Genomic DNA, 207,849 nt, shown 5'->3' with positions numbered 1-207,849 from the left:
GAGCTGGTGCCAGTACTGGGTCCAGCACCTCGTGAGCCTCCTGCACGTGAGGACTTCGGGGTGGCCTGGGCTTGTCCCCGGGATTCCTCCGGAGCTGGTTCATGGTGACCTTTTCCAGCAGCTCCATGCAAGGCTTTGGGGCTTCCTGCGGGTGCAGGGTTTCCGGACAGATGTGTTGGCTGGTGGCTCGGTGGCCAGAGGGCTAATGCAGAGCTCTGGTGTGCGCTGGGAAACTTGCATTTGTTGGCCTGTGAGGAGCATAAATCAGTGGGTTATTTTTAAATAGATGGTGTCTTTTCCTGTTAAAAGCAGGAGAGGCTGTTGGAACCTGGTTGTGGGAAGTGTGTGGTCTTTGCATCTCATCATCAGTTTCCTGCTGATCAGGAATGCTGTTATGGTCCAGCTGGGGAAAGGTTTTTACCCAAACCATCCCCTAATTTGATACTTCAGTTACCCTTCACCAGATGCAATGGGGGTGCTCCCTTGCAGCTGACCTTGTGGCACTTTCAGGTTGCTGATTCCCAGTCTGCCCCATCAGTGCATCCTTGTATAGGATTGTGCAGTTTGCTGTTTCTGTTCAGACATTGAAGTCAGTTGGGTTTGCAGTGATAGAGTTTCTAAATGCTGTGCTTTAAGTGGCATGTATTAATCTCTCTTGCGTAAGGAGGTGTTAATGGAAGCATTTGAGTTTGCTGGAGCACAGAGATTGCGGCACCTGCAGTGGGTGACATTAGTATTAAGACTTATTTAATGGCAGTGCCATTTATAAAGAGCATTCATCATATAAATATCATGCTGCTGCCTCCAAATGTATTTTTAACTCCCAAGTTCAGTGTTACCGTTCCCAAGGGCACAGGTAGGGAATGCTGTTGGTCACAGAAGAATCAACCCTCAACTCTAACAAAAAGCTTGTTGGTGTCAGACCCTGCTTGAGGGGTTGCAAATGGCACAGAGCAGTGATTTACTCTTTTCAGATGTGCCATGCAGAGCTGGAGTGGGGATTCTCAGGACTGACACTTGAAGGGAAATGTTACTGGAAGGTAGTGGTTGCTTTAGCCAAGAAGAGCATCCAACAGAAGTTTATCATCAGGTTTAATTTTTCTGAAGCACAACATTCTGTCCTGCAGATGCTGGGAGGGAAACGAGCGCAGAAGAGGTCACTGAGGCTCCAGCATAGCTCCGTGAGCACCCTGATGCTCGTGGTGCTCTCAGCAGCAGGCAGACACCTGGGGGAGGCAAGGCACAAAGCAGCTCTGCTCAGACGCTGCATTTGCAGGGGCTACATTGACCATCCCAACACATTCCCCCACTGGCTGCCCCGCACAGGGACCTGTTGTCTCCAGAGTGTCCCTGGGACAAGGGTTCAACAGTGTGACTGACACCCTGTGAAGGTAGGGGAGCTGTATGGGACATTAGAGCCTACATTGCATGTGTTTGATCAGTCTGGCTCTGAAAGAAGCTGGTTGTTTCTTATCTTTGCTGTACAATGCTTGTATTTCCTCCCATTACAGAGGTGTGAGCTGGTGCAGCCATCACTGCCCTGGCTGCAGACGGGCTGTGACCTCGGTCCATGCTGACCCGGGCACTGTTGGCCCTGGAATTTCTGTTCCCATGGGCATCCCTGTGTTTGGGCAGTTTTCCCACATGTCTCTGTGGTGCAGCAGTGAGGGCTCTGCGGGGGCCCTGTTGGTGCACAGGCATGGAAAGGGCTGGGGAAAGGCAGGGATTGCTGCAGTGCCCAGCAATGCAAGGAGTTAATCTTTGTCTTTTTTAATTTGCCGATATGAATGTACATGGGTTTGCTCTTGTTGTTGTGATCACAAAAGTGTTTTCATTCTTTTTCCTCCTCACCGTGCCCAGCCTCCCCACTCAGCCCAGTGACCCCCTGGGGATGCCTCTGTCCCCATAGCACCATCCCAGCAAGGGTGGCACCAGCCCTCCCAAGCCCCCGGTATTCAGAAAGCCTTCAGATGCTTGCCCTGAGGGGAGGCCTCCAGGTATCTCTGGGTGTTTGGAGGTAAAGGTGGTGCCTGGCACTGTGGCCAGAGGGGTTTCTGTTCCATGTACCTACACGGGCTGCTGGAGAGCATCAGGGCTTTCAAACGCCCTACTTCAGAGGGCAGTGACTTCAGTAGAAGGTGCTGGGTTCTGTGTTGCTGCAGTCAGTGCTCACTGAGAGCAAATGTTCTGTCTTGGCACTGCATAATTGTCATTTTCTGTTGGTGACAAGGGAGAAATGGTTTATTCAGCCCCAGCCTGAGCATTGGCTGCTAGCTCCTGAGCAGAGTTATCGCAGCAGCATTCGCTGATGGACAAGAAATAATTTTCTGACGAGGATTTCTTTCCTCTCTGTTACTATGACTGTTGTGACACCTCCAGTAAGCAGCTTAAGGCATCTCACTTACCTGTTCCAGTCCTGCCTGCAAACGTTGGATTGGATTAAACTTTTATTACCTGCTGGAGAGTAAAACCCAGTCATCCTTTGCCAAATAGTATTTGCATTTTATAGTGTCTGCTGGGGTGTGTTTACATTGGCCGAGATGTGCAGATCTGCCTCCAGATTCAGATACCTTTTCCCCATGAGCACATCTGTCTGTCTGTCTGTCTGTCCCCTGCATGTGCTCTCTGTGTCAGGGGCCAGCATTATCCCTCGGGCATCCCAGCAGCACTGAGCTGGTACAGGAACACTCTGTGCACATTCCCAGTGAGGGTTCAGCACCTTCCCAGGACACTGTGAGGGAAACACTCGACTGTGAATCTTGAGTTACGCTGCTGTCTTCAGCCTCCTGTTCCCCATCCCTCGCCTTCTGCGTTATCTAACCTTAATGAAGCACAGCTCAGATGAAATACCAGCTCTAGTTAGCACGGGGGAAGGAAGGACTGGGCTCTGCAGCACAGGATGTGCACTGGAGGCTGATGAGCAAATCCTGGCTGTAGCAGCCATAGCCCCTGCAGAAGCTCTGGTGAGATGGAGCAATGCACAGGCCCTGTTTTAAGCAGGGGAAATAAATGAAGTATGTATCAGACAAAGTATATTGTAATATACTTTGAATTTTAGGGTTCCATACCTCTTTGGAACATACATAGCCAAGATATCCCTTTCTTGGTCTCTCTAGACAGCACCAGCCATTTCTCCTTCAGGTTGGGAAGATAATTTGTATACCTAGGACTGAATGTGACCTTGCAGTTGCAGATTACATGCAATAGCTTCTCCCTGCTCTGTAATTCCCCTGTAGAGATTGCCCGTGCCGCTGCCTGCCCTGGGATTGGTGAGGACCCGACCATGAGGGAGCAGCACAAACCCCCCTCAGCTCATCCCAGCTGAAAGCCCAGAACTTCCACAGCTCCTGCCCTGGCTGCCCGCCTCGGCACGAGTGGTGCTGTGGTTGCAAACCAGCCACTGAATTCCCTGGGCTTCCTTGGGGTTCTTGTTTTCACCCTTTTTTAGCTTCCTGCAGGATTCTGTAGATGACGTGTGAGTGGGTTTGGGAGCTGATGGACAGAGTTCCCAGCAGGAATCTGGGAGGATTGAAATTCAGAAGTATCAGGAGCACTTTGCTCCCCTCTGCCCTAGCTCTGTCCTGTGCCTGCACCATAGGAGAGCTGGTGGGCTGCCCAGTGTCCCTCTAGGCAGACCCAGTGGTTTTACTGGTGTCCTCCCAACCCCTAGAAGATGATGCCAAAAGCCAGGGCTCCTTTCGTCCTTCATTTTGGGGGGCTGGTTGGGTTTTCCTCCCCATGTAGCTGTGGCAGAGCCTGTGTCTCTCTTGCACAGCACGTCTGGGAAGGTGCCATCAGGGGCTGGCTGTATTTTGGGGTCCCCCTGCTCTGCCCAGCTTCCTGCTGCTATCTCAGCATCTTGGGGGTTTGAAACCAGCTTTCTGCAATTGCAGTAATAAGCTTTTGCTTTTTCCCAAAGGATTCCTACCAGCTCTTTTTGTAACTTGAAACCCATAGATTCCCAGGTGCCCAATTCCCTGGCCCTTGTGGGAATGCCACTGGAAGCACCCCGCTTGCCGGGTGGCTGTCAGCGTTAGTGTTGCTTCAGCCCCTGGAAGGGGAGTCCAGCCCTGGTTGCAGAATCATTCCCATCGGCTGGAAGGGAACTTCCTTTTTGCTGAAGGAAACCAGTGGTCTCCTGTTTGGGTTTGTGGTCAGTGGGAAGAACAAAAGAGCATTTGCCATGTGGGAAGCTGAACGAAAGGGAGAGGGGTGAGTGTGGCAGGGCAAAGAGAACCTCCCCCCCAGCCTTTTGTTGTAGTTGTTTCTTGTAAAAATCATTTTAAGGCCAGCCTTGTGATTTTTATTAACTTTTAAGGACACTGAAATTACCTGAAGAGCTGCTGCTACAAGTGCAGGAACGAAACCTTTGCCAGGGCTGTGCACGGGGTGCTGAGGGCTCCCATCCAGCCACACTGTTCACCCGCAGCAGTTCCTACAGGCAGCCCAGTGACCTGGTCCTGTTCTTGAAGAAGTGGCTGGATTTGAACATCCCCTTGTCCCTCACGGGGTGTTTGTGTCGCTGTTCAGCAGGGGCTGGCCCTGCGCTGTCAGGGGCAGGACTGTGCTGGGTTGGGAGGTTCAGGGTATGGAAGGACGGCTCTGCGCTAGGAGCACCCAGTTTTCCTTTGGCCATTAGGACCAGACGTTGTCTGCTCCAGCTCGATGACCTCAGCCTTGGTTTAGATTTATCATAGAACTAAAATATGAATCATGCCCTCATCTCCTCCAGGCCCTGCCCCCCGGGGTCCCCTCTCCCACCTCAAGCCGCGCTGTCTCAGTGCTTCCTTCCTTGGGGTTTTTATTTGATCTGCATCTCTGAACTGCTCCAGTAGCATGGGGGGAACAGAGGCGCATGTCAGTGTCCCTGCGGCAGGGGCTGGGGGGCTTTTGCAGCTCCCCAGAGGCACTGGAAGAGTCTTTTCCCAGTGTTCCTGGTAGTGCTGGAGCCGGGGCTGCCCTTCGCCTCTCGCCTGAAAGCCTCACTGCAACTGCTGCTAGGAATACTCATGCTAACCCAATAGCCATCGATAGCAGGGGTGTGAGAACCACATTTGGGGGCTGTCAGTGATCAAGGGCCTGGCGATACAGGGGTGGTGGCACATTCCTGCCTCTTGCCAGTCTCAGTGTCCCATCGCCATGGTCCTGTCCACACTGCCTGTGGCTGGGTCACTCCTCCCATCATCCATCCCCTGCCTGTGAGCTGCAGGCTTGGATGTGGGGCTTACGAGACACAAAGTTGAGGTTGGCTGTTTTGGCACCATGGCACCCATGTTTTCTGCCTCCTCCTCCTCTGTGCTGCCTCTGCAGCTGCCAGGGATGGCAGTGACAGCGAGGGATCGCTCATCCTGCAGTCAGATGGCCACAGCTCCTGGGACAGGCAGGGGAGAAGGAGGCTGCTGGGCAGTGACTCGTGGCAGGATCCAGCTTTGGATGCTCTGATTCAGCCTCTGGAAGAGCCTGTCTCCCTCCCTCTCCATTAACTCCCCAGGTAGCCCACTCTCGTTTCCACTGAAATTAGGGGGATGAGATGATTAGCTCAGTGGTGAACACTGAGCTGTGCCAGTGGGTGCTGGTGCTGCTGGGACGTGGAGTCTCTTCGGTGCCACAGCACCTTGGGAACATGCTCAGGATCCACAGCCCCAGCTCGCAGATGTGTCCTGCTGTGGCCCCATGGCACAGCACTGGCTCACCCCGGCTCTCTCCTGCTCTTTGGGCACCACAAGGCACCCGGGAGGTTAATTTGGAGGGAGCTTAGGGACAGACTGTAGTTCCTCTGCGCCAAAACACAGTGAGCTGTCACCCCGTGGCGTCACGGTGTGGGTTTACACCATAACTCCACCACGTTGGGCACATTCAGAGCTGGGTGGCTGTTGTCAGCCCTTCCACGGCCATGGTGCATTGCTGCTTAATCAGTGTCCCAACTGCTTGAACGTGACTGAGCATTTCTCTTTCTCCCTTTTGGACTTAAGAAGGAGCCCAGTTTTTCCCCACATGCCCAGGACGGCCGTAGCATCCCTAGAACTGCCAAGAGGGCAGAGAGGCTCCTGGTGCAGCGTCTGCCCAGCTCGGACCAGGATCTGCCCCTCTGCTCCCCTTGGAAGGGCCGTGCTGGGCAGTGCAAGGAGGAAACACAAACCTTTAGGACCTTCTTAAAAGAAGTTATTTTATGTCTCATTTTCTCTGTAAGTGAAATACTGCTTCTGGCCTCAGACACCCACCAAACAGGCTGAGGTTGGGCTGTGGATGCGGCAGCCCTGGGCACCCCGACCTGCAGCCTCCTCCCTGCTCACCTCTCAGACACCCCACGGGAGCTTTTCCTCTGGGGGGAGCAAAAATGTGTATTTTTCCCTTTAATTACCAGACTAATGCAAAACTGCTGGGGGGGGGGGTGTCAGCCTGTGCTGCACCCCCTCTCTGGGATGCGGCCGAGGGAAGGCTGTGCTCAGTGGGGTGCAGGTGACACCATCGGTGGCCTTTGTGCTGGCCTGTGGGAGAGGGGAATGTTCCACCATGGGGCAGAGGGAGCAGTGGAAGCAGCTGAGGATCGTGCTCTGGGCACTGAGAAGTGGATGCTTTGCTTTCCCAGCGAGTGCACACGCTTCTTTTCTTTGCTGGTCTTACGCTGAAAAGCTGAGATTTATGTACTGTATGAGAAAAAAAATACAAGAAAAAAAAAGAAAAAATCCTAATGTTCCAAAATAAATGACAGTATATTTTGTACTTTGTAAAGTGTTAATTAAAATGAAAAAGAATAAAAAGTGAAACATACGCTGTCTGCTTTTGTACTGATCAAACTGATGAAAATAAAGCAGAGCTTGGCATTGTCTATAAGATGTAGCTCTTATTCTTTCAACCCGCAACCACCCCGGGCCTCACTCCCAGCAGTGCCCTTTGCCTACATACACCCATCAGGAAGCTCAGCCAAGGCTCTCTGGTGTCCTGGACCTCTCTCTGGGTGTGTTTCACCCCTGGGGATGGTACCCACTATCTTCTCCATCCTGCAGCTGTTCTCTGGGAGCCACCGAACCTGCCCCATCCTATTCCCTTAAAATAAGAACTCACTGGGATACACTGGATCCCAGGATACTGACCCGGCATCAATAAACTGCGCAGTGCCATGGCCACAAGCTTCTCAGTAAGGAGGAGCTGAAGAACCTGCTGAAATGTGCCAGAAAAAGCAGAGAGATGAAATGTATCATCACCCCATCATTATTTTACAACATAGTTACAACAATTTACATAAACTGTAGTCACATATCTTCAGTGTAGTGTAACCTGTTTTTGACTCTTCTGGTCAAGTGTAAGAGCATTCGTGCAGGAATTCAGTGTGGGATTGCTAATCTGGAATGCAGCTTTAGTGCAGAGCATTGCCTCCAGGGTTTAATCCATTAAACAAATGCAAATCAACGCTTGAACTGCCAACAAGCTCACACTGCCTGCAGCTACCTGCAAAACAAGTGATGTTTTAGGGTAAATACGCAGGATTTAGGCTGTTAAACCCCAGAGACACTGCATACACTGAGACGTTCTTAGCATTAGTATTTTTCACCTGCCCAGTCGTGTACCCTTGTGCAGGAGTTGCTGGGGTTGTGGGGGGCTACAGCCCCTTGCAAAAATGCTACAAAAAACAGATTCTGATGAGTCATGACAGAGTAACATTATTTCAGGAGCAGTCTGAATGCTTCAGGCTCATTATTAGTTCTCTGAGTCATTTGTTTTTTGAAGGCTCCTGTCGAGAAAAGGCCTGTAATGTAGCAGGTGCCTGAACTGAGCTGTTTATGGGCTTTCTCATAGTTTATTCCCGGTTAGGCCGTTACCCCCTTGCTGTGCAGGGGCTGCGGGAGCTCTGTCAGTACCAGCTCTCCTGTAGGGAATGGCCAGCCGCCCCGTGCAGGGTGCAGACATCGAATTTGGGCACCAATATCTCCCACCCTTCCCTCCTGTAGCCCTGGAGATGGCTCCTGCACCAACGTGCCTGGAGCTGTACGTGGCTCTAGGCAAGTGTCTTGTCCTCAAGCACTTTCGGGCTATTTTAAGCCAAAGCTGGCAGCACGGTGCTGTTTGAAGGGTGAATTACTCTTGCTAATCAATGCAAAATCAAGTATGATGTTAGTTTAGTTCTAATTTGAGCTGTGTCCCTGGCCTGTTGTTGCCCCCCCCCCCCTTCCCCCTTGCTGCAGGTATATTTAGGGATGCAGGTGTATTTTGGGCTAGCTAATTTGCTGTACTTTGAAGGACAAAATGATGCCAAGTTGCCTTCCAGTGCACAGCTGTAATGACTGGGGTCACTGCACCACGACAGGGTTCCTGCAACCTCTTGGGGCGTGGATGGCTTTGATAGGTGGCAGGAGGGAAAGTCACTGTCTTTATTTTTCTATTTTCTTAGCCTTTTTTTCTCAAAACATTTGTCATTGTTATTTCCTAAATACAGAGCAGCACATGGAGAGGGGCTGCTGCAGGAATGCTGTTAGTTAGGGCCTGGCCCAGAGTCTTTCTTTAGTTGAAGGCGCATCTGGCGAGTGATCAACCTGTCCTTATCTCGACCCACAAGCTTTCCATCATATTTTCTCCCCGTCAAGGGTCAGTGCTGGCATTTGCCAGACCCTCTGCTCTCTGCCACTAACCTTGTTCCTTCCCTTCAAACAGCATGTTGTTCAAGAATGCCCACAGCCACTGTAATGAAAGTGCAAACACTCCCACTGCATTAAGCCATATGACACTTCTATTTAGAGCTAAAGACCTTGCTGGCACCTAATTAACACACTGCATTTGCAATTTATTGCACAGCAAGAGTGCAACACAACCAGGTACATGACATTAATCCTCATCCCAGCTGCATCAGGAAGCAGCTGTGAACAAGAGCAGCTCAAAGCCTGCAGCGCTCCCCCCACGATCCAGCCAGCCGGGGCAGCCCTTCCCAAATACCAACATCCACGACAGGAATTGCTGGCAACGCCTTTCTTCCCATAACTTTTATATTTGTTTTCAATGCTTTAATAAGCTTCCTCACATGAAAAGGGCACAGTTGCTCCCATGAGGCCAACAAGACATGTTTGAGCAGCTCAAGCTGCCCGAGTTGCATGGAGAATAAGATATAAATTAAAGGTAACTTAATGGAGTTCACAGCAGTGAAGCTCTGCCACAATTTAACAGTAGCTTTCTGCTTGTTCTGCCCAACCCACCACACAACAACAGTTAGTTACACAGCAACGTTAATAACAACTCATATACATGTCCCCATGTACTTTATTTCACCTTTCCTGTATTTTATGCAAAGCTCTTCAGGACTTGTTTCATCAAGGTAAGAGTTTACCCCCTGACTTTCAGCAATTACACAACAGATTTGATGATACATAATTTCAGCTAATGGAGCCAAAAATGTGTGTGGTGTCCCCTGGGTCCATAGAGACCTGCCTACACAGGGATCGGTCCTGCAGATATGGAGATGTCTCAGCTGAGAGAAGAGCATTCCTACCACATCGCTGTGAATGCTCACATTTAAATGCAGAGTGCAAGACAGAGCAACTCACGTGTGAAGTTAAGCTCAAGAATATTCCCATTACTACTGACAAAGAGTTTACAATCACTTTATTAAAAATATATCAGCTTGGATTTTGCCAAAATAATTTACACAGTAGACGTATCCCACACAGAGAGATGTGACAAAACTTCACCTGATGTTTGGGGTATTTCACCAGAGAGAGTTTCCCACACTTCAGTGTGAGATTTGGCAAGTGCCTGCTACAGGTTCATACAGCTGTTGCATCCCATCTCCATCAGCTCACTGTGTCCTAACTGTGCTCACCACAACTTCTCTGCTAAGAAGGTACCAAGAAACAAGGCTCTGCTTCTTGCCCAGTACTACCAAAAAGCCTGGCTGATATAAAAGGCTCTCTGCAACTGAGAGCCACCAGACCCCTGAAGATGGAGTGTAGGGATGCCCCCAAAAATCAAAGGCAGTGGTCTGTGATCAGCACATGAAGACTAAAGTACTTGTTGAGCAGTGAGCACTGTTCACATCCACTGCCTGAGCACCAACCCTGCAAGCAGCCAAGAGGGAGCTTTGTTTCCAGCCTACCTCCATAAATAGGATAGATTGGCTACTGTCACTATCAATCTGTCCTTCCACAGCAACAGCAGCATAGACAGCCTATGATTACCTCTCCAGGCTCTTTTTTAACAGTACTTTCTCCCTGCAAACAAGTTCTCACTCCTCCAGTTTAACCAACGTGTTCTTTGGGTGTTCAGAGTTCATGTGGAAAGCCTGTAACAGCCCAGAATAACAGCACACCTCTGCCTCCCAGCCACTGTGTATCCAGCTTCCACACGAACAGCAGCCTGGGCAGAGTGCAGCTCGTGGTAGACACAAGGACAGCTGTGCTGGTCTCCAACAGCCAGCATGACTTTTCTTCCACATAAAAAAATTGTTACTAAAAAAACCCCTTTCCCTTGAGAAATACTTTGGATAAGCCCAACACTGACACCCCACAGCTGGTGACAGAGAAAGCATCCATAAACTAATGTCCTGTGCTACAGATTTCACCTCATGCCAGTCGTCCCTGAGGGAGATGCTCTCCATCCTTAGGCACAGAGGGACTCACCAGCTGTGGCTGGCCCCAGTCTCTTTGGGAGCTCATCACAAACCAGCCAGAGCACTCCTTGCATTTCCGCTCCTCAGGGAATGTACTTCCTGCAGCCAGGCTGGAGGAACAATGCAGAGATGACAACACACCAGGAGCTACTATGGCCATCTCTGCTCACAGTCACTTCTTGCTTGGCTTTGCAGAATGAGTCTTCCTTTCCAAGAGCTCGCCACCAAGTGCCCCCATCTTCTTAGCACAGTGCTGAGGCCCAGCAGTATGACTAGGTAAAAGACTTAACCATGCTTACCATATGATCAACTCCACATGCAACATCCACCACCTCACCAGGTACAGTCACCTGCATCAGACACACAAGAGTGCATTATTTCTTCAGCTGGTACTTTGCACCTGGTATTTCCTATTTCTCCTTCTCCTCCTGCTTAACATGCCAGCTGGTTTCACAGGGACATGTACCAATGAAAGTGCCACCTTGAAAACCCAGAGAAAGCAAGATTCAGCACCAGACATGCTTGTGCGTTGAGCTGTGAAATATTCCTGTCTCCCTCCACACTCCACAGAAGGACATAAACCTTTGGAAGGACAGATCATGAGCACTCACTAGCAGACAGTGAGGAGAGCGTAACCTCAGCCCATCTGTTCAGCAGCAGAAACAGCATGACCAAACAGAGTGTAATCCAGACAGCAGGAAGAGGATCTGCCCAAGGATTTGCCTATTCTCTCATCAGCAAGGACTGGAACAAGGCAAAAGCTTAACTCCAGCCTAAGGCAGTTTTTGCTATGATGCTAAGCAGACCCAGCTCACTCACTGGTGTAGTTACAGCTCTTTCATGTAAAGCTGACTTCAAGCAGAGGCTACAAAAAGAAGTTAGAGCTAAGGGAGAGGAGAGATGGCTGGTTCTAGAGCAGGAGGTCACAGACAAATACCCTGGTAACTGCCCCTGCTTTGATACATTGCTGTAGTAGTGTCAAACAGGAGCTGGCTGTTTGAGGGAGCATAACCCTCAATGTCCACACTTAGGGAAACCCGGACATGCCACATTTGGTGAATTCATAAACTCCACTCAGCCACAGCAGTGTGGTTTTAGGCAAATGTTCCAGAGTTGTCTTTTTAATTCATTTTTAAAAGGAGCAGAAAGCATGCTAAAGAGACACATCCACTGCAAGTTCAGACAGAGGGAAGGGACTCCAGGGTGGTCCCATTGATTGCCTCCCTCCTCTCCCACTTGGCCTTCATGGAGACTGGGAACATCTGTTAGGCTGAGTGCTGAACTCCAGAGCCAAAGACTCTTCTACACCCACAGAATCTGGCTCTCAGAGCCATCAGAGAAGGGAGTGGAACTGGAAGCATTGCAAAACAGCTATGAAAACAGTTCAGTGGCTAAGGATCTCCTACTGTAACTACATAGCCCGTCCAGTGACCCACCACCATAGCTGCCTGACATGGAAGAGGAGCAAGGGAAGGTCACAGGTCCACTGCTATGTGGACCTGCTGCCACTATAGTCTGACCACAGTGACCAAAATATTCACCTAATTTAGATGTGTAATGCAAGTCTTTCTGGTCACAGATGACCAATACTGGTGGTTTTCTTTGCATGTAAAAGTGACATGTGGGTTAGTATTGGAGGGAAGAGGCAGTAAGGGGTGGCAGGTAGAAGACTGTGGATGAGAGGGAGGCAAGAACTGTTCAGATGTGATGGCACAGCACCCAATGTTGCTTTGCGATCTGAAATTGATACTGAAATAGCAGACTAAAAAACTTCCCGAATCCCTCCATCCCTAAGCATGCCACACAAGGACCTCTGGAAAACAAAGCAGTTCCACAGTCACCTCAGGTCTCCACTTTTTTCAAAACTACTCAAAAAAACTACACAGCAAATGATGTTTCTTGTCCTCAAGATAACAAAGACTAGCTAAAGAATATACTCTTGACCTTAATACTTCCATTCTTACCCTCCATGGGAAATAATGGTCTTCCATTCTTCCAGTTCCCAGGCACCCTCTTAGATTCTTGCCCCATACAAACAGTTCTCCTCTGTCTATACAAGATAAAAAAGAATCAAAAGAATAAAATACGGCAGAGTCATTAAAAAGGAAGAATTCTATTTGAGATTCTGGCAAGTGTGGCTACAGTGCTTCTGGGAGTATAAAGGGTTATACATGCAGTATGAAAGCCATCGAGTTTAGTTCCAAGTACAATAAATGTACTTGTGCTTGGGGAAAATGATGCCTAATGAGCAGGACAAGCAGCAAGTTCTGTGCACAAGTCTTTGCTTCCCCCTCTTACAGCTCTTGCTTTGGAATTTTATTTGAAGAAAGAGTGCAGCAGAAGAGATTCCAGGGAATCATTCATGGTGAAGTCAATCATTTGTGCTGGAAGTTAGACAACAACAGCTGACGCACATCAGCTCTCTGCACAGCAAATCAGGTAAGCAAGGCAGTGAAATCTGTCCCAAGCCATCACCTGGGGACTGGTTATTCAGCTGCCTGACAGAAGTGACCTGCTAATGACAACTGGGGAAAAGAAAAAAAACTTGTATTCAAGAGAGTGGGAGTTTTAAGCTCCTCAGCAATAGATGTAGATCTCAGAAGTGTTCAGATCAGCCCCCAGCAGAGACAAACAAAACACGATCTATAACATAAGCACAGTTTAATCAGAAGGCAGTTTCTAACACTTCCTGAATACCAGGGGGAGACCAGCTACAAGCACTCTGTAACCAGACTGATAGTGCCATGCATACCACATCCCCAAGAAGGACCAAGCACGCTGGCACCTGGCATGTTTCATCAGTAAACTATTACTTTGGCCACCAAGCACATGGGTTTTCTGTGCTGCTGCCCTCTGCTGCCCATTTTTAAATGACTCTCAAATTCAAAACTTTTAAAGGCTGTTATCAAGCACAGGGTGTACATATCAGAGTATCATACCCTCTGCATGTTAAAAGTGTAGGTCTTCCCACCTCAGATTGCTAACTCGATTGTTCAGAGGAGCCAAGAAACCCTGAGTCCGATTTAGACTCAGTTTTAGTTTGTTCATTTATGACATGAATTCCTGCTGCTTCTGAAGTGCAGGTGACTTATTCTGTCCAAGGAAATGAAAAAAAAACTTCCCAGGTTTCCTGTTTTAGAGAAGTGGTTTGTTTGCTTTAGAAGAATAGCACTTTCTTAATTAAAGCATATACTAGTGCAGTCGGAAACCATGCTGACACCTGTAAAAGTGCTGCCTGCCCCTCCTGTTGCCTTCCAGTGTGCTTTAAGTTTAAAGAAAGGTTCTTGTTTTTCTCTTAACTGTGAATAATACAGCAATGGGACTTCTCCATGACAGCAGGACTAGAAACTTACTTGTAAGTGCTGCAAAATGGCTGAGCCCACAGCGAACGTGAGCAACACGGATGTCCGGGTTGAAGTCTGACCAGCCAAAAAGGCTGGGTGGGATCATCTCTGGCACTGCTGTCTCTATTAGGTTTGGTCCTTTCCCAAGAATTCCATATCCCCAGACAAAAACATTTCCTTCTTCTGCATTACAATAAGAACACATTCTGTAAGAAAGTCTGTGCTTGTGAAATTCGTGCCATGAGCAAGAGTTAATCAGATCCAAAAGCATGTTTTCCTTTCTCCCAGAGCAGTTTAGCACCTTTTGATTATTTCAAATTTCCAAACAATGCACTGCCATCCAAATGCCTTCATTTTTATCTAAGCTGTGCAAGCAGATCAAGCTTCACAGGCAAAACTTTCATTGCGAAATAATGCCAACTCAGTGTGGGCCGGATAAAAATACTTCAGCTTACTGACGGGTGGGATGGAGGTTGAGTGTTTTATTATCACTGCTGTTTCCTTTGAGGCATGGCCAAACCAGCACTAGGCCAGTCACTCTGCCTGGCATTCCGCGTGCCTGGGAAAGGCAGCAGTTGGACAGCGTAAAACAGATTATGTTGCTATGTCTGCTCTCTTCAAGCTAGAAGCTCAAATGTCTTGTCATCACAACTACATCATATACATGAACGTCTTCCTTGAGATGATCCTTCATAAAAGTAGTACAATCCTCTCCCTCGTTCCTTTACTTTCAGGCTGTGCTCCCCTGGCCACCAGCAATCCAAAGCAGCATTCATCAAGAAGCCTGCTGCAGAGCTCCACTGTTCTCAGAACAGTGCTTTCCAGCCAAGTTTATCAAGATTTATTTACATGTCAGATTTATAGAATTTGAAGGGCTCTTTTTCTCTCAAGTGCTGCCATCCTTCCTCCCTATATCCATCTTCATTATAGTCACACATGGCCCGTGTGATGAGCAAGCGAGATCAGAACCACAAGCAGCAACCATGCTCTTGTTCTAGTTTGCTTAAATGCTCACACAGCACATACTGGAAGCAACACTGCAGCTACTGAAAATAACTTCCTGTGTACATTCTTAAATCACAGATGTCTTAGTCTCCCACCTTTCCTCATAAAACACAGTATTTTTCTGTTTCCAGTAAAAAAATGCATGCTCCATGATGCTACAATCAACTTACAACATGGGCTTGCACTAAAGAGGATGACTGTGAAAGCGAACTCACCCGTCAGCACGACATTGCCAGTCCCTCCACACGCAGCCTCCTTTATCTTCCCAATCTTGAATGGCAAATGCCTGGGAACATTCACCTGTGTGAGGTTGCAAGAGACTTGTTACAGACAACGTAAATTGCAAACTAGACACACATTTTAAACTTGTTCTCTAGTTCTGCTTAGAGGTTATATTCACTGAATTGCTGATACAGACAAACTATTGCCTGAATTACAGAATAAATCCAAGTCTGGTGATTAAAAAAACCTACCTGAAATGCATTAAGGCTGACAGCGAGGACAAAGTGGAAGAAGTTACCCACTGGAAAGCTTATATGCATGGCAACAAAGATGGGAATGCTTAACATCTGCTTATATCCCTGCCTCTCTGAGGCAGACCCAATGGGAAAGCATATGAGCACATTTGCAAGTTTTCACAAAATTGGACCATGGTGGCATTTTTGAACAGACTAGGAAAAATCACTTGAAGAAAATTGCTCTTATTTGGTGCAGTTCAGCACAACAGAAACATACACAGCCTGACACATGTAAACAGTGACCTTGGATTTCCCAGCTAACATCCAGCTCTGCTATTCCACAATTTGGCCTTTATCTATATTGTCCCTAAAATTCCCGCTTTGACAAACATGCCATTCATCCATTTCAGACCCTCGTGACCTCCACTGAGCACCCAGCCAGGAAACTACTACACTGCTTAACCTGGTCACTGTCTTTGGGCCTTACAAGTCTCATTAATTAGCCTTACAAGGACAGGCATGGGAAACAGAAGTACCTATTTTACCAAAGTCATACTAATTCAACTGTCTGTTCTTAGTCTTCTGCTAAGAATAGCTTGAGTATTAATTAATTCCCTGACTCCATTTCCTACTCTCACTGTAGGAGGAAACCATCTGCCTAATTACCTAGGTACTACAATGCTTAGCGTCAAGTCAGCACTGTATCTTTGCCCCACACAAGTTTGCTCCAAAAACTTATCTGTGAGACACTGGGATTTGTTGAGGACTCAGCTATAAAGCTACTAAGGTTGTTCATGAAAAATCACCAATATACAAGTTGACTGGAAGGGACTTCCAAAAGTCCTATGGACCAGCACCGTGCTCAAAGCAGGACCACTCCAAAGTCTAGATTAGCCAGCCAAGAGACTAAATCCTGTCCTGAAAACAACACAGGCACTCGAGCTGCATGTAAATTTGATGCAGAGTCCACGGGATATGGAAAGAACACGGGGTGCACTCTTCCTTTGTAACAGACAAACTGGGGTGAGGTGACAGAAGCTTTTGCACATCAATAGCTGGGAAACATACTGCCCTAAAGCTATACAAACATTTCAGACAGACTGGTTTTGTAAACATAGGTAAAACCAGTCTGCTAGTGGTGTGAGTTTATATTGATTTACACTGCTGTCTGAGGAACCCAGAGCAGGGAGAGGTGTGTAATTTTTAAACCTGAACATAGCAGCTGAACTGAAACATGTGAAAACATGCCCTCAGGCCAACTGACCTGTGTGGTTTCTGTGACAGATGCCAACTGCAAGTATTCTGAATTTCCCCAACCAAAGACATCTCCTTCATCTGAAACAGCCAGGCAACAGTCCCCATAGGAAGAGACCTGGATAATGTTTACTCCAGCAATGTCACCACGTAGCTTAGTAGGAACACTGGTGATGTTGTAGTGTCCAAGACCTGAAAGGGAAAAAAAAAAAAAAAGGTAGAGAGATTATGAAGAATTTTTTCCAGACATACTTTTAATGCATACATAGGACCATTTTGTCATGTTAGAACCCAATCACCCTTCCTCCAAAAGAAATCTTTCTGTCCATCTCTCTTAACTACCAGTTTGAAAGGACAAGCAGCCACAAACACCAGTTCTACTAGTCTCTCTAGAGTACAAAACAACTTTATACAATCACACCTGGAAAACAGTCTCCTCCCTCATCTGCATGGACCAAAGTGTTTGAGAAAGCAGTAACCAAGCCAGGCAGACATCCCAACAGAGGTGAAGATTCACAAACTGGCTGTATCCTGCCTTCTGCAAGGAAAGCCATGAGTGACAGCACACTGCAATCAGTTTAGACAACAGCAGGTGAAGTGGCAGAAGAGGCTGGGAAGGAAACACATTACATAGCAAAGGGCTGCCTGGAAAAGAGGACAGAAAGGGTTGCCAGATGACAGAAACAAGAATGGCCTACAATATGTCCACACAAGGCAACCATGGGAAGCACCCAGCTTCAAGAGCAGCAGAAGGAATGGTAGGAAGGACTGTGAGGAAGTTCTTTGACAGCAGAAGCCACCAGAAAAAGGGCCTGGCAAAAGATCCCATGCTAAGACAGCAGCAGCTGCCAAAGCCTTCTGTCAGTTCAAAAGACACAAGAAACAAAACAGACCCTGAAATAAGAATTGGGAAGGCAAACCCTGCCCAGAACAAGGAGCTAACCTTCCCATGCTACTTCCACATCCCCTCACAAGCTTTAAACAGCAGGCACGTTCTCCTCAGACTGCATGCTTGGATTGCCAGCGTGACATCCTAAAGCTGTTCTAAAAATGAACTGGTTTGTCTCAGTTTGGTTACACAAGAGTATTCAGAACATCTGCACACAGCTGGAAACATCCCAGCCCTTTTCCGTCCACACATGCGTGACAAACATACATCAGAAGCTCTGAATTAGGGACAGCTTGCTATGTTCATCAATTCACTGAAATGCAAGCTGAACTGAGGTCCTACCTGTTTGTCCATCAGCTCCCCATCCACATGCATAGACTGTACCTTTCTTGGTCCTAAACAGGCTGTGGTCCTGTCCACAGACAACCTGCACACAAACAGAAAAAGTCAGAGCTGGTCAGTAAAATTCATGTGTTGAGAATCGATTTAATGAAGTATTACTGGCAAACAAACTAAGCAATGAACCTCTACAGTGCCCATCAGCTCAGATTTTCCACCTTTCTGTCCCCATCAAACAGCTCTACAGACAGGGAAGGCACAATACAAAAACCAGCAGAATCTTCCTTGTGGAAGGTGTTGCTGCAGTTGATTTGTTCCAAGATCCAAAGCAAGGCCTAGTTAACAGAAAGCTCAATCCAGCAGTATAACACAATAAAACAGCAAAAAGTAAGAGATGTCCCTTCCCAGAGTGCTACCACATGGCTCTTGATGCCAGCTACAAACTGCTATTGATTCCTTGCCACGTAAGCGCTCAAACTGACATTTATGTTGAACTAGCAACCATGTCTGCCATTGGCTTGACATGAACTAAAACCAAGACCTTCAAAAGCAGACCTTAAAAATCAGTCAAAGATTAAAGGGATTTAATCCACAAATTAAGAGAGTGGAGGCATCAGAACAACCTCCCTGCCATGTAGGTGTTACCTACAAGTTGAGCAAATGCATGCAAGTGATCACATTCTTCAGTGAGTTCAGACCCCCTGCTGCAGGTTACAACTGCTCTGTGGAGGCATGGAGCAAAACGCCACCTCCTGTAACCATGCAGTAGATCACCATGTCAAAGAACTTCAACTGAATGATCTGCATACTGATTTTATCTTTTTCATTGCAGAACTGCAGACTGGTTGAGAAGGAACCTCAGAAAGCCATCTGGTCCAACCCCCTGCTCAAGCAGGGATACCTACTGCCCAGGACCATGTCCAGGTGGTTTTTTAGTATCTCCAAGGAGGGAGACTCCACAACCTCTCTATGCACCCTGTATCAGTGCTCAGTCACAGTAAAAGAGTCTTTCCCCACGTTCAGAGGGCACCTCCTGTGTCCCCGTTTGCGCCCATTGCCTCTTCTGCTGTCACTGGGCACCACTGAAAAGAGCCTGGTTCCATCCTCTTTGCACTCTCCCTTCAAATACTTATACATTTATACCTGGCAGTATTTATACTGCCAAGACACCCCCCCAGTCTTCCCTTTTCCAGGCTAAACAGTTCTGCTTCTCTCAGCATTTCCTCACAGGAGAGATGCTCAGCCCCTTCACCACCTTAGCGTCCCTTCGCTGGACTCTCCCAGCATGTCCATGTCTCTCTTCTACTGGGAAGCCCAGAAGTGGACACAGCACTCCAACTGTGGCCTCACCAGTGCTGATTAGAAGGGAAAGATACCTCCCTGGATCTGCTGGCAACACCCCTAATGCAGCCCAGAATATCATTTCCTTCTCTACAGCACGGGCACACTGCTGGCTCACAGCCAACTTGGTGTCCACCAGGACCCCCAGGGCCTTTTCTGCTGAGCTGCTTCCCAGCCAGTCAGCCCCCAGCATGTAGTGGTGTCTGGGGCTGCTCCTCCCCAGGTACAGGACTTTGCCCCTCCCCTTGCTGAACTTCCCCATGTTCACACCAGCCCATTTCTCCAGCCTCTGGACAGCAGCACCACCCTCTGGTCTATCTGCCACTCCTCCCAGTTTTATGACATTTACAAACTTGGTGTGGGTACACTCTGCCCCATCATCCAGGTCATTAGTGAAAATGTTAAACAGAATTGGACCCAGCACTGACCCCTGGGACACAGGTCTAGTCATTGGCATTCAACTAGTCCCCATGCCAATGATTAGCTCCCTCTGAGCATGGCTGTTCGGACAGTTTTCAAACCACCTTCAGAATTCAGTTCAGATGATCCTCTTACCTGGACAACTCTGCTGTCAAAGTCCTTCAGCTGATGAATTACATGGCTTTCACTGGACACCACCAACCAACCACCGAGAAGAGAAAAGGCAACACAGAGGACTTCAGAGGACTGCAACCACAAAACATGAAGGTAGACCTGCCTTTACTGAAAGCCCCTTTGCTATTACACAGAGATTTTCACATGTTCTCTTACATATTCAAAGATCATAGTTCCACTGTAAAACTACTGCACAAAGAAGGAAAGTAATTTTGCATTCTCCTATTTCCGAAGTTAAGACCTGTCACTTTTTAAATACAAACTCTCATGGGAATTAGGGGTGGGAGCAACCCTCAAATTCCCTAGTCTAGAATCATCACAGACACTTGATAATACTGCAGTACCTATATAAATACTACACCTCACTAGAGACTCACCAGATATCACAGAGCACAGTGTAGTATTAACATCCATGTTGTTCTTTCACAAAACCAGGAATTCTGCTCTGTTTTGAACAACCTAATTACTAACTTCCAGTATCAAGGTGAGAGCAATGAGCAAGATCTCTTCTAGGCCCTGCCAGCAAATCAGTGACTTTCAACAATTCCCACTATCCATTTACATCAATACTATCTGAGAGAGCATTTTGAGAATATGCTTTGGTGTGGCCCACAAAAACCCTGTAAAGGCAAAGCACTACAGATTTAAAAGCAGTTACAGCAAAGAGATTCAACAAAAGGATGTTTCTCTCATTTACTGGCATTTCTTAACACCTTCAGAAATAGCACATGCACTCCGAGAGGCTACAGGGAGAAAGATTTACTACTAACACCAACTACCACAAGCAATTTATGAAGGTTGAGTTTTCTCACTATGACCTGTGAAATCTGTCACATGCTGACATCTTTCTGTCCTTTGTCAATGTGGTCAGAAGGGTGCTAGAGCCCAGGCTGGGTTTAAAGCTAGACCGTTTACAGGATGCCTGCAGAATAAAAGCCTATTCTTGGACTCCTCAATCTTAAACAGCATCCTTATACTACCAGATTTTTCCCACCTCCAGGCTTTCCTGTAGGGTTGTTTTCATGCAATTATGTTTTTAACATTAAGGAAGTTCAGGATCTTTGGAGTCTCACCTGTACGTTTCATCTTCAACAACCTTCCGGCCACACTGTCCATAAGAATTATTCCCCATTGTGAAAACTGAAAAACAATGATAAAATACACTGGGTTTATCACTGTCCAACTCCCTGAAAGCCTCTTGGCAGGTACACAAAATACTTTCATGCGGTCCTCTGTATGAAAGGTAGAATACAGTGCTGTAAAAATCGGCATAAGCTTTCTTCAAACCAAGTCCACTTAAATTCAAGTGACTGAATCCATTTTCGTCAACAATATCCCAACAATATTACTGCAGGCACCTGGAGCCCATTGGCTGTTTTTAGTAACATCCTGCCGTTGCCAAGGAGACTAAGAAATAGATCAGCACTCCCACAGGAGCGTTAAATCAACCCACGAACCAGCTCACCCACTGATAAGCAGCACTGGATCACTAGGCCCAGCACTGAAGCCGCCTCACCAGAGAATTCCCAGAGACATGGAAAGCCAATTCACAAACAGGATCTTCTGCGTAAAGGCCTGTTAATGAATTGCTTTCATAAGCGTAGAACTCTGCGGCTTCAAGGCGAAAGTAACACAGGAGTATTGGCATAGCCATCCAAAACTGAATTCAAAACCACGTTACTCTTGTTCAGCCAGACAGGCTACGCTTCAACAAGGCCCAAGGCTAGATAAACAATCCATATTTTGCAACACTTGTAGTAAAAAAGCTTCCAACACATTTATAGCTTGAGCCAAGCAGAGCTCAGTGCAGTTATCAGCTCAGGGCTCTCCCTCCCAGCAGCAATCCCACAAAGGCCGACAGCTACCTGCATCCCATTTACAGTGCAAACAGCCCGTCTGGGGTCTAGTTCTGAGAGACAGAGACAATCTTTCTCAGAGCTTTTAATAAAAGCACAGTGCTGGTGACAATGGACGCCTGACAAGCAATGCTATACCTCCTTCACTATCTGTCAGGATCAGGGAATGGGCTCTCCCACAGGACACCTGCAAGACTCGAGTCTGCTGCGGCTTCTCCAGTGGTAATGGAACTGGAGAGGGTTCCAAGACATATTCATAGCCCTTAGCTTAAGGAAGAGAGAGAAATTTTAAAAGTCAGTAGCTTCCACAAAGCAAATTCATCATTTAATAGCCCATCCTGTTGTACATAACACACTCACTTCTATTTTGCTACAAAAGCAGACATATTTTAGAAAGCCAAGATACTAACCAAAGTAAAAGGCTGACTGGGATTCTTCGTGGGAGGAAGAAGTTAAAAGCCATAGGGACGGTTGAAGCCAATAATCACTGGCTGAAGCCAAAAATCCACCACATATAGAGGCTGAATGTCATTAAGGTTTCAGGTGGCCAGGATTGAGAAACTAAGGCTTTCAGCCACATGTTCAACCACTCTGGTGAACAAGGCTGGATTACTGGAGAGCTTAACACCACGCACAAACTAAGCACTCTGTGCAACCAGGAATACTGCAACCAAGGTACAGTAGCAGTAATCACTAAAAGACAGCACGAAAGGTGAACAAAAAATATCTTAGGGCTTCATATTTAAAGAACAGTGGATTAAAGGCCCTTTCAGAAAAAAGGAAGGCAGGAAACATTAGCTAGCCTGGCTCCCCAGGGGACAAAAGATCCAACGTTTATGAAAGAAACTGACAGGCTGTACTAGAAAGAAGATTTAGTAACCTGAAGACTATGTAACCAGTTATGGTCAACTGGGAAACAAAATAAAAATGGAAAAAAGAAGAACAGCAAAACATAAATCAGTACTAGGGAAAAGGTTAAGGGGAGATAAAAAGCTTTGATATCAAAGCTACAGTAACAACTGAAACAAAATCCTGGAGGACCCAAAGCAGTATTCTGCTCACATGCAGCAGTGCTTTAAGTAGTTCTTCACTTAAAAAATACCCAGAAAATCTAGATATCCTTTTACAGGAAAACACTACTTGATGTGACAGGCATCATAACTGGCTGTTTGCAAATGGTGGGAGCCTGCCATGCAATGTAGCAGGAACTGAAATGCGACATTTGTGTCTGTCTAGAGACATGGAAGTCACAAAGCAAAAAACCTTTTCCTCTCTCACTGTTCCTAGCAGCAGAGCAACACAAGCTGCTGGGATCTGTGGTAATCATCACTGAAATCAAAGGGATTCTGGAGGAAAGAGGCAATGAGGTGACTAAGGAAGAGGAGGACAAGAGTAAAATGTAAGTAGTTTAGGTTAGAAACAGCTGAAGTTAGAGCATGAAATAAAACAACTCAGAAGGTTGCAGATGCCCCTGGAAACAAAGCATCTACAGGGACACTATGTTGGGACTAGCAGGTATCAAAGTAAGTTTGTAAAACCGAGTAATGAGCTCAGTTTTACAACAGGAAGCTCATCTGTGGGAAGTTAAACATGGAGCAGGAGCAATCCCATTGATCTGCACTGCACTGTCAGCAGATCCTACCACACACTGAACACACTCTTCCTTAGAAGAGCCTGAACTGCAAAACCATTTAACTTATTTCTGGATTCTCTGGCAAAAATAATCAGCAGGTCACATGAAAAACAATTACAAGATACTCCTGAGACTTCAGCACATACAGAACTAAGAGCTGAAGCCAGTTAGAGACAGCCATTCTACAGGAGAAGTCTGTAGTTTTCGTATCTGTCTTAGGTGAAAGGTGGCAATGTTCTGCACTGAAATTATCACTTTAAATGCGTTTGAGAGTCTGGTATAAGACAGAATGACTGAATAACACGTTTCTCTTTCAAAATGCAATTGGTATTAAAATAAAAAACCTCTACGGGCTCACAAAAAATACCACAGCCTGTATAAAAAGATCTCTGTGGGAAAGCAAATTAGTTTATAGGTGCAAAAGCATCTTGCCAAAACTGTTTTATTAACTAGTCCACTACAGTGTCTACTACCAAACTAGAGAGATTCAAAGCAACACCTTGACCACACACACCCCCTTTTGCAGAACAAACTGTGATATTTTAGTTACATCCAGGCAAGAATGTAAGCACAGTGCACAGAATGGATGCATACTGTGACCAATTACAAGGCACACAAAAACACAGCTAAGTTCCCAAAAACACCCTCTTAAAAAACAACCAAACACACACAAGCACAGCCCTGCACTCTTCATCAAAGCCCCCTGCACATTTTTCATGCCTTCTAGTGTGAAGTTGCTCACATCATATGTATCCTGTAGTGCTGCCCTGCAAGCCTATAAAGCTCTTCAATCCTTACTTCGGTCTCTTCTGCTCCTCTGGAATCCAAGCTGGGAATCCTTGTTCAGCCCCATTCCCCACACCTTGGTGATGTCCGTGGTATGAGAGGACAGCAGAGTGAATCCATAACCGCAGGCAGCAGAGGATATCTTTGAGGAAAAACACAAACCACACCATTCAATTACAAACTAGGGCTTAGAAGAACAAGTTTCACCGTATTGTGCTATTTGCTTATCAGCATTCAGCCTTCCTTAAGCTGTATCCAAACATGGCCCAGACTCACAGTATGCATGGTCTTTACAAAACTGACTGGACACACCCTTCAGTGTAAAAAGTAGTGTAAACTCAAGTCCAACATTACTGCCTTAGAGTTTTATTATCATGTGCATACACACACAGAATCATTAGGGTTGGAAAGGGCCTCTGGAGACCATCTGGTCCAACCCCCCTGCTAAGGCAGGGCCGCGTAGAGCAAGTTACACAGTTTTGCATAATTTTGGACCCATTCAAACACAACAGGAGGAGCTACTTGCTGACCTGCAGCAGTAGCTAAAACAAACCAAAGGAAATTATGAAAGTAATTCCCGTTTTATTCCTTTTGCCAAAGGAAAGCCCAGTATAAAAGCTCTGGCCCTCTCTGACTTGGACAGCACTGTAACAACTGAAACATGCAGGAAAAACGATTTGCAACATAAGGTTCCAACTTCATGGAGGTGAGAGTACATGAAAGCCACTGAAGAGGAAGCCTGCTTTCTCTGCTAAACGTTGTTCACACTCTTGCTCTTTCATACCTTCGACTAAAGAATACCGATTTCTTTTCCAAGCTGTATGCTACTGCAGTTATACCAACAACCCCCCTGGTCAGTGCCTCTGTATCTGTAAAATAAACGAATCACGGCAAGGTCTGTAAACCAGGCTCCGTAACGCCCGTCCCTGCTGACCGACGCCGCCTGCCCAGGCCGGCTGGCACGGCCGCAGGACCCGCACCGGGCCCCGGCACACCTTCTCCTCCGTCTCCAGCCGGTAGGGAGTGGCTTGGATCCGCCGCGGCTTCTTCCAGCCCGCGTCCGGCTTCACGAAGCTGGGGATGCCCAGAGCGCCCGAGTAGCAGAAGCCCCACACGAACACGCGGTCTTTCCGCCTGGCCGCCTTCCCCGCGTACTGGAACACCGGGGCGGCCTCCTCGGCGTCCCGCAGCTGGCGGGTGCTCTGCGGCGCCGCCGGCTTGGCCAGGCCCCTGCGGGGGGCGGGCGGCGGCCGCGCTGCCCCCAGCGCTCCCCTCAGCGCGCCCCACATCGCGCCCTCAGGCCGCCATCTTGCCGACCTCTCACCCGCCACCCCGCGCTGCGCCGGCGCCCGCTCACTGCCCTCTGTGCGCATGCGCTCGGCCGCGGCGCCGCGAGTCTTTCTTAAAGGGGCTACGGCACCAGGGTGGGCCCGACTCAACACGGACCCGCGCCTGGATCTAGGTCTAAACCCAGCCCCAAACCCTAAACCCAGACCCCGGCATACACCCAGATCCGATTCCAAACCTACACCTGGTGTCGAAATTAAAAGCTACAAGGTGAGCGACGGCGCAGGTCTGTGTTGAAACCATGGAACGTGTCTAACCATGAAGAACATCATGGACAGCGCCAGGATAAGACAGGCTGGCTGTTGCTTTGTGGTCCTATGGTTGCTGATTAGACAGGTACATGTGCAGGAATTAGAACAAAAGTTCAGATAGGAGTGAATCCTTGACTAACCCTGCATAATTCCAATACTAAAATACACACCCCTTTGTGGCTAATGAGCAAGCTAATTAGAGGACCTCCCTAATTGTTTTAAACATGAAGCTAAACGTATAAACATGAAAATAAGTAATCATGGGTGGTAAAGCAAACTGTTACTCGCCAATCAGTTACACCTTGCTACTATAAATATCAGAAGATTTGAAACAAGGGTATTCTGGCTGGATATATCAGAGGCCAAGCACCTGAATCTTCAGAATTGAAATAAAACGAAATATCTTGACCCTGTGTGTTGACTTGCTCATTGCACATCAGGTGGAGAATCCTCATTTTTGGGAGAACACACCCAGACCCAAATCCAAACCCAGACCCAAACCTAGTCTTGTACCCAGAACTAGACCCAGCCCTAGTCCCAGACCCTAACCTGGACCTAGATGCAGTTCCAGACCCAGACTCAGACATAATTTTAAACCAAGACCAAAACCCAAACCTACACCTAGGCCCAGACCCAGGCTCCATCACAAATCCAGATGCAGACCCAAACCCAAATCCAAACCTGCATGGCATGGCAGTGGCAGGGCTGGATGCGGCAGCACCCAAACACAGCCCTCGCACCATGCTCCCTGTTGAGCAGCAGCCCTGTTCCAGAGGCAGTGGCCGTGCTGTGATGGCCCCTGGCCTCCTGACATGCTGGAGGCCACCACTGCTGCACCTTTGCAGCTATGTGGGACTCCTGCTCGCACATCCCAGCCTTCACTTTCCTCCAGAGGGAGTGAAGCAGGCACCTTCCAGGAGGAACCTGCCATCCTTTTGCTTCCCTAGGCAAATTTCCTCCCCGACAGCATCTTTAGCAAAAGGCCCTTGCCCAATCCTCTCAGCATCATGCCACCAGACTTCTCCCTGGTACCTGCACTGACCAGCTGCCCAGGCAGATGTTAAAACATGTCTATAAAGTGTCTCTCCTTTATTGGTGAAAAATGCAAAATCATCCAAAATGCAAATGGGGAGTAAAAGGGAGTCTAGTGGTGAGGCTGCGGGGGCCTCAGCTCCCAAGGAGCTGGTGGAGCGGGACTGGGTCCCTCTTCATGGTGTCATTAGGACATCTTGGGCTCGTCATGATGGTGGGTGGAGATCTTTCTGCGGGTGCTCTCAGTGCAGCGGTTCAGGATGAGGTCTTTGCTGGGACGGGGAGGAACAGCAGGTTGAGCCTTGGGCTTGTTCTCCTCTGGCTCGTTTTTCTCAACTGTGGGTAAAGCAGATGTACAGATGGGTCAGAGCTCTCCACCACCCAACACCTTTATGTCAACATTCAAAAGCTTCCTATGTAATGGCCACCAAAGCTCCTGCCTCTCCTCCTGTCTCAGGTGCATGTGATGGTCTTCCTGGAGGTCAGGGTGGTGGGATGAGCCCACCAGTGCCCAGCTGGGAGCTCTGCACAGTTGGAAGCCCAGCCCTAGGTCTGCACAAGGAGCTGCTCTCCCTTGGGAAGTTTGTGGGTCCTGTATGGGGATTACCAGATCTAAAGCAACAACAGCAGCCTCCTTCTTCATGCAACACTTCCCTCTAGGTGCTTTGCTGGCAGCTAATGTACATGATAATGGTAATGGTAACAGCAGCACAGGTGACATTAGGTGCACAGAGCAAAGGTCCTTAATGTGGGCTGACCTCCCACCAGGACCATATTCTGCTCCTTCTCTGTCAGACCTATAACCAAAGGCAAGAAACCTCACTGAAAAGAAACACCTCCCTGCACATGCTTTCGCTGTAGGAAAAGGGTGGTCAGACAAGTCGTGGCCTCCGTGTGTTGCCCTACTCCAGCAACCAGCATGGGAAAGTATGGGCCATGCCTGTGAGACTTCAGCCCCTGCCCAGGGCAAAGGCCCTGTTGAGACTCACTGATGACATTGGCTTTGTTCTGGAAATTCTCCTTCATGTTTCTCCTGCTCTGGATGTACTTTCTGCTGTTCCTCCTGTAGGTTTCCTGGCTGATCTGCTTCCGTCTCTGCTTGTGGATGCTCTTCGCGTTCCGGATGGTGGATCTGCAGTGAGTTAGAAACAAAACTTTCAGTTTCCATGCCAGCAGTCTCGCACTGTGCACTTCCTTGCTGAGCATTTCTCCCCATACACATTTCCTCCTCTGCCTCACCCAAACCACAACATCTGCTGTTTGGGTTTTGACCAGTGGAAAGCAGCAAGTGGAAGCCAGCACTTGGGGGCAGCTGTAGGTGAGATGTGATGTACAGCATGTTAGGAGGCAGCTGGAGTGGTACTTTGGAAGCATATATTGAATGGTGAAGCCTCAGCACAAGTCTGGAAAGTAATGATGGAGATGACAAGGTAGATTGGGCACAAGGCTGGAAGGATGAAATGGGCGTGAGGTTTATCCAATAAAGCCCTGGAAGTGATCTATAACTCTTTGATGAATAGATATACAGCATCTATACTGGCTGCAACACTGAGATCCCTGATGTGGGGTTTGGCTTGGCTCCCTGATGCCCAAGGATCAGGCCCTGGGCCATGAGAACAGTATGTGGGGTATGTGTCAATGTGCACCTGGATGTGCAGCGTTGAACCCACAGCAGAGGAACTGCTGAGAGAAGTGAAAGGCTGAGCAGCAGTCCCCAGAGGGAGGCCACCACTTTGTCTTCGCTACTAGGGCATGAGCGAGGTGGCTTCTGATACCCATCCCATGGCATTGCCCTCCTGCTCTGCTTAAGGCAATGTGCACCCTCCCTGCTCTGAGCACACGCTCCATTTCATCCCAGAGCTCTTACCCACGGCAGCAGGTCACCACCTTTGCAACAGGGCTCAGCCTGGCTGCTATCACAAGAGCCATAGAGACAACGTTCACCCTTGGGAGCAGGTCGCTGTCCTTGACACAGGCCACCACCCTACCTTAAGGGCTTCAGTAAGCATCACTGCACTCAAATAGGTGGATTTGGGCCATTTCACACTGTTTCACACTCAATCCGTGCTCCAGCAGAGCTGGATTTTGAAGGATTTTATAGCATGTTTTCTTGTAGGGAAGATAGCAGCAAGCTCTGCCCTTCCCAGCAGTTTTCTTTGCATCAGAATTAATGAGTTATTACTGATTTTTATCTTTTTTTCCAATCAAAATAAAATCCCTTCCATTAGCTCAAATTCTCCCATCAGATTAGGCCATGTGGCAGCTCTGATTAGTCAAATCTCTCCTCGCTTCTCAAAGATTCAGTGGATGCACTTAGGAAATAAGAAAAAGGCCAATTTGAAAATTAAACTTGATTAGCCCAGAAAAGAAACTTTGCAGAAGGACAAGGAGAAATATGCCTGGCTGGAGGACCTGCTGGAGCAAGGATCATGCAGCCCTAACCAGGAATGCTGGGATGCCTCTCTGCCTGCAGAAGTTGGAGAGCACAGAGCTATTTTTGCTGCAGGGGGTCTGCCCCCGGTCTGTCTTTGCCCTGCTTACATCTCTCCCAGGCAGCTCCTCATTGCCAGGGAAGCAAGGGACACCACAAATCCCTGTCTGGTTTAATTTCACCCCACTCAAAGAAGAGCTTTAGTCCTCCCTGCCCCCCAGAGCTTCTCCTACCTCCGTGGAGGAGCACTCCGGTTCCTCAGCTCACTCTTCACAAAGGTGTTCACCTCCCCGGCTTTCTGCAGGTACATGGAGGGGTAGTAACCCGTCGTTTCATCCTTCCTGCAGAGCAACACAAAGCAACATAGAATCATAGAATCATAGAATAGTTAGGGTTGGAAAGGACCCTAAAATCATCTAGTTCCAACCCCCCCGCCATAGGCAGGGACACTTCGCACTAAACTATGTCACCCAAGGCTCTGTCCAACCTGGCCTTGAACACTGCCAGGGATGGAGCATTCACAACTTCCTTGGGCAACCCATTCCAGTGCCTCACCACCATCACTTGCAGTCGTGGCTCTGCAACTTCCACCTCCTCATGCCTGTCCGCAGCTGCTGCTGGGTGGGTTATTTCTCCTGTTGCTTGCAGTGAGGGGGGCTTTGACTGTCCCCGCACCTTGTGTGCCTGTGGCTCTCCATGAAAGTGTGGCTTGAGTCCCAGAAGCAAGTAGGGAGCAGAAAGAGCAATGGCTCACAGCTTTCAGGGTCTCACCAGCTCATACTATCTCCCCTGGGGGATTCTCTGGGCTCTTGAAGCATCACTCAGGACCTCCTGCGAGATACCCTGCTGCTGTGTGCTCCAGAAATGCTTCCTGGTCCCTTGGCCCATGTCCCCATCCAGCCCAGCACATCTGCAAACACCAGGAGATCCTCCCGGTGCCACGTGCCCAGACACAGGCTGGCGCAGGGGGATCCCCAGGGTTTGCAGCTACACCATGTCCTTCTGCGAATGCACAGTGTGTGACTCTCCAGAGCATAAAAGCAGCTGGGATTCCCCTTGGGAAAGCCCAAGCATGCAGGGCAGGCTGGGATCAAAGCTGAGGTTTTGTAAAGGAAGATGTGCTGGAATACTTAGAGGCAAAATAACAGGGTTTTTTCTACCTGCCTCCTTCTTGGATATTTCGTAAGCCCCAGCAGAGGAAGCGCCAGCTGCAACATTTAACATCTGGCAAAGTCACAGGCTACTAGAAGCAGCCCTGCAAGAGAAAGTGCTGGGCAGCAGCATCCACAGCCCCAATGCAGAGAGCTAGTGGTTCATCCCTTCCCTCTGCCCGAATCATGTTTGCTTGGTTCGTTCTTGGCATCTCTCACCTGATGACCCACCAGCCATCAAGGAGCTTGTGGATGACTTCGATGGTATCACCCTCCTTGAGCGTCAGCTCATCCGCCTCCATGGCTGTGTAGCTTTTCAGGACAATGTACGGCTCACCTGCACACAAAATCGGGTCAGCAGGTTGTGTGCTACCTCCCTAGGGATGGGGTTCAGCCTCTCCGGCACTGAGGAGAAGAAGCACCAGAGCATCTACCATACATTTTAGGCAAGACCCAGGTCTCCAAGTCTGGATTCAGACTTCCTAGAGCCTTGACAGTGCCTGCAGCTCATCCCAGCCCTTCCAGCCCCTCTCCAGGAGAAAGCTGGTGAGTGCAAGCAGTGGAAGCACATCTATCTCTGCTGAAGAGCGTGTTTATAATTTGGGTGATTAAAAGAGGAAGAAGGAAGTGCTGTGCTAATAGAGTCTGCTGCAGTGTTTTGAAAACCACAAAGACGAAGCTGGGAGAGCAACCAGCATGAGCCTGCAGGATCTTCCCTCTGCTCTGTGCAATAAACTGCTGTCATAGAGGGCTGATGAGGACAGTGCAGGAGCCAAGCACTGGGAAAAGCCTGCACCTAGGTTCGGATACTGCACCATGCTCCTTTGCTAACCCAGCAACTGAGCATTCACCCAGATAGCCCAGGATGGCCATTGGATGAAGCTCTGCGTCTGTGATCAGCCAAAACAAGCATCTAATGCTGAGCTGCAGGACATGGGAAGCTGCTGAGGTTCCAAGCTTGCTGAAGCACCAAGCCATCAGATTTATCCCTCCTGGCAGTCCTACAGCAACATCTCCCTGCCCAGCATTCCTGCTCCACATGGACTGCCCAGCTGGGGCTGTTGAATGACCCACTCCAGCGGGAAGCTGTGGCAGGCTCTGCCCTGCTGCACACCCTGGTTACCCCAACATTTCACCTGCGTAGTTGGGCTCCTGCTCTTCAGACTCATCAGGACCATCCATCGGCTCCAGATAGGATGCTGGCACCCAGCCCCGTTTATTCTTCAACTGGCAAAACCACCAGCCTGCAAGGAAAGCAGACATGAGCAAGAGCAGAGAGTGCTGTGGGGACACCAGCACGAGGGTGCAGGCATCCACGTGGCCTGGACGGAAGGAACAGCGCCAGGGCTGGTCTCTGTTTACATGGTGCAACCAAGGAGGTTGGCCAGTTCATCCTGCTTCCTCCTGGGCAGGAAACCAGGCTGAGGCATGTGAGAAGGTTGCAGGGATTGCCCCTCACCCTCCCTGGCCAAAACTGACTGTCATGTGGCTCCATCTGAATGTGAAACATGTCCCAAGCGGGTGGGAAGTGCCGAGAGGCCAGTTACATTTGCTCTGAGCCTCTCCTCTCCATCAGGAGACTCTGATACAAGCACCTACCCTTTAACCCATGCACCGGCATAACTAACTCATGTTTGGACACAAGATGCATGGGCAGTCCCCATCCCTGCTGAAATGGTGGCCAGGACAGGGCTGGCCCTCGGGGGCTCTCTGGAGAGATGGACACATACCGTTCTCGCTCTTCTCCACAACGTCCACCATGTCCCCAGCTTCTAGAGCCATCTCGGTTTTAGAGCTCTTCTCGTAGTCAGCAATAGCTCGGTACGTCTGCAGGACAATGGGGCCCGTGATGTCTGTATGGGAGAAGTAAGAGATGTTCCCCACTTCAGGCAAGCCAAAAGCAGTCCCGGGACAGCCCAAAGTGCTCTCCCAGCCTCTTCTGGTCCTAAACCAACTGGATCCCAGGACAGAGACTCATTCCCCCGAGGCTGTGGTTTCAGCTCTGGCACAGAGACCGTGCTCTTCGTCAGAGCCATGGACAGCTGCCCGTCTCCCTGCCAGGCTTTGCTGCTGCTGAGGCAGCCGCTTGCACCCCTCCAAGGCCTCTTACCAGTGGAGTTTTTCTTGGCATCTTTCGGCAGGAGGAAGACCTCCGGCTTCTTGATCCTAGATGGGTCAGAGCAAAGGCAGCTCAGTGCCAACCACCCCTCACTGCTGGCACTAGGCTGGGAACAGAGGATTTCTCCCCAAATGGCAGGCAGCTGGACTCACTGGCTGTCTGTGACGGGGTTCATGTCATCGTGACGGACCTTGAAGAAGTTGACCACGTGCAGGCAGCGGGAGATCTTGTGAGGCAGGTTGACCAGCGTGTAGCAGTACTCGGCCAGCGTGCCCTGCCTGTTCTGGGTCGAGCGCTGCCCATCAAACCACTTCGGGGCTGGGGGAGAGGGCACAAGACTCAGGAAAGTCAGACAGAGTGCCCTGTTTTGATTACTTTCCCAAGCAGGCTGCTCTGAATCATTAATTTTGCCCTGAAAACAAGTGGATTTGGCCCCAGGGTGCTCCATGGCTGCATGGTGCCCATAAGGTGAAGCTCTGTGGGAGCGTGGCTCTGTCTCCTCCCTCTCTGCTCCAGCCTTGGCAGGCACAAGGGGGACATGCCCAGTGCGCAAAAACCTGGGGAGAAGCTGGGTGCAGGGCCACGACTGTTTTGCAGCTGCGCTGCAGCCGCGGGTTCCTCGTGTCAGCAGTGCAGCTGGGGAGCTGAGCCTGGTGCAGTGCCCAGCCCAGGGACCATGGGTGGCATGGAGAAGAGCTCTATGCAGTTGGACTTATCCCCTGCAGCCCACGGACTCTTGCATGGCTGGTGCAAGCCCAGAAAGGAACCTGCCTGACCCCATTACAGTTTCAGGGTAACTCCTACACCCTTGATGTAGGATACCCACTACATCCTAAGCCCAGATGCAACAGGACACAAGGAGGGGCTCAGGAGCTGCTTATGGCCATGGAAGGTATGCACACTTCATCCCACTGGCCATGGCACATGTCCTGCAGCAGCCACCCTTGGCCCGGGGGCTCCAAAGTGCTGCTCGCAGCAGAGTTGAGCCCCATGTCAGGGTGCATGTGTGTGGCTGGTGGCACGGTGGCACCCCACACGCTCCACACCAGTCCAATGCCTGCCTTGTCGCTGGTGCTTTCAGGTCCCCAAAGGAGACAAAGATGCTCCAAACAGCCCCAGCATGGTGGTGACAGCACACAGGAAGGGTCCTGTCATGGCAGTTAGTCCAGCCCTGAGGGGAGACCCCCCTAAATGTCGCACCCGCACTGCTGCAGGGTGCAGGTTTATTCCTTCTCAAGAGGTGTCAACCACAACCTGCAGCTATTTCTCATGCTCCTCCCTGCCTCCTTTTAAAGCAGGAAATTAAATAAAGGGGGAATTTTGCTGACCTGCACCTTGCTTGGGGACAAACCATCAGCTCTTTGCATCAGTTCATTTCCTGTCGTCGAAGACGTATTGCATTGCCTCCTCTTACAACATATGTGTTGCCATAAGGGCACTAAAACCAAACCCAAGTGACAGTGTCACTGAAGGAGGACTCAGCTCAGGCTCCCCAAAGCCAGACCCTTTTCACCATCCAGGGGTTCCCACAGCCAGTGCTGTGGATGTGTCTCCAGGGTGCCCAGGGAGGAAGGACAGGGTCTGCTTGGGATAAACTGCTTGGGATAAACTGCTGCTGCTGCTGCTGTTCAGACCTTTCTGGGGGTTTGGTTTCTTTCAAGCCCAGTGGGCAGGAACAGAAATGGCACCAAGCACCTGCACAGGAGGAAGCCATCAGAGCTCGGCCCACTGGGGAATTTCCCAACCAACTGCAATTTCTGTTTCACGCCCCAGCCCCAGCGCCTGTCCCTCACCTGGTAAGTGCGGGATGATCCGTTTCTCCGTATTGATGTCCCCGGATTCAATGGGGAACATCTCCTTCAGTGCTTTCTGTGGAGCAGAGCCAGGCACGGCCATGAGGATGGCATGAGGAGACCCCCTTGGAGCAACCCCTTCCTCGCGCTCACCCCACTGCTACCAGAACATGCTGACTGGACCCTGGGACATTGGGAGAAATCTGCCTGGGGAGCACAGAGATGATGGCTCCCCCTTACTAGGGGCTAAGAACATTGATGCACTAGCACCTATGAGCTTCTTCAAAGTCAGGTTTATTTTGGGGCAATTTCAGCTTGAATTCACTCTCTTTTTCTACAACCCGAGCCCTGGAGCACTGGGCTGAGGGCTGGCGCCCACCCTGGGACAACTTACATGGAACTCGTATATCTCAGTAAACCGGCGGTAGACAAGCTTTTCGGAGAGGTCGTTCCACTTCACCAGGAACATGTAGACCTAAGGGGCAAAGCAGAGGAGCTGCAACTCTGCAGGCTGAAGCCCTATGGGTGCTTCCATTTCAAATAAGTTGGTTTTCTTCCACCACCCCACTGCGAGTAGCTCTGCCCAGGTAGCCAGTGAGCTGGGCACTAGGGAAGTTCAGCAAGGACAGAGAGGAGGCAGAAACATGCAGACAAGTGGGAATCAAAGAGAGTAAAGCCCTTTCCAAGCCTGCAAAGTAACCAATGGCTTGCAAAGGAGGTGCCCCAAAACTTGTGTGTTCAGGACATTTTAGCCTTTGGCTCCATCCAGCTCACACCATCGGCCATGACCCGCCCCCCCCCCCCAAAAAAAAAAAAGGCTGCTCTTAGGCCCTTGGTCATATTTATCTAAAGAGATTTACTGTCCAGGCTGTTTACATATCCAGTCCTCACTACTCAGCTTGTCAGAAGGTGGTTGCATACTCACATAGTGCTGGCTGGGGAAGAACCTTTTCTCATAGCCCAGCAGCTCGATGTGCCGGATGAAGACATCCCCCATGACTGCTCTAGCCGCGACGTCCCACTCCGGCCCCTGCTCCTGCCTCCCCGGGCGTCCTCTCCTCCCGTCTGCCTTCGCACAGCTCCGCTCCGACGTTAAAGCTCCCGGGGAAAGCAGAAGTCCGGCTGCAATCGCGGCGGTAACTGTTAACACTCCCTCCCCCGCTCCCTCCCGGGCAGTGCCCGGCCCTCGCACGGACACCTGCCTCCCTCCGCTGCGGCAGCCCCGAGCGCACCCGACCGTCCGCCCGTGTGGAGCGGCGCTGGGCGCGGGGGGTGCCTGGTGTGCGCTGCGGTCCCGCCCACCCGCCAGGCGCCCTCCGGCCCGGCGCCCTCCCGGACGGTTCCTGCCCCCCTGGCGCCCTCCGCGACGGCTCCTGCCCCCCTATAAACCCAGCCTCATTGCGCGGTTCCCATCGCCATGGTCCCAGGCCGGCCGGCGCCCGAACGGCAGAAGGGCCAGTTACGGCGGCCCGGCCGCAGGTGTCAGCCGCAGTGTCAGCAGCCTGTCCCGCGGCAACTGCCTCGGGTGAGCGCGGGGGGAGGATGTGTGTGGGATAAGGACACGGGTGTCAGAGGGACACTGGTGGGATAAGGACACGAGTGTCACAGGGGCACTGGTGGGATAAGGACATGGGTGTCACAGGGACACTGGTTGTCAGGGATGCAGGTGGCAGAGGCACACAGGTGGGATAAGGACATAGGTGGCATAATGAGGGCGGTGCTGGACCCGTACCACTGCCCGTGGCGCTGCCCTGTCTGGTGCTTCAGGGATCACTGCTGAGTGCAGGGGGGCCTGGTGTGTGATGTGGTCCTGCCAGCCTGCATGGCTCCTGCCGCCATGTTGCCCGCATGGCATAACGGCTACTAAGGGCAGCCCAGCCTAACGTGCCATCCATGCTGAGAGCACCCATCCCACTGCTACTGCCTCAGCTGAGCTTGGAGAGAGGATGGGATTGGATACTCCTGCCACTAATGGTGGTGCTGACTGTTGTGTACCCACAGAGCCCCGCCGCAGACCATGTGCCGCCAGGACCTACTGCTGCTGGACCAGAGCCCTGAGACCATTTTCCCACCGGTACTCTGGGACACTCAGATGCCCAAAGACTTGCCGTGGGCCTGCCGCACAGCCATGCTCTGCAGCCCACAGCCCAGTGCGGAGCTCTTTCCCCCTCCCCACTCTGCCCTGGCCAGTCTGCTGGGGGGATACAGCCAGGGGAAAGGGAACGACAAAATCTCTTTGCTGTGCTGACACCTTTTCAGCTGGAGGCAGCAGCACGTGTGGGAGGCCTGTGTTCCCACTTTGACGCAGGTCTCCACAGCAGCTGCTGGGCTGGAATAACACTGCTCACATCCCGGGCTGGGCTTGCAGATGTGAGAGTGGGATGTAGTTGTGGCTCTGTGGCAGTCAGAGCTCTGCGTCTGTGCAGGGAAAGGTTTTTGCAGGATGGATCGATAGGGAAGGGATTGTTCTGGCTGGGCCGGCAGCATCCACCCTCCCCATCACCTCGGCCAGGAAAGAGCCTGGAGGCCAATTGCTCCCAGAGTGGATTCAGTTTGGGGTACTCAGACCTTGCCCTCCACAGACATTGCGGAGGGGAGCTGAGCAGTGTTTGAAACAAAAGAGGCTCTGGGCTCGGTAGCCAGCACCTGGGAGATGGGATTTATTCTGTGGTGAGCAGGAGAACAGGAGGCTGTGCTTCCCCAAAACAAAGTAGTTACTCCTGGTCTCTTTCTGCGTTCCAGGAGAAGAGGAGGTGTGTTAGGGTGTCACCACACCCCTCCACAGGATCCTGCTGCGAGGTGCCGGAGTGGAAAGGAAGGTAACATACTGCTCATCCAGCGACTGCCCACTTAACGATGGCAGCTGGGAAGAAAGCAGTCATCTTCCCAGCTGTCCCGGTGCTCAAGTCCTGCTCTCCACCAGGGACAGGACACTCCAGGCCCCTGAGGCATGGCTGCTGGGTCAGCTAGCTGTGGGGAAGCCCTGTTGTTGTGTCCATCTGCATCCCTGCAGCCTTGTTCCAGCTGCCCTGCTCACAGAGTGGGTCCAAGCCAGGGCCCTGCGAGGGGCAGCGCCTCCCACCCGGGATCCCCGGCTGCTGCCCTCAGGTAGGGGATGGGAGCAGCTCCTCTGCCTGGAGCCATGAGCCTGGAGCCGTGTGGCCTGGAGCCACGAGCAGCCACAGGCTGCTGCTGTGACTCAAGGCTCTTGCCCTGAGCTCAGCTGTTTGGCAAAGACGGCAAAGAAACACAGCAGGGACGCTTGTGGGAGTCCTTGGAGTGTTGGGTCTCGTCCTGCTCCCGGGGTAGGGGGCCAAGCCTGGGGCTGACCCTAACTGGCTCTCTCCCACTTGCGCAGGGAACAGGAGGTGCTGCGACCAGGGAACTCCACGCCAGGAACAGTGAACAAGGCTGTGCAGACCAAGGAAAGTGAGTGTAGATGGGGCCCAGCTCTGTGCTGGGCTTGGTGCGGGCCAGCAGCAGGACAGGAGGTAGCTCAGGTCTGCAGGTGGGATCAGCTTGAGGTGTCCCCTGGAAACTAGGAACGTGCTGGTCCTGAGGCAGTGGCGTTTGTGCTGGCCTCAGTGACTGCCCTAAAGGGATTTCCTGGTGCTAATTGAGGGGCGCTGACAGATGCCTGGGAGCTGGTCTGCAAGGGGGAACACCAGCCTCCATGCCAGCATGGGTCCAGGTGTATAGCCCTAGAGCAAGATCTGCTGCAGTACAAGTAGCACCCTGCTCAACTTCCAGGCTGAGCTCATTCCAGTGCTTCCTCAGCTAAAAGAGAGAGGAAATCCCATGTGCCCATCGCAGAGAGGGTCCCGTGGCACAGTGCTAGATGTGGCCCACGTGTGGCAGTTTGTGTGGTTTGTGGTTCGGGTGGGCAGCATGCAAGGACAGTCTGTGGAGGTGGGAAGGGGCCGCTGGCCCGTGGAGCCCCAGCAGGCTCTTGTGACAGCTTCCCCACGGATCCCTTGTGGCCAGCTGCTGCCCCAGGGCATCGCAGCCTTGTCCGTGGCTTAAGGCCGTGTCCCTGGCTCTGCCCTCCAAGATGGTCATCCAGAGAGGAGTGAGAAGGGACAAGCCCCTTGGTACAGGACAAACGCCTCTGCTGGGAGCTGCTCCTGACTTGTCTCCTCCTGTAGCTGTCGAGAGGCCTGAGGAGAAGCTGCAGGAGTCCCCGAGCCCACCGCCATCGCCAGGAAATGGAAGGCCACGGAAGAGGAGCATCTGCCTGCTGGTGCCTTGCGAGACCCACCCACTGGTGCAGGTACGTCGCTGTCTCGCAGCCTCTTTTGGCCTCCTGTGGGCATAGAATGTGCTCAGTGCAATTCCTGCAGGGCTGGGGGCAGGCTGACCTGCCTGCCTTGGGGCAGGAGGTCTCGTCCTTGGCTGAGTGGGAAGTGACGCTCTCTCCTGCCCCAGTGTGTGCTGGGCTGTGCGTGACCGTGCTGCCCGCTGCTGAGGCAGCTACCGGCCCTAGCTGGTAGCTGTGGCAGAACCACGGGCTTCACGGGTCTGGCGTCAGCCAGCTTTGCCAGCTTTCCTGAGAAGGAACTAAGCTACTGCTCTCTATTTGCAGCCCCCTGCACCTGACCTGGGCTACCCCATCACAGAGGAGATCATCGAGGAGGAGAGGGAGGCAGCGCGGCAGTGACTACACCGGCTCTTGGGGCATAAGGCTGGTAAGGGCAGACTGGGAACGCGAAGGGCACGGCAAGGAGCAGAAAGCCAGGGCCCGGGCTGGCAGGGCAGTGGGGTGTCTGCGTAGCGCAGGCTGAGGAAGCTCCTGGGCCAGTGTTGCCTGCTCCTCGGGTCTGAAGCTCTTCGAGACTTTTGAAGACTCGGGTGGGAGACCTCGTGCCCCGGAGTCCTGGGGGTGATGGCCGAGGTTCCCCAGGGCCGGAGCTGTGAGCTGTTCATGCTGGGAGGCTCTGCTCAGGGGTAGTCCTATACAGCAAGTTGAGGGTCCTGATTTCTTGCTGCCTCCCAGCAGATGAAGTCCCCAGCACCAGTGAGGAAGATGTGTCCCTGGGCACAGCCATCGCCCAGGGCTCCTCTGGCACCAGCTACAGACAGGAGACCACATCATTGGATGTTTCTGGGCTGGCCGCTTCCACCACCACTGGCCATACTCACAGCACCCAGCCCAGAAGCAGGAGCGCGCCTGTGTTGGGAGGTGAGTCGGGGCGCACAGAGCTTCTCCAGGGGTGAAGGGCAGGGCTGGATTGAGGCAGCAGCTTTCCTGCCAGACCTGGCTGAGCTGCCCAGGCTTGGGCTGTGCAGAGCCTTGCCATGAGGAGGGAAGGTGCTCCCATCAATTGCTGCCTCAGTCCCCAGCCCTGGGGGCTGAAGGGGAACCTGAAATGCCGCTCTTTGTCCCCTCTGGATGCACTGGATGCATCGGCTCCTGCAGGTACTGCCAGCTCCCTAAAGCCAGGCTTTTCCTCCTTTGCTGACCCCTGCTCACAGACTTGTGTTGCTTTGCAGGAACTCCTGTACCCTTCTGTGGCCAGCGCCCCTCAGGCCTTGGAAGAGTCGTCGCTTCTTCTGGTAGAGAGGGAGTTGGTGCTTCAGCCTTGAGGAGCTGACGGGTCGTGTTGTCCCCTTGGGCTGGGGGATGGTGGAAGGGCCAGGCTGTGCTGTAGGAGCCAGCTCGGGTGGTACCTGCTGGGAGCTGGGGATGTGAAACCTTCCATTCCCCCCGGGATAGGGATTGTGGTAGCCCCTGTGCCAGCTCGGAGCGTGGCTGCAGACACCTGATCAACCTTTGTGCTTCCAGGTTCGTCCACTCCCGCCTCGTCCACCCAGCCAAGAACAAGGACCCAGGGAACCCGCAAGCGGCAAAAGGCACGCATCCAGCATTCCCGTAATAAGTAACAGCCAGTGCTGCTGGCCCCCCAGCTGCAGGGGCTCTGGTCCAGAGCAGCCCCGAGGCGGGACTGGAGTGATGGGGCCAGGCCCATCCCTGCTGCCGGCAAGAGACTGTGCTGGGTGGCAGCGCCCAGGGTGGGACGGGGTGAACCGAACTCTTGCTTCTGGAACAGTTGCACAGCCAAGGCTGGATGAACCTCTGTGTATCTCTGCAGCGTTTCCTGCCTGGCTTTATTTTGCCATGTTTCCTAAGCTGTAAACTTTTGCTCCAGCCCTGGCAGTCTCCCCTCCCTTCTTCTCTCTGCTGGTGTCCCCTCCCCATGTCGGGGTGCTCTGGAGCCACTAGCAGAGTCCAGAGCGGATGCGGGTCCTCCCCCTCCCCAAATCCAAATCATTTCTCATTTGTGGTTCATCCCTACCCGTTTGGGGTTTACCAGCTCCCAGGAGCTGCGGTGCTGTCTCCCCTGGTGCTGATCAGTGGGAGCGGGTCAGAGGCTGCTGGAGCCAGGGCTCACCCAAGAGCTGCTGCCCCCTGCCTGCGGGGTCCCCACCACCCTCAGGAGGGCTTCGCTGCTGGGTCTTTAACCCTCTGAGCTCTCTGTGTGTGTGTGTCGGGTGGAGTCTAAATTACGGAAAAAACCACAAATATTGCAATGCTCTTTAATGGAATCACACTTTACTTTTGTAGTTGAGCTGTTACAGCATCTCCTTCCTTCTAAAACGTGATGTACAGGGATGTGACTAAACCTGTTCTGTTTGGTTTTTTGTTCTTCCCCAAGGAGGAGGACTGCTCGGACGTCAAGTGGCCTTTCGGACCGCCAGCGGCCAAACGTTGACGCTTTTGATGTTTATTGAAGATTTTTATTGTTCTACGTTTGTTTTACACTTGTTCTAATATTCTTGTTATACTGTTGTTCTTTTGTTGTTATAGCTTAGTTCTTTTGTTGTTTTGTTGTTATAATGTTCTACTATTGTTGTTAAAACTTTGTTCTACTGTTGTTCTTTTATCGTTATACTGTAGATCTTTTGTTGTTTTACTGTTATAAGGTTATTAAACCTTTGTTCTAATTTTGTTTTTACTATCATTTTAGTATCATTTTAGCATTTAGTAACTGTCAAGATGGGATTCCCACCCCTCCAGCACATCCCCCCATCCCCTCTTTTTACGTCCCCCACTTAAAATAAACAGACTGTGTTCACATCTGCCTTCCCCATGTTTGATTCCTGGGCCAGGGCACTGGGTGCCGCTTTCCAGCACCCTCTGCTTGTGGCTGCTTGCTTCCCCTGTTCAAACACAGCTGTGTGGCTGAACAACAGTTAGTATTACTACTACTCTTTATTATTATTATTTCACTAGTTTTCCTCCACTTTGCCTCTGCTTCGAGCAGTGGCAATTTCGGGCCAAGACTGCACAAACGTGCTGGAAAGGACAGTGAAGAGACAGAAATCTGCTCTGGGTCATCCCTACAGTAAAACTAAAAGGATGGTACCTCCAGGGCTGTTTGGATTCTGCTCTATGTCCAAATAGCTGCTTCTTGCACAGAGCCACCAACTCTTTTGTCATGGAGGCTAATTTCATGATCACAATTGTACTATATGAAAACTGCTTCACAGACAGTGCCTTGCTGGAAACCACTTAGTTCACATGTTTCTTCCTGCTTCCCCATTCCTCATCTTGTGATGGGAGAAATGAAATGGAGCTTCTAGACCCAGCTGCTGGTGCTGTGTTAGTTCAACGAGACCAACCTGTAAGTGGGTACGAAGCACTGCTGTGTGTTTCCACCAACCGTCCCATGGTTACTAGGTGTCAAGAAGCTTAATTTCAAAACAAAAGTTCAAGGAGGAGCAATGACGCATCTGATAACCAAGCTGAGTTGATGGAGATCGGGAGCAGATTCATGTTTTGTCTTCTGAACGCAGGACCTAATTTTTGAGAGCTAGAGACATTCTGGTAGCTCTCGGATGGACACGCTGTGGTTTGTATTGAGTCCATGTTTCCCGTGGGGAGTCTCCAGCCCAGTCCACCAAGCCCAGGGGCAGGCAGCAGGGAGCCCTTGGGGATGCTCTGGAGGCACCTCTGAGATCAGAGGACAGTGAACAGCCGGGACCAGGTCTGCTGCTGCATCACCAAGTGCCCCCTCTGACTGCATCTGCTGCTCATGGTGCTGCAGCACCTGGTTTGTGGAGGGTCAGGGACAGACCTTTGGCAACGTTAACCAGAGGAGTCTTTATGCTCTCAAGCAGAGGTGGATGGTCTGAAGGAAGCACCTGTGGTGCTCCCCAAGCCCAGGGATGGCAGCAGCATCCTCTGTATGGCTGGGAGAGGGCAGACAGGGAAGCTGGGGGCAAGGTGCAGGCAGGATGGATGGGGCAGCCACAGGCTGCACGTGCCAGAGCTTCTGCCCTTGCATCGCTGTTTCCTTTCAGTCACCTGCAGCTCCCCCGGAATCTGCCCCCAAAAGGCTTCCTTGAGCAGGCCCCCAAGGACCCGAGCCAGCCCCAGTGCTACAGCCGTGCACACTGCATGGCAGCACTGGCCATAGAGAATGGGAAAACCATTAACGGTGGCGCTGACCGTTGCGCCCCCGCAGAGCCCCGCTGAAGACCATGCACCGCCAGGACCCGCTGCCGCCGCACCGGAGCCCTGGAATGGTTTTCCCGCCAGTACGCTGGGACACTCACATGCCCAGGGGCTCGCCATGGGCCCGCCTCCCAGCCCCACTCCACAGCCTGCAGCCCAGCACAGAGCTCTTTTCCTCTCCCCACTCTGCCGTGGCCAGTCTGCTGGGGGGATACAGCCAGGGGAAAGGGAAAGACAAAATCTCTTTGCTGTGCTGACACCTTTTCAGCTGGAGGCAACAGCACGTCTGGGAGGCCTGTGTTCCTACTCTGACGCGGGTCTCCTCAGCAGTTGCTGAGCTGGAATAAAACACTGCTCACATCCTGGGCTGGGCTTGCAGATGTAACAGCGGGACGTAGTCGTGGCTAATGGAGCTCTGCATCTGTGCAGGGAAAGATTTTCTGCAGGATGGATCAGTAGGGAAGGGTTTGCTCTGGCTGGGCCAGCAGCGTCCTCCCTCCCTGTCTCCTCGGCCATAAAGAGCCTGGAAGCAGCTTGCTCCCAGAGTGGATTCAGTTTGGGGTGATCAGACTTTGACCTCCATGGTTGTTCTGGAGGGGAGTTGAGCAGTGTTGAAGCAAGAGAGGCTCTGGGCTCGGTAGCCAACACCTGGGAGATGGGATTTACTCTGCAGTGAGCAGGAGAATGGAGGCTGTGCTTCCCTGAACCAAAGTAGTTACTACTGGTCTCTTTCTGCGTTCCAGAAGAGGACGTGTGTGAGGACATCCCCACAGCCCATCACAGAATCCTGCTATGAGGTGCCACTTTGGAAAGGAAGGTAATGTACAGCTCATCCAGCAAGTGCCCACTTGTCAATGCCAGCCGGGAAGAAAGCAGTCGCCTTCCCAGCAGTCCCAGTGCCCAAGTCCTGCTCTCCACCGAAGCCAGGGCACTCCAGGCCCCAAAGGCATGGCTGCTGGGTCACCCAGCATTAGGGAAGCCCTGTTGTTGTGTCCATCAGCATCCCTGCTGCCTTGTTCCACCATGGTCCTGGCAGCAGTGCTGACCTGCACCATCCCTGCCCTGCTCCCAGGCCGGCTTAGAGCTTGAAGGCCTCAGATTGCTGCAGCGGTGACATTGCCATGTGGCACTGGCATGTCCTGGCTCTGCTGGTTACCAAAATGCTGTAAAGAGACAGCCCCCGTTTTTTTCCATCTCCTCAAAAGCAATTCATGGGAGCTCCAGTAGGGCTGTAATGTAGCACCCGCCTGGGCGCGCAGGCCCTTGTTCTCCTCTCTGCTGGCTCAGAGAAGGACCTGAGCTTGTCCTGAGTAAAAGCAACAGAGCTGCTGCTCTGCTGACAGGCTGGGTCCAAGCCAGGCAGCGGCTCCCACCCGGGATCCCCGGCTGCTGCCCTGAGGCTGCCTGATCCTCGAAAAAATTTTTGAACCATAACATCAGCCGTTTCTGGGCTAGCTGCTTTTACCACCACGGGCGTTGCTCACACCACCCAGCCCAGAAGCAGGAGCGTGCCCGTGTTGCGACGTGAGTCAGGGCAGACGGGTCTTCTCCAAGGGTGAAGCGCAGGGCTAGACCTGGGCAGCAGCTTTCCTGGCGGATCTGGCTGAGCTGCCCGGTCTCAGCAGCCCTGAGGGGCTGGTGCTTGGGCTGTGCAGAGCCTTGTCGTGCGAACGGAATGTTCTTATGGCAAATATGAGTAGTTTGCATTGTCTTTGGTGTTCTTCAGGCCCGGATTCAGGAAGCATGTGGTCCTGCCCGCCCGCCAGGCGCTCTCCCGCACGGTTCCTGCCCCCACGGCGCCCTCCCCGACGGCTCCTGCCCCCCAACAGGCCGAGCCTGATAGCCCGCTTCCCATTCCCATGGCTCCAGGCTGGCCGGTGCCCGAACAGCAAAAGGGCCGGTAACGGCGGCCTGGCCACAGCCATCGGCCACAGTGAGAGCAGCCTGTCCCACACCAACTGCTTCGGGTGAGTGCGGGGGTAGGATGTGTGTGGGACAAGGACACTGGTGGCACAGGGACACATGTTGGGATGCAGGTGGCACAGAGACACGGGTGGAACAAGGACATGGGTGGCACAGCAATGGCGGTGCTGGGCCCGTAGAGCTGCCCTTGGCGCTGCCCTGCTTGGTGCTTCAGGGATCACTGCTGGGCGCAGGGGGGCCTGGTGTGCAATGCGGTCCCACCAGTGTGCACGGCTCCTGCCTCCATGTCGCTTGCATGGCACAGCGGCAGCTAAGGGCAGCCTGGCCACAGGCGCCATCCATACTCAGAGCACCTGTCCTGCCGCTGCTGCCTTGAGTGAGTGTGGGGAGAGGACGGGATCGGATCCTCCCGCAACCAATGGTGGTGCTGACCGTTGTGCCCCCGCAGAGCCCCGCCGCAGACCATGTGCTGCCAGGACCCGCTGCCGCCAGATCAGAGCCCTGGGACTGTTTTCCCACCGGTACGCTGGGACAGTCAGATGCCCAGGGGCTCAACATGGGCCCGCCTCCCAGCCCCGCTCCTCAGCCGAGAGCGGAGCTCTTCTCCCCTCCCCACTCTGCTGTGGCCAGTCTGCTGGGGGGATACAGCCAGAGGAAAGGGAAAGACAAAATCTCTTTGCTGTGCTGACACCTTTTCAGCTGGAGGCAGCAGCACGTGTGGGAGGCCTGTGTTCCCACTTTGACGTGCATCTCCTCAGCAGTTGCTGAGTTGGAATAAAACACTGCTCACATCCTGGGCTGGGATGCAGATGTGAGAGTGGGATGTAGTCGTGGCTAATGGAGCTCTGCATCTGTGCAGGGAAAGGTTTTCTGCAGGTGGATCAGTAGAGAAGGGTTTGCTCTGCCTGGGCCAGCAGCGTTCTCCCTCCCTGTCGCCTCGGCCAGTAAAGAGCCTGGAGGCCACTTGCTTCCAGAGTGGATTCAGTTTGAGGTGCTCAGACTTTGCCCTCCACAGACATTGTGGAGGGGAGTTGAGCAGTGGTGAAGCAAGAGAGGCTCTGGGCTCGGTAGCCAGCACCTGGGAGATGGGATTCACTCTGCAGTGAGCAGGGGAATGGAGGCTGTGCTCCCCTGAACCAAATTAGTTACTACTGGTGTCTTTCTGCCTTCCAGAAGAGGAGGAGTGTGAGGGCGTCGCCACGCTCCACCCCAGGATCCTGTTGCGACGTGCCGGAGTGGAAAGGAAGATAATGTACTGCTCATGCAGCGAGTGCCCGCTTGTCAATGCAAGCTGGAAAGAAAGCAGTCGCCTTCCCAGCAGTCCCAGTGCCCAAGTCCTGCTCTCCACCGGAGACGAGACAATCCAGGCCCGTGGACATGGCTGCCGGGTCAGCCAGCAGTGGGGAAGCCCTGTTGTTGTGTCCATCAGCATCCCTGCAGCCTTGTTCCAGCTGCCCTGCTGACAGGGGGGGTCCAAGCCAGGGCCATGCAAGGGGCAGCGGCTCCCACCTGGGATCCCTGGCTGCTGCCCTAAGGCTGCCCGAGGCAGGGCCCTGGGGAGGGGAGCGGAGCAGCTCCTCTGCCTGGAGCCACGGTCAGGCTGCTGCAGTGACTCAAGGCTGTTGCTCACCTGAGCTCAGCTGTTTAGCAAAGATGGCAAAGAAACACAGCAGGGATGCTTGTGGGAGTCCTTGGAGTGTTGGGTCTCGTCCTGCTCCCAGGGGAGGGGGCCAAGCCTGGGGCTGACCCTAACTGGCTCTCTCCCACTTGCGCAGGGAATGGGAAGTGCGGTGACCAGTGAATTGCACGCCAGGAACAGTGAACAAGGCTGTGCAGACCAAGGAAAGTGAGTGTAGATGGGGCCCAGCTCTGTGCCGGGCTTGGTGCGGGCCAGCAGCAGGACAGGAGGTAGCTCAGGTCTGCAGGTGGGATCAGCTTGAGGTGTCCCCTCGAAACTAGGAACGTGCTGGTCTTGAGGCAGTGGCATTTGTGCTGGCCTCAGTGACTGCCCTAAAGGGATTTCCTGGTGCTAATTGAGGAGCGCTGACAGATGCCTGGGAGCTGGTCTGCAAGGGGGAACACCAGCCTCCATGCCAGCATGGGTCCAGGTGTCAGCCCTAGAGCAAGATCTGCTGCGGTACAGGTAGCACCCTGCTCAACTTCCAGGCTGAGCTCATTCCAGTGCTTCCTCAGCTAAAAGAGAGAGGAAATCCCATGTGCCCATCGCAGAGAGGGTCCCGTGGCACAGTGCTAGATGTGGCCCACGTGTGGCAGTTTGTGTGGTTTGTGGTTTGGGTGGGCAGCATGCAAGGACAGTCTGTGGAGGTGGGAAGGGGCCGCTGGCCCGTTTAGCCCCAGCAGGCTCTTGTGACAGCTTCCCCACGGATCCCTTGTGGCCAGCTGCTGCCCCAGGGCATCGCAGCCTTGTCCTCGGCTTAAGGCGGTGTCTCTGGCACTGCCCTCCAAGATGGTCATCCAGAGAGGAGTGAGAAGGGGAAACCCCCTTGGTACAGGACGAATGCCTCTGCTGGGAGCTGCTGCTGACTTGTCTCCTCCCGTAGCTGTCGAGAGGCCTGAGGAGAAGCGGCGGCAGTCCCCGAGCCCATCACCGTCGCCGGGGAACGGAAGGCTGCGCAGGAGGAGCATCTGCCTGCTGATGCCTTGCGAGACCCACCCACTGGTGCAGGTACGTCGCTGTCTCGCAGCCTCTTTTGGCCTCCTGTGGGCATAGAATGTGCTCAGTGCAATTCCTGCAGGGCTGGGGGCAGGCTGACCTGCCTGCCTTGGGGCAGGGGGTCTCGTCCTTGGCTGAGTGGGAAGTGACGCTCTCTCCTGCCCCAATGTGTGCTGGGCTGTGCGTGACTGTGCTGCCCGCTGCTGGAGCAGCGACTGGCCCGGGCAAGGCTGCTGTGCCCTCAGCGCCAAGCTGGGGGCCAAAACAAATGGGGACCGGAGCTTCGCGGTGGCTGTGGCGGAACCACGGGCTTCATGAGTCTGGCGCCGACCTTCTTTATCTCCTTCAGAGCGGCTCTGCCAGCTTCCCTGAGAAGAAACTAAGCTACTGCTCTCTCTTGGCAGCCCCCTGACCTGGACCTGGGCGATAACATCATAGCCAGGATCCAGGAGGAGGAGAGGGAGGCAGCGTGGCAGCGCTCATGCTGGCCCTTGGGGCCCAAGGCTGGTAAGGGCAGACTGGGAACGCGAAGGGCACGGCAAGGAGGAGAAAGGCAGGGCCCAGGCTGGCAGGGCAGTGGGGTCTCTGTTTAGCGCAGCCTGAGGAAGCTGCTGGCAGCTTCTCGGGTCTGAAGCTCTTCGAGACTTGTGAAGGCTCGGGCGGGAGACCTCATGCTCCGCAGTGCCCAGGGTGATGGGGAGGTTCCCCAGGGCCGGAGCTGTGAGCTGTTCATGCTGGGAGGCTCTGCTAGGGGGTAGTCCCATACGGCAAGTTGCGGGTCCTGATTTCTTGCTCCCTCCCAGCAGATGCGGTCCCCAGCACCAGTGGGGAAGGTATGTCCCTGGGCACAGTCATCGCCCGGGGCTCCTCAGGCACCAACTGCACACGGGCAGCGTTTGCAGCCACAACATCAGTCGATTCTGGGCTGGCCGCTTTTACCACCACCGGCCTTACTCACACCAGCCAGCCCAGAAGCAGGAGCGTGCCCGTGCTGGGAGGTGAGTCAGGGCAGATGGGCCTTCTGCGGGGGTGAAGAGCAGGGCTAGATCTAGGCAGCAGCTTTCCTGCCGGACCTGGCTGAGCTTCCCAGGCTCAGCAGCCCTGAGGGGCTGGTGCTCGGGCTGTGCAGAGCCTTGCCGTGCGAAGGGAAGGTGCTTCCGTCACTCTCTGCCCCAGTCCCCAGCCCTGGGGGGTGGAGGGGAATCTGAAATGCCGCTCCTTGTCCCCTCTGGATGCAACGGATGCGTCGGTTCCTGTGCGTGCTGCCAGCTCCCTAAAGCCAGGCTCTTCCTCCTTTGCTGACCCCGGCTCACAGTGGTGTGTTGCTTTCCAGGAACTCCTGCGCCCTTCTGTGGCCAGCGCCCCTCAGGCCTTGGAGGAGATGGCGCTTCCTCTGGTAGAGAGGGAGTTTATGCTTCAGCCTGGAGGAGCTGATGGGACGTGCTGGGGGATGGCAGAAGGGCCAGGCTGTGCTGTAGGAGCCGGCTCGGGTGGTAGCTGCTGGGTTCTGGGGATGCAAAGCCTTCCATTCCCCCCGGGATAGGGATTGTGGTAGCCCCTGTGCCAGCTCGGACTGTGGCTGCAGACACCTGATCAACCTTTGTGCTTCCAGGTTCGTCCACCCCCACCTCTTCCACCCGGGCAGGATCCAGGATCCAGGGAACTCGCAAGCGGCTAAAGGCACGGATCCATCATTCTCGTAATAAGTAATGGCCAGTTCTGCTGGCCACCCACCCGCGCGGGTCTGGTCCAGAGCAGCTCCGAGGCGGGACCAGAGTGATGGGGCAAGGCCCATCTCTGCTGACGGCAAGAAACCGTGCTGGGTGGCAGCGCCCAAGGTGGGACGGGGTGAACCGAACTCTTCCTCCTGGAACAGTTCCACAGCCAAGGCTGGATGAACCTCTTGTATCTCTGCAGCATTTCCTTCCTGGCTTTATTTTGCCACGTTTCCTAAGCTGTAAACTTTTGCTCCAGCGCTGGCAGTCTCCCCTCCCTTCTTCTCTCTGCCGCTGCCCCTTCCCCATGTTGGGGTGCTCTGGAGCCACTGGGGGAGTCCAGAGCAGATGGAGGTCCTCTCCACAAATCGTTTCTCATTTGTGGCTCATCCCCACCCGTTTGGGGTTTACCAGCTCCCAGGAGCTGCGGTGCTGTCTCCCATGGTGCCGTTCAGTGGGAGCAGGGCAGAGGCTGCTGGAGCCAGGGCTCACCCGAGAGCTGCTCCCCCCCCGCCTGTGGGGTCCCCACCACTCCCAGGGGGGCTTTGCTGCCGGGTCTTTCACTCTGTGAGCTGTGTGAGTGTGGGTGTCGGGTGGAGTCTAAATTAGAGAAATACCCACAAATATTGAAATGTTCTTTAATGAAATAACACTTTATTTTCATATTTAAGCTGTTAGAGCATCTCCTGCCTTCTAAAATGTGATGTTCTTGGATGTGACTACACCTGTTATGTTTGGTTTTTTGTTCTTCTCCAAGGAGGAGGATCGCAGAGATGCCAAGTGGCCATTTCAGCCGCCAGCGGCGAAACGGCGACGCTGCTGATATTTATTCAAGATTTTATTGTTCTATTGTTGTTCTAGTTTTGTTCTTGTATCGTTGTTCTATTGTAGTTTTATTGTTTTTTTTTTTGTTTTTTAGTTGTTCTACTGTTGTTCTACTATTCTTGTTATACCATTGTTCTACCACAGTAGTTATGCTGTTGTTCTACTGTTGTTTTTACTATCTTTTTACTATCATTTTACTGTAAATATACAATTTCACACTCCACCCCCAACCCTCCCCCCTGCTTTTTATGTCCCCCATTTAAAATAAACAAACTGTGTACCCAACTCATTTTAAGGCTTCAAAATTTTCCTTGCAGATAGAACAACCTCACCTACCCAGAGGTGGATTTCTGTTTAAAGGCATGACTGGAACATCATTCGTTGGCATGAATAACTGCCACAGCATGTTCTGCTTGCCTGCAGAATAACTGCTAGAGTTTGTTGTAAAATTGTAAATGTATTCTGCATGGACAGTCATGAAAACCATCAGAAAGGTCTTTATTTCTTAGTCAGGGCATAAGATTTACCATTTGTGCGTAATGCAGTCATCCCAAACTCATGCCAATTAAAAAAAAAAACAAACCCCACAACAAAAAATCTTTACAATAATCTGCATCTTCTCCATAGAGATTATAATACAGTCAGAACTTTACATCTCTTACGGTTTGTGAAACTTAAATGCGTACATGAGTCTCTTACATGATACGGGGTGTCACCAGGACTACAAGGGACTTCTCCTTTGACATAGTGGGACTTACGGAAGTTTGGAGCACACGTTTCTGTAACTCGTTCTAGAGAACAGAAGGGCATCCCCAGAGCCTTCAGGAGAAACGCTCTCACACGCGTCCACATGGGCTTTTCCTGCATTAGGGCTGCGAGACCAGACCCATCATATATAAACCATGTGATATTCTGAGAAAACATGCACTTACTACTTTGAGTTAATGGAACAAACTCTAACAGGGTTTAATTTAAATGGGTTCCGAATCCACACACCGAAATACTGACCATTTCACAGTCCACCTCATTAATGCATACTAAAGGTCAAGTGAACCAGTCGATCTTTTATTTATGAAAAACATATGAATTGTAATAGGTATCATAGGAAAAAATAGTTCAAATATACAGATACTATTGTCCAATCAGCCATTAAAGCAGTCAGAACCAAAAATTAATGTTTGTTGGTATTTTTTTTTTCCCCAAAGTAAAACTGAAACCGAACTACTTGCAGGAATTTTTCTTCATGACAAAAGCCAAGATGCATTAGGTGAGGTGAAATTCAGCTTTACTGGGAAACGCAAACAGCCTCTGTTAAGTCCCTGTTGATTTTAATCCCTGTCATCTCCCCAGCATTGCTGCATCAAATTTAGTCCTTATAATATATTCCAAAATAAAACCAGCCCTTCCAAATCTACAGTCATTCTTTCCTTTAAGTGAATTCACAGAACTGCTGAAAAAGTAGACATTTCTATCTAAAAGTACAAAAAGGGGTTGTATAGAAGGTACTTCTCTTATACAGTTATATTACACAGCTCCAGACAGTCCCAGCAGGCTCTTCTCAGAACTGGATCTTCTGACTAGATAAGAGAAATTACAAAAGTCAGTTAATTTAATGCAGCTCTGGATCTTATGACAAATATGAGTAGTTTGCATTGTCTTTGGAGTTCTTTAGGCATAGATTTGGGAAGTGTGCAGAAGGTGAATATGGCTCTCAACAAACGTGAGATTAAATGTGTGCTTGAGTGGTCTCTGTAAGAATTTAGATGAAATATTTGCTTTAAGTTCAGTGGATGGCCTAAAGCATCCAAAAATCCAAAGCACTGCAGCACCAAACTGGGCAGCCATTGCTCAAACAAAATTTCCATGACCTTTAATGGCCAAGCGAGATGGGCTTTTATACCTCCACTGGGTGAAGTGCTTCCCACGCCAAATCAGAAGTTTTTCTTTAATATATTTTCTCCTGTCCTGTTCAATTTTGTGAAGAATATTTCCAAAGCAGAATTCACCACTTCATTAGGAATTCCGCTGCTTTATGTACAGTCCTCAGGGCACAGACAGTTGGTGCTGCTGTTTCAGCCTCTGCCAGTTCCTGCCAAACCATATCTGGATTTGTCCCTTCAGCCCCTCATCCTGTCTCCTGCATGGACAAAGGGCCATGGCCAAGAGTGTGCTCGTCTTCCAAACTTGCATGGTGCCAGGAGTCGAACCTGCAGGCTCCAGCTCCCCCAGCCACTGCCTCATGTGAGGGGCCAACCCCATTATTTCTGCTGGTCTGAACAGCTGAGATTGATAAACGTCCAGAGCCTGGTTTTGTGGGTGGCCTGTCTGAGCCCTCAGAACTGTTACCGTTCCCAGATGTTCTCTTCTCCAAGAGGAATACCATATCCTTTTCTTACTAAACTGTACAGGTTTCAGCTCAAGTGTACTAAAAAAATGCAGGCAACTTGGTATCAATCACATCAAATTGCTGAAGTATCAAACACTACTCAATGAGGAAAATATATGGTTTGGAATATTATCTAAAAACTGAGAAGGGAGAAAGCACAACAGAGTTGTGATAGCTTAAAATTGCCATTTTCTCTGAATGAAGCAGAGACTCACAACCACGTGGGTCAGCCTCTTCCATTTGGTGATGTGCCAGCATCGCTAGCGCTGCTCTCCACCTCCACCAAAACGTTGTTTTTAGGAATAACTGAAGTTAAAATTAGTATAAGAGAAAGATTTGGACATTTCTGCATTGTAAATTAAACTAAGCTTTTCATAAAAGTTAATGGAAAAGAAAAAAACCTTTTAAAGAAGCTGGTTTGTCATCACAACTAACAGCTTTACCAAGTGTCCGAAGCTTAGACAATATTGCAATCAGAGTGAGGATTTTCTCTTTCCTGTTCAGTTACAGTTTGGAAATACATAGGCTTTACCAACAATAATAATGCTCTTTCACACAACTGTGACAGAGCTCTTCATAAACACTAATTCCCTAAGCCTTCATTTATTCTGCCTCTGAGTGATGTAATTACCATCACCCATTTTTATTTATAGGCCACATTTTGCTAGGGCTGCCTGCCTCCCAAATCTGAGCACAGTGTGTTTTACATTGCTTTTGGGTAAGGTACTGAAAACATCCTCCATTTTACAGCTGAGAACTGAGACAAATGACATAATTCACACAGATTGGCACCTTCTGGCATTCAGTCCTGTATCTCAGTGCTCTTCTGATACCCCAAATGACAAAAAATATTCTACCTTAACAGGTGTTGACTTCAAGAAACACTAAATTCTTTTACCCAGTATGGATGAGGTCTACCACGTTGGGTCTGGCTCTTGCTTTATTTGAGAATTTTCTTCTGTTTCTGTAATATCTGTTGAGAAAAGTAGTAATGAATAAAGAAAAAAGGAAACTTCCCAACCAACTCTGTTGTTACTGTTGTACTTAAGTAAAAAAACTATGAAAGTATGAAAAGCATTGATTTATCTTTTTAAACTATTGAGACTAAATGAAAATGCATTCACAACAATCTGATTCTGTGGAAATTACAATATTCATTTCAATGTAAAGCAACCTGGGATCTTGGAGAACTCTAGTTTTTAAAGAACTAAAATTAAAATCAGTGTTAGAAGTGTATGAAACTGGAAAAGTACTTAATAAAAGGAAACAACACATGACCAGTGGGGAAAAAGTCAGATATATCACTGGTTTGGTCTGCATCCTGCTCTTCAGTCATTCCCCCTTCTCTCTGTCAATCCCCACCACTATTCCTTCCTTCTTTCCTTCTGACACCTCACTGTATATGTGATGCTGGGAGAAGCTTTTCAAACACTTACAGGTGAGTCTGTAGCCCACGACTTCAAATACATCAGGCACAAGCACCATTTCATGTTATTTAAGATGCTGTTTTCCAGAGCTAGCTCACAACATCGGCTCCTACTTGAGCTCAAGTCATGCCTTCTGGGTTATTACATTAACATTCCCAGCACAAACTCCTGTTTTCACAGCACTATTTCCCACACTTCTTTTTCATCTGTAGGACTCCTTCTCAACTAGACACAGATTTTGCATTACTGTATTTCAATCTGTCCAAAACAATTTTTGACCCTAGCTAACTTTTCTTCTTCATTGCACGGTATCACATATCGCATTATGATATGTTTAAAAAAAACAAAGAGAGAAGGAAACTTTAACTTGTTGGCTAAAGTATTCATCATCTTTTGATAAATTTTTTCCATTTTCATGAGGCTTCATTACAAAATCTTTGCTTTTTCTTGTTCACAGGATGCTTAGAGGTAAATCAAAGAAATCTCGTGCAGGTACAGCACTGCCTGTATGACCTGGGGCCTGATTTTGTTCTTTTTATAAACAGAGAATATGATGTGGGAAGGAAATTGGTTTTCCACTGAAGTTGTTTGGAAGGTTTGGGGCTAGGGTAATTCATCACTACAAAGCCAAGCCATTTCACCACATGATCATTTTATACCTTCCAGCCTAGTTCTGAAGTGATTTTGAGTTCTTTAGCAACTGGATACTTTTTCTCGAGATCACTCCTCTAGTTACTGGGTCTGAATCCAGTTTTGGATGAGAAATTCAAAACCTGCTTATCTATTTCTCCAAAACCATCACTTTGATGGTCCATAGCTAGATTTCCTCCACATGAAGGTATTCAGGGTATTCCCTTCTTCATCTAACAATTTCAATAACCCCACATAGTTTTGGCATTATAAAGATGTCTGATGTTCCAACTGTGAGGTTAAAATCTGCAGCTCAGCTCTTCTGTGACTCCAACTTTTTGTCTCGATTGCTGCAATAAGACTGATCTATACTCTGAGAAAGATGCACTCGTAACACTTGGAGTGAACCTGGAGCTGAGTGTGTGACAGTACTGGTTGTGCTTGTTGGATTTTTTCAGAGCTTAAGTTCTAGAACAACAACAATACTCCCCCTCCCCAACACAGTATATTCAAGGCCAACATGACATTCAAAGTTCCTGATGATGGCAATCATTCACTTGCACAAATTGTGGGAACTACTGTGCTGAATAACTAGATGCATTGCTCAGGATATGAGCAATCCTTCAAAGCTTATATATAGTCATGACGCACCAACCAAGAACAACAATTCATAAAACTCCTCTGTAAAATTACATGAATAATAACTTCTGCTGCAGAGTACTTTTCACAGGATGCAGCAGGATATTAAAACAGATGAAAAAATGTCCTAGGAACCGATAAAAGTAATTTTTCTGTTTTAATTGACCTGTCTCCTTTAAAAAAAAAGATACAACTTAGTTCAAGATTACTTGAAATATTTGTCAATAATAACTGAAGACAAACACTTACCTCCTACAGATACTTCCATTTGGCTTGGGTCAGCTGGCTCTTAAATGAAAAACAAAAAATGCAGTCAGATGAACACAAATATAGTTAACACAACATGAATCAGATAAATATCTTAGAAATTAGGTTTTCCCTAAAGAAAGTGCCTCATTTTTTCTCTTTTGATCTGACTTAAACACCTCTGTCTGAGATAAATGTGTTTTAATTTCATAATAATTTTTCCATTATCTGTGTTGGCGGATTACAGATGGGCAGGTGATGGGAAAGCCATTTAACCTTTTTATCACTGTGGGTGTGTTAATGACAGATAGACTACAGCAAGTCCACTGACCATTAGCAGTTGTTTTCATCCCTTCCATCACCTCCAAATGTAAAGAAGGGAGCTAGCAGTTTCCTTCATAATTCTTTTCACCATACCAGTGTCCCTTACTCTTAAAATGTTTACTGAATGCTTGCTTTCAGCTTCCCAGTTTCTTTGAGTGACGCTTTATTCAGTCAATTGCAAAAGTCTTTCATGCACTACACCAATTGCAATAGACATTTTTAAAAGGTCTGTGAACATTTAGAAACTATACTGGGTCAATAGGAAGTTGCTCAATCACATTTACTCTAGCTATTCATAGCACAAAGCTAAGTTCTCCATTCACACTAGGATACATGATGTGTGTGCAGTCGAGACACAGTCTAACAGGGGTTACAGAGCTGCACAGTGGGCAGAAATTCCATCAAAACCCCCTTCGAGGTTCTTACGTGTTACATGAGCAAATCTCACTTGGCTGAACTATCTGGTGCAGACGCATACACACACTTTAGTTAAGCAGACGTCAATAAATGGATACTGAAATGGCTTTATAAATGGCCCATACTAATCCTTTTCAGCTCACTCATCATCTGCAAAAATCAAATCAAGGAACACGCCAATGATACAGCCTGAAGGAAGCAAAGGCTCTTTCTGTTAAGTTATTAATATTTAATAGCTATAAAAGTCACCATTGCACACCATCTGTCAAAATGAAATGGCTCATCACAAGCAGCGCATAGCCAGGACATGACTACTAATGTCATCTGTCAATAAGATCCAGAACTCCATACCCTACCCCTCCTGCAAGGACATGCATCACGCTCTGCATCACCTTGTAGTACTGGCGCTGCTGGTGGTGCTGTTGGTGGTGCTTCTGCTTCAGCTTTTTCCATCAGCTCTAAGATTAGATACGATCACTGTTTAACTTCACAATGAAAACGGGCCACATGTAACACAAGGGCAATCTTACTTCTTGAATATGCAAATCCTGAAACTTGTCGCATGAACAGGTTACTAACACTTGTGATTGAGCTGCAGGTCAATAGCTTTTGTTACACAAAAACCATTACCTATCTTGCCTGCAAGCACCAAAAATTTCTTCGAAGTTCCCACATGTTCTTCTTCAGAAGAAAAAAGCATCATACCTATAAGCAGTAGGCTCAGAGCCTTTCAATCATTCACCTTGGCATCCTTCAATATCAGTTCATTTTGATCATCATTCATGAACATGGATAATGCACAAACCCACGTGTTCAATGACCAATCTGCTTCTCTAGTGATGGAAGGTGATCAGTTATCTATGTTGTTCTGACTCAGAGTATTAGCTACTTCAGTCCCAACACAAGTTGACAGTTATGCTGAACAGACAACAGTTTAATAGATTCTTTCCTTTCCAATTCAGTTCTCTGGAAATGCTATTACACAATAATCTGCCTGGAAGGTTCCCTCTGACAAAGGGATCTCTTTTCCACCTAAGAAGGTGTGCCTAGGACTGGCGAGCAGGTCAGTGTGAGTTAGTAGCTATAGTATCCTCCTGAGAACACTTCATACTTGCAGTTCATAGACCTCAGCACGTTAACTGGAATATACTGGTGGCTGAATGCAAATGACTGAACGCTGGGTCACTAAGGCTCAGGCTGGCTAAGGCCAAATTAATGACAGTAGGTTATTTAGCCTCTGTATTTCAAAGCTGCCATTGGCTCAGAAAGAACATGACACAAGGGACACTAATGATAGTGTTTCCCAGCTTGGTTTTTTTTTTCCGTAAATAAAATCTAAAAACTATGGTCACAATCATTTTAGGCAACTGAAAATACCAAAATCTTTTGATTTTTGAAGCCCCCAAACAATTTCATTAACAGGGCCAAACTGGCCATGACACTTCAGGTAATTACGCCCTGCCCCTCTAAACTGCTGCAGTTTCAGCAGAATGCAGTTTTTCACTGGAACACAGTTGTGCAGCTACTGGAAAGTTCTTGCTTATTAACTGCTACTGTAATGGATCCAAACCTAAAATGCAGGCACTCCCCTGTAAGTCTGTTGCTCAGTCAGGGCCCTAAATCTCTTTGGGACTCTGCAGCTGAAAAATACGAAGTCAGTGTCTTGCATTTTCACATGCATACAGCACATTATGCTGTTCTGTAAATTTAGCACACTGCTCTCAAATTAATTGCACATGCAGGTTTAGTCAGGGAATCTTAATGAGACAGACACAGACAAGAGTTATACATGGAACTTAACCACTAAGCCAAGATGTAGAAAACAAATCTCAGTAAGTTACAAAAATACATTTGCCATCAGTGTCTCAAATACTTACGATTGTTAATCACAAGTCCTGGAAATGGTCTGTAAAAACAGAAAAATAACGAAAAAAATATTACTGATTCTAAAATACACTACATGGGGTCTCCCTGCCAAAGCAACCTCACCTTCTGTAAAAGAGGTCATGCTGAAAATGAACAGGAAGTCAAACAAACCAGAGGGAACCATCTCAGCAGCTCTTGGGCACCATGGTTTGTTCACCAGCATTTACTCAATTAGACATAGGTATCAAGCAAGCGTCCTTTCAGTTGGAATGCTTCATGATCAAGGGTTGAGAATTCAGACCCCTTAGTAAAACACACTGAAGAAATGCCAATCTCTCTACACAGAAACTGAAACTTTCAGACTCCTGTGAAGCAGTCTGTGATTTGAGAAGTTACATAAACTGATAAATTTTTAATTTCAATTCCTGAACTTCTTCTTAGTATCATTCCAAAGTTTCATCTATTCTGCTTCATGCATACAAATATACTTTGTATATATATGTGTATATGTGTCTATGAAAATATACACAGACAAATAAAATTAATTTATACTGTAATTGGGTAATATTGTATTTTTAAATATTGTAGATAAACTCATTTGGTAGGGAAAAATATTTATCAAAGGGCTTATTTTAACTCAGGATTCTTAACTGAAATATTTAAAAAATAATAATGGTAATACTGCTACAAGCATACTATTTACTGTTGAGAGCCAACAAGCTCTGGACTTGTCTCAAAACTTGATCTTACAAATGGGAGAGCAAGGCCCACAGCACTTTAGGACTCCTATAATATATATAATATAAATAGATTTCAACTCAAAAGACAGTTTGCTGTAATAGGCAGTATTAATAATATGCCCTTTGTTATACTAAATTGGATGTGTCCTCCAAAGAGTTACCAGCTTCATTCACGCAATGAATACCTGGACTTCATTTGACCTGATACATTGCTATCCAAAAGAGCCAACATCTTCCACTATTTCAAGTCACACTGCAACTTCTATTCTTTCAAATCTCAATTTATTCAAGCTAAACTGAATAAATTTACTTAATTGAACTGGGCTGTTCTTGCAACATGTGAACAATCTCATCGATGGCAACTACATACCGAATAACAGTAAATTTGATAAACTCTGCTGATTCCAAAATCTTCCTCATGGAGCTGATTTCCAGGTAACTGGGAGCTTTAAATGCCACGCCAGGAGGCATCCCATCCACCACCACACAGCCAGGGTTGATGGTGATTTTTCTGTATGGGACTTTCACAGGAAAATTCATACCAATGGCTTCACCTGCATAAGAAAGGTCATGTTTATTTTCAAGTCTACACATTAATAATTACATTGAAGGAAAAATCCGCAGACAATTAAGAACCTAAATGCAAACCCAAGCCTTCTATCAGATCACAAACTATGAAAATTCACATGACAGTGAATCACTCGGATTACACTCACGAGCATGACCATGAAAGCATTAGTTACAACCCAACTCTGACAGCTCACCACATAGAGAACGCAGATGCTGCTTTTACTAAAAAAAGGTATAGAACAGGATACGCAAAGCAATAGTTACATGAAGGAAAGCAAAGCGTTTCCTGCCACAAAAAGCAATTTAACACAGTACTAGTGAAGGAATTTCAGATGAAGAAATCCAGGTCATTATTGCTCTACAACGCAAATACAAAAACTATACACAGCAAAAAGATTATGCTGCATTTTTAAAATTACTGCAGTCCCAAGTATTAAGAGGTCACGATGATGAAGCCCTAAGAAAACTCATGGATTGCCAGCAAAATAATATTTCATCTATGTTTACACAGAAACAAGCAGGAAAAGAAGGGGAGGAACAGAAAGAAATCCATACTCTTAGGATTGCTTGTTTAAACCACCAAACAATATACGTCACTTACAAAAGGTTCTTTTTGAAGTCAAAGCAAAACATTCATATACAGTTCTCAAATTTGTTAATTTTAATGATCAGGTATTTCATCCACTGTGATGATTCAGTAACTTCAACATGAACAACATTAATTGTATTTACACCTACATAAAAATGGAGACTAAGAAGTAATTACCAAATTTCCGGCTAAAAAGATCATTGACTTGCTCTCTCAATTGTCTGGCCTTTTCCACTTTTGACAGTCGCTCACTTTCATCATCTGAAAGAAATTGTTAGAATAGCATCAGAATTAAGCAGATTTTATTTTTCCCCTGAAGTTTGTTTACCACTGCATGTTTACTCAAAGCAGATTTACCCAAGTGCTTCAAAACAGCCACTGACTTTCTTCCTAGTTTTAGCAGAAACACAGAATTGTAGAAATACACAAAAATAGGTGGCTGATAAGAAATCACAGACTGGTTTGGTTTGGAAGGGACCTTAAAATCCATCCAGTTCGAAGCCCTCCTGCCACAGGCAGGGACACCTTCCACTAGACCAGGTTCCCGAAAGCCCCATCCAACCTGGCCTTAAATGCTGCCAGGGATGAATGTAGATTTGCTGTCTAGAGATGATTTTGTAAACTTAATCTATACCTACAGATTATATTTTATTTTCTTAGAATACATATAATGGCGGGGAAAGGTAAAAGCAAAGTGACTATTCAGTAGATGGTCACAGCATGCAATGTTCCTCACTGTCTCTAATGAATGGGATATATGCCTGAGAAAGCAGCAATCAGTGTTAAGACAAAGCAGTTGAGCCTGCATGGTTATTCAATTCAGTCTGAGTACTGATCACTTGAAGTTGCCAAGAAAACTGCAAATCCATATTTAATTTATTCCATGAAAAAAAAGGGAAAAATGTGGATACTTCTTAACTAGGGGCTGGACCAAGAATATTCTAGAGATGTCAGGGAATAGATATTCATGAGTATTAACATCTCAGAAAAAACAGAATGCTAGATTGTGCTCATTGTTGACTGTATTTGTATTTCAGTGAACCAGCCTGACTGTAGGAAAACTCCATCAGACTAAACAAGTGTTATGAAGAATATAAGCACTAAGTATGATGTGAGACCAGTCAGTATACACACCTGGTATAGTTACTTGAATGATGTTAAGATCTTCTACACCTGCAGCTGTGTTCACCACTGTGTTTGTTGTGGTGCTTGCTGAATTGGCTGTATTAGATGAATTAATTTTTCCTAAGAGAATTAATGTAAAAAAACATTTGTAGAGAGCCCAAAATCTTGAATGTCAGCTGTAAAGAAAATATTGCAAAATGACAGATATTTGTGAAGTTTTCAAAGTGGACCCACTTCTATTTTCAAAATGGGAGCAGCTTCCAATGAGACATACTTATTGAAGGTACAAACACTACTCTGTCTTTCCAACCCAGGAAGAAAAAGAGCTAGGTTAGCTGGTTTTCTAAAAAGACTGTTAAGGAAAAGAAGAGTATGTGGAGCATGTATTTTGGTATTAACAGAAAAATCACAGCACTTGCAGTTAATTCAGTAACACCTACTGACCCATGTGTTCATTGCGTGCATTCACGAGAGAAATCCCTTACAGTTATGTTTGTAAGCCCCACTGTTCAGTGGCACAAACCAGCATAGCTCAAGTAACTCAGCAGAGTTTTGACAACCCATAATAACAGATAACAACAGGACCCAAAACATTTAAGCCATGACCTCCCTGACACAATTTTCTACTGGCTATCTGCATGCCTATTTGTGGAGCACTTGTCATTTAGATGACCTACATATTAGAAGCAAATAATTTATCTCTAGACCTGAATTACTTCTGTGGATCACACATTACTTGTTACATTTTGAAAAAAGGGAGTAAAGAATATATTAGAGGCATGATTATTGCAAGTAACTTCAAAAAGTGTGACACTCCCTTGCTAAAGCTTTATTTAAACTGTAACTGGTGCTTTTCCATCTTAAAAACAAACAAGGAAACAAAAAAAAACCAAACCCAAACCCACAATGTAGAATGAATCTTTCAGGAATTTGTTAACACCATGCAGCTCTCCTGATTCATAGTTAATCCTTGAAAAAGACAGTTATCTAGAACGTTAAGCAGTTGCAGAACTCACTTTGGGGGCTTCTAGCAGAACTTTCCTTAACAGCTGCCTCAAACATCTCAGGCCTGCAAACAGATTGAACATTTCATGCAGAAGAATACAATTACATTCATCAACATTAAAGAAAACGCAACTTTCTAATAGTAAATTATTAAAGACAGGAACTAAGTGATATCCTCTCAGCCAAACAGCCAAGAATGCAATGGCTGAAGGCTCCACAACTTCTCTTGCCACTGTTTCTACACTGGCACATCTAAACCTATTCTAGACAAGAAAAGTAAATTATTACAACCCCCAATATATGAATCTGTACTTCTCAGCTCATAAAAACTGCCAGCAAGTTTTATGAGTAACCCATAACTGCTCCACACAGGAGGAACTAAAGCAGTGACGTGATAACTGAAATGGGCCAAGGAATCTGGCTTTGCTCTTCCTTCTCAAAACAGGTTGTGAGTGTCTTTCAGAACAAAGAACTTACTGTATCTTGCTCCACCTCTACAAGAGCTTTCTGACCATTTCCTCATTTACTAAAAATATCTCAGTGTGTATTTTATAGAGTAATTTAGCAACTCAGCAACACAATTTCATTTTTCGGTCTACATTTCAATTCTCATAGAATAGACTACCAAAGACATATGGGAGTCTTACTTTTTAATAATGAATTTTATCTTAGATTTGTTTCTCAGTATCTTCTCTAGTCTTGGAATTCCAAAAGTAGAAGGTCGGCGGAATGGCACCCCCTCGGGTAGTCCTTCCACATAGAAAACCTCCGGGAAGGACTCAAATAATGCAAACGGCACCTTCACTGGTTCAGTCAGCCCCAAAGCTTCCCCTGAAATACAAGAGCAGTAAGTGACCAGTGAGATAACTGATGTGTATACAAAAAGGAGAACCTCAGATACAAACAGTATGTAATAGTTGGCACATACATGACAGATTATGCCTTTTTTGGTGACAGCTATGAGTAGGCAGGAATAAAATTAACAGTCTTAAACATAACTCATTCTGTTGCAGTAAATCTGATCAGAATTTGCAGTTGAAAATGAATTATTTGCACCCAGCTCATGCCACTGGCTTGGTCTGTATACAGGACTATGCTATTTGTACTCCACTTTGTTAAGGGCAATGCATTGTCTCCATCTCTTCTAGAGAATAGCACCAAGGCCAGGTGAGATTAGTGCTCTTGTCCTAAAAACCCCACTCAGAATAATAATGAAAGGTCAATACTTCCAAAAGTGATTAGCTTTCAAACAGCTTGTACTAGAAGCACCACTGGGATATGCTGGAGCATGTCCCTCCAGATACCATCCATAAAGTATCGAGTCATGCTGAAGCTGAAGTCATACAAAGCCCCCACTCATAAGCAGAATGAAGAAAGCTTAAAAAGATGTTCCAGGATGTGGAGTCGCTATGTCTCTGGATGATTAAAGAAGTAGTAATCCAACTACTACAAATTCTCCATTTCCAAACCCAAATACAGTAAGTAGTGGAAATGTTACACAGAATTGCAAGCAACCTACATGAGAATGAACTTAGGTAAGAAATTGCCTACAGTACGCAAAGATTGCAGGACCTTTGGAATAAACATGTGAACATCTCTCTCATACATCTAACTGCCTGTTCATAAGAAAGACATCTCAGTAAAAAGGAATCAATAAACTTACCACATTTTTCATTAAAAAGATTTTCGACTTTCTGCTTTAAGTCAGTAATTTTGGCATTCCACGCCTCTGCCAGGAGGAAATTGGAAGAATTAAATCAACACAAACACAATGCATTGGTCCTTGAAGAACATTTTAATAAATGTTTAATAAATTTTTATGCTTGATAACCTATTTACTATGACAGTAAAATGTGCAAAGTGGCTTTTATTCTGCAAACGACACAAACATTCTGCTGCAGTCTAAACCTATACCCACATCAATCCTCATTTTCCTGAAGCTTTGAAAGATACTGCTACTAGATAAAGCAAAGGTGACAAAAAAATTGAAATTAATCCAAGGGTGACCCAAATTTACAGTATCAGGCAGCATAAAATTTATTCCTCTGAACCAGCACCCAAAATAGTGGCAGAAAGTTCTTCACATGCTCAGTGACACAGCCCAGAAACATGCCTCTCTCTTGAGAAGTACAAACTCTAGCATAGTTTCACCTCGAGTGGGTAAGATTAAGTGTCCATCTAGCTACACATTTTGTTTCTGATAGCAATCAGCAGCAATTCCTAAACCAGTTTACTTGTGGCTGCAATAAATGGTCTGTAGCTGATCTACAAAACGAAAAACTCACCTGAAAGTTTAAATAGTTGCAGACTTCTTGTTTTTCAAAAGCCTATTTCTAACAATAACAAGCAAGTCTAAGAAAACTGTACATAACTCTGAATACGAATACTGCCCATGCCAAAAGGAGGAGTCGCACCAAATCAGTGTCTTACATTCATTCTAAACTCCTACTCAGTAGGAGTAAAGAATTCCTTTGATTCATGTTTTACGACCATGGGGCTAAAAAAAGCATGCAGACAAATACAATAAATCAAATACAACAAACTCCTATATAGGTATGAACACAACTATATGACTTCCACTCCTGTCTGGCTTTTCCTATACTGATTTTCCAGAATTGGAGAGGCCTATAATGGTGATGGTACAAAATCAGCTTATTAAGTTCATGCACAATATCAGATCTCAGCTGGGTTTACGTGCTCTGGTGGTACTATGCACCAGAAAAGTCCTCCAAGGATCTGCAGCACTGAAATAACAGAGCAGAAGCAGAAAGGGACTGATTCTGAACCTATATTAGTAAGAGCTAATGGACTAGCACTTCATTTGTACAGCATTCTCCACACACTATCCAGGATTTCTCCGATGCAGATTATTCTACATGATGAAGACATGAATTTACATGAAAACAAGAACTTCAGTCATAAACTAACTGTAGAACAAAACATGAATTCAAAATCTCTCTCATAGGTAATCACCAGAAAGTTCAATACCAACATTAATAGAATGCATGTGTGCTAATTCCCACAATATTTACCGAAAGAAAACTCTCTTCCTCGTGGCTTGAAAGTCATATTGGACCCATTGGTTTGAGAATTGGTTCGAACATCTGTTGTTTGTGGTTTATTAGGACCTGTAAAAAGACATTACAGATATTTATGCAGAGAGCAGAAGCAAGCCATCATATGAAAAGAACAACACATCAAACTTGATTACTAGAGAAAACTTCTGAATCAAGAATAGAATAAACAACCCCTTAAAAAGTTATTCTAAGGTTGTATTTAAGCATTTGACACTACTGATCATGTCTGTCATTTCTTTGCTTAGGATTACATCAGTCCCACATCTCTGCTTGGAATAAAAGGCCCAAGCAAGCTGTCAAACTCCAACATTTTACATAACTATCATCTACACAATTATTCAGAAATGAAAAATAAAATTGTTTCTATATTAAAATGTATCTGGAGCCATGAAATAAAACTGCATTTGCTATATGAGGTGCATATTTACTTTCATTATGGGCTTTGAAAACTGAGAACAACAGAAAACATTAGAAGAATAGAAGAACATTAGAAGAATATTTAATGATACTTCTTCCATACCTTCATCAACAGTAACTTCGATCTCTGGAATGGTTGAGTTGAGTCCTGCAGGACTTTGTGATCTCTTTGAACTCTTTGGACTCATTGCTGGAAAACAACATAATATAAGGTGTAATGTACAAATCTTCTATAACATATATCCTGCAACACTAATGAAAAAGCAGCTGGATTCTGCAAACTCCAGCAGACTGAAGAATCACTTGTGCCTTCTGCACAAGTACAATCTGCATTGTAAATTCTGAACACCACAGAGACACTCACAGCCTTAAAAACGAAACTTAGTACTCTTGAAAAAGGCAGGTATCACACCTCAACTTTCACTCCACTAACTCAGAACAGGAGACTTCGATGTTTCTAAGTGTGAGGGACAGCTTTGGAGCTTTTTATTATCTAAATAACAGAACTGTTAACTTCTGAATCTTTTATGGACAACTTAAAGGAGTTTCTTTTTTCTTCTTACAAAACTTCATTGTTATTTACTTCAGTTCACAGCTCTAAATTACATATGGTTTAGGCCATTAACAGCAAAATGAAAGTTGTTGAAATTGAGTAAATTCCATTTTCTGTATTGGAATAGTCTTAACTAAAAAAAGTAGATTAAATTTGTTTTGCATTACTTTTTAAATAAGAGCAGGTTTAGAGGCTACTATGTTAGATCATCTTAAATAATGCCTTTTGTTTGCAACACCTCTATTTTTCAAAGACCTCTCAGTCTGCTAAGGAAGAGGAAAATAAGTTATTCTGAATTGATAGCAGCAAATAATACTTAATTGTTTACCTTTAGTGTTTATTTTACTAGCCAGTCCTGGAGGCAAATAGGAGCTGACAAGCTCAGGCCTAAAAGTTGAACAGAACATGATCCAATCAATTAGAGATGCACGAAAAATCATACAGCAAAATACTACATATTTCTTGGAATTCAGCTGAGCTCCAATTTACGTAACATCAGCTCTCTAAAATGAAATTCTGCTAGAAGCATGGGTGAATCTCCATCTACTATAACCACAAAAAGTTTGATAACATAAAGCTACATTTTATACCCTGTAATTTTCTTCTGGGTTTATTTGAAGGAAAAATAAAAAAGAAAGAAAGAAAAAAAAAAAGGGAGGGAAAAAAGCTTCCAGGAACAAGGCCATTTGCTCCCTAGATCCTTCCTGCATGAATTTTGCAATTTATACATCTACATAAATTTATTAAGGACAGTATATCCTTTCATGAGGTAAATTACGTGCAAAATGTTCTTTCTGTTTCATGGAAACAGAATTTCGGTAACATTTAAAGCCTAAAGTTGCTGGGAAGCGAATCAAATAACTTCAAAATCAGGAGTAAAAATAACTGAATTACAAACATACTTTTTAACAACAAATTTGATTTTGCCACTCCCACGGACAATTCTTTCAAGGCGTGGAATTCCAAACCATGTGGGACTCCGGAAGGGGATTCCTTCTGGCAAGCCTTCGACGTACAAGTACTCAGGGTTTGATTCAAATACAGGATAGGGAACTTTCACTGCCTCTGAAAGCCCCAGAGCTTGGGCTGAAAATAGAGATTTAATGAGAGTTTACACACTCAAATGGGTGGTATTCTATCTCAAGTGATTTTAAGAAGCTTGGCTTACAGAAGCTCTGCTACTCAGATAATAAAAACAAACCCAACAGAAATATTTAATCAGATTTTCTGTTATTTTCTGTAGAATATCTGCAAATGGGGACTTGGTTCATCTTGTTACAGGTAACACCTAAGCCTGCAGTGCCTAATATTTTCTTCTCAGAACTTTCTTAGGCCTAGGATGTTGTAATAAAGTCATTTATGTCAGTTTTAGGGAAGAGTCAGTAAAAAATAGCTAAGAGGAGTCAAGAGTTCCATATCTGTCCTAGTACATTTCTGATGTTTAAATAAGTACAGTAAAATTTAAAACTCTTTTTACAGAAGAGTTTTAAAATGCAGCAGAATTATAAAACAGTTCATTTAACATTTAACTTACCAAACTTCGTATTAAATATCTCTTCTACTTGCTTTCTTAGCTTTGTGATCCTGATGTTCCAATCTTCTTTCACTGAAAACCAGATACATGTCAGAATATTACCCAGTTCTAGATAAAGAGATACATTCAAACACATTTCTTTTAACACAATAACTTGTAAAACTATCAACACAATCAGTCAACAAGGCCACAACAATGAAGTATGATTATTAATGACAGCTTAAACGATACACGTAATCCCCTCTACATAATGGAAAATCTGTTTAAATGTAGTTACGTATTTCAAACATTGGCCCAAGCAGGAGAACTTGTTCTTCAGAGCCTTTAAATGCAGGAAGAAATTATTCTAGTGGCTCTTACAAAGCTGGAATTAATTCATCATAGTGCATAAGAATAACACTCTTTAGAACAGAAGATGAGGATTTAAGGAGTGCTTTGCTAAACATTTTGATTAGCATTAAAAAAAATCATCTTCACTCCTGTTCTCTGTTGCAAATAAAAGCCAAGTATAGGAGCGCTAACCAGAGAAGAAAGCAAAGGACACTAGCAGCATTAAAAAGCACTTCTTCTCTGACAAACAGCATCATAGTTCATTACTTTTTCATCATAACCCACAAATAACAATTATCTGCTCCTGAGGTAAAACCAGAGTTGTGGAAAGCATGCATGAAGGAAGCTATACAGGATTTTTTTTGTTTCCAAATCATATGTTGGACTAACAAATTACCTGACCTAGTTTATTTCTAGCTTCTAGGATTTTCAAGGCAAGATGCAATAATATTTTTTGCAATCTGGCCTACTCGTGACAGATTTCACAGCTGCTTAACACCTGCACATGTGTTTATACTATTCACACGTTGTGGTTTTACCGGCAAAGGAATTAGACTAATGTACTTTAAAAAATTAAAATGTTGTTCACACACTATCTATCGAGGGCACAGGATTACGACTTTGCAACAGAATAATATTTTGATTTAAAAAAGGTCTAATATTCTTTAGCAACATGAAGTTTGCATCTGCAATAAGATCCTCAGCCTTTGCCTGGGAAAATGGTTTTCACTGGGCTCTAAGCCCAGGAGAACGTTTGCTGTGTTTGCCTGGACCCTGGTAAGCTTTGTGGGCATTGGTAACACCAGACTCACTGAGAAGTTAGTAAAAAATACAGAGAAATAACTAGTACAGAAAGAAACATTATTCTGAACATGTAAACAGTCTGAGTTTTAAGAATCATGATCCTTGTACGTCAGTTTTTTCAGAAAGAGGATTCTATTAGCTGTTTTTTTTACTGCTATCATTAACACATGGTGTTATTAATTCATTGTCAAATCTGATGACAATCAGGATTTTGGCAACAAAACCAACCAACAAACCCCACAAAAAAAACCCCAAACCAACCCAATGCTGCCTTCTCCTTCTGCTCCACATTTGTGGCAAAAAGCCATCCATGCTCATCATGATCAGTTTATTCTTTTCAGACCTCATGAAGAGCATGTCAGCACACTCATCAAGGAAGGGTTACTTCTTGAAAACTGTTGCATTGATCCAAATGTGTTCCCCACCAAAACCTTCCCTTCCCACTTGGAGACAGCACCTATCTTACCTGGGGTGTTCGACCTGGGTTGAATAACTTCAGTTGAAGTGACAGTTAGAAGCTCTGGCCTGCAACCAGAAAATAAATAATCTGCCCATTCTTGACGTAAATTAAGTACCACTACCTATCCTGAAAAGAATGGAAAAGTTTGGATTTTTCTATTACGTATTTTACACTTCCGAACATGCTACAAATATATTTTGGAAGACTTGCCCAGATTGCATATATCCACTTTATAAGGCAGAATATTTAATCTGCCTGTTTGGTAACTAGAAACTGAATGCTTTATGACTTAATGAAGCCAAGTGCTTGATGACAAAAAGGAAGTTTTGCTTGGCCTCTTTGTTAAAATAAAAATCCAAACAACCAAAACAGAACAACCCCAACCACAAACATGTTCAGGCATTAAAACAAACACGTACCTTTTGATCACAAATTTTATTCTGTTGCCCACTTGAATTATTTTTTCTAGGCGAGGGATTCCATACCAGGAGGGACTCCTAAAGGGGATGTTCTCTGGCAGTCCTTCGACATAGAGGTCAGTAGGATGGGCCTCGAATTTCTGGTATGGAACAGCTTTAGGCTCAGTGCTCCCCAAGGCCTCGGCTGTTAGAACAAAATACATCAATAATTGGACAGTTTGGCCATCAACCTTTACTAAAAGCTGGCTAAGCTACTGATTCTTCAGGCTGTTGTAATCATTACCTCAGAACCTGGGACAATGCACGATATCTAAACCCAACAGAGCCCAAATCTCAGCACATCAAAGCCGTAAAAATCTACCCTATTGTATCATGTTGCTATTGGGCAGTCCCAATGCTAACTGAAGATTACTGGGTTCTTCACTGGGGCATAAAGCAATGGTATTATCTGAACATTTTAATCTATTATAAAGCATCATGCAACATTTTATTCTAGCTCTTCTGAAGTTGACTATTTTTTTTATATTGGAGAGAACATGAAAATTCACCCAGAAGTTTTCTAATACTAATGGATATAAATAAGCAAATGGTTGTTTTATTCCCCATCAAACGAACAAAACAGGAAGGAATTGAGAGCAATTAGAAGAGCTGTACATATAAGACATACTTTTTTAAACTATGAATTTACCTGGTTGCATAAGCAGTAAAGAAATACATTGCTCTTCACTCAACTGCCAGGATTGTAAATATTTGAAAAAACTGATCAAAGGTCTCTTTCATGCAGATGGTCAAAGGAAATAATGAAAGCAACCTTCAAGAAATACAAAGCCACAAAAGAAAATAATAATAATACTGAACTCACCAAACTTTTTACAGAAGAGTTGGTCTACCATCTTTCTCAGTTTGGTGATTCTGGCATACCACTCCTCTTTCACTGTATTTGAGAGTGACACAGAACAAAACCCAACATTCCCTATCATTTTGGTTGTATCTTCAGTCATTCAGCTTATAGCATGCACAACCACCCTGCATTTCCAGGTGACACAGAAAATACTATGTGGAAGAAGTATGGATTCAACTTGGAACTAGGAAAACCTAGCTTATGCTTCTCCCGCCATTCCTGAACCAAACCATTACTGCTTGACTGGTTTGTCTTGGAGCCAGTATCGGTCTTCTCAGGGCTTCAGGGCTGAGGCCATTTTATAAAATCTTCCTGACAAGCCTATTTCCCACAGGTATGCAAATCGTCTTTCTTCTGCCAACCAAAACACAGCTTCTCTACTCATCCCATTCCTCTCCTTCTCAGGACACAAGCTAGCAGGGGCTACGGACAGAGCAGGATGTTGGACATGAAGCCGCAAAGAGCTGAGAGCAGGGGCTGGTGCTCCATAGCTCTCCCCTGAGATGGCAGCAGACACAAGGAGCAGCAGAGCTACTGGGAAAGAGGGAATCCAAACAGGGAGAAAACAAAACTGAGGAAAAGAGGCTCAGACAGCTCCTGTCGTCTGATCCCTATGATAGGATCAACAGCTTTCACAGATGTTCTCTCAGAAATAACGCAGAGGTCACACATGAATATACTATCATTACAAGCTAGTGAAGACAAGCAACATAGAGTGACTCTTCATAATACTGTGCCATAAAAATGAGTTACGACAAGTTCTCTTAGCTACAGGGGCTTTATGGGATATGTAGTGTACCTGCTTTGTCTTCGTAATCGGTATAACCATATTAAATACAACAAAAACAACAGAGAAAAGGGCTAATTTTAAAACCTACATAAGAGTACAGTTAGGTTTATGACTCAGTCATCAGCCTACCTACTATTTTTGTAGTCAAATTTGGTGCTCGAAGGAACAGTAGGTTATTAAGACTCAAGATACTAGGTTAACTTAGACTGCAGGAAAAGTTTAATTCCTACACACGTGTTAAAGTGACACCCTCATGACATAATTTAGATCTTTAATGTTCACTTTAAGTACAGTCTTTGATACACTTTTTACAACAGAAGACTATGAATATATAACAGAATATAATGGTGCTGCAGTAGTGCAGATACTACCATTTACATGGTTGTGTCCTTGCCTGAACTCAGAATTTCTCTGGTACTCGTAAAAATTCACAGTTCAAGCAGGCTGAGGTTGCCAGTTAGCATTTTGGGGTTGGGAGCAATTTGTTTGCTACCATTGGTTCAGGCACAGAAGCTTTCAACACTTGGTTTAATTGGACAATTAAAGAACCACCCTGAAGCCCAAGAGACAGTTAAGAACAAACTGAAGAAAAAAAACAAGCCCAGAAAAGGAATTTACTAACTAGTGCCCATGCAAAGGGCACAATTCTTTCAAAACTTGATTTTTTTCTTTCTATGCTGAACTTTTTTCTCCCAACTTGAAGGGAAATGAGTTCATGGGTGCTACTCTAGAGCATGCATCTGCTGCAAAACTGGTTAGAATGCATTTTCTTTGCATTACTGTGTGAAAATGGAAAAATAAAAAGTCCCATGATCCAAGCAAGTCAGATTCTACAATAATAAATGTCACTGTAGCCACTATGTTCATTACTGCATTTCAGTTAAATCTAATTTTGGTAAGTACCTTATATAAGCAACTATTCCATCATACAGTTTCCTACCCAGTAAACTCTATCAACTTTGCATTTTCTCTATATCTCAACAGACTAACACTTAGCTCATTGTTCTTCCTTCTGGCCAGCTGAATCAAATCAGTTGATAAAAGTGTTAGCAACACTGGCTTGGACAGTCAGGGGAAAATTGTTGTCACTTGGTAGCTAAAAAGATGCAAAACAAGAGGAACTATTTGCAATGTGTTATTAGCAAAAGTAAATGGTAGCCACTACTATGATGGCGACCACTATAGACAGCACTATGAAGATGAGTAATAGGAAATCACACTGTACGTTTACAACTCACACATACCTCCTGCAACTGGTTTGTCCAATGGCACATCTTCTCGTGTTGAATTCAAAAGCTCATGCCTAAAAGATGAAAGATACATGCTTCAGCCAGCGACATACACTTTGATAAACCAGAAGTTACAGCCTCAAGTTACCACTGAAGGATCAGAAAACCAAAACAAAACGGGGACATCAAGATTCCCAACATTAAATTCCAGTTAATACCAAAGTATTCTAGAGCTGGTTGAAACCCTACTGATAAAAACATTTTTCATGCCCATTGCCATTTTCACCTGAGTCATAACATTTCATGTTAACATACAGATGACATTAAAACTCTCTTAAGCCTGAGATGCACTTCATTAGAAACAAAGATTCAAATCAAAAATTTAACCTTTAAAAATGAAAATCTCAAAGCAGACATTTCTGTTTCCCAAATACATCAAGTTTTACCTATATGAAACCCACAAAAATCTAAAAATTCTGACATTTCTCACTGAGCTGAACTGTTTTTTGAGCTGCTCTGGTTACCACAACATTACAAAAACCATGAACAGTATAAATTACTGTTAACAATTAAGACAAATTTGACAAGAGCAAGTGCACACACTGCATAAATATAAAAAAACTACACATAATGTCCAATTTTAAGTGAGACAAAAAGTAGATCTACTCTCCTTCATCTCTTCTGGTTATCTGTAGGCATTAGGATGACATATAGATGAACATACACATCTAAGTTTGAGAAGCTAGCATCTGTGGTAGAGACAGAATGCACAGAGACATGAGCCTGACCATGCAATCAGCACATTGCCATCCACTTCAAAAACACTTGGCTACACCACTGAACAATAGTACAATGTCAGCTGTTAGTCACAGAAGCTTCATTTAAGCTGCAAATGAAGCTTCTGTGGTGTGAAACATCACATCTGTCTGAAGTGAAGCACAAAACTGTCAAAGGTAAATATCCACCCACTACCAAAGCTGCATATCAGTCTGCCACAGTCATTCCCGCAGTACTGGGTCTCAAAGCGCTCTGCAGCTCCAAGATCCAGCACTCAGCATCTACAGGTGCTGGCAGCTCTCCCTGCATATCCTGAATTCAGGCTCGGTCCAGGCTCCCTTCCAATCCCACCTGCCTTTGCAGAAAGTCATGTCAGGGTTCTTTTAGGAAAGACACCAAGGGAAGAAAGTAGGAAAAGGGGAAGAAAGGAGGAAAAGGGGAAGAAAGGAGGAAAAGGGGAAGAAAGGAGGAAAAGGGGAAGGAAGGAGGAAAAGGGGAAGGAAGGAGGAAAAGGGGAAGAAAGGAGGAAAAGAGGAAGAAAGGAGGAAAAGGGGAAGAAAGGTGCCCAGAGCATTTCATGTCCTCACTTTCAAGGCAGACGATACCCTGCCAGGCTTGCTATGGCAGGCAGTGGAGCCCTCAAGCAGTTTCTACATACATCTAAGGTCTCCTCCCTTCACGTACACTATCTGATCTACCTCCAGACACATAAGGATATGGATCCAACTAAATCACAGGAAGCAGTAGCTATTTTGTCCTCAAGCCAGTCCTGGGAGGTGCTATATACAGATACAGCCATAGACACCTTGATACAGCATTCCAGCAAGAAAAAAATAAAAGCACAAGCTGAAATTTAGGCCAGGATCCTCGGATAGCATAAAATATCCCCAAGTCAATGGCTTTCGACATGTAACAGAGATTAAAATAGTACAAAGAGATCTGTTTATGACAAGAAGTCCGTATTATTGAAGAGACCTGTCTAGATCTCTTTGAAGTTTGAAAGTTCTGGAAAACAAAACAAAGCAGAGTAGATCCAGCAGAAAACTATGAGTAATATAGGGACATGAATACAAAATTCCTTACTTTTTAATCACAAACCGGATCCGCTCCTTTGCTAGAAGTATCCTCTCAAGACGGGGAATGCCGTAGGTGGATGGCCGCCTGAAGGGAATTCCTTCTGGCAGCCCTTCCACGTATAAGTCTTCCACATGTGACTGGAAGAGTGGGTATGGGATAGACACTGGACCTTTTGCTTTTATAGCTTGTGCTTCAAGAAAAAAGGAGAATAAAATCATTAGACTAGCTTGTGGCTCTACTCAAATTCTCTCTTTGATATCACTCTGAAAAACATTAAAACCAGCAACAGGCAATAACCCCCTCAACACATTTAAACATGCAAGCATTCACTGAAGGGGGCTTTTGTTTTATAGCAAAATTAGTCTAATTCACAGTAAACAAGCTGCAGACCTACTTACATATGCAGATTTGCTTTTCCCTTTACCCTGTAAACATTTAATAACAGCGACTGCACCTGCTATAGCGAAGTTTCGCAGTATTTTGGTTTTGTTTAACAGCACATTTTGAAAGATGAAGTTATCTGGACTTAATTATAAACCAACCATGTTTCAGTTCATTAGCTCTGATTATTACTATTCATTACTACTACTGGGTTACAAGAGTCATTAATGCCTTGGAGGAGGGGCACACATCCCTTCTTTTGAGTGAATTCCTAAAGCTTTGGTGTATTTTACAAAGCCAAGGAATCACTAATGAAATAAACAGTATACTTCTAAAGCATGGCCCTACTAATGAAATCTCTGAAGTAAACGAAACACAAATCAGATTCGCCCACAGCTGGAAAATAACTTCAGTGTATTTCTTCAGGTTATAAGGACTGTGTTCACATCAACACACCTATAAGGCTGGCAAACACAGGCATCATGGCTTGCAAATACCAAGAGGGCTGATTTCTTTACGCTCACAGGGGTATGTTAATTCTGCAGGCCATACAACAAGAACTCTCTATTACCATCTGACTGGTCTGCAGAGTTTGGTACATTCTGTTGTTTTGCTCCAGAAATTAGATGCAAGAAACTATTTGAGGAAAGAAGAGCGAAGCTAAGGCCAATTTAAGAGTACAGTGATGTTGTGGCATTTCTGAAAGCAAAACTACCCACAGGGCACCTTTTCAAGCAATTTAAGGTAACGTGAAAGCAGCCTGTGGTTCTGACAGTGGTATATACAAAATGCTTACATTAACTCACAAATTCTTAAAAGCAATAAGACACTTTGGGTTTTAAAGGCATTTGAGTAACGTACTCTTTCAACCACTTGGAAGCAGAACAGTTCCTAGGCATGTTTATCACAAAACAGGGAAGCTTTGAAAATACTGCATGCATCTAAGTCTTATATTCTGATAATACTCTAAGAGGTCTGTAAAGACTCTAAGAACTGTGTTTCAACTAGACTTAGTTTCAACTGCCAAATATAAGACGGCCAAAACTGGAGAGAGTATCCATACATACAGAGATGGACATGAACCTGAAGATGACTCTTAGCAAATAGACTGAAGAAACCCTGTTCAAACCAGTGCCAAAGGAGCCGCAAAACAATCACTGAAAGAGCTGTTGTGTATCAGTGTATCACACCAGTCCTTCATTAGATTAGATTTTTATTGCAGTCATATTCCTCTTCCAAAAAATGGGGAAAAAATGTTATTTTCAGCCCTGGAGGCTGTTGTGTCAAGTGGTGAGAAGCATAACAAGTTCAGCAGACAAGCCTCAGATGGAAACGATAGTTTGTGAACCACAGCCACAGGAAAAAAGATCAAGGACATCTAGATCACTACACAGCATCAAGTAAGAACAGCTTCAGAGTAACAAAAATCCTGTTTGTTTAAGTAAGCGACTACGTTTTTACAAGTGAAAATCTTTATTTCTCTTCAATCAGTAAATGTGTTAGCAAATACTCTTCAGACAGCCTAAGAACATGACCAGCATTGCAGTGAGGCCTCTTAGATTTGGAACCTTACATGTTTTAGAATATAAATCCTCTTGAATATAGCTTTCGTTTTCATAAATTAGACTATATTTGTGAGCCACACTAAAAAGTAATCCCATTTAGTTTACATCTAAACACAAAACTAAATCTATTTTCAGACATGTCACTTGCAATGGATGACAGTGACTGACACTGCTAGAACTGGAGCTACAGAAGCCATCAAATCTGAGCAGCATTCTAGGAATGCTGGATGTCCATAACTCATTTCAGTAAATGAGAAATTGCATGTCCATACAGATAGAAAGAATCTGATATGGAATTGGTTTGCGAATCAATGAAATGTTGTCATCTACGGGGAAAAAGGGGATAATGTAAGACCATATGGCCTGTTATGGAAAGTCAGGAATAGCTCTGTATTCAACAGACTCCACAGGAGATTTTCAGGCTGGTTATGTGTGAACACCAAAACCCAAATTAAAGCAATTTACCCAGAATGATGCTCAAAGGAGCAATTAAAATACTGTCAATCAGATTCTAAGCTGTTTTTACTTGTTGTGAGTTGCTTTCAGTGGGCTGTTTACATATCAGATGCTAGTCACACCCAAAACATGTAGTAACTCCAAATCACAAAGTCCATTCTGAAAGCAATTCCACTTTTCACAGCAGAGGAGCACCACTATTTGTTTTGAAAGTTTTGATGATACAGTTTTAGGCTGTGATATGCGGACACAAAATACATCTAAGTGCAGCATCTACAGACAAATTCCAAAGTCTAAGACGTGTGCTTGTTTTTCTCTCCAAGATCCATTAACATATGATTGTTGCTTCACTGCAGATCAATCATAACCAGAGAGAAAAGTCAATCAGTAGTAATCTCTCCCCAGAGCCATTTTAAAAGATCATTTCACTGAAGAACTTGGTGTAAATACAAAAAAAAGGGCAGCTCTCTCAAATGTGGGTGCCCAAGACATGAGCATGCTGGAGCTCCAGGAAACCCAGCACAACTGAAAGATAAAATAAAATTTCTCACTTAGATGCCAATTTTGAAATTACTCTGCTCATTGAAAAAGCTTCTTTCCCCAGATTTAAGTCTTCTGACAATATTTAACCCTTTGGTGCTGTCAGTACCGGCGCATTCCTGAACCAACAAAAGACGCATGTGATCTAGGTGTCAAAGGAGTAGAAGCAATTGCTTGGAAAGGAGTGTAACACATACCATATTTTTTCTCAAACAGTTCTTCAACTTGCTTTCTCAACTCTGTAATTCGTGCATTCCATTTCTCTGCAAGGAAAAGAAGAGGACATGTCAGACTACAAACCAAACTGAGAATCTCCTGTAAAATCTATGTTACTGCCAACTGAAATAAGCAGTGTGCTTTTACTACTCACTTGCACACAGGTGCCTGTGAGGGTGCTGAGGTGCTGGCACAGGGTGCCCAGAGAAGCTGTGGCTGCTCCACCCCTGGCAGTGTCCAAGGCCAGGTTGGACACAGGGGCTTGGAGCAACCTGCTCTAGTGGAAGGTTGGAACTCAGTGAGCTTCTAACCCAAACCATTCTGTGATTCTATGAGTATACTATAGGCTATACCTTAAATTATATGGATACATTCAGAAAGAAAAAGCATAGAATAAAATCTTCAAGATTAATTCCTAAACCTCTGCAGATGTGAAATCAAGTCTAAAAAAACCCCACAAACCAGGCTAAAGTAACTTCCAAAAATGGTTTCTCTTTGAAAGCTCGGTCAGCAGCTCTCACTACTGCCAGGGTAAAGCCAGCTTGCAGCTGCTGTTGATAATTATCTAAATCTGGGTGCTGAAAAGCCTAATTAGTGAAGCTTGATAAAGCTTAGAGACAGTACATGAAGTTGTTTTGGCGCAAATCTGTACAACTGTCTGGGTCAGGAGGCATTATGCCATCCTCTACCTTAATCCAGTATTTCTCTAAGTCCTGATGTTGCAAAACATCCCCATAAATCCTATTTCTGAAAGCAGTTACAGGCTGCAAAGCAGAAGCTATCCAAATCCAATCGCGTGTTCCATGGAAAGCTGGATTAAACAAGAGAATTTTAACATCTAATTTTCTGCCTGTGACAGAGAGCACATGTTTTCAGAGCCTTCTGTACTGCCTCAATGCTTTTAGGAAAGTGCCACAACTCTTTTGTAGATGGTACCAGATGCTCGCTGGCCTTTGAAGAATGAGTTAATAAGCGAGTGTACTTACACCTTATTTCTTACACCAAACACTTGAATCTAACTAACTACAGATGTCAAAAAAATTCTGCAATTCAAGCTGTTACGCTTCCAGTTGTCGAAAAATTCTTATATCAGACAACACAGAGAATTGAATTTCAAGTCCGTATCGAAAGGGGTTTAAATATTCATTCTCAGACCAACACAGACATCTTTGGTTTCCATGTTTAAGCTTATGTTTTTCTAATGTAATTTCATGGATATCATGAAACAGGACAGCATGCTTCAGATGTGGTTAAGGATAAGACCTTGTTTAGAGGGGAAAGGGTGATTTGGCATGCTGCCTTGCATCCACACATAAACTCTTCATTCTAGTCACCTGGCATATCACCTACATCAATTCATCTGGTTATATTTTGAAATAACATCCTTGTAGATAAATCGCTTTAATTGCTTCTGCCACCCTTTTTTACTGCTATTCTGCAGTGCACGGCTTCTTAGCTTATAAAAACATCTTGAGCTCAATATTTTCTATTCCTGTGTCATTTCAACCTTGTGATATTTCCCCTTTCTTTGACTACAGATGCATAGCCAGATGAAGCTCTTCCTGATTGCAGCACAACCTCTGACAGCATGTTCTGTTGACCAATGGATTTGAACATGGATTAACACCAGCTTTACCAGTAAGAGTCTGGAAAATATGAGTCAGAATTTAGTGGCCTAAAGCGGAAACCCCGCTTTACTGAACAGAGCTGGCGAACACACATGGACAGCCCGGGGTCAAGGGTTTTGAAGGGCACTTGTGTGATGATAGATTGTAACCTGTCACAGAGTTGAGATCCCTTCAGTTCATCAAACTCCAAGGCAAACTCAGCAAACCATCTCCTCTACCTTTTGATCAGGCATTGGAACAGGCTGCCCAGGGCAGTGGTGGAGTCACCGTCGCTGGAAGTGTTCACAAACCGTGTAGATGAGGCCCCTAGTGACATGGGTTAGTGGTGGCCTTGGCAGTGCTGGGGGAACGGTTGGACTTGATGATCTTAAAGGTCTGTTCCAACCTAGTTGATTCTATGAAATGTCAGGCTGGTTTTCGTCAGAGGGAGCACTGCCAAAAGCATGTCATACCATATTACAAAGCAACCATATAAAAGTATATAAATAATACTGTTCTGAATAGTTGTTGCTGCAGTTTTAGGAGAAGCTGCTCCCACACAGCCTGGTCTCCCTCTGCTTGTTAGCATGCTCACAAGAGTGTTCCTACATGAGCCATTAAGTTGTCAAGGCTTCATTTTTCTCAATTACCAAACCCCACAATCACTGGCCAAATATTCCATGTGGCTCTTTTCAAGCTACTACTTCCATGCTGCTCTCCCTTCTAATGGCAACACTACAGGGATTAAAAATCAAATATATCACAACACAGGCATGTTTATTTGAAATGGTGGACACATAGAAAAATGCTATTAAAAAAAATCATAAACTGAATCACGTTTTGATCAGCACACTAGTTTGGGGGGGTTTTAGCTACTTTTGTATTTCATGAGTAAATTGTCAAGGTAGACTACAGGGAAATTTCAATACTCAGAGGAGTTATCAAGTAACTGGCATGATTTAGATCGGATTCTCAGCATTATTAACTCCTTGGATTCAGACCAATTACTGTAAAGACATTCTTTTGTCACACTGTGTTCACATAGCAAAGTTGAAGACCTACCCCAAAGCTAAGCTGATACTCTGTTTTGGTAACCACTCTGCAAAGCAATTCAGTTTTCCCACAAGCACCAAGATGAAGTCGTGGCTTCCTTCAATTCCTATATATACACCTTCCGGTACATGGGAAACACCATCTGCATTAAATAACAATCCTGAAAACTTCCCTAGGCTGTCCACAGTCTCTTCAATTTACCCCATTCTGTATTCCCTGGGGACATGCTCCTGATAACATTCACTACAGTAGGGACAACTGTACAGCACACACGAAATGATGCTCAGGTACTAAGCACATTCCCATTACCATCAATATGCCATACAGTACTCTGTGGGGGAAATAAAATGGAAAACATACAGCAATTCTAAGCATGCTGCAGCTGGCAAAACCTGTGTTCAGTGGTGTGTCAAAATGGGGAAAAACTATGCACACTTGCCATCACTGTCACCGTGAGACAACAGCTAAGGGGACTTTTTTTCCACTAAAATGGTATGACACGACAGGTTGGGTGGAGAAGCGACTCAGAGCAGCCCTATGGAGAACAACTTGGGGGTGCTGGTCGATGAGAAACTGAACATGACTTCAATGTGTGCTTGCAGCCCAGAAACCACCCATGTGCTGGGCTGCATCAAAAGCAGCGTGACCAGCAGGTCGAAGGAGGTGATCCTGCCCTTCTATTCTGCTCTCATGGGACCCCACCTGGAGTACTGTGTGCAGTTCTGGTGTCCTCAATGTAAGAAGGACATGGAGCTGCTGGAGCAAGTCCAGAGGAGGCCATGAGGATGATCGGGGGCTGAAGCACTTCCTGTACAAAGACAGGCTGAAAAAGTTGGGGCTGTTCAGCCTGGAGAAGAGAAGCTGCGTGGAGACCTCATAGCAGCTTCCAGTATCTGAAGGGGGCTACAAGGACGCTGGAGAGGGATTCTTCATTAGGGACTGTAGTGATAGGGGTGTAGGGGTAACGGGTTCAAACTTAAACAGGGGAAGTTCAGGTTGGATATAAGGAAGTTCCTTACTGTGAGGGTGGTGAGGCACTGGCACAGGTTGCCCAAAGAAGTGGTAAATGCTCCATCCCTGGCAGTGTTCAAGGCCAGGTTGGACAGAGCCTTGAGCAACATGGTCTAGGGTGAGGTGTCCCTGCCCATGGCAGGGGGTTTGGAACTAGATGACCTTAAGGCCCTTTCCAACCCAAACCATTCTATGATTCTATGATTCTATAACTGCAAGACACAACAAAGCTTCCGAGCTTTCAATAAAATGTCTAAGAAAGCAAAAACCATTGTGGGAAGAGATTTTTACTGACAAAGTCAGTTCCTTTCAGCAAAGATATTTTTAACCTTAAATAGTTGGTTCAGAAATATTTTGGAAATCCCCTCCCAAAGATGATGAATTTCTATCAAGCATTTCACCAGACACTTTTCATTCCTCCCCTTGGTTACAATAATTTAGTTTTCCACTTTGTTCTCCTGTTTCCACGAAACAAAGAGCACTGCACATTTTTCACAGTTTCTGAGGCCACGTGGGGTACCTGATCTCTGACTCAACCAAGACATACAGGAAGTGTCTCCAACTCACAGCTATCGAACATCTAGATCTCATCAATGTTATGTAAAATACTGCAAGTCCTTATCAGATGAGACAGATTTATCTCTCAAGCCTCCATACCTTCTTTTTTAGTCTTCTGGATGCATGTGCCTTTGTCATTTTACAGCTATTCATGACAGAATTAAACACCTCCTTTCTCCTGTCTAATTATCCAATACTAGACTTCATTAGACAAATGTGTGGAGTCTTATGAAATGTCCAAACAGCAACACTGCAATTACCAACAGTTGCTCTTTTTTTACTTTACAGCAAATGAAGTCTGTTTCTCCATAGCTTCTCAAATTCATTTTGTTTTAACCAGAACTTTCAACACCATTAGGAAATACCACTTTCTGTAGGTGAACTCCAACAGTGATGAGGGGCAATAACCTCAATACAATTTAGGAAGTTCAGGATGTCTGAAAATCCTGTGAACTACAAAACAACTGTGATCTGACAGCACAGCAGGTGGCTAAGAGCAAAGTTTTCCTGAGAACAGCCCAGAGAGGTTATCTACATCAACTGAGAAGTAACAGGGAGCGGGTAAGTTGTGAGATGTTCTTTAACTGGAGTCTCAACGTTGCAAGCTCAACACAAATTTTTATCATCTTAATAATAATTACCTTTGCACTCCATGTCTCTCTTTGCTCTCCACTTCACTGTTTATTCCCTTCAAGCTGGCCTGCCAAGCTTAGATGCTGTTTCCTACTAAGGGAAAATAGTCTTGCAAAAGCTTCTGCAGTATTAACTGCTCAAGCTTCTCTACTAATGTTGCCATTATGTTCTTCTGACCCAACCAAAACTAACTAATGCTATATGTGGAATTGCCTATTACTAGTAATGATCATTAGAGAATAGAGCTCTGAACAATGTTTTCATTTCATGTATTTTTCATGAATTTAGCATGAAATAACATGTTTCACACAAAACAGATGTCAGAAAGTTCCATGGGGATTTTTCAACTGAAGTCAAATCCCAGCATTCCTAATAAACATCTCAAACACTGTGCCAAAAGGACATGTCCCTCATTGTGCAGAACCTTGCAGAAGTACACAGATTCATGGGCTATCTGCCAGAAAACCAAACAAAACAAGAAACAAATAAAAAAAAGGAGAGGTATATGCTGCAACAAATCCCATGGGAAATGTCTTTAACCAGAATAACTATGGTGTGTGGATGCATTTCTGCAGTGAGAACTTTAGAAAAGCTATCATGAAAGAACACTACCAGAAAGACCCCAACTTTGTGTGTGTCCACAGGGATCAAGGCAGGCTACTTGCCATACCAGAGTCATTTGATTAGCTTCCCAAATCTGGCTCCCTCAGCACATCTTGTTCACAGCATGTATTAAAGAGCAGAGAGGCAGGTTCCTGACCTCTGGTATGTCTTGATTCAGTGCACTAGTGAATTCAGTCTTATCTTTTTGTCCAAGAAATCAGCAGACAAAAATAAAGACTTATTTTTATTTTATTAAATTACTTGCGGTGCCTGTTTAGATGGTTACTTTGAACAATGAGAAACAACAGAGGTAGCCGAGGATGATGATGATACTACTGCAATATATCTGCAAAGAACCTTGGGGTCTTAAATGAGTATTGGCACTGGTGTGTCTCACTCCTGCAGTATGAAATTGTCTAATAAACATAAAAAAAAAATTGTCTTTTCATAAAATAGAGAGACAAAAAAATCTTTAATTCTTATCTTACCAAAATTGAACTCTCTCACTTTTCTTCTCCCAGTATTGGCAGCTTCATTAGGTGACTCAGTGTTCTTCGGTCTCTTGTTAGGGGGCAAGTAGTCATCATCATCTTAAACAAACATAAAAATATCATTGTTTTAATGTCCAGAGAACTCATGTGCAATGTTGGAACTGCTTTGAATTTCAGAGCTCTAATGCAAGTAATGAACTGTACTTTATCAGGGCATCAAACTTTGCAATGAATTACTCATCTGAGTAATTTTAGGAAGCTACTGGACTGAGTAGGAACAACTTGACTAAGAGAGCCAGCACAAAGCATAGAATAGCAAAAAGCAAAGCTGCTTCTGTACATCCAAGGAAAGACAATATGGTGTTCTGAAACACGACTGGACATCTCATGATCATAAAATGACCACACAACAGCAAACAACATCAGTAAATAAATTATGTAGACAGAGACTAAGTTTTTTACCTAGTTGGAAGTATCCTTCCATTATTAAGTCTTGACAGTAGCCAGGTTTTATCTTGAAGAGCTCAAATATGTTAAAACTGGTTTCAATCCAATGTAAAAAACTGATGGAGATAACTAAAATTTATTTAACAGGTCAACCCTACCTCAATCACATATAGACAGAGGGGGGAAAACTGCAAACCCCAGGTATTTTTCAGTGAGCTGCTACTTAGCCAGTCACTTCCCAATCCAAAACACGAACTTCCCTACCAGTTAATGAGTTTTTAAGACTGTCCAATTACCAACACCTGCAACCTTAGAGAAAAGAAATGGTTAAAGCAGATAAAGAAAATTAATTTCACATATAGAATAACATCTGCCCAGGTCATAGGATATAGTTCGCTTAGGACAAATAGTATTACATATTGACATCTCTTGCACCCATGCAGTTGTATCATATTCTGTTAGAGAAAACCTTTTCAGAGCATTTTTACTTTTGTGGTAAAAGCCTTTACATATACACAGCACTTCATGACTGTTCTCTTACCACCTTTTCTGTTGAGAGTAAAATAATTTAAGAATTAGTTTACTGCTGAATTACAAAAAGGTGAAAGTAATGCCAAAGTGTCAACTTTGTCCTAAAATGCATTGCCTAATTTCTAAATTGCTAATTTGTCGGTCTTAATCTTACCCATTCCAGAAGCAAGCATTGCAAAAGCCAATCTCAGAAGTGTTTTAAAGCAGTTACAGGACATGTAATTCACAAACACAAGAAATACAGCTGACTTTCAACCAACATCCTAGCATGAAAACAACATGGACACTGGTTAGTGGCTTTAGTGCTATTTAGATGAGAAAGGGAGGTAGTAAGGATAAAGGGGTTTATCTTATATTTATCAATATTAGACAAATAAATTGAAGCTTCTCTTACACCACTTGTAACACCATTTCTAGTTTGGTACAATTCTTCCCAAAAGCTAGTGTTAACTAGAAATTTTGCATAAGCACAGTGTGCTTATAAAGCAACATGTTCTTCAGAATGAATGCTGTAACATCTTTTTAAAATCTAAATTAATGGATGTTAAATAATGAGTAGTCTTCATTACCAGTGCTTGAAATGTATGTGCAAGATGCAAATCTCTGTCACGCATTTCAAAACCAGCCCAGTAAGTCCAATATGCTTCAGTATACTGTGGTTTTATAAAACTTCTGGACTGGATAAGTTTACCAAGCATTGCACGATCCAAACTGCAGTCAACACTGGCACATAATCCTGTTTATACAGTGCCAAGTAATGTAGGCATTTTAAAACATTTTTTGGACATAAAAATACTCAATGGACTGAAATCAATGAACTGGAGAACTAACCTTCAATGGTGACCTCGACCTCAGGATCCTCACTTGTTTCTGAAGGGACATGCTGGGAGGAATCTGAAGGGGGGAAAAACCAGGACGACTGAATGATGGACACAGAAAAGATTTTTAACCAAACCCTCCATGATTTTGTATTTAAACTAGCACTTGTCAAAGAAGCCCCTGGCATTCACAGCATGCAACAAAACCAGGAGCAAAGATATCCTACCACAAGCATTTAAGCAATTCTAGACAAGGGTAAATACTTGCTAAATTGTGTGTGCAGCAATGCAGAGTTGGTGTTAACGACAGTAGGAAATTCCTTATTCTTGGCTTAATAGGATTAATATGATTATAAATATTTTTCTCTTTGTTATCAAGGATTACTGAAAATATAAACAAAGGCTGCATGCCGTTACAGATGATATATTTCTCTTCCATTTATCGTAATGAGTAATTGTTGCACTATAATGATTTCCATAACAGGCTGCAAGGCCAACAGTGAAAAATGAGAGGGAAATTCATGATCACAATGTGTTCATTGGGGTGGTCTGCACCAACGTAATAAATAAGATTAGGCCTATCAATGCTCCGTGGGAGAAAGAGCAATTTGCACTTAACAGTAGTAAAGTTTGAAAAAATGAAGCTAATTGTACTGGAAACTATTTCACAACTAAGTAGCAGTGTATGAAGGTATATGTTTAAATTACCCTGGCAGAGTGATGCTGTGTTTGTGCATTTTGAAGAAAATCTTCTTTCAGATCTCTGTAAGCTGGAAGTACGATACCGCTTTGGGGGCAAGTCTGAAGGAATCTCTGTTTCAAAGGCTCTTATACATGATGTTGTATATATTAGAGATTCAGCAGTATCTACAAATATAACTGGAGTATATTTGCACTATGTCTAATATAACATCTAGTTCATGGAAAACACAGTGTGATGTTTTGATCTAACTCAGAGTGAGTACAGGGTAGATAACTAGCAAATGAGAAGCACAACAAAAGGAAAGAATTAGGAAGCAATGGTCTTTTAGTAGATATGAACAGAAAGTATGGTCATAAAAATGACTATCACATCAACTGATTACTTAGAACCATTTTTGAGAGCATCAGTAAAGTATAAAAAAAACACCTGAAGAAATACAACTTCTGGAAATTCAGGAACAGCCACAAAGACTGGCAAATGAAATTTTCATTTCTATGAAATGGTCCATCTAGTCCAGTAAGAAATCCCTGAGAAATAGTCATAATTAAGAGAAATGTGTAATTATATCAAAGCAGATGGCAACAAAGTTCTGGAAGAAAACTCCCAGATGGGACATTTCTTCTGAAGTCATACTAAACCAACTGGTTTAAACACTAAAGCGAGGTGTTTGTTTTTTAAACGAAGTATTATCATCACTAGGTATTTTTTTGCTGCTCTTAAGCAGCAGCTGCCTTCACAGTTCTAAATGTTGCCATTCATTGGCATTGCCTCCAGTTTCTTAAATGTGATTTCATTCAGTTTAAACCAATTTATTTTGATGCACATAACCTGATTGCTGAATTTCAGTCACACCATGCTCCCCACTCATTCGATGTCACTGAGATCTCAGACACCTTCATCAGTGACCACTAATCTGGGGGATTCCAGGCACTCGTTAGTTTTGCCACTTCTTTTTTCACCATCTTGTCAAGGTTACTGGAGGGGAAAAACAGTGAAAACCCCCAGTGATATACACCAAAAGATATGTTCATAAATCCCTCTATTGTTTTCCTTTGCAGAAAATCATCTCTGCAAATCTTCTGCATCACAGGCTGCAGCTTTCAGGCAAACTTTTGGAGGAACTTTAAATGCTTATTATATGTGCTTCTTTAATAACAGTTAGAAGGATGGGAGACGTGGTCTAGGGTGAGGCATCCCTGCCCATGGTGGGGGGGGGTGGGTTTGGAACTAGATGATCTTAAGGTCCTTTCCAGCCCTTACTATTCTATGATATACACCAAAGACTTCATAAAATCCAAACACTGTCATTGATTTTCCTTTCTCACTCATTTTTGTGAGGATCAGCAACAAATAATTTCATTTTACAGAACCCAGACAAGACTTTCTATGCTGTATGCCTATTTAAACAACAAATGAAATTTAAGTTAGACTGTTACCTGCAATTTTTAGTCACTGCCTATAGACTTTTTCATAAATACTAACCTTCATGAACAACAGGTTTATTCTATTCAGCAAAACCAGTGCAACTTTCAGCACATCTCTTACAGAAACTTGCAAAGAAAAACAGATTTGAGAAAGGGGTGTGTAACAAAACTATATTCTGACACTCAGAATCTGTAGCTGTAAAGTTCTACATAGTCAAAATCAAATCAAAGTCCAGCGTCTTGGCCATTTCGTAAGACACCTCCCTTTCCTCAGGCTCTCTTCACAGTCAGGCATAAAGCTCAATGGCATTGTGCTTAGAAAAACAAAGTACCTAGATTATTTTTTCTCAAATAAGTCGAGTTCGCAGTGCAGTCAGCAAGAGAAATGCTTTTAAATTTCATGTAATGGTACCCTTAACTATGGTGATATTTACCTTCAAAGCAAAACTAATGGGATTTGCAAGAATGAGTATTGCTGCTAGCATAACTTGGCCTTAAATACTCATGACTCAGGTTTGAAAGTCAGGTGCTTAGAATGAAACTAACTACAGAATGATGTCCTTTTAACATCACGTCAAAACATTAAATGCTGGGTGACAAGCACCTCACAATTTATGATTTAAAAGAATGACAACTCCCATCACAACTTGTTTATAGTAAGCTGCAGAGTGGCATGATTTCAGAGGTTAAAAGCAAAACAAAACAAAAAACCCCAAAGCCAACCTTGTGGAATGGGGAAGAGAATATTTGGGGATGTACAACTTTAAGGTGCCATCTTTTCAAATATTTCTGTAAAAAAGCATCCAATGATGTTACTTTATTCTCATGAAAAAACATTTTGTATCTCTAACCTTCTACTGGTATTTCCACATCTGTTCCTTCTCTGCAATCGGAACCCTGGTGGCTTCCTTTAGACAAATATAAAGTAGAAAACATACCATAATAAAAATAGAAAAGGAACTTTTAACATCGACTACTGAAAGTAAGGATTTTCATAAGCAAAAAATCCAGAACTATAATGTCCACATGAATAAAATAGAGAAGGCTCAATTTCTGAATCTTAAAACTTTTTAAGAGCAGGAGCACTCTGACTTCATAAAGACATTCATAGGCTGAAATACAAATTAGTATTTTCTAGTGTTTGCAAACGGGCAAACTAGTATTTTTTATGCAAACTGTAAGAAGCTAAAATAAATGCACAATTTGGAGGAAAATTTATTTAAGCTACTGTTCAGATTCAGCAAGGAACTCCTTCCACTAAATACAGACTTTCCATGTACTTTTTTCTCCATGTGCCTGTTCACCTCACACACAGTTGAATGAAATGATCAAGCTGTATTCATAATACATAAGCAGAGGTTTATTAAACCTTCTAATCAATTATGAAACTGGCTGAATTTCTTGATAAACATATCATTCCACACAAATTACTAATACTTTAGACTGATTGACCTGATGTTCCTTTTCCAATTTAAAAAGGAAAGACATGAGATTCCCTTTCTGTATGTCTCTTTACTGGGACACCTGAAAATTAAGGCAACTTAAATTTCCTTTCTGTTGAAGTTTAAGTTCCAATACCCTAACTCTTACTTCAAATAGAGGAAGGAAAGCCCTGGAAAGTGAAATTCACACATTCAATTTCCAATATAGATGTGAGAAAAATACAATTAAAAGATCTACCTGTATAACTTTTTGCAAGAGCAATTTTTTCATCCATCTCTGATGTTTCGGAAGGGCCTGCTTGGGAACAAAGAGAACATCTCACATCAAACACACTTTTCCAGTCCATAGAGGAATTTGCCAAATAACTCTGAATATATCACATACTTGTTTCATACTTTCTGTAATGTTGAACTTTGGAAAGACTGTGTGAAATATTAAAAGTCTATAAATCCTTACTTATACAGTTCAACAAAATAAACATCTTGAGGAGGTAATGGCAGGGGTGTGCATTTCTTGACTACTGAACAGTCAGAAACTCATGCAGCACAGCAGGTTTTCAATTTTTTTTGGTGTTAATAAACTTATTTAGAAAATGAAATGTTGATGGTTCTGCCCTTTCCCAATGATTTTTAATCAGCTAAATCTTTATCCTGTTTGTAAAAATTTGTACTCCTAGGGAGTCCTTTTTGACTCTAAAATTTCTACCTACATTAAATAGACAAATCCAGAGAGGTTAAAATCATTTCAGACACTTCAAGGCTGTTTGCTTTTCATCACAGTAGCTCTTTTGAAGGCTATATACCAACTGCTTTAAAGAGGCTGTTGCAGAAAGCAGCATGCAAACAACACTTAAAAGATTAAATTAACACCCCTAAAATCCTACTGCTTAATGATGTGGCACTCCTGAAGTTACACTGAAAGAGTGAATGGCTTACAGCACAAATAGCTTCACACTGAGCAGAGGATCATTCTACACCACAAAAATAGCACAGGTATATAAAACTAACCTGTGTGTGGCACATGGGAATGTCATATTAGGACTAGCTGGAACTGAAGGGACAAGTTTGTTCTCTGTAAATCAGATAATTTCTGTGTTCATTTGCAAAAGCAATCTGCAGATCATGTAGATCCCCAGAAATTACAGCTCTTCAGAGGTCGATTTGTAAGTGTATCAGCAATGAATAGCTTCACAATAGAAAAGCTACTGTTAACTAATAAGGCAAGTGAAATATTTTACACTCCATTTCATATGCACAGTAACCAAGAAAACACTGTCACAATCAGACTTCATAAGGATTTCAACCAACTGAAGACATACACAATACTATGAGTTATTCAAGAAAATGAGCATTTAGGGATTAAAGAAATCAGGACTATTAGGTGGTTACAATAATACTGGTTTGAGATAGTCCTGCCTAATTTGATTACTCAGATTTCAAAGGGATTTTGAATTAACAGGATTTCAAGTGAGTAACCTATACTAGAATAGGTTCCATTCATTTCTTTCAGTAAGTGCTGCTTTAATCTGGTCCTGCCCCTTTTTCCTTGCTGAGGGGTGCCTGGATTTTTGTCCTATCTGTCTGTTCAATTCAGAGAAGCAACCTGATTTGGTTCAAAACATTGCTCCAGGAAGAGTGGTACGGGCACAGGTAAGACCATAGTCCAAAGATGGGGAAAAGCAGGAGGAGGAAAAGGAGCAGGGCAGAAGGCAGAGGCACTGGTGGTGCTCTAGACTGCACGAGAAGAAATTCTTATCCAAATAGTGGTGACCTGCAATAGTTTATGGGCAGTGGAATAGAAAGAGCATACCTGAGTGTGCTGGAAAACATCCCTGTGGACTCAGTTTGCTTTTATTTAAATAAGCATGTTCAGTGTATGCAGCCAGCTGGGTATGTCATTTCCTACGAACTCTTCTGAACATGCTACTATTATAATTCATAACACGTTGACACACAGAAACATGCATTCCATTATAAGCACGTATCTTATAAACACATATTTTTGTATCTATTCCTTAATTCTGAAATCCTGCCAGGGTTGGTTTACCTACGTATTCTGCAGTATTCTCTATATTGTATTATCTTCATGCCTAATACGTGCTGTGACACAAATAAAGGAAAAATAGGAGTCTCTGACACATTCAAACTTAAAGGTTTCTCTAGTTAAGGATACACTTACGAGGCTTGCAGCCCTTGGGATTAAGCACAGAGAATTCAACATCTTCCTCTTTAATGTCAAGAAAACTACAGTACATATAGTAAATCCATCAGATTTTTTTGAAAGTGATCCACATGAATTATTTGATGAAACTTGAATTTTTTTTTTTTCACGTTATGAAGCTTTGACAGAGGAAAAACCAGTATGAAAAAATTGTTTCAGAAATTAAATAGTGTAAACGAATATAGTCTGCTACCTTCATTTAGTAAAGTCTAGAAAATTCAATTTAAAAGAACTCTGATATTCCTACCACTGGGAGATATTAACAAAAGCAGATACATTTCCACTTCACTGCATTCACGCACATAACAGGCAGATACACATACATCACATAATTAAGAAAAGCAAAAACCAATTACAGTGGTAACCAGATCAAAAGAAGTTCCATCTAGGAATAAAAGTATGAGTAAGTCACCAAAAAAAAAAAAAAAGAGAGAGAAAAAAAAAAGATAAAAACTCAAGAAAGAAGAACTTAATTCCACTGCAGTAGGTAGGATGGACACAAAGGAAGGAGATTTAATTACTAAAACCACAGGACACACTAGAAGTAAAATCTTGCAGTATGGTTACATCTTGGAGTTTGAACTTAAGATCGGTAGGCAGAGCTAAGCAATATCCCCTTGCATCAGTAAAAGTACCCAGTACACACTTCTGCTAACAGCCAACTTCACCACACAACACACACACCAAGAAAGTCTGTAACACTCACACTAAAACTTGGTCATTCATGAGCACATAAATACCGAACAGACCACTGCACCTAAATCCTGCAGCTGGGCTGGGATTCTGCACTGCAGTGAAACCTTTGTAAAAGATAGTCATTCCCAGAAATCGTAAACTTCTGAAATGCCTGTTACAAACATGTCATTTTCCAAATTCTAACAATTCCCTTAAAAACAAGAGAAGATGCCATTCCCTTGACAGTCTCAGCTATTCCTTCTGCTTACCCACCACAAACCATTTACTTACATTGAGTTCCAATCTCTCAGCCTCAGTTTCTAATGGACTATGTCCACACAGCCAAACCTGTGCCACTCGGCAGAAGGAATCTGGGTTTATAATCTCATGGATTAGCAATGCTCACTTTTTGGGTCTTTGTTTTTGGCTACACAGATGGTAACATTATGAACAATATGTAATCACCAGGTAATATCAGAACACCTTTAAGAAGCACAACATTGTGCTTTCTTGTCATCTTGATATATTCTCTGGAATTTTTTAGTTTTAAGATAGTATCTACATGCTGAGTTTTACACTATGGTGGTTAGAGTACTGCCAGACTAGCTTTACAGTTTTAGACCCATTAAAATGGATAGTACTTCTAGTATTCTGGGAGATCTCTAAAGGAGAAGTATTTTGTTGTTAGAGACATACTAAAAGACATTCATGACACTCAACGTTCCAGAGAGAGAATAAAAACACAGTTTACATTCCCATTCTGGGCTTTTTTCCCAGCAGAAGATATTTCCAATCTCATTTGGTTTTGGATGAATGTCCTAGATTTTAACTGCCTCACTAACATTTCCAGAAATTCCAAAACCAAGTGCACGGTTCAACCACATGGTGTCTTAAAGAGATGTTAGGCAGTTTTTACTCACTTCTAAATTGTTTATAAGCTAAATCAGCCAGCTGATTAGACTGTGGTTTATAAACTGAACCAGCCAATTCACAGGACGCACTGCTTACAGCCTTTTCCTTCCGCTTCCTGTTCTCTTGGATTTAACTTCAAGGCATCAGTGGTAATTGAAGACTTGCATCCACAAAACTCACAGGATAACATGCCTCTTTCAGGAAATGTTTGGTCCTTAGTCAGCATATTACTCAGTTCTATTTGGGCTCTGTCTTCAAAAAGCCTTCCTTTACTCTGTGCTGATGAAGAGGATTGAAGGTGGTACATATCCCCAAGACATTTTCTTAATGTATTCCTGCTACTTTGTAAAGTGTGTGTGTGTGTGGGGAGAAATAAATATAGCTCTTAATTCTATTCTGTTAATTGATTCAGAGCTGTTCTCCTTCTGGCACTGGTATTTTGACCTCATTTTTTTTCCATCAAAACTCTTCCAAGATAGCCTGGGTCTTATGGACAGCCTTTTAATAAGAAGCCAAAATTCGTATCTGTAACTGTCCAATCCATTTATGCATCAGCTGAACAGCCCCCTGACTGCACGGAAGCTGGTAGACAAGCCAGGAGGATTTATAGGCACGAGGATGTACTTGCATTAACCAGTACAGAACACATGCCCTGTACTTGGCTTTGGGATCAGGCCTTGAAGACACCCAGCTGGTCTGGAACTATGGCAAAACACATCAATGCTATCCCTCTGCAACAGCCATGGAAACAGATCTATTCCTACAGCATAGTAATATGCTTAATCTAAGAGTACAAACCACAGTTCAAGGACTAAAACACATTTCAAAAACTAATCTAAGAAACAGCATTTTAACTAATGTTTCTTTCCATAAAAGCTATAACTGGTACTTACAGATAAGGTATATGCAGGAGTATTAACTGTGATAGCTGGAATGCTCTAGTATCCATTATTTAGTCCTGCAGATCTCTGCTCAGTCCTTTTCCTCATGTAGTCAACAGTCAAAATCTGGGCCTTTCTTCTAGAACAGGCTGTCTTTGGTGTCAGACAAAGTATTTAACGCTGCAGTGACCTTCACATTTGCCCAGGATAGAAAAAACCACCCACTGGCACTACTAGTGGTAGTGCCCACTAGTGGAAAACTGCCCTAATACTCTGTCAAAACACCCACATAAAGTTTTTGATGGCTAAAGTCCCTATTTCTCAGTCTTCTTATTGTGTACTACTAAAACATTTCTAAACTTAGTAATTCAGTATTAACTCATGGCGACATCTGAATGGTGCAACCTACTATGAGATAATAAGAGCTTAAAAGAACGTCCACCTACAGGTATAATTTTCCCCCTGTTTGATTAACAGGAGAATTCTGTGTGCCACCCAGGCAGAGAGTACTTTGGTCAGCATTTCAGATTTGTGAGAGGAAGCAAACGCTCAGAGAAAAACAATAACTGTGAAATTTCATCAGTAGATCATTTTGTCCTGGAAGCCCCAAGCAGATTGCTGCTCTCTAACAGTTAAGTTGTTTCTTCTCATAAATCGATAAGCACAGCTATTGCTGGAGGGTATTTTTAGTAAGAACTATGACCCTAGCCATTTTCTCTATTTTGTAGCACGTCTCTACAATGTCAATGCTTGGGCAGACTTGCGTCATTTCCAAGGATAACTGTACTTTTCTAACGTTCACTTCTCTGCACAGCACCATTGTGCACACACAAACCCCTCTTTGCTCTTGAATTTATAGCTGTACAACCTTTAGTTTGAATCTGAGTGGTAGCAACTTGAAGAAATGAAGCGGAAGCTGCTTTACTCCAGCGAAGGCAGCTTGACTTGACATAACATCTCTTTTTAGCTCACAGCGCCCCATTACTTTTACCAATACACTCAGTTTCGTCTCATTTTTAAATGCAAGTTTGGAGGACTACACTGGGAGGAAGAAAGGGGGAGTTAGCAAGAGAGCAGCATTTTATTTGAAAGAGATTCACCAATGAGCAGATTTAAATTTAGAGTTCTGCAAAAGACAAGAGAAATACCCCTCCTCCCCCCCAAATTCTCATTGCTTAAGACTTCACTATGGAAGTATGTTGTATAAATGGGATTTTTTTAGCTCAGACAAACATGCTGCAGTACGAGCGGTCACTATTTTGTAAGGAAGTGATTTCAGGACAGACTCTTTTCAAATGGCATTGGATTACACTTTGGGCTATTGGCCAAACTCTGACATTGTTTTTATGCATGAAACAGAAAGCCACAAGAGGCTGAAAAGCAAAAAGATGACAGGACTTGGCTTTGGAAGGAACAACGTTTAGGTTGTCTCCAAAAAGATACCTATTTTTACTACCTTGTGTCATGCCTGTAAACACCCCCATCCCCTGAGCCTAGACAAGAAGAGAAGATAATCTTAATGCCAGAGAATTCACCTTCTGTTTCTGAACTTGAGTGGTGACATTTTGCTGTGCTGTATGAAGATCTCCCTGAACAGTGCTTGTACACTACTTGAGATGTGCCAGTATGAGAATACTGATTCTACAGTCCTGTAGTTAGTTATCAAAGCACATTAGGAAATAGTTTCAAGAATCTTTGTGTCTAAACATGCACAAAAACGTTATCTCAATAATACAGAATATTACAAAATGAAAGGATGTGCAGTTTTGCACTTCACTGCTGAACATGCAGCTATCCTTCAGAGATGCGTGGCAGCTTGCCTGTGTTCCTTTGCATTGCTTAATTAACCTAATGACAACTGCAAATAGGCTGAAATAATAAACTTAGGGTTCTAGTTATTTTATATTGACATTTATAATCACGACTTCTTAATTAGTGTTCATGTCAACCTACAGAAATAATGATTTTTTTCCCACTCCTACTTGAGGTTACCATACAGTATTAACTGGGTATGTACAGATGAAGCAAAGCAACTAAGAGACACCTTAAAGCATACGCAGAGCCCCCAGTCATGGGCCTCAGGAATGTTGTTATGCTTTGCCTAGATAAATAAACCTTTCAATAATTGTAACACATATTGGTCATTCCATTCATTCAAGAAAACACTATGAAAGTTACCGAAATTTTAAGAATAAATACAAGATTCAATCAGTGCTCTACACAGCATTGTTATTACGGTTTATTTCCTATTTAAAGAGGTTACTGAAAATCCACAAGCAGTTCAATAGACTCCTGGAGCTTCTTCAGAGCAAGCACACACATATGGATATGCTCTTATACTTCAGCTTTTTTGGTATTCTTCAGAATAGCTTAAATGATAGCCAGCATGGAAATGTTGGATCCTAACAAAGTAACTGCATGTTTAATGACCAAGAATAAATAAAAAGAGAGGCACAGAGAAAGCAATAGTTAAGCAATCAACACTTTCATGAGATAAACACATTTGAAAGCTAGTATCGTTACCTGGAATATTATATTGATAGTAATCAGGATCGTCTGATTCCTCCTTCACTGTTACTGTTGACATTTCCAGAGAAATTCCTGTAGAAGCAACACAGGAATCAAATATGGAAACTAGTAACAACCAGATTCTTAAAAAACAAACAAAACACCCACCAAGATCCTAGCTGGTCTCTATTCAAAAAAAGAAAAGAAAAATAAAGATCGGGTTCTGAGACACCACACAACTGTTGAGATAAAACAATGGTGACAAAGTGACCTGCTGGTTTATTATGTTTCAGTTTGGTCACTGTCAGAAGGGATTCAGGATTAAATACTTCCCTACAAAGTAGGCATCCTTGCAAATGCTATCTGTAATCAAATATATTTTATCACTTGCGCTAACATACTTGTAGACCTACTCCTGCTCACTCCTCTGCACAGCCAAGTTGGAATACATTCTGCATCAAACTGTGCTGCTGATGGAGCAACACCAAAAGTGCTCAACTGCTCTTGGCTTCCTTCAAGGGAAACATCCCCTCCATAAGCCTTCACAGCATTCCCTAAAAAGCTTTCAAAACATTCCGACAAAAGGAGAATTACTTAAAATGCCTAGAAAGCAGCACTGGAAAGAGTCTGGGACTGACTTGACAAAAAGCTCCAGTTAACTCTGCGTTGAACTAAATGTTAACCATGAAGGGTTCCCAAACCACAAGTTTAAAGTTGTGAAGCACAAAGAACTCCAGCAAAGAAATGGACTAAATATAAAAACTTCGTTCCTATACAAAATGCTGAGCACTATAGCTCGACCCAACAAAAGGAAAAGTCACCAGCTTATCTCTAAGCACACCTGTGTCTCATTGGCTTTAATGGGATTATTCACGCCTTTACCTCAAAGCAGACACTTGAGCATTGCTCCACTGTGGATGACAGTGCCTGCAGGATCAAGTCTTACCTGCAGGAAATTTAGGAATGCTTGGGCTTTGTTTAAGAATAAATAACCTGTTTTGCTATCTCTTATTTACCTGTTCATTTCCATTTTAGCTAGAAAAAGGAAATTCTGTAATTTTCAATGTTTAGTAATATTAACAAATAAACCAAGTTTTTATCTCCCCATTAGAGACAAAGTAATCTTGAATTAGAACAAAATAAAGCTTATGATTTTCTTCTTCTCCACTTAAAACTAAACTATTTACAAAGATAAATTGTTTTAGTTCACAAGATTTTACAGATCTCCCCCTTCTAGAAATGGAAACATTTGGCCAAGGCTCAATACTTGATAAAACTCCAACTGAAAAGTGGACAGTTTTAAGGGAAGAAAAGTTTTTCCTTCTCACAAAGGATGGCTCTTTGCTGCTTTTTTCTTAAAGCTTCCTATATTTGCTTAACTTCAGCCTTCTGAACAGAACCTGACAATTTTCAGAAAATAAGGGCAAAATGTTGAACATACCAGAATCCTCGTTTGGTTCCGTTTTCACTTTAACAGGAGTACAACTAAAAAATACACAAAGCAAGCACACTGACATTATAAAAACCAAGTATCACGCTTCTGGAAAGTTCCTCAAGCTTTATAGGCTGTCAAGTAAAATCAATCTCCCAGTATTTTTTTCCAACTAGGAACACAAAAGTAAAAAATCTTGCATTTTGGCTTATCTGATTTATCTCAAGGGAATTGCCAGGAATGTCCTATCCCTGCATTTCTGGGACATATACCATATTCAAAGCATATTTACCATTTAACACGAAGCAAACTCAGAAGCACAGCAAACTGATCCCTGTTTTCACGTTAACCAATTTTTGATTTATTTCAGACATAATCTCATTTAGCACCAAAAAAAAATTATTTTAGGGTTTTTTTAATTGAGGAAGGGGAAGGAAGCAACATTACATCTTTTCCCCATTGCTGCCATATCATAAAACACAACAAACTTATCCAGACTGACAGAGTGTGAATTAAGAACACTCACTGGGCTAACTAAACCAAAGGGAAACTTTGCCATCTGTTTAATTTGTAACAGTTTCCCCACAAATAATGGTCAAAAGAAAGAGAAAATTCAGATTCATGCTTTTTATAATCCCAGGCAAGCAGAAGTTATCCAAAGGTCAGCTGGACAGAAAAAGCACATTAAAAGAAAGATAAACTGTATGAAAATACATAGCTGATACAAAAAACCTCCATGATTTTAAATTCACCTTCCACCTGGAGGTATAATTGATTGTGAAGGATCTGTCATAGGAGCTCCTGAAAGTTAAAAGACAATCTTTGAATTTCCTGCACTCCATTTACCTTAAATACAAATTGAAAATGTAACACTGATTTCATGAAGTGAAAACCTGTTTACATTTCACAAGCATATGTGCTTCTTTTCTGTATTCACAGATATGAGGGAAGGATCTTGTTAAACTGCTTTATTAATCTATAAAGCAACACCCATATAAAGTTACTTCAAACGTACATTTCATCATGCTTTTCACTGCTCCTTTTCATGATGGTAGGTGAAAATTTGGGGAAAAAAGGTAAACAAATCTTTCACCTAAACTGTGCTAAAACAGGTAGTTTCATAGAGATTCTGCTTAGTCCTAAATTACAGCTAGACACAAATAGCTCATGCTTGTAGAATGTCACCTAACCCACTGAAAACCTGTCCTGCATTTTTAATAGAAATATATTATTACCAGAATCCCAGTGATTACCCACTCTCTATTCTTTTTACTGGGCACAGGCAACACATTTCTAATTTTACTAAGCCAGCATCAACTTCTGGTTGTGTCCCCTGAGACAGTGAAACTTTTCTTTTTTGACTACATTCCTATAGAGACTCCTTCATCCTCTTCATAAAACAAATCCTCACATATACAAATTTTGCAAGTAAACAACATGATCCCATGAAAGGAACAGGGATTTCTTCTAAGCTAGAAGCGAATCTTTGGGTAATTTTAAAACACTCACTCTAGCTCAGTTTTTCTCATCTATAGAGGCTCTCATAGGAACTACACCACCTCGCCACTTCGGAATATCAGATCAATGTTTAAAATGAGATATAAATGCCAAAATCAGCTCTGTATAGGAACACGGAGCACTGCAAAGTCTTGGCATCTTCTAAAAATGCAATACAGCCCTTCATCAGTTCACTTCTCCTTTCCCTAGGACACTATCCAATTCACATTAAATTCAAATTCAGTAAAAGAATGAAGAATGCAATAGAACAAAGTTTATCTCTAATTAATTGCTCCTGGCAAAACGCATAAAGGAAAAGGTTATAGTTCCATAAGGAAGGCAACTCACATTCTAGGAATTTCTGCACAGCTTGCCACTTTATCCACACAACTAAATCTTGTATCTATATTGCTATCTAAACTAAAATTCCAATTTCTATTTAGTCTGAGTAAGTAGGAACTTACCTAGGTGTTTCTTTGGCTCTAGGAAAGGCCTGTGTGGAAATACAGAGACAAAACCCCACAGTTTTAGCAAAGACATCACAACTTACTTGGTAGTGTAACATTAAAGAGAGAGCACTCCTGTTTAAGAAAAACAAGCTGCAATGTTATTTCATTAAAAACTAAAATTAACTGGACTTAAGTACAAAACCAGAACAGATAGACTAGCACAAGAGAGAGCAAATAACCTTTTAATGATAAATGAGATCCCTGACTTGTTTTCCAAAATCCATTTGAGGGTTGAAACATCATAATTTCCTGGATGTTTAAATGCAAGTCCTTCAGGCAGGCCCTGCACTACCACAGCAGACTGGTCCCTCTGAATCTTCTCATATGGCACAGGCACCACCGTTGACTTTCCTAAAGCTTTACCTAGAGAACAAAATTAAAAAGAGATTGTTCTGAGGTCAAGAGGGTTCAAATTAGGAAAAAGATAAGACCCCTTTTTACTTGGAGAGATCTGGAGAGAAAGCAATGTGCAGATGCAAATCTCTACAGGAAACAGAGTACTGCTCACATTAACGTGCACCGGAACCGACTATGATAGAGGCTTTCCTGAAACGAAACTAAATGGGCTGTGCAATACCCTCACATCACACCCCACAAACCACATCAAGAAGAAAACTACGCAATATGTCTGTATGTTTTAGAATCAGCTACTAAAAGTTAAAATTACCACCTTAACAGCAGTGTAGTTGGAAGGCTAAGATCATGCAGTACTTTCCTCCCAACTGGAATAAAAGTTAGAAATCCAGGACATCTGTTTAGAAGACTTTGAAGCACACACACCATAGCAAAAGCAGAAAAAGTCCTCCACAGACTTCCTGAGAGCTTCCAGTTCCACAATATCCACTGTCAGTCTATTTATAGGTGGTATAGTCTTTGTTTTCTGCAGTTCTCCAGCCCTCTCCTCTTCTGTAACACCTGGCAGTTAGTTATAAAAATAAGACAAAAATAAAATAAGTTATTAAACCTCCCAGTACCCAGTCCCTCCAGTTTAGACTACAGACGCTAGGGAAGGATTCCTGCCAGAAAACCGTAAGAATTCACTTGCCTGAGAAGCAAATGCACTTATATCTGTACATGAGCAATGAGTAAATTTAAATTTACACCAAAATTATTACATCCTTCTTACAGCCTTCAGAAATATCACCCTCTGAGGTGTAAGAATTATGAATGAAGAGACACATCTAAGCAGGGATTTTTTTGGGCATGAAGAGATAGAAAACTATTAATTTCAGTAGAAATAAAATGCAAAGCTGCCAAGAAAAGTAGGACCATCACAGTCACCAGGGAAAAGGTTAAAAAGCCTGCGTAGAGGGTCCCATAGCTCTCCAGTGCTATGCATGATGCCTTATGCAGCAGTTATGTTACATCCTGTTTTGTTTATGCTGTATGGGCTTAGCTGAGAAAGGATCTGACTTGCCACAACAGCTCCTATCTTTCAAAAGACATTTTAAATACACATCTCATTAGTGAATAGGAGAAGTTGCAAATAAGACACCAGCACACAGAACAGAAAAGATTTCAGCCCTAGACCTTGTTGTAGTCTCTGAGCAAAAGTCATTGCCAAAAGAGCGACGGAATAACAACACTTTCAGTATTCAAAAGCAAATGGAAGCGATTGTTTTGGGTGGCAGCCTTCCTTTCTTACCACTCAGTTCTTGCCAAGATTTACTGAGAATCACCCAGCAAAAATGGGGGAAATCAACAGACATTCTGTATATGAAAGAAAAAGCATGGGAGATCTGTGTTCCTATGTGCAAGAGGATGATCGGTGTTGAAGCTGTGTCATGACTTCATCTTGAGCAATCACAGCAATAAGGCTGAAACACTGTGATTTGCACTGTCAGTACTGCTGGCATTGTCATTCTACACTAACACAAGAAAACAAACATCTGTTTAAATAACTTATTATAAATGAGTTGTGAAATGAGCTGTAACACCACTGCTTTTACTAAAAACATTTATAATCTTAAAAACTCGTATTTTTGCTTAAAAGAGAATCTCTCTCTCCCTCTACAAATCACATGTCTTCTTCGTGTCCTGGAATCCCACCTCCACACAACATTCAGTTCTCCAGCTCTTCAGGCCTGACACTTTTGCTTCCTTTGCAATATGACAGGGCCTACCGTAACACAAACAATACTGCAAAACTGGAATGTTATTATATACCTATAATACAGGTGCTTAATGATAGCTTGTAAAGTTTGCCTGCAGACTTGGGGATAAGAGACATCAGTTTCCATTCATAGCTACATGCAATGTTGCTTTTTGGGTGGGTTTTTTTCCACCTACGAGACTGATTCATTGAAAACGCCTTTACTGACAGTAGCTTCTCAAAAGTGTACCCACACTTTCTAAAAATAATAAGCAAAACAAAAATGATGACACTGCTCACTTCCCATTAAAATGAGAACCAGACAAAAAGACATAGAAATTTTCCTTCTTAACTCTTATCGTTGGGTTTCATTACATGTTTTGAATCCATTTTCTTAAGCTCAACGTCATGCATCCACCTCCCTAATCTCTCCCACATTTGACAGAATTTCTGACAAACAAGATCACGTCTCAAACACAGTAAGATTTATAAGAGCTCTGCAAAACTGATCAGACTCAGTAGCCATTGGCAGCATCCTGTGACAGCACTGACGGACACATCTCCACTTGCTGGAGGTCACAAAGCCTACAGGTTCTGACCAAGCCCTTGCCACAACTACTAGAGCACCCGGCAGGATTCAGGCTATGTTTGGGAGGGAATGCCTAGGACTAGTGCAACAAGACCTAGCAGGAAAGAGGGATGGGTGCTGTATTTACAGGGTAAATAGCTCAGGAAGGGTGAGGAATGGTTATATGGTAAAATAATTACATTCTACACAGTTGAGAGCATACTGAAGGATTAGTCCAGTTACTCTGCAAAAGCTGTTCCAGATTCAGCATGGTTAAAAATGACCCAGCTCCTAAAAACAATCCTCACTTGGCACTCAAGAGGCCATATATGGTTGAGGGCCTCTTACCTTCTTGTACCATCCAGGTGTTTTGGTTATTCAGAACACCCTTCCCTCTTACCTGTCCCAATCAGCAGACTGGGTTTGGCAGCCCAGCCTACCAATTGGCTAGAAAAGGAATCTCCCAGCTGTCACCATTCTTATAAAATGGATATACTATAAAATAAATAGGCTGCTTTAAAGTAAAAAAGCCGTTTTACAAAAATTCTTATAACTGAACAAAAAGTGAAATACCTGAAATGATCAAATTTTAACTTGGCAATTTTTTCCTATTGTATGGCAGCAATTAGATAGCTACACCCTGACCTCTGTATGGGCAGACACTATAGCTTCCTGCTTTAAATAGATGCTGTTATGCTTATAAAATGATAAAGAGTGTTACAGCTCAGCAGTGTTATACAACATGTATTCTGAAAGTCCACTAAAGCATGGTCGAAATGCTATTCTAGCAGACTAAAATAGGCCTTAAAGCACATCTGTATTCAAAGCACCCAACCCAGAAGTGAGAGGAAAGCTGCTGCATGGAGGAGACAGACAATTGACAAAATCAGCACTGTCCGCATGTCACCAAAGAGTAAGACACAAAAATCAAGCTTTAGCAGAGAAACAGTTTACTTAAGTGAAATTTCCTCCAAAATGTCACTTGAAGGAGATGCTCCACAAACAACAACAGAGAAAAGCTGGTAGGATTCAGTTTCTGAATCTGATGGAGCTCAACACTCCTCTAGCAAAAGAGCTGTCAGTGCCACGGTATGTAAGGCATGTTAAAACATCAGAAGGTTTTTAATCAGGTGGTTTGGTTTTTAATCCCCCAGGTAGAAAAAGCCACAAAGTGATAAGAGTATGAATGTCACCCCTGCACAGACACTCTGAGAGGCAACTTAAGGGCAACAATTATTTTGTGACAACATTCATGTACCTACATATTACCATTTGTGCTTAAGGAAAATTACTCTACGAAAATAACTATGAGCGATGAAAGAGAGAAGGTAAATGTGTGTGTGGCTAAAAGCTGTTTGCTTTGTTTTGTAATGCATCCACCCAGTTCATCTGTGAGCTTTTTAAGGCCATCCAGGTTTACAGTTCAGGAAATTGGACAATAACCTCAAATTAAAGAGAAATCATTTTAGGATTATCAAAGGATCACTTAAACCACAAGAAAAGCAAATCACCTGAGGCAGAATTTAGAAGCCGGGGAATTTCAAACAGATCAGCTATCTACTGTAATTCTGTTTGTTTTCGACTCGGATGGAACGAGATGGGTGGTCTCCACTGAAATGTAACTGAACTTACTGAGAAAGTTTTTTGCACTAGCTCTTAGCAGAATGGAAGCAAAGGAAGCATCCCTGAGGAAGAGAGGCACAAAGCAATCTTCTAAAACCCTGTAAAAATAACCTGTGTCTAACCGTGTAACAGAGGTTTTGAAAACCGCACGACATCCTCGTCTCTAAATTGGAGAGACATCAATTTGACAGATGGACTACTCGGTGGATAAAGAACTGGCTCAATGGCTGCACACACAGAGTTGTGGTAAACGGCTCGATGTCCAGTTGGAAAACAGTAACGAGTGGTGTCCCTCAGGGATCGGTGTTGGGACCGGTCCTGTTCAACATATTTGTCAGCAACACGACAGTGGGATTGAGCACGCCCTCAGCAAGTTTGCCGACGACACCAAGCTGTGTGGTTCGGTTGATACGCTGGAGGGAAGGGATGCCATCCAGAGGGACCTTGACACGCTTGTGAGGTGGGCTGATGCCAACCTTATGAAGTTTAACCAAGGCAAGTGCAAGGTCCTACACCTGGGTCGAGGCAATCCCAGGCACTGCTACAGGTTGGGCGGAGAAGAGATTCAGAGCAGCCCTGCGGAGAAGGACTTGAGGGTGTTGGTTGATGAGAAGCTTAACATGAGCCGGCAGCATGCGCTTGCAGAAAGCCAACCGTATCCTGGGCTGCATCAAAAGCAGCATGACCAGCAGGTCAAAGCAGGTGATCCTGCCCCTCTACTCTGCTCTTGTGAGACCTCACTTGGAGTATTGTGTACAGTTCTGGTGTCCTCAACATAAAAAAGACATGGAGCTGTTGGAGCAAGTCCAGAGGAGGGCCATGAGGATGACAAGAGGGCTGGAGCACCTCCTGTATGAAGACAGGCTGAGAAAGCTGGGGCTGTTCAGCCTGGAGAAGAGAAGCTGCGTGGAGACCTCATAGCAGGCTTCCAGTATCTGAAGGGGGTCTACAAGGATGCTGGGGAGGGACTCTTTGTTAGGGACTGTAGCGGTAGGACAAGGGGTAATGGCTTCAAACTTTAACAGGGAAAGTTTAGATTGGATACAAGGAAGAAGTTCTTTACAGTGAGGGTGGTGAGGCACTGGAATGGGTTGCCCAAGGAAGTTGTGAATGCTCATCCCTGGCGGTGTTCGAGGCCAGGTTGGGCCATGGCAGGAGGGTTGGAACTAGATGATCTTAAGGTCCTTTCCAACCCTAACTATTCTAGGATTCTATGATTCTAAAACACATCTTTCTTTTCCTCTTGAGAACTTGGGAAAAGAAGAACAGTAGTAGAAAAGCAAAGGAAGAGTAGAGCAGGCCACAAGGTAAAGCTGAAAGACATTTCCATGTCTTTCATGAAGATCTAGGCTATTAATGTGGGGTTCAGCTAATGAACACTTTAATATGTGAGAAATATGCAACACGGGACAGCTCAAACCCCACATTATTTGCATTTCAAAAGGTCAGGCAGAAGGGGACTGGTGAGATGAACTTTTTAAATGAGCTCAAATGGAGATGGCAATGGCAAAAAAAAAAAGCAGCTCTTACAGTAAGACAGACAGGGATGCTTGCTTTGGGTTTTAGGTTTATTACTTGTAACTGCAACTGCTGGGCAAGTGCCAGGAATGTTATCTTTGAACTAATTCCTATGCGTGTGATTTATTAGGAATCAACTGATCAAGTCTTTAAGGATAGATGCTTTAACTCATAACTACATTCTGCAAATACAAAATAGAAAGTATGGAAACCAAAATGTTAAATCAAAAAAGCTTTTGGCAACACCAAGAATAAATACAGTTCAGGTACTTTATCAAGCAGTTACACCACAACAGAAAAAGTCCCCCGAAAACTAGAGGTGGAGCAGAAACAGATGCAAAATATGAACTAGTGCTTCTGATAAACACAGTACAATGTAAATACTTTAAGAGACTGGGAAAGCAGAAGCCCAGAGTGCTGGGGGCAGTCATGATGTATGTAGCAAAGTGTCCTAGCTTTCCAGCAAGAACATCCTGAAGCGTCATGCTTTTTATTAAATAAACAAAGATATGCCATAAACTTTAGCAATTAGAATGCTCCAGACATCTTTGTAGCATCCTTGGAGATAGCGACCCCCAGAACCAACTCACAGTGCGAAGTTTTACAGTGGCACAGGGGTCTGGGCACAACAGCAGAAGACCATTTTGCACAGAGGGCTGCAGAACAGGACAGGAGATACACCAGAAGCCAGCAGTTGCCATGCCCACAACTCTCCCAAGCAAAAAGGTTATAAAATTGTTGCTTAACTAAGCCCAGGCAGAGCCAGCCAGGTTATCATTAACACCTCACTGAACAGGCATGATGCAACCTGGCTCACAGAATGCACTCACGTGACTCCTTCCACTAGCAGAGAGGCAAGGTCTTAACTCCCAAGTGACAGACACAGGAGTTAAGCCCTTGTTAAACATCATGTTTGCCAGCATAATTAGTCTGAGAAAGGGTGACGGGCTACAGTCAGCGTAGCCAGGAACAGTCATCTCTTCTGGTCTTGCAGTATGGAGAAGTACAAGCTATTCCAAGTCATCTGCTGCAAAAAGGGAGGTGAAAACTCAGGAACACAGCTGAGCAAGTTCCCATAAAGGTGACTGGTAAGAGCCTGTTCCAGCAGATACCGAAACAGAATTTAGCAGAGGTTGTTTTGAAGAGGCCACTCCCAAATAGCTCGAAGGAAATCTGGCATGAGAAAAGAGACCGAGAGTTACAGAGGTGTAAACCAGCTCTGGCTTGGCAACAGGAAAGCATCTGGACAGTCACAGCTTTAAAAAGCAACTATTCCAACATCTTCTTTTCCTGCTACACGCTCCGTAAAGTGTACCTGTTTTGAAGTGCACTGGAAGACCAAAGCTAAAGCAAGAATCATAGATACATCCCTCCATTTGCGTTTAAAATAGGTAACATTAGTGATGACAGACATGAAACTATATGAGTGCTTTGTCAGGATTCATCCTCCACCTGACTCTTATGGTTTTTCTTTAATTTACTGTTTAGGTCTAGAATTTAATGACTCCTTTCTCTTCCAAAATATTCTGTAGCTTCAGGAGCAGCAAAAGCCTGAGCTGGCCATGGGTTAGTTCAGGGCCAAAGAAGATGACTGTGGGAAACCAGTTTCCACACTGGCACATCATCATCAAAAAGAAGTGGTATTTTTAAACTAGCTGCATTTGTGTCAAGGGATTTGACACAAATGCCTTGTTTGCCTTTGCTGCCTTTGGGCAACATCAAAAAGGTGACAGCTAGTTACGGAATAGTATTTTCACTATAAAAGTATAGCAGATAATCAGAGACAAAGATGATGAAGACTGTTGTTTAGATATTATAATGAGGACAAACACAATCAGTAGCAGGTAGACCCACTAATGCCCTCTGTTATTAGAGTAAAACTGAAAAGGTATTAGGCTGCTTCCATACAGGTCACGGAATTCAGTCTACTCAATTTCAAGTCTGACATATTCTGCTTTAGAGCTGAAAAGCTAAACACCCCATTTAGATACTGCTTCTGAATTCCTACAGGCATGACAAGTAAAATATACAGAATACAAAGGTAACCACAATAGGAAGGAAGAAGCAGATCAAGTGTATTAATACTTTATTTCCATCATCACTGGAACATCCAAATAAAGTACCATAAAAACACTACATCCAGACCAGCAGTACAGCACAGACACTAACTAGCACACTGCAGTATCAGGGGCTATCTCAGCAGATTGCATCAAAGACATTTTTAAGCACAATTCTAAAATTAAACCAGAGCTACTGAGTTAATAAAAATAGTCACACTACTGTAGCTTGACTCCCACCCCTCACTTTCTAAACACACGATCTGCGCATGATGCTCTCAGGCCTGAAACATCACAGTCTGTTCAGCATTGCTTACAGTGAAAGCACACAGACGATACACAAACACGTAAACAGCTTCATCCCTTAGAAAAAATGAAAGAAAGCAGCAACATGCCAAACAGAGCTTCAGCATGTTGAAATTTATATTTATACCAATGTGCTACACACTTTACTGAGCTTTGGTTAAAAAAAATACTCAAGTCATCTATTTCTACACCATGGTTTTTTGATATTGTCACCTCCAAAGAAAACACAGTTCAAGACAAACCCACTGATTTAGGAGCTATTTAGATGCCTACAGGTAGATGTGATGGAGACTTTCAGAAGCCTTGCTCTAGATTTTTAGGTACCTAAGTTGCCTTAAGGATCTGGCCCTGTTGCTGGCATTACTTTTATTGCCAGTATTAGAACTAACTGCATCTGTAGCGATGCAATGGAGAACATTAACATTTTTTAAACCTCAATCACAAAAGAAGTATGGACTATTTTATTGCACAAAATTCTTCCAGTTTGAAAAAACATGCTAGACAATTTGGAGTGTATGTCAGGAAGAAACAGTGTAAGACAATGACAGGCAAACAAAAGAAGCTACTGCCTTCAAACAGTTGACTTTAGGGCTGCATTATCCACATGCACTTTTTCAGAGGGGACGACTCCAGCCAGTGCCACGAACTCCTCTGCAGGAAAGTCCTCATGCAGACAGCAACCACAGAGTTTGTATTTACTGCTGGTGAGATGTCTTTAAGTGGGCAAGGCCATCACTTCCAATGAAAGCATACTCAGTCCACTCAGATTGCCCTCCACCAGTCCAGGATCTCAGAGTGTGATAACATCGAACAGCCCCATGCCAGGAGAAGCACACTATGTTCCCTGACAGCACTTCTGCTGTGCTGCAGCATCAGAGCTAGAGATGCAAAACAGCCTCTTGGAACACCTGAGTAGCTTTGTCCCGTGTAGTCACAGTTTAAACATTAACATCTAATGTGAAGAAAAACTATTTCTGTCACTCAATGAACAGCAAGAGTATGATTTCATGAGGAGAATCCTTAGAAACAGCTCAAAATTCCACCACTGAAGGGAAAACAGACAGCAGAGACAGAAATTAATCATACCTCTTCGGCATAGCTGGAAAGATGCTGCCTGGAAGACAAGGTCTAGGCAGTTACTCTGCTTTAATCCCACACAGGCATCCTCCAAGCCTATAGGGATGAACAGCTAGGGATAAAGCAGACTGATGCTCTGCAAGCGTACGTGTGATGTACTCAGAATCCCATCTGCATGTCCTCAAAGACCAAAGGATTGCCCTATAGTCTTTTTGTGTATTTGAAGCCTTCATTCTCTACAGACAAGAGATCCTACACAGTGAACAGCAGCTTCTGTGGAAGCCAAAGCCTGAAGTGAGGACAGTCACTGCATAGCTGTAATTACAGCTATGGAGTAGGAAGGTGGCATCTACCATAGCAAAACCCTAGACATGGTATAGCTTCAGCCAGAGATGCTTAATTATCTCTAGACTATAGGGACAAACCCAGAAATGCCAAGTGCAGGTATTTGGACAGACATTACAGCAGGCCAAAGTAGTCAAACAGTTGCCAATCCAGTTAGGAACTTGCCAGTTTTGAGTTTGCTTTGTTTTTAAACCAGCCTTTCAGGTTTCTGGTTTTGTTTGCTTTTTCCACCCCCCTCTAAACTGCTGAAGCATTACATAAGTTACAGAGAAAGAGATAAGGGAGCACAATGTCAGAAGAAGAATTCCCCAGAAAACCCGATACTTCTATTTTCTCAAAGGCCAGAAGGATTCAATGAGACAGAAGCCTAGCCACAGATGTTCCAGCAGCCCAGTTTATGGGAAGAGTCATTTTACTTGCCTGCAGATGATGGAGGATATCCAAAGGGGAACAGTAATCCACGTAGCAAAGATACTGAGGAGCCAAAGCTGAACAATGTTTCCCAAAAGGCCTTTGGAGCATCGTGTGCTATTCATTCATCATGAGCAGGAGGAACAATTGCGCCAATTAAAACCACTTGGATTCTGAGCATTCCTGAAGCTACAAGGAGTTCTCGCAACCTGTGTCTGGACGGACATGGAGATACAGGTAAGAAGAGTGAAAGATGCTGGAACAAAGTCTCTAGCAGGACTTTAAGCCAAACTCTGGCCCATACCAGATGCACTGTTAACATCAGCGTGGAAACATGAGGCCACCAGAAGGAAAATGAAGGCTCCTAAGAACAAAGAACCTATCATCCCAGATGAACTATCTACAGATGCAAGATGGCCCCACCTCAGGCAAGTGAGCCCAGAACCCTGGCACCAAAGAAGGAAAAAGCAGCATGACCCAGAGAGCTGACACAAAGTTGCAGAACTTACAGGCTTATGTTTCTGTGAGACCTACATACCGATGGTGCAACAGCCTGGACCAGTGGAAATACTAGCAGAGGCAATGAGGACTCTTGGAGAACAACCAGCTCCTTGGCAGATGGTAGGAACACACATCTCAAAGTCCAGAGCAGATGACCAAAAAGGTGTTTGAGAGAGGAAGCTCTTCTGATATTCACTTGACAGTCAAATACAACCTGGGGATGATGAGGCCTCTCTTTGGTTGGGGTTTTTTTTGTGTTATAAACCACCTCCAGTTCCATTCAAATAAGGATGAATTCCACAGAGCTGACACCAAACCTTAACTGAAACTCAAGGGAAACTGCCAAGATGATGCAGATAAATACATGAAGGGAACAGTATTCTTGAGACACCCGCCAGAAATAAGTCTCCTGTTCAGTGTGGCTGATAACTCCACAGCAATCCAGAGGGCAAGGAGGCACTGCACCTTGCTGATGCCATCCAAGAGGACCACACAATACGCGTCAGCAGGGAACAGCAACTAAAACAAAGAGGCACTGGTAGAGCAAGACATGTATGATCTTGATTCCTTACAGGGCACAAGTTTCCATGCTGGTCCATATTCTGAATATGAGCAGGCACTGGAAGAATACACTTTTTTTTTATGTACAATACAAACTCACACAGGTTTAGAATAACTGACACTGTAGGTTACTTAAGCTACATGTTATACATACAAGCACAATGCAGTGCTACATTGATTGAAACATACTATTTCACTGTAACAGAGGGTTTACAGTCCTCTTCATTAAGCACAGTTCAGAAGAATCTATTATCTGCCCCAATTTTAAAAAATTAATGCCTGTTGACTGGTTCTTCACCACTCACTACACAACCCATGCTAACATTAAAAAAAACCCCACCAAACCCAAAACATTGCTATAATTTGTTTCTGATGCATTTTCTTAGGGTAACAAGGTACATGAGATATGCGCGGGGCTCCTCCTTCCCCTGCACTAAGCATTAGGGAACCCATGTGGGTGAAAGTCCTTATGAATGAAAGCCACAGGAAACCCAATCCCAGTGCTGCTTTCACTAAACTGCTGTTATTTTTATCTGCTCTATGCTACTAGAAAGCATAGATGCTACTTCCTTCATAAACCTCATGTGTACATTTCATCAATTTAGGCCACTAAATTATTACTAAAAGTAACAGCAAGCTTGAAGCCTGAGCCCCCAAATGCTGGAAAACTCTTCATATTTACTTCAACTACACACAAGAGCTGTGGGAAAAGTGGAAGTAAGGACTGGAGACACATGCTGGCTTGCCATAACAGTGAGACATAACCAGAGGAATGCTTAGTAGCTACACTTCTGTTTCCAGACTTACAGAGAAATGAAGAGACCCACACAAGTGGAGAGCAAATTCTCCATACTGTCAGCACCATGTGTTCCAGAGGCCAACATCACAGCTGAATTTTTAAAGGTTTCATTCTAACAGCTCTGTAAGAATCACTTGGAAGCCTTTATTCATCAGAAAGGAGCAAAAAGGGCCCAACTCTAACATATTAAAAACCCACAGAACTGTGGCCTTCCTGGGCATTTCCAAAGCACCTACTAAAATTGCAACTAACATTGTTTATTGCTAGCTTTCCTGTTTAACTGAAGACATGAGGTGCTAAGGGGAAGGAACAGTCGTCTTCACAGTTCTAAGTTTTAGATCAAAAGATATTACACTATAAATTTCGTCACGACTTCAAAGTTGTCAAAGGCAGTGATGGAACCAGCATCACCAGGAAGATGTAATGCTATTATTCCTAAAAATTCGTGTTCTGAAGTCAAGTTTTCTGGAATTATCAACATCTTTGTCAACAACAAGAGAAAACTACCTCCAGCACCGAAACTCCCCAGAAAAGTACAGGGGATACGCACTTAGTGAAACCGTGATAGCAATGACTGAGGTTAGTTGGCTTTATTCACACAGATCTACACCGTGATGTTCTGCAAGAAGCATAATGAAAACCCTATTTCCAAAGTGGGTATTGTTTAACCTCATCAGCCTAACAGTATAAAATCACTGCCCAAGAACCAGTATCTTGTAGCTGGAATAAAGCAAAGGATCAGGATTATCAGTTCTGATGTAAGATTTAAAGATTTAAACACGTGCACATGATACAGTCAAACGCAAGCATGGATGAGAAGCCAGTGCTTCCCTGACAGATCTAGCCAGGGAGAGCAAACACCAAATCCCAGTTATTTCAGACTCCTTACCAATGGATGTGCCCAGTATACAGTCTCCTGTATATCAGGGCCCATAATACCACTGTACTAGCAATAAAACAAACGTATCTAGGACCTCAGGGAAGTCCTTTAAGGAACAACAACAAAGCAAAAAGAGATCAGGTGAAAAACTGAACTCCCCCCATTATCCAGCTAAAAGTTCTCATAAACACCAGTATGGGAGCACTGCCTCAGTCAGGCTGTAATTCTGCATTTTGATATCACTTATCTGTTACAATGCAATATTGGGGTGACTTTCCTTAGAGTAAATATACTTTTGCACACGAAGTCATTGTCCAAGTGAGTAGGACAGAGGCAAAAAGCCAGAGCCTCACCATGAACAAACGGCCTCCAGACAAAACCTCCAGGAGAATTTTAGCTAACAACAAAAGCATTCTGAGAAGCAAATGTTTCTATTACAGATTAAACATAGTTGCTTTCCAAGCAGTTTTTAATTAGTCAAACCAGAATATTTTACAGCTGTTGCTCAAACTTCCCCCTCTCCCCTTCTGAGTCTTCTCTCATACCCTTTTCTTGAACCTGCATCTTCTTCTTTTCCCTACGCAGGTAGGAAAATTTTGTTATTGAGCAGCATCCATCAACACCGCTTTCCTAAATGAGGATATCAATTCTCCACAAAAGAGTCACTGAATCTTTGAAACCTATCTCCTAAAAATACTGTCTTGTACTCAACAGATAATGGTTTATGAAACCAAAAGTCCCACTGTTTTAATATAAAAATGAAATTAAACAAAAAGCACCCTCTAGATGTGTGCAATGCAGACGTAATTTTAAGTCATTATGACATAAATACATATTTCTGTCTAGTAAATAAGAGTAATATAAAAAAGCTACATAATATCTTGTCAAAAAAATGTGCATCTGCTTTAATAAGGTATGAAGGGATTTGAAGAACCAGGCCCATTTGAGCAGACAGAAGTAGTCCACTATCTGTTGAATGTCACACCCGGCCTTTGCAAGTGCAAGAGTTACAAAGAAAAATTAACATGCGCTAGGAAATGCAGGATGTGGTGTGAGGGTGGACAGTCTAATACTTTTCTGTACCAGTCTGTCACATTATGTAAGGAAAAAAAAAAATAAAAAAAATATATTTTTCAGCCACAGTTGAAATAACACTCTGAATGAGACCACTGTTACTGATCATTTTTATGTTCTTAAACAGCTGGTTTTGCTATAGTCAACACAATTATAGCATGTAGCCATGAAATACAGAACTTTGCTTCCAGATGTTATTAGTATTATGCAAAACACATAAAGCAGCTTGTGCAATATAAAAGTACAACATTGGAACTTACAGTATTTAACAAAATCCTTCTGAAAATCTTTCCTAGAATTGATAAAGGCTCTTCCTCTCTCAGTTCCAACTACAAACACATCTGTTTCATATACAGCAATACAGGCAACTTCTGCCTTGGACTTGGCAAGTTCTTTACACTATAAAAAGAAAAACAAAAGCTTTTATTACCATAGTTAAGAGTACAGTTAATAGAAATGTATGTGGTAGCACGTAAAACAGTTATTACTTCTGCTGCCAGCATCCACCCTTCAGAAGGTACCGCAAGTAAGAACATCAGTGATTAGCAAAGGATAATTTATACCTCTGAAGTGCTTTTCATCAGGAATCTTAAAAGCATTGTAGATGCATTAGGGAAATTAAGGTCTTGTGTAGACTCAGAGATTGCACTGTTTTTAATTAAAGTGATTTATGACATCAATCCATGTGAAATTATCACTTCCCTGTTAGATAATCATATCGAGTGTCTTACTGCAACTTTCAACAGAGCGTACAGGAGTCTGTTCAGTCACAGCAGGCTTATCGCACATTGTGTTTGTTCAGAAAGGTGTGGTTGTGAGCAGGAAAGCTGCCTGCAGTCTGCCTCGTCCTGCCTGCTGTGCTCGGGCTCAGGTGAATTCCTCCTGAGAGGAAGGAGTGCACCTTCCCTGTGAACACCTATGTGCGTTCTGCTGGGAGAAATTTCTGGCAAAGTAGTGAAGTAGGAAGCCTGCAGCACAAGGAGAGAGCAAAGATCCTAAGAAAATGAGTGAGATCATCAAGAAGTGATCACAAGAAGTCAATTTCTCCTAGGAACTCGGATCAGAGATTGTTGCAACCTATAAAAACACCAACAACTGCAGCACGAGAGGAAAAAGTGACACAAAACCCTTAGGAACTGAATATACCCATTGGAAAAAAAGGCTTGCAATCAATTATCTTATAACCATCCCATTCAAGTTTCTAAAAAGGAAATTTTTGTTCTTATCATTTAAAAAAATTATTTTAAAGAACCAAATCTTTGACAGTGCCCCAACTTTATGGAAATGGGACAGGCATTTCTACTCACAGCCCTGGCCAACCTTAAACCCCACAACATAATGATCAAATAACTTCTACAAAACAGGTGATAAGCCAACTTAATACAAAAGTCTTTTCTGAACAAGTTTTGTTGAATTGGTACAGCAGCTGAGGACAAGGCATTAGCCTCAAGACCATTTATTCACCCTGTATTACAGAAGACAAAGACCAGAACAGATTCTTGCCTTTCAACCACACTCTACCTGAGCAATCACTAATTATTTCCTGTTTATTTGACAAAAAAAATTTTTAAAATAACCACATCACAAAAAGAAACAAGATAACTGCTAAGAAGACTGTTAGCATGATTTTCCACAAGCAAAGAGACAGAGTTAACAGGAGGTTGGACAGCACACAATAAGGCAAAGATATGAAATTACACCTTTCCTGCTCCCCAGAGGAGGCAATGTGTTGGTGTAATCCTGCACATGCCAAAAGAGAGTAAAGATGCAGCTGCTTAACTTCTCTACTAACCATTGACTCAAGTGCTGACATGAGGAATGTAACCACCATTCTGCTTTCAGAGGAATCCTCATCATGGATGGATGTTGCTGGTGCAGTAGTTTGGGCCATTTTCTTCCTATAAAATGAAATAAAATAACCCTGTTCAGATACCCACAGCAGTGCAAAAAAACTAACACCTCTTACGCAAGCAAAGATCAAAAGCTATTCAAAACCCCAGAACACACCCCACCAAGCGAATATACAGATAAATCAACAGGAGGAAGTGCTTACTCTTCTATGCTTTCAGGCTTCCTGCTGTTTCATCCAAAGCTGGAGCTAAACATTCAACAGTTAAAATGCTGTGCCATGACTAGACCACAAACCCTTTGTGCTTAGAAAGCTGTACAGTAAATAAGCTAAATTTACATTGATTTTTCTTCCTAAGCATGTTTCCAACTCCAGCAGCCTAGATAAACACAGCAAAACCCACTGGCATCAATGTACAGAAAAGAAATGGCAAATTATAGTTATAAGTATTAGAACAATCCTCCCTGTAATTATTATGGCCTAGCTCAAAACAAACCGCCACCACCCTGCCCCAAAATCACAGCCTCAGAGACTGCAGTAACAGAACATGACATTTTTATTTGCATATTCTTTAGTTGTAGGATTAAGTCCAAAGCAAAGCAGTCCCAATTAAGGTGCTAAAATTACAAACTGAATTTCAGCAGTGACACAAAAAAAACGGGATTTAAACCTATTTTCTGTGTGTCATTCAGGAGACTTTCAACTTATTTAAGTAATAATTATTTAAGTAATAATCAAGAGTTGTTTATGCTTCTGATGGCAGAATCACCTCTACAAGAATGCATACAGCAGCTGGTAAGAGCACATTTTTCTATTGGAGTGTTGCAACTTGTTATGTTTATACATATCTAAAGCAATAACCTGACATGCCTGGAGGAAAACCAGTAGATTTAGGTGTTACTCCATGCACAAGTCTTGAGAAAAATCACCTTAAAAGTCAAGATAGCTCAGATAAATGAGACATTTCACAACAGCTCAATGAGACAGCTTGCTGCTCCTGTAGAACTTGGACACACAACACAGCTCAAGTTTTCAGAGGTGCAGCCTATTAGAAGTGCAGATAAGCCAAGGCAGCACAAATAACGACTACATGTGATAATACATTGGAATAAATGGCACCGTGTTGTTCCTCTGACAGGACTTAAAGCACTTCAGACTACAAATTGGAGGGGAAAGAAATAAAAGCTAACAAGACTGCAAGCTCACAACAGACATCCAGCAGCCTTCCAGCTCTCAAGGCACAGGCCAGCAAGGTTTAAACAGCTTTAAAACGGTGCTATGGATAAAGTGGCAGTGGCGCAGTCAGCAGCTGTTTGAGGATGCTGGTAACAAGAGGTTTGAACACCAGTGCCTGCTACATCTAGGGGTAGGCAAATAGGTCCTTCACCAGGTCTGGGAAAGGAGCTAAACTTCAAAAGTGAATTTATATCAATAACAACTGCTGAATGATGTTGATTGCTTCAGTGACCTATGAGAAGGCCAGCTGGGGATGGGGAGGCAGAGGCTGATGGGATTAGTCTCCAAAGGAAGAGGGGCATCTTATTGCTTATAGAATATCAGAGGGAAAGAGGAATTCTGACATGACATAAATCAGTCTTTACTGAGCCATGATTTTTGATACCTAATAGAGTTCTCAAGCTCATCTTTGGAACTCCTTTAGGGTTGGGATGCTGACAGTGATTTTAAACATGATAGCTTTTAGATTTTTTAAAATGATATCTTAATAATCTGGTATTAAAGATGAGAGAACATAACTACACATTTTCCCTTCCTCCCATGTCTCTATTCACTGTCTGATGCAGTTGTTCTGTACCAAGTTCAACATGTCCCAAGCTAGCAGTGGCACGAACATACACACCTATCCCATTCTAGGTGAAAAATCACACTGTGTAAAAAACGAGTAAACTTGCTTTCTATTTTGCAGAGGTATCTTATCCAGAAAACAGACCAAGGAAATCCTAGCAATCACTTGAGGGCTGAGGATGCACATCAGAGAAATGCCAGAATTTCTCCTATCCCCGGAAGTTGGTTTCTGATCCACAGGCAGGGAGCTTGTCCAGGGAACAGGGAAGAAAACTGCTCCACTGGACCGGGTCCTAGTTTGATTCACTGCACAGCCCTGCAGACAGCCACCCTGACTCAACGGAGAGGACAGCATATCCCAGGTTCCTTTACTGCTGCACAGGAGGCCACAGCTTTAGTATTTTGGAATAACATTTGGATCAGGAGTTGGGTTATCACTGGACTGCTTTTCTAATACCATTTGGAAGAGTCATTCCTAAAGCATAAAGTCATAGTGCCTTGTATTTTTAGGATACCCATTCTTTAATAGTTTGCATGGTGCCAGATCAGTGTTTAATGTAGATTCAAGAGACATCCTGTTGCACCATGGCACCACAAGAATATTTTTCCTACTCACTTGACAGCAAGTCAGACATGAAAGATTTCCCACACACATTTTGCCAGTTTCTCCATTTAAAACAGCAGTTTTCTCCACCATCACTATCTATACCACTGGAACAGTGTTTATTATTAGAAGGAATAAATGTAGATCTCAAAGAGTAGATCTTATGAACCTGGCTGCCTTTCCAAGATCCAGCACTTAGAAAGTGTGTGACACCACCACTGCCCAACGTGGTCACATCCTGATCCCATTTTGTTATCACACAAATCCGCACTGCAAAGCGTTGGGAAAAGCGTAACACCCATTACCAACATGCTACACAAAAAGGCCAATTTAAAAACCATCCTTCAAACAATTACAGATGGCTGCCAGAGTACCACTTACGATATATCTATTAATCACATATTGCTAAAAAAGAACTTCGAGATCAGTTAATATTAGTTATAATTACCTATAAATCCTTCAGCTTAACTGTGCCAAGATGAACCTTTGCCCATGTAAAGACTTGTAACAATGAACAAAGCTTTTCAAAACACTCTGGTAAAGTACCAAGGATGTAGCGTTTAGACATTTCTGGCTGTGTTTTAACTCCAGACAGCAACTAAGAACCACTCAGCAGCAGTAATAAGGAAAACATCCCTGAATTACAACACTGTTGCAAGCACAAATCCAAAACATAGCCCCATACCAGCTGCTACGAAGAAAATTATCCCAGACGAATCCAGCACACTGCCTGATGAGAAGGTCACCAGGATATATTGCTAGAAAACCCTCTGGGTTTTCCTTTTACAAGGAGAAAGCCAAAGACAAAATAACAAGTGGCTTTTCAGGAAGCCAAATCAAACCATCATGTATCTCACTCCACATGTTTCTTTCTGGCTTCTTCTTTTAAGAAGCAAAAAGTAGAAATACTCAAGGCAGGAGAGAGCAAAACCACAAGACAGAGTTTCTTTCCATCTGCCCTGTACTCATCCAGGGGCAGACATACCCAACTTGATAAACCCATCAGTAATGGATACTCTCTCTAGTAGTTGCTTGTCAGACACATAAGAAGGAAAAGCAAAAAAATAATTAAGCTTTATTAAGAAAACCTGTTACTTAAGCATATAGAGGACACATCGAAAATTAGGGGGGGATGAAGGAATAGGCATTTGTTAGAGAAGAGCCTTAATAAGCAATACCAACAACCCTTCACCAGATGCAGTGCAAGTGGGTATTCCCAAAATGATAAATCTATCCATTGCTTGTTACTGTCCAGAAAAGCATCTGCAGATGCCAAAGCATATTTCTCTCCACTAACCCCTCACCTTGCATTACTATACTAAATCAAATCCTGTCAACACAGATAGAAAAGAAGGTAACTTCCAAGAACCCCAAAATATGAGTTGATTCTATAAATCACTGCAGATTTGCTGCTCCTTAGGGGAAAGAAGCCCAGCTCCTGCGAGATCCCCAGGGGCCACTTTTGATATTTCCGGAAGGAAAGTTATTCTAGCAGAGTACAATGGCACACATGTCATTACAAAGCTGGAATGAAAAGGCACATAACAAAATATACCATTACAAAAAACCAAACCTAACAAAGCTAGACTGCTTCTTGGCTGCTGCAGCTTTCACCCCTGAGCTTCCCTGCCTTCTGGACACAATTTCAGCATACTTAACTCTGCCCAAACATTGGCCTTCTGACAAAGGCGAGAATTTGGTTCTTTCCAAACTGTACAGATTAATATGCACAAGCTGTTAAGTGCAAATGAATCTTCTTAAACAGCTCTTGGCTGAAAATCTGTGTTATTTTTCCTAAAATTTGGTTCAGTGATCTCTTGTTTCAGAGGGAGTTAAGGCTGATAGTTCTGACCTAATCTAGCAAAGAAACTCTGTTGGGATGCAAACCTGCCACCACTGGGTCTTCTGATTTTCCGTAACACATCCACCCTAGCCACAGTACACACAGGTTTGGGAGATTCTCACCTTCACTCTCCAACGTCCGGTCACAGCTGACCTACACAATCCTGTTAGAATGACCCATTTTCCTTCTTATGTCATGTCACCGATCATCTTAAAATAATACAAATAATCTATAAGGAACAATTTTCAGCTCCTCCCAGCCACTAGACTGCTCACGCATAGCAGAAACAAAACAAGCTTACAAGCAAGGGTGCTCAGACTGTGTGACAGCCCTACCTTCAGATACATGCAGCTGTTTTTTGAAAGGAAGTATTTTCACCAGCCATAGCCCAAGATATAGAAGCAAAGGATCTGGGAGTTCCTCCACAAAAACATTGCCAGTTCTTCACCATCTGCATCTGGTGCATATAGATTATGAATCAATTTGGATGAGCAACATTCATGTTACCTCTGTGGAGGACCAGTCTGTTCTGAAATACAAACACTGCTGGACCACACCAAACAAAAGCAGCTCCAGATGTTCAGAGGCAGCTCAATCCAAGGCAAAGAGGCAGAGGCAGGTCTGACAGATCTTAACTCTGCTTACAGCCCACACCAAAACCAAGAGGGTAAAGCTTCCTGACATCAGGAACAGGAAAGAGACAATACAGAGACAACAGAGGGCATTCAGTCAACTCAAACCCATCTGGGTTTCTCTTTTCTGGCTTATTGTCAGCTCCTTGTTTGTACCTTGGAGGTACAAACCTGGACTCATTGGCTACAGAAGTCAACATGTGCATATGCCTGGTCAGGTGTTAGCTAAGACAGAACCCAGGCTATTAACCCCACTCTAAAAATGAATAAAAATAACTCTGAAGGACAGCAGAGCAGCCCTGAAGAAGCCTTCATGTACCAGGGAGGCTCTGCCCCTCTCCGCCCTCACATACTCTCTGAAGTCTCTCTGTTGCCTTTTTTCCCAGCCTCTTATCTGGAGCAGCAGAGCGACTGATTCAGGAAAGGTGCACATCATGATTCAAGTCCATCTTCTTGCTCCTTTGCTCACTAAAAATACAGTGTATTTATCTCCCTAGTCTTCAGCTATATCACTTTCCAGTCTGAGACACCAGGAACACAGATGTGGCACTCATGGTCTCACCCGAGGAGCAGGTTCCCTGGGAAGCATACTCTTCCCATTCACACCCCACACCATTACAAGCACAGCAACAGTGACCCATTAAACACAGCAGTTAGGACATTTGCTGTCACCATTTCAATCCAACTCCCACCACATGAATTTAACTCACAGCAGCAACATCAAGATGCAGCACCAAGTGTTCTACATTAGGGCTTACCCCAACAAAACCCACCAGCAACCACTTACGACAGCACATCCCACTCCAGTTAATGAAAGGATTTGCAGAAGCATGCAACCCGGCAATATGATCTCGCTGTAAAGCGAAACACTGCCCCAGATCCCTACTGTAGCGCTCACTGATTTAAGCTGGCTTTATTTTTTTTACCTTCAAGGGCAGCCATGCAGAACATCAGCAACCAAAAGCCATGAGGAAAGAGAAGAAGGGCCCCTAACAAACAAAGCTCTGAGGGGAAACACCTAGTGCTCAACACACCAGAGAGCACTGAGACAGCACAAAGTCACACAGAACCAGCATCACTTTGCTGGGAGTGCTCATTACACAGCTCTGAGAGCCCCCCACCAAAACCAGTAACAATTCCCATTTTTCTAGGTAGTTTCATGATACTCAGCACCATATTGATGACTTTTACCAGCCCAGATGTAGCTCTGCTACTCTTCAGAGACACTAAAAAAGTAAAACATGATTCCAGCAACTCTTGTTTTAGAAGCACCTGATTTCTCTCATTCATAAGTCTGTATGTTTGCAAAGACATATTTAAATTTGATTTTCACTAAAGATTCCAATATAAACCAACATATAATGATGAAATTTGAGATAACTGAAAATGCAGTATTTAACTACGTACCTCACAGAAGTGAGCTTATTGCCCAGTTTGGAGCAGTTAAGAAACCATTAGTGTAAAACCATTGCTGCATTAAAGCCGGACTGACCTGGGGAACAAATCACTGAGTTTTGGAGTGTTTAAGTATGCAGTGTCCTACTGCAGCACCAAGGCATTCATAAATTACAGTGAAACCATGTAAACAAAACAAAATATTAATCACAGCTGTCCTGACCATCCAACAATTTGTCTTTACCAGTGTAATTACATTTACTTAGTCAACATGATGATCGTGTTGAATAACAATCATCTTAGTTCCTGTCCATCAATACTTACACATAATATCTGAGAAGTGAGTTAGTCTGAACTCCGTTAGTATTTATTTAAACATAACAAATTGGAGCTGACACATTTTCCAGAGTGAGAAATTGTCATCCTCGCTAGTGTGAGCTGGTCCTTTGGATCTCTATGTCATACTGCAATGGTCACAGGGATCAAAAGGGTCAAACTGATTTAAGGGCAACCCCTTTAATTCCTCTGGAGTTCCCACAAAGAGCTAAACTGACACTGAACACCCATTTGTGTTCAAACACCTTGAGAAAGAATCATCCAGATACCAGCTATATACTGACTGAAGCACACACCTTGACCAGTAGCTTCATGCAGTGAACCACCACCCTGTGCCCACGCTGGTGTGCTCCTGCCCAGCATAGCACGCATCAGACCACCCTGGGAAACCTGTGAAACTCATCACCCCATCCCTGTACAGCAGTAATCAGGCCCCTCTATTTGGTCACTTAATTCCCTCTGCATCTTCTCCCTTGTTCATACTACTGTATTTAACCAAATGAACCAGAACAGTGATTTTCATGGAATCAATTACACATGTTCTTCTAAGAATTAAAGCATTTATGTAAATTCTATTAGAAGTCTCTCTCCAGCCAGGATCCGAGACCAGAAATAAGAGTCAATTCCATAAGCAGGAGTTTGGGAATGCATCAGTAACTTTTTGTCAGAAAATTGCTGTCGTGGTTTAAGCCCGGCCGGCAACTAAGTACCACAGAACTGCTCACTCGCTTTCCCCCATTCCTCAGTGGGATGGGGAGGAGAATCAGAAAAAAATATAAAAACTGAGAAAAGAACAGTTTAATAACTGAAGATATAACTATAACAACAATAATAATTATAGAAAATAAAGAGAGAGAAAAGAAAGGAAGGAATAAACTCTGCCCTGCACAGTACAACTGCTCACCACCCGCTGACTGATGCCCAGCCTGTCCCCAAGAAGTGATCAGCCCTCCTGGCCAACTCCCCCCAGTTTATATACTGGGCATAATGTTCTATGGTATGGAATATCCCTTTGGCTAGTTCAGGTCAGGCATCCTGGCTGTGCTCCCTCCCACTTTCTTGTGTCCCTCCTCACTGGCAGGAGATGAGAGACTGGAAAGTCCTTGGTTAGGATAAGCACTGCGGAGCAACAATTAAACCATGGGTGTATTATCAGCATTGTTCTCAGACTAAAGCCAAAACACAGCACTTCACCAGCTTCTAGGAAGAAAATTAACACTATCCCAGCCAAAACCAGGACAATTACAAACTCAGACTTACAGAGGAACATGAGTTTCAATCAAACTTCTATGAAAAGGTTCTCAAGTGCTGATTGATAAGACAAAAAGCTGACTGTAGCCTCTTACCAGTCCATAGGGAGGACAAACTTTTATGCCATCTAGTTTACCTAATGGATTTATAAGCCTTTATTTTTGTTTATTCTTCAATATGTTTCATAGGGGTTTGTTATTTTAATTGCAGAGTTCAAGTTAGGCAAGCAGACAAAAAAATGAGGCATGTTTATAAACATAGTCTAAGAGTTGCTCCTTATTGCGAGCTATTAACCTAAAGATTCACATGCACTGACAACTCCTCAGCTACCCAATTAGCTTACAAGGGGGTGGTTGCACTCATTAAACAGTCACCACGCGGATGTTTCTCTCGAGCAACTTACACACTGAGCCTGCAATTAAAGAACTGGAAACACAACAAATGATACCCAAAACATCATGATAATTAAAAACTCTGTCATGAATCCAAGAGAGTCATATAATGTTACATATCCAGACACGTGTATGACTTTAAACTGACCTCCCTTAAACATCAGGTTGTCAGGCTTCTGTAACAACTCTTTGCTGCTGGGTATGGAAGTCCTTTGGAATGGACACATTGCTGCACACCTCAACTGAACTCCTGCCTCAAGGAGTCATTGTGGACAAGCACACTCCAGGACTCTCTGCTGAGCTCTCCTGCACTTTAGACTGGATATTAGGAAAAATGTCTTCACCAAAAGGGTGGTCAAACACTCAAACAGGCTGCCCAGAGCAGTGGTGAAATCGCCATCCCTGGAAGGGTTCACTAACCGTGTAGATGAGGCCCTTAACGACATGGTTTATTGGTGGCCTTGGCAGTGCTGGGGGAACGGTTGGACTTGATGATCTTAAAGGTCTTTTCCAACCCAGCTGATTCTATGAATCCCCCCAGGCAACCTGCTCCCCTTGACAGCACCTTCTGTGCAGAGCAGCCACCTGCGGGGTGAGACTCGGGTGCCTGGTATATTGAACGGGGAAAAAAACCCCTAAAGACCTCTAGAGTTCAAGAGAAAAGAATAAAACCCTCCTCACGGCTGCATGTGACCGCAGGAACTCCTCACTTGAGCTGCCCGGCGCCACCTCCCCAGCGCTTGGGCAGCGGCTCACACAGAGGAGAGGCTCGGTCCTCCTCCCTGCTGCCGGTCCCAGGCGCACATACTCCCCTCGTCCCTGGGGGGGGCCCGCCCCGCGGTGCGCAAGGTGCCGCTTCCCGGCCTGGGCGGGGCCGGGGTCCCGGCGCAGGCCCCGCCGCCTCCCCTCAGGAAGGTGTGAGGGAGGACCCACCGAGCCCTCTGCATACAGCGCCCCGCCCTTCCCCACCCGCACAGCCGGAGCCCCTCGGGGCCCGGGGGATGCGGCCCCAGCGCTGCGGGACGGAGAGACCTCCCTTCAGGGACCCGTGGGATAACGGTCCCGTTCCCCGCCCGCCTCATACCGGCAGGGCCCGGTCCCGCCCTCCCACTCACCCGCTCCGGGCTCCCGGTCCTGCTGGTTGGAGCGGGGGAGGCGGTTTCCCCGCGGCCTCTCAGCGGCACCGCGCGCGGCGATGGGCCCGGCCGCCACACGGCCCCGTTCTTCCCCTCACGGTCTTGGGCTGAGCCCAGCGCCGCTCCGGGGAGGGGAGCGGAGCGGAGCCGAAGGGGGAGGTTTTTGTTCGAGGAGCCACGGCAGCGCAGGCGCGTCCCGCGCGGGGCACGCCGGGAGCCGCAGTCCGCCGGCAGCGGCGGGACCGGGACGAGGGGCGGGAAGCGGACTGCAGCTCCCGGCATGCACCGCCGGGGCGCCGCTGGGTCTGGGCCGGGGGTGGCCGTGCTGGGGGGCCTCGGACTTGCATGGGCGGCAGTGGTTTGGGTTGGAAGGGACCTTAAAGCTCATCCAGTTCCAACCCCCTGCCACGGGCAGGGACACCTTCCACTAGAGCAGGTTGCTCCAAGCCCCTGTGTCCAACCTGGCCTTGAACACTGCCAGGGATGGGGCAGCCACAGCTTTTCTGGGCACCCTGTGCCAGCGCCTCAGCACCCTCAAATATTTATTAAATAATTACATTAATATAAGTTAGGTTATTTCTTTAACAAAGGTGCTCAGTATTGCGGATACCATCTACAAGACCTGTTTTCCTGGGTATAACCAGGCAAAGGTTTCAGCTGAATTCACTATTCCTTTGAATTTAAGTGCGATGTGGACAGATTACCATTAAAAGGGAAATGTTGCATTTCAAACCTTGTTCCAAAGCAAAAAAAAAAAAACCAAACAAACTAGTTTTTAAATCACACGATCATTTTCCTAAATCGAACGTTTTGTTTGTAGTGTTTGTAGCACTGTTAGGATGTATATAAAACTCTTAATGGCATTTTTGAAGTATTAACTGGGTTTAGAGCTTGTCAAGAGTAATCACCAAACACTATGGTTTCAAATAATTCTGATTTGTGAAGGAAACTGAAGAGTGCTTAGTTGAAAGCATTCAGCTTCCTCCTAGTTGAAATAAATAGTGATAAATTAAGCTGGGGAATAAAGCTCAGAAGCTGTCTGCTGGGAGAGGGCCCTGCAGGAGATGCTTTAGCCGTTCCCACGGCCGTTCCCCGTCATCTTTGTGCAAAACACCCATCTGCAAACATTGACCAGTGTCTCCTGGGCAAACGGTCCAAGTGATTCAAGATGTTGTGGCTCTTGGTGGTTCTTTGCCATACTTAGCTGGACGTAACTGTTCTCATTGTTTATATTGTGGGAAAGGAGACTGAAGCATTCTGCAGCGGCCTAGCAAAAACAACAGCAAAGAGCAACCAACCAAACAAAATCCCAACAAAACAAAACCCCACCAAAACACTGCCAAAAACTCAAAAGACAAAAAAAGCCACCACCCGCTTTCATCACCATCTTTACCTAATCCAGATTTTACCCTGCAGCACTTGGGTGGCTCCGTTTTGCAGGGAAAGGCCTGACCTCTGGTGAAGGACTCTAGCACAGGGGACACCAGATCTTTCTAAGCAGCCACAACTCTTTTCTAAATCAATATGTCTGCTTCTTTTGCCATTTAGATGGGAGTTAAGTAGAAGGCATCACTCCATGATAACTGCATGATCAGGGGGCTGGAGCTCTGCTATGGAGGCAGGTTGAGAGAACTGGGCTTGTTCAGCCTGGAGAAGAGAAGACTCTAGGGAGACCTTAGAGCAGCTCCAGTGCCTAAAGGGGCTGACGAGAAAGCTGGAGAGGGGCTTTGGACAAGGGCAGGTAGGGACAGGACAAGGGGGAATGGCTTTAACCTGATGGAGGGAAGATTGAGATTAGACATTAGAAAGAAGCTCTTCCCTGTGAGGGTGGTGAGGTGTGGGCACAGGTTGCCCAGAGAAGCTGTGGCTGCCCCATCCCTGGCAGTGTTCAAGGCCAGGTTGGACGGGGCTTGGTGCGAGCTGGTCTAGTGGAAGGTGTCCCTACCTGTGGCAGGGGGTTGGAACCGGATGGGCTTTAAGGTCCCTTACAACCTAACCATTCCACGATCTTCTACCCTTGTTGCACACACAGCCCATACGGGCAGATTTACATGTCATAGTATACCCTGTCCATAAGTTACTCAAATCCTCCTGGAAGACAGGAGGAATTTTACCTGCATAAGAAATGGAAGCTCACTGCCAGGACATCATTTGGAGGCTGTGTCTGGACTGTTGTCCTGCAGGCACAGGCTAAAGGGGCTGGCCATCTTCTCATGGTGGCAGAGAAGATGCCTTTTGGTTACACAGCATCACATCAAGATTTATTTTGAGAGTCATACATGGCAGCTGCTTCCTGCTGGTAAGACCATTGTTGCTACCACATGGGTCCTCCAAAGAGTGGAAATTTGGCATTTCTCTGAGACAAGATTCTTCCCACTCTTCTGTATCTCTCTCTACTGCCTGATGCAGCCACATGAGCTATGGAGCTGCATGAAGTTTAAGAGCTAACTGCAGTCAGAGAGTTAACTGAAGTCACAGTTTCTGTGGAATAATGTTTACCCATTGTGGTTGCAAGATGACTAACAGAAAAATTAGTTCCTTAAGGCTTCTAAATCCATTGGAGACGTTCTCTGGGTGTTGTAAATCAATGCTCAGACTAGAAATAACTTGTATGTTTTTAGTAGCTAGAGTAATTAACAACTGTAACACATTACCATGGACCACAAAAATTTCTCCATCAGTTCAGAGCCTGGAAATTCAGGAACTTCCTTCTAGAAAAGAGATCCAGTGTAATATGTAGCCTCTGTGGATATTTACCAGCAGATTCCTGAACTGACTGTTGCATATAACATCTAACCAGTTAATTCTTTCTAGATTTAAAATTCAAGAACCAGTATTCTGGCAGAAAATATGTCGATCTAAATTCCTTGGTTTAAAGTATTTTGTATCACTTTGCTTTTTCCTCTACTAGTTAACCAGCTGGGCTTCAACTACAGATTGAATGAGATTTTCACATGACTACAAGACAAGCAAAACATTTCTTTTTAAACAAGGGAGCCAGAGTTATTTTTATCATCATGAAATAAAAGAGAAATTCTATTTTGAGTTCATAGTCATCTTATGAAAAGAAATTGAGATGAATACTTTTTTTTTTTTATTATTTACTAATTAGTTTGGGGAATTACCCTATTTCATCCCTAGAAACATGCACTATTCTCTTTAGCACTCACAAAAACTAGCCTGTCTTTATCAGAAGGCTGTGCTTCACTATGTGAAAGAAGTTACAGGTTTAACCTCAAGCTATGTGTTCATACACATTCAGAGGGGTTCAGTCAAATTGCCCTTGAAGTTCCTATGGGTGAATCTAAATATGCTTGACAACTTCCATCCATCTGTGAGTCTGAAAACTTTAGCATTCACCTGTTGAAACTATTGAAGTCCTTAAACATTTGTGAAGGGTTGAGGGCAAGTAGAAACCAGTCTTAGGCTAGTCACCATAGAACTGCTTTTCCAGGCAGGTAAACTTCAAAACTCCTGTAAGAACTTCACACATGGGGGGTTTGAATCCAATGCCAGTTCTTCTGCCCCATTCCCACCTTATCTTTGTCCAGCACAGGATACGTGCCTCAGTTTGCCAGCCTTTACTTGTTTTACCATTTCTTTCTCCAAGTGGTCTAGTTCCATATATATAGCATTTCAAAAGGGCAAGCGTAGAGGGAGAGGAAGGAGGAAGCCCAAACCTCTCAGAAAAAAAAATAACACAGAGTTATATTGTCTTTCATATTTTGTGCAAAGCCAGACTGCAGTCTGGAAGCTACGAGCAAATCTATGAGACCCTCAGAGCTCAGGGTTCAGAGTTCCCCACTGTGCACCATTTCTTTCATATGTTGATATCATCTCTTTCCTTCTCCCAGATTATTTCTTTTAAATGCAATTCCCAAAACAATGTAGCTCCACTACAGCCCAGGAACAGCAACATACTCTTTGTGTCAGAGCACAATATTGATGACAGACCAGCACAATACTACAGTGATCCACATTTTTCCAGCACATGGCTCCAGATAAGCTTATTTCACGCTCCTTTACCAATTTTCCTTTGCTCCAGTTGTCTAGATTCCTCTGCAGTTTTCCTTCACTACATTTTTTTCTCTGTTAAATAGTAAATAAGGACATCCTGTATTTTTCCTTTGAACACGGTGCACGTGATAAGGCTGGTGAACACATGGGCAGTAGAAATATTTGGCTAGTAAGAGCATAGACACTGTTTTCCTCTGTCATTTACTCCTCTGCCCTCAGTTCAGGATGTTCTGGGAAGTTTAGCAAGGAATGTTTACTAGAATGTCTTGGCTCTCCCCTCCACATCCCCCCAGAGTGATGATCTTAAATTAAGAGCCTTCTATTACCATTATTTTTAATGACAATATAAAGAGCAGGCAGGAATTCTGCACTGGCTTGTGTACTGCCGCTCTTCAAAAGAGGAAGGAAGCATTTAAAAATAATTCACTATTTTGTGACAGAAGGTTACAGGGACAGTAAAAAAGCATTTTTTCAAGGATCAGGAATAAAAAAAACCCTAAACAACTTGACACACTATCCAAACCTGCAGGCGCTAGCAGTAGGTCATGGAGGCACCCAAACACATCTACTTACAGGACAAAAGAAGTTGCTACTTTGAAAATCCCAGCAAATCTGTGCTGCAAGATGCTTTGATGAGCGCAGTAGTTAATGTGGACATGAATGTTATCCGTGGCTGCTGAGTAATTATTCATGTCTCAAAACCATCACTACCCTCGCGGGCTCCTACAGACACTGCTGCATCAGCTCCTGCTTCCCAAACTTCCCTCCCAGCCATTCCAGCCAGGGCTTAAGTGTTCTAAAATGAAAGCCGAGATGGTTGTGCACAAGATGGCAAAGTGGGAGACATGCCAGCAACCACCACGTGCTTCTGTGCCCGCTCCAGCCCAGCAGAGAGCCCTGAGCAGCAGGATGGGCAGAGGGAGCAAACATGAAACAGAGATCTTCAGAAGCCAGCAGTGCTTCTGCCTCATATATTCAGCCAATCCCTCAAATAAACTTAAATTATTTTATTTTTTGCCATTAGGAGGAAGTTTGCCAGTGATGCTTTATCATCCAAGAGAGGGTTTTGGGGTTCTTTAATTTTGGTTTGGGTTCTTCTTCCCCCTTCATGCTCCTCACTAAGAAATCTTTGCCAGTGTAATCATGGAGCCTAGATCAAACTGCTGACAGACCAGCAATTTGGGCACCTACGTATTTGATACGAATGCCCACAACACCAAAGACTGAAAAGGGATTCTTGTTTGCAATAAAAGATGACAGAGATTTCTACTCAACCTGTGTTTCTAGAAGAAAGGAGCTTGGGAGCAATTTTGCTTTACATTACAGAACAATTTCATTGGCAGCTGAACTACAAAGGTAAGAAGATTTCAAGAAAACTAATAAACATTGTAGGGAATTGCCTGTGTTCTGGTTATGGTTCCAATCTGATCTTCCTACTCACTGCCCATCCCTTCCTCTAACATACTCCTGCCTGTACAAGCTGTGTAGGGGGTGGCTGGGAGCCACAGCATCAAGGAGCAGCAGCAGGCTAGCTGTGATGGGGATCATCTCCTAGGGTTAATAGTAGAGCTAATCTAAACCTGTCACCCCAACTTAGCTCCCCAAGGCACAGCACAACTTCTCCCAAAGGGCCAAAAACCACCTGAAAGTGGTGGTGATGAGTTCAAAGCTGAGCAGCAAGGAGAAGGCTGGTATTCCTAGCCGGGAACCTGGGGTGCAGGAGTGCTGTGCCCTGATCATCTTAGTGGCAAGAAGTCAAAGCCAGATGCAGTTTTCCTCACCTAGAGAGCTGTGCGGGTTTTGTGCAAACTAACCATACAGCATTCATCACCAAGGAAGAGTGTGTTTGCATCCATCACCATCCTTCCCAGAGAGGTGATGCTCCTGGGTAGGTGCCTGGCAGCACTGGCACAAGCAGCATGCCAGCACTCTGCGCAAGAGCATTTCCACACATCTGTGCCATCCTCTACAGAGGCTTCCTGAGGCAAACACTGGGTCATCTTATTTATTTTTGGCTGAATACAGTCGGTTGTCACAATCACTTACACGCCTGCAGATTTATTAGTGCTTCCAAACATAACCAGCCTATTGCATCCTTATCTCCAATTATTCCACATGCAGGTCTATCAACATTTGGGCATGAAGAAGAGGGTCTTTTTTTGTCCAGATTGCAACAGAAGACAGATTTAATGATGCAGACATCAGCAACATAACCAGCATCTTAAAATGAGCCATTAATATCAGTAAAGCAACTGTGAGGAAGCTCATTCCCATAGACAAGTCAGATGCACCTATTTCCCAAGGATTTTATAATCCTTCATAAGACCTTGAGCCTGTAGTCAGTTCTCCATAGACTGACACCAGTACTGCTAGGGTCCATCCTAAAACGGGAGGTTTTGAAGTTAGCAAGCCAAACATTCCTCCCACCCAGAGCACTTCCCCTGCACTATATGGGCATGGCCATGCTTGCTCAGGCTTTGGGGTGGGTCATGGTGCAGATGGACACTGCTGTGGCTGTGCACAGGGGGCTTGAGAAGGGACCAGGACACGCATCAGCGAAAAGTACTTTCCCTAAGTACTTACCCAGACCCCAGCTATTTTGGGGAGGTTCCCACACCTGATGTGATTTGCCAGCTTGGTAGCCCTCAACAGATCTTGCTTCCAAGTTTTCTCCAGCCTCACTTTGAGCCCACCCAAACTTTCATGGCATCCCTTGCCACAAAGCTGCACAGATACCTCCCTGATTCTTGATGAACCACTTCCAGCACCCTTCCCCTCCTCCCCTTTCCCTTAAAAAGCTCCTGCCTAGGCCCTTTTCAGAGAGGTTTTAATGTGCAGGTTAATGAGGAGCCTTGTTACCCTCCTGTGACCTTCCAGCTACTACCAGGGGAGATGTCCATCAGTCTTCTTTGCCACCATCTGCCATTAGCAGAACAGGGCAGAGCTGCCTCCCTCCTGAGCCTGCCGATGGCAGCCGATGTGCTGCAGCACTACACCTGGAAATCCCAGCCCCTACCATGGGGACTATGAAGCCATTTTAGTAAGACAATGATGTTGCTGGGGATTTGACCTGTCCCTTCCACGAGTGCCCATTTCATAATCTTATCGGGGAAAAAATTAATAAATAACTTTAATGATGGCTCACAGAGATTCATTCCACTTAAACATCACCCCTCAAAAAACCTCCTCATGAAAAGACGTTAATCTTTGCACGAGAGTGTGCCAGTTCAATTCAGCTACATCAGTCTGCCTTTATACCCCGTGGACCTGTTAATCTGAGTCCAAGACAGTTGTTTAATACATTCATTTAATAGAAGACTTCGATACTCTGCTGGCAGTGTCTTCATGAATTACAGCACTGAAACTCCATACCCTGATTGACCCTGGAGCCTCCAGCCTCACCGCTGCTCAACAGCACAGGCACATCAGTGGATTTCTTTCTCTGGATAAGGCAAGCCTCATCAATAGGGCTTGATTAATCAATAGTTTAAACTGGTAATCCTAATCAATAGGATTACCAGTTTAAACTGAATGGTGTTTGGGCCATTAACCAGAGAAAATAATCCAAGAGATGCAAAGCACAAGTTATATGTTTTATGTATATGTTAGCCATACTGCTTCACATACTACTGGAAGGGTCAGTTACTGCATGGAGGGTGTAATGACTGCTGGAGACAGCCTGCAACTCGACTGTATCTCAAATCAAGTCTTTGGCATCAGCTGAACTCTTAAAAAATAAAAATAAAAACCAAACAAGGAAGGAAGCAAGACCTCACGCTTGGCTGCATCAAGCTGGAGAGGGACTTTTGACAAGGACATGTAGGGGGAATTGCTTTAACCTGCCAGAGGAGAGATTGAGATGAGCTCTTAGGCAGAAGTTCTTCCCTGTGAGGGTGCTGAGGCGCTGGCACAGGGTGCCCAGAGAAGCTGTGGCTGCCCCATCCCTGGCAGTGTTCAAGGCCAGGTTTGGACGGAGCTTGGAGTGAGCTGGTCTAGTGGAAGGTGCCCCTGCCCGTGGCAGGGGGGTGGAACTGGATGAGCTTTAAGGTCCCATCCAACCCAAACCAGTCTGTGATTCTATGATTAGTTTCCTAGCCTTGCTGTAGCACCAGGGGAATGAGGTTTCTATACTCACCTAGCCTGCTGTGCCGGCCCATTGAGCTGCAGCCCACAACCCGTGACTGCTCCGAAAGGGTTTGCAAAGTGTTTCCTTGCAAATGCTTCTGAATAAAAGCACAGATGCTGTTTATGCTGTTCTCCAGCATCTCGGTGCACTATATTTTTTAAAAATGATTGGAATCAAAGCTCTCATTCTTTAATTAAACTTCATTTAGCTGCCAGCTGCCTGGGATCAAAATGGCTTCATGTTTTGCAACTCTTAATGAGGATTGTTATTGGATTTGTAAACACATAAACAACACCCCCCCCTCCCCCCAAGTCTTTGAAAAGTAATAAATGAGAAACGTGGCTCAAGCGTTAAGATCTGCATCTTCACTTGTCTAATTGTAATGGAACAGATCCTATTCAGCAGATAATCACATTATACACAAAAACTGGGTATAAAAATACCCTGCAACTGCAGGATCAAGATTAGGGAAGCTGCGAGAATTACAGCTGAGGGAAAACAGTAATAAAGCAATATCTGTCATTTTTCCAGAGTGGGAAGGGTCACAAGCAAACACAGGCACCGAGAGCAGGAGTTTCCCACCCCAGCCATAGAAAATGAGAAGTGGATGTTGTGGCCCTGAAACTCCGTGGAATTATAGCAGGAATTGCTGCTATTCTTTCCCAAAGATACATGTGTTACGAGAACCCAGCAGCCTCAAAACCCAACCTGGGGATATACTGGAGGTGCAAGGCAGCCACAGAGCTTTGGGCAGGGCACAAACTGTCCCTTAGCTAGTGGGACCTGGGGGATGCAGAGCTCCAGTGGAATAGATCAGGAAACTTAGGAAGAAAACCTGAGCCTGGAGCTTTGGCTCAGACCATGCTGTAATGGCACAGCCAGCCTTCCCCTGCCCCATCTTGCTAACTGGGGATGCTAGCTGGGAAAGAGGGGAGAGGCAGAGTGGGGAAACATCCCTCCCTTCATTTACAGCCTGTATGACTGCATTCAGCTCTCTGAACTAAATCATTAGTCCACAACATAGCTCCCATGCCCTAATTTATCTCCACTGCCTGCCTTCACCCTGCCTCTCAGCAGCAGTAATTAGGCCCCATGCAGGGCGCAGTGCTCCAGACCTACACCCTTCGTGGGATGCCAGGGCTGGCAGCAGACCCAGAGCAGCTTCAGATATCTCCACTCATTACTGAACCACACTGCTGCCTTCAGTGCTACGGCGTCAGACCTTTGGTTCTTTAACAGCAAAAAAAGGAGTCAAGTCAAAATATAATGAGTGTGCCCTCTTAGGAGATGCCTGTGTGGTGGGGTTTGATCTGTGAATAAGCCCCTTTCAGACATTTGGGAAGAGAAAATTGGATTTTTACCTCTGGATCATGTTTCTAATGGGAGATGCCACAGGTTTGAGCATCAGGCAGAAACATGAAAGGCTTCAGATTTTGATGCCAACCACTCAAATGTCAAACTTTATTTCTAATTGGGGTCACTGATTCAGATTTTTGCCCTTCTTTTGGCTGCTGCCTTTGTGCCAGCTCCTACATTTGTTTAGGCTTTTATTATCTCATGTGATCATCTACATCTAACTCCACAGAAAGTGCAAGTCTAGAGCCAGGAAATAAAACTGCAGCTGCCTTGAAACACTCCTACCCACCATCAAAACCCTCCCATTGCCTGAGAAGACAACGACCCGAGCAGACCAAAAATCCATAAAACAAATAAGGCAGCGCACTGCACTCAGAAAAGCTGCCACGAGTGACTTTGATTCTACGTCTGCTACCATCCACCCTCCAGCAGATCACGATCACTGCTTTCAGGACAGGTTTGCTCTGTGAAAAGGTTATGACACGTCCTGCAGCCCAAAGGAATGCCCAGCATCCTTCCTGCTTAATTCAAACCTGATTCTGCTCCAGAGCCAGCAGGACTCGGGGCACAGGTCTGATACTCGCAAGGGCTGGTTCCATCTGTTGCAGTTTGGTACCACTCCTCCAGCAGCTCTATAGATAAAGTTTTATGCCTTTGATCTAAATGAGATGAAGCATTAAAACATTTCAAACCTCTTGGTTTCAAGCAGTGGTGACACTAAGGGTTTTATTGAGCAGCCAAAGCACAGCAAGAGCTGCCTGGAGGTGCCCTTCTGCACTTACTCTTACCTATAAATGCTATTTATCAATAATATACATAATAAAATAAGTACTTTTAAGAGCAAGGCAACACTTTTTATTTTTATTTAAAAAGGCCTTGATGGCAGGAATATAGTGTAAAAATCATTGGAAAAACTAAAAGGCATTGATACATATTGGAATATACACTTTTTACATAAATTACATTTATTTATTCTTTCATTTGAGGTTCTTATTCGGTATTGAGGTCTAATAGTTAATAGGTCCTGGGATCTGGACGTTTAGACCACCATAGTCTAACATGTACATGTTCATGGGCCATTGCTGAAAGAGAAGGAGAGAAAAAGAAGGCAAAAGTCTCTGTTAGGACACAACACAAAACCATGCATACATCAAATCTCTGACATGTTCCGACATGGGCTGTTGCTCCCACTTTCCAAATTAGAGAAAAGAACCAACCCCAAACCAAAACACCACCAGCAAACCTGACAACAAAAACCTTCTAACTTTATATTTCTCTGGTACTTTTTAAAAAAATTATTAGTATTTTTTAAAAGCATTTGGTGTCATCCACAACCGAAGCCAAGCCCTGAGGGGAGCAACTGGATGCATCTCCTTATTGCGTTTTCTATTTTCGCAGGATTGATGCGGGAAAGCCCTGAGGGATGGTGGGTGCTTTGCTCTGCTGACCTCCCCAGCCAAACCCAGCAGGCAAAGGCAGCCCCAAAGATGCGTTTCCTCCTTTGCCAAACCTGCTTGTGCCATTTTACACCACACTTAATAGTGTATGTCAGGCGGAGGGTGGTGGTGATAGTTCGAGGAGAGCAGCATCCTGAAGCAGAAAGATAGGTAGGCAGTAACCCCCCTAATATTTGGAAGGCTTTACCACAAGTGAGATCTGATTTGTTGATGATGTAGACTCCATATTGGAAGAGGAGGAAGAGGAAGATGAGGAAGAAGAAGATACCGAGTTCCCTTCGGAGATCCTCTTCCGCTTCCTTTTGGGAACGCTGGTGTCTTTCTCTGCAAGGAGAGGGAAGGCATGAGGTATCTGAGCTCTGTGAGTGGCCCCTAAATGTGGGACCCGTCCCACTGCTCCAATCTTGTCTCCTACTGAACGCCCTCCTGCAGTGATCTGTTGTGCCACTGTCAGTGACACAGACTGAGCCTCCACAACCTGGCACAGAGCTGCCATCTTTCCTCAGCAATGGCAAAGAAAATCCACAAAACAAGTAAATCCCAAACTCCAGCAGTTACAGAGTCTGATGTCTGACAGACTTGTGTCTGTGCTGAGTGCTTTGGGGCAATGAAGGTGCCAGCTGTGATTGTATGCCTGTATATATCTGCATATATGGTATGCCCATATATATCTGCATATATAAACTGTCCCGTCCACCTCTTTTTACATCACGTTGTAGGCATGCTTTTCCTTGCCAGCTCTCCCTTCTCTAGCCACCTATTTTCATAAAACTAATAAGATCCTAATTATCTCTGGGGTTGCTAATTCTGACACATTTGATTAAAACTGGCTGAGATTTATTGGGGAGGATAGGACAGAGAGAAACTCATTCCCAGCAATCATAGAAACCTTGTTTCCTTAGAAGCTCAACTTCTAAATGATGGCTCAAATTAAGGGCTTTAACTAGTGAATAAATTGCTCATGGCGAGTAAATTGCTAATGGGAAAGGGATAATCACATCCTCCAGAATATGCTGGAAGTTTGGAGTCTAACAACCCAGTCTCCCCACAGCTCATAGAAGTGGAATTGTCTAAAGGATGGTTTGCTCTGGAAGAGATGCTGGGCCTGACTGTTCTTTTTCCAGACAGGATCTTCTCCTCAGCCTCCCCTGGGGATGTGGGAGGTTCACCTCCCCATAACTGTTTTGCCCTTATGTTCTCTCTGCCACAGGGCAGGGAAAGCCATGGTTATTCCTTAGCCCTCCCCTTACCTGTTTGTTTGACCTCGGTGCAGATTTCAGCAAACGGCCTGTGTAAGAGACAAGGGGTGAGAGTGGGTGGACGCTGTTGTTTCTCCCCTATGCCCAGACCCCAACCCTGAGCTGCCTCCTCCAACACCTCCCTGTGCAGAGGGGGGACACGGAGCCTCTCCACTGCTCCCCAGAGGGAAGAAACCTGAAATAACTCAGCTGGGTCCTCTGAGCCATCCCACTAGCTGCCCCCATGTTGTTCCCCCTTCTCAGCACCATCATCTCAAACTGCACAAGAACAAGGGGATAAACCAGCCCCACTAACGCTTTGCTGTTCCCACCCATGGCCAAGCACCTCCCCGTGGCACAGGACAGTGGATGCTGGGCATGGAGCAGGGGATGGAGCAAGGGATGGAGTAGGGAATGGAGCAGGTCCTCTGTGGGTACCTGGTGGCATGGCCGCGCTCCGGTGGCCCCGTGGTGACTTACCCCACTCATGGCTGGAAAACAAGGGCAATGTTTAACAAACAGAAACCTTTCCCGGTCGCAGAGCTGGGGGAACTTACTGGAGCTGGTTTATAATCACCATCTGGATGCTCTCCCGTGCCTTCAGGATCTTCTCCAGCCGATGGATGTCGTAGGTATTGGGGTTTCTGAAAGGGATATCGTCTGGCAACCCGGTAACCTCCACAGCGTCAGGACTGTCCCTGATGAGTTTATAGGGCACCATGACAGGCCGATTCAAGCCCAGAGCCTCTCCTGTAGTGGCAGAGCAGAGGATAACGCATCAGCTTTACCCCACAGGGCTCTGGATCCAACCAACTGAAGGACCAAGAGCCTTGGGAGGACTCTGGGAAGCCATGGCTGTGGTGATGCCTGACCTTTGCTGCAGCCACATCTCACCCAGCTGTTTCACATCTGTCTGCCCAATTTATTGCATGCTCCATTAGTCTCCATTTAGGATTCCTGCCAGGAGCCTCAGGTGCGGGCTGTTTTACAGCACCAGCACTAGGGACACCCATTTCTCCTCCATGCAGAGCACCCCCATCACCGTGCTTCCACCAGCCCATAGCTGGGCCAGCAGTAGCAGTGTGAGAGACAGCCCAGGAGAGATGGCAAATGAGAGAGATTTAACCATCTCTTCTTGCCTCCAGCTGGCAACAGATTTGGGGTCACTGGGGTGGAGATCAGATCCATTGCTCACCATCACATCACATCCCTCCTGCTCATTTTTTTTAATCACTTCGGCCTCCACAATATCCTATGGCAGTGAAACTCCACAATATAGAATCACTGTATGGTTTGGGTTGGAAGGGACTTCAAAGGTCATCTAATTCCAACCCCCTGCCACGGGCAGGGACACCTTCCACTAGAGCAGGTTGCTCCAAGCCCCTCTGTCCAACCTGGCCTTGAACACTGCCAGGGATGGGGCAGCCACTCCTTGCTGCATTAAAACTACTTTCTTCTGCACAATTTAATCCTACTGCCCACCTCTCTGGGTACTCCTTTAATTCTGCATGGTAGGGAGCAGCAAACATCCCTTCTGTACAGTCCTGATTGTAAGAGCCTGCTCTCACCTCGCATCTCTGCGGCCCCCAAACCTGAGCTGCCCCTCAGCCATATTTCTGGCTTTCTTTGCAGGGAGTTCACCCCTGGCGCCCACCTGGCATCTTGTGCTCCATAAATGGTGCCAGGACCATGGGAGTGCAGGGATCTGCTGTGGGCTCTGCCCCCACATGTGGTGAGTGCTGCTGAGCCAGGGTGGATGGGGATGCTCAGAGCATGGGCAGCAGCTTCCCCAGGAAGCTGCATCCATATGCTGGTACCTCCAGCAAGGCAAATCTGCCCCCAAGGCAGCACATAGCCCATGTAGTGAGTAGCACCCCAAAATAAACAGAGTTTGTGGGCAAGGCGAGCAGCCTTGACAAGGGGAGACTTGAGAAAAGAGGGAAGTAGCATTCCCTGCTGCTTTGTTATCATTTGAGCTATTTTCCTTCTCCTTCAGGCAGTTATTCTGGGGAGGGAGGCAAGACACTACACTGAAGCACTGGGGTGCCACTGAGCTGCCATGGCCCAGCTCCACAGCCCTGGGGAGTCACAGGTTGAGAAATAACCCCCAGCACTTACACCAGCTGTGCCCAAACAGCAGCGAGGGGACAGCCACGAGCATTGGTACCATGGGATGAAATGGTGACACCACTCGGGGCCATGCATCCTGCGGCTGGCTCCATGTAGCTGCTATTCCCACTGTGCCTTTTCCCAACGATGGGAGGGAAGAGGAGTTTGCTAGGCAGCACAAGGAGCCTGCAAACAGCATTTTCAAATCTTCTCCTATCTCCTGACCTCCTTTTCTACTGTGGCTCCAGCAACCTTTTCCCCAGCCATGCTCACTGCGGCTCTAGCCTTGCTCCCAGCGCACACACCATGGCTCGCACCAGCTCAGGACAGCATCAAAGACTGACACCAGACACAAATCCTGCTCCTCGGCTGCCTTTTCCCATCCTCCCTCCCCTTGCCAAGGATGAGCTGTCAACAGGAAGGTCACGGTCCCACCTGCTGGGATTGAGACACAGGAACGTCCCTGGGGACAGGCTGTAACATGAAGCAGTGGGATGAAACCTGTGCTGCAGCAGGCTGCCGTGTGCCCGGCCTATAAATAGAGGCCTTCAGTTGAATTAATTTTAACTCTGGCTGCTGTCAGCAAAAGCAAACTTGCCTGGCGATGCATGAGAAAGGAGACTCACCGTATTTTTCATTGAAAAGCTCTTTCACTTGCTCCCGGAGAATCACCTTCTCTCCGAGCCTGTTGGCATCGTCCTCATCTGCAAAGCAGGAAAAGGACAAGGAATAACATACCCTGTTTCTTTCTGAGCCCCTGGAAAACCCATCCCATGACTGTGCTGCTGTCCCTCTGCCCCGGTCTGGGGATACCTCAGAGATGGCTGCACCTCATGTCACCTTTTAGAGCCGTGCAGAGCAGCTATAAAATGCTGCCAAATCTGCGCTTGCCATGCTCTGCCACGGCTGAGAGCATTTTACATCCACTTTGCGGTGCTGTAAATGACTGCAAAATATGCAAAGCAATGGAGACTCAGGCCCTCAGTGCCACAAATGCTCCCACAAGTGATATCAAGGAATGAGATAGCACTTTTATAGCTGGGCTCCTAAGTACAGTATTGTTTTATAATATGCCATATAATCAGCTTGGCTTTACTAGCTTTTTTAATTACCCTCATCATGCCGAACAGTTTCTCCTCTGTTCTCTCATTTCAAATGACGTGCCTATGTGCCTGTAGATATTTCTCCCAGCTATTCAGCATCCTCAGGGGGCTCCAGGAAAAATGACTGGGGTCAGTACTGGCCCCCTTTGATGCTTTCTCACCCCTGCAGGCATAAAGCACCAACTGAATGAACCTTATTTGCCCCTTCCTGGGGTCACCCCTCCAGCCCCAAGCTGGCCAGGGTGCACAGTGCAGGGCTGGCGCAGTGGGGTGTCCTCCCAGCAAGGAGGGATCACCACCACGAGCCTCACCACACACAAAGCAGGCATTTTCACCCAGGCTGGCGTGGATGGAAATCGAGGATGATTATTTACAGCATCAAGGTCAGCCCTGCAAACCTCAGCATGAAGGATCTGAGCATCCTCTGCCCCGAGTCTGCAGCTACTTGATTTGATTTTGAACAATCACATGATTTTGGGTCTAAGCAAACACATGGCTTGCAGTTTTGTTTCAAATACAAGCTGAAAACCTGATATGAGTCCCTGCCTGCCTGCACAGGGCCCAGCAGAAATCACATGCCTTGCCACCCTGCCACTGAGGGTGCTGCAGAGAAGCTGGCACCCTTCAATCTCCACACCCTGCTACTAGAGGGTATGGCTTTGGAAATGCCTCTTCTCCACCTAGAAAACAGTAATTTTATCTGGATATAACTAGGAAAAAAAAAAGGGAGAAGTTTCTGCAAAAGAACCTCGGGGCCAAGTTGTGCTTCAAAACCAGAAATGGCAACAAAGCAGCTTGAATGGGATGGAGCAATAAATAAATAAATAAAATAGAAGGAAAATCAGATAAATGTTGCCAAGGACCCTTGGTTTCAAGAACCAAGACCTTGCCTTGTGGTGCTGCTCACGAGGCCATGGCAGGCCAGTGGGGCAAACCCTGCAGGCTCCGTCTGTGACTTCCTTGTCATTGATGCTCAGTTTCTGGGCTATGGATACACACCCATGTGGATGTGTAGATGGTAGCAGACAAAGAAACACCAACAGTCTGTGTTCTCACTCATTTAGTTCTCTGGGACTGCAAAATGCAGCAGCTCTTTCCTTTCCGCTCATGCCCCGAGCGACCCGACTGCAAGAAATGAGATCCCAAGGAGGGTTTTTTCCCACCTTGTGGTAGGCAGAACTCCCAAATTCCCATCCAAGGACACAAACAAATCCCATGAAAAACATGGAACTGAGCACACATAACAGAGAAGCCAGAGAGGATCCGGCTGGTGGGACTGCTTCCTGGGGACCTGCTGCTCCATCCCCAGGCGGCTCCAGGCAAGAGGGATCTCTAGCCACTTTTGACTTCATCTTGCTTTGGGAAGTAATCGACTCAAGGAAGCCACTGGCACCCCTGGGATGTGCTGAGTCCTTCCCATAAGCAGGTTTATGCATGCTGCTGCTTCAGCTCTCTGTTATTTTATATAACTATACATCTATATTTTTAATTTAAAAAAGTAGCCAGTTGATTGACTTGTTTTTTCCCCAATCCTACTTGCCTGAAGCAAGTGCCCCTACACTCCACAGGCACTTACACACTAGTGGTCACATTTTTAAAGCACCATTTGCTCTTTTCCAATAGGACTCCAATAGGAAGGTAGATTTAGATAAGAACTCAGGAAGAAGCTCTTCCCTGTGAGGTGCTGGCATAGGTTGTCCAGAGAAGCTGTGGCTGCCCCATCCCTGGCAGTGTTCAAGGCCAGGTTGGACACGGGGGCTTGGAGCAACCTGCTCTAGTGGAAGGTGTCCCTGCCCGTGGCAGGGGGTTGGAACTGGATGAGCTTTAAGGTCCCTTCCAACACAAACCAGTCTGGGATTCTATGACTTGTTAGAGCTCAAAATTTCTTATAGAAACACCAAGTCATATTTAGTAGTTATTAAAAATAGGGTTTAAGTGTCTGTTACTATTGGACAATAGGATCCAAACCACCACCTATTCTTCTAGTAACTTTATAAAACCACAATAAAACCAAATCCAAGGTATCCCACAGATAAATAATGGTTCTGTCTGGGTTCGTGATGCCACGTGCAGTGCCCTGATCTCAGCGGTGAAGCCACGGCATGGCCGGGCAGGGTACCTGATGGAGCCTTCCTCCTCCCCGTGCCACCACCAGCATCCCAAGGTGCTGCTCCAGGCCATGCATGTCCTCCACCCAGCCAACAAGCTGAGTAACAACCTTCTGCTATCCCAACACCCAGCATGTAGCCCATTTCATCAGGAAAACAGCCACTGCCCAACACATCCCACCAGGAAAGCGGCTCAGTTCCCTTCTCTGGGCAATCCCAGTCATGTCAAGGAAACACTCAGCTGGGGTAGGTTGCTTACAGCGGTCAGGATCTGGCCCTGAATCTTAAGAGGATAAATACACACCTCTTCCCCCTTCAGCTTCAATGGGTGCAATTCAATTACACCCCTATATAAATCCAGAATAAATCTGCTGACTTTGCTGAGGCTATTCCACAGTAACTCAGGATTAAATACAGTTAGAATTAGCTCAACATATGCATGTTTTCAAAGCAGAGCTATAAACTTGCAGGAGCAGGCAATTACCATCTAGACATGCAGCCAGAATCCCAGCAGATGGGACTAAGGCTGGATCTGCCAGAGCTACGCCATGCCCTGCCACAGATATAGGCAGGCGAGCTCTGCTTTAGCCCTGTAAATTAGTGTATATGTTAAATCTCCTACATGACTACACACTAACCCTGGCCCAGGCTAGGTATTAAAGCAAAGCAAAAAACCTCCAACCCAAATCTTTGCAAGCTCTCCTTGTGAACGGCAAGTGGATTTTTTAACAAATTAATTGCTCGGATGCATGGATGAACTGAGGATAATGTGGCAGGTTAGTCTGGAGCAGAACCGGCACCGATGCCCAGGGACTACAGCAACAGTGCTTAGAAATGCAGAGGGGATTAATAACAACAATAAAATACTGTTAAACAAATCCTGCATCACTCAGTTCTTGGTATCACAGGGAAACAGAGCAGAGAGGAAAAAACAATACCTGAAATTTGGGGGTTTAAGACATTTTCATTCCCATATTAAAACGCAAGTGCATTTCTTGTCTGCTACCATCTACGATGCATCAACTGAGCTACGTACCATTCAAGGCAGCGTAGGCTTTTTCCAAGGATGTTATCCGTCTAGGGGCTACAGTGCAAGTTAAAAGAACACAAAAAAAAAGGAGAGAGAAAGAAAAAGAGAGCCATGAGTGCTGCAGCTTGGTTTCTTGCTCACAAACAAAAGCAAAACCCAGGATGACACTGTCCCTGAGAGTGTAAATTCCTCCGGTCCCGAGGCCCCTTGGTACAGAGATGCTTTCGGTAGCTAAATAACTGCCTAGTGAGCTGGGAGGGCAGGCTGGGCTCTCCACCCGCACCAGGGACCAGTTTCGGGATGTGCTTGAGCCCACAAGCATCCCTCAAGCTACACTTTACACCTGAGCAGCTCGAGGTCCGCACATGCCCAGGGAATTGCAGCATTTACAGCCCATGCCAAAGCAGCAGTGGTTGTGCTGCACGGCCACACCAGTGCCTGAGGAGAAGAACTATCTGAGGTTAAAGCAGATGAAAAGCAAACAGGGAAATTGTGTCAGATCTGCAGCAATGAGGGAAAATGGGAAATAAAGGGATCCCTAAGGAGAGGCTGGTGCTCACCACCGACTCCAAAGAGACGAGTGATATCAAAAAGAAATGAATTTCCTGGGGAAAAGCAGCAGGGATGGGGGTAGGACAAGGATTTGAATCATGGGCAAAAGGAGGAATGAAGTGGCTCAACATGCCAAAGCTGGCAGCTGTGGGGAGAGCTGGTGAGGAGGATGGGGGCTGGGGGTCACAGCACCAGGGTGAGGAAGGGGCTCAGTGGGGAGGCTCTTGCTGCCTCCTGCTCTTGCTGCAAACAGGGGTTTGCATGGGGCAGCTGCAGGCACTGGGGTTCTGTGCAGCCCACAGTGAGCTGGGGCGCTGAGCCGGACCCTGCACTGCTGGGCTGTAGGCACACAAATCCTGCTGTAAGTCACTGCTGGCTGTAGCAGGACCCAAACAGAAAATAAGTGATGCTGCACATCGCCTGGTCGCTCAAATTGCTGCATGACACCCCATGGGCAGCACCCACTGCACAAAACGTTCAGGCTCATACACAGTGAAAAGGGGAAGAGACGCAGATGGGTCACGCTGGGAAAGCCAAGGTAGAGTCCAAGCCCAGAGGGAACAAGGCCTTGGCATAGCTCCCATCAAGGAGGAATGCAGGCAGGAGCATGGCAGGAGCACGGCAGGAGCACAGGCAGATTGCAGGCAGGCAGAAGCACAGGCAGGCAGCAAGGAAGAGAAGCACACAGCAGCATCTTTCCAGCATGAAACAGAAACATTTGAGGAAGGGCAGCCCAGCTTTTCATTCGGTTAGTGGCAACTCAAAGGCATTTGCAGCATTTCAGGTGAAGGTTTCAAGGTGCCGTTATGAAATCATGCTGATTAAGAAAGATAATTAACATTTCTTCTCCTGAGAACCCACATGTGCTGCTCAGCCTGAACCATGGGAGGCACCCACCAGGCTCACAGCCAAAATGCGAGGTATGGAGCGCATTCCTACATGCTGGACCACAGCCGGGATGGAGTGGTACCCAGCTTGCCATGTGTTGAGCACCCTGAAAAATAGGGGGATTTGGGGTCTCTGAAGGACACAGCAGAATATGAGGCTGGCAGGGAGTGGGATGGAAGCAAGAGCAAAGCAAACGTGAGGGCTGGGATGAGCTGGGCAATGGTGCTGTGTTCTCATCAGATGCCACTCACGCAGGCAAAAGGGAAAAGGAGACAAAAAATCGGCAAAGAAAAAGGTGTTTGGAATCACAAAGGTGCTTCTAAACAGGCTTTGAAGCTGTTCACACTATCTGCTTGAATCTTCACCTTCAGACTAGAAACACTGACCAGCTGCACACTAAAAAAAATCATTCACCCCATTAACAGGAAGGTGGATCAGAAGGAAAAATAACCTGGCTGCTCCCATGTGGGTTAAACACTGGGGCTTGGGGATGAAGGGACGGGAGCAGGGACTTCAAAAACCAACCTGGTGATGGAGCAAGATGCACTCAGCTCCCATCACTGCCCCATCAAGAGCTTTCCTCTTTTTTTGTCTTGCTAGGAGTTTCTAAGGCAAGGCACATCTCATCAAAGTGTTGAGGAGGATTGTGCTCTTATGATTAAAAAGAATATATATCTAAAAAGGATGCCTGGATGTGTAGTTTTTTTAATTAAAGAACACTGCCTGCCCTACTTTATTAATTGGAGTATGGGAAATAATCTATCAGGGTGGTAGGGAGCTTGGGGAATAGGACAGATGGAGCTGGTGTGCATTTTCAATCAAAGCACATAAAAATTAACATACAGAAAGATTTTTGTGTGTGTGTGTGCTAGATTACTTATGCTTGATTTTTTTTTTTCAAAGGCTCAAATTAAGCCTGTTTTGAATCTCTGTGCCTCAGGAAAAAAGAAAAGTGCTGTGTTTATAACGCTGGAGCTTCACCCCTGCTTGCTTACTGCTGGGTTAATGCTGAAAGATCATTCTGCTTTCAAAAAGGGGTTTTGAAGGTCTTTTTTTGCAAAACAGAGACCAGCGGTGGGGAGAAAAGAAACTGGAAATCAAAAGGAAGCTCTCTGGGTGCCAGGAAGGTTGTGATCCTGGGTTAAAAACCCTGGGGTGACACTAGTGAAGTTCTGGCAGAGGCGCTGGTGACCCAGGGCCATTGTCCCACCTTTGAAAGGCTCCAAATCTGTATTACACAAGGGGGTTGCAGCCACTGACCTCCTCCAGGCACTGCGGAGCACCACTAGCTTTAGTTTACCAAAACCCAGCCTTATTCCCTGCCCAAAACCCCACTTTCTTCTGCCAACAGCATCCCTGCAGATCCCCACCCAATTCTGTGCTGGCAGCCTTGCTCCCCACCACTGTGACCCATTGAGGGGAGATACCATCTCAAGACAGAAACTACAATTACCTTGAGAAAAAAGCATGTAAGGTGCTCAGATTATATTGAAATCCTTCCAACTATTTCTGTCACACTTACAAAATGGATGTCCCCAAAAACGCAGAAGAGGAGGGTGATCCCCTGCAGTCCTGCATTTATCTGGGATGCTCTTTGCAATGCAGGAGGTGCACAACTTGTTTGTGAAGCAAATGTAAAGCAAATGAAACCCTGTAATTTAACCTAAAGGCAACTAAAATCAACTCAAAGTGATATTAAATTTCCCTTTTCCTTTAAAATGTGTGCTTTTCATGTCATTTTTGGCCAAAATAATCCACAAAAAACTTAACTTCCCTTGTATGTATAGTAATCTCCTGGACTTTCCAGCTTTTAGACACCTCTGCAATGCCAGCCTGCTTGGGAGTAACTATTGCCTTCATTTTAACGCTCCTCTGCGAAATAAGAGTGATTTTCATTGATTTTGCTTTAATGCCAAGCACGCACTTCTGCTGCTGCTCTTCATTTTACATGGCAGAACTTTACTACACAAGTCTGAGGTAAAAAGAACACTCTTAAATTTAAATTTTTAATGATCTGTGGCTATTTGAAAATCATTAATTTTGTTAAGGCAGATGAAAAGCGATCAAAGCCAAGGCAGTGAATGTACCACTGCGCTGCCACCATCCACTTGGGTGTAATGGGATGGAAAAGCAGATGAGAGGTTAATTGCTGTCAATGGGGATTTTTGGGGGGCAAAATACAAACAGATTTTTTCTGGAGGAGACATTCTGGTGGTAGAAAATAATTATAAGTCCTGGAATTGTCTCTGAGGATTTAGCAAATATATGAAATAGTCTATAACAAATTGAGATGTCAAGCAGTCACCTGTGACTGCTCTTACTTAAAACCCTCGTGGAAGGAGAGGGCACGAAGCACTCAGCCCAGCAGGGATGCTGCAGCCACCTCCTGAGCTCTCTCACGTACCACAATAGACAGAATAAAACATATCTGCGTGTTTGTGCTAGCATGGGCCAGGCTGTGGTGGGAGTGTTCAGCTGGAGAAGGAGGTAAAAAATAAGTGCATCGAAAAGAAAATCAATTTCCTCTACATGTCTATTTATCAGGCTGCGCTTCCCAGCCAGCTGGCAGGATGAAGTATTTGCCTTCTGATGTGCTCCTTTGTTAATGGTGTGATTTGTGTCAGATCAGCGTCTCTTAACGTAATTATACCGATCACGGTGGAGGGACAAGAAGACGAGATGCGGCTGGAGGAGCGGATACATCCCCAGCTTGCTCCGGTGTTATAACAGTGTAATTCCATGGAAAAGCAGAGTTCTGCAAAAACTGCATTTAACTGAGGGCTCATTTAAGGCCTTGCCAATGCAAGTCAGCACCTTGCTGCTTAGGACCAAGACAGAGGAAAACTCAGGCCGAAATCCACAGAGGTCTCAGGAGACCTCCCCATCATCTTGGCTGGGCCATACACAGGGATGCAGAGGGTCAACACAAGGACCATGCCCTGAACAGAATCTCTCAGACAGCTTGCCTTTTGTTAGGGCCCGCTCGGGTGTCTAACACCTTTTTGCTGTTCCAAATAAGGGCATATAAATGTTTTCCTCTCTGTCATATTTGTCTTCCCTAAATTGTGCCGTCCCCATGGAAGCTGGCCAAGGAAATGGGAAGCGATCAATAAAGGCGACAACATTTTTTGCATCCATCTGTGCTCTTCCAACAGTTGTAATTACAGACATTTAGAACCGAGGCAGGTTTTTACCCACATTTCTGACGCAGTTCTCTTTGCTGGGCAGCCTAGAAGTGAGAGACAGAGCTACTGCAGCAAGGCACAGGGAAGGACACAGCTCCGGGTAGTGGTTTCTGCAGTTGGGTACAGAGCACACTCCAGACACCCCATCCTCCCCTTTCCCATGTCTCTCCTGGTGTATCTCCACACGGGATGCCCACAAGCTGGAGAGGGATTTCACTGCCATACTGCTGCAGCTCAATGTGGACTCTGTGGTTAACCACCCCCTTCCCACGACTCTCCCTTGCCACCGAACCTGCCAGCTCATTGCAACACTTCTTTATTTTAAGAAAATGCTTAAGAAAGCAGGTGCTTTCTTAAATACAGAACGCAGATCCCTGCCCTAGATTAGCTCTTGAAAAATGCTGGCATTTCAAGGGAACAGCAGCAGTACCGAGGGGTGATGCTGTTTCAGTCAGGGGTACTTCAGTAAATGCACGAAAAACCAACAAAACCAAAGTGGGAAGCCCAGGAAAGTGAGGTCAACCTTCCTCCAGCTGAATTATTGTTCACCATTCACGGCTTACAACTCCCTGACCACCACTAAACAGTTATCGTATGCATTGCTTAAGCAAAAAGGCATCATCTCTTACCAGGTTTGGGGATGAGTCCTTGAAAAGGCCTGTGAAAAATAAAGAAAAAAGGAGATTTAAAATGAAAAGCCACTTGGAAGCCAGCACACCCAGACCGAGCATCCTTCTGTGGCACAGGGAAGGTCAGGGATCAGCCTGTCTTTTGCACGCTGTGCCACAACTGGTGTGGGACCAGCAGGAGCTTCGCAGGGACAGGGTCCTTATGGCCATGCTCAGGACAACATGTGCCCGGCTGGCAACAAGACAGGCAGCATGGCCCAGTGAGAGAGTGATGGAGCCACTCTTAAAACCAGTTTTTTCCTTGACACTGATCAAGTGCTTTTCCCTTCAAACTTGTGTCCATCCCCTTCGGCTGCAAAACCCACAAGACTCTGTCACGAATGGGCAGTGGGACCCCGAGCACTGCCTTGCACCAGCAATAAATCAAGCAACGTTTCTCCTATCTCAAGCCTCCTAGAAAAGGGGCTGGGGTCCCTTCCTGTGGCAGGGAGTTGGAACTAGGTGATTTTTAAGGTCCCTTCCAACTCAACCCATTCTATGATTCTGTGATTTCTCTGCCTGTACTTCTCTCACACCAACACTGTTTTCTCCTGCAAGTGCCTTCCCCACCACCTCCAAGAACAGTGGATAGGAGGAAAGAGCAGAAGTCTCTATGTTATGGTACTCTTCTTTCTGTCAAACCATTAGCTGCCAACTTAATCGCCGTCTTAGGGGCTGGAGGGATTTATAGCGTTTACAGCCCTACCCCAGTGGGGCTGGCAGAGCTGGGAGTGCTGTTCCCTCCTCTCCCCCTTCTGTTTAGCAGCGTGTCTGACACCTCTCACCATGTACCTTGTCACGGTGAACTTGATTTTATCGGCGACAGCCAATATCCTCTCCAGGTTCTGCGAGCCAAAGGTGCATGGCTTCCTGAAGGGGATCCCAGGGGGCAGCCCCTCTATAATCACTGAGCCTGGATTGCTCTTGATCCGCTTATATGGCACTTGCACAGGGTATTTAATCCCCAAGGCCTCACCTGCGAGAAAGAAGTGAGCAGTAAGTAAGCAGTAAATGTGTGGGATGCTATTTCCACCTCTGCTCTGGCTCCATCCCAATGCTTTGGGACATTATTTGGAGATAACTCTGTAGGCATGTTCCCTCTCTGAGGTTTGGCTGCAGGATGGAGGCCACACATTTCCGTGCAAGTAATTGCTCTTGTGGGTACCTGGGAAACACACAAGTCTCACCCATGCCTAGAAACTGGGGATAACAGCTTTTTCCTGACCTGCTTGATAAAGAACAGATGCTGGGGCAGGCAGGCTGTGGAGTGCCCTGCAGAGCCTGGGTAGGTGCCCTAGGGACAGGAGAAGAGGCATCTACTTGTCCCCCAATGCTCTCTATCATGGACTTCCCCAAGGAATTGCAGCAAAGAACACTAATTCCCACCATTCCCTCTGAGGTGCAGCCACTCAATGGGGAAGTGAGAGAAAGCACCAGGCAAGGAGGAATTCAGAGGAGAGGGGAGGGATAGGAAGAAAAAAATTAGGAGGGGATAAGAGGAGAATAAGAACAACTCCTCCCCTGGTTTCTCACCATATTTCTTATTGAACAGGTCCTGGACTTGTTCCCGCAGCGTGTTAGCGATGTCTATTCTGGAAAGCCTGGCATCATAATTTTCTGTAAAATAAAGAAACAATTATGGACTTCTGCTGGTAAATTAAAAGGCACTCTGTGACTTTTAAGTAATGCCATTTTCTAATTATAGGAAAGTCCTTATCTTGCAATTAGCTAATCTCTGGAGTAGGCCATTCAAAGTCCTTAAAAATAATCTAAACAGAAATATGTTTTTTTTTCCCCCGTTTGCTAAGAATAAAAGCCGCATGAAATCGAAGATTCGGTTGTGATAATTACCAGCGTTAAAATAAATTACACTCCAAAGCCTCTCTGAAAAGCCCAAGCCTGTGAAAAGCCCCTGTCCCTCCCTGCAAACCCTTGCAGACCCTGATGGCCCAAGAAAAAGGGATATTCGAGCACGGCAGGGCTTGCTCCCCAGCCCATGGGCTTCTCACCACCACTTCTTCCCCCAGTGGAGCCACCATGGTGGGATCAGTGTTTATACAAACATCACCCAGGTGGAAAAAGCCCCAGAAAAGGCAAACCCCGAGGCCTGGAAACTTAATTATGTGTCTCTCAATGTCAGACGGCGAGATAAGCAAAGCTGGTTAATTAGGGCACCATCTTTGAGCTTCTTTGTTGGACCTATGGGACTGCCTGCCCTGTCTTCTCGTTGCCTGTCCTTCCCACCCTCTCACCCCAACACCTCCTCCTCTCCTTTCCCCTCTTCTCCCTGCAATCCTTGCCTTGCTCCTCTGCCAATCCACCAAGCCCCAACACCCCACGGCCACCCCCTTCCCACATCTATTTGCTCTATACAGCCCCTACAACCATCCAGGGCTCTGCCTCAAACCCCCCCAGGATGTCTCCATGCCCTCACCTTGAAAGCCCTGCCTCTTCACAGCATCCTCCAGCAGCACCTCACTTGAATCCCTCTCGCCGGCGGCTGAGACAAGGGACATAAGAGGAATTAGGACTCATGGTGCTGCCACATGGGATGCACAGGACGGGGGTTTCCAGCCAAAACCGAGGTGGGGAGGGAAGGCAAGAGAAGGAAAATGCTCTCACTCCTCTCCTACCTAGTCCTTAATGGCCCGGCTGCCGGGCGTCTCGCAGCCTACCTTTGGCTGCCGGGCTGTCCGACGCCGGCTCCTTCACGCCCTCCGCCAGCAGCTCCGGTCTAGAAAACAGGGAAAAGCAGAGGGCATGAGTGAGCTCCCCAGCTAGTGACACCCCACTGCTCCAGCATCCCCCAGGACAGTGCTCCCACAGCCACAAACCACTGCCCGTGTCTAGCTCATGCAATTTTAAAGCTCCTGCAATGCAGCAGGGGAACTTTGGACATAATTTTTATGCCAACAGACTCTTTAGTGAGCTGATACAATGCTCCCTGGGATGAGATTAAGCTGGAGATGGCTGAGCAGCTTAAGTGAGCAGCTACAGACTTTGAGGAGCCATGGTCCATGCTTCTTGGGAATGGTAGAAGCTGTGCACAGCTCCTTTCAACATACAATTGCCCTCAAAATTGTCACTTGGGTATCTAATGCTAAAAGTGCACAGCGAGGCGGTATCAGGGCTCATTACAAGCTGTGCTGAAGCTGCATCACAGAGAAATGGGTGTGGGATGGGGATGGGAGAGAGCCCAAAGTGTGGTCGGGATGGCCTGGGAGCTGCTGATCTGACACCACAGAACTTCCAAGCTCTCAACGTTCATTTTCTGTTTCAGGCACCCACCACACTGGTTGCGTCAGCTCTCTCCTCTGCAAGGGAGCCTGAGTCAGCATTTAGGTGAGAAACCCCCCAAAACACCTAAAGACATTTTTAAATCCATCTCTGCTGGACCCGCTCCCTCTTTCAGGGCAATGCCATTGTGTTATGTTGGTCTTGGCTTCTCACAGTATTCCCCCAGCTCCTGTGACACCCTCTGCTCCCCAGCACAAGGAGAGCATCCTCCCTGATGCCCACAGCATCCCACGTGCACATTTGGACCTCAGCTGGAGCCACCTCCTATGGGAAAACCCTCTGGGGCTCCCAGCGCCTCTTCTTGCCCCATACCTGGGCTCCTCAAAGGTTAAAAGCTCTGGTTCCTTCACCTACCCTGGATGCTTCCTGCTGCTGTGGCCAAACCTTTGCAAAAGTGGGTTAAAACCCCAAAAGACAGCAAGGCAGAGATGACAACACCACCACTGCCTCTCAGGGATGGTCCAACAAGGCAACAACCCTTGGTGGCTTCTAATCAGGTAAATTTATTGAAGGTGCCAAAGTGATGGATGCTCCCCAGGACACTGCACAGCAGCAGGAGCTCAAAGCAGGAACATCCTCTCCATGGGATGGCCACTCCACCTGCCTTACCTTTTAATGACAAACTGGATGTTGTTGCTCGCCTGCAGGATCTTCTTCAGCTTCGCAATCCCAAAGCAGTTGGGGCGCCGCAGCAAGATGCCCTCTGGCAAGCCCACGACAAAGAGGTCCTCAGGGTACATCAGGAACTTGGAGTAGGGAACTTTGACCGGCTCTGATATTCCTATGGCTTTTGCTGCATGGGGATAGAATGCCATTAGTTTGCTGGACCTTCACATTGGGTCAAAGCAGCATTGACATGTTATGTCAGTGGGAAGGCTGAATTGGTTTTTGGGGAGTTTGTTGTCACTCTGTGCCTGATGGAGATGTCCCTGACACTGGTGGACATGAGATGAGGGATAGAGCCAGGCAGCTACCTGAAGCTGGCTTTAGAATTTGCTGCATTAATACAGCCTGCCTTTTGGTGGCACAAATAAAGGGGCTTTCTATAAAGGTTGCAAGCAGCTCTCCACAAGGCAATGGGACCCCACTTCCAGACCTCCACAGATGTCCCTCTGCTAGATGAGGGGAAAGAACGTGCCTGGGGGCTGAAGGCCAAGGCAGCAATTCCTGGGCTGCAGCCAGTGAAAAGGCATCAAGGAAACCAAGGGGGAAGAGTTGCAATAACAAGGCCCAGGGAGATTTCAAATGCATTTGTAAGCCCAGCAGACAGCAAATGAACAAATTAGATTGCACCTTTACTCAGCTGCTGGTTTGGAAATGGCAGGTGACATTTCTGAGCAATTAGGAGCTCCCCACGGCCAAGGCCGGTGCTCAGCATGATGTATGTGTGTTAATGACCATCTTACCGTATCTCGTGTTGAACAAAATCTCCACTTGTTTCCTCAAATGACTTAAAACGTCTCCTATACCATCTGAAAAAGAGAAAGAAGAAAAAAAGAAAAAAGAAAAAGAGAGAAATGCTCTGAGAAAGCAGCTTCTTCTGGGGCAAGCTATGCACAGCACAGGTGAACAGCCCCTGAGCTCTGTCAGAGCTGGCCGTGCACTCTTCACACCTCCCATATCAGTGCCAGTCGCTGGCAGCTGCCTCCAAGCTCATCCCTGAGCAAGGAAAGGCAGCATTGTTCCTGCCACAGAGGTATGATAACAGCAAGAAGGCAAAAAAATTGGGGGGAAAAGTAAATCCGGGCAAGAGGGGGGAGGACTGAGCCCAGGAACGTGGCAGTACCCTTCTGTGCTGAGCCTTTCGGAGGCTGAATGCTTTGCTAATGATGTAGGAAACCCACAAAACCCAACCCAAAATACTTCTGTGTTCATCCATCCTTCCAAAACTTGCAATGGTGGGCAATGCTCAGGGTTCATCATCCACTCACCTGATCCCTCCATCTGCTTTTCTTCATGTCGCGACTCCTCACTGGGCCCCTTTTCTGTCCCTGATGAGGAAGAGGAGGGTTAGCAAAAACCAGACCAGCCATGAGCAGGAGTTCTCCAGGTCCCCTGCAGTCACACAGCTGCCCCTTCCCTTCCCTAAGCTCTGAGCATTCATCCCAGGACAGGATCTGGCTGGTAGCATCATCCCAGGAGCTACATAAGCAGGATAAACCCAACGCTTACATCCCAGAGGTATGCTTGGCCTTCAGTGTGTGCTTCCTGGGAGAGACCCAGCACCCAGCAGGAGCAAAGGCAGGCACAGTGCTGGCACCATTCCCCCAGGTAAATCCCAGTCATGAGCTGGGCAGAAGAGCTGGGGTTTGCAGCATGCTGGGGATGGAGAGGGCCTAGGATGGAGTGGTGGTGCCAGAAAAGCCACCAGGTTGTCTATTGGAGCTCCCAGCTGGGCTGATTGAGGCCGTGACAGTAGAAGTGGGTCCATCTCCACCACCTTGGCTCATAAATGGTTTTACTCATTTTGGACACATGCACAACCTCCCGTGCCCCCCCACACGGGATCTTCTGGATCTTCATTTCTGGTACCTGCCACCGTTTCTAGGATGTAGCTGGGCTCCTCCGAGGGCACATGCGTGGGCACTGGGTCGTGCATCTCATCCGAGCCAGGTGATCGGTCTGCAGACAAAACCCCATGGGCAGCTTTTGTTTCAATGCTGGGAGAAAACCATCCCCACAACAGGGTTCAGAGGGTCTGGGCCCATCAGCAAGGGCTGAGTGAAGGGCCCCCTACTCTCGGGAGCCCTGCACACTATGGCCCCACATCAGGAGCAGCTTCGGGGGGTGCATTTGCCTTCTTTCTCTCTGGGACCAACCAGAGCTTGTCCCTGAAACACACCCAACCTCTCAGCCCAAAGGAGGAAAAGATTTCTTCCTAACCTCTGAGGAAGGTGAAGAGCAAAAATAGTTCAAAACTATTTACTTGGCTTAACTCCAGCTAGACACTCAATTTTGGCTTAAAAAGTTAATGCTGTTTGACTTGGCTACGCCACTGGGGAAAACCATTCCACTAATGCTGCCTTCCTCCACAAAATCATACCCCCTTGGGTTTCCCCTACGTAATCTGCATGCCCTCTTCATTTAAACCTGTCTCCCCTAATGGTAGGCTCTCCAACGCCCTCAAAGAGCTCTCCAAATTTAGCTTTAAATAAACCTCCAGCTAGTTTAAATACTTCAATCAGGTCACTTCTTAATCATCACTTCCCAGGATAAATAAACCAAATTTCATCAATTTCTCCCTGTAGGTGAGCACCTCTTTTCTATTAATCCTCCTCCCTGCCCTCAGCTGTACTCCCTCTGATTGAACTCGATCTTCAAACAAGGTAAGAAAAGGTAGACTCTGGACTTGAAGCATGGTCTACCTGGCACCAAAGTGGTAACACCTCCTCCTCCTCACACACCCCGCCAGCTCACCACGTATTAGCTTTCTTCTCTTCCATTAGCTGCCAAGTTGAAAATTAAAATGTTTGATCTACCACTATACTTTGTTCCTTCTCTTTCCGCTATATTAACTGTAGGTTAAGTCCATTCTACAATAAACCTGGAGTGACTCCCCAGACATCACTGTATTAAGGGGACTGTGAGAGTTTGGGTGCAACACAGATTGCACCAGTGCGGTGGGGCCGGGTGTCACTGCTGTCCCCAGCATCGCTCGCCCTCGGGCACATTGGGAGTCCTGTGGCTGCCCTCATTCTGGTGAGATTATTAATTAATGTTTGTAAAGCACACTGCAAATGCAGAGTGCTAACTAGCCGCTCATTAAACTCTGAGGATCATCCTACCATTTGCTGTGCTGTCCAGGTCAGGTAAGCGGAAAATAACTCCTAGCTACCCCCCAAGCACCCAACTGCTCATCTCCATCACCAACAACCTCTCTGGGGGAACTTATCAGTGTCATCAATTCCAACATGTTTTCAGCACGTGCTTAATATGAAACCTGTTCTTATGACCTTTTCCCAACCAGGCTGTTTTTCTAACTTAAGGACCTCATCAAAAACATCCCGCGCTCGATACCTGGGATCCTCCAAGCCCATGTGTGAAGGAAAGCAGCAAACCAGGCTCGCTTTCTCCAGGGGAAAGGCAAGATGATAGAAAAGCAACGAAGGAGAGAGAGAAACAACAAAGAACCCTAAAACATCCTCCACTGCCCCCAGGAAACCAGCTCATTCCCAATACGCCCCTTAAAATGACTTTCGGTGAAGGAAGATCATTACATGTGCATGGGAGGACCTTCTGCTGCTGGGATATACCCTGCAAACACCTCAAAGCAAAATGCTGAGACACAATGCAGTAGCCCTGCCTGCACAGAGGCCACTGCACGCAGCCGGTACCCCAGAACCTACCTGGCACAGTGATCTGGATGATGTCCAGCTCGTCTGGCTCGATTTTTATCTGCCTGATCCCACCCAGCTCTCCTGAGGTACCTATCGGGGAAAGGCAATGGAAGGCGATCACCACTAGGAACCAGCAATGTGCCACATCTGCCCACCAGTGTGGGCAGGGAAACCACAACCAGCTGCCACTTCAGTGCCAGCCAAGGAGGCTTCAGCCAAGGAGCCCAGTGGCATCAAGCTCACAGCAGGGAGATACCCAAAGGGCACCTGTGGGCATGGCCTCTGTTGGTGTCCTCAAACCAGCTGCCAGCCCTCGTTATGTGCTCATTTCTTGGCTTTCTTCACTTAAAATGAGCTGGGTCCCCAACAAGCATTGGTGGGGATGCAGGAGGAGCCATCTCCAGTGGGTGCTCCAGGCATTTTTAATGCTCCCAAACTCCTGCCTGGGACATGCCCCTTGGCAAACCCATGCTCTGGGAGGGCTGAGTGCAGCCACATCCCATCAGGACATGACCAGCTGAACCCTAGCAAAGTTCAGCATGGTTTGAACCCATCTGCCCCAGGAGGATGCTACATGTGGTGCTCAGCCCAGCTGCCTCTTATCTCCAGATAAATTTCCCCACTTGGGGTAGGACTGACTCACTGCAAGGGGCTGAGTCACAGCTTGCAGCTTGGGCAGGCAGGATAGGGACACTCCATGTGGCATTTCAATGGATCCAAGCCCCTAAACTTTGGGAAAAGCATTTCCTTCTCACTTGCAGTGCTCAGAACACTGACACCACTGACTTCTTGTGACCCAACTGTGGTGGCTTTCAGGAAGAAGGGATCACAGAGACTGAAGACTTCCCTTAGCTTTGCATTCAATAACATGCTCATCTCATTATTTCAATTTACACACTTCTGTGGCCCAGCTGAAGCGTCACAGGGTAAGAGCCTTCATCTCTCCATCTATCAAATGGGAATAAAGTCCTTATAGAACTATGCCATGGGGTAACCAGGTAACTGGTGCCGCACACCCAAATTACTTTGCAGGCAGCTTTCTCTATGCCCTCCCCCCAATATCACTATTTTGCAAGAGAAAATGAATTATTCCTCACCTGGTTCACAGCTTTCAGAAACACTACACTTCTCGGACCTGGAAGTGAAAGGCAGACAAGAGAGGTGGTTATGGTGCAACCAGAGAGCTTCAAATCCTGCAGTGAGCATAGGACTGGTCCTGGCAGGAGGGAGAAACACTGCAGCCCCTGTGATGCCAGGCAAGGGCTGTGGAGGGGTCCCTGGGGAACCCTGGGCATCCACGGTCCCAGCAGCGGCACGGCATCTATGGCTGCAAGGGAAAGCCACAGCCTGCAGGTTTCTCTGCAAATAAGCCCTGCTCCCAAACCCTCCCTGGTGCTGCACCACTGCTGGTAGCAGCCCTGCCTCTAGGCACTGATGGATGTAACTGCAGCAAAGAGTTCCTGAAAGCAAGAGGGGTTTTAAGCCCGAAACCTGGTTGACTCCATCCCTTTGCAGCAGAGAGGAGTGTATAAAGCATCATTACAATGTGGTTACTCATGGAGCTAAAGCAAATAGGGAGGAAGGAAAAAAGTCAATTGATTTGGTAAATATTTATTCTGCTCAAAGCTTTTCTCCCCTGAAAACTGGGCGCTATCCCAAACCCATGTCTACAGTTAACTTCACATGCCTAGGAATTTACACAAGGTGTTCAGCATCCAAATGAGATTACTTTGCATTCTCAGGACATGTTTGCTTTCTGTCTCTCTCTTTCTTAAACAAGAACAACCACGGCTCTTTGGCAGTAAGGGATGCAAGGGACAGCGCTGGAAAAACACACTCCTCCATGCTGCTGGTCCTTCAGGGGGAAGGAAAACCCTTCCGAGCCAGCACCACATCCCTGCTGGCTCAGGGGAGATGTTGAAAAGCACTTCTCTCACCTAAATCCACTCAGCAGCATCAGCAGAACAAACTAGAGGCAACGCAAAGGAAGCCAAGAGTGCTCTTGAAATGTTCTTCTAAATGTGGTGTGGGTAAAAAGGGTCTCTGGTCTAGAAAGTATTGCATATATTACCTAGGAGCCTTGGGAAGGGTTTTAAACTCCCACGTCAGGTCAAAGTCAACCTTTCACTAGGAAAACTTGGGAGGAGTTTTCCTGGGGAGTGTGTTACCCCTCACAGTGCCTGGCTCTTCTCCCTGGAGTATCTGGCCCTGAACTGGACTCTGACCTGGGTGGACCACTGCTATGGAAATGCTCTGCTCCTGCCAGGGAACAGATGTTTCTCATTTGCAGGAAGAACAAAGTGGGATTTCAATAGCCAGCTCTATTTTCCTGCAGGTAGGTGTTATCAATGCATTGAGAGAGTTGAGTTTACCCCTGCTGCAGACAAAGCAAGCTGTGCACCACCCTTGATTGATGACTCCCTTTGTAACCAGAGGTGCACATGAACCTCAGGGTCCATGGCCCAATTCAGTGTGCACACACACACAGTGAATCAGGAACAAGGCATCTATACACACAACTAGGCTAAATTCTAAAGGGACCCTTCAGGTTGTGCCAGGGTTACACCAGTGGAAGCGGTTAGCCCAGCCCAGTCCGCATCCCAGCACCATCATGGGGAGGGCAATCCAAGCCACCCCTAGAAACACTATTTTTCCCCTATAGGGTTTTCTACAGTGTTTTTACTGCTCCATGCCACCTGTACCTGGCCCAGAGCTGGAGTGCAGGTGAGATGGGGACAGTGCAACATCAATGAGGGCTGTACGGGGACCACAAGCCTCTGGCCACCCCTGGAGCTCTGCAGCGGCAAACCTCAGTTCCCACCCCACAGCATGCTCCCAGCTTGTTATCTACCTATTGCTTTGCAGAAACCAGCTCAGCATCCCTAATATCCCGTCCTGCCACCTTCTTGTTTCCAGTCACACCAATTTAACTACACAGTGGGATCTTCTGTTGCAAAAATTAAAACTGTCCTAATTGCAAATGTTAACAAATGAAGGGGAAAACGAGGAGCCTCAGGCCAGATTTCAGCCCCGCATTGTGCTTAGAGGCCAGTGGTATCTGAAGCATCACTGTTTCTCTTGGCACCCAGTGTATATGGGATGCTCTGCTGCTCCCCGAGTCTAAATGCCTCCAGACATGGAGCAATTCAGCAAGGTGCAGAGAGCAAAAAGTGGCTGAAGAATGGTTTTGTGGCTAAGCTTTAGCTGAGGATCCTGGAGATCTGGGTTTAATTCCCTGTCACGCCAGTGAAGCACCTCAGGCTGGGACCCAGCCCAACCAAGTTCCCATTGCAGACATCTCCAGATGAGGCTTTCATCCAGAGTCCCTTCATTATTGGGAAGAGAAACAGGCACTTGTAGGGTGTGATTCCTCTAGCCCATTTAAATGGTTGGAAAGGGCTGAATCACCCAGTGCACTGGGCTTGCTGCTGATGAAAGGGGCTGGAGTCACTCAGCCAGCCCTGGTCTCTCAGGGACACCCAAGGTAGCCACCCCCAGCCTGCCTCTGTGCTGCAAGACCCTGCTTCACAGCACAGCATTTGGGGGTGCTGAGCACTGACCATTTCAACCCATGTACGATACTAATACACAGAGCAAACCATCAGCCACAGAGACCTGGTCCAGGCAAGCCAACCCAGCTACCCATGACCTCAACATCCTTCCCATGATCATGGTTGACTCGTCTTCACTAAAACCACTGAGGTGAAGCCACACATCTGAGGAGCCACCTCCCTTCGCAGAGCTCAAACATAGCATGGCTTGTATTACACCAACAGCCCTCACGTGCAACGGTGCAAGGAAGCAGCAACAGGATGTTGTGTTACAGTGCTGGCTGAGGGTGAATCCTTAGGCCACACTCTAACACTGGAGATCACTCCTGCAGATAATCCCAGTCTGCACGGGCACAGCCCCAATTCCATCAGTTTTGTACAAAATAAGTTTTTGTACAAAAAAGCTGTGAGGGTGCTGAGGCGCTGGCACAGGGTGCCCAGAGAGGCTGTAGCTGCCCCATCCCTGGCAGTGTTCAAGGCCAGGTTGGACACAGGGGCTTGGAGCGAGCTGCTCTAGTGGAAGGTGCCCCTGCCCGTGGCAGGGGGTTAGGACTGGATGAGTGTTAAGGTCCCTTCCAACCCAAACCATTCTATGATCCTATGAAAATCAATGATTCCAAATTTGGCTTGCAAAAGGCCAGGGATGCTCAGCCAGCTGTACCATCACAGTGGGGTTTTAGAGAGGCAGGAAAGCAAATGCCCTTCTAGCCACCCACCTTCCCACCACGCTACCTACACCACCTCCCTGATTGCAGCTTACTGAATTGTACCCATCACACCCTCCCCAACCAGCGCATGAAGCAATAACCTGCTGTGCACGTTAGTGCCCCAAAAAAAACCCTCGGAGGGATGTCACTTTGCAGTGGCTGGGGAGGAAGCATTTCTTACCTGCTGTTGGCCTGGGAGGTCCCCGCCAGGTCCAGCACAGCCCCACGGTGTGGCTCGGGGGAGATCTCCCCAGGGGGGCTGGAGGGCTCCAGCTTGGTTGGGTCTTTGGTAAATTTGCTTCCTGATGCCAGGTATGGGTTGGAAGGAAAAGCAAAAACCAGAATTAGCAACCAGAGATGCAAATGATGCAGCTTTTCCACCTCCACTTGTTTCCTCCTCCCAGGCCCAGAGCTGAGGTCAGGGTGGGGGACAGCTTTTCATCTGCTTGCAAAGAGAAGGGTGCAGATTTCATTGGGTTTACACATTATAATAACAGCAAAATACTTGTTTAAACCTCTGTATGTCAGGGTGTGCTGGGAAGCCTTCCCAGGGATGGAGCATCCCAGGAAAGGGCTGGCTGCCAGGCCAGGATGCTGAGAGGTTGGAAAACCCAGTCAGGGCCAAGCGCCATGGACCAGTGCTGCAAGAACAAGCCCCAGAGTGGGGAGAGCCCTGTCCCAAGGGAGGAGATGTGAAGCACTGGACAGGAACTCAGCAAAGCCCAGAGCAGTAGTGACACAAGCAGCCCTGTTCTGTACCCCCAACCCACATGCATTGGGAGAAATCTCTGCTGGAGTGACACAGAGAGGGACAAAAGCATCCTGTCACCATGAAAAACATCCCCTCTCCCTTCTCTATTCCTCAGCAGCCTGAAAGAAGCTGAAATGAAGTCTCAGCAATGACCTTCAAGATGAAAAGAGTGATCTGAAGGCACGGTAGGAAATAAAATCAGGCAGGGAAGGTGAGCAAAGAGCTGAAGGATTAGTGCTGGGGGAAGGAAGGAATGAAATTACACCACAGGGCTGCAGAAGCCACATAGGTGTCTTGTTAAATAGCTGCTGCCAAAGGCCCTTCAATGGTCTCAAAGCGCCATAGCGATATTGCCACTCTCCTAAAAAACATCCCATCCATGGGAACATGAAGTCTATTTCCTGTCGGCTCCAGCCCGCAAGGAAGGGCAGGGCTCTGGCAATGGGAGCAGCACCAATATAGAGCCTTAAAGACACTATTTATCTACCAAAAGTCCAAAAGGCTCCTTTTAATTTGTGCTTTCTATGGACCAAATCTTGTTCTTGCAGCAGTGAAGCCTGCCTGAAGCTGCTACCCAGGGGAGTAGCAAAAATAGGTTTCCTAGCAGTGGTGGGTATTTTAATTAAAGGGTGAGCAAAACTGTACAGGGAAGCTTTGGGATACTTTGCAGTTGGCAACTTAAAATACAGCTCTGCTCAGAAAATAGTGTCTTTGCAGAAATGGCACCTCCTGACTCAGCAGATGCTTTTTTTTCCCCCCTGCACAGTCAGATATGCTGACACAAATCACAAAAACACAGGTTTAAAGTGTTTTGCTTCTGGTAGCCCTGCAGGGACCAGGCAGGGGAGGGGGAACCACCATCCACCCCAGTCCTGCTGGGTTTGCTTCCTCATCTCCTCATTTCCACCTGCACCTCCCTGCCACATAACCCCCGAGCTCACAGGACAGAGCTTCCCATCAGCAGCTCCTGAGCTGAGGTACAGATGCCTGCCCATGGATACCATGCAACCATGATGGATTTGCAAGGAAAACCCAAGCATCCCAAGACACAGTTCAGCACTTCATCCCTTGGGGGGTGTGGTGTGTGGTGTGTTAGAGCTTAAAGAAAACTTTTTCTTGAGAAAAAAAGTCATTAATGTGGCTGGAGACAAAGAAATCCCCCCTATAGAGGCGTGATGCTGAAGGTCCCCTTTGGGTGGCTCTGGCGCATCGTCCCCAGGGAGCACCTTCGGGTTTGGGGCTGTCATGGGGCCACAGAGGTTAATCTGGCTGGTGAAGATATTTGAGGAGGTGTCTGGAAAGCTGTCAGCGTGTGGGGTTGGTGGCCTGGGGGAAAAACCCCAAACAGCCACCCAAAACACGTCTTTACTTGCCAGCCAAGCCCAGGCAACCTGGGAGCGGGGCTGGGAAGTGACAAATTCGGGTACAGTGCCATGTTTAAGACAGGTATCAAGGTGGTGGGATGGGGGCACCAATTCATGTCTCCTTTTATTTGTCAAGAAGCACTTGGCCTGGTTCCTCCAGCACAAACCAGAAGCAGTAAAAACGCAGGGCAAAGAAAGCCAAAGAAACTCCCTCCCTGGGGCTTTGTCACTGGATTTGTGTTGTTTGTCTGTTAAAAACAGTCAGCAGCTGAATGATGCTAGCACTTCCCAGCCAAAAAACCAGAGAACGATTTACCAGTGAGCAGTGATTTTAGTTCCTCCTGCACGCACAGAAACATGCTGTGTGCTGGCTGTAGCTGCAGCTCAGCCTGGCACAGGGAGCCAGGGAATTCTTGCCTTAACCCTCAAAACACTATCTAAGGGGCACACAGTGCGTGCACCGACACCAGGCAAAGATAAACTCAGCATGCCTGGGTGTAGGGCACAGTCAAGGCTTCTCCTCATTGAGTATAATTGCATGTGTCCTGCACTTCTGATGCTTAAAGATGACATTATTTCAACCCTGCTTCTCTGGATAATCTTTCAATTTGGTGGGCAATAAATCAAAGGATGTGGAGAACGTACCTGTAAAAATTCTCTCGTCAAACATCCTAGGAAGAAAGGGGAAAAAAGGGATTAGAAAGAGGTGCTTCTAATGACTGAATTTTAGGTTTTATTAATGAACTACATTAAACCAAGTCAAAACAGTAATTTTATTCATTCGCTAAAAAAAGGGAATGAATTTTTCGGCTAAAAAGCGCCTTATAGCCTATTGTGCAACCAAGCAAACTTACAGCATATGCTTTTTAACTAAATCACCTTTAAATCTGCTTATAAGTCATTCTCTTAATTTAATTATTAAATGAAGCACTATAGGTTGGCTTTACCAAAAGAGACAGGACTGAAGTAGCTGTTGCTGGACCTTCACTTCAGGGCACAGAGCACCGACCAGATGTCACCCATCTCCTGAATATCATATTTTAGTGCCACACACAACTTTGCTCATGGGAACAAAGTGTATCAGGGCCACATCCCAGGGCCTGATCCACTCTGGCACAGCCCAAGCACTGCAGGACAAAGTGGCTCCTCCACCGGCTGACATCTGGAAAGCTAATTCCTTGTAGGATGCCTGAGTCCTGCTAATGTCAGTATTTCAGCCCTCTTGGGAGCCTTTCTGCACCATGGTTTCACACCTCTAGCAGGAGAATAACACAAGTGCTGTACAGGCAGGGACTGAATTAATATGTTATAAGGCAGATTTTCCTGACAGACAAACAAAGAGGGGTTGCACAGCACAGAGATAACCAGGATAACATCCGCTCCTCCTACTCCAAAGTAAATGCAGACACCAAGACACAACACCCTGCTTGTAGGCAATATATCCTCATCATCATATACACAGGATGCCCGTAAGTGGTCACCACAAAACATGGTGGAGGGGAATCCCTGTACATTGTGAATATGGATGTTCCTCCTCCCACCTGGAGGCACCACTCCCATCCACCAAATGCCACTGCGCCATAATCAGAGGTCCCATTACCACCTGAAATGCTTGGGTGGCACCAGCAACGTCTGTATGGACTTACAACAGGGTGGTGGGGTTTGGGGAATGACTGTAGTATGGCCAGCCCTGCCACATCCTCACAAACAAGGAGAGAGGGATAGAAAACAGAAGTCTGGGTGAGGGGAAAGAGCTAAACAACTCTAGTTCTTTTCCATAAAAAGAGGGTAAAACGAGTTTTGGCTGTCAAAACCAACCCTGTGATGATGGAGAGAACAGCTTAAATTCCTGAGCCCCTCAAGGCCATGCACTCTTCCTTGCCTTCCTTGCCACCTACCTTTTGATGACAAAATGGATGTTGTGCCTCTCCTCCAGTATCCGCTTGAGTTTGGGGACGCCGTAGGTGCAAGGTCTTTTGAAGGGTATTTTGTCTGGGATGCCGATGATCTCCACCGCCTCAGGGTCACAGGCAATCTTCCGGTACGGGACAGGGACCATGTGGTCTAACCCCAAGGCTTCGGCTGAAAGGTGAACCCATGGTTTTCACTTAAACACGCGCTTTTCCTTCTACAGACGATAAAATGGAGGTATAAAGGCTTGAACTTGAGCAGAGTGAGTGCCTCCTGCCCTCTGCTTGTCTCAGAAGGGGAGCCCCAGGAGCAGTTCATAGAATGAATCATAGAATGGTTTGTGTTGGAAGGAACCTTAAAGCTCATCCAGTTCCAACCCCCTGTCACGGGCAGGGACACCTTCGACTAGACCGGGTTGCTCAAAGTCCCATACAACCTGGCCTTGAATGAGGCAAGGGGGAGACAATGGAGGTAGAGATGAGACAACAAGGAGACAGTGCAGCAGCAAACGGTATCCTCCAAAACCTCCAAATGCAACCAGTGTTGTTCAAACCAGGGCTGCAGTGGCCCATGGCCGATCCCCAACCTCCCTGTGATTGCAGCAGGTTCCTGAGCTCACAAGTTGCATAGCACATATGTAGATTATAAGTTAGAGAGCTCACCTATAGCCTGTACATAACCCACAAGTTGCACAGCACATACACAGGTTTTAATTTACAAGGCTCATCTATAACACATCCATAACTCATGAATTACACAGCCTGATGGGGATAGTACAGGCAACAAACTCTGGCCCATCAGCCCATTCCCAAGTTATTTCCCAAGGTTACAGTTGCCCAAACACCCAGGAACTAACCCAAAAGCACTGCCCGTGGCAAGGGGAGCACCAATGATACCCATAAGCCATGCAGGTGGAAAAAAAGCAGCTACAATCACAATAACCTTCTTTTTTCCCTGCCATGTGAGTTGAAAACGGCTGCATGTCACTGCTCCCTCTCACCCACAAGCACCGGTGGTGCCCAGGTGCTCTGATCTGGCGTTCCACACTTCAAACCAGGGCTGCTTTACAGTCCAGCTATAAATTCCTTGATGGTAGGGGGGGGTCCAAATGGAAATATTGACATAACCTTCAGCAGACACCCAGAGCCTGGGAGCTGCTGAGCTAAATGTGTTGGGAAGAGAAGGGAGCTCTAGCATATGGCTTCTGCTGCTGTGTTAGGGAACAAAAATGATTGCTATATAATGATATGCAAACCACAAGCACTGCAGATGCATAATGGGATATTAACTCCTACTCACCATATCTGCTGTTAAACAGAATTTGCACGCACTCCCTAAGGGTGTTGATATCTTCAGTTTCTTTTATAAAACTGTCCCACTTATCTATCAAAACAAAATACAAGAAATAAGGAACTTCCATATGGTTTGTACACAGCAGATGCACTTTTCTCTCGCGAAGCGCTGGGAAGCAGGAACAAGACTTTGCTGCTTTAAAAATAATGATTTTCCTCTTCCTGAGTGGATTTCGCCAGGCTGGCAAAGAAGGTCTGGGCTTCCCCAGCCCCAAGCAACCTCCTCTGCAGCCATGCATGTGCAAAGCAGATTCCTCAGGAATGACCCCATAAAACTTCTCAACCCTGAAATGAAAGACCCTCTGGGACAGAGCAAACTCAACCTGAAACGCACCTTTCAAAGGCATGGCCATTTCACAGAGGAGCTTTTTCAACTCTTAGTCTTTCCCAACTTCCCCGCCCATGTTTTTATTTCTTTTTAATGCAGGCAGGCAAGGGTTTTGATGTAAAAATGTCAACATTTTTAGGTTGCATTTCCCTCGGGTGGGGTGGAGGTGGGGAAATGGCAGAGTCTGCTCCCCACTGCTGGTCCCCCTGGGCACTGCTGCAGAATCACACTGGGGTTGGTGGGTTTCAGTTATTTTGAACTAACACCAAGCTTTCAGTGGGTATTTGCTGTTTGCAGTTTGGGCTCAACGGCCTCACCCAAAGCTGTGCCTCAGTTCCCTGTGGGAAGCAGGGATGGGATTTCCCAGCCGGCCAGCAGTGCTTGAGGACCAAGCACTGTGGAGATGGCAGGAATGGACCCAAGCAGGGATGAAGGTCTTGGCTGTGACGCTGAGATGTTGCAGCAAATAAAACCCCCACTGCAGCACTTCCAGCACTGCCAGGTCCCTGCAGAGCATGGGGAGAGATGGGGCCAGGGAAAAACCCTGAATCTAAGAGGTGGCTGCTGGCGACCTCCAATATCAGAGTGGGATACGGACCTGTCTTGTCATGGACGATGGAGAAGAGGATGCGCTTAGATGAATGCACGTTCTGGATGAGGGGACCTCCAGAGACCGACGATTTCTGTCCTGGACAAGAGGCGAGACAAGGAGAAAGGGCTGATGAGATCCCGACCGATGCTTCGGGCACCCGAACAACACCCTGTGTGCTGTCCCTTGCTGGTGATGCTGACTTGACCCTTCTGGCTCTCCTCCATGCACCCTGGCCTGTGAAAACCCGGTGGGGTCCTGGCCAGACTGAGCCCCCACCATGATCATTTCCCTCTCATGCCTCATGGTTCAGCATCCAGCATTCAAGGGTAAAACCAGAGGTGCATCCCATCGGCACCTCACAGGCAGCCGGGGAAGGGCTGGGATTCGCTCATCTTCATATGGGCCAAGCTTTGCACCGACTTTCATCCGAGGACCACCAAAACACCCAGTCAGTGCCAGGGGGGTGCCCTCGTCTGAGAGCAAACTCCAGGCTATTACCACAGCAGTCGCTGTACTCCTGTGAGGAAGGCACCTTCAGCTCTCCCGCGGGCCTGGGCAGCAGCGCCTCGCTGGCCGCGCTTGGCCCGGATGACACCTCTTGCTTTAGGTCCACGGCCATCTGAGTTGGCAGCGAGACGCCATATAAGAAGTTGGTGACAGTGACGGTGTCCTGGCTGCAGGGTTTGGCCATGGGGCCGTTGGCACCAGAGTCTCGTCCACCCTTGGGTGTGAGGGAGGTACAAGTCAACTCAACACTGGGGTTTGGGTCTCGGCTGGGCTCATCCGCTGGCCTGAGGGGATGGAAGGGAGAAAAGAAGGGAAAAAACGGGTTCCTTTGGGTTCATGGCACTGATAAGCCTGGACAAGCAAGGGTGTGGAGGGGGAAGGACAAGGCCAGGTTGGACAAAGCCTTGGGCAACATGGTCTAGTGTGAGGTGTCCCTGCCCATGGCAGGGGGTTGGAACTAGATGACCTTAAGGTCCTTTCCAATGCAAACCATTCTTTGATAAGGAGAGTGGAACATGCTGCACTGCGAAGCTCTCTGTTTCAGAAATTACAGCCATCATTCAACCTCTTGAGCTTCTTCAGGCATCTGGACCATTTTTGTCTTCTTTAAATGGAGCAGGTTGGTCTCATGGTTCAAAGTGTTTATATTAGCTAAGTGTTTATATTAGCTATGACAAAACTGCCTAGCCCCACAGCCTGGTGAGTTTAAGGAGTAAAATGATTTGTGTGATCATGACTATTTGACTGCATTGCCTGTCCCAGCCCTCAGGATGTATGTTCAAGGGGACCTCACTCAGCCCAGGGATGAGCTTCAGATTGAGGAAGCTTGCAAGCTTCACATGAGACAGGCGGCTGCGAGCTCACAGACGGCTCAAATTCTGTGTCCTACTTTTAGCTGTCTCAGCCTCATTTTCCACAAGTGCCGAGCCTTCAGAGAAGGTATTTGGTAGAGCTCAGCATTTCTCTGAATGGATCCAAGGTGCTGCCAGCCAGGCAAACGCAGGGGGAAAGCACCCAAAAACTGATGAGTCCCTTGTGAAAACATGGCCAAAATGGGGAGATGGCCCTGCTGTGGTCTCCTGCCTCCCTCCTTGTCTGGTGTTAAAAACCCCATTTCGGCCTGAGAAGAAGCTTGCAGCATTTACACTGGAAATCCCTCTGGAGACAGAAAAGCACTTAGCTTACCGCAGCGGAAATTTTGGCAGAGACACATAAAGTGCTGTGGTTAATGGGCACGTTTATGTGCTCTTATTATAGGAACAAGTCTGAAATGGTCTCGAGCCACCCGACACTGATGAACCTCTATGCAAGACTGGGTTTGGCATAGCTGGTCCCAGGTTTCTGGGTCTGGGGGAGAAGATGGAACATGGGAAGGACCCTCCTGCCTGCTCCACAAAAAATCTCTGGCATCCCAAGGGCTTGCTGCCCTCCCTACCCTTGGGGACCCCCAAAATTACCTTTTCAGCCTGAAGCGGATGCTGTGGCTATGCTCTAGGATGGCCATCAGGGACTTCACATCATACTCCATGGGTTTCTTGAAGCTGATGCCCTCAGGCAAACCAGCCACCGCCAGCGAGCCTGGCTCTTTCAGGAACCTCTCATAGGGCAAAGGGACCACGCTGCTCTTCCCCACAGCTTCACCTGAGGAGGGGACAGAATTACACACTGATGGACTCCCTGTGCCCCCAACCATGGCTGAGCCGCGCTGGAAGAGCAAGAGATACCAACGGATATGTTAGGAGAAGAAAACCTGTTCCTACCTCTGCACTCAGCATGCAAGGCCCTCCAAGCACTTTCTAAAAGCACTAATTAATAAAAAGCTCACAAAAGCCAATAAGCAGATGTCTCATCTTTTGGGTTGCACAGTAAAATCCTCAGTTGGGGTCACTTGGCACAAGCCCACCCCACGTGCCACTGAAGGATGTAGCTGCCGGCATGCCAGGAGGGAGCCGAGAGCTAACAAAGGAGGCTAAAGGGCTCGCACTGATTTTTATCTCATGTTCAGTGAGATACTCCGGGAACCTTATTTTCAGTCGGTTTTCTTATTTTACGTCCTGGAAGAATGGAAAGTACTTTGATTGCTGCTGCTGTCAGGCAGCCTCGGTGCACTTTGAAAGACAAGGGAAAAAAACCCAAACCCAGCAGTCTCCCTCCACCCTACTATTCACTGGCAGCAGGAACATCAATACACATCAGCACAGTTGCCTCCAGCAGCCCAGACATCTCACCCACTCCCCTAGATGACGGCCACAGAGTCCTCCCATGTCCCCACTACGTGGGGCTGGCTCTGTTGTACCTCTGACACCAAAATCTCCCCAAGGAGTTGGGAGCAAGCTGCTTCCCCTTCCCCGGCAGCAGAAGACAATCAGCAAGCATCACAGCTATACAGAGATTTTCTAAACCAGCTAAAAAGCCCACATATGCCCAAACTGGGGATGCTTACAGAGTTCTCCAGGCAAGACACCATAGGAAAAGCAGCTCTCTGTGGAAAAATTACTTTGGATCCAACTCGAGTCACTGCAACCAATAAACCTGGTGCTGAAAGCACGAAGCAAGAAGAAACAGCCATGAAGGAATGCAACCTGTCTGGCAAAGCAGCGTCCAGATGCAGAACATCTGGCCACATGGCAATGTATCTGCGCCTTTGTCTCCAAGATTGAGGGGCAGGCAGAGGAGATCATGGAACATTCAAATAGTAGTAGGATTTTATATTGTTGATTCTCCTTAAAATCTTTTTTTCTCTCTTCTTTAAAAACCAAACACCAAAAGATCTTACTCAAACCCTGGAAATCTTGTGATGCTGTCAGCAAGTCCTTATTAAAAGCGATTCCTTCAATATGTTCTTTGAAGGAACGCATGATAACTAACAACACGCAACTTCCACGAGCCATCAAGGTTCCTTATAGGCAGGATGGAGAATGTTTTAATTAAGCCAATAACAGAAGCTTCCAAACGAACCTTTGAACCACAACATCATGCGTACACTTTCTACAAGCTGACGGTTTCCCTGTCCCGATGCACCAGCTCTAGCAGCTTTCCACCTCCTTCCATCACCTCTCTTTGTGATGGGGAAACGCTCCTGATGCCCAACAGTGGCTCTTTATGAACCCAACACTCAATAACTCCCCAAACATATTTTTATGGGAAATGCGTTACTGTCAAAGTGACCTTCACCAAGCCCCACGCTGTCGTGCACAGGCTCACGGTTTAGCTAAAGAGAGACAATAATCATCATAATGCCTGTTTAATAGAAGCCAGCGGTAATCAGTCATCCTGTTGGTGTGGAGATTACCCGGCTCTGGAGGGAATACGCGAGCTTTTTGACTGAGCATTTGCTAAGATTTTTTGTTTCCAATCCCTGTTGATGGGAGGCGACTGAAAGGATGAAAAAACAAACCAAACAAAAACCCATAGGAAAGATAACTCTTAATTTCAGACAGTTCTCTCAGTGTTGGAAACAGAATCGCCCTGGGACACTGATTATCTCCTGTGGTATTTCTCCGCACTCAACCAGGAAAGGCTCTTTCCCAGTGGACAAGCCAGGAGGGGAGCATTCACCTAGTGGGTTTTGCCATGAAGCAGCTCAGGGCTGGAAACAGCTGATCCTACTGAATCAGCAGCAAAGGCAGAATCACACCCAGTGCCAGAATTACATGCAAAGCCAGGCCAAAAACAGTGGCCCAGGGATGCTCAACCTCCTCCTGCTATGGCAATGCTGGCCACCCTGGTTTGGGGACCCAGCCAGCTTGTCCCCATGTACATCCGTGCACCTTGACAAGGTAAAGAACATTACAAACTCATCCCAACAGATGGCCTGCCTGCTTCGTACAACCGCACAGATGCGCCCTGATCAAGCTTTTTTATGCAGTTATATATTTATGGTATGTCATATATGAATAATTCCCATGTACCCAAGAGGCCTGCAAAGCCTCCGAAACGCCCTCCCCACCCCATTCCCTTGGCTCTTCTGCGTTGCTCCTTCCTTCCCACTTGGGTCCAATCTTTTGAAGCCAGAGAGAGGATTTGATAACCCCCATTAACAGGAATATTGCTTCCAAGCCCTTTAAGTGGTTTCAGAAAACCACAGCGACTGTCTGTCCCTGAGGAAGGGATGCCATCTCCCTCTTCTATCTGTGAAGCCTGTGGCAGGCGCTGGTGAGGCGAGTGCTGAACATCAGCCAGCAGCAGCAAATCCTGCCTGTGAGCACAGGGCAGTGGTGGGAGCATTCATTACCCCACTCCCATCGTGTGGAAGTGCCCATTCCCAAACCCTGCACACAAATAGGGGCAACACCTAGGCTTCAGGCTCAAGGAGACCCGCACAGCTCCAGCAAGGCTCAATAGCACACCCCAAGTCCCAAATGGTGATGGGGAGCTTCACTCCAGAAAGCTGGTCCAGCCACACAGCCTGAACTACCCCAAAGCATCATGCTGGGCTAATGCAACCCACTGAGCATTACGGGGGAATACTGGGGCTCACCACCCCATTTTCACAACACCACTTTGCTTTTCCTACTCAGGCCAGCACGGCCCTACAGGTGCTGCTGGGGGATGACCTGGGAGCATGGCCACTACCTCCAGCCACTCCATGAGAACCTCCCGAGTGAGAAGCAGGAGCTGCTGCGGCTCGAGCCTCTGCAGATTGGGCCTGGAGGGAGCTCTGCAACCCACTGGGTTACATATCAACAGCCATATGGTCATCTACATTTTAATTGCAGAAGCTTTATTGCTGGGGATGATGCATGTGCTGGAACAGCACCAGCTTGTCTCTTGGAGCTAGGGCCGCCTGCTAGAAAAATCATCTTTTTTCCTTTTAAATAGACTTGCTAGGGAAAGGGATGAGAGAATGCAGAGCCCCAGCAGTGCTTGTGAAAGAGGTGCTGCAGACACAGCATCAGGCATAAAGGTGTGCTTGAAAAATCACACTCAAGCCATGGCAGAGATTGCTTCCCCCAGCACAGGGATTGGTTTTGCCCAATTTGGGGCACTGGGAAGGGACGAAGCAGTGGCCAGATCCCATCTCAACACAATGCTAACCCTACACAGGAGCATGTCCCACCACACTGCCCCTGCCAGGCGCCTGCTCCACTGCCAGGGAGCCAGGCTGGGGCCAAAAGCCGCAGCCGACGGCGGTGGCGGGCAGAGCCCCGGGGGCAATCCAAATGTCCAAATGGAAGCGTGAAGGTTCTTACTATAAAGCACATCAAACACTTCCTCTACCATCTTCCTGAGGAGGTACACGTCTGATCCCTGGTCCGGGGAGACCCTGAGCACGCTTCGCCCGCATTCCTTTGCCTTCTTCTGCCCCTCTGCATCCTGCTCCTTCCTCTGCTGGACTCCTGCAGGGGGGAGAAGAGAAAACACGAGATGCTGCAATGAGAAGAGGGTTCATGGGTGATGCTGCTCATGCTTCTGAGCGGCTGTGAAGTGATCAAACCCACTGGCCAGGTAACACCATGTTTAGCCAGGGCTGAATGCATCCCAACCCACCAAACCCCAGGCAAGACAGGGTCCCATTGGCACCAGGCATGTGCCATCCCAGTCCCCAGCTAGCATAGTGCCACAAACCCAGGCAGCCCCGGAGGTACAGGGGAAGGTGCTGGGATAGGCAGTCTTCCCATCGTGGGGTTGGTGATCCTGTGCGTGCTCCCCCTTCCCTGGTTTTACCCACTTAGCTGCACTGAAACTGTTGTGATTAATTGGGCAGCACATTTCTTTTCTCTGGTTTCAATCTGCTTAGCCTTCAATCTCTCAGGAAAAGAAAATCCGCCTTTCTCAGAGGCTTTTTACCCTTCAGCATCACGTAGCTTGGTAATACCAGCTATTTCCTGCTAATTTCCCCCATTAAACCTCAAATAAAGCATATCTTCAGCAATGACTTCCTTGCATCTCTAAACGCACAGAAAATTAAACACTACAAGTGCATTATTGCCGTTCTATCCAAAGCAATTCACAAGGGATTTTCGGTGGCGAAGGACTAATTCCTTCATCATCCTCGACAGGCTCCTGCTGGTGATCAGCCCTGGATGCTGCCAGGCAAGCAAGTAGGAGCTTGTGGATCCCTCCTCTGGAAACAGCCCGTGGCTGGGGCATCATGGGGATGGGTGCGAGAGCCACCCAGAGTACCTCAGAACTAGACATAAGAAAGGGGACAGCCACCCAACACCACACAACCCCTGGACAGCCTCCCACAGCACAGGGAAACGGGCCCTGGAAAACTATTTTGGGGTGTTTTACCAAGGTGATGCAATGCATCTGCATCCACATCCTCCTACGACTGACTCTCCCTTCGCCTGGGCACTAACTCTCCTCCATTGACATTAATCCTGATCACTGTCAAGTTCCCCCGTGCACCAGGAAAGGCTGAGCCAGAGGTTCAGATAAAGGAGAGCGTTCAAGCAAGGTCCGCGCACCCAGAGAGATAAGAGGCTTCTTACATCTCCCAGCGATGTCTGCTATAGATTAATTCAGATCCTTTCTAAGGGGGCAGCTAGACCATAAATCAGAGGCACTTCCAGGGATGCTTTCCACTGCGTGCCAGTTGTAAGAGCTTTATGGAGTGGAGTTGAGCCTGGGCCATTTATAATTCAAGACAGAGTTATCACGTTTCACCCTGTCTCCGGCATCAGTCGCTTTGCCCGAACCCCATCGTCAAGATTTTGTGCTTTCAGCCAGATGCGACCATTTCATTTTGACGAAGGTGCAAATGAAACCAAAGGAGAGGGGAGTCAGGGTCTAATGTTCGGTGCCTTGCCCCAGCACAGCAGTAGGTCACCAGCCACAATATATATATTTCTAAAAGTGATATTTGCAGATGCTCATCAATATTGTGAGCTCTAAGGAGACACAGTTGGTAGTTAATATACAAGAGGGAGCTTCCTCCCGTTGGCCACCCTGCTGCTGTTCACCACTTGGGTACCTCCCTGCCTCTGATGCGAGGTGGAAAGGGGAGGCAGAGGCGCCTGCAAATGAAGGAAACATCCTTGAAACACCTCCTGTCCTGCAAAACATGATGCAGGATAACTAACAGCTCTCCCAGGTGAAGGTGGCAGGCAGCTGCCCACACGGGCAGGACAGAGGGGCAGAGCTGCTCCTGCAAAGCCATGCTGGCTCACCCCGCACACCTGCAGTAAACAACCCGAGCAGACAGCGGCCCTGGCAGCTTGACAGTGCTGATGTTTTCACTAGAGTGAGCCCTTCCCGAGCAATCTCTCCAACGGATTAAGCACCAATATGGTTTCTGTCAACACCATGCATGTGCACAGTCCCCAGCACCACCAAAGCCAGATCCCATCCCAGCTCCTGCATGGAGTGGGGAAAGCAGCGGTTGGCATGCCAGGAATGATGCTGCCCAAGAAATGCATGTCTCCATTCAGGAACAGGTTGCCCAGAGAAGCTGTGGCTGCCCCATTCCTGGCAGTGTGCGAGGCCAGGTTGGATGGGGCTTGGAGCAACCTGGTCTAGTGAAAGGTGTCCCTGCCCATGACAGGGGATTGGAACTGGATGAGCTTTAAGGTCCCTTCCAACCAAAACCATTCTAGGATTCACAGCACTGCTCCCACCTCACCCTCAGCTCCCAAGCTAGTTTTGGGGAGCCAGTAGGCACGGACCTGGGGAGAGAGCTGGGTGCCAGCATCACAATATTCAGGGCTGCAACCAGCCACACACATCCCTGTGATACCTGGTGACTGAACTGAGAGTGGGGGACCACAGCTCCTGCTCAAGGTACCCTCAAAAAATAAGCAACTCCACAACCAACACTCCCAGCTCCCACATCCATCCCTGTTTTTCAAAACTAGGAAAAAAGCCTTGGCCTAAGAAAGCCTGTCTGCTCCTGCGGGACCACTCGGAGAAACTATTTCTGCTAAGTCCTCAAAAGCCACTCCAGAGCACCAGCAGTGCTGCCAGGGAGCAGAGCAGGCATCCAGCCTTGTGCCACCCTATCGTGCTTTCCGAGAGGAGAGCTGGGAAGGGAGAGGGTGCAGCCATGGTTCCCATCCGCTTTCTCCATCAAGTCAAACACCTCTCAGCCCCATGGACAGACAGAGCTCCAAACCACAACCCCTCTGTGTGCAGTGCGGGTCCCAGCTGGCACAACTGGAGCACCAACCTCGGCACGGGGAAGCCCGCACCGGTGGGGATACTCACTGCAGAACTTCTGGAAGTCGGCCTGCAGCTCCTTGCGGGCACTGAGGAAGACCCGTCCCTTCTCGGTGCCCACCACGAAGGCGTTCTCCTCATGGACGGCGATGCAGGCCACCTCCGCGTTCAGCTTGGAGAGCGCCGAGCACTGCAGGAGGCACTGGGTCAGAGCGGCTGTGGGATCATCCCCCCTTGGCATACCCTGCCATTTTCCAGTGGGATTTTGGTCTTCCCATTAAAAGATTCCCCCATCAAAAGCAATGTTCTGGTTTGGGTCAGAATTTCATGGGTTTTATGACATCCCCTAAACACTTTACAGCTCTGGAAAGGTATCCAGCTGAGTGGTGCTTTGCTGGAAAACAAGAACTATTTAACCATTATTTTGCTTCACTTTTTCCTATCCTAAAAGTAAACATTTTACAGCATTTCTTTAAAAGAAAACATTCCTGTTAAAAAAAAAACCTCAACCAACCAACCAACAACTATTTGTATTTTTCCACCAGCTCTAATGAAATAAAGAGCACGGGAATCTTATTTCAGCTGCAGAACACTAATATGGTCAAAGTCTGGATTAGTCGAATGATTCTTCTTGTACAGTTATGCAAAACATTAAAGAGATGGAAAAGACTTCCTCCATTAATCCATTTTACGTAATGTGCACTTCCTGCTCTACATAATACACATCTATACGTGTTTTTATTATTATTTTTTATATTGTAATAGTTACACAGTGCTGGTAACCTGAGTTATATTCCCATTGCTACATCACTGACACTATGAAGATGCCATTCCCAGGTCACGATTTAAATGGGTAAAACGGGGATGTTCCCATAAGCAGCTCTGTTAGACACATTGCCTGCCACCATGGAGGGGCTGGGGGATGCTGGTAGCCAGGGAGGGAGCAGGACAGGGAGCAGGAACCCATGGACCAGCTCCACTCTGAGCTATCTTCAGTGAGCTTAGCTTGTGTGGGCTTAAACTAGTCTCTATATTGGGTCATTTTACCTCCTGCTCACCTTCTTCGAGAAGGAGGTATTGAATCACAACCCCCAAAAAGGGTATTTTTAAGAAACCTCCTTTCAAAAACCCGGTAGCAAATAGAAGTATTTTGCTCAAAAAGCCCAACACTCCAAAACTAAATACAAAATCTAAGGGATGTGAGATTTGGAAGCAGACCAAATCCAAACCCTAAGCCCATTTGGTGACATGCACGTGGCCTCGTGGTAGGTTTAGCACACACTCAGGCAGCCAGGCTTCAGTGGGTGCAGTGGGGCACTGGAGAAGCACTGGATTAAAGGCTGAATTTCAGGAGCAGCCTGGCCCCCTGGCCTGGGTGTAAGCACGTAACAAGGACTGCAGAATAATGTATATTCATTAAGAAGCCAAACTACGATAACATGATTTGCTGTAGGGGATGGCACGTGTATAAATCATCAAAGCTGCTTGGCGTGCGTCAGCTCCGAGGAACCTGCTCCTTAGTATGATGGTCAAAGAGAAGGAAACTAGTATTAGGGAGGAAAAAACCCCCTACCTGCGTAGAGAAGATGCATCCAAGAGAAATACATTAAATATGACTTGGCTTTAAAAAGGCAAGGCTATTTAGCATGTCGCATTGCATTAGACATTTGTTACTACACACCCACTTTCCCTTCTTGATCACATTCACAGTTAAAAATATGATTAGCTCTGGTCCACAAGACTTAATCCAGACAGTTATCTTGTTTATGTAAGCATGGCTGACTTAGGCAAGGTTTCCACTGGGAATTCTACGTCAAAAGATATGAAAGTTATTTTCTTTGTTCTCGGAGATAAAAGCCATTGTTCTCCTGTTGTGTAAAAGCTCTTGGTAACATTGGTAAAACATCAAGAAAGAAAAAAACCCAAGCACCCTACATTCGGTTGATACCAACATAAATATTAATGGGAAAACAATACACCTCTGAGATTAACTTGGGCTGACTTTATGATCCTTATGGCTGTCAGGGTGGGAGAGGGTTTTTATTTCCTGGCTCCAGGAGCTCCCTGGGCTTTCCCAGGGAAATGGGATGAGCTTGACAGCCCTTCTGCTTCAGCCCTACTTCCAGCCAGCCTGTTAAAGAGAGGTGAAAGGAGGGAGGGGGATAGGGATGCCACCGGCCTCTTACCATGGAGTCTAAGGCAGACACTAAGCTGCTGATGATTTCGTCTTTCTGGGGAAAAACCATATTCCACTGGCCAGCTCTGGAGGTGCTGAGAGTCACATCTAAAGGCTTCCCTGCCAGGGCCATATTCACCTGAAAACAGAAAAATAAATGAGATACTCATCACTGTTACTAACAGGGAGCCAAAGCTGAGCATCACCAATGCAGCCTCACCACCAGCGCATGCCATGGGCTACAGCATGGATACACAAGGGACCAAGGCTGGAACCAGCCTGAGCCCCATGTTCCCCACATCTCCTCTGCTAAAGGCAGATAATTACAGACGTTGCTGAGCCATAACCAAACCCTGCAGCCAATGCTGTATGTCCCAGCAGCAGCCAGGTCACCTCTGCCCTCGGGAGCTGATGCTGTGTGTCTCATTAGTGGCCAGGTCATCCCTGTCCTCGGGACTCACCCCTGAGGAGATGCCACCACTGCACAGGGCACACCGGGCTGACTGTATGGCGGGACACCCCAGATGAGCAGGCTGTGACCATGTCGAGCTGGAGGATGTGGCGCTGAAGAGGACACAGAGTGTCCAAGCCCGTGCCTGAGCTCTGAGCACAGCAGAGAGCAGGGCGTGATGCATGCGTCCTCCCAAGGACACCATGCTGGTTGTCCTAGTTCTTCCCCCACTAAACCATGGGCAAGAAGAGAGTTGGCACCCAAAGGTGTCCTTGAAATGGTCCAAAGCCTCAGGGTGCTCTGCCTTCATCCCAAGGGAGAGAGACAGCTCAGGGGGAGGGGCTCTGTCACCAAATCATCCCACCCTGCAGCTCCTGGGGGATCGTGCTGGTGGGAGCAGATAGGCAGTGCAAAATGACCCCGCATCCGAGAAGGGCCTCAGCCCCAGGACCTCCATCCCTCACTGTAAAACAGGGGAAAACGGGAGAAAAATGCCACATGCGCAGCAAATCCACCAGGTCTCTGTGCCCTGGTGCACACATGGCCCACGGTGATGTTGATGCTGCAGGGGAAACTGAGGCAGGGGCTCACCCTGCATAAATCACCCCACTTGCCATGCTGGGGCACCCACAACTGATAGAGCATCATCCAGCACCCAACACAGTCCCTCCCAGCTATCACCCCTCCATCCGCAGGGCGCTCCGACCGGCTTTAATCCTGCGAATAAAGGGTGACAAATTAGCCGGAGCCACTCGAACTGGATCGTAAATCATGTGCTTGCAAGCGGATAAAAGAGGCTGGAGAATCTCTAACAAGGCCAGACGGGCAGGAGCCGGGGAATATGAATGAAGCTGCCTGCACATAACTTGATTTGCGGCTCAGCCGATAACCGAGGCCGCTTGGCCCTGCTGAAAACCAGGGTTAAAAGTCAACAGCAAAACCCCAAAGTCACCTTCCTGCCCCGGTTCATACCTGTGCCCAAGCAGAAGGACTGCACACAAAGCAGCTGCCTCATGCAACCCAGGAAATGGTGGATTTTGGCCCAAAAGAACAAGTTTCCCCCATGACGGTGTCTCTGCAGCTGCCTGAGCACATATAGGGTATGGGCTGATGAATGTGCCCTCGACCCTGCAAAATCTCACTTTTATGTGAGCATGTAACAAGGAAATGAGGTGGAGACAATTCCTTGTTAAACAATAATGACTGACTTTCAGAAATGGCTCTTGAAGAGACCTCCAGGCTGGTTTCTCCTTCATCACCAGCTGGTAAGAGAAGGCAAGCAGTGCTGTGCCTCACCAGTGCTTGTGGATGTCAAAGCCATAGCTGTGCCAGCACTTGTGCCACACTGACAGCCACCCAAATTCCCCTGACGCACAGCTGACACTTCTTAAAAATGCTGACAGACAACTCTCCTCCACTAGGATGATACTGGGGGAAAAAAAAACCCAAACTAGGCATCAGCTTGGAAAATAAAGCAGGAAACTGAACACACAGTCCTGCAGCCTGGGTGCTACCACCCTCTGGCACAGCCCCCCAAATATCCCCATGCTGATGGGGATTGATTCATGTTCACCCTGACAGGGCTCTGCCAGGCACCTCCATCATGAAGGGTTGCAGCAACGCCAGGAAATGGTCTGCCCTGCTCCAGCCCTGCCGCGTATGGATGGGCAGACAGATGGATGGACAAGGAACCATTTCCTGTGTGAGCTCCTGAGCAGCTGCGTGTGCAGGGAACTCAACATCCCTTCTTTAAATCGATGCTGTGCTAATAAGAGGTGCCTTATTGCAGCGGGCAGGGAGCAGTGAGGTGTCTGTGGTGCTGATACTGGCCCTGAGCTGCTCTCCTGGACACTGAGCAGCTGCAACACTGGGCTGGGGACCAGACATCACCTGGGGAACGCCATCGGAAAGGACTCATCCAGGGAGCATCACTCCCTTCTTAACCCCCCAACAAGCACTCACTTAGAAACTGCCTTTTTTGATGCCTGTATGTATTTCTGAGTGTCCTAATTATTATTAAATGTAACTGCTATGACATGGATGTTCTTGTTGCCTTTTGGCAGTGTTTTGGAGAGCTGGTCCCTGCCTCAGCGGGGCTGCTTGCAGCCCCTTGGAGAGCTCAAGCTGCACCAACCTGCTCAGCCAGGCTTCCCACAGGAAGCAGCACTTACTGGGAAGAGATGCTCCTCCCTTGGCTGCGAAAAGCAAAGCCATGAGCTGGATCTGGCCCCAGAGGGGGAACCAAAGGGAAACATCATAGGGAAGTGGGGCAGGGTCCCTGAACTCCCTCCCTACCTGCTTCTTGCTCTGCAGGAGACCAGGACAAAAATAACCCCCCTCACCTGGCTGATTGTTTAATAAGGAAAAGGGAGAATCACTCAACAAGAAAAAAAATCACAATAAAAACATGACTCAAGTAAAACGACAGGACTTCAAGGGATGGGGGCACACACAATATTCCTGTAAAGCTTCTAATCACTTGTGGTCACAAAAAGCGGTGACAGCAGATTTAGAAATGGGGGTAATAAAAGGGAGGAAAAAACCTTCACAGCAAGCACTAGGCTTATTCAAATCAAATTAAGACGTACGGCTTGAAGTTGTTTGTCTAATCAAAGTGAAAGTAATCTTTAGGAAAACTGGGGTAAACCATTCTTACAGCAGTTAGGGCCAGCAGCAGGGAGCGAGTGGGGTAGGATGGGTGAGAGCATCCTTCCCCCCTTCTCAGGGCTCCACACACCTGCCCTGCTGAAATCCCACCAAGGGGCTGATTTCACACAGTGGGGCTCAGCTCCAGCTCCAGCCCCAACCCACCTCTGCACACTGAGTCCCAATCCCAGGGGCACAGGGTGACTCAGGGACTGTCACACCACTGTCATGGGTCCAAAGAAAACATTTGCAGATTGGTTTTATTGTCTCAATACTAAAACAAATCATAAAATTATTATTTAATTTTACTATTATTTATTTCTCCCCCCCAAATGAGGCTTGCAGGGGACAGGTGTGCCGGCACAGGATACCGTCGTCTCTCAGCTCTTACGACACCTCACTTTATAATCCTGGGAAAGATCAGAAATTCAGCCCCGGGGGAGTTTCGCTCATGAATCACCTGTGCTGCAGCAAAGGAAACAACAGGCACACGGGGAGGCTCCTGAACCCCTGCAGACACAGCAGCATCACCCCCAACCCTGTGCCCAAAGCAGGAGCATCCCCTCTGCATCCCCTTGACGCTGCTGCTGAGCAGCACCTCTCCCCAAAACTAACATCCTCCAGCCTTGGGCACAATGACAACTCCCCAGAGGAAATGTCCAAGCAGAAAACTGTTATTAATTCCCTCAAATTACAAACAGGTTCAATTAGGAAAAATTGAGATGAATTTCTGTGAGCCAGCAGCTCACACAGTGCAGTGCCACGCATTGCCCACCAGGCTGGGGCTGGGTTCATGGCAAAGATGGGTGCTGTAAGCTCCTGGTGTTGACTTACAGATGGGACAGCTTTTGTCCCTCTTCTTCTTCCTTGTCTTTTCAAGCCCTACAGTGATTTCCAGCCCCCTGCCACAACCAGAAGCAATAGCAACTTATTTATTAAGCCAAGCTGGTGTTTCCACACTGCCATGGCAAAGCTTGAAGACGGACCTCCACTGCTGTCTTATCATAGAATGGTTTGTGTTGGAAGGGACCTTAAAGCTCATCCAGTTCCAACCCCCTGCCATGGGCAGGGACACCTTCCACTAGTCCAGGTTGCTCCAAGCCCTATCCAACCTGTCCACCCCTTTTCTGGTCATTACCCAGGGCAAAACCCGATGCAGAGTGGGAGACGCTGTGAGATGGAAAGAGCCACATGCCCAGGAGGGACCAAGGACATCCTGCATCTGCTTCTTGTTACACTGACTGCTACGAATACTGTGTTTTCTACCAATATTTGGTTTAAACGAATACGGTTTTTCCCTGCAGGTGTACTGTACCTTAAAGATACAGCCCTGCCAATATTCATCACGTGAAGCATCTCCTCTAACAAGGACCTGGCGAGCACATTAGACCACTCAAAACCACTGCAAGACAAAGCATACATGGCTGGTGCCCTGACCCAAACCCATGAGTGCTGGGTGGGTGCAACAGCTCATCCCTTCAATCACCAACTACATCCAAGGGGGACAAACTGGAGGACACCAGGACTGAGGTGTGACTGCAGCAAGGAAGAAGACAAAAACAGGGGAGCAGCACGGAGAACCCCAAACAGATGCTACCACTGCTGCCTTCTTGCCCTATGGACATTGCAGCGTCACTGCCAGGATGTCTATAAAGCTTCCAACCATGTGGGCAGGCTCCCAGCTCAGGGAGCTAAACAGGAACTTAAGTCAATGAGAGCTTTGACTGTTCAGCACATGGGGAAGAAAAAAAGAAGAAAAAGAAGAAGTAAAAACTGACCATCGTGCTGGTGCTGCAGCTCCACACAGGAGTAGCTGGAAATTATCTGCTCATTCATTTTTCCAGGAAAACTCTGCCTGTTATTTCAGAAGTGCCGCTGAAGCCCAAGTGAGCCAGCCTCAATTCCAGCAAAATAGTAATGTATGTATATATATCAATATATATAATGTAGATTATATATATTAAAGGTACGTTTGAGACGGATTATGGGCCATTTGCCCTCCTGGGAAGAGGAGGAACAGCCTGGGGATACATTAGAGCAGGTGAAAGTACTGCTGGGGGTGGGAAAACTCTTGAAGGCAGTATTTGGGCTTCTTGGCCACCCAAAATGCTCAATGAGCCACGGGATGTTGGGTGCCACATTCAGCTGCCTACATCTTCCCAGGACCACTGGGAAGGCACCCCCAGCATGTGAACAGAATGATGACCTGCACATAATGATGAGATAACAGCGATTTCATCTGGAAGCACCTTTCATTCCAGCAGGGCACCTTTAAAGGGGATTTTTAAAACTTATACCAGCCTGGAAGACATTGAAGAAATTAGCCCTGTTTATCATTAAACATCAATCAAGAGTCATCCTGATAGGAGCCAGAGGGACAAAGTATGTCCCTCACTAGAGCCCGGATAGCATCCCCCTTCCAAGTGAGGGGCTCATCCCCTGTGTCTCCACTGGGGACATCGCTTTGTGGCAGGATCCACACTAAAGGTTCTCTTACCAATGAGGAAGTGACAGCGACTTGGAAGGTATTTCTCTGTCCCTTTCCATCTCGAGGACTTTTGAGGTCCCTTTTTCAGCAGGCAGCTTTTAGCAGTGAGGTGCCTGGCGATCTGGAGCCGCTTGAACAAAAATCCCTGGAAACCACATAAACCGCAGCGGGGCGAAAGCCAGGCATAGGGACCAGGCTTGAGTTTCAACTTGTGGTTTTCTTCTAATCACTTAAGCAAGCACCTGTATCAGCAGAGCCAGTGGATGTGACTGAAGCCATCTCAGGCTCCAGAGCACCCCAGCACAGCCCCATGCCTGCCAAATAACTGGTGTTTGTGTTTTGGCCACAGCAGTGGAGATCCCTACTCCATGCAGGCAACTTGCTCGCAGCATAATGGCTTTAACCTCCCCATGTTGCCTGGCTAAACTCTAATCCCTTATGCCTACTCCAGCATCAGCCTCTGGACCCTGTGCCTGCATCATTTCCAGCCAAACTGGCAGGGGTTGAAGCCACACAACTCATGCAGGGGCTTCACTAACGATGCTTCAAAAGCAGTGAGCTGCACGGTCGGCACCGATGCCAGTGGTACAGCAGATTACTGTGGTCCAGGGCACTCACAAAATGCTCAGAAATACCTTCAAGTGTGTAAACACCCCCAAAAGCCCCCAGATTCCTAATCCCTGCCCCACATGTGGGTGCCCCCACAGCACAACCTTCCCAGGGCAGGTGTGGGGGCTCTGGGTTTTGGGAGACCGATGCATCCACTGCAAAAAAGCATCTGCTGAGGACACATCTGCATCCTCCAAAGGTGGGTGCCAGTGCACCCCCAGCCCCATAACCTGGTCCAAATGCTGTCCCACAACCACTGCCACATCTCTCCCCACATCAACAAACTCCCTATTTTTTTGATTTTGCTACTTTTTAAGCCGATACCTTTTTGCAGAAGCCTGAAAGAAACAGAGCTGAGGGGCAAACAGTCTCCAGCACAGTCCAAGGCACCCAATCACTCATGCCCACAACCCCACTGTGCCAGCTGCCCAACACCCTGTATTTTTCCCCCCACTCCTTCCAGCTGGGTAGTCCCAGGCAGAACCAGCTCCCACCACCAGACACCTCCTCCCCTGTTTTATTTTACCAGCAAAACCGAGGGCACCTGCTGGAAAAGCTCCTCACGTACACGCCGGCACCACAACATCCACTGGCATTGCCGCCTCAGCTCCACATTCCCAGATAATCCGGTGCCTGCCGTGGTTTAGTCCCACTTATAAAAGAAGCAAAGGGGCTCCTGCAGGGGGACGTGTCCACTGCAGGACTTTATCCTTCCCCCTTCAATCAGTGGGTTGCACTCTGCTGTCACCTTGATTTTAAGCCTGGCCTAAACGCACACACAAATATAATATAGTAAAATTATAGTAGGCTTCTGTCTAGTGCAGAGAGATGGAGCAGGATCAAGTGCCCTTCAGAAGCTGCATCTCATCTCCCCCAGGATAAACACTTTCATGTCACAGTGGCTGCTGGGGGGGAATCGCAGCTCGCACAGCGTTCAGCTTCAGACAAGTTTCCACGCCGCGATCTCACAGCAGGCAGGCGCAGAAGCTCTTGCTTCCAGCAACTGCCTCTTCATTTATTAAAGAAATTAAAAAAAAGGGGGCGAAGAGAAAAAGGTAAGTGTTAATCAGGGTGTTCCCACCATTGCAGGGGAGGATGCTGCAAGCACTGTGCATGGGGAGAGGATGCAGATGAGCCAGATCCTGCCCCCAGCAGCACCGCATGGATGGTTGGGGGCAGTGAGGATGGAGGTGAGCAAAGTCACCCAGCCATGGGGTCCTGGGTGCCATCCCCAGCAGGATGCCCAGCCCCGAAACCCAGCCAGCAGTGAGGAACTCAGCACCCCATCCTGCACAGCGTGGACAGAACCCAGTGCTTTGCAGTTCCTAGAAGGAGAGGCGGGCAGGGAGGGCATGGATCCGGCATCCCATGCGCCAGGGCTCCGGTTGCACTTCTCAGAAGCGGGCAGCCAGGGGAAGCCAAAATTAGCAGCCAACTAATTCTGTCCCTCAGTACATCCCCTGCCCCTCCACTGCTGTGACTGCTGCTTATTGCAAGAAGATGCCGGCAATCCCTTGCCTGGAGGAAAAACGAGATGAAATGAGCTACAGGATGACCTGCAAGGCAGATCTTGGGGTTGCACTGACCTCAATCCTCACCCCTGTGTCCCCTCTATCAATAACCGGGTCCAATTCTGCACACCCAAAGGGCTGCTGGGTGGGGGAAGGAAGGGAGATTCAGTTTCCAGCCTCAGGTTCGGCAGCGCGTAGCTAACGCCGGGGTTATTTAAAGCCCGAGTTTTAGCAGCGTTCAGCTCCTGGTTGCGTGATCAGGATAAAAAATCGCAATCCTAATTCCTGGCCCCCCGGTGCCTATGGCAACTGGTATCCGTCGCCTTGGAAACTAATCTCGTGGTATTTGAACAATGTACCAAGGGCCTTTAATCTCCCAAACACTGTAAATCTTTATTCTAGCCTGCTCTCCTCCTACCCCAAGAGCCAACATAAAAAGCCTGTTGTTTTCCACCAAGTCACCGAGAGCCTAACTTGAATTTTATATCATACAGGCACATGGTTTTTTGACTTTTTTTTTTTCCCTCCCCCCCCAAACTATGGAAAAATCCCATGTGCACAATGCCTGCAGGTGCTGCAGCACTGGCCCCATATCCCAGTATGAGGGTTACTTTCTCCATGCCCCGTCCTGGCTATCACCTCAGCTGGCATGCCCACCATGTCCATCTAACTGGGCACTGCTCTAGATAATAATAACAACAATAACAATAATAATGATAATAACAACAACGATAATCTATTTTTAATAATTATTATTTCTGAATTATCTAGCAAAAAAATCCCCAAACCGCAAATATACTAAGACACAGCACCCCGGCTGGGGGCAATGGGGGCTCGGCAGAGGATGATCCACCCTGGAACAGATGCTGGTGAGCACCTCATCTCACTCCTCCACAGTCAACCCCACTGTCTTTGTCTTCTGCAAAGCCTCTGTTGATGGCACCAACCTCCCCAGCAACTAGGAAGGGCTGCAGTGGCCTCATCCACGTCCCCCCCCGCCGACCCCAGCCCACAGCCACTGCTGCTCATCACCCACTTTCTGCTCTGCCCAGGTAATTACCTCTGTGTAAGGAGGTCTCTGGTAGAGAGCCACTACCTAATCTCATTATGTTTTAATTTTATCTCTAATATTTCTCTCTGGCTACTGGTGTCTCAGTATCAAGTATTCCCCGTGTTACAGGATGGGCTATTTGCTAATCCCAGGCCTGGCTCTCTGCCACACAAACTCACTCAATACAAAAGTAAAATAGCTTTCTATGGGGACGAAAGGAGGCTCAGAGACAGGAGCATTCCACGCCCTGAACTCCCCCCTCCCGCCTGCATCCTTCTCCCCTATTTTATTTTATGGGATGAGTTGGAAATGCAAGAGCATGCCCTGGATTGCGGGGTGCTTGCCCTCTGCTCCAGCCCCATAGTGGGAAGCACGTGTGCCAAGAGCCAGCGCCGGCTGCACCTTGTCACATGCAACCTCAGTGCCTGGAATTGGGCATCCCACATGGACAGGTGACTCGTCACCGGCAATGGAGGAGTCATCGGTGCAGCCGAGCATGCACCCACGCTGGTGTGACCCATCCAGGGAGCCAGGCAGTGCCGCCAGGGAGGAGGGAGACTGCTGGGATCCCATTTCCTTCCCGCGCAGCCTCTGGCCACAGCATCATCCCCGAAACCTGCTGTTCCTCATGCAAACCCCGCCATTACCTCAGTGCTATCAGGGCTCGGCATCACTGCGGCTGCCAGACAGAAACAGCCGCGGGTGCTGTGGGGCCCCCACCCAGCCGGGCAGAGACATCACCCTCCCCATGAGAGGACATGCCAGGAGCCATCACGTCCGGCCAAGGACGGCTCTGGTGTCCCTGGGCCATGGCATCACGATGGGGCTGCAATGCTGGGTGCTGCTGTGCTGCTCCTGCATCCCATGAGCAGCAGCTCTGCAGCTGATGGGGGTCCCCAGCCTGTGCAGAGCCATGCACCTCCAGCCAAGTTGTTCCCACCAGTGTGACCATCCCTACAGCCCTCATGGGGAGATTCACCAGTGTCTAATACAGCTTGGGTGCTCATCACAATTTCCCCTCCTCTGTATTCACACATTCTCAGTCTTTCTCAGTGATGTGCCCTGAGCACTATGAGCCCTGCACTGGGTGGCAACCAGCCAGCAGGCAAAGGACAGGCAGACAGACGGACAGGGACCAACCCACACTCAGAGACTGTGATTACACACCCATGGGTCCCATATTGCTGATTCCCCAGGGATGCCTCTGCTCCTTGGGGCTGCAGGGAGCTGCCCACGTGCATCGGTGCCTTCCCCTGGGAAGGGCAATACAGCATCCCAGAGGGGTCCCTGGTGGTGCCGGGTGTGGCCTCAAGCCCCAGCAGGATTTGGGATGAGGTGGGGTGGGGAGGGCGGCAGGCATGGGTGGAGGTGGCGGGAGCAGCTCTGATAGCTGGCGATTTGAGCCGTGACTCAAAGGGCCCAGGATGGAGTCAGGGCTGGCCCTGCGGAGCCAGCCCGGGGCTGGCCAGGATCTGGCCCTAAAATACAGCCAGGTCTTCTCCCACTTCTCCCACATGCTTCCACTCAGACTCACTCCAGGACAAGGTGACCTGGCTGCTACCACCTCCTCCCTCCAGGGAAATGACAGCACTCAGGCTCTGACACAATGGCCTGGGCCAGCATTTCCCTGCCCCTGATGCCTTGACCCCCCTGAAGCACATGAGCCCCTTCTGGGGGAAACTGGCCCAGGATCAGCCCTGGTCCCTATAACCTTAGAGGGACATCGGTCCCTCTGCAGCCTCACCGGTGCACCAGTTCAACTCATCCATCCTGCAGCCAACCAGCTCTGCCCTCTTGTCTCACCCACCCTATCTCAGGGTGGTTTAGCAAGGGAAATCAGTCAGCAGAGTGTCCTCAGCACCAGCAAGAAGGACGCCAAGCCCTCAGCCCCCACGGTGCCGGCACTGCCATGGCCGCAGCACAGCGCAGAGGCACGGGGCTGGGGGAGCCCGAGGTCTCACAGAAACACATGTTTCCCCCTGCTAAATTCCAGCTTAATTCTCATTTCCATTGTGTTATGAAACACATTATCTATTGAAACTAAGTCAACAGTTGTTTGCATTTACGTGTAAACACAGCGAATATTAGGAACGGGGCCAGCATTATATTTGCATAGGAAATGCTGCCTGCGCTGCCCTCTCTCCCTGGCTCTTCTCCATCTCTGCAGTTAAATACACAGGGATGCAGGGAAATGGTGAAACCCAAAACCAGAGCAGCCCGAAAAGCTAAAAAACCCCCTTGTTTTTCCCTCTCTATTTTTGTGCAGCACTAGAAAAATTATCCCTTTAAACCCGCATAACGCACCGACACACACACCCCTTCATCTCAGGCCCAAACCGAAACTGCTTCAAATTCCCAATGATACGCATATCTTATCAGGCCTGCTTTGCATAGCACATAAATATTTATTTGCTTTTAATCCTGCAAAGCAAACCTGCCTCGTGGCACATTTCCTTCAGTCGGCAGCTTCGGTGCCCAATGAAGCACCAAGAGAAGTGGTGTCCCAAATTCAGAGCCTGCTTTAGGTGCGATGGCAGGGAAACAAGCACCCAACATCCAGCACTCACTGCCTCTTGGGGTAGCCAAGGCAAGTCTGGGGTGCCAAGGTGGCTGTAAGGCACCCCACTTCCTTGCCACTGGGCAAAGCCTGGCTCAGCAACCATAAATGCCAGAATATATTCTGGTTTGGGTGTGCAAGATGGCTCGATGCCACCTGTGATGGAGATGCTTCTAGGAAAGGTGATACCAGCGGACTGCCCCCACACACACACAGAAAAGAGCTTTTTGGGGCTGAGCAAAGGGAGAGCACTTTGTCACGAGGAAGGCAGAGGGCACACAGCTTATCTTTCGGGCTCACAGCTTATTTTTTGCACATGGGATCTTTGGGTTGAAAAACAGAACCACCTAATGTGGTCATCCATGAAATGGCAAATGAGGGGCTGCACCTCTGGGGACCAGCCCAGGCTTTCCATCACCCCAATTCAGGATACGACCAAGCAGACCCATATCCCAAACACTGCCAAGACGCTCATACACCACAAAACTCAAACATCAAATCACCCCAACACCAAAAGCCCCCTAAATTACCTCTTGCTTCAGACAGAAGGATGGGAAGCAGTGCATTCACCTGCTCTGCAGCGATCAAAGCATTCACATCGGGACCCACGGAGCACGAGATCGTGAGTTAATCTCTTAATCAGTTCCCTAACTGGGTGACAAGCAAGGGTGCTGGGCCCGGGAGAGCTGGCGAGCTCTGGGCACGGCTCTTCATGCCGCACGCAGCCACGGAGTGAGTAAACACGGGGCTACTTTATAGTGGGCAGGTAAATATTTAAATAGGCAGGTTTATTTCAGCCACCCTGCCTTGTCCTCTGCAAAGCTGCTGACCTGGATGGCGCCCAAAAACCTCATTAAAAGCAAAATGATGGTTTTCCCCAAGATGGGAGGAAGTGCCTGAACATCTGCCTGAAGCTGGTGATCTGGGACCGGGAGGAGAAACCGCACCAGCCATGCTACAGAGGCTTTCCCTGAGTGCTGAGTGTGATCTCGCAGCTCTCCGGCATCTTTAAGGAGCGCTCCTCACAGCCCGAGACTGCGACCTGTGGGATATCAGCACCTCCAAGGAGGGGTACTGCTCCATCCCTATGGATGCCTCCGCCAGCCGCTGTGTTCATCACCCTGCTGCTGGGGACATGAAGCACCCCAAAGAGGCAGCCTGGCTCTCCCCAGCATCCTTCCAGCTACTCAAACTACCAAGGGCAATAAAGAGAGACTCCAGCAGAAAGCAAAATCAATACTGAGAAGGAAGGTTCTGGGCTTAAATGCCTTTTGTAACATCGCTCGTGAAAAGGAGGTTAGCGAAGGAGGGGGGAGAAAGGACATAAAAACCCTCAGCACATGGACTTAAGAACAGCATTTGCTATAAGGTTTTCCATAGGCATCACTGATGGTTTCTAGGTAGGGAGCACACAGAGGGGTGCAGACCCAGCCTGCTACTCCCCAAGCCTGACCCGACCACAAGCAAAGAGTTATGGGGTGGCGGAAGAGGGGCACCCCAGCACCACGTCCTGGCTCCCACCTGGGTGATGCCAGTGTGCACCCCAGCTGCTGCCATTGTGCTTTTGGGGGGTTGAAGCCACAAGGAGACAGTAACCAGGGGGAATCAGGCACATGTCATGGCAAAGCCCACCTGCTGGTCCGGGTACAGAGGAGAATCCTGTAACATGGGAAAGCCAGCATCCCAGAATATCCTCAGCAGAGAGAACTCCACATTATCTTTAATTATCAGGTTTAAAATAATAAAGGATGCCCCCATGCTCTAGCGCAATGATGGCAATCCAGCACGAGCCCAGCTGTTAAAATAGCCCTTTCCAGAAGCACCCACAGGCACCCACGGGACACCCACTCTCTGCTCCATCCATCAGTACCACCACACCAGGTCCACAGTGCGCCACAAGGTCAGTGAGCGTGGAAATATGCATCTTACATGCAGAAAATGTAAAATAAATCAAGCAGAAGCCAAAAGAAATATTCAACGACACCTATGCTGCTAGGGGAGAGAGTAATAAATCAAGGGGGAGAAAATATATCAGCAATGAAGCCACAACCCAAGCAGCCTATTTTCAAAGAGGACTTAAAGATGATGGGGTTTGTGCACTAGAGGTGTGGAGGGGAGGAAAGCATCGCTCTCGCCACAGCTAAAGTAGAGGAAACTTTTGCATCGCTGCGGTGGCGGCGGAGCCGGCTTTTATCATGGAGAGCTTCACGCACAGGCAGCGACAGGGCTGGATTTCTGCAGGTGTAATTCCCACGGAGATAAAGACCTTGTTTTTCAACACACGGCAGCATCGTACATAAATTACAACAGCAAACAGGGGGAAACAAAGAGGTTTTCAAGAAAGCTCATAATCCTCCAAGGGGCAGCTTGGCGAAAGCCGGCGGGCGGCTGCAGGAAGATGACACAGGAGAGATGTGGGGCTAATCTCATTCCTTCCCACTCCCTGTAAGGGACTAACCCACCTGAACGATAAGCATTTGAGAGGCCCAGGATGCTGGGATGCACCACTGCTGCCTGCTCTTCCCTGCAGGGATCCAGAAAGGAGCCGTGGGAAGGGCATGGATGCTGCATCCATCCTGGAGCCAGGTCTTTGCTCTGGGAGCTAGCATGTGGAGGGTTGGGGGTGCACCGCACCGGGCCACTGCTCTCTCAGGTCATGCTCACCTCTCTCATATGTCTTTTCTTCTGCCCTCTCTTTTAAAATAAAATAAATAAATACAACCTGACACTAACTCTCACAGTTTTAATGAATGTTTAATGTTAAAGGTTGCTGCTGCCCGTTCTCGCTGCAGATCTGTATTAACAGCACAGGGGCTGCTCGGTTTGAGTCATGCTTGATCGGGGTTCCAGCACACTCCTCTCCCCAGCCGGGCATCTCCCAAGGAAGTTGTTGGGCAGCAGTGGCAGGGAGACAGCACGTGCCATAAACCTGCAGCAAACCCCAGCTAACCCCCTGCTATCAATGCAAGCCCCCAGCAGAGCTTCATCTGGATGTTTGCATTTTGGGGGGACAAAAATATCAAGCTCCCAGGGTAAATGGCTGTAATCTCACCTCAGGGGTTTCGAGGTATTTTTCCCCAGAAGGATGAGATGAAATTACAGCCCGGCGATGCCCCTAAAGGGTGCAGAACTATTAATTTTCAGTGATCCTCCTCTAATGAAGCTAATTTATAACCTTGTCAGAAGGCACACGCAGACTTGGGGCATCGGTACGGCTCCCTTCTCCCTGCCTGCCGTTCCCAGGATAAAAACCTCCAACCCAAACCCCAACCAGGATGTTTATTTAAGGCCCAAAACCCCAAAGGCACTTTAAACAAGCAGAGTTCCTCACATATTTTGCCGACCAAGCGCAATCCTTCCTGCCAGTGATTGCAAAAGGGCTTCCAGCACCCACAGGGATGTGGGGGGTCCCTGCTTACACTGGGAAAGGGTCATCCCACTGCTTGGATGGGAGCAAGGATGATGCTGTGGGACACAGGGACCTGTGGGCATCTTGGGGCGTCCTCACAGACCAGAGCATCCCCAAACATCAGGGTCTCCATGGCTTGGCAACGTGGTGACACAGTTGCTGGAGGACTTGCCAGTGACCCTACCACCATCCCAACAGCCCCACTGCACTCCCACAGGAATCAGTCCTGGAAGGGTTCAACAGCTCATCCCTGTTAAAAAGGGAGGAAACTGGCTGGTTAAAAGGGAGGAAATCATGAGAAAAAGCCCTTTCTCCATCTGGACCAACCACTCGTGTTCCTCCTAGGACATGCAGGACTCGGGGTGAACACCGGCAAGAAGGAGCAGGGAGAAGCGCTGCGGCAGCTCCCCCTGCTCCACCAGCACCGCGCAGAAGCACTTCAGCAGATGGTGGATCGTAACATCATCATATTTACCTAACGAGATTGCTTTATTGTAGCCCTCCAACAAGAAAGGGAGAGGATCTAAAGGTGGCAACTCCTGGGCTTTGACAACCAGGTGCCATATATATATATATTTATTTAAAATCAATACAAAAACCACAATTTCAGAGGTCGCGTTAATACACTGATTTTTTCCCTCTGTACTAAACCAGATGTGACTCATCTGCAACAAAGATGTACAAATCAATGCTTCAAATCCTTCTAAGTGCTGGGGAGCAGAGCTGTAATAACAATTTGTGTGATGCCGGGGGTGCACAGGGCTCAAACCCCAATCTACCCACCCAGGACAGAGACAGCATTCCTCCAGGCAAGGACTATCATTCACTGTACGCACAGCAAGTGGGGTCCCAGCCTTCTAAATACTAACGCAGTACAAATAATAAAGATAATTCCCACATATTTAATCATTACCAGAGCTCTGGGTAGAAATGATAATCAGGCCCCTACTAATTAGGGAGACATAATCCTGCCTTTCCTACAAGTTTTTTCATGCCTGTCTCCTACCCTGCAATGAAACAAGCAGAAAACTGACCTGATGATAGGCAGGAGTGTGACTTTGACAGGAGCCTCAAACAGGTCCCAAAGCCCAACTACAGCAGGCACAGCCCCAGCACACCAGTACTAGGGCAGATATGCCAAAATACCCACTCCACAGAGCTCAGCACTGGTCCAGCCCTGAATGCAAACCACCCTTTAAGGTACCTTTTGGGAAGCTCCAAGCAGCAGCATCCATCAAGGGAAAACCCTACCCTACATGTCCCTCTGGCGTCTCTGCCCTGAGTGGGGTAGGGACCAGCACCTCAGGAGCTCACCTCAAGCCTCATCCTAAACCTTTCAGCATCCCAGCAGCTCTTCCCATTGGCAGCGGCTGCCTTACCAGCCTGCCCCAGTGCAGCTACCGATGCGACGTGCCACATGTGCTGCCTGGTGCTCAGCCCTTAGAGAGTGGCCGGGCTCAGTTTCAGGCACAAGGATTGCTGCTAATTAGAAGCAGGGCTGGGTTTGACCCTTTCATCTGTGCCTGTTAGCACAGGAGGGCTCTGCCCACCTCCAGACAGCCACCTCCATCCTCAGAGTGACAGCCGGAGCCATCCCTACCACCCCAGGGCCAACCCTTTAATGCCACGAGGCTGAAGCTCCAGATGAGCAACCCGGTGGCCAGTGTCCCAAGGCAAGGTCACCTCATGCAAGCATTAGGGAGCGTCTGGTTTCCCAAGCAGGAGACATGTCCATGCAGAAGCAGCTGGAGGTAAAGATGTGAGCTCTGCTGAAACCTGGGCATGGAAATGAAATGCACCCATCCCTGCACACCATCTTTTAAAGATGGGTGAAGCATCTTCTCGCACAGCAACTGCATAAAACCAAGGAAATCTTCACCCACTGTGATGGTTTCATCTCCCTAGTGTTACCTTGCTCTGGATGACTCCCTCTCCACTCACCACGAATTTTCCCTAAGCCACACTGACTACCTCTATGTTCTTCTACCCAGCAGTTACCAAAGCAAAAGCTCTGAGAGCTTTCCCCCCCTATTTTTAGTGAGGGAGAAGGAAGCCAAGGGCTCCTCGATGGCCTCAACACTGGCACAACCTGTGTTTGGGATCCCATGCATCCATCCCCTGCCTCAGGCAGGGACAGGGCTTAGCCCCAACCTCTCTACCAAACACCTCTTCTCATGTAACGGGATTTTTCAGACCCACTTCAAACTACCCCGTAAAGCTGCTGGTCATCAGGGCCTGGGCACCACGCAGTCCTCTTTGAAGCGTGCATATCATAGAGTGGTTTGGGTTGGAAGGGACCTTAAAGCTCATCCAGTTCCAGCCCCCTGCCATGGGCAGGTCCACCTTCCACTAGAGCAGGTTGCTCCAAGCCCCATCCAACCTGGCCTTGAACACTTTCATCCACCCATTACAGAGGGAGGTTTCTCCTCCAGGAACATCCCAGCTAAGCAGGACACACAACCCCCGGCAGCAACCAATACCCATGCACATCACCAAGACATGCAAGAAATGCTCCAAAAAATAAAAAAGGTTACAAAACCTCCTGCCCACCAGTTTTCCTCATGGACATCTCCAGAGGGATATATGCTCCAAAGCACTCTCCGAGCTCCCCAGTTGTACTCTGCCCATGGGGCTCAGGAGGTTTGTGGTGCCACAGAAGATGAAGACAGACACCTCATCCCTCACATGAGAGGTGGAGATCAGCTCTGAGGGGAATGACATCCATGCGGACGGATGCAGCAGCAGACTAATGCTCCTCACCTCACTGAGGTTAATTCTCTTCCTAAACCAGCCAGACCCACACAGAGCAGAGACAAGGCAACACGAAGCCACAGAATTCAAACAGAAGTAGTTTGCGTGCAGGAATGTAAATCCCACATCAGCACAGCCTGCTTGGGGAGGGGATTCTGTACTGAGTGCTTTTCTTCACAGCATCCTCCCCATGGGAAAGCCTTGCTGAAACTGTAGGGAAGTCCCTCGGAAATCACCACCAAAGTGTTTGTAAGGTGGCATTTGACAGCGGCTCCCAAACCAGGATGGGGCACAGGGTTATTCCCACAAAAGCGATGCCCCAGCTGCTTCAAGGGATTAGAATCATAGCATCACAGACTAGTTTGGGTTGGACCTTAAGATCATTTAGTTCCAACCCCCTGCCATGGGCAGGGACACCTCGCACTAGACCATGTCACCCAAGGCTCTGTCCAACCTGGCCTTGAACACTGCCAGGGCTTGGAGCAACCTGGTCTAATGGAAGGATAAGCTTTAAGGTCCCTTCCAACCCAAACCAGTCTGCGATTCTGTGATTTCTCTGGCAGCAGCCCCCACCCCAGCCTGTTGCTCCAGTACCACAGGGTCACCACACAGCAGGGCTCAGCGCTCACCCAGACTCACTTAGGCTCAAAGCACATTCAACCAACGAGGCTGCACTAAGCAATGATGCATTGAAATGGCAATTAAGAAATACCCTGAGCCCCCAACCTATAAAGCCCACCTAGACTCCAGCCACCACACAGCCCCGAGCCTCCTGCGGCTTCTGACCAGGCAAAAGGTTCCCGACCTCTTTTCAAAGACAATGCTTCAAGAGATTTAAATTAAACACGTCCTGTGAAGGGACAGGCTGCAACGGGGCAGAGCAAAGTCCTGGGAAATCTTGCTCCAGTCTGCAAAGACCCGTCATGTCCCCAGAAAACCTCCAGCCAGGGCTGCTCTCTGCCTCCAGCCCCACTGCTTGGGCACAGCATCCTGACGGACACCAGAGGCCCTTCCCTACAGCTTCCAGCTGGACTCTTCCCAATAAATGAATCAATAAATACATTTTATCTCCCAGATGGATATCTCCATCCTTAGAAGGGGCTCCCAGCAGGTACTTTCCTCTCCTCTTTGTCCTCAAGAGGAAGGCTACTGGTGGTGGCAAACCCATCCCACGTGCATTCAGCATCTGCTCACTGCAAAGCCCCAGAGGAGGTTTCTCATTGCCAACAAGGCGCAACACAGGTAGATGTGGCCAGAGGGCCAAGAGAAGAGCACAGACACCAACACAGCCCCTCATTCATCCCCTTCCCCAAACTATTAGCTACCTACCTACCCTACCAACTACACCCAAGCCGAGCCATGTTGGGAGCTGCAGTCACCATCCTGCCTCTTCTTCCATGATGAACTACCACCACATCCACCCGCCTCAGGCATCTGCAGATGGATCCCGGCGGCACAAGGAACAACCGCATCCATCACCCAACGGGCAGGACCGGGAACAAGCCCTGCAACCATGCCAGGGGTCAGCCCCACGGCAGGCAACTGGCTGGGGACGAGCCTGGCCGGTGACTGGAGTCCCTCCGCATTCCTCCAGCCTGGCTGCCAGGGTAGAGCTGCCAGAATTCCCAAAGGAAGTACGGGGCATTGATAATTGCTGAAAAAAATCTGAGCTATTTCCTGCGGGAGCAGCAGATGGGAATCCCCCATTGGCTCCAGCAGCAAGAGGTCGCTGTTTTGGTATGGGATTTTTGGGTTTGGGGCTTTGTTTTTCTTTCCTCCTTCCTTGAAGCTGAGCATCGCTCAAGCCATACGTGATTCCATGTGGGACAGCCAGACCTGTCCCCTCTGTACTGGCCGCAAAGTCCACCCTCGTTGTCACCTCCTGCCCCACACAAGGTCCCACTGGATGCGTGAAGGGCACCACATCTCATGCCCGGGCTGGTAGGGCAGGTTGCTAAATACCTCCCTGAGCAGGTTCCTTCCCTCCTCTCCCAGCTTCTCATTAGCAAACCTAAACGAACAGTGACCCATCCTGCATTGACACGTGAAAGCCCTCTAGGAGGAACAGCAGAAGGAGGTGGTGGTGGCCACCAGCATGTATCCCCTTCATCACTCCCTGGCTCCTGCAACCACCCCATTAGAGCAGTTGCCTGACCCCTTCCCCTGCCTGCATCCAGCGGTTTCACATCCCAAAAACACGGCCTTCAGAGGCAACACCAGCTCAGTGCATGGAAAAAACAGCAGCCCAGCCCCAAACCAGGGTGCCCTGTCCCCCAGCAGGCACTGGGACCCCAGCTCTGTGGGGCAAAGAGAAGAGTGGGGGGCCCATGGGTGACCACAGCCACACTGTGCTGCAGCTGCTCAGATGTGACCTCGATACCTGACTGGCTGCTTGATATCGCCCCGATGGTGGCGGGGGCCTGCAGCAGAGGAGCCACTGGCACCCCAGCCCCTCGGCCACAGCGGGGTCAGGTCTGACAACATCACACACTTCATTTCAGAGCGAGCGCTGCAGCAGTTTCCACAGGAGTAGGAAACTCCTTGGGCTCAGAGGGCGACATCCACAGAGCAAGTCTGGCTGCACCGGTGGGGACCAGAGACCTGGGACCCTGCAGAATTAAAGGTGCTCGTGTCCACAGGATTATGCCCCAGCTCTTCCAGTGGGAGCAGCATGAGGAGCAGACACCCTAAAGCTGGGGCTCCTGTCACATGAGGCTCAGTGATGATGTCCCCAGGCACTTCCAACGTCCGGAACTAGGATGCCGATAGGCAACATATGTGCCAGGAGGCCAAGCAGCGATCCCAAAATGCCCATCACACCACGGCTCTGCAGTGATGCTCAGCAGCACCAATGCCTCCCGAAGCCCTTCCCAGGCATACCCGGTGCCCACCGCAAACACCCAGGACCCACAGTGCCGCCGGGACCGAGGCTTGCTCTGGCGCGAGATCATTAATAGGATCGCTCCAATTTACAGCTTATCCCAGATAAGCCCACGGCCAGCCCCGTGCACTGGAAGGACAAGGGCACCGGCTCTCCGGGGAGCAACTTTCTCCCCACCATGGCCATCACCACGCACCAAGAAGCCTGTGCTTGCCCCCAGCAGCACTGGGGAGCCGCAGAGGACGCCTGTCCCTCCGCACCACGGCCGCGGTGCCGAGGCCGGGTTCCCAGCACAGCTGAAGCCCTGAGCGCTTCGTCAGCTCAACCCTGCGTTTCTATTTCCAGCCGTGCTGCTGCCTCTCCCCGTGCTGGAGAGGGGGCGAGCCCCGGCAGAGCCCTGTGCCCGGCTTCCATCCTGCCCGGCACCACCACACACAGCCAGGGTAGGTGCTGGCCCTGGAGCTGCCTTCAGGATATGGGACACCACTGCAGTGATGGGCACCAAGGGCCAGCCCAGCAACCCCAGCCCTACTGCTTCTGCACCCCCTGCCTCACCATCCCAGGCTCCCCTCCCTGCAGCACTATTGCCCCAATCCTTCATACCTGCCCCCCCCCAGCCTTATTGCCTCCTGGCATCCCCCCAGAGCCCTGATGGACCCCACCAACCCCAAGCCCCATCATCATGCCCAGGATTCCTCCCCAGCAGCCCTAATGCCAACCCCAGTCCCAAAGAGCTCAACACCCTCCAATATCCCCAGCATCTCCCCCAAGCCCCAACATCCCTCCCAGCTTTAACACCCCTCAGCATCCCTGGCAGCCCTACTGCCCTGCAGCATCCTCCAGCCCTAATGCCCCCCCTGCACCACCAGCACTAACCTCCCCCAGTATCCCTATTGCCCCCTGCACCCCCACAGCCCCAATGAGCCCAGCATCCCTACCAGCTCTATTGCCCCCCTGCATCCACTAGCCCTATCACTCCTCAGCAATCCTCAAGCCTTTATGTCCCCTCCTGCACCCCCTCAGCCCTAATGAGTCCAGCATCTCTCCAGCCCTCTTGCCCCCCGCCATCACTCCCAGCCCTATTGCCCACAAGTCCTATCACCCTTCAGCATCCCTCAAGCCCTAACTACCACCTTCAGCTCCCCAGCCCTAACAAGCCTAGCATCTCCCCCAGCCCCAACAAGCCTAGCATCTCCCCCAGCCCCAATGAACCCAGCATCCCCACCAGCCCTATTGCCCCCTAGCATCCCCCCCAGCTCTATTGCCCTTCAGCATCTCCTCCAGCCCTATCGCCCCTCAGCATCCCTCCCAACCCTATGCCCCCCTGTATCCCTCCAGCCCTAATAAACTCAGCATCCCCCCCAGACTTATTGCCCCCCAGCATCCCCCAAGCTCTATTGCGCCCCACTCCTATCACCGCTCAGCAACCCCCAAGCCCTAACGCCTCCCTATATCCCCCCAGCCCTATTGCCCCCCAGCATCCCCCAAGCCTTAATGCCCCCCTGCACTCCCAACAGCCCTAACACCCCCTGCATCCCCCAGCTCTACCACCCCCCCCAGCCCCATCACCCCCAAGCCTTATCCCACCCCCCAACCCTACCACCCCCCTGCACCCCCATCCCTAACGCCCCCTGCCCCCCTCCAAGCCCCACGGCACGCAGCACCCCCCAACCCCCGCACCCCCTTAGCCCTCCCCACCGCCACCCCCCAGGGTTGGTACCGGGGTCGGGGGGGACACACGGAAGGGAAAGGGGGGGGCAAAACTTTTCCTTACCGCGGGAGGCTCGGGCGCGGCGCTCCTGCCTTCCCCGGCGAGGCTGCGCGGAGCGGCGGGGGCCGGGATAGAGCCGGGATGGAGCCGGGATGGAGCCGCCTCCCGCCGCTTCCCTCCTCCCGGGCGGGGCCCGGTGGGGGCTTAAAGGGAAGGAATAAGGGGCGGGGGGGGGTGGGAAATAAACTCCCCCCCCACCAACCCACCCGGAGCTGGAGGAGGGAGAGCAGCTCTTTGTTCTGTAATCCCAGTAAAAGTGCCAGCCATTCGCCCCGCCGCTAATCCCAGCCCCGCTCAACGGCACCATCCATTGGCTGCCATTTACATACGGGATTAGCCAGCCCGATAACCGGACGGGGGGGTTAAGTGGGGGGGACGAGCTGTGTTAAATCCTTTCAAGCCAAGCCGGGGCCGTGCCGAGCAGTACCGAGCCGTCACGGCTCGCCGCGGCTCGGCACGGCCCCGGTGCGGTGGCCCAGTCGGCTGTATGGGGGTGCAATGGGGACCTATCGCCACCTGTCGGTGTTGGCATGGCTGGATTTGGCACGGTTTGGCACAGTACGGCTCGGTATAGTGTGGTCCTTGGCTTGGTTTGGCATGATACAGCACGCCTTGGCACAGCCCGGCGTGGCACGGCTCAACACAGCCCTGTTTGGCATGGCACAGTTTGGATGGCCTGGCCCTGTGCAGCTCAGCATAGCACGGCACAGCTTGACCTGCTGTGACATGGCTTGGCTTGGCATAGCACAGCTCAGCTCAGCACAGCCTTGCCCCGCATAGCTTGGCTCAGCTCAGCATGGCATGGCTTGCCACAGCCTTGCCCTGTGTGGCTTGGCTCGTCACGGTGTGGCTTGGCATGGCCTGGCTTGGCATGGCCTGGCTTTGCACAGCTCAGCTCAACACAACATGGTTTGGCACAGCTTAGCTTGGCTCGGCTTGGCACGGCTTGGCTTAGCATGGCACAACTTGGTATACACATGAGCACAGCTTGGCACAGCCTTGCCCTGCATGGCTCAGCTCAGCACAACTTGGCTCAGCACCGAGTGACTTGGCACGGCATGGCATGGCACAGCTCAGCACAGCCCTGCCCCACATGGCTTGGCTTGCCTCAGCTTGGCATGGCCTGGTACTGCACTGCTTAGCATGGCATAGCACCACTTGCTGCAGCTGCAGGTTGACATACCTGGCCTTGGTGTGGCACGGCCAGGACATGGCCTGGCACTGCATGGCACAGCTTGTCCCAGCACAGCCCATCCTGGCGTACCCATTCAGAGCTCCCCATCACCAGAGCCAGGCACTGCGGTACTGGCAGCTCCCATTCACCCCGCTGGTGCTGCCACCATCCCCATCCCGGCGGCACAGAGGCCGAGGCTGCTCTTGCCAGTGGGAAGAGCCGACCCGTGAAGAGGAAATGGTTCTTTCCTGAGTTCCTCGCTGCAAATTAAGGAATGGCAAATTAAAACAAATGAAAAACTATTAACAATGACTCGGCGGCGTTTGAACCTCCAAAGTTTGGGAACTGCTGACGTTTTTGCCTTTGAAGCACATTACACAGCTGCTCCATTAGATGGGTTTTGTTTTAAATAAGTGATGATTTATCACCACTCCAGGGCCATGGGAGGAGAAACCGTTTTCAGAGAAAACACTAGTTTTCCCAGTTTCTGGAAGAATGGGAAAGGGGCTTTTTGGCCCTGCCAAGCCCCATGCAAGCACCCAGCAGCCCCTGCATCCCTCCCCGTGTTATCAGGCCTGGCAAACCTGTTGCACTGATAGTGAAGGCTGCGTGGGGGTCCCAGCAAACCCCATGAAAGATGAAGGCTTTAAGGGGATGGGGCTCCGTGGGGCAGATTTGTCCCTGTAGAGTGGCTGGAGCTGGTCCCCGATTCACACTGAGGTCCCTGGGAGCATAAATGGTGAGCGAACCCACACTTGCTGGGTAATTAAATGGAAGATCTTACTTGGCAGAAGGAAATCAGGGCAGCTTTTGGCTAATTATCTATAAGCCCCCACCAAAAACCACCCACTAACATTAATTACATTAGGTCACCCGAGCAGAAGAGCTGAAGAAGGGGAAGCTGCTGGAGAAGGACGGTGGGTTTCTGTGCAGTCTCTGCTGTCCTGCTCTTCCCATGGCTCTCCATCACCTTCACAGCACGCTGTCATCCCAAACCCGTGGTCCCTGGCCCAGGAAACCTGTGCAGCCTGAAAGTGGGGAAAAAGCATGTTTTGATCCAACACCCAGCTCCCATGGCTGTGTGTGTCCGCTGTGCTGGGCCCCGGGTGCCCATCCTGGTGGGCAGAGGTTTTGGGTCCTGCCTGAAGACATGCTCAGGCCAGGCTTGTGCTTGTTTCTGCTCCCCAAACCTGCCCTCCTTGGGGCCAGCCCTGTGGCTGGCTTTGGGGTCACTGTTGGGGACCATGAACCAAAATAAGGTTGAAGACCCTCAGGTACCACCTTTGGTCACCAACGTGCAAACAGAGAGCTCAGTCCCTGCAGCTCCCAGCAGAGCCTCTGCTTTGGTGCCGTCTCCACATGGGGCTACAAGCACTTGGGATGGGGAGAGGCCAGATTGATCCTGGAATCTGGAGAAGGAGCCTGGGGAGATGGAGGCAGCAGGCTGGGGCTGGACCGCACAAGGGCTGGGAGGGAAGGTCTGGAGGCTATGGGCTTCAGGAGGGAGCTGAGACATCCGATGGCACCCAAGATGTTCTCCAGATGTTCCACTGGAACTGAGTCCACACTCAGCCCCCCTGAGCCTCCATCCTCTTGGGATGCTCATGCTTATTATTGGGGGTTGGAACTAGATGATCTAAAGGTCCTTTCCAACCCTCATTATTCTATGATTCTGTTAAAGGATACCTGGTCCAGCCGGGGGACGATGGATGCCTTAAACACTCTCTTGTCACACCTCTGCACATCTCTGAAGGAACCCAACAGGACAGGGTAAAAGTGGGGGCAAAACTCTTTATTTGGGGGCCAAAACAATAAGCGGCACAAACCCATCCAACTAGTGAACAGCACGAGAGGGATGGTTTAATCTGCTCTATCTGCAGCAATAAAGAAGTTCCTTGTCACAGCGCTGACAAAAGAAAAGGCAACATCGCCAGAGAACAATCCTATCTGCAGGAAGATTTTTCTTTTTAATTTGTTAATTAGTGACTGCTGGGCATCACAGGAACCGCTGGTTGCTCTGATGTGCTGATTTCTGCTGTCTCCCAGTGGAATTTGAGATCATAAAAATGAAGAAAAGAAAGAAAAGCTGCTTCTTTAGAAGCGAGAACGAGGAAAAAAGTTTTAGTAAGGTCAGGGGGAATGTAATTGAAATAATGAGTTGGCTTCTTCTTTCCTGAAGGGGGATTGTGTTCTTCTGCCACAGCAAATCGCTGGTTAAAACAAGCAAGGCAAAACAAAATGGTTTTAAATTATGGATCAAAGAGTGGGACATTTCTGGCAGTCCCCAACAACCTGCTGCTGCTGGCGCCTCGTGGCTGGATGCGGGGAGCTGGCATTACCCAGAGCAGAGCTGGGAGACATGAAAACCACACAAGGAAAAGCCCAGAGGAGCAAGTCCTGGCATCCGTGGCCCTGGGTGGAAAGCTCTGAGGGTTGGGGGGAGAAAAAAAAGCTTTTCAAGCTATTGCCCACACTTGCAAGAACAACACTGTGTGTGCAGCAAATGGGTTTGGAGCTCTATTTAGAGTGGTTTGGGTTGGAAGGGACCTTAAAGCTCATCCAGTTCCAACCCCCTCCTATGGGCAGGGACACCTTCCACTAGAGCAGGTTGCTCCAAGCCCCTGTGTCCAACCTGGCCTTGAACACTGCCAGGGATGGGGCAGCCACAGCTTCTCTGGGCACCCTGTGCCAGCGCCTCAGCACCCTCATAGTAAAGAATCCATCCTGCCCACAAAACAGCTACTATGGGGAGAGCCATGCACCAAGGCAGCCAAAAGTACTATTAATTCTCTTGCAAGAAACATGCTATTGAGGGAAACTAGCAAGGTTCCCTGCAAAACCCGGGCTGGTAGCTGTTGGTCCCAAACATATTTGTAGAAAGATCAAAAGACCCCAGCCCCGTCTCCATTCCCTGCCAGGGCACAGCGCTGGCTTAGGAGGAGTGTTTACTCTGCCTATCTACATTGAACACATCTATCTCTGTGCCAGCTGCCTGCAGTCGTGCCGTCCTTTGAATGCTGCACTGCAAAAGGAGTTTGCTCCAGTGCAACAGATAAGATGCTTTTCCAGCTATCTTATGTGTGAACCTTGAGTAATTTCCATGCTAATGGAGCCAGGCGAGGCGCTCCCAAACTGGAGCCTCTAGACAGCATCCTGGGGAGCAGAGCAGGGAGATTTCCCCTTTCTGACCTTCCTGTCCTTCCCAGCTCCATGTCATCGGGCAGAAGGAAAGGCCCTTTCCCAAGCAGACATCATCACCAGGGTTGGTTTTGGGTTATCACTGCAAGGGATGGGGAATCCTTCAGGCACCTGTGCGGGCAGGAAGGATGCAACAGGTACTAGCAGCATCCCTGGAGAGGTCCAACAGCCCAGCCTTTGCCCCGGGTCCTCTCTGCAGACTTCAGGCATCCCAATGGGAATGGGGAAGCCCCATCCATGAAAATCCCACTCTCTGGCACGGGAAGGCGGGCACAGGGGTTATCCCTGTGGCAATTTTGGCTGAAAGCATCACCTCCTCCCGCCAGCAGGGGGACAAGGGACCACTGCCCCCAAGTCCTGCCCAAGGTCAGGCTGATATTCACCCATGTTTACTCAAACCTGCAGCTGAGGTGACAGCCCCAGCATTGAAACCAACACTGAATTTCACCGCGAGCATGCAGCTTTGCCCATGAGCACCTTCCCCACGGGTCCGCAGCAAACCTCCTCACCCCATCCCCTGCCCAGGCTGCTTTAGGCCCCCCAGCTCACTGCCCAGTAAACCCATCCCCACCGCAGGACCCATCCCCTCACAACTATACTGGGAATGAACCAAGAACATCAGTTGTCTGCAGACAGGGGGTCTTGGTGCCCCTGTGGTGCTGCCCACCCGCGGGTGCCCTTGCAGCACCCGCACCAAGGGCAGGAGGCATTGACATTCCCGCTGGGTCTGTGCAGCACAAAAGTAAACTTAACGGTGTTATCCATCGATCTGGTAATTAATACCCTGGATGCTTTTCATTGGAACGAGCGAGGGCCGGGACATGCCGGGGGTTTTAATGAAGGGCTGTGCTGGAGAGGTGCATCCCCTCGGTTTCCTCTGGCAAGGGCTGTGCAGGAGGGTGGCGTGAGGGGTGCCTTGTGCCCCATGTTGGGTGCCCCCGGGGTAGTCCCAGCCTTGCACCCACCTCCCCAGTCCATGAAGTCCTCTCTCCCTCCCCATGCACTACAGCAAAGCACCACACCGGACCCCACTGGGTCTTTTCCTAAACAAGATGCTTTGAAGATCTTTAAATATTAGACAAGAAGCATTTTCCCAGGCTCTTGCTGTGCCCATCTGGGGCAGGGAGCGGGCAGAAACCCACTGCCCAACAGTACCAGGGATGCCGGGACCGTTTCGCTCCAAAACTGCTGTATCTTTAGTTGATCCCGCTGCTATTTTTAATACAGATGCCTTATTGAGATTCAAATGAATGTTTCAAACCCTCGCTCCTTTGCATAATTCTTTTTAATTAACACTTCAAAGGTTTGAACACAAGATCCATGCTATTTCCCTAACGAAGTTGACTGAACCTCCTTCTCCCCCAAAGCTCCCCTGCTACGTTTCTGAGGGCTAAACCAGGGGACAGGTCTGTCCCCCATGTCCCCTGTCTGTGGGGATGACAGTGTTTGGGATTGGGATCTAAAGACGTAGGAGCTAAGGGAAGATACAGGGTCGGTGGGCAGGGGATGCTGTGCCATCGCCATGGCCCCGGCCAGTTTAGCACATGCTGGGTGGCAAAACAGCCTGAGCCTGGCATGGAAATCGTGGTGTTTGAAGGGAATGTGGTCAAGGTTACACAGCCGTGGCCCACAGCTCAAACAAAACCTCCCCAGAAAACAAAACCTCCCCAGAAAGGGGCACCCCGTCTCCAAGACCACATTTTGGTCACATTTTCAACCTTCTTGGTGCCCAAAAGGCCCAAGACACTTTCCTGTCTTCTGACATTGTACTTCAGAAGTAAAACCTAAAATGATCACACAATTACATTCAGTAGTAAGAGCTGGAGCTTTTCCTCAGCTATCCCAAGAGCTGGAATGATGCAAAGCCCCAAGGGCATAACAGGCCCAGGAGAGAAAGAACAACCCAGGTCCTCATCCCACCTTCTCCCTGTCCCTGTCCCCATGGGGTCTCCCTGTGGTGAGTGGGAGCAGCCTCACTTTGCAGGATCAGGCCCGTGCGGAGCAGCGTGGTGCAACAACAGGGGAAAAGAGCTTCAGTTCTAATTCCTGCAAGTGCAGAAATGATTAGACACAACAAAATTGTATAATTAGTAGGATTTAATAAGAGACTGTCCCAGACATGCAAAAGAAGGAGCCTTTGTTCAGCTACAAAAGACATTAATTTGCAAATACTCTTAATATTCGTTTTTTGTTATTTAGACTGATATTTTGAAAGTCTCCAATAAAATGAGAACTCTGGACTAAGCATTCCAGTTGCATTTCCAAGCGCAGGAATCCAGCTTTGATGTTCCCCTTGATAACATCTTTTTAGAGCCTTGACTGCATCAAATTAAATTCTGATTACCCTGATAGTGCAATACAGCTTCCAAATGTATTCAGGTGACTTTTTGTTCTGGAAGGAAATTAGCTATTTTGACAAGGATGCTTGTTAGGAGCAAAGGGATGGGGAGGAAACAGCCTTGCCGGGGAAGCAGCACATTCCCAGCCCCGATTCCAGCCCTGGGGCTGCTGAACTCATTGGCATTGGGGCTGCAGCAGAGAGGGGACATGGGCAGCCCCTGTAAAAGCCAAATGGCACCTTTGGTGGCTCACAGGTCTCCCAGCACCAAGCAGAGAGCTGGTACATCCACCCCATCCACAGGGAACATCCCAGAGGGATGTGCCCTTCGGAGGCAGGTCCAGCAGCACCACCAGCAAATGGTGGTTAGAGCAGGGCAGCCATATCCCCAGAGAGATGTCACCTCTGTGTGTGTCCCCATGCACTGCACGCTTATCCCTCCCTCACCCCTGGATTAAACCCACTCCTGAAGCACCCATCCAGCTCTGGGCATGAACACAGCATCCCAAGGGATGAGGTCCCCAAGACGGATGAGGAAGGATGTGTCCCACACATCACCTCTTCTGAGCCCAAGGAGCAGGTAAGGATCCCCGCTCCATCCTCACCCCATCCATTCACATGCAGTGGTCCTGCTCCCCAGCCCAGGCTCCGCTCTTGGCTGGATGCTGGGATGAAAATAAAGTGCAAATATTATTGTTGGCAGAGATTACCGGCTCCCCCCCTGTGATTTAGGCATCTTTCAACTTCATGTTTTATTAATCCTTGCTGTACAATTAACAGCAATGTCTGCAAACAAAGGCATGTGCTATGGTGTTATCTCTGTGAGATACCAGGGCTTGGGCACTTGATTGTAAATATGCACCTTAATGAATGATACTGTGGAGCTACAGAAAAGATGGAGCTGGAGTCACCTGCCCTGAGCAGGGACACGATGCTAATGGACTTTGCTTCCTGCCCTGGGCAAGCAGCTTCTGCCCAGAACCCTGGGAAGGGCTTGATGGAAGATTCACTACTGGATAAAGGCTCCTGTTTCCATAAAAAGGCAGGGTTTTGGGACATCTCCCACCAGCAGTGTTGGCTGCAAAAGGGGACTTGCTTGGTGACCCTGCAGACAGTGTGGGGACAGCCCGACGGCTGTGCTGGAGCAATCCTTCCCTTGCTGGTGCCTTGGCACTGATGGAGCAGAGGGTCGCAAACCTCCCTGAAGCAGCTCTTCAGGGCCAGGACCAAGCTGTGACAGTGGGATCACACACAGGAGCCATAGCCTTGCTCCTCAGGGCAGAGCTCAGCCAGGATCCCATCCTTGCCCAGCCACAGCATCTTCAGATCTGGCACGAACAAGCACCAGCCTTTAGAAGCGAACAGCAGGGCAAATACCGACTTCACCAGCTCCGATGCGGGGCTGAGCCCGGATGGACCTTCCTGCGTCTAGAGACTTCTCCCAAGCAAAGCTCAAATCAATTATTCTGCTTCCAGCCGCTGGAAGGCAGTGAAGCACTGGCAGCAGCTCTAAGAATGAGCAGCACAGTGACCCAGGGACCCACTGTTCTTACCAGCTATTTTAGGAGCTGCCAAGCTCCTGCAGTGCACAGGGAGCTGGTGGAGAACCAGAATGCTTTGAGAGATTTGGTTTTGACAGGCAACTCTTATACAGCTTGAAAAAATAAGAGCAGGATGTCACAGACCACACTGTATAGACCGTGTTATAGCTCTAGATAGGGCTGCATGTGCAGCTTCCATGGTGTTAGTGCCAGGCAGCTGGAATTTTCACTCTGGAATCAATCCATCATTTGCAAACTGCACCAGTTCTTTGGGAAGAGTTTAAAACTTCCAGGTAATCGTGGTATGGGAGAAGCTTAAGTTCAGGAAAAGCAGCAGCCAGAAAGCAAGGAAGAA

General features: G+C 47.0%; 4 protein-coding genes and 1 long non-coding RNA gene across 16 annotated transcripts; 1 reads left to right on the top strand and 4 right to left on the bottom strand.

Annotated features, from left to right (window-relative positions):
• Nucleotides 1-9,574: 9,574 nt before the first annotated feature.
• On the bottom strand, nt 9,575-25,419 carry RCC1L (RCC1 like). 2 transcript variants are annotated; one of them, XM_030472328.1, is made up of 11 exons: nt 25,089-25,419; nt 24,106-24,235; nt 21,813-21,941; nt 20,892-20,958; nt 19,780-19,831; nt 17,887-17,971; nt 16,666-16,847; nt 15,159-15,243; nt 13,948-14,121; nt 12,559-12,644; nt 9,575-10,944 (listed from the first exon to the last, which is right to left on the bottom strand). In XM_030472328.1, exons 1-11 carry the CDS (start codon nt 25,380-25,382, stop codon nt 10,867-10,869), a joined length of 1,362 nt encoding a protein of 453 aa, XP_030328188.1. In that variant the 5' UTR covers nt 25,383-25,419; the 3' UTR covers nt 9,575-10,866. The 2 variants fall into 2 exon arrangements, with proteins under 2 accessions (XP_030328188.1, XP_030328189.1); XM_030472329.1 differs by having other exon boundaries at nt 17,929-17,971; nt 25,089-25,407.
• A 1,342-nt stretch (nt 25,420-26,761) lies between these two features.
• On the bottom strand, nt 26,762-35,365 carry NCF1 (neutrophil cytosolic factor 1). The gene is made up of 11 exons (XM_030472327.1): nt 35,143-35,365; nt 34,612-34,692; nt 34,218-34,293; nt 32,577-32,742; nt 32,416-32,471; nt 32,036-32,158; nt 31,442-31,549; nt 30,525-30,642; nt 29,388-29,495; nt 27,713-27,855; nt 26,762-27,059 (listed from the first exon to the last, which is right to left on the bottom strand). The coding sequence occupies exons 1-11, from the start codon at nt 35,212-35,214 to the stop codon at nt 26,911-26,913; spliced, it is 1,200 nt and encodes a 399-aa protein (XP_030328187.1). The 5' UTR covers nt 35,215-35,365; the 3' UTR covers nt 26,762-26,910.
• Nucleotides 35,366-37,580: 2,215 nt separating this feature from the next.
• LOC115601857 lies at nt 37,581-48,091 on the top strand. The gene is made up of 4 exons (XR_003989533.1): nt 37,581-37,646; nt 38,363-38,487; nt 38,800-38,902; nt 48,076-48,091. It is a non-coding gene; the product is annotated as an uncharacterized LOC115601857 (long non-coding RNA).
• Nucleotides 48,092-50,286: 2,195 nt separating this feature from the next.
• GTF2I (general transcription factor IIi) lies at nt 50,287-124,555 on the bottom strand. Of its 9 annotated transcripts, none has more exons than XM_030472310.1 (35): nt 124,288-124,555; nt 114,860-114,965; nt 113,328-113,466; nt 100,036-100,170; nt 99,435-99,618; nt 99,211-99,239; nt 98,002-98,050; nt 97,259-97,302; nt 95,833-95,910; nt 88,859-88,918; nt 88,030-88,086; nt 85,065-85,127; nt 83,253-83,354; nt 77,281-77,346; nt 74,148-74,331; nt 72,303-72,361; nt 70,230-70,301; nt 69,368-69,551; nt 68,955-69,013; nt 67,355-67,426; nt 66,723-66,906; nt 66,149-66,207; nt 65,371-65,457; nt 64,806-64,901; nt 63,437-63,502; nt 62,421-62,604; nt 61,785-61,837; nt 60,778-60,894; nt 59,821-59,904; nt 58,855-59,038; nt 57,756-57,784; nt 56,271-56,336; nt 55,141-55,179; nt 53,094-53,168; nt 50,287-51,386 (listed from the first exon to the last, which is right to left on the bottom strand). In XM_030472310.1, exons 2-34 carry the CDS (start codon nt 114,956-114,958, stop codon nt 53,110-53,112), a joined length of 3,042 nt encoding a protein of 1,013 aa, XP_030328170.1. In that variant the 5' UTR covers nt 114,959-114,965; nt 124,288-124,555; the 3' UTR covers nt 50,287-51,386; nt 53,094-53,109. The 9 variants fall into 9 exon arrangements, 8 of the variants coding, with proteins under 8 accessions (XP_030328170.1, XP_030328168.1, XP_030328172.1 ...); XM_030472308.1 differs by having other exon boundaries at nt 56,235-56,336; nt 60,778-60,888; XM_030472312.1 differs by having other exon boundaries at nt 60,778-60,888.
• Nucleotides 124,556-134,506: 9,951 nt separating this feature from the next.
• On the bottom strand, nt 134,507-199,401 carry GTF2IRD1 (GTF2I repeat domain containing 1). Of its 3 annotated transcripts, none has more exons than XM_030472802.1 (28): nt 199,247-199,401; nt 177,129-177,257; nt 174,991-175,132; nt 172,035-172,181; nt 168,300-168,483; nt 166,834-167,126; nt 166,342-166,431; nt 165,363-165,446; nt 164,051-164,234; nt 162,798-162,823; nt 160,219-160,339; nt 156,877-156,914; nt 155,789-155,869; nt 153,975-154,064; nt 153,374-153,433; nt 152,849-152,914; nt 152,052-152,235; nt 150,821-150,879; nt 150,580-150,645; nt 149,679-149,762; nt 148,938-149,121; nt 148,107-148,135; nt 142,859-142,906; nt 139,238-139,315; nt 137,060-137,252; nt 136,515-136,552; nt 135,533-135,588; nt 134,507-134,889 (listed from the first exon to the last, which is right to left on the bottom strand). In XM_030472802.1, the coding sequence occupies exons 2-28, from the start codon at nt 177,249-177,251 to the stop codon at nt 134,815-134,817; spliced, it is 2,823 nt and encodes a 940-aa protein (XP_030328662.1). In that variant the 5' UTR covers nt 177,252-177,257; nt 199,247-199,401; the 3' UTR covers nt 134,507-134,814. The 3 variants fall into 3 exon arrangements, with proteins under 3 accessions (XP_030328662.1, XP_030328660.1, XP_030328661.1); XM_030472800.1 differs by having other exon boundaries at nt 134,640-134,889; nt 135,452-135,588; XM_030472801.1 differs by lacking the exon at nt 142,859-142,906 and having other exon boundaries at nt 134,640-134,889; nt 135,452-135,588.
• Nucleotides 199,402-207,849: the final 8,448 nt, after the last annotated feature.

Source organism: Strigops habroptila (genome assembly GCF_004027225.2).
Source record: "Strigops habroptila isolate Jane chromosome 13 unlocalized genomic scaffold, bStrHab1.2.pri S16, whole genome shotgun sequence".
In the NCBI taxonomy this organism is placed as follows: domain Eukaryota; kingdom Metazoa; phylum Chordata; class Aves; order Psittaciformes; family Psittacidae; genus Strigops; species Strigops habroptila.
The sequence above is the reverse complement of the archived record's forward strand: the minus strand, read 5'-3'. Positions and strand labels throughout refer to the sequence as shown.

What these genes read in the sequence shown, in the direction of transcription:
- RCC1L (XM_030472328.1), bottom strand. Translation starts at nt 25,382, where the DNA reads ATGTGGGGCGCGCTGAGGGGAGCGCTGGGGGCAGCGCGGCCGCCGCCC. An exon ending in GGCTGGAGACGGAGGAGAAG is followed by an intron (nt 24,236 to 25,088) that starts GTGTGCCGGGGC and finishes TTTTCCTCAAAG; the next exon opens with ATATCCTCTGCTGCCTGCGG. An exon ending in GTTGAAGATGAAACGTACAG is followed by an intron (nt 19,832 to 20,891) that starts GTGAGACTCCAA and finishes GGTGGTGTCCAG; the next exon opens with TGAAAGCCATGTAATTCATC.
- NCF1 (XM_030472327.1), bottom strand. Translation starts at nt 35,214, where the DNA reads ATGGGGGATGTCTTCATCCGGCACATCGAGCTGCTGGGCTATGAGAAA. An exon ending in TCTTCCCCAGCCAGCACTAT is followed by an intron (nt 34,693 to 35,142) that starts GTGAGTATGCAA and finishes TTTGCCCCTTAG; the next exon opens with GTCTACATGTTCCTGGTGAA. An exon ending in TGCCAAGAAAAACTCCACTG is followed by an intron (nt 32,159 to 32,415) that starts GTAAGAGGCCTT and finishes TCTCCCATACAG; the next exon opens with ACATCACGGGCCCCATTGTC.
- GTF2I (XM_030472308.1), bottom strand. Translation starts at nt 114,958, where the DNA reads ATGGCCCAAACTACTGCACCAGCAACATCCATCCATGATGAGGATTCC. An exon ending in GGTCGAGGTCACCATTGAAG is followed by an intron (nt 83,355 to 85,064) that starts GTTAGTTCTCCA and finishes TGTTTGTTTAAG; the next exon opens with ATGATGATGACTACTTGCCC. An exon ending in CGAAGTTACTGTTGATGAAG is followed by an intron (nt 64,902 to 65,370) that starts GTATGGAAGAAG and finishes GTCTTTTTACAG; the next exon opens with GTCCTAATAAACCACAAACA.
- GTF2IRD1 (XM_030472800.1), bottom strand. Translation starts at nt 177,251, where the DNA reads ATGGCCCTGGCAGGGAAGCCTTTAGATGTGACTCTCAGCACCTCCAGA. An exon ending in AAAGCAGATGGAGGGATCAG is followed by an intron (nt 152,915 to 153,373) that starts GTGAGTGGATGA and finishes TCTCTTTTTCAG; the next exon opens with ATGGTATAGGAGACGTTTTA. An exon ending in AGGACTCATCCCCAAACCTG is followed by an intron (nt 142,907 to 148,106) that starts GTAAGAGATGAT and finishes CTTGCACTGTAG; the next exon opens with CCCCTAGACGGATAACATCC.